The sequence below is a fragment of the Panthera leo genome, chromosome F3, assembly GCF_018350215.1.
Source record: "Panthera leo isolate Ple1 chromosome F3, P.leo_Ple1_pat1.1, whole genome shotgun sequence".
NCBI lineage: Eukaryota > Metazoa > Chordata > Mammalia > Carnivora > Felidae > Panthera > Panthera leo.
The window spans coordinates 66790634-67061477 of NC_056696.1; the positions used below are offsets into that span (position 1 = coordinate 66790634).

General features: G+C 59.4%; 11 protein-coding genes and 1 long non-coding RNA gene across 45 annotated transcripts in view; 7 read left to right on the forward strand and 5 right to left on the reverse strand.

Moving 5' to 3' along the window:
• The first annotated feature begins 1407 nt into the window (after positions 1–1407).
• LOC122212192 (ETS translocation variant 3-like protein) lies at positions 1408–5513 on the forward strand. The gene is made up of 5 exons (XM_042925927.1): positions 1408–1465; positions 1586–1823; positions 2023–2209; positions 2540–2660; positions 5035–5513. Exons 1-5 carry the CDS (start codon positions 1408–1410, stop codon positions 5511–5513), a joined length of 1083 nt encoding a protein of 360 aa, XP_042781861.1.
• A 20886-nt stretch (positions 5514–26399) lies between these two features.
• Positions 26400–113702, forward strand: ARHGEF11 (Rho guanine nucleotide exchange factor 11). 10 transcript variants are annotated; one of them, XM_042926419.1, is made up of 42 exons: positions 26400–26851; positions 70492–70506; positions 70827–70924; positions 71841–71939; positions 77754–77803; positions 78476–78533; positions 79263–79441; positions 80126–80197; positions 84389–84508; positions 85934–85979; positions 86452–86528; positions 87479–87616; positions 89273–89347; positions 89556–89657; positions 90529–90627; positions 91613–91655; positions 92652–92748; positions 92883–93005; positions 94969–94992; positions 96009–96153; positions 96443–96542; positions 97308–97337; positions 100151–100277; positions 102671–102850; positions 102930–102977; positions 103105–103292; positions 103542–103688; positions 103993–104072; positions 104180–104305; positions 104871–104988; positions 105784–105962; positions 106376–106451; positions 106643–106810; positions 107270–107360; positions 107853–107978; positions 108299–108360; positions 109119–109337; positions 109532–109849; positions 110752–110847; positions 111620–111858; positions 111941–112130; positions 112562–113702. In XM_042926419.1, the coding sequence occupies exons 1-42, from the start codon at positions 26820–26822 to the stop codon at positions 112618–112620; spliced, it is 4659 nt and encodes a 1552-aa protein (XP_042782353.1). In that variant the 5' UTR covers positions 26400–26819; the 3' UTR covers positions 112621–113702. The 10 variants fall into 10 exon arrangements, with proteins under 10 accessions (XP_042782353.1, XP_042782354.1, XP_042782364.1 ...); XM_042926420.1 differs by having other exon boundaries at positions 109122–109337; XM_042926430.1 differs by having other exon boundaries at positions 109293–109337.
• A 923-nt stretch (positions 113703–114625) lies between these two features.
• Positions 114626–125781, reverse strand: LRRC71 (leucine rich repeat containing 71). 12 transcript variants are annotated; one of them, XM_042926432.1, is made up of 16 exons: positions 125443–125779; positions 122011–122160; positions 121595–121720; positions 121116–121191; positions 120875–120952; positions 118851–118919; positions 118487–118646; positions 118316–118399; positions 118144–118233; positions 117464–117615; positions 117233–117327; positions 116774–116862; positions 115686–115727; positions 115502–115613; positions 115006–115127; positions 114626–114899 (listed from the first exon to the last, which is right to left on the reverse strand). In XM_042926432.1, exons 1-16 carry the CDS (start codon positions 125600–125602, stop codon positions 114792–114794), a joined length of 1713 nt encoding a protein of 570 aa, XP_042782366.1. In that variant the 5' UTR covers positions 125603–125779; the 3' UTR covers positions 114626–114791. The 12 variants fall into 12 exon arrangements, 9 of the variants coding, with proteins under 9 accessions (XP_042782366.1, XP_042782371.1, XP_042782365.1 ...); XM_042926437.1 differs by having other exon boundaries at positions 115527–115616; XM_042926431.1 differs by having other exon boundaries at positions 115502–115616.
• A 321-nt stretch (positions 125782–126102) lies between these two features.
• Positions 126103–128016, forward strand: LOC122211810. Its single transcript, XR_006198853.1, has 3 exons — positions 126103–126333; positions 126732–126867; positions 127853–128016. It is a non-coding gene; the product is annotated as an uncharacterized LOC122211810 (long non-coding RNA).
• PEAR1 (platelet endothelial aggregation receptor 1) lies at positions 127350–144944 on the reverse strand. Of its 7 annotated transcripts, none has more exons than XM_042925234.1 (27): positions 144869–144934; positions 139523–139744; positions 138653–138907; positions 137837–137967; positions 136764–137022; positions 136349–136494; positions 136063–136167; positions 135689–135789; positions 134966–135058; positions 134485–134728; positions 133720–133840; positions 133405–133541; positions 133120–133332; positions 132683–132857; positions 132481–132601; positions 131568–131731; positions 131369–131471; positions 131089–131235; positions 130758–130883; positions 129976–130104; positions 129748–129876; positions 129383–129595; positions 129074–129162; positions 128830–128965; positions 128586–128654; positions 128249–128482; positions 127350–127784 (listed from the first exon to the last, which is right to left on the reverse strand). In XM_042925234.1, exons 6-27 carry the CDS (start codon positions 136447–136449, stop codon positions 127633–127635), a joined length of 3102 nt encoding a protein of 1033 aa, XP_042781168.1. In that variant the 5' UTR covers positions 136450–136494; positions 136764–137022; positions 137837–137967; positions 138653–138907; positions 139523–139744; positions 144869–144934; the 3' UTR covers positions 127350–127632. The 7 variants fall into 7 exon arrangements, with proteins under 7 accessions (XP_042781168.1, XP_042781162.1, XP_042781165.1 ...); XM_042925228.1 differs by having other exon boundaries at positions 133720–133843; XM_042925231.1 differs by lacking the exon at positions 144869–144934 and adding an exon at positions 141003–143244 and having other exon boundaries at positions 133720–133843.
• Positions 144945–155679: 10735 nt separating this feature from the next.
• Positions 155680–174621, reverse strand: NTRK1 (neurotrophic receptor tyrosine kinase 1). Its single transcript, XM_042925497.1, has 17 exons — positions 174413–174621; positions 170824–170898; positions 170458–170529; positions 168794–168862; positions 168001–168146; positions 167625–167767; positions 165246–165378; positions 163302–163628; positions 162850–162867; positions 162639–162694; positions 162258–162360; positions 161600–161746; positions 161176–161306; positions 160867–161039; positions 157685–157925; positions 157243–157401; positions 155680–156054 (listed from the first exon to the last, which is right to left on the reverse strand). The coding sequence occupies exons 1-17, from the start codon at positions 174619–174621 to the stop codon at positions 155869–155871; spliced, it is 2388 nt and encodes a 795-aa protein (XP_042781431.1). The 3' UTR covers positions 155680–155868.
• A 4429-nt stretch (positions 174622–179050) lies between these two features.
• INSRR (insulin receptor related receptor) lies at positions 179051–190850 on the forward strand. The gene is given in 22 exon segments (XM_042925498.1): positions 179051–179920; positions 179922–180513; positions 181754–182057; positions 182150–182292; positions 182500–182644; positions 183298–183512; positions 183760–183886; positions 185249–185487; positions 185884–186051; positions 186139–186334; positions 186654–186695; positions 186766–186986; positions 187236–187372; positions 187456–187618; positions 187837–187942; positions 188261–188313; positions 188498–188727; positions 189220–189330; positions 189463–189622; positions 189912–190041; positions 190159–190293; positions 190505–190850. Coding segments are annotated over 22 exon segments (4146 nt in total). The 5' UTR covers positions 179051–179632; the 3' UTR covers positions 190746–190850.
• An 11137-nt stretch (positions 190851–201987) lies between these two features.
• On the forward strand, positions 201988–211856 carry SH2D2A (SH2 domain containing 2A). 3 transcript variants are annotated; one of them, XM_042926009.1, is made up of 10 exons: positions 201988–202347; positions 202855–203015; positions 203302–203445; positions 203733–203914; positions 204814–204903; positions 205044–205212; positions 208550–208690; positions 208903–209208; positions 210731–210902; positions 211376–211856. In XM_042926009.1, the coding sequence occupies exons 1-9, from the start codon at positions 202314–202316 to the stop codon at positions 210896–210898; spliced, it is 1395 nt and encodes a 464-aa protein (XP_042781943.1). In that variant the 5' UTR covers positions 201988–202313; the 3' UTR covers positions 210899–210902; positions 211376–211856. The 3 variants fall into 3 exon arrangements, with proteins under 3 accessions (XP_042781943.1, XP_042781946.1, XP_042781947.1); XM_042926012.1 differs by lacking the exon at positions 203302–203445 and having other exon boundaries at positions 208547–208690; XM_042926013.1 differs by lacking the exon at positions 203302–203445.
• A 4794-nt stretch (positions 211857–216650) lies between these two features.
• Positions 216651–240515, reverse strand: PRCC (proline rich mitotic checkpoint control factor). The gene is made up of 7 exons (XM_042925127.1): positions 239262–240515; positions 228827–228874; positions 226074–226640; positions 223871–223966; positions 221420–221563; positions 219407–219472; positions 216651–217114 (listed from the first exon to the last, which is right to left on the reverse strand). Exons 1-7 carry the CDS (start codon positions 239727–239729, stop codon positions 217028–217030), a joined length of 1476 nt encoding a protein of 491 aa, XP_042781061.1. The 5' UTR covers positions 239730–240515; the 3' UTR covers positions 216651–217027.
• Positions 240516–251024: 10509 nt separating this feature from the next.
• Positions 251025–260273, forward strand: HDGF (heparin binding growth factor). Of its 2 annotated transcripts, none has more exons than XM_042924598.1 (6): positions 251025–251246; positions 257071–257147; positions 257275–257413; positions 258075–258260; positions 258518–258741; positions 258923–260273. In XM_042924598.1, exons 1-6 carry the CDS (start codon positions 251160–251162, stop codon positions 258927–258929), a joined length of 720 nt encoding a protein of 239 aa, XP_042780532.1. In that variant the 5' UTR covers positions 251025–251159; the 3' UTR covers positions 258930–260273. The 2 variants fall into 2 exon arrangements, with proteins under 2 accessions (XP_042780532.1, XP_042780533.1); XM_042924599.1 differs by lacking the exon at positions 251025–251246 and adding an exon at positions 251467–251589.
• An 804-nt stretch (positions 260274–261077) lies between these two features.
• On the forward strand, positions 261078–265282 carry MRPL24 (mitochondrial ribosomal protein L24). Of its 3 annotated transcripts, none has more exons than XM_042924602.1 (6): positions 261078–261098; positions 263571–263813; positions 263891–263986; positions 264183–264286; positions 264558–264688; positions 264788–265282. In XM_042924602.1, exons 2-6 carry the CDS (start codon positions 263631–263633, stop codon positions 264922–264924), a joined length of 651 nt encoding a protein of 216 aa, XP_042780536.1. In that variant the 5' UTR covers positions 261078–261098; positions 263571–263630; the 3' UTR covers positions 264925–265282. The 3 variants fall into 3 exon arrangements, with proteins under 3 accessions (XP_042780536.1, XP_042780535.1, XP_042780534.1); XM_042924601.1 differs by lacking the exon at positions 261078–261098 and adding an exon at positions 261165–261234; XM_042924600.1 differs by lacking the exon at positions 261078–261098 and adding an exon at positions 261223–261310.
• A 4-nt stretch (positions 265283–265286) lies between these two features.
• The window catches only part of METTL25B (methyltransferase like 25B), a 6960-nt gene continuing 1402 nt past the window's right edge, over positions 265287–270844 (reverse strand). For 2 of the 3 annotated variants that reach the window (XM_042924592.1, XM_042924594.1), the window contains exons 2-8: positions 268761–268885; positions 268472–268664; positions 267979–268041; positions 267580–267723; positions 266650–267131; positions 265875–266059; positions 265287–265495 (exon numbers count right to left, since the gene is read on the reverse strand). In XM_042924592.1, coding sequence (XP_042780526.1) covers positions 265374–265495; positions 265875–266059; positions 266650–267131; positions 267580–267723; positions 267979–268041; positions 268472–268664; positions 268761–268885 — 1314 coding nt within the window. In that variant the 3' untranslated portion in view covers positions 265287–265373. The remainder of the gene's footprint in view (positions 265496–265874; positions 266060–266649; positions 267132–267579; positions 267724–267978; positions 268042–268471; positions 268665–268760; positions 268886–270844) is intronic. The other variant, XM_042924593.1, reaches the window with a different exon arrangement.

Below are 270844 nucleotides of genomic sequence, written 5' to 3' on the forward strand. Positions count from 1 at the left end.
CAGGCCGGCAACATCGGCATGACCGAGGAGCTTGTTAGAAATGCAGAATCTTGGGTACCACCAAGCGCCTCCGAATCAGAATCTGCGTCCTGAAGAGATTCTCGGGATTCTTCCGCCTTGGTGTTTGAGAAGCACTCCTATAGACAGCGGGTTCTAAGTCTCAAGACGACACGGCGTAGGAGCGGGGGCCGTGTGCGAGGGGTGGAGGTGTGGCCGCTGAGCCCGTGTGTCGGTGGCTTTCCCTCTGTGAGCCTCGTCTGGAAAGTGAGGAGGCCACTCCAGGCAAGCCCTCACATGCCCTCCAGACCTGCCGGCCTAGTAAGTTCTGGCTGAGAGCAGGGCTCACCCCATCCCGACTTCCCCTCTCCCCCAGAGACGGAGCCCGGAGCCAGGTCCTGTAAGCCTCACCACAGGGTCCTGACCTCACAGGTGACGCCTACCCTGGAGCGGGGCCCACACCCTGCATCTCCCCCAGGCCCTGTGGGCGCTCCGCCTCTGGGGTCATCTTCCCTCGGGGACGGGAAGCCAGCCCTCGGCCCGGCCTCAGCTCCATCTGGAAGGTCTGGGACAGGGACGGGTGCTCTCCTCCCGTGGCCTGCATCAGGGAGCTCACCCCCGAGTCCTCTCCCCATCTGGGCCACGCTGGGAACCAGCAAGACCCCCCCCCCCTTCCGTGGCCGGGGCCGGGCTTCAGTAACTCCACGGATATTTACAGAGTAGCTGGAGCCCAGGGCCCGTGCTGGGCTGGCCTGTGAACAAGACAGCCGGGGCCCCTGACGGCGGGGAGCCACCACTCGGAGGCGAAGACAGACACAAGCACACAGGCCCCGTCGACAGCCTCATTCCCACGCGCGGACTCCACCGCCAAGCACTTCGCCGCCAGGCACCTGCGACGCGCCAGGCGTCTGCTGGGCCAGAGGCTCGCTGGGGACAGAGCAGGAAGCACACGCCCCCTGCTCGCCCGACGCCTGCAGCCCGTCCGGCTCCGTAAAGGTATGGGTGTGCGTATCTTCCGCCTGCCCCCGCTCGAGGTTTACGAAGAGCCCACGATTAATCACATTTTCTCTGGTCTTCTCTGGGGGAAAGCTCCAATCCTATTAAAGCCCTGAGAGGAGAGCGCGTCCCGTCTAAATCCCCCAGCGGGGGCAGGATATAGGACCCTCTGCCTTCCTGGTGCATCCATATAAGTGGTCCCAGCCCCGGGTCTGCCCCTGGCCGGGGAGGACGTCCCCAGAGGAGGCCGGGCCCTGCCTTCCGTGCCTGCCACCTGGTCCCCTGCCTCAGGGCCCCTCGTCCTTGTCATCCTCCTCTCTGTCCTCTTTTCTTTGCCTCATTCTTCGCCTCCCTCCTAAGCAGTGACCGGCTCCCCCAGGCCCAGACGCGGCCCTCGCGGCCCCAGAGGCGACCATGCACTGTGGCTGCGGGGCCCAGGGCGTCCCTGTCGCGGGCAGCTCCTGGATCTCAGGTGAGCCTCTGCCAGGCCGCCCGGCCCGCCGTCGAGGCCCAGCCGCAGAGGGGCGGCCCCGGGGGGCGGGGTTGCCCCCCTCCCCCCGCAGCGCTGTGGCACTCACGCCCCTCCCCCCAGGCTTGGCCTTCCCGGACTGGGCCTACAAAGCCGAGTCGTCCCCGGGCTCCCGGCAGATCCAGCTGTGGCACTTCATCCTGGAGCTGCTGCAGAAGGAAGAGTTCCGCCACGTCATCGCCTGGCAGCAGGGGGAGTACGGCGAGTTTGTCATCAAGGACCCGGACGAGGTGGCCCGCCTCTGGGGCCGCAGGAAGTGCAAGCCACAGATGAATTACGACAAGCTGAGCCGGGCCCTCAGGTGGGAAGGGGCGGCCAGGCGGCCAGAGAGGCCAGGGCTCAAAGACGGGGCTGTGGGTGCTGGCAGCCCCGCCCCCCCGCCCCCCCCCCACCCCCCCCCCACCCGAGGCTGGTGGGGCGCCCAGTGGCTCCCCAGGCTCGCCGGCCGGGGGAGGGGCGTGGCCGGCTCAACTCTGCGTTCTCAACCTCGGAATCCGCAGGTATTACTACAACAAGAGGATCCTGCACAAGACCAAAGGCAAAAGGTTCACGTACAAGTTCAACTTCAGCAAGCTGATTGTCGTCAACTACCCTCTGTGGGAGGTGCGGGCACCACCTTGCCCCCTGCTGCTGGGGGCCCCTGCCCTGTTTCGGCCAGCCCTGGTGCCCATGGGCACGCACGGCGAGGTAGGCAGGAGGCGGCCCCCCCCTCCCCTCCGCCCAGGAGGACCCCAGCCCTCCTCTCTGCCTCGGGGGCCCCGGCGGTGGCCAGTGGTCTTCTCCCACTGCTTTCTGGTCCCCCAGCGCCCCGGGGTGGGGGGGGCAGGGCCATCACCCTGAAACACCTTCAGGGGGTGCAGCCTGCGCCTGGGGGCGAGGGTGGTTCCTGCGGGACCCCTCCAGCGGGAGGACCCCAGGGAAGGGGGCGGGGTCTCAGGGAGGAGCCTGGGCATGAACCGGGGAACGCAGGCCGCCGGCCAGCCCACGCCACCCTCACTCCTGCTTCTCCCTCCCCAGCTCCCGCACAGCGCGCTGCTCGCCCGTGGGGCCACAGTGGAGCAGCTGGCCGGGCAGCGGACCCCCCGAGGGCCGCCAGAGGCCTCTGAGGATAAGAAGGGGAGCGGCAGCAGTGCCCCCCGTGAGTGCTCGGGCCCGGGGAGGGCCCAGGGGACTGCAAGTGGGACCCTCCTGGCTGAGCCCATGGGCCAGAGGCTTGAGACGGGGACAATAAAGTCATTCGTTCATTCAACAAACTGAGCCCCAGCTATTCCCTAGGTGTGGGGGCGCAGAGGGGCTGGACGGCCCTCCAGATGCTCAGAGAATGGAGGGAGTAGAGGAGGGACAGTCAGCGAGTGGTGTGGAGAGACTCAGGGAAGCGCCAGGCGCTACGGGAATGCGGAGATGAGCGGGCATCCCGGAGGAGGAGGCCCCTGCCCCCGGTGAGGCAGTGCCCAGGCAGAGGGAATGGCGTTTGCAAGGCAGGGAGTTGTGAGCAAAGGTAGGACCCAAGGCAAGAGTTGTGAGCTGAGGGACCCAGTGACTGGCCGTGGTCAGAGAGTGAGGGGTGGAGCTGGGTTGGAGGGGGCGTGTGGCGGGTACCGGCAGGCTTGGGAGGACCATCTAGGCAGAGGGTGACGGGACCAGAACGAAGCACGGGCGGCAGGTGGAGAAGGAGGCTCTGCACAAGGAGGAGGGAGAAGAGCACGGCAAGCAGAGAGAAACAGTGCGTGCAAAGGCCCTGGGGCAGGAAAGAGGGACTAGGAAAGGCCAGCGTGGCAGCACTGGCGATCCCAGGGGGAGTCGGTGGAAATGTAGGCAGAGGTCAGCTCTCCCAGGGCTGTAAACAGCGAAGTGACAAAACCAGACTGTCCGTGAGGAAGATCACGGACACGCCTGAGCAGCCTGAGGCTTCACACAGACGGCTCAGACCTGCCCCTCCTCTCCGGGCGACTTCACGGGAGAGAGACCCCGGGCCTTAGCCTTGTCCCCAGAGCCAGGCACCTCTGGGCCCCAGGGTGCAGCCGAGGCTGTGGGCGAGGGTGGCCCAGGGCCTGCTGGGACCCGCTCGGCCACCGGTCTGGCCCCTGGAGAGAGACAGCGCCTGCAGGGCACCCCTGTGTTCCTACCCCTACCCCCCTCCTGGCTCCAGAAGTGCCCCGCACGGAGCTTTCTCTTTGGGGAACCGCGAGGGGGAAAGAGTGTCCCCGGCGAGCCCCAGCTTGGAGTGGGCCGTCTGCACCGTCCTGCCCTCTGTGGGGACACACATGCACACAAACACACACACACACACACACACACACACACACACACACGAGCTGCCTGGCTGAAGTCATCTGAAGGCTGTGCAGGCCCCTCACCCCACCTCCACTCCGGGCACTGGTGCCAAGAGAGGATGCTTCTGGGTGGAAAAGTAGCCAGGCCTGCGAACCGGAGGCAGAGGCTGCAGGCCAGGTGCTGGGAGTGGTGGGGGGGGGGGGGGGGGACGGACACTCAGACCGTCTCCTTCACCTGCTCCTCAGCCCCCATCTGATGTCCGAGGGCGGATGCAGCCCCAGACCCAGGGAGAAGGGCAGTGACCCCGGGGGACGGCTCGGGGTCACCTTTGCCTCATGCAGGACCCTGTCCACTGGTTTCCCTTCGTGGGTCCGACTTCAGAACCATCGTTCCTTCCGAATACGTCGGGCGTGTTAAATAATAACTAATTCGCCTTTCTGGTTTTCATTCACTACAGCCCCACCGATGTGATGACATTACTCTTCTAGGTCGATGATGTGGCCTTGCTAAGAGAGGACTCGAGGGGTCGGAGTTGGGCTTTTGGAAATAAGGACAGTGCCGGGAGGTTGTGCTAGTCGCCCCGAGCCCCGGCCCCCGCCCGGGGTTTTGGGCGCCGGGTTGCAGGATGCCCGCAGGGCCAGAGGATCTGGAAGGAGGGGCGGAGGGAAGGATCCTGGGGGAGCAGGCCAGGGCCCAGCCGGCCGAGAAGGCGAGGCCGGGCCCCCCACGCGCTGGCCTCCCACTTGACCTTCGCCAGCAGAGGGGCCTGTACAGATGAGGAGACCGGGGCCTGGATTTCAGGGACAAGCTTGGGGCCACAGGCTAGAGCCAGAGCCCTGTGCTACAGAGAGTGCAGACAGGACTCACTGAGTCCCAGGAGACAGTGTCCTCACCCAGTCATCCCACACGCTCGTCCTGAGCTCTTAGGAGGCACCAGGCGGGTCCAGGGGACGGCGATACAGGCGCGGTTCTAGTCCGCACAGAGCCAGGGGCACAGACATTCTGGGGGTAACCACGCTTATCGGGCCAAGGGCCCAGGAGGAGAGGGGCGGGAGCCACAAGGGGGACCCCCAGGCTGACCTGTCTCGCCCCCAGGGAATAGACCCGAAACAAAGGAAACAGGATGGGGCACAGCAGGGAGAGGAAGTTTCCAGCAAGAGGAAAAGGAAATAGGAAGTAGGTGGAGAAGGGAGATCCCTCCTGACCCTCCCTCTCTCTCTCTCTCTCTCTCTCCCCAGGCCTTGGCTCTCTCCCAGCCCCCTGCCAGCTTGGCCCTTGCTGCCTTCTGGGGAGCCCCCGAGAGGAGCTGCTGGGTCTGGCCTCCTCGGCCCCTCCTCTCCTGCCTTCCCTCCCTTCCGACTGGACCCGCCTCTCAGGGACCTTCCTGCCCCCTGTCCCCCCAGAGCGGCTGATCCCGGGGACCTCCAAGCCAGACACCCTGCTGCCGGGGCCCGGCTGTCCCCCAGCGACCCACCACTTTCCGGGGCTCCCCCTGTTGGCTGGGCTGGGACAGGGGGCCGGCGAGAGGATCCGGCTTTTGCCCCTGAGGCCCCCGGGGCTGGAGGTAAAGCCCTATCCCATGATGGGGGCAAGGGGACGCCCGGACCCCAGGGAGGGCTTCTCCTCAGAGATACACAGACCCAAAGCCGGGGAAGAAAGCCCCGTGTCCCCCCATCTGGAGAACTTCAAGGCAGTGTGGCCCTTGGATCCTCCTTAACTGGGGAGAAGAGGGGAAGTGGGGGGTCCCCCAAAGTCCATGCCTCCTCCCGTGTGTTTCCTTTCTGGCTTTGCGCCTTCCCTGGCCTGGAAACAGGTTTCAATTGCAGGAGGCTTTGAAGGGGAGGAGTTGGACAAAAGGGGGTGGGGGGCATGCCGGGGGGGGGGGGGTACTGAGGCAGGGTGACCCTCCCCTCCCCTCCCACCAAATTATGACTCAGATTAAGGAGGCATCCTTAGCCTCAGCTGTCCTCAAAGGAGATGAGCATACAGATTCTGTCGCTTGAGCGCCCCCAGCCCCACCTGCCCACATGACGGAGAAAGCGAGCATCTGGGGAGCCCCTGCCCCCTCGTCCGGGCTGAGGCCCCGGTCTCTCTCCTGCCCCTCCGTGCGCTTCGTCCTCGGCCCTCTGGTCTCTGTGACCCTGGGAGCTCCTGTCCTGCGCGGGTACTTCCTACAAGCCACCATTTCCCCCAAGATACCAGGCAGTGGGGCAGGGAGGACCCGGCCTCCTCAGCTCTGTAATTCTCCCCGCGAATAAAACACCCTTGGCCAACCACACTCGGCTGACCGTCCCACCGCGTCCCCGCTGCCCTGAGCTGCTGTGGGGCTACACGTCACCCCAGACTCTCCCGGGGGGGGGGGGGGGGCAGGGGACAGGGTGCTGCCATCATCCCCCAGAGAGAGAGGCTGGCAGACGACGTGGTCCGGAGCCACCTGTGCCGCGTGGGGACCAGCCTCAAGGACAGAGCCCGAGCAGAGCGGGGCCTGCCATGGACCTGTGAGCAGAGCCAAGGGGGCAGCGGGTGAAGGGGGCCCTTCCTCTGTCCCCAGCCCTCAGAATGACCAGAGGAGCTGAGGAAGCATGGGGCAGCCAGGGGAGGGGGCCGTGTGGGGGAGGGGCTTTTGCCCAATGAAGGAAAAGCCAACAGGGCAGAATGTTCCAGGAGCCAAGACGAGTGAACCGCATCGCTCTCCTGTCTCTGGGCCACCGATTACAGGTTTAGGACTCGTCTCCACTTCCTGTCTAGGATATGAGGAGGCACAGGGGTCCCCGTGTGTGTGTGTGTGTGTGTGTGTGTGTGTGTGTGTCTGCACTGGGCTTGGGGGTCCGTGCATTTTGCTTTCTGCCACCTGCTGTCCTTCCTTGCAACAGATGCCTGGTGGCCTCGAACGGAATGGGGGAAGAGAGGCCCAGAGCAGGGCGGGGCCGGGCCCTCACCCCGGGGAACCCTGGATACAGGCCCCGGGGTCTCCCTCCCAGGAGCTATCCGGGGGTCCGTGAAAACCCACTTCTCACTTGCTCCCAAGGCACAGGCAGATCCCCAGCCCAGCAGGAAGGAGGAACCACCAGCCCCGGGCCTGCCCCTCACCTTGCCTGGTTTGGGAGACAAACCAGGTCTCCTCTGGCACAAGGAACTGGCTCGCGCTGTCATGCGGCCTGGGCCCTGTTCAGAGAGGCCACCCCCCCCCCCCCACCGCCCCGCCTCGACAGGGTCCTGTACTGAGGACCCCATGTACCCTCTGCAGGGCACATGGTGGGTGAACCCGGGACACGGCCACCGCGGGTCCAGAGGACATAAACTCCCAGGGCGCGTGCCCTGCTCTGCTCTGCATAAACCATTTTCTCAACCTTGACAGTGCGGACATTTGGGGCTGCCTCGTCTTCCCTTCTGGGAGCTGTCCTGTGCGTTCCAGGATGCTTAGGACATCCCCGGCCTCCAGCGGCACCCCCCCCCCCCCCCCAGCAGACGCAGTGAACTGTCCCCAGGGGGAGGAAACTGTCCCTGGTTGAGAGTGGCTTCAGTAAGTCCAGATGTTCTGGCAAAGCTGGGCGCTGCGCTGTGCCAGCACAGGAAGTATGAGGGTTCCATGGTGCGAGGGCGCCCTCTGGTGGCCAGGGCCTCCACCGACGCCCGGCGTCGGGGGAGGACTAGGTGTGAGGTGACGCGCACCTTGGGGTCTTCTCAGATTAGGGATTCGCAATTTCACATTGTGAAACCCTCCCACTTCAACCCCCCTTTGCTGATCACGGAGGAGCCCCCGAAGGCTCCACAGGCCTCATGTGACAGCAGACAGCAGGCGAGCGGCTCCTTTGGGACAATCGAGTACAGCCATCAACCCTGGACCTCACGCTCCCTGGCCGCCTGTGGCCGGAAGGGCACAGAGTGGATACTCAGCCCTCCTCCAGCAGCAGCGGGAACCAGGACGAGACGCGCAGAGTCAGTGCGCCAACCATCCTTCCTCCTGGACGCTCCGTCGCACCAAAAACAGGGACACTCGTGGGTTCGGGCAGGCTGAGGAATCCCATACCCGAGCTTCACGAAGGCTAGACTGTTGGGAGCCGGAAGGGACCTTTGCGATCACGGCCCAGAGAGAGAGGAAGACACCTGCCCCAAGTCACACGTGTGGAGGGGCCACGTGTAAAATCAAAGTCCCCCAGGTATCAGGGACCGTTCGTCCCACCTCACCACAATCACGTGGACTGAGAGCTTAAGACGCCCCCGAATCCCTTGGAAACGAGAGCGTATTACCTATGGAGAAGGAAATTTTACGCCGTTCCTGCGTGATTTTTACTATGGCCGCGGTGGGATTCGACAGCAAAAGCGAGCCATTTGCTGCCCTGAGTTGTCAGTGGCGGTGAGGTCCTTCCCTCCCCTCCCCCTCTTCGTCCCTAATGAGGACCCTGCCCAAGAGCGGGGGTAAACGTTCAAGCACCGCGGGTGTTACGTACACACACACGTGTGCGCGCTCACACGTACGCACACGTACGTACGTAACTCAACAAACGCTTTTTTTTTTTAACGTTTATTTATTTTTGAGACAGAGAGAGACAGAGCATGAACGGGGGAGGGTCAGAGAGAGAGGGAGACACAGAATCGGAAACAGGCTCCAGGCTCTGAGCTGTCAGCACAGAGCCCGACGCGGGGCTCGAACTCACGGACCGTGAGATCATGACCTGAGCCGAAGTCGGACGCTTAACCGACCAAGCCACCCAGGTGCCCCAACAAACGCTTCTTAAACACCTGCTCTGCGCCAAGCACCGTGCTGCCAGGTGCTGTGGCTCAGGCAACCGCCCTTGAGATACTTTCCTCTGTGAACGTCGGAGCCCCGGACGCCAGGGGGGAGCCGAGAAAGGAGGAGGGTCTTGGGGTGAACCGGGGAGGGGACGGGGCCTTGGCAGTCACTGCGGGAGCTCCGAGTGTGGCGTGCCTGGGTGGCAAGCTTCTTCCTAATGTTCAACACCTAATTTAAAGATCAACTTTGTGGGGCGCCCGGGGCACTCGGTCGGGTAAGCGTCCGACTCCGGCTCAGGTCGTGATCTCGCGGTCGGTGAGTTCGAGCCCCGCGTCGGGCTCTGTGCCGACAGCTTGGAGCCTGGAGCCTGTTTCGGATTCTGTGTCTCCCTCTCTCTCTCTGACCCTCCCCGTTCATGCTCTGTCTCTCTCTGTCTCAAAAATAAATAAACGTTAAAAAAAAATTTTTTTAAATACCTAAAAGTAAATCTTAACGCATTTCTCTTTTTTTAATGACTTTTTTTTTTTTTTTTGAGTTATTTACTTATTTCGAGGAAGGGAACGAGCAAGGGAGGGGCAGAGAGAGAATCCCACGCGGGCGTCACGATGCCAGCGCACAGCCCAATGCGGGGGCTCGAACCCACAAACGGTGAGCTCGCGACCTGAGCCGAGATCAAGAGCTGGCGGCTTCACCCGCTGAGCCACCCGGGCGCCCCCGGGAGGCGTTTCTAATCCCCGCACACAGTCAGGCGACATGTGCCAACGGCTTGTAAAGTCATCAAAACACATCCCATGTCCGTGATCGCTTTTCTGCGTGTTACTTCATAAACAGCTCACCTCGCACTCGGAGCCCAGGTTGGCCCGCTCGCCACGGCCGACCGTTGGGTCACGCGGCCCCGACCTGTATTTAAGCATTAGCCTTTCCGTGGCCTTCTGGGTTGTTCCTCTTTCTTTGCTTTGTCAACACAATGGTTTCAAAACCTTTGTCCCAAGTTGCCTTGTTTATTTTTTCTTTTTTGACTTAATTCCTCGAGATACCTCCTCGGGAATGAAATTACTGACTCAAAAACCATGACATTTGAATGGCTTTAGATGCGCACTGCCCAACCGTCCTCAGGAAGGGTTGTAATAGTTTTGAAAGCCACATCTCCGCACCACTCGCTAGGCACCGTGTTGTGTCTCCCGCGAGGCCTACGGCAGCTGGCGGGGGGCGGGGGGGGGTTGGTCATCACGCTTCACGGATGAGAACAGCAGGTGTAGACGGGCCAGCCAGCTCAGGGCCGAGCCGGGGTGCACTTGGCAGCGGGCTCCACGGCCCGTGCCCCGCCCCCCCCCCCAGGCCGGGCCAAGAGGGTCAACTCAACTGCAAAGGACGGGCTCTCCCCGCCGGGCCCCACCCGTCTCAGTGAGAGAAGTCTGTTCCATCTCTGCCCTCGTCTTCGGTGGGTCTTCAGTCAACGGTGACGGCGATCGAACGTTTGACCGCTGTCTTGCTGTTTTTAATCTGTACGAATACAATATCTAAAAGACGTGTTAGGGGCGCCCGGCTGGCTCTGTCGGTGGAGCGTTGGACTCTTGCTCTCCGGGGTGTGTGAGCCCCACACTGGGTGTGGAGATGACTGAAGAATAAAATCTTCTGGGGGGCGCTTGGTGTGGCTCAGTCGGTTAAGTGTCCTACTTCGGCCTAGGTCATGATCTCGCCGTTCCTGAGTTTGAGCCCCGAGTCAGGCTCTGTGGGGACAGCTCGGCTGTGTTCTGCCCCTCCCCCGCACATGCTCTGTCTCTCTCCGTCTCAAAAATGAATGAAACAGGGGTGCCTGGGTGGCGCAGTCGGTTAAGCGTCCGACTTCAGCCAGGTCACGATCTCACGGTCCGTGAGTTCGAGCCCCGCGTCGGGCTCTGGGCTGATGGCTCGGAGCCTGGAGCCTGTTTCCGATTCTGTGTCTCCCTCTCTCTCTGTCCCTCCCCCGTTCATGCTCTGTCTCTCTCTGTCCCAAAAATAAAATAAACGTTGAAAAAAAAAATTAAAAAAAAAAAAAAAATGAATGAAACATTAAAAATTAAAAAAAAAAAACTCAAATAAAATAAAATCTTCTAAGGGATGCCTGGGTGGCTCAGTCGGTTAAGCGTCTGACTTCGGCTCAGGTCACGATCTCACAGTTCGTGAGTTCGAGCCCCGCATGCGGCTCTGTGCTGATGGCTCAGAGCCTGGAGCTGCTTCGGATTCTGTGTCTCCCTCTCTCTCTGCCCCTCCCCCAACTGTGCTCTCCCGCTCGCGCACTCTCTCTCTTTCTCGCTCAAAAATGAATAAACATTAAAAAATTAAAACAATAAAAAATTAAATAAAAAATTGAAATATAAAAAGAAGCCCTCCCTTTATGGGGGCTGAGAGCTGTCGTTTCCATTTGAAATGTTAACACAATAGCTACTGGGTACTCTTTGTTTTTCCTTCAGCGCCCTGTGCTTCTGGCCTCAGCCCCTGGGTCCTGTGGTTGGGCCAGAGGTTTTGCCTCCCAGCAGGTGAGCCCCAAACAGCCCACCGGGAACCTGGAAAGGAAGCCGGCAGGGGGTGGGGGGCGGGGGTGGGTAGCAGTCCAGCCATCCCAGGTCCCCAGGCATCCGGTGTGCTGAGTCGCCAGAACAGCAAAGCCGGCGTATCCAGGCCTGTGCGGTCCATCCCGTCCCACTCACCCCCACTCCCCTGCTGAGGGCTGATGGAGAGACCCCTGCGCCTGCAGGGACCCCGGCCCACCCCACCTCTCCCGGAGCTCCCAGGCCGGCGGCAGTGGCTCCCTAAATCTTCCCTCTCTCCCATCCCACCCAGTCGTCCTCGGTCCTCCAGGTGCCCCAGGTCGTCCTCCGTCCTCCAGGTGCTCCGAGTGGTCCTCTGCCCTTCCTGCCAGACCCTCCCTTCCCTTCCCGCTGACTCTTTCCCCCAGTCTCCCCAGCGACGCGGCTCCCCCCACCTCCCCGCACCTTCACGGCCGGGCCAGGCAGCACCATCCCTTTTGGCAAACCTACTCAGTGACGGGGCCACGCCTGAGAAGCACGCAGCTGAGGAGTCCACGGCTGCGTCCAGAAAGGGGCGGGGCTGTGTTTTTTCCGTGACTTCCATGTTCCATTGGATCACACTTTGGTCCTTATCGTGTTCAGCCCCTCCCTGCATCCACCACCCTTGACGACTTTTATTCCATTAGTTGCCAAGATCGATCCCTCCGCAGGTCTCCCTCCCATCCCTAAGATGTTCCTTTTCTTTAAAAAAAATTTTTTTTAATGTTTGTTTATTTTTAAGAGACAGAGAAACAGAGCATGAGCAGGGGAGGGACAGAGAGAGAAGGAGACACAGAATCCGAAGCAGGATCCAGGCTCTGAGCCGTCGGCACAGAGCCCGATGCGGGGCTCGAACTCACGAAGCGCAAGATCATGACCTGAGCCGAAGTCGGACGCTTAACCGACTGAGCCACCCAGGCGCCCCAGTAAGGTGTTCCTTTTCAAACTCCATTCTGGGGTCCCCTATACACGCCCACCTCCAGGGCTCTCCACAGACCCCACCACAGCCCTGCTAAACCTGCCCTCGATTCCTGGGTGGTTTCAGTTCTGTCCTGTCTCCCCGCCTTGGCTGCCACCTAAATGCTGACCGTGCCCACGTCTGCACAGCCAGCCATACCTCTGACCCGAGCTCCAGGCTCATCGGTCCGCCTGCCCACCGCCTGGACGTCCCACAGGCACCTCGAATGTGTCGTGTCCCAAGTGGAGCTCTCTGTCCCAATACCCAGGGCTGCCTCTCACGCCCCTTGCCTTTCTGTTTCTTGCTTTAGTTAATGGCACCACAAAATATCCACTTACACCCAGGGAGAAGCTCGGGGGTCAGGCTGTCCCGCCTTTCCCCTCACCTCCTACACCCTTTCAGTCATCAGATCCTACCAGTTTACCAGTTTTCCCTCCTAAACATTTCTCGAATCTATCCTTTTCTGGATGATCCTATGCTGACCTGGTTAGGCTCTGACCAGCCCATAGAAAGCCCACCCTCCACATCCCATACATTTCTGTTCAAAATGCCGATCTGACCACGTGACTTAAAACCCTTCTGTGGCTCTCCTGAAAGGAAAAAAAAAAGTCCTCTGTGCCCCCAGTGATGGTAACTTATCTGTACAATAATGTCACTTAAAGAGACAGAGACATGGGAATGCAAACTGGTGCAGCCGGTTTGGAAAACAGGATGGAGGTTCCTCAAAAAACTAAAAATAGAACTATCCCACGACCCAGCAATGGCACTACTAGGCATTTATGCACGGGATACAGGTGGGCTGTTTCGAAGGGACACATGCACCCCCATGTTTACAGCAGCACTGTCGACAACAGCCAAAGGATGGAAAGAGCCCAAATGTCCCTCGATGGATGAGTGGATAAAGAAGATGTGGTCTATATATACAAGGGAGTATTACTCGGCAATCAAAAAGAATGAAATCTGCCATTTGCAACTACGTGGATGGAACTGGAGGCTATGATGCTAAGTGAAATTAGTCAGAGAAAGACAAAAATCCTATGTCTTCACTCATATGAGGACTTTAAGAGACAAAACAGATGAACATAAGGGAAGGGAAAAAAAATAATATAAAAACAGGGAGGGGGACGAAACAGAAGAGACTCATAAATATGGAGAACAAACTGAGGGTTACTGGAGGGGGTGTCGGGGGGGATGGGCTAAGTTCCCCGGTGTTTGGCAGGCGTGTGACAACTCACCTCTACCGCCACTCTCCGTTAGAACTTCTGCTAACCCCCTCTTCACGCCACCTGGAGGGAAGAACCAAGTCCTCTATTCTCTGTGCGGTGGCTGACACCATTAAAGCGGCGCTCCTCAGCACCAACTCATCATAAACACAAAGGCAAATGCAAACACTGAAACCAACTGGCAACTTAAGTCATAGAGCGCCTCCCGGATAATCCAAAACATGATTAGCTCATTTGTTTGTTATCTTATCACTAAAAGTAAGACCCAAAAGTTAACCTTTCCGCAGAAGTTTCATGGACTTTGGCTTGAAACCTACAGAACCGAGTCAGAGTTCCAGAAAGAGCCAGGAGCTCCCCACTGCACCCGACACAAACACTCAGAGCCACGTCTGTAGCCATTCCCCGCCATCCACTTGACATCCCAGTGGAAACAAATTGCTTGCGCCTCTGGGCTTTTGCATGCCTCCTCATCCCCCTGACTGAAAGGCCCTGTTTTGCCCACTTCTGAAGCTAACTCCTCCTCATCTTTTAGAATTTCACTCAGAAGCTCATCCTGAACCCTCAGGCGGGATCCAACAGGATTTGTCCGAGCTTGCCCCCGGACCAGGCAGCACGGAAACACGGCCACCAGACTAAACCCCAGGCTCCCTGCAGCAGTGGAGGGAAGCCCTCACCGTGGCTGAGCCGTACAGCTTGCCGCGATGATTGTTTGTGACCTTGGACGTGCCATTTCACCACCTAGGACCTCAGCTGCCTCAACTGCGACGCAGGAACAATACAGATAAACTGGCCCAGGTGAAAAGTATAGGCAAACTTGATGCGGCCTGGGCTCAAAGCAAAATATTAGAAGCAACCCAATGGCCACAAATTACACAGATTAGGGCCCATCCATAGAATGGAATCTCATGCACAGACAGAAAGAAAGAGGAAGCTCTCTGTGTACGGATGTGGAAACACCTCTGAGATTTGTATTGGGAGGGAGTAGGGACATAGCAGTGTCCGTGGGATGTTATCATTTGTCTGTGAAAGGGGGGAGGGAATGCATATTCACATTTTCTTGCTTCTGCACTAAAATGTCCGGAAAGGTAGACAAGCACTAATCACAGAGGTTACCGTTAGCGAGAAGGAAGTGGGTGGGTGGTGGGCACAGGTGACAGATTTTTCACCGCACAGACTTTATGTTCATGATTTTAAAGTGTATTTCTTTATTTTGAGAGAGAGAGCGCGCGGGGGGTGGGCAGAGAGAGAGGGAGACAGAGTCCCAAGCAGGCTTCATGCGGTCAGCACCGAGCCCACATCGGGGCTCGATCCCACCGACTGCGAGATCATGACCTGAGCCAAAACCCAGAGTCGGACGCCCCACCAACCGAGCCACCCAGGCGCCCCACGTTTATGATTTTTAAACTACAAGATTGTTATTAGTTATATAAAAAGTAAATGAATTTAAGAGCAAACGGTAATATTGCTGCCATGGCCACATCTCGGGATCAAGCGGGGAAACCAAACAAAATCTGCAAAAGCACGTGCCGTGGTCGGAAAGCGTGGAGCGACGGCAGCATTTGTGTGGTGAAGTGACTACCCTCCGGGGTCACATGCCTGCCCTTCTCTATCCCTGCACCCCTCCCGCCCACTCACCGGGAGGACCAAGCTGCCATGTGACAGAGGGACGTGGGGAGGCTGCAATTCAGGAAAGGACAGCTGGGCACATGATCTCGTGCCTGCTTGTATTATGGCGGGCGGGTCCCACGTGCAAACCCTCCCCCCCAAGAGCCTTCCTCCCACCCTCCCTTCCCACAGCTCAGTCCCACCCAGACCTTCTCGTGGGCCCCCGCACAATCGTGACCTTCCTTACTCAGTTGGACGTTCTCCCAGGAGCCTCGAGGCCGCCCAACAGCAGGTCCCCACAGAGATACTGGGTGCTGAGTCCTGAGATCCTGGGTGAGCTAGCTCAGGATGAGTCACTTCGGATGGGCTTCCCGCCTCTTGTCCCTCTTGCTTCAAAGAAACTGGAAGGGTGAGGGCGCCTGGCTGGCTCAGAGCACATGACTCTTGATCTCAGGGTCATGAGTTTGAGCTCCATGTTGGGTGTAGAGATTACTTAAAACTTAAAAAAAAAAAAAAAAAAAAAACAGAACTGGAAGGGAAGAATGCCAACGTTGGCTTCTGGAGAGCAGGCAGGTGCCATGGAAATAACACCCCAGCAATGCCCACAGGAAGGGTCTTCTGTGAAATTCTACGCTGAGTCCTACTTGGTTCAAGGAACGGCCGGAAAGACCCTAATCATGAAATGATTAGACACATGGATTTTGGTCATGTGTCTATTCATTCAACAAATATTTCCTGAGTGCCTACTAAGTGCCAGGTGCTGGGCTAGATAATGGCATGCTGGTAAACAGGCTGTCCAAAAACAAAAATTAAAAGGCCCTGATTTTTTTTGTTTTGAGTAGTTCCACACCCAATGGGGGGCTCGAAGTCATGACCTCAAGATCAAGAGTCACATGTTCCACCAAATGAGCCTGCCAGACACCCCAAAAAAGCCCTGATTTAAAGCATCTGTAACGACCATGGTGTGAATACTCCCACTATGGTCCACATCAGCTGTAGGACGTCACTGAATGTGGAACTGGGAGGAGAGAGGCACACCTGGTTCTCGTCGGCACAGGCTGGCTGCAGCACGCCACCAGATGACGAGCAAAACACACGGACTCTACCTTCATGAGCGCGTGGCATAATAACTAACGTTTCCTGAGTGTTCGCTGTGCGCCAGATAATATTCTAGTAACTTCGTCATTATAAACCGTTAAGTTGTCACGACAAACCCTACATGGCGAGTTTTATCATCTGATAACAGGAAACGGCACACATAGTCTCGACGTGTAACTTGAAGTGGGAAGCCAACAGACACGGTACTGGAATAAACTATCGACAAGGGGGCAGGGGCAGGATATGATGACCGGGGCAGAATCTCTCCCCGCCTGGGTACCTTAATGAGTACGCACAGGAGGGCCGCATGCTACCCTGTTCACCCATCCCACTGGTTAAGCCACTGAAATTTGGGGATTGTTATGCTAGCTAGAATCATCCTGGGACAAATATTTTCAGTTGGTGGCAAGTATTCGTATTTGTCACACGGAGGCCATCGTTCCACGGTTTTCTGATTTCCACGGTTGAACGTTGAGAAGTCAGCCATCAGTATAAATGTTGCCACTTTTACAGACAGCGGGGTTTTTCTCTAGTCCCTTAAAAACATCTTCCTGTGCAATGATTTTAATAGGCATCCCTAACATACAAAGAATAGGGGCGCCTAGGTGGTTCAGTCGGGTAAGCCTCTGGCTCTTGGTTTCAGCTCAGGTCCTGATCTCATGGTTCGTGGCTTCGGGTTCTGGGTTGACAGCTTGGAGCCTGCTTAGGAGTCTCTCTCTCTCTCTCTCTCTCTCTCTCTCTCTCTCTCTTTCTCTCTCTCTCTCTCTCTCCCACGCTCTCTGCCCCTCCCCCACTCAGTGCTCTCTGTCTCTCTCAAAATAAGTAAATAAAAACATTAAAAATAAATAAATAAAATAAAACACAAGAGATAACTATGTTTAACATAACCACAATACCATTATCATATCAAGAGTATTAGCAATGGTATTACTAGTATATCAATATACTCTTATCAATAATTCCTAATATCCAGTGATCTAATGTCTAAATTGACTCACAAACGCCATATGCTTTTTTAAACGTTTTAGCAATTTGTTTCTTTGAATCAGTATCCATAAGGCCCACATATTACGATTGCTTGGTATGATTTTTAAAATCTCGTAATCTACAGGTTCCCCATACACACACACATACAAACACACACACAAAATCTATATATAAGATATAGATTTTATATATATATATCTACACATATATATATATATGTGTAGATATATATACTTTGATATATTTCATCAGTTTCTGTGGTTTTCCTCAAATAGATTTGGTATATACTTTGTTAGATTTTTTTGTTTTTGTTTTTTTATTTTTTACGTAGGCTCCACACCCAACATGGGGCTCAAACTCACAACCCTGAGCCCAAGAGTCACATGCTCCACTGACGGAACCAGCCAGCTGTCCCTATTTTGTTAGATTTATACTTAAGTATCTCATTTTGGGGAGTGCTATTTGAAATGGTAATGTGTTTTTAATTTCAGATTTCACTAGTTCATCGCCAATATATAGAAAAGCAACTGACTTTTGCATATTAGCCTCATTTTCTGCAACTTTTCTCTAATCTCTTATTAAGTTACAGGAATTTTTGTTGACTCTGATTTTCTACATAGATGATCGTGTCATCTACAAAGTTTTATTTACCTCTTCCCAATCTGTATCCTTTTTACTTCTTTTTCTTATTACATTAGCTAGAATTTCCAGTATAATATTGAAAAGGAGAGGTGAGAGGAGACATCCTTGTCATGTTATTGATCTTAGTGGGAAAGTTTCGAGTTTCTCACCAAAAGTATGATGTTAGCTATAGGATTTTTGTAGATGTTCTTTTATCGAGTTGAGGAAGTTCTCTATTCCTAGATTAAGAGGTTTTTTTTTTTATCATGAATGGTTGTTACATTCATGTCAAATGTTTTTTTCTACACCTATTGATATGATCATATAATTTTTCTTCTTTAGGCTGTTGATATGATGGATCACATTCATTGATTTTTGAATGTTGAATCAGTGTATAATTCTTTTTATACATTGTTGAATTTGATTTGCTAACATCTTGTTGAGGATTTTTGTATTTATGTTTATGAAAGACATTGGTCTGTAGTTTCCTAACAATGTGTGTGGTTTTGTTATTAGGATAAGATTGGCCTCATAGAATGAGTTACAAAGTATTTCCTCTCCTTCTGTCTTCTGGAAAAGATTGAAGAGAATTGGTAATAATTTTTTTCATAAATGTTTGGTAAAAATACCAGTCAGCAAATCTGTGCCTGGTGCTTCCTGTTCTTAAGGGTTATTAATTATTAGTTCAAAAACATTTTTTAAGATACAGGCCTATTCAGATTGCTTCTTTCTTCTTGTATGAGTTTTGGCAGACGGTGCTTTTGAAGGAGTTTGTCCATTTTATCTAAGTTATCAAGTATGTGGGCATATAGCTGTTCATAATATTCCTTCGTTATCCTTTTAATGTCCATGGGTTCTGTAGTGATGCCCTTTTTTACTTCCGATATTAGTAACTTGTGTTTTTCTTAGTTAGCCTGGCTAAGGGCTCATCGATTCTATTGAGCATCTCAAAGAACCAGATTTTGCGTTTGTTTATTTTCTCTACTGATTTCCTATTTTCAATTTCATTGATTTCTGCTCTAGTTTTTATTGTTTTTTATCTTCCACTCACCTTTGGTTTAATTTGCTCTGCTTTTTCTAGTTTCCTAAGGAGGAAACTTAGATAATTGATTTTAGATGTTTCTTCTTTTCCAAAAAAATGTATTCAATGCTATAAATTTCTCTTTAAGCACTGTTTTTACTGGATTCCACAAATTTTGACACACTGGGTTTTTTTTTTAATTTAATCAGAATATTTTACAATTTAGCTTGAGATTTCTTCTTTGATCTGTTGTTTGGAAGTATACCATTACATTTCCAAGTATTTGGGGATTTCTAGCTATCTGCCCATTGTTGATTTCTAATTTAATTTCATTGGGGTCTAAGAGCAAACACTGTGTGATTTCTACTCTTTAAAAACTTGTTAAAGGGTGTCTTATGGCCCAGAATGGGGTCTCCCTTGGCGGATGTCTCAGGTGAGCTTGAGAAGAACGTGGTACCTGCTGTTGCTGGATGAAGGGGTCTGTAGATGTCCATTATATCCAGTTGATTGATGGTGCTGCTGAGTTCAACTCTGTCCCTACTGATTTTACGCCTGCTGGATCTGTCCGTTTGTGACAGAGGAATGTTAAAGTCTTCAACTATAATACTGAATTAATATATTTCTCTTCGCAGTTGCATCAGTTTTTGCCTTACACATTTTGATAATCTGTTTTGGATGCACACACATAGGATTGTCATGGCTTCTTGGAATATGGACTCCTTTATCATTACATAATGCCCCTCTTTATCTCTGATAACTTTCCTTGATCTGACATCTGCTTTGTCTGAAATTAATGTAGCCACTTCTACTTTTTTTTTGAGTAGCATACCTTTTCCTGTCTTTTTTTTTTTTAACACAAAGATTGAGTTTGTAGTTAAAAACTTTCCCACAAAGAAAATTCCAGGTCCAAATGGCTTCACTGGGGTATTCTATAAAACATTTAAAGAAGAAATAATGCCAATTCCACACAAACCCTTTCAGAAAATTGAAGAGGAAGAAATTCTTTCCAACTTATTCTACAAAGCCAGCATGACTCAAAACCAGATGGGGCGTCACAACAAAAGAAAGTGACAGACTAGTATCTTTCATGAACATAGATGTAACAATTCTTAACAAAATTTTAGCAAATCAAATCAAATCATAAAGAAAAGGTTAACATCACAACCAGGTGGGTGTATCCCAGAAATTCCAGGCTGGTTCAACGTTGAAAATCTACAATATCAAACAACTAAAGAAGAAAAACCATATGATCATCTCAGTCAATCCAGAAAAAAACAATTGATAAAATACGAACATCTATCTATTCTTGATTTTAAAACAAAACAAAACAGAAACAAAAAACAAACAAAAGCAACTCTCAGCACACTAGGAATAAACGGGGACGTCCACAGTCTGATAGAAGAGCACCTAGGAAAAACCTACAAGATAACATCACATTTAATGGTGTAAAATCAATGGCTTTCCTCCAAAGATCAGAAACAAGACAGGAATGCATGCTCCCACTAGTTCTATCAACTTTGTTCTGGAGGTTCTAGCTAGTGCAGTAAGACAAGAAAAAGGAAATGAAAGGAACGCATACTGGAAAGGAAGGAGGAAAATTGTCTTTATTCTCAGACAACATGCTCATCCATACAGAAAATCTTATGGAATCTACAAATCACCTACTAGAATGAATGAGTGGTTTTAGCAAGATTGTAAGATACAAGATCAATATATACAAAAATTACTATAGATCCATGTACTAGCAGTAAGCAATTTGAAATTGAAATTTTAGGGGCACCTGGCTGGCTCAGTCGGAGAAGCATGGGACTCTTGATCTTGGGGTCATGAGTTCAAGCCCTACACTGAGTGCAGAGATTACTTAAATAAATAAAACTTAAAAGAAAAGAAAGAAACCTAAGAGAAAAGAAAAGTCCCATTCAGCAATAAACTGATGTACTCAACAATATAGACAAGCCTGAAAATACGCTGAGTAAAAGAAGTCATGCAGACAAGAATACATACTGTATGATTTCATTTATATAAATTCTAAAAGATGCAAACTAATCTACTGGGGCAAAAAGCAGATCCCAGATTGCCCAGGAACTAGGAGGGGTGGGGGGTGGGGGTCCAGGGGGAAGGAGCGGAAGGCAAGAATCAGAAATGAACAAAAAGTAGAGCTTAGAGGTAATCAACATACTCATTACCCTGATTGTGGTGATTGTTTCATGGGTGTGTGTCAAAACCCCTCAAGTTGCACATTTTAAATACGAAAAATTGATTATATGTCAACACTTTCTTTTTTAAATTTAAGAACATTTTCAGTTTTTAAAGCAAGCTTCGGACGGTTTTTAAAAAAGTATCTTCCCCTTGGCCTCTCACCTTTTTTTGTAGCTCACTTCTGATCCTGGGAACTTTTCCTTATTCAGAGGGAAAAAATAACACACGTACACAGCCAGCTTCCCGAAATATTAGCCTTCAATCTAAAACCGGTTTTCTTTCACACATTTTCCTTTACAATGTATCTTGGCACCTTCCCTGCTATTCAGTTCGTCTCAGCTACCAGAGGTGTTGGTGGGAGAGAGCTGGTTTCTAAGGTAACCGCAGACAGTAAGGTACCAAGCTTGGGAGGCTGGAGTGCACACCCAGAGGTGACCCCCCCCCCAGGCAGCACAGACCTCCCCTCAGTGGGAGTTAAGGTGAGAAGCCCCTTCTCCACTAAATGCCTTGAGATCTTCAGAAACCATGAAGGGCCGAACTTCTGGGGGTGGCGTCTCAAGGCATCAAGGGACAGTAGAAAGGGAGACACAGAACGGAGAGCAGGAAGGTGAGATCTGCTGGTCACCGCCCCGTGGGAAAGAGGACCGTGCAGACGGACCCGGACTTCCAGCAACACCCTCGCCAGTGTCCCCGCAGTAAGCCTGCACCCTTCTAATCTTCTGAGAACCTCCTGCCTCTGCACCGTTCTTTGGTTTCATCTTTTCCTCCAGTGCTGGCACCGTGCCTACAACACTGAGGGGGTGTGGTTGACAGTTAAGCACAGACTCCGGAGACAGACAGCCTGGGTTCCCAGCTCTGTGACCCTAAGCAAGTCATTCAACCTCTCTGGGCCTCAGATTCCCATCTGAAAAGAAGGGGTAACGGTAAGCACCTCAAAAGGTTGCTTGAGAGGATCTAATGGTTAATACTGACAGTCTGTTTAGAATGGTATTCACACAGTAAGCACTGTATATGTTTGGGGTATGGTTATCACTTCATATTAAAATGTGATCGGGAACTCAACAGGTTCAACGAACAGAATACTGAGTGGCATTCAAAGGGGGTGCATAACACAGGTTGACTGCTGGTTATCCTGTCTACCCAAAAGCATTCTAGAGGAATCTAAATCAGCCAGAAAATAAGTCTCCGCCTTAGGGCTAAACAATACCTTAACTAAGCCAGCCTTTCCACATCCCCTTTCCAGTGGAGAAGGGCTACAAGAAGGACAAAAGATCTCCAATAAACGGTGGCACTGGGGCCTTCAGTGGTGATGTTATCTTCAGGAGAATGGCTGCAACCTGGAGCCATCACTCTCTAGGACACACCTGCTTTGGTCTGGGGATGTCTGCCTGTGAACGAGAAGCTGTTTCTCTAGAACTCACTCCGAACCATTCGAGGCTCTGTATCACTACTCTCCCTCCGCTACTCAGTCAAGCGTTAAGTTTCTAGAATCCCTCCCCGCAAATAGGAGCCGCCCATACCTGTGTTTTCCTCTGCTTCTCACGCCTAAAGATGAGGAAGTATGAATTCTAGCTTCAATTTATCAAATTAATGAAACTTCTTGCTAACCACCTACAACCTGTCTGTGCCCTTCCTAGTTTCCTTAAGTATAAATGAACGAAAGCAGCATAAGAACGAATGCCCTCCCCACCCCACAGGATGTTGGACAGAGGAAAGGATTCATTTATTAATAGAGTTCGGGGGGGGGGGGGAGTTAAAAGGACTACGTCAACTCAAGACATCACTTCTTAATGTCTATTTTGATTTTTCTGTCCAGCACGCTACAGTTTACAGAGCCCATGCTTGAACTTATTCTAACCTTACGACCTGCAAACAGCGGTCCCAGAGCTGAAAAGGGACACAGTCCCCAAAAAAACTCAGTTCTTTGGACTCCTAGTCTAGTGCTCTTTCCATTAACCAGCCGCTGCTTCCAGATCCCCTACAACGCAGTCTGTCTTGGGTCTAATCCGGGTCTTGTTTCTAAACCAAGAGTTGCAATTCACTTGAGTGGCCAGCTAACTTGAAAGAACTCTCTTCTGCTGAAGCACCCCCCCCACCCCCCGCCGCAACCCTCTTCCCCATAGACTTCAAAATGGAGTGTACCAAGAGATGCTCGGGTGTGCAAGAGGAAAACGTCTAAGAGTGCGTGCACAGTAGTATTTAACTGTAGCAAACACAATTGTCTACGCTTTACTAAAACCTGTCTTTAACACGGGGATCGACCTAGAGCTCTCTCTGGGCAGCGTGTCAGATGTTCCCAGGAACGGACAGTAATGCCACCCACAGCTGAGACCTCCGTTTTCTCCATCGTGTAACGCCATCCGCCAGACAAAAACAGGCCTGTTAATTGCTACAAACTTGACAATTCTTAGGAAAGACACGGAGAATGACCATGAAAATCCTTGTTCTGCGGAGATTCACTGGTTATCTCCAGAGAAAGGCCCCACAAGAGATACTGAACACAGAAGAGATACCCGTTTTTATGTGACAGCGTCCTATGCTGAGGACTGGCCGGCAAGAGTGTACTAACACTTATGTTCCAAACCAAACAACGACAACAAAAAATCCACTTAATCTGTTCCTTCAAAGTGAACGGGGCAGTCTATTAATGAGTGAGAAAGGTATTGCTTTTCTAAAGAAAGTCATGCATATGGGGAAAGCATTTTGAAAATGCACGACTACATATGGGTCCAATATTGTGATTTTTAAAATTTACTTATCGGGGAGCTTGAGTGGCACAGTCAGTCAAGTGTCTGACTCTTTATTTGGGCTCAGGTCATGATCTCAGAGTCCTGCGAAAGAGGCCGCGTCAGGCTCTATGCTGAGCGCAGAACCTGCTTGGGATTGTCTCTCTCCCTCTCTCTGCCCCTCCCCCACGAACATGCACTCACATTCTCTCTCTCTCTGTCTCTCAAAATAAGTAAACATAAAACAATAAAATTTATTTATCAAAAACAATGTGTTACCTGTAAAACATATATATATATACACACATATATATGCATACATATATATATATATTTTTTTTAATCAAGTAAACCCTATGCCCAATGTGGGGCTCAAACTCATGACCCCAATGTCAAGAGCTGCATGGTCTACCTAGTGAGCCAGCCAGGCACCCCGTCACCTGTAAAACTTTTGTCTGCACGCTTGAAAAACTAAGAAACAGAATTTTAAAATCCGTTTTAAAAACCTAACTGAACTTTCTTAGTAGGTTTGGACCCGTTTGTTAAAAATACAAAACGCAGTACCTTTCAATCAAATACCAAACAACGAATTGACTTAAAATGTAAATTTGCTGACTGGATTTCAATGGAAACCTTTGTATCGTGGTGAACGGACTGGAAAATGAGTCATAATTTAAAAAATGCAACCAAGGATCCTCTTCCCCCATTTTAATCTACCTCTTTGACAAGCATCTCTTCCAGTTATGACAGCCAATACCTTTCACTAAAAAAGTATGATTTTAAAAATGTACTTGATCTTTATTTCGATCTTCGCGTATTCCTACGCTAGGGCATGTTTTATAGGGTATGTAATAAAACTGCATGTACACAATTGTTTTTAAAACATTGCATGTATTCAGAAAGCACGATGGGACGTGTCTGGCGACCACTGGTTGGTCTATCAGCACAGAGGAAGTGTCCACATTCGGGAGCATCATCCTCGCAGGTAGAATGGGAAAGGAATAAACAACAGGACGGCAGCAATTTGGACCGTGGCGCTTCAGATGCCGGCAGACCACCCGTCTTGGGGAGTTCTGACCTGGGAGGCGGTGAAGACGGTGAAGGCAGCAGGTCTTTCTTTTAATTGTCAACCTGCGCTTGGTATCATCTAGGGGAAGCTCCTGGGTTATTCTAATCGTCGGCCAATGCTTACTCGTCTTTCCTCGTGCTAACTGGTAACGCTGCTGGGGTCAGTCCACACGGCTCCGTCCACACTGCTCACGGATGTGTGGGTAAGCACACGTGCACCGTGCATGTATTCCCCGCCCCCCAACGATCAAGGTGGTGTGGGAGGGAGGGAACACACTGCCCGCGGGGTGTTCTACAGTAGCACTTACCTAGGCCGGAAGACAGAGAGCATTCCCCAGTCCCGATGGAAAAGTTTCCTTTTTATCTTATTTTTAACTGTAATGCCGGGGACCCTCTGACCAATGTCATGTTACTTGGAAAGATTGAGGAACCGTGATTCTGCGACAGGGGTTGTAAAGATAGAATTGTCCTGGAAAGGCTCTTCCACCGAGTTCAAAAACGCTCCAGGGCTGGCACCAAGGTGCCCAAACGCAGGGGAGGGGGAAGAGCGAAAGGTCTCTGCCTCCCAGGGTGGGGGGGGGGGGGGAGTGGGGGGGCGTCGGGGGTAGGGAGGTCACGGACACCGGGAACAGGCTAAAGAGCTCCCGGCACCCAGGAAGAAGGGCCGCACAGATTTTTGGAAAATAAGATGAGGTCAGAGGTGGAGAGAGGGTGAGCGGCGGCGGTGGGAGCGCCCCGGGCGGGAGAAGGGGGAGGGGGCGGCGCGCGCCCCGACTCGGCGAGCCAGGGCCGGGGCCGGGCGGCCGGCGGGCCGGGCCGGGAAAAGCCGGGGATCCCGACGCGCCCGAGGCCGGCTAGGCCGCGAGGAGAGAGGGCGGCGCGCGAGGGGCGGCGGGGCGCGGGGGGAGGGGGAGGGGCCGGAGAGGGGGTGGAGCGCGGGGAGGGCCGGGAGGAGGGGAGCGGGGAGGACGGCCCGGAGTGGGGGGTGGACGCGCCAGGGTGGGGGAGGGCCCGGAGGAGGGGAGAGCGGAGAGCGGGGGAGGGGAGCGGAGAGGCGGACCCGGAGGAGGGAGGGGGAGGGGCTGGGGGAGGGCCCGGAGGAGGGGAGGGAGGACGGGCGTGGGGGGGTGCGGGGGGCGGGGAAGGCCCAGAGGGGGGAGGGGAGCGGGGAGGAGAACCCGGAGCGGGGAGGGGCCGGGGGAGGGGCCTGCGGGCCGCGCCGCCGGAGCGGGGCCGAAGGGGGCGGCGCGGGCACGGACGGGCGGCCGGCCGGGCCTGCGCCCGAGGAGCGGCGCGCCGAGGGGGAAGGGCCCGGAAGGAGCCGCCGAGCCGCCTTCCGCGCGCGCCGGGCCGGGAGGCGAGGCCGCGGCGGGCGAGCGGGCGAGCGGGCGGGCGGGCGGGCGGCGCAGGGGCCGAGACGAGCCGGGGCCGGGCGGCCGCGGGCCGGCGCGGAGGAGGCCGCAGGCGGGCGGCCGCGGTTGATGGCGGCCGGCGGCTGGCGGCGGGCGCGGGCCGGCGGCGCGGAGAGGCCGGGGGTCCGGCGGGCGTGAGGCGGGGGCGCCGCGCTGCCGGGGAGGCGCTCGCTCGCGCGCTCGCCGTGCGCCAGCGGCCCATTGAGGAATTTCCAGACCTTTCACGGAAAGGCTGCTTTTTTCCCCTTTTTCCAAGGACGTTGGTAAGCGCGGTCCCGGCGGCGGGCCGGACCTGAGCGGCCGCCGCGGCGCGCACGCCGCTGCACGGTGGCGGCGGCGGCGGCGGCGGGGCCCGGCCCGGCTGGGGTCCCTGTGGCCGCGGCCCGCGGCGCTGGCCGGCGGGGGGCCCGGGGGGCCCGCGCCCGCTCTCCGCGGTGAGCGCCGACATGCCGGGGGCGCGTTCTTCCTGCGGTCCGCGCCGGAGCCCGCAGCGCCAGCCGTGAAGAGATTTGCGGTCGGGTGTTTGTTTTCTGAGAAGGTCACAGTTTTTGCTCTTTTTCTTTCGGTTTTTTCCTTCTTCTTTTTCTTTTCCCTGCGGCGGGGGAGGGGACCGGGGGCCAAGAAAGGACAGCATGCTGGCCGGTGCGAGTAGAGTGGAGCCTCAGTTCCCGGGGTCCTGAGAGCCCAGCGCACGGCACCCGACCGTCCGGCCGCGAGCGGGGAGGCCCTCCTCCCGCCTCTCTTAACCATCGCAGCCGATTCGGCCCCGATCCCGACGTCCACACTGCAGGACCCTGGCGGCGCGGACGCGCTGAGGAACCATGAGTGTAAGGTTGCCCCAGAGCATAGACAGGTAGGTTTACGGATGATGTGCTTTTCAACACTTTCTTAAGGAAAGGCTGGGAGGGTGGGTGTTGCATTTGGATAAAAGGTTGCAAAGCCCCGGTCGGGGTGGGAGCGACCGTCTCTGGGGACCTTCCGGACCTGTCTGTGTGTTTATGTTCTCTGTGTGTGTGTGTGTGTGTCCGCGTCCTGATTCCGTGTTTTTTTAATCTACCAGCAATAGACAGCAGAGCTGGGAGAGCAGAAAGAGGGGCCGTGCTCCCATCAGCCTTTGACTTTTGCCTTGCTACAGGCTGATTTTGAGCCCCTAACACGCCAGTTTAGGGGGCGGGAGGCGACACGAGCCCGGTCACGTGAGTCCCCAGGGTGGATTGGGACTGGCTTTAGGTGTTGAGCTGCTGGGGGAAGGGCCCTGCAGGGGCGTGGGCCTCCGCCTGCTGGTTGCTACGGAATGGTGGGGCTTGGTGATGGGGTGGATTCCATTTCTAGAACGAGGAGGATGTTGCAGGCCTGACTGATGGGACAGAAACACCCTTTGCACCCATACAGGTCTGGATTTTTGCCAGTGGCTGAGAATGGCCCGGCAAACGCACAGGGCACATTAGAATCTCTTGCTCTGCAGGCTTAGGGTTTAATTGGAGTCCTGCTTACGGGCGCACGTTCTAGGCTTGATCTTCTAAGCCGTTTTTAAAAAGCCTGGTTCTGCAGGATGGGCCTTTCCTCTGCCTAGGAGTTGTGGGCTCTCAGGCCTAACCTGCAGAGGCGCTGGGCCTTGGAGTCTGAGCCCGGGACCCACCCCCCACCAGCCTCTGCTTCACTGGTTACCACCGCAGTTTACAACTTTGTGAGGCGTTTGCCCGCCGCCCCCCCCCCCCACCCCCAACGCTTTCTCCTTAAGAATCTTGACAGAGGGCTGCATTGTGGGTGCTGCACACATCCTAACTGGATGGAGATGGGTGGTTGCAGGACTGAGCACTGGCCTGGAGGCCGTGTGAGCGGAGCGGCAGGGAAGGGCAGGGAGTGGTGGTGTTTTTGGGCCAGTTAACCTTTGATTATCCATGCTAATAGTAATTTCTTTTTGGCTGTGGAAGGCGGCCTGAGTATAATCTGTTCCTCCCAGATACTCCTCTGTGTGTCGTCCCCGAGTCCTGTTTAGATCAGTTCAGCATCAGATCAGCTCAGCAGTCCCCCAGCCCGGGACCTGACTTGGCAGCGGTGGGGGGAGAAGGCGGCCAGCCGCAAAGGACATAAGGCGTGTGCCCCTTCCCCTTGTTGCTGGCCTCTTGTAAAGGGAGGCCCGAGGTGCGTCGGGGCAGGGAGGTGACATGGTTGCCGCCTTCTCTGTTCCTCCTGCTGGAGTTTGGAAATTCGTGCACCTGCCTTTTGTGAGATTTGAATGGTGAGTGATTTCTTAGAAGTCGGGGATGTGAGCAGGTGGCAACCCAGGCTTAGGGGGGCAAAGAAGGGGGCCATGACGGTTCCCGGGCTAACGCGAGATGCCCCTCTGGGAGCCTGTGTATCCTTGTAGTCTTGTCGGGATTCATACAGCGCAGGACATCTTCCTAAGAGCTTTCGTAGGACATATCTCATCTGGGCCCACAGCGTTTCTGAGGGGCAGACAAGTTGGATGTGATTCCGTTTTACAGAGGGGGTCGCTGAGGCTCGGGAAGGATACGTGGCTTGCCCAGTGCCATCTTGCTGGACCAGTGGCAGAGTCTGAGCTCCGATGCAGGTTGTCAGGCCCAGGCTCTTCTGCTTGCCACGCGCTAACAGGGTTTATGACTTGGTCCTGTGGAATGTGGGGTTAGTCTCTCCTTTTGACAGTAGGTGAAGATGCCTTTCAGTGTTCCCTTTGCACTTTTTTTTAAGGGTCATTTATTTGTTTTTAATTTATTTTTGAGAGTGGGGGACGGGCAGACAGTCGAGAGCGAGAGAGAGAGAAAGAATCCCAAGCAGAGCCCAACATGGGGCTCGATCCCACGAACTGTGAGATCAGGACCTGAGCCGAAATTAAGAGTCGGATGCTTAACCGACTGAGCCACCCAGGCGCCCCTCCCTTTGCACTTTTTAACAGTCTTGGGGCCAACACTAGCTTCTGTAGTAAAGCACCGTTTTCTCCTGGGGGATAATGTACCTTTGCAGGCTGAGAGCATTCCTCGCCTCTGCCCCCACCTCAGCTCTCTTCCCCATTAGGTATCTCCCGTCGTATCCGATCTCACCCCCGAGGCTGCGGGCTCATTCTGCTGGGCCTTTGACATCTCAGGTTCAAGACTCTGGATTTTAAATAATTCATGATTTTACTCCGCACTGGAGAGATTGAGCAGAAGGAATGCTCCAGATTGTGGCGTCAGGGTTTCTCTTATAGTTTGTCCACGTGCCGTGTAGGGTCTAGCATGAGACGCCAGACGAGTGTTTCAGAAAATTGAAGGACGCGGCTCCTGCCCACAAAGAGTGTGCAGTCTATTTGGGGAGCGAGGGAAGGGTCCCGAAGACCAGGGAATGGGAACGGCAACACTAGGCTGTAAGCCGCGCACAGGCAAGGACTGTGTCTGCTTTGCTCAGCGGTAAGCTGTGCGCACTGAGCCTTCGATAACTGTGTGACAGGTGACTGTGGGAAGGAGTGAGCGTGGCAGCAAGCAGAAAGTCTTCCATTTCAGATTGTCTCAGCGCTCCGGTGTTGATTTCCCAGGTAGTCAAAGCGGGGTCAGAGAAGGCCTCCTAGGTGGCGTGTATTTCCCAGGGGATAAACCACGTGACACAGGACCACGTTTGTGGAAAAGAACCCCCTCTAGGGGACTGACACCCACGTCCGCTGGAACGAGGGGTATTTGTGACTGATCTTTGTCTCTCCGTATTAATCGGTTGTGACTGACATGGGCCCCAGCGGCTGCTCGAGCCCCTGTCGGTTTTGCCCGTCGACCCCTCGTCTTCTCCAGAGATCCTGAAGGTGTGTTTGGTGCTGCAGGCCGAGGTGAGGACGCTGAATTCGTCTTATGGGAACGGTAATGAATTCTGCTGAACGATCTAGATCCTTCTGCCTCGTCTCCAGTGACACACGTTTCCACGCCGGCCGGGTGGGTTAGGCGGCTGCGTCCGCACGGCAGCTTTCCTCCGTGCAGAGGAAGATAGCCCCTGTGAGGCCAGGACAGACGGCGAAGTAGGAGAGTTAAGCCAAGAGGCCCTGGTTTGAGCCCTGGCATGCCCCTTAACTCCGTGACCTTGGGCAGGTCACAGACCTTCTCTGATTTCCTCGTAGGCGAAACGAGCGTTCGCTTATGTGCAAGGCCTTCTGGTTCACAAACATTTTCACGCTGTGTGTCATTTGAGGATTATAACATTTATTGCGTCTGTCTCGTGGGGCTGTTGAGAGGAGCAAATAAGATAATATATTTCAGATTGCTTTCTAAGCTGTAAAACTGTAAATTCTAGGCGGTGAGCTCCTGAGTTTGATTTAGCGTCACGCAGTACTTTCTGAACTAGCCCAAAACAGATTTTGAGGGACTGAAGGATCCTTGCGTCGTTTCGAAGCATTTGACCAGAGTGAACAGGCTTTTTGTGCAGAAGTACGTGGTCGGGAGGGAGAAATACTTCTCCTGTGGTCTGTGCTGGGTGATAGACCTGAAGAATATGAGAAGAGGAAGCTTCTCAGGAGTTTTGATGAGTGGGAGGGACCGTAGCTACCTTGGCTCCCTTAGATTTGGGGTGGAAAGAATTTGTTTCGCGATCTCCGGCCATTCCCAATTCAGAGTAAATCCAGACCCAGCAACCGCCCTTATCAGAGATCTGAGGCTGAATGTAACCTTTCCCTGTCGGTAGCCTTTTTTCTAGAAGAGACTCAATCTTGGGGGTGGGGGGGGGGGGCACAGGAAGGAAGGACGGTAGAGAGCCTTGCGCTTTGGGGAAGGTCTGCAGAGAAGAGACGCTGGGTGCCCAGACAGGGCTTATGTGGAAAGGAAGGGGGTGGTTCTGGGAACTCTTCCCACCTTGGCTGCAGGTTCTTACCGAGCCCCAGGTCCTAGAAATCCCCATTCAGCTGAGTTTAGATGGTTGGCCTCCCTCCCATTCAGAGCTGCAAGTAATAAGCCCCCTGAAATGCTGAGTCTCCTCGAGGACATACCCTTGCCCCGTCTGGGGTGAGATGAGAGGTAGCAGCGGATTTGGAGATGAAACGTTTGGTGGTTAATCACCACTATGGCCGGAGCACGCTGAGCTCAACTCCAGATTCATTCACTTCAAAAGCATTTTTGAAAGAGCGCCTTTTTTTTTTTTTTTTTAATTTTTTTTAATCTTTATTTATTTTTGAGACAGAGACAGAGCATGAACGGGGGAGGGGCAGAGAGAGAGGGGGACACAGAATCCGAAACAGGCCCCAGGCTCCGAGCTGTCAGCACAGAGCCCGACGTGGGGCTCGAACTCACGGACCGTGAGATCGTGACCTGAGCCGAAGTCGGATGCTTAACCGACTGAGCCACCCAGGCGCCCCGAGAGAGCGCCTTTTGATTAACAAATTTATTTAGGGTTTTGTTTTGTTTTGTTTTGTTTGTTGTTGTTGTTGTTTTTGGTCGGGCTACTGTCAGAGTCCTTGCCACCCATTTAAGAGAATAAATAAAAAATATGAAAAGTTAAGTGACGGTATGATTTCATCAAAAATAAAAAGATCTTATGAAGGGTAATGGCTCATTCCCGAATTAGTATAGAGACAGAGTCCTGGAAACTCATAACCCTCACGGAGTGGAGTTTGGGAGCCCGGGCCAGCACCCCGCACCGCCGCTCTGAAGGTCTGGGTGGGATCCCATGGGAGGGAAGGGCTTCCGTGCGTGTGTCGTCCCGGGAAACGCCACAGGAGTTGTTTTAATCTATGTTGACGGAGTCCGCTTCGTGTCTTCATAGTGGCACTTACCGCCTTTCGGTCTCCACTTTAGTGGCGTGTTAATCTTGGTTTATTTTATTTTATTTTATTTATTTAAAAAAACTGTTTTTGTTTTATTTTACATTTGGGAGAGACAGAGCGAGCAGGGGAGGGGCAGAGAGAGGGAGACAGAATCCGAAGCAGGCTCCAGACTCCGCGCTGTCAGCACAGAGCCCGATGCAGGGCTCGAACTCATGAACCGCGAGATCATGACCTGAGCCGAAGTCGGGCACTCAACTGACTGAGCCACCCAGGCGGCCCATTGGCATGTTATTTTAAAGCGGTTTATCGCGTGGCCTGAAGAGCCTCTTCGGGGACCCCCCCGGGGTCCGTGCATGCTTTCCCTTCTCAGCCCCTGAGTGGCCCATGGCAGGACCCGCACACAGCCCGGCTCTGGCCTCCAGGGTCACTCCTGCGCCCCGTGGGGGTCAGCAGCGCTCACGAAGCTACAGGTCCTGTCTCAGAAGAAAAAAGGAATCGTTCCTTCACTCAGTCACGCTGGGTCCCTCCCGAATGGATCTTTAGGGCTCTGAGTGACAGGGGAGCACATCAGCCCGCAGCCTCTTGGGCTCGGTCCCTCTGAGAACATCATGCGTGTGTCCTTTCCAGAACCAGGACTTTTCCCCCGGGGATCTTGGTCTGGCCTTCCGGGAAACGGTGAAAGTGAAAGTTTGCAAAGACCAGGGAGCAGAGCTGGTGCTGCAGGGATGGAGGAGAGGGGAAGTGCGCTGAGGGGCCCGGAGCAGGGGCTGCAAGGTGCTCTCACTCCTGGAAGGACACCCGGAGCTGTGGCAGGAACGTCACACGCGTCCTAAGGCTTAAGGGGTCACCTTGCCCTTTCCTGTTGGCTCCGGAATGGACGCCTCTGGGGCTAGTTTGCAGCAGGTGGAGTGTCTCTCCCATACCGGCTGGTCCCTCGAGGAAGGTGGCTCCACATGGCTAGCACACTTAGGGTCTCAGACTTGCCTCTGCTCCAGTTTAAGCCCATTTCATTGTCTTTTCATCCTGACTTCAGCGTAGGCCCTAAAATCACGAGTATTCTTTTATCTCTTTGTTTGACTCCAGGGTTTTCGTCCTCATTCTAAAGAACAGCAAACTAAGATATGAACGCACAAGGAAGGAGCTTTGAAAAGTCAGGGGAAGTGATTTCAGAGTCTTGATTTCCAGCACTTTCTCCGCCAGTATTTGAAGCCACCATAAGGTGGTCTGCCGGGGTCTGTCGTCACCGGTCGTGGCCTGGCCTCAGGTGCTAGGGGGGACCGGGTGACTCCAGCAGCCTCCCAGGTGATGCCTTGTGATCTGTAGTCCGCTTGCTGGACGGCAAATATCTATCAGACAGCCGCACACCTAGCTCAGTCCTTGGTGTCCTGGCAGGTAACGTCGGGAGGGAACGTTAGCGAAATAACAACGTAACCACGAAAGGATAGTAGTGATTGCTCGAGTCCGTGTGTGTCGAGAGGTGCGTTCTGAGGAGAGGAGAGAGCGGGTGCTGAGAAAGGCAGCCGGGAGAGGGCAGGGGGAAATTAGGGAGAGGGGAGGGGCCACGGCAGACACGCAAACAGCACCGCCAGAGGTTCTAGGTGGGACCAGCATGGGGCGCGTCGGGGTGGTAAGATGGTGTGTGTTTGCAGAGCAGGGAGAAAGTAGGTTGTCGAGGTGGGCAGGATGGGGGGATAAAGGCGTTCGGACTCGATGCGGGAGGGAGAAGGGAGCCAGTGAGGTTTGTGTGTTATGTGGCAGAGAGAACGCGGACTGCGGACGTCGACAGGCAGATCGGAAGAGAGCCTGGGGCCCGCAGGCCGGCAGGGAGGTTGTGCGGCCGTCTTGGCAAAAGATAACGTGGAACAGAGAAGAGAGGCAGGACCCGAATGACACCGTGGAGGGGAAATCTGCAGGGTCTGTTAGGGCTGAATCCCATTTGATTTCCAAGGTGTCGAGACAGGTTGGCTGCGAGGAGGGTCAGGCTGTCGCTGGAGAGAATGGGACCGTCCGTAAGTCTGTCCCCTATCGGCTCCCAGTAGTTCGCTGACTGTGGCCGCAGCCAGCGATCACTTCCCTTGCCGACACGGCCCTTGGGCTGGGCCTCCTGACCACATAGTTGTAGTTCTTCGTGGCAGCCTCTTGAAGGGAGCGGGAAGGGAGTCGGGTCTGGGAGATCCCTCGGGAAACTGGTCCTGGTCTGAGGAGGCGGGCACGTGTGTGACGGGGATGAACTCACACTGCGCCCCCACGCCGCAGACCGGGCCCCAGGGCCGGGGGGGGGGGGGTGGCATCTCTGCGGGAGAGGTGCTGGGACCAGAGTTACAGAGTCCAGGATTTGGGGCGAGAAGGTCTTTGTGGGAGCCCCCACTCAACCACCACCCGGCCGTGCGAATTCTGTGTCGTCAAGGTGGCTGGTGGGACCAGGACCAGACCGGCCTGGGCTCTACTCAGCTGTCACGGAACACCCGGGTCTGGGGGCTCCGGCCTGTGCTCGCCCTAAACTAGGGACTGGCAGACATTGCTCCGGGGACACCGAACAAACACGGGACGGTACTTAAGAACCCAGTGCGCAGGATCTCGTCCTAAAGGCATCCTTTGCCAGACACCCACAGTGCCGTTCCTTCCCTGCCCAGACCCCCCAGCTGGGGCTCCGTGGCTCCTTCCTTCAGCTCGGCCCACCTCTTCTTACTGTGCCCCCCACCCGCTTCCTGGGCCCACACGCCCCTCCGCACCTGTACTCGGGCCTGCTCTTCCCCCCACGACTTCAGGGAGGCCGTTTCTGGTGAATGCCACCGCGCTTGTACGTCTCTGTCATTCAGTGTCCCTTCTGTACACACGTACAGCAGTTGGACTCTCACCCTTTGTGTAAAATCATTCACGTAGGGGTCCTAGCAGAACGCCGCACCCCTGGCGCCCTGTGGTCAGCAGGTGTGCTTCTGTCCTTCCCATGCTCTGTGTCGGTGACAGCGTCTCTTCCTGTCTCTTCGTTCCTGTGGGTTGATGTCTCGTGCCCAGCTGGCTCTCTCCATACGGCATGCACACCTGCCTGCTGTTAACTGACTTCACCTGCAACTCCTCCTGGGCATTTCCCATCCCCACCGGGCGTGGCCACGGAGTTTTCGAGGAAGCAGCTCTCTACACAGTGCTGCCGGGAACGGAGACCAAGAATTCAGTGCTCGGTCTTGGGCACTTGGCGTTTCTTCTAGGGACAGAGCAGCCTTGTTGGGGCTGCTTCTCAGAGGCCGGGGGATTTCCCCACTGGCGGCCTGGCTTCCGGGCTGCCTCTCCCCGAGGGGGTCTGACGGCACCGGACCCACCCTGCTATTGTCCTGCCCGCCCCAGGCCCCAGGCCGGCCCCATTCAGTTCCCAGAGCAGACCCACGGAGAAAGGCCGCTGTTGTCTGGGGGACACTGGGGGAGACGGTGGAGAGAGTGCAGTCAGCAGCCCTGTCAATGGACCTTGTGTGGGGCCAGAGACGCACGCCCTTCCTGCTCAGGGCCCTGGGGACGGGGGCAGAAACCACCGCGTGCCAGTGTCTTCACAGGGACAGGGCTGAGGTTCGGGAGGGTCCGTGCTGGCACTCAGGTTAAGAGGTCTGGTCCACTTCTCGAACCTTCAGGGCTTCAGCGGGAGTGAGCTGCACACACCGCTCTCCGCTGGGCGGAGAGACAGAAGGTAGCGGGCAGTGTGTGATCCCACCGCGAGCTCTCTTAGGTGACACCGGCTGACGCACGCGGGAGGGACACCGAGGAAGGTTTCCTGGAGGGAGGGACCTTGAGGCCTAAAACAGAGCCAGGCTAGCGGGGGCAGGAAGGGCGAGGTGTGTGGGGGGGGGGAGGGGGGGTGGCCACGGGACAACGAATAGGTGAGCCTGGACGATGGCAAGGAGCCGGGGCCCGTGTCTGGGTTCAGGGGGTGACGTGAATGGGACGTGCCGTTAGGAAAACTGGGGTTCCTGTGGCGTCGGTGGAGCAGTGACAGAGCCGAGAGGCGATCAGGCAGGGAGCTGTCGCCGGGGGTGGAGAAGGACGGTGGGACACTGAGCAGCGGCTGCGTGGGGGAGGACGGTGCCCCATCCTCGGTGCGGGTGGGGGTCCCCCTCGAACGGGAGCGCCGGAGGGACAGCGTGCTGCAGGGAAGGAGGAGCAGGGCGCACCCCTCGCGGGCAGGGGCTGGGGCCCGGCGGGCCGCCCGCACCCAGGGGAAGCGAGAGCGGGTCCCACAGAAGAGGCTGGGAGGGAGCAGCGGAGAGGCAGCGGCGGAGTGTCGAATGCTCCCACAGGCTGAAGGCGGAAGGGATAGAGAAACGTCTGGACGTAGAGCATTTTCTTGGCTTCTGGGCCTGGAGGGCAGGCGGGAGCCAGTGTGCAGTGGCTTGAAGAGAGAAGAGAGGGTGAGGAGACGGTGACAGTCTGGTCCATTCTCGTACGAGGTCTGCTCAGGAGGAAGGGGAGGTCCTTGACGGACTTTGAGTTCAGTTTCTCAAGGCAGGACTAGGCTGCCTGCAGCGGAGGTTGCAGTTGTAGGCATCCGACAGAATCATCTAGAACCTCTAGAGATGTGTGTTGGCATACCCACGGCAGGGCCTCCCCCCTGGGAGTCACCTCCCCTCCCTCACCCAGGGAGGCGGTTTCTGACTCCCTGAGCTCGGATTGGGATCTGGTCTGAGCATTTGCATCTTCACCAACTTCCCGGGCGAGGCCCCTGCAGGTGACTCCTGTGCGGGTCGGGGCGGGTGGCCCACGCCTAGAGAACCACCGAGGACGCCTGCGGCCCTGCTTAGGTCTTCTGGTGCACGCACAACAGAGCTTTGTATGCGTGCTTCTCTCTGCTGGGAATTTTCTCAGTAGCTCGGGAACATCCGGGGGGCCAAGGGCTGGTCACTCTGTAACCTTGCTGCCTAACCTGGTGCCACTTAGATGCCCAACACGGGATTTCTGGGCCCTCGTCTGTGAAACCTCGTTTAGCCTTTTTCTGCCTACCTCTGGTGTAGGTGCCAGTAAACCCGGTCTACTAAAGATCTCCAGGGGTTTATATAATTTCATAGTGAACTAAAGCCAAAAAGAAGGTCAGAAAAGAATTGTATAGAAATTCAAGGTTTATAGTAAATGCCAAAATTGAATATCCATAATTTCAGCAATTCAGTTTTGTATTGAAAGAATACATTTTCTAACGTGGTTGACAGACTGATCCCCGGCTCTGAATTTTCCAGTGGGCAAGATCCTTGACGTGCCGTTGATTCCCCTTAGAATGTTGGCAGAGCTGTTAAAACGTGGGTCCTGCCCCCAGAGAGCTTCCGTCTCTGGAGCCCACTTCTGTGGAGAGGCGGTTCTGCCCTGTCAGCCCACACTGCCCTCCACTGGCGGTGTCTTTGCAGGGTGAGGGTACCGTGCTGTTCTGGGGCCCCTGTCGCTTCCCTTGAAATTGGGCTGAGGGACCGCACAGCTGGGGTTTCCAAGAGTCCCCTGACCCTTAGTCTCTCCTTGGTTTCATTTTCCTTTTTTCTCTCTGAATCAGTGGGTTGTTTCTTTCAACTTCTAGAAAACCCCCTAGGTTCTCCAGACCAGTGGCCACAGAAGTCTGAGGTGTAGGTATAGGTCGTGGACCATGATCAGTGCGGGCCAAAGCCAGGCAGCTTCTGCAGGATTCCTGACCCCACTACCGGCCCTGGGATCATCTGATTATGCAGCAGGATCCCAGAGGAAATCCGGGTTCTCCTAGCAGGGCCCGGCGTGGGCCTGACGGCTTTGCCGCTTTAGCGTTGGTCTTTCACTAGTTCTGAACTTGAGGCCTGACAGGTGGAGAAAGGACTGGGTGCAACATGGGGGCAGAGACCGCTCCCCTGTCCAGATCTTGCTGCACATTTGTTGGTCTGGGATGTGGGAATTTTGTATGGATTCAACACACGTATCAAATACATATTCAATGTTAGGCAGTGTTTTAGGCACAGGGGATACACTGGGGCTTAGATTGCACCGGGGAAAACAGACAAGTGAGTATATAACTTGCTTTCGTTGTTGTCTGTGATCCAAACATAAGTGAGTTTAGTAAAAGCTGGGTTCGTAACTGCCACGGGAGAGGCAGGACGGGGATGTGTCAGGGTGAAAAGAAAGATCCGAATCGAGAGGGCGGTCAGTGTTTGAAGCAGGGGAGGATGTGGTTGGTGGGGAGAGAAGGAGGGCAGGTATAGGAGCCGGGAGAGAGCACTGATGGCCTCCTTTGTACTTTGCAGTATAACGTATCGTTGGTGGAGCGGTTTTGTCTCTTGTCCTGTTGAGGTAGTTGGGCCAGTATTTGCGTTCACGTGTCGCAGACGTGGAAATGGGCCCAGAGAGGCTGTGGTGACTTACCTGGGTGTGGACACTGGTGAGTGACAGAGCCGGGACTAGAGCCTGGCATGGCACGGTTCCACTCTCCTTGGCCCGGCGGGGCCTGGTGGGCATGCGCGTCCTGGGAGGGAGCCAGGCCTCAGGCGTGCCCGGCAGGAAGAGATTGGGCACCAGGAATCAAGCCTCCTCCAGGAAGACCTCCTTGCCCCTGGCCCACTCGGGATCTGAGGGCTTGCATTCACTGGCTGGTTGATGACCCGGAGAGGGTGGCACTTGAGCAGGGGCTGGGTGGGTTGGGGGTGCCGGGAAGAACCAAGTGTCCCCAGCAGTCACTCCACCCTTCCACCACGCGGCGTGTGGCACCTTGGAGCTCCTCAGGGGCTCGTCTGTGTTCTCTGTGGTGGCCGGGACCGTGTCGCAGGTGGGTGCTCAGTGAAGTTTTACTAAAGGAATGGATACAATTTTTTGAAGATTTTAAGTTACCTCTACCCCTAACACGGGGCTCACACAACCCCAAGATCAAGACGCACGTGTTCTAGCAACTGAGTCGACTGGGGGCCCCTACCATTTTTTCATTGACGGCTTTATAGAGGGTAATTCACATACCTAAAATTCACCACTTTAGAGCATACAAGCCAGTGCGTACAAGTTAGTGTATTCAGGGTTGTGCAGCCATCCCTACTTGCTAATTTTGGGAAATTTTCATCACGCCAAAAAGAACCCTTGTGCCCATAGCGGCCGCTCCCCGTTGCCCCTCCCCCCAGGCCCAGGCAACCATTCATCTACTTTCTGTTTCTGTAGATTCGTTTATTCTGGACATTTCCTGTAAAGAGAATCCTACAATATGTGGCCTTTTATGCCCGGCTTCTTTCACTTAGCACGGTATTCTCAAGGCTCGTCCGTGTCGTGGCATGTCAGTGCCTCGTTCCTTTCTGTGGTCGAACGCCGTCCCTTCGCACGGGGAGACCACCAAGGTCATCCACTCCTCAGTGCGCGGGCACCGGTGTGTTTCCACTTCCCGCTAACTGGCCGCCGCGGACATTGACGCGTCGTGTCTGTGGGGGCGCGTGTTCTCGTTTGTCTCGGGCCCGTACCTGGCGGGGGACGTAGGGGGATTGCCAGATCATGTGGCAACTGTATGCTTAGCGTTTTTAAGGGACCGCCAAACCGTTTTCCAAAACGGCTGCACCACTTTACATTCCCGCCAGCAAACCGTGAGTCTGGTTTCTCTTCACCTTCACCGACACTTGCTACTGTCTGTCTTACAGCCATCCTCGTGGGTGGGAAGTGGTTTCTCGTGATTTTCGTTTGTTCCCTTAATGAAAACTCACGGTGACCATCTTTCACGTGCTTATTGGCCATTTACATTTCTTTAGAGAAACGTCCATTCAGATCCCTTGCCCATTATTTGTTTGGATTATTGTCTTTTTATTGTTGAGAAACGGATACAGTTTCAAACTAAATGACCTAACCTCGGGGGCCTTAGTTTCATCAGTGATCCAGTGGGAGAGTCTCATGTGGTGCCTGAGACCCAGGTCCCCACCTTCTCCGTAACAGTCACCTTGCCGGGCCGGGACTCTGAGCTCCGTTTTCCTCCTGCGGTCTCGCCTCTGTCGCTTTGGTTATTTACCCCAGAGACTGAGTTGCTTGGGAGCGCTGTGAGCCGAATTCCTTTGGAGAAGTGTGTGTGTGTGTGTGTGTGTGTGTGTGTGTGTGTGTGTGTGTGTGTGTGTTTTCTAGGACAACGGTTTGAGGAATGGTGCTGAACGGGTAGGGAGCACAGAGGAGCAGAGGGCAAGAAGACAGCTAGAGCAGGTAGGGAAAAGAATCTCCCAAAGTGGCAACTGTGACGTTCTCTTTCCTTGGACTGACAAGAGTGCTGGCAGGCGCACAGCTGACCTCTGTCTGCCAGGAGCCCACTGGCGGCCCGCGCTGCCCCCGTGTCATCAGGGCCGCTCGCCGAGAGTCTGCTTCGTGTCACTTCCTGTCTCAGTGAGCTGTGTGACGGTGCCGTTGCGAGCACCAGGATGCAAAGCGGACAGAGGCTGAGCGCCCACCTAATAACCAGCCCCACGGCCCCGAGTGTGCAGTGCCGTCCCCGTGCTCCTGCCGTGCACTTCAACCTCACCGTGGGCGTGTGAGGAGGGCCTGGGGCGGATGAGGGAGGGTGACCTGCTTTCCCTTCCCTCCTCTCCCTCCTTGGACCTGGCGGCCCTAGGACGCACTGTTGTGACAGCTTTTTCCCACGTTGGAGTCGTCCCCCTTCTGGTACAGCTCAGCTCCTCCATCTTCCCATGAATGGGGGACCTTCCGTCCCTGGTGCTATTTAACAGGGGCCCCGCTCGCTCATCCGTGTGGCTGCCCAGTCTGTCACCGTCATCGCGTGCAGAGCCTTTTATACGAAAGCTACAGGACCGGAGAAGGAATGGGCTCGGGCAAGAAGATGACCGGCTCATGGGCCCGGAATCCACGCTTCAGGAAGGCAAGCAGGAAAGGGGGTGAGGAGGGAAGGAGGAGGTGGCCACCGGCAGACTGAATTCGACTGGAATCCGGATTCTTTTCCCTCCGCCAGACTTACGCCGCATCTCGTTTTGGCCAGCATCCTCTCCGTCAGCTTCCACTCCTGGCTGTGCTGCGTGCTCGCGTCTCCGCCAGATGCCTTGAAGAAGCTCATGGGGACGGGTGGTCGCCGACCTCGCCTTTCCTTAACGGCTGATGATGTTGGGCATCTCCTCCTGCGCCTGGTGGTCGTTTGCATACCTTCTTTGGAGAAGTGTCTGCTGTTGAAGCAGCTTTGCCTTCCTCGGACAAATCCCGGTTGGTCGTGACGTATCCTCGTCTTCCCGTGTTGGTGGATTTGATTCACTAGTAGTCTGATGAATTTTCGTGCATGTAGTTTTATTTAATCATTACAACGACGCTCTGAGAATTAGGGTCCTCGTGAAGAAGCCAAGACAAGTAGGCAGCTTGCCTGTGACCAAATGGCGTCAGAACTGGACCAGGAACACTCGACTTCCGAATTTAGTATGATTTTCTTTCCAGTGCTCCACTTTGCCCCTCTTTACAAAAAAAAGTTTTTTAATGTTTATTTTTGAGAGAGAGAGAGAGAGACACAAAGTGCAAGCAGGGGAGGGGCAGAGAGAGAGGGAGACACAGAATCCAAAGCTAGCTCCAGGCTCTGAGCTGTCAGCACAGAGCCGACACAGGCCTTGAACCCATGAACCGTGAGATCATGACCTGAGCCGAAGTCAGACGCTTAACTGACTGAGCCACCCAGTGCCCCTTTCCCTCTTTCTAGTGTAGGTAACCAACAGTAGGTTTCATTTATGTGGGCTGTTGTCCTTTTTTAAAGCCTCATCACTGTTGCTTAGAGTGTAAATTCCCAGAGGGTGGTCTCACTAATGCTCTTGTCACATGGCCACACAGGACTTAACATCGGATGCATTTGGGATGGTGATGAAATTTATATCCTTGATGGTTACTGATTTGGTTGGAAATGTGTCCTTGTCTCTTTGTGGAATCTGGAACATTTCCGAATAAGGACATACGTGTGATTCTTCTTTCTTTTTTCGGTACCCAGAGTTTGCTGTGCCCAAATACATACTTACTAAAGACCGAGGGGTGGGAGGGGTGCGTCTCTGTAGTGCCCACCTGAAAGTTACCCCTTAGACGTTCCTTACGTACCCTGCTGGCCGTGTGTTCGTTGGGTGTCATCTCCTGCCTGAACTGTGTGCCCCATCACACCTGCCTCTCTACCTCCTTTCCGCACAGTGACTGGTTCATCAAAGACTGGAATCATTGAGAACTTGCTGATGGAATCTCCTCATTATATCTTTTGCTTTTCCTCCCTTTCTGATGTGAGCATAGGCAGACTGCAATCCATTTCACGTTGGGGTACACACATTTAGAGACCCAGGAAAGCTCTGGGGCAGCTCAGGAGAGTGAGTAGGGGGTGCGTGGGCAGACATCTACCTGTGAGCGTGTGACCCTGGCAGGCACGTCTGAACGCTCTTGAACCGTCATTGTCTGCAGGTCACCCGGCGGCCTTGTGTGTGTGCCAGCATCGCTCTCTGTGACACCTCAGCTCCTGCTCTGGTGTCAAATGGGAGAGGGGTGGTGACAGTTCGTTTCAATATTAGTCAAAGCCTGACATCCCTGAGAATATATCTTCTGCGAAACAAAACCATGTATTAAGTTACAGAGGCAGATGAAATTGCTTTTTGGATGATCTGTTTTTGCCGATTATTTGTGCTGCCTCTCCGATAACGTGGGTATTTGGGACTTACTTGCCTGTGCATTAATTGATCAAGTAATCATTTGTACGTACAAATAGATAGAATGCAAGAGTATGCCCCTGTTGTGATTTTCCCTGTTTTAAATCCAGAGGCCATCGCCTCGTTTTGTGATCTAGCGACACTGTGGCCTGGACGATGAGCAGGGTGCCTTGGGGCAGGCTTGTGTTACCAGGAAAAGGCGCCTGCCTGCGTCTCTATAATTGAGAAGCACAATGTTGAGTTTCTGTGTGGGCCCAGAATACTTTTTTCCCTTAATGCTGGGGTTTTTTTTTTTCCTTTTAGTAGCTTTATTAAGGTATATTTGATGTACCATCAAAACGCACACACTTAAATAGAGTATACACCTTGATGCTTTTTGGCGTATGCGTGTGCCTCTGACACTGTCACCACAATCAGAATAACGAACATACTCATCACCCCCAAATGCCCTTTTCATCTCTCTCTCCTCCCCAACCCGGGGAACTTTCCTTGGGGATTTCCTTCTTTCATGGTAGATTAGTTCCCATCTTCTCTAATTCTGTCCAAATGGAATCATACACTGTGACCGCTTTTCTCGTCTGACCTCTTTCCCTCGGCACAGTCATCCGAGGCTAACCCGTGTTCTACAGGTCAGCGGTGTGTTCCTTTTTATTGCCGAGTAGTATTTCAGTTTATGGGTCACTTGTGTGTCCGCTCCCCCGTTGACGAACAGTTACAAATAAAGCTGCCGGGAACATTTGTGCGTAAGACTTTGTGCAGACCTCGGCTCCCGTTTTTCTCGCACTGACCCTGGTGTCGTGTGCTAGGTGTGTGTTAACATCACGAGATGTGGCCATACCATTTTCCAGAGTGCTTTTACGGTGTTGTATTCCCACTAGCGGTATGTGAAAGTTCCAGCTCCCGTGCCCTCCAGCCAGCACGTGGTGCGGTCAGTCTTTTCCACCGTAACCGTGTGGGTGTGTGCGCAGCGATGTCTTACTGTGGTTTTAATCAGCGCATCCCTGATGACCAACGGTGCCGAGCATTGTCGATGTGCCTGTGTGCCACACATGAGTCTTCCTGGATGAAGGGCTTGTTCAGGTGTTTTGTCCCTTTCTTAATTAGATATAATTGCTTACGATTAGTTAAGTTATTGAGTTGTAGGTGTTCTTTGTGTATTCTAGAGTTTCTCTGTCACATATGTTTTTGTAACTGTTTTCTTCCAGTCTGCGACTAGCTTGTCCATTCTTATAACTCTTTCTTTTAAAGCTTGTTTTAAATTTGCATACAGTATGGTGCGCCTGGGTGGCTCAGTTGATTGAGTGTCCAATTCTTGATTTTGGCTCGGGTCATGATCCCAGGGTCGTGGGATCAAGCCCTACGTTGGGCTCCACACTGAGCGGGGAGCCTGCTTGGGATTCTCTCTCTCTCCCTCTGCCCCTTCCCCCCTGCTTACTTGCTCACTCTTTTCTCTCTCTCTCTCTCTCAAATAAACTTTAAAAAATAAAATAAAAACTAAATTTGCATACAGTAGAATACAGTATATTTAGAAGGGCAAAGTTCTTAATTTTTTTGACGTTTTATTTTTTGAGAGAGCACAAGTGGGGGAGGGGCAGGAGGGAGAGGGGAAGACAGAGGATCCGAAGGGAGTTCCGTGCTGACAACAGAGAAACCGATGTGGGGACTGAACTCGTGAACCACAAGATCGTGACTGGAGCTGAAGTCAGATGCTCAGGACGCTCAACCGGCTGGGCCACCCAGGCACCCCTAAAAGTTCTTGATTTTGATGAAACACAACCTATCAGTTTTTCCTTGTGTAGCTTGTGCACTTTTTATTTAGAAAATACTTGAGGGGCGCCTGGGTGGCTCAGTCAGTTGAGCCGCCTCATTTTGGCTCAGCTCATGCATGACCTCACGGTTCATGAGTTCAAGCCCTGCATCGGGCTCTCTGCTGTCAGCGCAGTGCCTGCTTTGGATCCTCTGGCCTTCTCTCTCTCTCTCTGCCCCTCCCCTACTCGTGCGCGTGCGCTCTCTCTCTCTCTCTCTCTCTCTCAAAAATAAATAGGTAAAAACTTAAAGAAGTTGGTTCTAGCTCTTGTGTTTAGAGCTCTGATTTATTTGTAGTGACTTTTTGTGTGAGATTGGGGCAAGGTTATTTATTTATGTATTTGGCACATGGGCGCCCAGTTCTAGCACCATCTGCCAGAACACGTATCCTCTCCCTGCTGCGTTTCACTGGCATCTTTGCTGCGGATCAGTTGATCGTACGTGTGTGGTCTGGACTCTTCTTTGTTCCGCGCGCTCTCTCTCTCTCTCAGTAACACGGCTTTGGTTATTGTTTTTTTTTTTTTTTTTTTAATTTTTTTTTTTTTTCAACGTTTTTTATTTATTTTTGGGACAGAGAGAGACAGAGCATGAACGGGGGAGGGGCAGAGAGAGAGGGAAACACAGAATCGGAAACAGGCTCCAGGCTCCGAGCCATCAGCCCAGAGCCTGACGCGGGGCTCGAACTCACGGACCGCGAGATCGTGACCTGGCTGAAGTCGGACGCTTAACCGACTGCGCCACCCAGGCGCCCCACGGCTTTGGTTATTGTAACCTTATTGGAAGTCTCGAAATCAGGAAATGCAAGTTTTTCCAATGCTGTTCTTTTGTTTTCAGTGTTAAATTTTTGCTTATTCTGGGTCCTTTTTGTTTCCATATAGATTTTAAAATCAGTTTGTCGTTTTCTACAAAAATGCCTCCTGGGATTACGACCGAGAGCTTGCTGGCTCATAGTTCGGTTGGAGGCAAAGGTGCCCTGACGACACCCGGTCCTCTGGCCAGCAAGGTTGGCATATTTCCCTGTTTATGGAGGCCTTGACTTTCTGTCACCGCCGTTTTACAGCTTTCAGTGTACGGGTCTTTATCGGTCTTTTGTCAGATTTCTCCCTCCATGTTTCATAGTTCTGACGCGGTTTTAAGTGGTAGTTTTTACAGACCAGTGTCAGTTGTTTTTTTTTTAATGTTTGTTTATTTTTGAGAAAGCGTGAACGGGGAGGGGCAGAGAGAGAGGGAGACGCCGAATCCGAAGCAGGCTCCAGGCTCCGAACTGTCCTCACAGAGCCCGCCACGGGGCTCGAACTCACAGACCGTGAGATCATGACCTGAGCCGAAGTCGGACGCTCAACCGACTGAGCCACCCAGGCGTCCCAGGTTTCAGTTATTTTGTATATGGTTTATTTTTGTACATTGATCTTGTATCCTGCAACCTTGCTAAATTCACTTACTAGTTCTTGTAGTTTATTTTGTTAATTCTCCAAGATTTTAGAATCAGCTGTCTGGTTCTAAATCATGTCGTAGGGCAGATGATAATGGTTTTTGCCTCTCCGTTTCCAATCTGTGTGTTTTTGAGTTTTGGGGGAAAATCGGGATTTTACAGCTTTTTGCTAGACCCGTAGAGTAGACATTGGGTTCTCCCTCATTAGGGTATCTTTAAAAACAAAAAGAAAGAAGATCATTAAATCCTTCTCTCCAGGAGTGTCAGACATTTGTGTGTCAGACGCTGTCTAGTGGCCGGCGGAGGAGACAGACGTGTAAACAAGTAATTATAATTTAACAAGTAAGTGGAGCGAGCACCCGGTGCTTGGGATCCATGTGCGTCGGGCGCTCAGTGGCAGGGCCATTCGGACGCAGGGCGGAGCGTGAAGCACTCCCTGCCGCCCTGCTGCCCTGGACGTGGGTGACAGAGGAGTCCTCGGAGATTTGTCCGGTTACCCTCCCTGTCCTAAGACATTCTAAGTCTTCTCCTGATGGGTTCTGTTTATTACGACTGAGAGTCTGAAAGGAATGTGTCTTTATCTATAGTTCTTTTTAGAGAGAGGGAGAGAGAGAATCCCAAGGAGGCTCTGCACTCTCAGCACGGAGCCCGACGCGGGGCTTGAACTCCCGAACCACGAGATCATGACCTGAGCCGAAGTTGGGTGCTCAACCAACTGAGCCACCCAGGCGCCCCTGTTTTCTTTTCTTTTTTTTTTTCAATGTTTGTTTATTTTTGAGAGAGAGCGAGAGAGACAAGGCAGGAGTGGGGAGAATCAGACAGAGTGGGAGACACAGAAGCCGAAGCAGGCTCCAGGCTCCGAGCTGTCAGCACAGAGCGTGACACGGGGCTCGAACCCACGGACCGTGAGATCATGACCTGAGCCGAAGTTGGACACTCAAGCGACTGAGCCAGCCAGGCACCCCTGTTTTCTTTCTTTAAAAAAAAAAAATCTTCCGTGTTCCTGTGGCGGCCTGTGCTTCTGGCTCGGAACCTCCTCGAGCCGAGGCCAGGGGCAGTGCAAGCAGGATACTCGACGCTGTGTTAGTCTCAGTACCGAATCGTGCTGCTGTGCTCAGAGAGCCTTGGGAGGGGGTCCTGCCACCCCATTTCTGCAAGGCTCTGTTCTGTGTAAAAGCGTGCTAGTGTGTCCCCATCTTTGTTATTCTCATAGTAACCTAGACCTTTACGTGTCTCCTGCCGCGTGCATTTTGGGGGGAGCATGCTTTTGACCTCGTCGCCCCCGCCTAGATCCCAGGGTCTGGTGGGGGTTGGGGTGTGCGCGTTGGTATAGCTTCTCTTTAGCCTACCTGTCATGCTGTGGGCTCCTGTAAATGATACAAGATCGCTCCCATTTCACAGACAAGGAGATGTCTGCCGGCCACCAGGGGGTGAAAGATAGGAGGCACTCCCGTCAGTAGAGAATTTCGTATTTTCTGGGTCACTTAGGAGACGCTGAGACCAGCGCTCTTCATTCTGGAGGTGAGGACTCTTGCTCACGGAAGACGATGGCTGCAAACCAGTAACACTGGCCGTAGCTCTCGCTTTCCTTGTGCCCGGCCTGTCGTGGGTGCCGAGCCCGTGGGGTGCAGGCCCGGCTTGGGGGTGGCCGGGTGGGCCGTGGCTCCTGCAAACGCATTCACTGCCGACCCGGAGCCAGGAACCTGATCCACGTTCTTCCCTTGACACCTCTTGTGTCTCACGCCTTGTGACCTCCCTCTTCTATCATCCTGTTCGAGAAGAGTCTCTTCCCTTCTTGAATTAAGCACTCCCGTAGAGCGAAGCAGCCGGCACGGGGTAGGAACCGAGCCCGTGTTCTTGACCGAGCGAGCGAGCGTGTCCCGCTCGGCCCGGGAAGCGCACCTGTCGGGCCAGCATCGCAGTCTGGTGGTGGGTTTTCCGTTACTACCTCTTTCTCCCTTGGTGGCGAGGAGACCTCGCCTGCACCTACCTGTGCCCAGTGTGGGAAGGCCCTCCGTGACCTTAAGACCCCCCACAGCACGCTTCCTGAGGGCCCGGGGGCAGGTATGGCACTAGGCCTTCAGGCTGCAGAAACGAAGGAGACAGTCCTTGCCTCGGCTCACAGACCATCGCATAGATAAGTGCACTTGACCCTTGATGAACGAGCGGCACGGGAGTTAGGGGCGCCGCCACCCGCCCCCATGCGGTGAAATGTCCATGTGTAACTTTGAGTCCTCACAAACTTAACCAGCAGTAACCTGCTGTTCACCAGCAGCTTTACCGGCACCATAAAGTCGATAAACACGTGCTTTGCACGTTACACGTATTATAGAATGTTATTCTTACAATGAAGTAAGCCAGAGCAAAGCCAGTGTTACGAAAATCATGAGGGAGATTTGCGGTCCGTGTATAGCACTGCCCTGTGTGGTTCAACAGCCGTCCTGTGAAGTAGACTCTGTTTTCCAGATTCAACATGGGTGACTTGACAAAAATCCTGAACAAAAATCTTAGACTACTCATTTTGAACATTAGGAGGATAGTATCCATCAGTGTCCTAGGAAAGACCTTTTCTTCCATTTAGTAAAACCAGAAAAGCGATTTGATTTTTACAACTTTATTGAGATATATTTCACATACCATAAAATTCATTTGTTTCAACTATACCGTTAAGTGGGTTTTTATACATTTACAGAGTTGCAAGGCCATCACCACTAGTTTGATCTGGAATTTTCCAGTGCCGTGAGAAGCAGCCCCGTGATCGTTAGCAGTCATTACCTTGTCCTGCCCCCTACCCCTGACCCCAGCCCCAAAAGCCCCGAGTCTCCTCTCTCTCCAGAACATGCCTCTTCTGAACATTCCACGTAAACGGTGCCCCACAACATGAGGACTTGTGCCTGGCTTCTGTCACTGAGCATCACGTGTTCAGGGTTTATCCGTGTTGTAGCGTGTGTCTGTGCTTCGTGCCTTTATTTCAGTTTATTTTCTTTAGGATCTGTTTTTAAGTAATCCCTACACCCAGCATGGGGCTCGAACTCACGACCCCGAAATCAAGAATCACATGCTGTTCTGACTGAGCCAGCCAGGTGCCCCCATTCCTTTTTTAAAAATTGCGGGTTAAAAGTATGGAAAGAGCCCAATATATACACACATACAATGGGCTGTTACTCAGCGATCAAAAAGAATGAAATCTTGCCATTTGCAACGACGTGGATGGAACTGGAGGGTATTATGCTGAGTGAAATTAGTCAGAGAAAGACAAAAAGCATATGACTTCATTCATATGAGGACTTTAAGATACAAAACAGATGAACATAAGGGAAGGGAAGCAAAAATAATATAAAAACAGGGAGGAGAATAAAACAAAAGAGACTCTTAAATACAGAGAACAAACTGAGGGTTGCTGGAGGGGTTGTGGGTGGGGGGATGGGCTAAATGGACAAGGGGGATATTAAGACACTTGTTGGACGAGCCCTGGGTGTCATATGTAAGCGATGAATCACTAAATTCTGTTCCTAAAATCGTTATTACACTATATGCTAACTAACTTGGATGTAAATTAAAAACAAAATTGTATTAAAAAAGTAAAACTGTTCACCCTGCAAAAAAACAATTGCTGGTTAACGTGTCATTGTACAGACAGACCACCCTTGTTACCTGTTTGTCTCTTGATGGACTTTTGGGTTGTTTCTGCTTCGGAGCTGCAATGATTAATGTGATTATGAACGTTCACGTACAGGTTTCTGCCTGGATGTGTGTTTTCAGTCCTCCCGGGTTGTACCCGGGAGTGGAATCGATGCATCTGTGATCCTCTGCGTTTAGGATCTGGAACAATCGCCAAAAAGCCGTTTTCCACGGCAGCTGTGTGCCTGCACGTCCCCACCGGCAACGGATGGGGGTTCCGTTCTCTCCACATCCTCGCCAGCTCTTGTCACGTACCCTTGTTTTGGTTTTAGCCATCCGCGTGGGTGCGAGGTGGTATCTCATTGTGGTTTTGATTTGAATTTCCTTGATGACTAATGATGTTGAACATGTTTGCACGTGGTTATTGGCCATTTATGTGTCTTATTTAGAGAACTGTCCATTCAGGTCTTTTATCCATTTGAAAAAACTTTTTATTGTTGTTTTGTGAGAGTTTTTTTGTATACTCTGGCTACAGGTCCTTATCAGATAACATGATTTGCAAATTCTTTCTCCCACTGTGTGGGCTGCCTCTTCCCTTTCTGGATGTTGTCCTTGGAAGCACAGAATTTCTTCATTTGAGTACGATAACTTGATGCTGTGGGTTTTACTTTTTATTTGTTTGGGGGGAAGTGTGAGATGAATTTGATAGGTGCTCCGGGCAGCAAGGTCATGTTGAGAGAAAGCAGGAGAGCTTGAGCCAAGGCATATTGAACCTGGGGGTGGGGTGGGTACTTTTATGGCCAACAAAATGGTTCAGAGCTAAGATAACAGCTCCTGGACTCCTTGGTGTGTTTTGAACTTTGCAGCCAGTTAGACTGGCTGCGCCTTCCGCAGAATTTCCCACCAGCCAGCTTGGACTAGCCCATGAATTTGCATTGGTAAGGAGTCGCCTTGTTTGGGTCAGTTCGCGGCTCAAGACTCATTGAGAAGCTACGGGAAGTAAGAGAAGGGCGTTTATGCTTTCTCCGTCCCTTCAAGAGCTCCGTGTAATCCCCTGACCTCGGCATCGCTCTCCTTGGAGAGCCCTGATTTCTGATCTCGGTGCCTATAACTCAGTGCTTTCCGTATCCAGTTGACTCTGCAGATTTGCACTTAACTTCTCTTGTACATTGTACACCGAGTCCCTGACTCCTCAAGATTGTGAATTTCCCAAGGACGAGAATCATGCCTGCACCAGTATATGCGCCCAAATATCTAAGTCACATCTGTGTACTGATAGTGATTAACTCTTGATAAAGGTGAGTGCGATCACAAATGCAAAGACTTCTGAGCCATTTGGGGAAGTATATTAAGCGTAAATCCATTTTATACTTGATAAGCAGACTCTTGACAGAGATGAAGGTCACCTGAAAGTCCTAATTTTTAAGTTTAATACAGACACATTTGCGTTTTTAAGGATGTGCAGGAGGGTTCGAAAGCGCCCCCAGAACGTCCTGAGTTCATCTAGTTACCTGCAGGTGAGACGCCAGGCAATCCTACTCCTCACGTCCCCAGGCCTTGGTGTAGTGGAAAGTCCCCGGCCTGGGCCGGGAGCCCTGGGCTCTGGTTCTTGCCCTGCTACCAGGAGACCCTGAAAACCGCGCCAAAAGGCCTTCTTACTCAGCTCAGGCTGCCGTAGGATACCGTAGACTGGGTGGCCTTCTCATAGTTCTGGAGGCTGGAAGTCCGAGACCAGGCCGGCAGCCTGTTGGGGTTGTGGCGCGTTCTCTCCTGGCTTGCGGACGGCCGCCTTCTCACCACGCGCTCCCGTGGCCCGGCCTCGGTGTGTGCACGCCTCGTGGGGGCCCCCGTGGCCTCACTCAGCCCTCTCTCCCTCCCAAAGGCCTCCCTCCAAGTTCCACTACGCTGGGGGGTTAGGGCTCTAGCGAGGTGATTTGCGGGGCCACACACATGGGGCCCGTGACCAAGGCTCTGATCCTCACGCTGTCTGCAAAACGCAAGCACAGGGCCTTGAGGTTCTCTCTGGCTCCTACGTTAAGACTCCGTGGGCAGCGCGTTTGCACTACTTTCTATTTCGACTTCCCTGGAAGGCTCCTGCCTGCGTTCTGTCTGGCAGCGGAGAATTGACTAGGTTTGGAGTTAAATGGAGCTAGGTGTATTCCTTCGCTTAGTAAGCGCGTTTGCTTTGGAGCATCTCTCCGTGCTGGTGTAAGCACTGAGGCTGCAGCAGTGAACAAAACAGGCCGTTGTCCCTGCCTTCCTGGAGCTTCCATTCTAAGTGAATTAAAGACACAACATTACAGCGTGCCGGGTATTCGTTGCCAAGGAGACAAAACGTCAGGAATGTGAGTGGAGATGGGAGAGGGCGTGTGTTTAATCCTGCGTGGCGGGCGGGAAGCTGAGACCCTGCTAAGGAAAGCTCCTTAATCCAGAAATCCTCCTCTCCCTCCAGTGGCCCTCCTCCCCGCTGCCCCCTCATCCACTTCTGTGCCAGACGCTCTGTGCTAATTAATGATTTCACAGCCCTTTTTAAATCTCCACCCAAGGGCGGTAATGAGGAGTTGCATTTCACACTCCTGCTGCCGGAGTCTGGGAGGATGTAAAGCGGCCCCCGAGATAGGCAGGTGTCCACTCCCTTCTCCCCTAAGCCGGCCTTTCCTCTGTCACCCTGGCTCGTGCTCCCCTGTCTCCGCATCTTTCTGACAAGCCCTCCGCCCCGACCTTTTTCTTGCTGTACTCCCCCCTTTCTCTTGGACCTTCCCTGCTTCTCCTCCTCCACCCGTCTTACCTCCCGTGTCCTTGCAGGGGACGGGGCTGACACAAGGGGAGCGGCCCTCCTGTCCCCCAGTTCCCTGCACCGGGTCACCCCCCCCTCGCCGTGCCACCCGTAAGTCAGTTTGGCCCCACCGGACCCCTGGCCTCCCTAGGCCTTGGCATGGGGCTCACGCTGCAGATCTGGGGCTGCCTCTGCGGCTCGGGTCAGGCCCTTGGCACACTTAGTGGGTCTTGGGTCACTGTCGGTGTCACTCATCGATCGGTCCAGTCGTTTAGGGTTCAGTGTGCTCTGGGGAAGGGGGTTGCTGGCAGTTGGTAGAACCTTCTGTCAGTCATCACCATCTCTGACCCGACCCCTGTCCGGGTGTCCAGAAGGTCAGAGCCACCCGACTTCCCTGATGTCACCAAGAACCAGAGCCTTGAAGCCCACTCCTGAGCAGTTCGGCCCCCAGGGGGCAAATAGGACCAGGGAGGGGGCCCCTTGTCCTTAGGACCCTTCTTCTCTAAGAACAGGAAAGAGCGACGTAGAAACTGGATTGTGCCACTTGATCTTGTGAGTCCAGTGTCTTTGACGGGTGCATCCTTGCTCCCCGCCTCCTGCCCTCAGCCCCGCTGTGTCACGATCAGGGTCGGCCTCGGGGCCGGAGGGAATCCTGGCCGTCGCCTCGTGGTTCTCAGCCCGTGGTTCTCAGCCCGTGTGGTTGCGTGGCCCCATCTTGCATAGCTCATTTCTGGTTGGCTGTGCGGTCGCTCGGACTTGTGTCGGTGGCCATTTGTCAGCTGTGCATAGAGTCTGTATTTTGTATGCTGTGTGTGTGTGTGTGTGTGTGTGTGTGTGTGTCCATCCGTGCCTGTGAAGAAACACCCCTTTTATCCCGCTGGCCCCTGGGGGAGGGGAGAGGGCAAAGACACTCCAAAGAGGGAGGGCACATCCTTTCCTGTCAAGGTGTATACACTTGGCCGGGAAACCAGACGTGTGGAGGCACATTGATTGAAAAGTACCAGGAGAAGAGTGTCAACCCCAGTGTCCTTTACTACACAAATCAGATCTTTGTGGAATGAATCCCAGGGAAGTGTCCGTGCCTCCGGTCACGCTGGGTATGGCACGTATAACTCGCAGTGAGTGGTTGGAATGCTGGTCTGTTTTTCGCCGGTTTTGTTCACAGTAGCACAGAGTGAACTCGTGAGAGCTGAGGTTACTCCTGCCAAGGGGGAGAGGTCGGCCGGGAGAGACTAAATCAAGGAAAGCTTCTTGGGATCCACGTTTTCAGTCACATTTTGACGGGTGGAATGGGGTCAGTGCCAGTGTGTTTGGGGGCTTTTCTCGGTCTGCCCTGCTGCTGCAGTTCTGGGAGCTCTGGACCGGCCTCGAGAAACACAACCGTCCGTTCCAGCCATAACTGCTCAGAAGCCCTTTGGGATTTTGAGGCCCCTTCCGTCCCTGTCCTCTGCACTACCCAGCACTCCGCATACCTCCTGAGGGTCCCTGTGGATGAGCCCGGGCACTCGGACCCCCTGAAAGCCCCAACATGAGGGGGACTGGAGCAGGGGCAGCCTGAGGCCTCTGGGAGCACCAGGGGACAGCATGCTGTTTCTTACGGTGTGTCCGCAGCCGTCTTGGGAGGAAAACTGAGCGGACCTGCCACCCACACGATGGGCAGTACACACAGCACAGGTGTGGGGACCCCAGTCCTACGTGTGAGGGTAGAGAGCAGTGTGTTTAGAAGAAAAGGCAGAGGGGCGCCTGGGTGGCTCAGTCGGTTAAGCAGCCAACTCTTGATTTCGGCTCAGGTCGTGATCTCACGGTTCGTGAGATCGAGCCCCGTGTTGGGCTTTGCACTAACAGTGTGGAGCCTGCTTGGGATTCTCTCTCTCTTTCTCTCTCTCGCCCTCTCCTGCTCACATTCCCTTCATCTCTCAAAATAAATACATTTTAAAAAAGAGAAGGCATGGCTTGTGTTCCTACAAGCCTGGATGAGGAGGAGCTTTGGGAGGGGCATTTACTCACGATGGGGACACACACACACACACACACACACACACACACACACCTGATGTTCGTATAAGAGTCAGAGGCCCAGACTCCCGGCCTTCTGGATGTCATCCTCCCCACCCCATCTGCAGCCAAGAGCGCTCTGTGTGGGGAGACTGAAGGTGCCGTTCCCCTTCCTCCCGTTCCTTTCCCCCTCACATTGGGGGTCTCACCCAAGGAGGGAGTTCCCAGTGTCATCTCTGTGGAAAGAAGGGGGAGGAGCGAGGGAGGAACGAGGAGGACCTCGGAACGCTTCAGCACGTGGAAGTCCCTTCCAGTCCTCATCAGTTACCCCCGGGAGACGGCTTCTTTCCTCCCCCACCTACCCTTCTTCAGCCTCCTGGAAATGAGGGGGGCTGGAGGAGGGGTGGAAATCCCCACTGCGTCTCTGTCCACGTGCGGGGGCCGCGACGGGGTTTGGCTGAGGGGGTGGGAGAGGCCAGAGACTGCCGAGCCGATGGTAAGGGCCTAATTGCTGCTCGGCCTTGAGCTTGCCTGTAATTGTGGTTTCTGGGAGCCAGCGCGTCCTGGAAATCTGCTGGAACAGCAGAGATTTGGGGTTTCCGCCTGGGATGGACTTGGATTTTCCACTTGGAGCAGCTCGCCCAGCACCCACTTTTGGTTGGGGGGGGGGGGGGCGAGTCCCAGAAGCTCTGGCAGTTAGGACAGGCTTCGGGCTACAAGGCCTGCCTTGGGGGTGAGAGGCTGTGTACCCTGAAATCCGGGACCTTTTTAAAGAGCCCAGAGAGGTAGCCGGGTGTGGAAGTGCCACGTGCTGCAGGCCCAGGCCGGGAGAGCCGGTCGGCCCCACCCCTGGGTGGGGACCTTGTGTCTCTAGCCTTAGTTTCCCCGCCTGTCACTGACTTGAATATCCTTCTGCCTTACAGGATCTTCCATAATAACAGGCGGGGAAATGCTGGACTAGTATAGGGGAGCGACTCAACTCCTTTCCCACGCTGGCAGTAACAATAATAATAACAATACGGTACATATCTTGAGTGTTCATGGCGTGCCCTGTGCAAAATGCTCTCGTGAACGGCACCTTCAAGTCCGATAACAATCCCGTGCAGTAGTCCTAACCTCTGCTACAGGTGAGGACACCTGAGGTTGAGAGGTGAGCTGTCTTGCCTGAGGTCACAGGGCCAGTGTCCGCATCAGGATCACCAACCCAGGAAGCAGATCCCGAAGCCTGTGCACTTGGCCGGCAGATGTGTAGACGGTAGCCCGTGTTGTGTTTTATGCGTGGGCCAGGAAACACCCAGAGCCCACCTGGCCCGGGGCTGCCATTGAGCTTGGGGTCGCGGGGTCCGCGTGCCGGCCCTGGCACAGGCCGTCGTAACCCAGGGCCGTCTCCACCTGCAGTGTCCCCATCCGTAAGATACGCGCGTGCAGGGTTACTCCGAGGGCCAGGCGAGGTGCTACCCAGCTCTGCACCCGCCACCGAGCGGGTGCCTAGTAAATGCTAGCAGAGCCCAAATCCGCGGAAGGAGAAACCAGCAGCCAGTGCTGCCATCTGGGACATGGGATCTGAGGTGTCAGAGCGCTGAGTAGAACGGTCTGCAGCAGAGCGGCACGGGCACCGAGGGTGCCCTCCCGCGGGGGGACGCGGCATTGGCCGCCCGGGGTCGTGTCCCAGCTGCGCCTCGCTCCCCGGTGCGCGAAGCTAAGCGTGATGCTTGCGTTCCCGCGGCGCGGCTTCCTCGTCTGCGAACTTACAGCACCACGTAGTGCTGTCCCAGGGGGTTGTCGTGCCGGGTGAGTGACCCAGGCAAGAAAGGCTAGTGTTGGAGGAGTTCATCGTGTGCCAGGCCCCGGCCCGAGCATTTCATTTTTGCATGTTTAACTAGTCCGGTCCTAACAGCAGCCCCAGGAGAGGGACAGTCTTACCTCCCCCATTTTGACGGTGAGCCGGCGGGGGCGCAGAGCGCGGAGGCGACGAAGGCCACGTCGCTGGCACGCGGCAGGGCCGGCACCCACACCCGGGAGGGCGCCAGGAGCCCGCAGCCTCGTCACGCGCACCGTCTCCGTGAGTGTGCCCCACACGTGCTTGTCTCGTCCTCGCTGGAACCCGTCCGTCAGCCGGTCGCAGGCACGCACGAGGGGTGTGGGCCCAGCCACGCGTCGCCAGCGCGTGCTCTGTCAACAGAGAGCGTGAGACGTGGCCTGTTTGGAGGGAGGCATGATCGGCACGGGGGAGGTGACCGTAGACGGTGAAGCGCTGGCTGATACACGGGGCCGTCAGTGGCGCCTACGGACTCAGACGTGGCAGGTGTGCGCTCCGGAGCCACACAGGTCGCCGGAGACGCTGACGGGGCGGGCTGGGGGCGGGCTGGAGCTCAGCGTAGCAGACGGGCAGGGGCGGGGGCGCGCTCTCCGGATGCTGGAGTTTGGGAGGGGCTGCAATTTCGTCACTCAGCGCTTCGTTGAGCCCGTACACGCACCTGGCGCCTGGCCCGATGGAGAATAATCAGTGTCGAGTCCTGCTTGCCACTGATTATCTCCCGGTCAGTCCTGGTTTGTTTCTTAAAGGTGGTGTTTAGCAGACTGGCTCCTTCCAAGTTGAAATGCTGTTATTGCCCTGCTTGGGGGGGGGGGGGGTCCCTTGTTGATCTGACAAATCCCATGGTGATGGGATTTGTGCCTCGGTGGAAGGTGTGTGTGTTTCTAGGCCCCCAGGAGGGAACGGCAGGGACCATCCGGTTCGTGCACCCCTCTCCCCGTCACCGGCCCCCGCACCCCCACACACACCCCCGTGCCTGCGCACACGCCCCACACTCTGCTTGGGAGGAAACCAGGACCCACAACCAAGGTTATAGCCGGGGCTCTAGGATGCCCTGTTGAAACTGCTGCCTGATCACAAACTGAGTCGGAGTCAGTGCTCTGCAGTGTAGCTGTGCAGGACATGTGCTTAGCATCTCCGTTCACCTACGGGGAGGGGGGGTTGTGTCCATTTTCCCGGCTCCAGTAATCTTAACACCCCTTTCACCGTTGTGCAGCCCCCTCAACACAAAAGATTTAACCCAGTAGGAGAGTGTAGGAAGCAGCCTTCGCTGGAAGACGGAGGGGCCGCTGCTCTGAAGGCCCTTGTCTTCCCACCAAACGGCCTCCGAGGGTGTCTGCCCCACCTGCAGACCCAGAAGAGTCCAGGCGGGCAGGGCCCGTGCAGCCCTCTTCCGGTCTCCCTCCTCGAGGGCAGGCCCTGGCCCGTCCGCACCAGGGGTCCGGTGGGGTGCGGTGACTCAGAGGGGCCCAGAGGGGTCGCTGCTGATGGGCCTGTCGTGAGGGCCTCGGGGTCTGGCTGGCCTTCCATCGGCTTCCTAACCGGTTGTGTCTGGGAAGGGTCCTGGGTAGAACCCGGGCTCTTGGCTGGGGACCCAGGTCAGGTGCCTAGAGAGGCGGGTGCTGAAGAAACTCAGAGTCCCTCCTTCGGAGCAGGTATGTTGTTAATGTGGGGGCGGGGAGGGCGTGCGCTTACAGCAGGAGTCGAAATCCTAAAGGCTGGACAGCACAAAGAACAGGAGTGGTCATCACTGGTGAGCGCATTGAGGAAAGTTTCCAGAAGGCAGGGAGCCCGTTGCCAGCCAGAGAGGAACCTCCCCCACCTGTCCGTCTCTGTCCCTCTCCCTTGGCGGGGCCCCCCCCAGTACAACCGGTGGCTCCCCAGCTATGAACATCTTCCTCAGCCGAGGGCAGGGTCCGGGGGGGAGGGTGGTAGGAAAGGGCAGTGGCTTGCCTCCCCGTGACCCAGTGTATGGCTTCAGCTCGGCAGCTTTAAAATCCAAGGCGAACTTTCGCCTGCCACCCAGTACTTCCCCATCAATTCTGATCCGAACTCAGGGAAAGAAAACAAGTTTAAAATCCACCTTAACTAAAAGTAAATTAGAAAGGTGAATCTTCTGAGCCGATGACAGGCTCTTTGAAAGCAAAATGGAGACTTCTTGGATTGACTATTATTCTGGATTGTTTTATGGTCTGTCCTTTAATTGTGCCAGTAATCAAAAATTGACTCAAGTAACAATTCTATTCATATGAAGTATACAGCCAGATGTGCCTTGTGTATTTAAAATATTATCATCATGGGGCGCCTGGGTGGGTCAGTCGGTTAAGCGTCCAACCTCGGCTCAGGTCACGAGTTTGAGCCCCCTGTCGGGCTCTGTGCTGACAGCTCAGAGCCTGGAGCCTGCTTCGGATTCTGTCTCCCTCTCTCTGCCCCTCCCCTGCTCATGCTCTGTCTCTATCAAAAATGAATAAAGGTTACAAAAAATTTTTTTAAGTATTATCATCACTTCAGGAGGATTTACACATTTAGTTTCCTTTTCCGGAAAACTTTAGGTGGGACAGGATGCGCCGAAAGCGGTTCTGGGTTTACGAGTAACGTGGTCATCTCAGGGCCCCGTGAGAGGGGCAGGCTCCATCTTCCCGCTGTGTCGCCACGAAAGCTGGCTCCCGGCCGCGGTGTGTGGCTTGTCCACTGCCACACGCTGGGCACCACGGAGGCGAGGAAGACATCTCGTGCCCCAGATTGAGGCCCTTCCCCACCAGGTCCAAGCCTCGGGCCCTGTCTTGTGAATTCTGACCTCTCTTGAATTCCTTCCTCTCATTAAAACCAGGAAGCTGGAGTAAAAACACCCTAGGCCATCTCGCGAACATCCGCGGTGCGGACTCCGCGGGGCTTCTAGAGCTTCTAGATCGCCGCCCGTCAAGGCGCCTGTTGTTTTCTGCCTGTGCCGTTGAGCACATCTAGCTCCCGTCAGCCCTCCCTGGGTACGCAGACACGATGCGCCCAAGACCCCCTGTGAGGGCAGAGCCCGGCGCCCGATGAGAGCCGGAGGGAGGGAGATCGGGCCCAGGCTCTGCAGCGCAGGGCCGAGGAAGCCGTGGCGTCCGGAGGGAAGACCCGACTCCGCGTCAGCAGGCTGGAGTTCACGTCTCGGCTCTACCGTTGGCTGGCTGCGTGCCCTTGAGTGACTCGCTGAACTTCTCTGAATCTCGCTTTCCTCACCTGTTAAGGAAAATAACCACGTCTGCCTCACCAGGTTGTTGTGAGGATTACACGGACGCCTGCGACGCATTAGACGCTTATTCCGTGTAATTTTCTCCTCTCTCGAGGGCATCCGGAAAGACGGGGGCAGAGTTGGTCTAGAACCCAGATGTCTAGACTGTCCGTCCCGCCCCCTCCCCGCGGCCGCCTCCACGACTGTCCTCCCGCGGGCCGCACGCCCCGGCCGGGCCTCCGGAGACGCCGCGCTTACGGTGTCTGTCCTCCCGCACTAGTGGACGGCGGCTCCGGCCTCCCCGCCTCCCCCGGCCGTCCGCACACGGTGTCCGTCTCGTCGGAGGTGACACGTGGACAGAAGCACAGGAGCGTGGACCAGACCTCACAGTGCGCAGCAGGGCGTCCGCCCCAAGGAGGCCCAGAGGCGGCTGCGCCCACACCGGATAACTCCGAGTTCGCTTCTGTGCTGCGAGCCAGGCCGCGATCGCCTGGAGCAGCCGCCTCGTTCTGGCGGACTTAGGGGCTCGCGGCAGGAGTGGCAGCCAGTTTCCGAGCAAGGCTGTGTGCCAGGCGTTATGCCAGACGCTTTGCTTACGTCCTGGTTCTTACAGCAGCCGGGGCGGGGGGGGCGGGGGGTGGCTGGTTTTCCGGTTCCGAAGATGAGGAAACTGAGGTTCATGGAAAGGAAAGAATTTCCTCTGAGCCCCACCAGTGGTCGGAGCCGGGATGGGGATGTACTCCATCCGCCCCCCCTGCTGGACCACCCTGCCCGCCCCCCATACTGGTTTGACTTCCTGGCCCGGCCCAGACGTCCGGCTTTTCCTGAGGCGTGTGTGACAGACAGATAGGTGAATCGGATGTGAGTCTGCCCCTGCGCTGAGCAGGGGGGCGGCGGGGGGAGGGGGGGAGGGGGGGGAGGGGGTGTCGGTGCCAGGTCCCGAGTGAAGAGAAGGTACACCGCCAGTCGACTTGTTCTCTGCTAAGCGCTGGAGACGGCCGCCCCCCTGAGCCCCCCCACTTCCTCGCCGGGGACACTGAGAGGAGCCCTTCTGGCAGTCACAGTCCAGTGAGCAACACGGGAGAGGGGTCCGCACCCACGGGGCAGTGCTTGGCAGCAGTCTGTGCTGGTCACTGGGTGGCGGCTCTGGGCAGGCTTCTGGTTGCTTCTCCCGGTCCGAGAGGCTGGAGGCCCCGCCACGGGAGAGAAGGCTGCGTCTGGGACAGCTGTGGCCCAGGGAGGCCAGGGCAGCCTCGTCTAGCAAACCAGAACGCAAGACACATGTGCCATCGGAAATTAATTGTCTAGCAGTCCCGTTAAAAGTAGGAAGGAGGGGGCACCCGGCTGGTGTGGTTGATAGAGTGTGGGACTTGACCTACGAGTGAGTTCGAGCCCCGTGTTGGGCCTAGAGATGATTTAAAAGTAGGATCTTTTAAAAATGAAAAAAAAGGGCGCCTGGGTGGCTCAGTGAGTTGAGAATCCAGCTTCAGCTTGGGCCATGGTCTCACGGTTCATGAGTTTGAGCCCTGCATCAGGCTCCCTGCCCTCGGCACAGAGCCCACTTCAGATCCTCTGTCCCCCTCCCCTCTGCCCCTCCCTCGCGTGTGTGTGTTTGCTCTCAAAAATTAAAGAAAACATTTAAAAATGGAAAAAAAAAAAAAAAAGTAAGGAGGGGCACCTGGCCTGGGTGGCTCAGTTGGTTGAGCATCCCACCTTGGCCCAGGTCATGACCTAACAGGTCGCGAGTGAGCCCCGCGTCGGGCTCTCTGCTGTCAGTGCGGAGCCCACGTCAGATCTTCTGTCCCCCTCTCCCTCTGTCTCTCCCCCACTCACACTCTCACACTCAAAAATAAATAAAACATTAAAAAAAGAAAAAAGGTGGGGGGGTGTCTGGGTGGCTCAGTCGGTTAGGCCTCCAACTTCGGCTCAGGTAATGATCTCACGGTTCATGGGTTCGAGCCCTGTAATCAGGCTCTGTGCTGACAGCTCGGAGCCCGGAGCCTGCTTCGGATTCTGTGTCTCCCTCTTCTGCCCCTCCCCCCTCATGCTCTGTTTCTCTCTCAAAATAAGTAAACATTTTTTTTAAGGGGAGAAACAGGTAAAAGGAATTCAGTGATATATTTCATTTAACTGAATCTACTCAAAATACTGGTATTTCTGCCTGTGATCAGTGTTGAAAGTGTTGGTATTTTGCATTCCTCTTTTGTCTTGTACTGAGTCTTTGAACCCGTGTGTGTGTTTTACACTGACCCTCTCACTTCGAGCTAGCACATTTCTGGTGCCTGTGGCCCGGGCGGCTCCCCTGTGGACGACACAAGACGGTCCTGCAGCCCCTCTCCCGGCTGCTCTGGTTCATTCCATGCAGTGCTGGCACTCAGGTGCATGTGACCCCTGCCCTACCTGCTCTCTGCGCCTCCAGCCTCTCCCCTTCCAGTCCACTCTGGCCACCACAGTCAGACCTATCCTTTTCGTGCCCTGATCTGCTCCCGTGACTCCCAGGGAGCCTTCAGCCTCTACAGGGAATGAAATCCACAGCCCGCCCCAAGCTCTCCTCCTGCTCTGATGTTGCTTCCGTGTCTCCAAGCCTCTGACGCACCTTGCCACGTAACTCCGAGCCGCCCCGTGAGGCAGGGAGAGCCGGCAGGTGAACTGTCCACGTTGTCGCGGTGGAGAACCCGAGGGTTTCCTAGATCCACCGGCTGGGAAGCGGCAGAGCCCGGGTGGGGACCCATCTTCTCAGCTCAGTCCTGTCTGACCCTCCGTCCCCCCGCGTGTTGCACCGACGGCCTCAGAGCTGCCGTGTCCCCCTGCCGCCTGTGCCCGCTCCTCCCTCCTGTCTTTGCACAGCAGAGCTTTCTGCCCTCGCTCCCGGGCCCTGGTGAAGTTGGCCTCCTCTCTGGTTCCTTCCTCTTCCTTTGGCCCCCTCTCTCCCCAGCCCAGTTTGTAGCCACAACACGCTTCAACGTGCATTTTCTTGTCTAGTGCTTTGTGTGCAGAATGGAATTCTAGAAGTCCGGGAAACTGAAGACTGTAGGAGCTTACATGGTTCTGCAGGTCGATGGCACTCGCCGTGTAAGTCCATGCAGAGGCTAACACCTTCCTGCCTTTGTTAAAACCACGAAGCCATGAATGTAATCCTAACTTACGTGCACTGTGGCAGTCCTTCAGGCTCTATCGACGCTAAGTGTGTGCTTACAATATTTTCATGTCTGCAAAGTTCTCTGGCACATATGGTCTGATGTTATCTTTCAGCTCATACTTTTTTTTTTAACGTTTATTTCTTTTGAGAGAGAGGAGCACACGCGCGAGTGGGGGAGGGGCAGAGAGACAGAATCCAAAGCAGGCTCGGTGCCGTCAGCACAGAACCCAAAGCGGGACTCGACCTCACAAACCGCGAGATCGTGCTCTGAGCCGAAATCAAGAGTCGAACCGACAGGAGCCACCCGGCACCCCTCAAGTCATAATTATTGTATATCGACTGCGTGCTCCGGCCAACAGGACACAATGAAGCTTTATCAGCAAAGGGGGAGAGTAGACGTGAAGCAGTCCGAGAAAGCACGAAATGACCAGTCGGCACTGAGCACCACAGGGAAGATTTCGGGGGAGGCCCGCGTAGTGGGGTGTCCAGGAAGGCCTCCCGGAGGAAGAGGTGTTTGTCCTGAACCCTGGAGCGTGTGTTGGCCTGAACCCTGGAGCGTGTGTTGGCCTTCATGGACGGGGAGGCTCCTGGGGTTGAGGCCAGTGGGGGCACGAGGACCCCCCCACCCAGAGCACCTGCTGGGCTGGGGAAGGATTTGAACCTTTATACGAGGATGAGGACGGTCGGAATCTGCTACAGGGTAACGTTCCACTTTGTCTTTTTAAGAGATTGCTGGAAAGTTCTCAAGTAGAGAATGGATGGGATCTAGGGAGGGGAACGGCCGACTGTGCTAGGAGAGGGGCAAGGAGGGACAGAGCAGGTGGGTCCAGAAACAGTGGTGGGTAATGGCAGTAGGGTGTGGCGGTGATTAGATTTGCAGGGGTGTCAGAGGTAACTCGGGCTCCCACGTGAGTGACCGCATGGCATGGTTACCTCGGGAGGAGACCTCTGCTTAGGAGCAGGGCCCACGCTAGGAGGCTGATTTCAGTTTGGACATGTTGGCTTTGAGGTTTCTGTGAGGGTGATGTGCTCCCAGCCACCCTTGGAGGAAATGGTATTTTCCACATTCATTGCTGAGAAACCGGGGCTCGGAGAGGTGGGGTGCCAGCCAGGAGAAGGCTGAGCCCAAGCCCGAGCCTGTATTTCACCCCAAAACAGTGCTTTCCAGACCATAGCATGGGCTGTGTGATAAACATGGAGTGTTGAGCCCCGCACGCCGGTTCTCGCCACCCCCCGACCCCCTCCGTGCACCTGTCCGCCCCGATGCCCGCCGCCCTCAAAGCCCTGCGTGGAGGCGACCGGGACAGCCGGGGGCATCTTCACTTCTCCGTTTCTTAGTCACCCACTCTTTCTCATCGGTGTGCCTCACCTCTGGCACATTGAGCGTCGGTCACCTAGTGTGGACCTTGAAAAGATTTGCACGGGACTCCACGCCGTGGGGAACCTAACAGAGTGCCTCTCTGAGCCTCAGCTCAGAAGGGAGCAGCTCTGAAGGGAGGGCCGTGCACGTTCCTTCAGCAGACCTGTCGGAGCGGCCTTGTCCCCGGGGCTCCGGTCCACCCCGGGAAATCGGTGCTGGCGCAGAGGGAAGGGGCTGCTCGAGAAAGGACGCGTGTTCCCCGCCACCGAGCTGCCACGTTGGGTCCCCGGGTGGGAGCGTGAGGGGTTCCCACGCCGCTCTGCAGCCAGTGCGTGACCTCGGGGGTGGGAGCCTCTCTGGCCACTCTGCCAGGGGCTTCCGCTCCCCACCCCCCGCTGCCCCCTGCTTGAATTGAGAAGAGACCCACGTGCAGAAGTGGGTGGTGGCCGAGGGCCCCGTGGATTCCAACAGAACTGGAATTGGCTCCTGAATTTCCAAGCCCAGTCCTTCTCGGCAGCACCCTTTGAAGTGTTGACTCTGCACTCTGGTTCTTTCTGACGGAGACTGCTTTCGTTTGATCTGTGCCTCTTTTTTTCTAAGTGTTCTCAAGCGTATGAGCTCTTAGGGGCAACAGTGTCTCTTCCCTTCACTGCAGGGATGTGCAGGCTGGAGTGTCTGCCTCAGACCGTGGGGAGACTTCCGCCCAGATGCAGAATCCTTGAAAAGGGTGCCAGGAGGCTACTTAGAGCTCCTCCACCCTGGTAGATAAGGGAAACCAGACCAGTAAGACCAGGTCAGGGTTCAGCGAATGTGCACTTTATCTAGAACGAAGGTCCTGGCAAGGTAGCTCTTTCCTGGTTCACTGCCGCTCCTGGCTTTGGGGAGGGGCTCAGGAGTATGACTTTGCCCAGACACCAGAGACCTACGTCAGCTTACGTAGGGTGTACTTTTTAATCTCTGTTGATCGTATTTGTTATCTCTCTAGATATACATAGCGTATGTGTTCTGCGTACCTTGTGAGTCTAGAGTACATCACGTGTATTGTGTGTGCGTGTGCACATGTGAGGTACATGTATTGTGTGTATGCAAAAAAGAAAATACCAAGAAAGGCCCAATAGAGACCAGTTAGTTGGATCCTCATACGTGGCCACAGGTCAGATAAGTTCATTCAGGGGCCTGGACCTTGAAGCCAGATTGTATCTCAACTCTGCTTAACCCCGCTGCTCACTCTGAAAATGGGGGTGTGCTGCCTACCTCACCTGGCTCCGGGGAAGGTTAAATAGACAGCATACGGCAGGTGTTCCGCACACCGCGCGGAAGGTAGGAAGGACTTCGTAACTAGCGTCACGGGGACATCCTAGGCTGCTCCCTAGCTGCAGGCTGCCGGCAGGACAGAACGAGGATGACGCGAACAGGCCCTGTCGGCAGCCGTTGTCCCCTTGTGGGGCTTAGAAGCACGGTGGTGCCAGAAACCAGAAACCTGTGGTTTCTTAGTGTGAAAGGGTCTGATTTTCAAATTTTAACTAATTTTTAAAAATATACACACCCATAGGCCAACAGGAGGGGTAAATGGGCAGTTTCGGATTTTGTTGTCGGGACAGTCTCCACGCGTGTCCGCGCTTCATTGCGCACGGGGGGCGGGGGGACGGTTTCGGCGTGGATTTGCAGAGCGCCTCTTCTGCGCCTGGTGCTGCTGCGGGTGGAGGGGGGCAGACCGCCAGGGTCGGGGGAGCATTCCGGAAAGCCCGGCCGGGACTGACACCAGATGACGGGAGTAGTGTCGGAGGGAGGGCCGAGGGCACCTCAGCATCAGGGTGTGGCCGGCAGGGCAGAGAGAAGGGGAGGGACGTGGAAGGTCTCTGCGGACCGGGACGGAGCAGTGTGCATTTCCTTAGCTTCCCAAGACGAGGCCCAGAGAGGAAGCCAGAGACCGGTGGGAAAGCTTCCCTGCAGGGGCAGGACGCGGCAGGGGCGGCTCTGGAGGGACCTTTTGTAAGGTGGCATCTTGCGTTCTCGACCATGTACGTGCTGAACAGGTTCAAAACGTAAAGTTAGATAAATACTGAGGAAAGGAAACCCCCCAAGTTAAGTACAAGTACGAAAAGAGGCCTGGATGCATTTCAGGCCGATAACATCAGAAAGCAGCTTCCGCGCACGGTCCTGACTGCGCGCCTCTGATGCAACGCGATGTGGGGACAGAGCTGCAGGGACACCCCGGACTGACTGAATAGACATGTTGGTGCGTTCACCCCAGCAACCCTCTCACGTGGGAACCGGTTCTCACTCCGGGAGAGGAAGGACCCGCTAGTGTCAGAGTCAAACCGGAGATGTCAGTGTGGACTCACGCTTTCTGCATAAATACTCGCTGCCCTGGCCCCCACCGATCCTGTCTCTAAGTATGACTCCCACTGAAAGGAACCAGGGGTCCTTACAGGAGTGTTTGATCCTAGGCCTGGCTCGGGGAAGGTAGGCAGTGAGCCGGGAAGATCTTGTGCCAGAAGGCAAGGATGTGCTCAAAGACAGACGGTGACACTGTAAAGGAACAAGGTCTCCCCCCAGCCAGATGGGGACAGCTCCGAGAGTTTCCAAAAAGTGATGATGAAAGGGGCGCCCGGCTGGCTCAGTCAGTGAGCACGTGACTCTTGATCTTGGGGTCATGAGTTCGAGCCCCACGTTGGGCATAGAGGTTCCCAGAAAAAAAAATAAACTTAAAAAAAAGAACATTAAAAAAAAGCGATGATAATGGACTATAATGCATTGCATTAAGGAAGAAATTCATGAGTTCGTGGCGCCGGTCCAGGAAAGGGAAAGACTGCCTCCTTTACAGGAGACTGCCCGCTAGTGGATGTAGGAGTGGCGGAATCAGTAGATGGCCTTTCTACGGCTACAGTGCAGCATGCGGTCCAAGCAAGGAGCCCCCGTGGAGGGTGAGGCCGCTGGGGAGGGGCTGTTGGAGAAAAGGTGGTCCTCTGGCTCAGGTATCACCCCAGCTTGCCCGCCGATTCAAGTGGGAAACATGTTTTTACCACTGCCGACTCCCCGGAGCGCACCTGACCCAAGTAACCAAACCTGGCGTAACCACTTACATGATACTCTTTTAAGAGGCTTAATCTGAATCTAATCATGAGACAGCCGAGTCCTCTGCAGGCCGATCGATAAGACGACTGGCCTGAGCTCTTACACCTCAGGGTTCAGAGGGACCGGGGTGGGTAGGCGTTCTGGAGCAGACGAATCCCGAGGAGATTGAGTAAATGCAAACTGCGGCTGGACCCCGGTCGCAGGCCGTGGGAAAGCAGCCATGCGGAAGAGCCATACGACAGTTGGGTTTGAGCGCGGACTACATGTGAGGTAATTCTGTTGTATCGACGGTGAGCTCCTTGGGTGCTGAGGTCACTGTGGTCGTCCAGGAGAAGTCGAAGGTCTTGGGGGGTCATGCTGACGTACTTCGGGATCAAGTGTCACGCTGTCTGCAACTTTGAAATAGGGAAAAAGTGTGTAACTTTGGGAAAATAAAGCAAGCGTGACGAATGTTGACTGGGGAGTCTAGATGGAGGCCTACAGGCACTCATCGTGCTGCTCCCCTCAACCTCAACGCACGTTTGAAATGTTTCAGAATACAATCTTGGCGTAAAAGATAACGCAGGCTGCCGTGGCCAGGGAGAGCACGGTGGGGTCCGTGCCCCTTGACCAGAGCCTCGAGGAGCAGGGGCAGAGGGCGGTGCCGTCACGGGGCCACGGTGTTTGGGTCCCCTCGGTGGAAGGCCCTTCGGCGCCAGGCGGCCTCGCGCGCGTCTGGTTGTCAGGCGTGAGGAGGGAATCGCGGGTCCCGATCCGGGGCCCAGGGCGGGCCGTGCCGGGGAAGGCCGGTCCACGCAGTGAATCTGGGCTTTTCCAGTCACCCAGACCCAAGGCTAGAAGCCACACGGTCAGTGGGGGCGGGAAGCAGGGAGCGGGTCTGGAAACGTCGGCTGCACTGGGCAGGGGGCTCAGTGGTGGGGCCCTACTGGGAAGCTGGGCCAGACCTCCTGTCTCGTGGCTGCCGTTTAGCGAGCCACGTGTTCGGGGGGGCGGAGGGGGGCTCTGCACTCTCCCAGGCCTTCTCCCTTCAGGTTTAGGCCGATTCGGATCTGATCTCTGCTGCCAGACTTGGTGGGAACGGCATGAAGGAGAGGGGAGCCCTGCCATTAAAATCCCTTCTCCTTTTCTGACGGCCGACTACGTTCTTTACTTCTCCCTCTTCCCTTGTCTCTCGGATTTTAACCTTCCCGAGGGCTCCCTCCAAACTCTCTGCTCGGGCTCAAGCCCCCGCCGACCCAGCAGCCCGCGCGTTGTTTCCGCCCACCTGATCTGCCGATGTGTCTTCCTGTCCAGTTCCGGGGTAGTTTTTCCTCCTCGAAGCTCTCAAAGAGAAAAGGCTGTTCGCATCTGTTGCTGAAGTGATTCTCGTCCACGCCCCTGACGTCCTCCGCCGCCAGGTCCACGGGCCGCCGCTCCACGTGCCTTTCGTGACGCACGACAGCGCACGGCCCAGCTCGAGCGCAAAGCAAACCAGGTTTCGAGTTCCCGTCCCTGCCAGGCTTCCATACAGGCGTGGGCCAGACTGCACGAGGCCAGGAGGAGGCCCCGGCCGTCCCAGCAGAAAACGGGCTTTCCCCCGAGGTGGCGAGGAGGAGGGGTTCAGGCCCGTCCTCGGTAGCCCAGGGGTGGGGTGTGCGGATCTGACTGCAGACAGCAGATGAGCGGCTGGAATAAAAGACCTTCAAGTTAAGGTCCGTCCTGAGGACCCGTCTCTGAGGGGGGCCAGCACGGAGCTGTCGCCCCCGCGTGTGTGCTCCTCCTCCGTCTGTACCCAGCGCCTCGCACGGTGCCCGGAGCAGCGCCGTGCCGTCCAGGAGAGCTTTCCGCGGCGATGGAAATGCCTCGTGCTGTCGGGTCCAGTGAGCGTGGTCACCACCGTAGCTAGCTAGGAAGCAATGGAAATATGGCTGGGCCAGCTGAGAAACTTCCATTCTATTTCAGATGTGAATTCAAATAGACGCCTGTAGCTGTTACGTCGGGTAGCACGGGTCTGGGCTCTAGGGCACTCTCTCAGTTGCCCTGAGATCTCATTGCCACACGGCACTGTGCACGTTCCAGGGGGACAGCGTGACATACATACGTTGCAGAATGATGACCGCAGCAAGTGTGGTCATCGTCCGTGGATTCTAGACCACTTACGGAGTGCTGAGCTAAGCTGGGTGCCCGGCGTGGGTGGAGGGGTGGGGGTGGGCAGAGATTGGAGGCGGGTGATTTGAAGACAGCCAGAAGCCGGAGCTGCCGGCAGCGCACGCTCTCGTCTGGCTCACGGATGCGGTCACGAGCCGTGCGGCGGGAGGGACATCTGGGGAGCAGGCGCGGTACGGGCAAAGGCAGGGGCCAGAAACCAGAGCAGGTGAAGGGCCGGTGGCAAAGAGCAGAGACGGAGAATAAGGTGGCGCGCCTGCCGAGTCCCGCCTGGGCGGTGGGCCCCGGGGGCCGTGGGGGGACCAGGCAGTACGTCCCGCTCGGCCGCGGCCACGGCCCAGCTCGGGCAGCACAGCCTTCCCCCCACCCCGCGCACCACACGGAAGCTCTGGGAGGTTCCCGGCAGCAAAATGACACGGGCGGATTTGCATGTCAGCAAGATGACTAGTGCACTGTGGGCAGTTTCCACTCCGCGGCCCTTCTCGGTGCGATTGAGGCTTTTCTTGAACCAGCCGTCTCCCGTGTCTTGTCTGGTTTATGTCTTGTTTTGTTCTTCCTTGTCTCTCGTCCTCCATTCCCGTGTCACGCTCTCCTGGGCCCCACGCTCTCCTCTCCCTTGGCGTCCTCCTCTCTCTGATCCAAAGATCAGCCAGTAAAAAGCAATCTCACCTGTCCAGGGAGGAGGGGCGCCAGGATGAGGGGAGAAGAAGACCCCCCCCCCGTCTTTTAACTTTGAAAGTTATTTTACCGTGTCATATATATCACTTGAAGAGCTGGCTCCTTCGCGGGATCCAGAACCTAAAGGCTGCAATCGAGAATATGAGTTTCTAGCACCAGCCCTGTGCCCCAAACACGCAGTCTCCTTCCTCAGAGGCAGCCAGAGTGTGTGTTTCTTTTGTACCCTCCCAGAGGTGTCTTAGATCCTTTGTGCATACGTGAGCGAGCATGTAAACGCACACGAAGAAATACTTCCCCCCCGCTCTTTTACCCACTTTTCCCTGTGCTCGTAATTCTGCGCCTTGCTGTTTTCACTCAACACATCCTGGAGGCCATTCCTTTCCGTTAAGGGCCTTCCCGTCACACGCAGCTGAGCACCCTGCCATCATACTGTCACCGTCACACTGTGGTTTGCTCAACCAGCCACCACGTGAACATTTACACCAAGGGCATGTCCTGCCACTGCGCACAGCGCCTCCGCTAATGACCTTCTGCCTGGTCACTTGCTGTAGACACGCGGGAGACCCCCTCAGAGGGGCAGCAGGCACACTCTCCTGAACGGAGAGGCGTGGCAGCCATTGAACTTGTCCTACTGCTGTTGAAGGGAAGATCTGGTTTGGTGACCTCGATACCTTGAGGTGTTAGGGTCTCACTTAACCTTTGCCGAGCGGGGCGCCTCGGGCTGGCTGCAGGTAGGGCCTCATCGTGGGCCGGATTTCTACCACCGGACGGGCCAGACTCCAGGAAAAGGGGCGTTTTCAGAGGCTTGGCCATTGCTCTCGCCCTCCCTTCCAGAGAAGCGTATGCTACCCCGCCCAGGTTAGTCCCAGTTCCCCACCTGGAGGTGCCCGTCTAGAGGGGACGAGACAAAGCCCGAGGCGGGGAGGCTCTCTGCTGCACCCGCCGCCGTCCTCTGCCGGCTGGTTCTGATGCCCCGCCGTCTCGCCCTGCGGTCTCCCTGTCCTTTGCCAGTCGCCTCCTGACACTAACCAGCTTTTGTTTTCTCCTGTCTTTTCCTTGCCTCCATCTCCCTGCTGCTTCGTTCTGTTCCGTCAGCCCCATTGCCGCCTGGTAAGAGCCACCAAGCGTGTGTGTCTGTGCGCGGTCTGCTCCCGCCACTCCTTCTTTGTCTCCCGACTCCAGGAAGGGCTCTTGCCCTTCGCGCCTTGCTGGGTATCAGGGAGACCGTGCTTGCCCTGTGGCCCCGGATCTCACATAGGTGGTGTTGCCTCCTCACATAGTGGTGTAGACACGGCTGATCTCCCACCAGATTAAGCCGGTTACAGGCTGAGAGGGGTGGCCTCTCTTCACCCAAGACTCGGGCCCCTTCTAACAGAGCTGCAGGCTGGTCCCTCCCCGCCCGGCTCACCGCTGCTCTCCTTGCCCTGCAGGTTAAGTAGCCTGTCTTTGGGAGACCCGGCGCCCGGACGCAGGCCTTCTTCCCACCTCCGCCAGCCCTCGGACGCCTCTGACGCCTCTGACACAGCAGGTAACCTTGGGGCGCTAACACGCAGACACAGAAGGGGTGCCTTCCCCGGGGGCAAAGCAGCCTTCCCGTCGCGCTCCTGGGGTGTGCTGGGCTCGGCAGTTCTCGGTTTATACGACTTGTCTCCTCTGTCCGTACACCAGCCACGGAAGGGGGATGTTGTCCCCGCTCAGAGAGCAGGGGGCCGAGGCACAGAGGGCTTCAGACACTTGCCAAGTGCATAGGCTCGGAGGGGCCAGAGGCAGGCCCGAAACCAGTTGGGTTTAACTCCAGGGTTCCCGCGCTGGCCGTCGTGGGACGGGGCCCGGGTCAGCACGCGGGCTCGGTGCCCGGTGTGCGGCATCCAGTGCGGTGTGCAGTCCGCGGATCCGGGGCGCGATGTCTGGGGTGCAGCGTGCAGGGTGTGGGGTCCGCTGCACACCCGCAGGGACGGGGGCACCCGGCAGCCGTGGCTGTCTTTCTTTTTCTCCACATTCTGGGGGCAGACGTGTGTGCGAGAAGAATGGGTTTTCTCTTTCCCTGCACCCTTCCCCGGGTCTGGCGAGGGGCCCGCTCCGGGTCGCCCCCCACGAGCCGCCCCCCGCCGCCCTCGCCAGGCGGGATTTCCCAGCAGACCCCTCACTTGGGCTTCAGTCACAGGGCTGCTTCCCTGTCCTGACCCTCTTTGGACAGCCTCACCTGACAGACCCAAAGAGACAGACGACTCAGTGACTGGAGAAGGGTGACTTCTTACACGGGGCGCAAGGTAGCTTCCAGGTGTTCGTTGCTCCGGAGGCAGTCGTGTCATCGCCCTAGGTTTGCTCAGGAAAAGGCTGGGGAGCCGGTTAGTCTGGAAAGGCTTTCTGCGGGAGGACGACCTGGGGCTTTCCCGGTCGGTGGTGGCTCCTGATGATCCTTCTCTGTCTGTCACCCTCGTCAGGTCTTGTTCAGCGCTGTGTCATCATCCAAAAGGACCAGCATGGCTTCGGCTTCACCGTCAGTGGGGATCGTATCGTCCTGGTGCAGTCCGTGCGGCCCGGTGAGTGCCACGTCCCGCTGCCCACGGGGGACGGGGACACCGTGTGGGTAGCAACCGTGTGCGTGACCTGCTGCGTGATTAGAGGACGGGCGTGGGCGCTCCCTGGAGGTGTGGGGAGTGCTGGGCGTGTGTGAATTACTACGAACTGGTCCCCGGGGCCGTCCGGGGCCGTGTCGGCAGTGCCGTGCGCCAGACAGAACTCGTAGGGGTCACGTCGCGTGCCCGCTTCCCCGTTGGGAAGGGTAAGAACGGCAGGGTGGCCCTCAGGCTGTCGGGCAGATGCCAGGTTGCCACCCAAGGGAGGCCCTCTTACCGGGTCAGAAGGTGCCGTGTGGGGTCGGTGTGCCACCTGCAGCACCCTACAGTTTGGGACAGCGTGCCGGCCCGGGCGGGTGCGGGTGCCGGGGCGGCCGACGTTAAATAGTAAAGGGCCAGAGAAATGACGTGTGCCGGGCGGTCTGGGAGGAGACGGTGCTGGGAACGAACGGTGTTCGGGCGGTTTGTGGTCCAAGCCTCCCTGAGAAGCAGTAGGATTTCGGGAGCAGTCGCAAAGGTGGGAATGAAAGACGGCTGGCAGGATGGGAAGGGAGCAGAGCGGGAGGGCACGTAGGCGGGTCGGTCGAGCCGCCAGTTGCGACTGGAAGAGCCGCCAGCACCTGGAAGCCGTGTCGCCCGCCAGGAGCTAGAGCCGTGCTGGTAAGCGACCCCGGCCGGAGCTGACAAGCGGGAAGGACGTGGGAGCGGGGACGCGTGTAAACCAGTGTCCCTAGGGGGGTGAACTTCAGTGTGGCCGCGGGGGTGGCGCGGGTGACGTGGAGAGTCTAAGGCTTGACAGGTACGGGCTCGGCCCCTGACCGCCACAGAAGCAGGCGTCGCAGTAAAGCGGCTCAAAGCGACGATTTGGTGTCTCCGTGCGCGAGAAAGTCGCGCTCTCACCGTCCTGTGGTCTCAGAGTGCGGTGGCGTCACGTCTGAGAAAACAACACACGCGCCTTCGTTAAAAACACCTTGTTGCGGGGTGTTCCTGCTAATGAGCGAGTCACAGTCTCTGCCGGAGGGTCTGCCTCGATGTTTTGGGGCCGGGGGTGGCTGTGGCGATTTCCTGAGATAAGACGATGACGTTTGCCACATCAAGCGACTCTTCCTTTTAGGAATGTCTCTCTGTCACGGGCGCTGCTGTTGGGGAGCATTTTGCTCACAGCACAACTTTCAAAATTGGAGTCCCTCCTCTCCACCCCTGCTGCTCCTTTAGCAACCGCGCTGATGGGATATTCTCAGTCCTTTATTGTCGTTTCAACAGTCTTCACGGCATTCTCACCAGGAGTGGATTCCATCTCAGGAGACCACTCGCCCCGCTCCTCCCCAGCAAGCACCTCCTCGTCCGCTCAGGTTTTATCCTGAGGTTGCGGCCACTCAGCCCCGTCCTCAGGCCACACTGCACTTCTGCCTGCGCGGAAGTCTTGATGTTTTGACCTCTTCCCGTGAACCGTGAATGGGCCGAGTGGCATCTAGAATGATGAATCCTTCCCAGAAGGTTTTCAATTTGCTTTGTCCAGATCCATCAGCAGAATCATTATCTATGGCAGCCACAGCCCTACAAAATGCATTTGTCAAGTAATGAGACTCGAAAGTCGAAATGATTCCTTGACGCGTGGGCTGCAGAACGGGTATTGTATCAGCAGGCACGACAACAACACTCGTCTCGTTGTCCATCAGAGCTCTTGGGTGCCCGGGTCATGGTCAAGGAGCAGTAATATTTTGTTTGTTTTTTAAATTCTTTAATGTTCATGTTTGGGAGAGAGAGAGAGAGAGCGCGCGCCCACATGCACACACAGGGGAGGGGCAGAGAGAGAGGGAAACCCAGAATCCAAAGCAGCCTCCAGGCTCTGAGCTGTCAGCCACAGGGCCTGATGTGGGGCTCCAACTCACGGACCGCGAGATCATGACCTGAGCCGACGTCGAACGCTTAACCAACCGAGCCACCCAGCACCCCTGTTTGTTTGTTTGTTTAACATTTATTCATTTTTGAGAAACAGAGACAGAGCATGAGTGGGGGAGGGGCAGACAGAGGGAGACAGAATCCGAAGCAGGCTCTAGGCTCTGAGCTGTTAGCACAGAGCCCAACGTAGGGCTCGAACCCACGGACTGCGAGATCATGACCTGAGCTGAAGTTGGATGGTTAACTGACTGAGCCACCCAGGCTCCCTGGAGCAGTAATATTTTGAAAGATATCTTTTTTTTTTTTTTTTTTTTTTTTTCTGCACAGCAGGTCCCAACGGGGGACATAAGATATTCAGTAACCCATGTTGTAAACAAATGTACTGTCCTCTAGGCTTTGTTGTTCCATTTCTAGAGCACAGACAGAGTAGGTTTAGCGGGATTCTTAAGGGCCCCAAGAATTTGGGGAAGGTCAAGGAGCTTCAGCTTACAGTCACCAGCCGCGTTAGCCCCTGACAAGAGTCGGCTCGTCCTTCGAAGCTTGGGAACCGGGCCCTGACTTGTCCCGTCTGGCCGCGAGAGTCCCGGACGGCGTCCCCTTCCAACATGAGACTGTTCGGTCCACACTGAGGATCTGTTGGTGAGTGTGGCCACCCTGGTGAATTCTCTCAGCTGGATCTTCCGGAGAACTTGCCGCGGCTTCTGCATCGGCCCCGGATGCTTCTCCCTGCGCTTCTGTGTCGCGCGGGCAGCTTCTTTCCCGAGACCTCAGGACCGGCCTCAGCCAGCGTCTCGCTGCGCCCGTGCGGCCTCCCGCCCTCGCTCGGCCTCCGCAGAACGAAGACGGCGCGGGCCTTGCTCTGGACCGGGCTCTGGACCGGGGACGTGGTGCGTGCGATGCTCCGTCCGGACCACTCGGACTTTGTCCGCATCGGCAGTAAGGCCGTTTAGCTTTCTCGTCATCCGCGTGTTCCCTGGAACACCACTCCTCATTTCCTTCGAGAACCTTCCCTCGCGTTCACAACGTGGCCAAGCGTCGGGTGCGGGAGGCCTAAGCGTTCAGTCTGTCTGGGCTTTGGACACGCCTTCCCCCCTGAGCCGAATCGCCGCCAGCTTCCGATTTCAAGCGAGGGGCGCGAGACTCTGCCTTTCACTGCACACTCAGCGCCGTCGTAGGGTCAGTGATCGGCCTAATGTCACTGCTGCCGTGTCTCAGGGAACAGGGCGGCCGAGGAAGGGAGAGAGACGGGGCACGGCCGTCGGCGGAGCATCTGTCAAGTTCACCGTCTTACAGGGCACCGCTCGTGGTGCCCCCCCACACCATCACAGCAGTAACACCAAACGTCACTCGTCGCAGGCGCACCTGGGTGGCTCAGTCGGTTGAGCATCTGACTCCTGATTTCGGCTCAGGTCATGATCCCATGGTTGTGGGATCAAGCCCCGCATCGGGCTCTGCACTGAGCATGGATCCTGGATCCTGCTTAGGATTCTCTCTCTCCCTCTCCCTCCGCCTCTCTCCCCTGGGCGCGCACACACTCACGCACTCTCTCGCACGTGCGCACGCTCTCTCTTTCCCTCAAGAATAAAAATATAGATTAATGTAAATAAGTTTTTTCAACCTAAAAAAGATCACTCGTCACAGATCACCATACAAAAATATAATAACAGAAAAGTTTTAGATATTGTGAGAATCATCAAAATGTGGCACTGAGACAGGAGGTGAGCAAACGCTGCTGGAAAAATGGCACCAACAGACTTGCTCGATGCTGGTTCCCGCAAACCTTTCATTTGTTTAAGTTTTTTTTTAATGTTTTTATTTATTTTTGAGACAGAGAGAGACAGAACATGAGCGGGGGAGGGGCAGAGAGAGGGAGACACAGAATCCGAAGCGGGCTCCAGGCTCCGAGCCATCAGCACGGAGCCCGACGCGGGGCTCGAACTCACGGACCGCGAGATCATGACCTGAGCCGAAGTCGGACGCTTAACCGACTGAGCCACCCAGGCGCCCCTCCCGCAAAACTTTCATTTGTAAAACCCACTGCTTGCAAAGTACAGTAAGACAAGGTGTGCCTATGAGCAGGCTAGCATTTCACACTAAGTACATTGCACAGTGGGAAGAAAAATAGACTTTAAGTAATTTTGAGGAAATAGTTGGGATTTGTTTATGGGAAAAGTAAAAAGAGAATTTCAAATTCATGACCAAAATGAGGTCTGTAGATCACACGAGGATATAAATAATTGCAGCTCAGATGTTTGGGAGTTAACTTGTGTCTGTGGGGCTTGTTTTCCTGTCCGAGGACAGAGCTCTGAAGAGATACTTCTGTTCTCTGCTTCCGTGTTGTCCCTGCTGCCGGACAGGGGAGACGGAGCTGGTGGGGACAAAATGCTCGTCCTTCACCTCTGCGGCCGGCCCCACGCAAATAGCATGGGGGTCCCTCGGGTGCAGCTCAGCCCTCTTACATGTCCCTGCCCTGAGGCCCAAGCACAGTCGGACCCAGAGAGACAAGGGCGGAGGGGTGGCTTGCCAGGGAGCCCTGAGTCAAGGGGTGTGTCTGTCCATGTGTGTGTCTGTGCACGGGTGTCTCTGCACACGTGTGTGTGCGTTTGGGGCAGGAGACAAGGAGAGCCTACATTGGCATCAGCGTCGACCTCTCGGGAGTAACGAAGTGGTGGTTACGGTCTTTCCCTGACCTTAGGCTTCTCTAGTTCCGTTTCTCAGAGTGTGGTTGGTGCCCTGCCGACATCAGAGTCACCCGGACCCCAGGATGGCTGCCATCCTTGTCCTGAGCCCACGGCCACAATTACTGAATCACTGTCCACCAGGGGGCCAGGGGTCATGCCTTTGAACACATCCCCCAGTGACTCATGCTCACTGAGGCTTGAGAGCTTCTCCGGTTCCTTTGCTCTGGAGACTGGTTTTTTTCCGAATCGCTAAGTTACTAGAAATCACCACGTGTGTTTCCTACTTTCTTTCCCACCTTTGGTTTCCAGACACAGGGTAGAGCATCTCACGCTCCTTTCGAGTCCTCTTCCGTAAATAGCGCGCTGGAGACGAGGGCGTAGTCTTGAGTCCCGTATTGAAAAGCCAAACTGGGACGCAGTCAGCGCTGTAGAATCTCTTTTTAGACCAGAAACATCTATGTGTGCTTTGTGGGAGTTTTGTTTTGATCAGATGAGTACAGCTCACAGATTGAATGATCATCTGGGGCAGATTCACGAAAACAGTCTTTACGCCACTCGTTAGCTGGCCTCAGCTTTCGTGTTTCTTTTGCTTCCTGGATGTAAATCAGACCAGGACTGAGTCATGGAAAACCACACGGCAGTCACAGCCAGCGCAGCCTCTGGCCAAGGGGCAGCGTCTCAGTGAGTCTCAATCAGAAGCTCTTAATGTGGCCCATTTTAAAGGGAGGAACTAAATAGCGTAAAACAAATTTTGACAGTGAGTGACCATGATCATCTTTATTGATACGAACCCCAGGATACCCCTGAACCCTTCAGGGCTTCAGAAGGACGCTTGGAAACCTCGTTTTTATCCTTTTGTCCATATTCCTGTTAATAACTATCATTATGCTAACAGTACAGTTGATACGGTAAACCCATCCTTCCCACTGGATCATAGGAAGTAGCTCTTACTGGTCTGGGACATCCAGACACATTCGAATAAAGCACACGCCCACTCCCCGGAGCCCGGCCTGCCTCTCCAGCACCGTGGTCTGGCCGCTGGAAGTCTGGTCACTGGAGCAGGACAAGAGGCACCCCCGGCATTTGAGGTCCTGACACAAGGGGCTGAGAAGACAAGTCGGAGGGACCGCAGGGCAGGGTCAGTGACCTCTGGGGAGGGTGGCCGGGCTCTGCTGACCAGGTCGTCTCCCTACAGGAGGGGCAGCCATGAGAGCTGGTGTCAAAGAAGGCGACCGGATCATCAAAGTGAGTGCCCCTCCCCTTCTGTCCGGCACCTGCAGCCCCTGGCCTCACTGCCACCGGGGGCCCCCGGGTTGGGGGTGGGGCCACGACAGGAGCCGGGGTGTGCCTGGCAGCAGGGGCAGCCTCTAGGAGCCCCATCCTCGGCCCTTCTTGACTGTAAGCAACTGAGCTTCTGGGATGGGTTTTATCTTTCCATTCATTTAACAAACAACAAAAATACAGTTAAGATGGAGAGGCTGAGGCCAGCGAGGGGCCCAGTGCCTTTGGATTCCGTCCCCACGCTGCACTGACCTGAGGTCCTGGCCAGCTGCCACCTGCTGTCACCTGCCCGCCCTGTCCACCCAGCACAGAGTCCTAGACGTGCTCAGGAGATCCTAGACGAGGAGATCCCTCGGTCCTCTCGTGAGGAGGACACAGGCTGGGGCAGGTGACAGGAGTGCGGGCAGGTAGCTGGTATGGAACCTACCAGAAATAACAGGTGAAGCTGCAGGTCTCATCCCTGGATCCTCACAGACTGGCTGGGAGGACAGCACGTACGGCAGATGAGAACAGAGCAAACAAGTGACCGGAGGTGTCTGGAGAGCATGGAAAATGGCTTTGAAGGAGTGACATTGCGACCTTGAGAAGGATTCTGTACGTCCATCTGGTTACTTAATAGCATCTGTTTCCCAACAGGTGAACGGCACCATGGTGACCAACAGCTCCCACCTGGAGGTGGTAAAGCTTATCAAATGTGAGTTGGAGAGAGCCGAGCACAGCAAGTAGGGGAGCAGGTGGGCTGTGGGGGCAGGCCCCTTGACCCGGGGCCTCCTTTGTATGTGACCGAGGCAGCCGGGGTCACGTCTTTAATCCTGATCCGCCGGGCCTGCCCCCGTTCCCTGTGGTCACTGCACGTGCACACGGTGGCCTCTTGTCTCCCTACACGCCCATGTGGGCCATATCCATATCGGGCCCCTCCAGTACCATTCACTGCCTGTCCCCCCACGGACAGCCTTTCTCATTGGTTTCCTATCTGGGGGGGAGGGAAGCAGAAACATCCTGTCTGTAGCCAGGAAGACACAACAGTCAGGCCTGCCCAGGTAATGAAACAGAAGCAACAGATTTGAGGAGAGAGTTGGTGGGTGGGCCAAGGCGGGGGGGGGGGGGGGGGGGGGGGGGGGGGCGGGGGCTAGCTTCCACGTGCCTCCTGTGTGCCAGGGGCTTGACTGAATGTCACGAGAGCTGGACAGGTGGCCGCTGGGGAGTGCGGCCACGTATCCCGGTGGGACTGTGGTTGAGCGTTCCACGTGAAGGAAGGGAAGGAACGCAGGGCCAGTGAGCTGGGATTAGGGATGACAGGGCGTTGAAGTGCAGAGAATTTTAAGCTCCGCGCAAGGAGAAGGAGGACCCCTCTGTAGCTTGAGTGTCTGCCGTCCAGAACAATGTGCCACGAGCAAGCCTCTCCTTGTCTGTCTTCCTCCAGCTGGTGCCTACGTTGCACTGACCCTCCTGGGCTCTTCCCCCTCATCCGTCAGCGTCTCTGGGCTGCAGCAGGACCCGGCCCCAGCCGGAGCCCCCCGAGTCGCCCCCACGGTCCCACCGCCTCCTCCGCCTCCGCCTCCGCCCCCTCCACAGCACATCACGGGGCCCAAACCACTGCAGGTGAGCTCCCCTCCTCAGCTCTCATCCGTGGGGAGGAAAGCAGGTTGTAGCTCAGTGTTCTGGTGAGAAGACAAGCCAGAGATCCGTGAAGCCTGTCAGAAAGCAGAGCAGAGAGAGGCTGGCTGCAAGAAAGCGGCCACTCCGTCCTTAGTGTCCCCCTTCCACGCAAACGCATCGGTCTTTCCAGACAGCAGTGGGCTCGTGCCTCCTAAATGGGGGAGACCCCGAGGAGGCCCTCAAGGGCCCTGCTCCACAGCTCCCCCGCACCCCCAGCCGTTGCTGCAAGACTGTGGAATACGCTGGGGAGGAGGGGGACATGGAGCCCTGCTGTAGGCAGAGAATTGGGAAAGGACAGACACCAGGAGGGGGCGGACCCGGGACAGGAGCTAAGAGGACGGAGAGGGCGTAGTTGGGAGACGGGACGGGACCTCCAGTGGGGAGGAAGGCAGAGCAGAAGTCCCAGGAGATTTGGGAGCCGTTGGAGAGCAGAGGTGGTTACGGCCAAGGCTTCTAGGAAACTCCGCGGTAGAAGCCCTGAGGGAAGTGAGGAGCCGAGTGTCACTCCCACGCCCGCGCGGCCCAGGCTGCTGTGGTGGCTTTTCTCGCCTGAGAAATCAGCAGGTAGAGGAGAATCAACCCACGGGGCTGTTCCCAGCCTTCACCTGTCCTATGCTCCGTTCCCAGGATCCCGAATTCCAAAAACATGCCACCCAGATCCTACGGAATATGCTGAAGCAGGAGGAAAAGGAGTTACAGGTAAGGCCCCTGCTCAGGGCGACTGGCCGCGGCCGTAGTGAAACCCGCAGCCAAGTGCACGACCTCGCTCCGGGCGCGCAGCCCGTCACGGCCAAACCCTACCTACCAGCTGGACCTCGTGAGCCGTGGGATTCGTGACTGCGCAGCCCGGCTGAGAAGGGGAATAGGGACCGGAGCACCTGGTCAGGTCGGAATAGTAGATCCGCAGGCCCCGCGCCGGCAGGTGACGGGCGAGGAGAGCACAGCCAGGGAGCACCAGAACCGAGCAAGGCCTCGGGGTCTCTGGGGAGGGAGGCGGGGCGGGTGGGGGCCCCGCCGGCGGGAGGGGTGCAGAGTGAGATTCAGGCGGGGGCGGGGGTGATGCGCTCTCACTGTGGCGGGCAGCCAGGTCCTGGCCCGGCCCCTCCGTTTCAGTTCACGTTGCCGTGAGCGTTCGCTGCACGGAAAGCCCTGTTGTTGGGCAGCGTTCAGAGACCGAAAGATGAGGCGCTTCTTGCCCTCGACGTGACTGTGCTCACGGAGAAGATTCGTAGCACGATGGGCCAGTTGGTAGGGGACACGGAAGAGAGCAGTTGGTGAATGACAGGAGACGCAGGGACACCAGAGAGAGGCCTCAAAGAGGGACTTCTGTGGGCGGAACCAATGCGGAGGGACCGCGGTGAACGGACCGCGTCAGCCAAAGGCACGCACACGTGAAGACGCACTCCTGGGTTCGGCGGGCATGGAATCTGTGTGGCGGGGTGGAGCACAGCGATGTCGGCACAGAGACAAATGAGAGATGCTCTTTCCTCGTGGCGCTCGTACTCCAGCAGGGGGTCGGCGGATGAAGGGAGGTACAGTTTCCCCCACGTTATAATACGTAGAGGTACTTAAGTGTGTTCGTGTCACGCGGTGATCAGGACAGGCCTACACATCAGGAGAAGAGAAGTCACAGTCCAGAAATTAAACCGTACAAATATAGTCAGTTGGTTTTTGACGGATGCCAAGACCATTTAGTGGACAGAGTCCACAACCAGTGCTGGGCCACCTGGCCGTCCGCACGCAGAGAACGGACATGGACCCATACCTCACACGATTCCCAGAATTCATTCCAAACTGCTCAAAGGCTCACATGTAAGAACTAAAACTATTTTTTGAAACTGCAAAACTCTCGGGGCGCCTGGGCGGCCCAGTCAGTTAAGCACCTGACTTCGGCTCAAGTTGTGATCTCAGGGTTCGTGGGATTGAACCCCACATTGGGCTCTGTGCCGACAGCATGGAGACTGCTTGGGATTCTCTCTCTCTCCTCTCTCTCTGCCCCTCCTCCATCTCGCACATATGCTCACTACCCCCCTCCTCTCAAAATAAATAAATAAAACTTAAAAAGAAAACATAGGTACGAGTCTTCGCGACCTTGGATTAGGCAACGTTTTCTTAGGTAAGACACCAGAAGTAGAAACAGCGAAAAACATAAAATAAAATAAATTGAACTTCATCCAAATTCAGAACCTTCGTGCATCAAAGAACACTGTCAAGAAAGTAAAAAGACAGCCCGCAGAATGGAGAAAATACTTGCAACTCATATATCCAGTAAGGGCCTAGTACCAGACTGTGTAAAGGACTCTCAAAACTTAATAGCAAAAAAGACACGTGAGCGCCTTTAAAAGTTGGCCAAAGATTTGAATAGACAGTCAGTAAAGAAAACGTAGAGATGGCCGATAAGCTCGTGAAAAGACGCTCAACATCATCAGTCAGGGTGATGCGATCAAAGCCCCACAGCACTGCTCCACACCCATTAGGGTGGTTAGAGCCAGAATAACAGAAAGTTAACAGTTGTTGGTGACAGTGGCCTGTGTATTTTGTCTGCGTGCTCATTACCCTCATCTGTTCCCACCATTGCCGGTGAGGATGTGCAGGCACGCAGCCGCTGTGGAAAACGGCTTGGCAATTCTTCCAGATCCTAAACGCAGAGGATCACAGATGCATTGATTCCACTCCCGGGTACAACCCGAGAGGACTGAAAACACACATCCAGGCAGAAACCTGTACGTGAACGTTCTTCATACCATTGGTCATAACGGCCCCAAAGCGGAAACAAGCCAAAAGTTGTTGGTAAACGGAGGTGGTCTGTCCGTACGATGGGATGGCTCTCGGCCATAACAAGGTCGGACACACGCTGCACAGCACGGGGACCCCGAACACGTGTTGCTCGTGAGAGAGCCAGGCACAGAAGGCCACAGGCTGTAGGATGACATTTACATGCAAGTCCAGAATAGGGAAGTCTGTAAAGAGAGAAAGTAAATGAGTGGTTTCGGGGGTGGAGGAGGGGAGAAGTTGAGAGTGACCGCCGTCCTGTCGGGTGGTGGCCGTGTTCGGGAATTACACGGCGGCTTGTATGCTCTGCGAAGGCGCTCCAGACCACTGAATTGGGCACTTTAAAACGGTGAGGTTTACGTTATGTGAATCACGTGTCAACAGTTTCTACAATGGTTTTTGAGGGCACAGAAGCCCAAAAGAAGGAATAATCATGCCGTAATCAGAGCAGGCTTCCTGAGGTGGCCCTTGAGTTTGGGTTCGGTCTGTTTTACTCTGGAACGTACTTTGGGCCTAGAATTCCATCTGAGCTTGGGGTTTATTCTGAAGACCGTGGGATTGGTCAGGGTTTTGAACAGGGGAGTGATCACACCTCCAGACCGGCAGTCTCCACGGAGATGCGTGTTCTGTGCGTGGACACACCAGAAGGCCACGGGGGGCCACGGGGACATCTCAGAGGCAGAGGAGCGGGGCGGGTCCAGCGGCAGGAAATGAAGGTCAGCTTCGGTTGACCGTGCGACGTTCAGATAAAAAGGCCGTGGACCCGGCCGGTGGACGTGACAGGGTTGAGCCTCAAGGGAGAGGGCAGGGTTGGGACAGAGGTTCAGGCGTCCTTGGCCCGAGCTGGTAGTTGAAAGTGGGGACCGGGTGTTGTCACCCAGGGTGCCGGGGCCAGAGGAGGAGAGCGCGCAGGGATAGAACGTGATGCTCTGGTGCTCTTACCGCACACGCACCCGCCCATAACATCGCTGCTATGGTTGCTGTTACATTCAGATTTCAATTATCTGTCCTTCTCCCTGCGGGATTAAGTTCCTTAAAGGCCAGGGCCACACCGCGTGTCCCTGCACATGCGTGTCCTGCACTGGCATGGCTGGCACACAAGGCGGGGTGGAGACCAGGCGAGGCTGCGGGCAGCTGGGAGGGAGGGTGGGGGGCACCGGGGCGGCTGTCTGAGGAGGGGGCGCTGGAGAGGTGACGGCTGGGGCCAGGCCTCTGGCTTTGGCCTTGGGTCATCGGGCTCCTTGGAGGAGTAGCAGTCAGATCATTTGCGGGCAGCAGGGTCTGGCCCCGAGGGTGGACCCGTGTCTGGAGATGTGTCCGTGGATGGAGGGTGAAAGGGCTGAGGGTAGTCATAACTGACGGAAGGGCTCGTGTGCTCGCAGGATGGGGGGAAGGAGCCACTGGAGGGGAGCCCGAGGGCATGAGCAGCGTCTCAGCAGAGTCTGGGGAGCTGGAAGCAGGGCTTCTCCAAGGGCCGGGCCCGGGATGTGATGTCGTGTGCTGGGCGGCTCGGACGGGATGGAACGAGAAGCGGGGGGTTGTAAAATGCGGTTGGCAGGTGGCAGGGGGGCCTCAGATGAGCTTCGAGAACGTGTGCACCCACCGTCTTGTTTAATTGCGAGCCAACACTTCCTTCCGGAGTGAAATTACAGTAGCTGCTCCCGCTGAGTCCTCATGGACGCGATGGCGTTCAGGTCTCCCAGCTGTCCCCGTTTTATCCGTGAGGACCCGGTCCAGCTTGCGGGTCTACGCAGTTAGTGAGCACGGGTGGCGGAGTTCAAGTCCAGCCTCCCCGAGCGCACAGCCCAGGCTGTAAGCGCGCCGGGTGAGCGTCCAGCCGGGCACGCACATCCGGCTGCTCCACGGGGACGCTGTGCATCCGCCCCCGGAGCAGGAGAGGGAGAGACTGCCCGGGCCTTCCTGCCGTCCCTCTCCAGCATCGCCTGCGCCCTCACCGCCTCCACACCTCTCCCTCCTCCTAACGTGCGTCTCCCGAAGGCAGAGAGCTCCCGTCTCTTCTCTTTGTTGTGGGGTGACTCCCCGTTCCCTGCCCCCGTGAGTTGTCTGTCCTCCACTGACCACCTTCTGCCTTCCCCCGTCACCCTCGCCCGTCCCCAGCGGATCTGCGAGGTGTACAGCCGGAACCCCGCCAGCCCGCTGGAAGAACAGATGGAGGGCGCCCGGAGGCGCGTCACTCAGTTACAGCGGAAGATCCAGCAGGAGACGGGTGGCTCGGCGGTGAGTGACGCAGGCTGGGCTCCGGGCGGGTGCCGCGCAGGCGGCCGGGGGCAGAGCGCGGAGAGCCCGGATGGGCTTCTGGAGCTGTGCAGGACCCTGGAGCTGTGCAGGGGCTGACCAGTAAGCGTCCAGGACTTTACAGGGAACGGAGGGCAGCAATTCTTTCTTTAGCGCCAAAGGGCCCCTTCCTGCCCCCGATGAGCCTGCGGCGGAAGGAAACACGCACGAACTAAGTCGGGCCCTTGGCTTCAGTCTCCCTGTCACCTGCTCCCCAGTGCTGTCCTTGGAGCTGACGGCTGTCCCTGAGTGATCTCACACGGCGCACGTCTGGAGGCTCCTTTCAGCCCCCGTCCCAGCACTTTGCACGTCAGCCCAAGTGAGGGACCCACAGCGCTGACCGTTTTGTGTAAACGGAGTTTCCAGAGAGGAGTGTCCTTACCTGTCCTAGTCAAGGGCTTTGTTATTAGCATCCGTCTGAATCTCCATCAGGCCTTAACTCTTTGGGTAAATAAGAAGGAACCCGCCAGAAACTTTAAGATCTCCGAGAATAGTTTTGCCAAAGCTGGTAGAACTTGTTGGAGGATGACCGTCTTTCTTCTTTAGAGCATCCAGATCGAAATGTCTGGGAACCGCAGGCTAGTCAAATTTGAACCGTTGTGTCTTCTGAAGGACAGTCAGTGTCGCATGGCTGGTAGGAGCTCAGGTTCTGTGCTCGCCTTCTGGAAGACTTGGGCAGGCTCCGTACTTCCCAGGAGCCTCGGTGTCTTTGTCTGTAGAACGGAGGTCACAGCGGGGCCTACTGGAGCGGGGTGGTATTGCGGGAGAGAAGCATGCCCCTGCCGCTGTCCGCACCCGTGTGCTCTGCGGGGTGGTGGGTCGGGTCGCCAGCCCCGGCGTCAGTTTTCCTGCTGCGTAGCTTGGGCACGTCACGTGAGGTCTCTGGGCTCCTCGGTTATGGTAGAGAGCCGTCCCTGCCTCGGGCTTCCCGAAAGCCTAGACGAGATCTAGAAGGGCGGGCTTCCCGAGCAGCCGAGCTCTATCACCACAGTCCCATCCCCCAGCCCCGTCTGTCGGTCGGTCTGTCGGTCGGCGGCAGTTAGAGGCCAGCCCTCCTCCGCTGCCCTCAGTCACCAGCTTTCCTGGCGGGAAGCTCCTTCTGCGTCCAGCCCAACCGAGGCAGTAGACGCTTTGAGGTCCGGGGTGGCAAATCCGTGGGTTTGAAGAATTTCTCCCTTTCCACCATCCTCCCGACTACCCACGATGCAATGGCTCCCCAGTCTGGGCATTTTTAAGGCAACAAATGAGAAGCAGCCGCTCACTGCAGCAGATACTCTCTGCGGAGATGAGGGAAGGGGTGGCTGGAGGAGGGAACAAGTAGGAGAGAGGCTTGCAGAACTTGCCACCCTCGGCACCTTTGTTTTTTAGGACCTGCTGTCCCTGTACGGTGACACCGGCCAGAGGTCGTCAGAAGGTAAGTCGGCCCAGCTCTCCATACTCTGGTCCGGGTTCCTTACTCACTGTCCCCTCCCCCTGGGGCAGGTTCTGGAAAGACTGACTGGAGGCCCTGCTCCGGGCACAAGCATAGGGAGAGAAAGCGACATCCACGCACAGGGGCGGCGGGGGCGGCTTAGTCTGTAGACGGGAGTGCGTGACCGCAGCACCGACGGCTGCGGACCAGAGAGGAACTGTGACGACAGCAGTCAGGCCCTTGGGAGGCCACACTGGGGCTGGGGGCGAGACTCTCGGTGATCTGGCACAGCAGAGTCTCATTCCGGGACTGACGTGGCCCGGGCACAGGCACACTGGTGGGTGAGAGCCGGGTGTAGAGCATCTGACCTGAGGGAAACCCGGAAAGGAGGGAAGGTGGCACTTGGCCCCCCTACCCTGCCCACGGGCCCCCCAGGCCGCGATGCCACCTTCCGTGTCATCTGTCTCCTTCCCAGGCTGGCTCTCTCTGGATTCCCAGGAGGGGGACAGCGGCTTGGACTCTGGGGCAGAGCGTTTCCCCTCCCTCGGCGAGGTGAGTGCCCACAGGGGGCCAGCCCCGTCTGAAACCACGGTCGGCGTCCGCTCTCCGGGCACCCACAGGTCCTGCCGTCCGTGCGCGCTCCCGGCTCCAAGGGTTCTCATCGCTGTGCTCTGGGCACGGAAGGGGCTGCACGTGCGCCCTGCGTGCGGGGCTGTCAGAGCCGCCTTCCGTTCTGTAAAGAATCGGCGGAGGAAGGCGGACGACGTGTGGGGAGCCTCTGGGCGTGAGGGAGCAGAGCCTGTCCGCGAAAACCGCGGCCTGACCGCACACACGGGTCTCCCGCTCAGGTGGACACCCCGAGCCGGCCGAGGCAGAGCAGCGGCCCCTCTCTCTCTCACAGACCTCACTGTCCTTGAACAGCTCATCTTTTCTGCAGCGGTCAGCAGACTTTCGGGTTCTGGCCTAGCGTTACCTGCCAGCTGTTCTCTATTTGCATATGTAAATTGCAGATATAAACTTGCAAGCTGAAAGTGCAAGTGAACGGAAGAAGTAATCGTGATGTCTGTAAGGTACCTGCTTAGCCAGGTTAATTAACACACTTACACCGTAATTCTAAGTAATAGTTGGGATTGTATTAGCGTGTCCTTACAGGACCCAGGATGCGTTCCAGGTATCCTGAGGGCCGGGTGTCAGAGAGGCGACCTGGCTTAGAGAGGAAGGCTGTGGGCTGGGTTGACTCCAGGGAATACCCGTGGCTGGGTCCCGACCTTCGGCAGATCTCATGACCTTCCCGAGTCTTGGTTTCCTTATGTGAGAAGCGGGGGGAGAGGTGGTGTCTGCCTCAAAGGGCGGTTGTGAGCATCGAGCCCGGTGCGCCTAACACGGGCCCAGAGTCGTGGCGGGTGCGGAGGAAGCACTGGGGAGTGCGCGTGCGCCACCGGGCGTGGGCCTCACCACACGAGCGGAGCGTGAGTTTCTGGGTGGGCTCTCTGTTCCTCTAGGTGCTGAAGAATCGGAACTCGGCACTGTCGGACCCTGGGCTGGACAGTCCCCGAACCTCCCCTGTGATCGTGGCCAGGGTGGCCCAGCACCATCGGCGGCAGGGCTCGGACGCACCAGTGCCCGGCGCCGGCGACCAGGTGAGGGGTCCAGAGCCCCCTGCGGCTCTCCCTCCCCTCCTCCCCTCCTTCAGAACCACATTCCAGTGCGTGGCCTGGACCCCTCTGGCCACACCCGCTTCCTGATAGACTTTTGCATAGAGAACAAGACAGAAGGACGAACGTGGCTTGAGTAGATGTTTGAACGCTGTCTCAGGCTGTGTGAGGACGGTGAATACGTGTGCAGGGAAGGGAAGGGACGCCCGAGGGACAGACAGCTGTCTGTGTACAGCAACAGATAGATTTGTGCAGTCTTTCTCCAGAACACTACTCCTCAGTTTTCTCTTTCTGCAGCAAAATCCTTTTTCTTACACAAAATCTTATTCTTATTTGGCACCCTGGTACCACAAACAGGTAAAAGCTCAGCTCCCCCGGGACCTGTGCCCGTCAGCGTCCCCCCTACCCCGGGGTGAGTCCTGTGGCCCCAGGGTCCTGAAAACCTGATTTGGAAGCACTGCCCCCAAGAATAGAACCAAGAGGGGAGACCCGGGAAGAGGGCTCTGGGCTCAGCGCAGAAAGCTTGCCGAGGGTCTGGGCTGTCGAGGGCCCAGAAGTGGCCATCTGCCATCCCTGGGGATCCTGGACCCCAAGGGATGCAGAGACCCGGGTGTTACAGGAGAGGAGGCAGCCCAGGATGTGTCTGAGAAATACAGAGGCAGCTGCATTCAGTCTGTCCAGGCCTCGCGTTTTCATTTGTCAGTGAGCGCCACGCTGATCTCTGACGTACCTTCTGGGTCTCACGTTCTTTGACTCTGTCATTCTGAGCGAAGAGTCTGCAAATAAGCAAGAGAGCAGAGTGAGTGAGTTTTCGGAAGGCACTGTTAGGAAAAACCCCTTGAGCGAGTCGGGTGGGAGGGCATGTTAGGCCTGGAAGAAAGTGGGCAAAGTGGGCGTAAGTGGTCCAGACTGGCTCCAGAGCAGGGCCTGTGTTGGGGAATGCCTGGAAATGAGGCAGATTGAATTCAGTGGAAAACATTGGTAGAAAGCTTTGGAAGTTCATGGAACCTTCAGGAGAAAGCTTGTCCAGTGAAGCGTCTGACACGTCTGTGCAGAATGAACTCTCGTTGTACCTGACATGGACCACACACCGGTTAGGGGTTGGGCTTCTAGTAAAACAGGCGTGAGGAGGAAGGGGAGAACGCCATGCTCAGAGGTCTGGAATTTAGGCAGGTGGTGGAGGCCTGCCGTAGACCCCTGAGCCGGCTGGGGGAGCGGTCAGCTCCGTCCCGTCCTGCTCTAGGAGGCAGAGATGGCTCCAAGCTGTCCTGTGACGGAGACCGGGCCGCCGTGGGCGCCGTGCTGGACGTGGACACGGCCGCCAAAGGGACCAACAGAGCCCCAGGCCGCGGCCGCAGGAGCTGGCACTGCGTCCCAGGGTCTTTCGCAAACAGGAAGAGCGCCTTCTCTCACTTCCTGTCTCCGCATGCACATGCCCAGGCCTCCCCACCCAGAGGAACTTGACTCCGGGCGCTGGAGACCGCGGTCTGTCCTCTGAGACCAGGGGAGGTGGGGAGATGCCAGCGCTCTCGCCAGACACACACGGCCCTCCTCACCGGTGCCATGCCGTCACCACACAGATGTGGTGTGGGGCCTGGATCCGTGTCCCCTGACCTCCCTGCATCTGGACTCTTTCCGCAGGGCACAGACCAAAGCCCAAAGCCTTTAATTATTGGCCCAGAGGAAGACTGTGACCCGGGTTATTTCAACAACGAGGTAACGGTTCCCTGACTCCCTGCTTTCGTCATTGTCGCCCTGGCTGCTGTTGACTAGAAGCCGTTAGACCCACACCGGCCGTGAGGGGCACAGGGTGGGCGCCGAAGCTTGCAGACCCAGGCGGCGGGGGACGTGGGCGAGGCCGCAGGCCATGCTGCTGTATCCTGCCTCTGCGCACCGCAGCCACACCCGTGCGTCTGCCTTCCAGAGCGACATCATATTCCAGGACCTCGAGAAGCTGAAGGCCCGGCCAGCCCACCTGGGGGTTTTCCTGCGGTACATCTTCTCTCAGGCGGACCCCAGCCCACTGGTAAGTCCGATCCGCGGGCGCCGGCAGGCAGCTCGAGGACAGAGGCAAATAGGGAAGAAGGTGCGGGTCAGGCGGGAGGGACTGTGCCCCGCCAAGCACGTCCGGAGCGTAGGGAGGTGCGGGGAGAGGGAGGCCAGGAGAGCCGCCATCGTTCTCGGTCCACTTGGAGGAGACGGGTCATCCTGGAGTCGTGAACCCTGAGGACGTGAGAGCCTGGCCTTGCAGACACGAGACCTTACCACAGGGAGGCTTAGTGGAGGGGCAAGGTGACAAAGATGACAGCGGGCTGTATGGGGAAGGGGCCAGCGGCCTCAGCAGCTTCTCTCCTGCTGCTCAGCCGCTCGGAAGGGGATGGGCACGAGGGGACAGTGTCGTGTCCCTCAGGAGGCACAGAGCACTGTGCCTTCAGGGCCAGGAGCACCGGTGTGTGGGGCCCACGTGCTGTGTCCCAGAGACTCCGGAGTGAAGTCCAGGCACATCACAGACAGAAGTAGAACACCGGCCCGTAGAACACAAGATACAGACCAGCACGAGGCAAAATGCCGAGTGTGGAGGACGCACAGATAGGGTGCCTGTGTTGCAAGCGGGTAGGCAGAACTCAGAGGGTTCTGAGACTCCAAGCCAGGGTTTCTCTGCCCCAGCGTGGTGACGTTGAGCTGTAGGAGTTTTTGCTGGGGGGCCGTCCTGTGCATCTTCCCATCTCAGCTGCGTCACTAGGCTCTGCCCACTAGGTGCCCCAGCACCTCTCCAGGGAAGGGTCACAGATGTCTCCAGGCACCGCCCGCTCATTGTCCCTTGGAGGCAAAATCAGTCCTCCACGGAGGGGGGCCACTGAGAACCACCGCTCCAGCCCCCTTCTCTCTCCTCCTAGCTTTTTTACTTGTGTGCCGAAGTTTATCAGCAGACAAACCCCAAGGATTCCCGAAGCTTGGGAAAAGACATCTGGAATATTTTCCTAGAGAAAAACGCGGTAAGGCAGTCGTGGATTGAATTACAATTTTACTGTACTCCTGGGGGCCACTCGGAGCAGAGGAAAAATGAAGCCATACATTCAGGCTGGATGGAAACCGTTCTTCAGGAGAAGTTGGGGCTGATGGACGGCTCCTGGGTCCTGTTCCCGGCCCTGCTCTCAACCCTGAGCTCCTCTCCTGGCCCCTTTGTTCTGCGTGTGGCCAGGTAGAATGCACGTGGCCTCTCCAAACATTTGGGGAGAGAAGGAGCTGGTGCCAAACCCTGATTCCTGTCCCCTAGATCGGTGCTGGCTCCGTGTCTGGGCTCACCGATCCTCGTGGGGCTCTCATGCCCAGCCCAGAGCAGGGTTCCCGGGGAGGAGGCTGAGAGCACGCAGCCATGTGGACAGGGCCGGGCTGCGGCGGCACCTGCCTGCACAGGGCAACGCCTTACGGACTCTGCAGTGTGAGCGGCTACACTGGTGCCCAAACGACTTCAGTCTCTCAGTTCCAAAACATAAGCTCGCAGGATTCCTGAGACTGGGAGTAAAGTGTCCTTCTCAAGACTTCCACGCCTGTTCCCTCTAGCGGGTCTGGAGGGGGGCGGCCGCTGCCGGCCGCACCCTGTGGGGGTTGCAGAACCAGCCTGTCCCCGCGGTCAGTCCCTCTGCTCTCCGCTCAGTGGGACACTCGGTAACCTGAGGGAGCAGAGACGGCCCAGTAAAGCTTGCTCCCTTGCTGCTGAGTCAGCACCCGTGCATCCCACGCACCCCATGTCCTTGAAGCAAAGTGGGAAGCCTGCATGTGCCCCAGAAGGTGGCTCAGCTCGCCTTGTAGCTTCATGCTCGAGTGCAGGCTTACGAGGGGGCGGAGGAGAGGACGGTGGGCCGGGTGTCCGGGAAGGAGAGAAGGGGTGTTCCAGTCCTCCCTGCCACCGTGCAACGTCTCCCACGTACCCTGGGCTGTGGGCCTCACTGCCCCTGCCCCCACTCTTCTCTTTTCTAGCCGCTGAGAGTGAAGGTCCCAGAGGTGTTGCAGACTGAAATCGGTAAGTCAGTTTACTAGCCAGCTGCTCTTGTCCTGGGCCATGGGAGGCTGCAGAGCACAGAGGGCACATGGGAAGCCCTCCTCTAGGAGGGAAAGTGGGGGCGGTTCCCCCCGAGCGCCTCACAGTGGCTGACGGGCTGCGCAACGGGACAGGCCCTGCCTGGGGAGCCCATCCCGGGAGTACGTGCCCCCGTCAGACCTGAGCTCGTTTCTGCCAGCCTCCCCCGGGACCTTCCTGGGCCCAGCGGGGCCATCTGTACGAAAGGGCAGTTGGACTTGAGGGATTCCTAAGCCTGGTCGATCACCAGAATCCCTGGGGGAATTCTTGAAACTCCAGAAACCGGGGCCTCACTCCATCCCACCTCGGGTCGGGATCTCTGGAGTGTTTTTGTTTCTGTGAATTCCTCTCTGATGCTGTCGGCGTTTGGCCCGGTGAGCACCCTGCCGGCCAGTGATTGCTCTGTCCCCATTTCGTTCTCTAGTCGTGATAGGAGGGCTGAGGGAAGGCGGCATAAGAGGGTGTCAGCCTGAGAAGCGGGTCCCAGGCAGCTCTCTAGAGAACAGGCGTCCCACGCTGCCTTCGGAAAGCGTGCCTTGTGGCCTGACTGAGGCCAGAGGGTAGAGTCCCTCGACCGCATGAAGCTGCTGGGGGAGCGGGACCGACACCGTCCAGGTTCCGCTGGGGAGTCGGGGCTTCATGTGAAGTGCTTGCCTTTCTCGGCCTCGCGCCCTGGCCCGGGGGCCACGAAGAATGAGGGGTTTGCACTGTGGCATCAGAGGGCAGCCCCTGGGCCCATCTGATCGTAGATGGGGTTTCATTTGTCCACGTAACAGAGCCTAGAACATCCAGAAAATGTTTTTGTGCTTCCCTTGGGACCTGGACAACAGGAGTCCAGTCCTGGATTCGGGAGTGACCTGGTGGGTCCAGGACTCAGGGGGCTCAGCAGGCATGGCCCCCTCTCCCGACCCCATTTCTCCTTCCCTGGGTTCCCACCAGACTCACGTCTGCGCAGCAGCGAGGACGTCCGCGCTGCCCTCCGGGAAGCCCAGGAGGCGGCCATGCCCGAGATCCAGGAGCAGATCCAGGACTACAGGTTGTGGGTCCCCCCCGCTCCCTCTGCGTCCTCACCCGTCTGTCCCCTGTGACGAGCGTCTCTCGTGAGCGCGTTTGCCTCGCTGTTTCCGGGCGTCTGTGAGCACGCGTGTGTGCCTGCTTTGTCTGTCTTAGAACGAAGCGCACCCTGGGGCTGGGCAGTCTGTACGGTGAGAATGACCTGCTGGACCTGGACGGCGACCCTCTCCGAGAACGCCAAGTGGCCGAGAAGCAGCTGGCTGCCCTGGGAGACATCCTGTGAGTGCACCCCCACCCCCCCGCAACGCCACCCGGAAGTGCCGAACAGACGCGAGTGTCCTGTGCGTCTGCTCGCCGGCCTCTCCCCCCACGACGTCTGCCGGATCCTCCCCCCGGAAGGTGCGGAGGGCCCGGCTCGCCTGCTGCCTTGCTCAGGCGAGACCGTCGGCATTTCACGGGGCTCCCCACGGAGCTTTCTGCTCCCCTTCCGAGCCCTCTTCCTGACCGTGCTGCCTCCTGTCTGTAGGGTCACAGGGACCCTGGCACGAGGGCCGCACGTGGGCCCTCAGGAGGCAGACCAGCTGGCGGGCGGGAGGGTGAACGATTCTCAACTAATCATCTCAGTCGGGCGTCAGAAGACCGGCCTGACTAACCTGGTCAGGAACTTCGGCTCAGCTGCGGTGGCCGTGCCTCTCCTGTCCCGTCTTCCCAGCGCCACCCGCGTGACTTTGTGGGGACACATCAGACTTAGGGGCTTCTCCACTCAGTGCTCTGGGACCCTGGTCTCAGCTATAAAATGACAAAAGGTGGACGAGACTGTCTCCGGAGTCTCTGTTCACACTGCCATTCGATGCAGCAACACGTGCGGAGTTCGTTCTGGGCTCTCGGGACGTGTTAGTGAACAAAACAACAGTTTCTGTGGTGCTCACGTCATAGGGGGAAGAGAGAGCAATGTGCAAGAAATGAGGAAGGCCTGTAACGCGTTGGAGACAACGAGGGGGACAGAGCAGGCTGGCGGAAGGGGTCGGGCGCACCAGAGCCAGCGGGTGACGGTGACGGTTTTAAATAGGGCGGCCAGGGCGAGCCTCCCCCCCCCCCCCCCCCGTAACATTTAAGCAACTGAAGAAAGTGGGACCGTCATCCTTGAAGACCGCTGGGGGGAAGAGGCAGGGCAAAGCAGGCGCGTGCTTGACGTGTGGGGAGCAGCGGAGACCAGGGCAGGTAGAGAAGGTGGGTGCTGAAGTCAGAGAGGTGACGGGAGGGCAGCCACAGAGCCTGAGGACGGTTGTGCGGCCTCTGGTTTTCCCTGTCCGTGGCGGGGAGGGGCCGCATGGGAACCCACGCGGTGGGGCTTGGACCGGACAGGGCTGGGGCACGCGGTGAGACGCGGTCGGTGTCCCACGTGTATCCTAACAGTAGAGCAAACGGGCATCTCCTAAAAACTGAGTGTGGGTCGGGGAAGACCCCACGGTTTGTGCCTACACGGCAGAAAGGATGAGGTGCCATCAGCCGGGATCAGGGCGGCTGTGTAGGAGGCAGTCCGAGGTGGGCACGTTGAGTCTGAGGTCCGTATTAGACGTCACCCTGGAGGTGCGGCCGCAGGCTAAGTCTGGCAGAGGAGAGACAGGACTGCAGACATCACACAGGGGCACATTCCTGGGAATAACCCCCTGAGCTTCAGCCAAGCCCTGGATCTCTGTGGGCCTCAGTTTCCCTGGCCTGTTACACCGGGCACCCCGCCCGGGGTGGTCTCTACGGGAAGCTTCAGCCTCACTGATGGAGATCTAACGCCTCCTCACCGGGCACTTTGAGATCTCGATCAGCTTGTGAATAGCTTAGGATAGTGCCTGGCCCATCGTGCCCCCTCGGCTGGTCGTTGCTGCCTCCACCGCCGTGTGGGAAGGTCTCTCTGGGTCGGCTCTCGAGGGGCCACCCGCCCTCCTCCAGCTCTACGTCAGCCCAGCCCTTCAGTCGAGTTTGGCTGGGCGAGGACGGGCCCCTTCCTCCGTGATCACGTCACAATGCCGGCCACGCCCCCCTTCAGCGGGAAGGACCTCTCAGTCCCTGTGCCGAGGCCCCCAAGGGGGTGAGCGCTCTCGCCTCCCGAGCGCCACGTAGGCTCAGAGCTGAGACCGGAGTCGAGGTCTGGCCTCCCCGCCCCCACCGCCCCCATCCCCCGTGTCTGCGCGGCCAACACGCCGATGCCGTACGTGCGCGTCATGGCTCCTTCCTTTTGTTCCAGGTCCAAGTACGAGGAGGACAGGAGGTGAGTGAGTGTGCGGTGCGTTTGCCATCCTTCTGGACACGGGGCGCCCTGAGCATCGAGGTCACAGTGTGTCCAGGCATGGCCCCAGGTGTCGCGTAACCTTAACAGCGGCTTGTGAGGTCCAGGCCCCTGCCGCTTGGGGCCACCGCCTGGGGCAAGGGTCTGCCCTCACCCCACCGTGCACATAGCCGGCCTCCCCACCTCCGCCTTAGCTCTGCGTCTCCCTCCGCCTTTTGCCTCTAAGCCACCGTGAAGTGCTGGTGACAGGACCGGCCTGCGTCAGCAGCCCTTGTAGGGGAGCCGGGGCGCGACGCCTCTCCTCTCTGGCACAGGTTATGGGGTTTCCGCAGCCGGTATGCGTGTCCGCTCCTCAAGCAGCCAGCGTCGAAGAGTGTGCGCACGCTTGAGCCGGAGGAAGGCAGGCCAGGGCGGTTGTGGAGGAGGGGCCAGAGCCGGAGCCCCTGCTGCACTGAGTGCCCAGAGTGCCCGACCTGCCTCCTGAATCCAGGGCCAGATTGGCTTCCAGACACGGCTCTGGACGCTTCCACGTGTGGCCCGTGGCGGCTCCGTTCCCTCTCTCTCTTGGTGCCGGGGCCAGGAGGGTGGTGAAGGCAGAGGCAGGCCGGCATTTCTCCCCTTTTCCCTGCCACCCCACCGCACGTGGATGCCCGAGGACCGTGGCCGTAGGCCTCAGTCGGTTCCAGGCCTGCCGGCTTGTTGGCTTACGTTGTAGGGACCGGCCACGTCCTTCTGCTGGCCGCTCTCCCCCCTTCAGGAAGAGTTCCGCTTAGGGAGAGAATTAGGTCTTTCCCAGGACTCCTGCTAGCCAAGAGTCCTTCTGTGCCCCCCCTTGAGAATTCCAGGGCTCCTTCCAAACACCCTGACCCAGAACTCTCCCTTTGTCACCCCCCCGGGTGGTAGTTTGGAGATTGTCCAGAGCGGGGTTCCAGCCCTTCCGCCTGCTGGCTGGCACAGCTCGAGCTTTCTGACTGACCACTCTGCTTCCCGTCGCACAGCGCCCCCATGGACTTCGCCCTCAATACCTACATGAGTCACGCCGGGCTCCGTCTTCGAGAGGCACGGCCTTCCGGCGCAGCCGAAAAGGCTCAGGCAGCTCCTGACAAGGACAAGTGGCTGCCCTTCTTCCCAAAAACCAAGAAGGTGACAGAACTACCTGGACAAGTGTCCTCTGGTGCGGGTCTCTGCATGAGGCCAACCCGGGAATGCCACTCACGACTGCGCCTGACCCTCGCTGCCTTTGCGTGGGGAGTCCGTGAGAACCCACAGACAAGCTCAAACCCGGCCCAGGCGCACGTGTGCTGGTTCGGGAGCAAGCCGGAGTCTGCTTTGCAGTTAGCCGTTCAGGGCGGGTCTGGGGGGGCAGTGGCAGGGATGAGTGGCTAAGTCTGGGGATTGGGACCTTCTCCAAAGCTGGTGTCTCCTGTCCCAGCAGAGCAGCAATTCCAAGAAAGACAAGGAAGCCTTGGAGGACAAGAGGCGAAACCCTATCCTCAAGTACATCGGGAAGCCCAAAGGCTCTTCGCAGAGCAGTGAGTACATGGGGGGCGGTGGCCTCGGGCAGGGGCGGCAGCCCCATCCCCGACCGGGCCGCTGGCAGAGGGCGTTCCCTGTCCCAGCAGCCGCACGCCCGCCCGCCCTCTGAGACCACAGCTCCCACTCAGTGCTGCTCGTCGTCCCCTTGCCACACCGCGTGCAGGCTCCTCGAGGTGCAGATGACGCTTCCGAGCCAAGGAGGCCATGCCAGTCCCCGGGCCTTAGTCTAGGAGATCAGAGCAGTTATAGCTACCGAGCAGCCACGCGGAGGAATATTCCCGCCTGGCAAGGCCGCCCTGTTGACAGTAAATGCCCCTTTCACCTTCATCAGTGGGCTCCGTCTGTGCCCCTGAGGTGTGTTGGGAGCAATTGTGGGCCCTCGATGGGAAGTCTGACTTACTGCTAAGCAGAACTAGATGTGGAGTGGGAGGTGGGGGCCCAGCGACACCCCCGATGCTGCCACTCACCTGAAACTCGGTTAAGCCTGTCGCCGGTCTGGAACTTTCTGCCGGCCTCCCAGTTGGCGTCTTCAGACCCCAGTGTTAGTCTTGGGAGTCTGGGAAGGGCTGTGGGGTGGGTGGGCCAGTGGCCTTTTCTGATATTGCTGCCTGGGGGCTGCGGAAGGGGGGACTCTTCTAGATCAGACCTGATTTTTGCCATTCGTTTTTCATTTTCCAGCTTGATGTAAGTTTTGTTTTGACTCTGGAGACGTTAATTTGACTTTTCATGGTTTACTTTTGTTTTTGTTTGTTTTCTTTTAGCATTTCATATTCCCTTGTCCCCTGTGGAAGGTAAAAGGACCATTTTCTGTGGGTTTTTCTTTGCATTAGCTTTGAGTTTCCATCTCTCAAGTCTGTCTGTCCTTTTTCCCCGTCCCCCATCCCGTCACTCCGTCGCTGTCTTCCGTGTGCCTCCCTCCTGCTCCAGCTGCCTCCGCGGGGGGCTGCTCCTGGCGGTGTCACGGCCTCCCCGCCCTCGGCCCCGCCCTGTCCCTGTCTCACATCTCAGGGAACGGGCTCCGAAGGTCCAGGGCTCCGTGTACACGAGGGAGGCCTTCACACATTAAAACGTCCTGCACGAGCTTCTCAGGTTTTTGTCTCGACTGAAATAACAAAAATCCTCATTTTTGAGAGTTATGCGGGGTTTCTTTCGTAAACAGTGGGTCTCTAACAGTTCTTCTTGGGGGCCTTTCACCGTCCGTCACCTGCTCTGCTTCAGCCCTTGAGCATGGCGCGTCCACCGCTCCTGACTTAACATGGACGGCGTGGCGTCACCGCGGCGGTTGAAGAGAGTGACCCCTGCTGTGTGTTAGAGGGCCTGGTGCCGTCGGGGGTCTGTGCGCTGAAAACGAACACGTCATAGACATTAACCCAGAGAGGCTGAGAACCTGCAGTTGGGCAGACTCATTTCTCATCAGTGAGGCTCCCACGAGTACAGTCACATGATTAACGTGGTCAAGGCTCTACTGTGAATCTGTGCAGAGAGAGAGCAGTGCAATGAAATCAGGAAATTGTTCAGTGGCTAGAATTCATTTCATGTGAAGTGACAATTAAAAATAACGATTCAAAATTATTTCAAAGTTACTAAATTCCTAGACTCATGCTACTTTATTGATTTTTTTTTTTTTAATGTTTATTTATTTTCGAGAGAGAGGCAGAGACAGACCGTGAGCAGGGGTGGGGCAGAGAGAGAGGGAGACAGAATCTGAAGCAGGCTCCAGACTTCGACACAGGGGGCTCGAACCCACGAACCATGAAATTATGACCTGAGCCGAAGTCGGACACCCAACCGACTGAGCCACCCAGGCACCCCTCCTTATGCTACTTAAAAAAAAAAAAAGGTTTTAAGTTTTGAGAAAAGGCATATAGAACAATGGAAAAATAAAAGAATGGCCTTGGGACCCAGGCCCTTAGATCTTAACACACACTTCCTCCCGTCCACGCTGCCCCAGGGGAGGCAGGAGGAAGCAGCAGCTTCGAGGGGCCGGGAGCCCAAGGACAGGGTAAGGGGCCTGGGTGTTCACCAGGGCTGAGTTCGGTCTTTCCATTGTAATCTAATGATTTGGTGTGGCCTTGGTTCTCAAGGTCCCAGGACATCAGCAAAGCCTGTGTCCGTGTCTAAAGACCAAGCAGCCCCCAGAGGTGGAGGAAGGGTCAGCACTGAGTGACTGTTAGAGTCATCAGCTGTTGCCCCCGTTTAACAGCGACCGTAACTGACTGTTAATAATATGGAATGTACTTATCCTTCCGTTTCATTGTCGTCCAAAGAATGGAGGAAGGAGAACAGGGGACACCAGTAAAAACTGTGCTCATTTAAAAAATTGCGTTTCTTTCTGCCTTTCTCCCCCCATTACACTGACTTTCCTCAGTTGTGCCGCCTCTCAGAGCAATCCCCGTTTGTCGTCACAGGGTGAACTATACCCCGAGCACAGGCGACACACAGGGGAGGGAGCAGTGGGCTCAGCCCGGCGGCCGCCTGTTACAGGGTGTTCCCGGGCCCCCGTGCCATCACCCAGCAGGGCCGTTCAGGCTGTGACTGCAGAGCTGACCCTGCTGCAGGCAGCTCAGGCCCCAGTCCCCAGAGTGGGCGTGATGCTAACAGCCCCTGCTCCTGACACAGCCTCCTGTTACGCATCTCTGGAAAACTGTTACCCCAGCCACCTGCCTAAATGATACGAAGTTTGAAGAGACCAGCTGGATGTTCTGTTTTCTCTGGCCTGGAAACTTTCTCATGAAACCTGAGTTTAGAGACTTAGGGAGATTTGTGGGTTTGCACGGGTGGGACTCTGGCTCATGTGGGTAGGATCATGGCCTCGCCTGCCTCCCTGCCCACCCCCAGCCTTCCCGTTGGTCTCTGGCAGATCGGCCTCTGAAGCCCAGCTCTGGGCTGATATCACTGCATCTCTGAGGAGGAACCTTCTGCGGGTATCCCATGAGCCTCGTGACTTTCATACCTGCTCTCTCTGTTTCTTTGAACAAGAACAGCCTTCTTTTGTCTTAGCTTTGAAGAGGGGCTGGAATTTGAATGCCAGAGAGTGACCCCTTTCCTCTGTTCTACCTAAGACCACCCCCACTCACTGATAATAAAGGGTCTGATTCACAGTGATGGCAGCAACTAGAGGCAGGGGCCGGGACTGGAAGGACAGGAAAGAAAGTCAAAAAAAGAACAAATAATGAGCTCTAAAAGTAATATAAACTTGGGAAATGATCGATATAACCTGGCAACCTGGCCAAATTACAGATAGATGCATTTTGGGTGCTCCTGGCTCGTATTCTATTCTGTACTCGGTTCTTGGAAAAAATCTCATCGTTAATTAAGCCTGAGAGTCATTGTAATAACATGAGAGCCGAAAGGAATATCCACAGGAAATATACCTCCAAATGGTCTCATTTTGCATGTGAGAGAGCAAGGGACTGCCCCTGTCACTCTCCGGGTTATTGGGAGAGGACCAGGAAGTAGTCCAGAGGACCAGCCCCCGCGTCTCCCAGTCCCCAGCCCGGTGCTGCTGTCATCCGTGCTTGCTCACTGCTCTGTCTTCTGGGCTAACGGGAGCGAGGGTCCCGAACAGAAAGCAGAGTACCCTTCATTGTCTTTCTGCTTCCAGTCAAACCAGGCAACGTGAGGAACATCATTCAGCACTTTGAGAACAACCAGCCGTATGACGCCCCAGAGCCCGGGACGCAGCGGCTCTCCACAGGAAGCTTTCCCGAGGACCTGCTGGAAAGCGACAGGTAGCAAGGGCCACATGGGAATTGCCGGCTTCCCACGGAGGGGAGCCTGGGCGGGGTGTGCTGCAGGGTTATTTCCAGGTGCTTCCCCCCACCCCGTTAGACCGTAAGATCCCCGCCGCAGAACTCGCAGCTGCTCTGAAGACACACCAGTGTCGGCCATCAGGCCAGCGGAAGACAGAGCAGGACCCCCGACCTCCCAGCCCGGGGACTGCGTGTCTTGAATGTTTCCTTTGGACTCACCGCCTGACTACTCAGCAGCTAGAGGATATTACACAGCAGCTAATCCCGACACCCTACCTGACAAGGCTGGAGAAGACTGGGGCAGGGATGGCAAGGGACAGTCCCGGGGATGCAGGGATCAGGCAAGGTTGGCCACCGACGCCCGTGAGGAAGAGCACTGAACTTTGGCTCTGCTGGTTCCAAAGCACTTTCGAGAAGAAAAGAGGGTTTGCAGCTCTGGCACCTCGTATATTCTCCGTCTTTGGCCACGTTCCAGTGAGAACCCTTCTCTGGCATCGAGGCGTGCTCCCGGACTTGTTCCGGACCGTGGCACGACAGCAGCCACGTCATGTCTGAAATTCTCCAGCCAACACTTAGTGAGAACCACCTGTGGTCAGAAAGCTCCGTGCACCTTCCCTGAGTCACCCTTGAGTCATATAGATGGGGTCTTGCGTGCACAGAAATCATACACGTGTGCACCTACTGAGCAGGCGCAAGCCAGGTCACTGGGTCACCGGGTAGTGGCCAAGGGAGTCAAACCATTTTACCTGGGAAACTGACCAAACTACAAGTCTGCCGTTCCTGCTCCCACACAAGGTTACTCCTGCTTGTAGCAAACCTTCGTAAGCTCAGCGCGTGTGGAGATTCTGCCGTCGTGAGAACAAACAAAGCTGTAAGGGAAGGTGAAGGTTAGATCTGTCCTGAGCCAAGAGGCCGAGCTCCGTGTAATCTCATTGAGTGAATTAAATGTATAAATTACGGGATGTGTAGGCCCGATGTTACAGATGCATCAGCATGTAGAGACAAGATACCAACGTTGTGAGAAAAAAGTTGAGACCGTTTGTAAATAGTGCTCTTGAAGGTGCCAGCTATACATGCCCTGAGACCCTAGGATCCCGAATCCCCTGTCCACGGGAGCCGTTGGCTTTGCTGACTATAAGCTCACCAGCAATCTTAGCAGAAACGGTGGGTCAGAAGTCGGCAGGTGTAAGAGCCCCCGGGTCTAGAAGGCAGTATTCTAGGGATCGGGGACCAGAGGTAGGTCGCCCCACTTGTTGGGAGGAAGGTTACTCGCTTGTGGGGGCTTGTCCTGGTGCTCAGGTGGCCTGTTGTGGGTTACTGGTGCAAGTGCTGGGTGAGTGGTCTTGGCTGGAGGCATTCTAGCAGCCCCCAGGGGGTGGTCTGAGGCGGTCGGCTGGCAGTGTGGCTTCAGGGTTAGCTCCGTTTGAGTCCTTGGCAGTTGAGAGACGCGAGATAAATGGAGCCCAGGGTGCTGGCCTCCTTTGCTACAGCAGCCTGCTGTGCCCTCAGGAGCTGCCCAGACTCTGTAGGCTGGCCCTGGCCCTGGAGGCAGGGGGCCAGGATGCAGGTCAGTAAGAACCAAGTCAGCAGGGCCGTGGAGGGAGGAGGCACCATCCTGGGGCAGCAGGGGTCAGAGACACCAGCTGTCTCCCGGCTCGTGCTCTGCAGGATGCGGAAAAGAACACCCGGCCGTCAGCGTCTCTTCACACCGAGGGGTCTCTGGGACTGGAGATGCTGAGTCCTGTCTTGTCTGTGGGTCTTTTGGCCAAACCTGGCAGGTGAGGGGGCGGGTTCCTGCCGGTCAGTAGATGGGCCCTCCCCAGCCAGCCCGCCCCCAGGAGGGGACGTGGAAGCTCCGGAAGGATGCTACAAGATGAGAACAGAAGAATCCGCACCACAGCTGGAGGGGCAGGAGCCCATCCGTGGATGGAATCTCTGATAGGCCTGCGAGGAGGCCAGGACAAGTGTGAAGGAAGTGCCTGTACTTCTCGGTAGAAGAAAGTCCTATGAAAGGAAGAGATCTGCCTCAAGCAGGGTCCGCGGTGGGAGCTGACCTGCTCTGGAGTCGAGGGAGAGACGGTCTGGCCACCAGACAGTCCAGGACAGGAGCGAGGACCTCATGGTCCCCGATGAGGGCCTGCGGCATCCACAGCTTTCCTGGAGGGTTTGGGGTCTGTGGCATACCACAAGTCTGATCTCTTGGTCCCCGCTCTCATTTCCTGGTGGGCCACGGGGACGATGACGGGGACGATGAGAGCCTCTGTCCATCGAGCCGGACTGGGGAGGGGCAGGGGAGGCACCTGGAGTCTTGGTGGCAGAGGAGAGCTTGTCCGGGACGTGGGACCCCAAGGTTGCCGGTCCTCCTTCCCCAGTTCACGCTCAGAGATTCGCCTGGGCCGCTCGGAGAGCCTGAAGGGCCGGGAGGAGATGAAGCGGTCTCGGAAGGCGGACAACGTGCCCCGCTCTCGCAGCGACGTGGACATGGACGCGGCCGCGGAGGCCGCCCGCCTCCACCAGTCAGCTTCGTCCTCTGCCTCCAGCCTCTCCACCAGGTGGGCAGGGCTCGGGCAGCTCAGCTGGGGCGTCTCGGGGCGGGGGCAGCGGGGGCTGAGGGCTGACTTCTCTCCACAGGTCTCTGGAGAACCCGACCCCTCCCTTCACCCCCAAGATGGGCCGCAGGTGAGTGGGGTGTCCCGGCCCCGAGCGGCCGGCCGGGTGTGCCTGTCCACGGCCGCCGTTTCCCGTGGGCGCGGGGCAGGAGAGACGGGGGCGGACCCCGAGCTGAGTCCTTCCTCCTCTTCCCCAGGAGCATCGAGTCCCCCAATCTGGGGTTCGGTGCAGACGCCCTCCTCCCGCACCTCCTAGAGGACGATCTGGGCCAGCTGTCTGACCTGGAGCTGGAGCCGGATGCCCAGAACTGGCAGCACATGGTGGGCAAGGACGTGGTGGCTGGGCTAAGCCAGAGAGAGATCGACCGGCAGGAGGTCATCAACGGTGAGCATGTGCCCCTCTGACTCGGGCGAGTAGGGGGCAGAGGGTGGTAGTAGGCCAGGTGGCTCCCCGGGGACGGGACCAGGTCCGTGTCGCCATTCCTGCACGGCCCTTGGGGTGGGATGTCGCCCTGCGATCTGACACCAGCACTCGGCTTCCTCAGAAGTGGGTTGGGGTGGCAGTCATGACTTTGCACACTCGCTTGACCCCCTGTGCTTTGTGTCCCTCCCATCCCGCGACCACCCCGCTCAGAGCTGTTCGTGACAGAAGCCTCCCATCTGCGCACACTCCGGGTCCTGGACCTGATCTTCTACCAGCGAATGAAGAAGGAGAACCTGATGCCCCGGGAGGAGCTGGCCCGGCTCTTCCCCAACCTGCCTGAGCTCATAGAGATCCACAGTGAGGGGCCGTCCTCCCCGCCCGCTGTCTTTCCCCCACACCCCTTCTCCGGCCAGCCTTCAGGTGTCTGTCCCCATCTGACCGTGTGCCGGGGCCTACCTGAGCAGACAGCCCTCACCAGCTCTCTCTGGCGGACAGCTTGATAACGCGCCCTGAAGCCAGCCTTCCGGGCCCCCCAGGAGCAGAACGGCTGCCGGACCCTTCCCCTCGGCACTGCCGCCCAAAGCCCTTCTCCCCGGGTCCCGGAGGGTCCGGCGGTGCAGCTCTACCCCGGGCCTCTCTGATTCTTCTCTCCTTGCCCCAGATTCCTGGTGTGAGGCCATGAGGAAGCTCCGGGAGGAGGGCCCCATTATCAAAGACATTGGTGACCTCATGCTGGCTCGGGTATGCTTGGAGGGGACGGGTCCCCCTTTCCCCTGGCCACGGGAGCGGCAGCGGAGGGTGTGGGAGGGCCGGGGTGCGATGCCCGGGTGGTGTCCCTTGTGCTGCAGTTCGACGGCCCCGCCCGGGAGGAGCTCCAGCAGGTGGCCGCGCGGTTCTGCTCCCACCAGTCCATAGCGCTGGCGCTCATCAAGACCAAGCAGCGCAAGGAGAGCCGGTTCCAGCTCTTCATGCAGGTGTGGCCTCCCCGCCAGTAGAAGTCGGTGCGGGCGTAGAAGTCGGTGGCGGCCTGGCTGCCAGTAGAAGTCAGTGCGGGCGTAGCTCCGTAAGGCCGACCGGGGTCGCCAGGGATCTCCCGGGCTGCTTTCCTGGAGCCCCGGGGCCGGCCCGCCGGCCTCTCCTCTCCACCCGGGAGGGCAGCCCAGCTACCCCCACGCCCATCCACACCCCCCTCGTCCCACGCCACCGCCTCAGAAACACTGGCACGTGCCGGCCCTCAGGACGGACGTGGCTTAGCAGCCCGAAGGCCGTGTTCGCCTCCTGCTTCCTGTGTGCACGTAGCTGGGCCTTGGTTTCCCTGTCTGTAAAGTGGGCATAGCACCTGCTCTGTGGCGCTTGTTCGACCACGTCCCCTCCGTGGGTTATCTCCCGGCCCCCACCAGTCTTCCCTAAACCTTTCTGAGTGACCCTCTGGGGCCAGGACCCACTTGGCCTTTTCACACCCATCCGGGTCCCAAGCCCAAGAGCCAGGCCCTGACCGCGGGTTGTCCTCTTTCTCCGTCTGTGCCCCCTTCTGTCCAGGAGGCCGAGAGCCACCCTCAGTGCCGGCGGCTGCAGCTCAGAGACCTCATCATCTCGGAGATGCAGCGGCTCACCAAGTACCCGCTGCTGCTGGAGAGCGTCCTCAAGCACACGGAGGGTAGGGAGCGCGAGGCGGCGGCCGCACTCAGACCTAGTTCCAGCGCTGACCTGCTCTGTGGCCTTCACGAGTCCCTTGTTCCGCTCAGTCTCGAGGGAGGTCGCGATTATGAGCGTGCTCTGGGGAGAAGAAGCTCAGCAGTGGGAGGGGGTGTGAGGCTCGCCCCCAGCCTGCGGGGGCCTTGGTGCAAATCTGAGGAAAGCGTCCGAATGGAAAGAGGTTGGCACGCGGACTCCCCCGTGACTGTGGTCCCACACCGGGGCCACGGCTGCCGTCACCTCCCCCCCCCCGCCCCCCGCATCTGTCCATCCCCCTGCCGGACGCCTCTGTGCAGCGCACAGACGTACAGCCGCGTGTGCTGACTGTATAAGTTCATTGGCCGTGCTGAGAGGAGCTAGCCCCAGGGACACTCTCTGGGGTCCCGAGCATTCCCCAGCTGCCCTCGAATTTGGGGCGCTGGAGTCAGGGTATGGAGTGTGAGGACCCTCTCCCGACCTGGGCGGGCATCCTGGAGGCACCGTTGCCGTCAGCCAGGCCCTGCCCTCCCCCGCATCTGCGGAGCTGGTTGTGGTCCGGCTGGCAATTCCCAAGAGCTGTGTGTGTCTCCGGGACGGTGCCCTGATCCCGAGGACCCTCGGCGCCAGGGCCCCTTAGGTCTGAGGCCCTCGAGTGAGGCAAAGACAGCACACCTGTGCCCGTACCGTCGGCTTGCAGCCACCGGCGGCCAGGTGTGCTGGACTCTGACACGCTCCTCAGGCAGGCACCCCCCAGCACCGCCTCTGCCCCGATCGGTAGGTGGCACGTCTGAGCACGAGAAGCTGTGCCGGGCCCGGGACCAGTGCCGGGAGATTCTCAAGTACGTGAACGAGGCCGTGAAGCAGACGGAGAACCGGCACCGTCTGGAGGGTTACCAGAAACGCCTGGACACCACCTCCCTGGAGAGGGCCAGCAACCCTCTGGCGGCGGAGTTCAAGGTGGGAGGCGGGGACCGCCACACACACTGGGGGCACCCCTGGGAGCGGAACCGGCCGGGGCCCGGAGGGACGGGGTGCCGCAGCGGGGCCCCCACGAACACCCAGCAGACGGCCCTGCCGGCGGGGACGGGATGCTGGAGTTCTCCTGGCCGAGCGGGGGCTGGGAGCCGGGGTCCAGGTGAAGGTGGCCGGGGAGAAAACAAAAAGAGGTCGGGTTGGGGAGAGGCCGGGGCAGAGCCGCTGGCGAACCCCCCAGTGGGACGCACAGCCTCACGGTGGCTTCTGTCCTGCCCGTGGCCTCTATTGGAGCGTCAGAGCAGAGGCCGCCTCATGCTTGCCGCTGACCCCCAGCTCCTCAGCAGTGCACTGGGTCGGACGAAGGTACGAATGAATGAACGACGTTTCCTTAACAGAGCCTGGATCTGACGGCCAGAAAGATGATCCACGAGGGGCCCCTGACCTGGAGGACCAGCAAGGATAAGACCTTGGGTGGGTGCCCCAGCCCTGCCCCCTGGACCGCACGCCCGGGGTGCCCCAGCCCTGCCCTCCGGACCGCACGCCCGGGGCCCGGCAGGGCTCCTGCGGCCCCGCCTGGGGAGGGGGCACAGGACCCTGTCCCTGTGCTGGGGGGGGGGGGGGGGGGGGGGGCGGGGGTACTCCTCACGGCGCTTGCCCCCCAGACCTGCACGTGCTGCTGCTGGACGACCTCCTGGTGCTGCTGCAGAAGCAGGACGAGAAGCTGCTGCTCAAGTGCCACAGCAAGACGGCCGCCGGCTCCTCGGACAGCAAGCAGACCTTCAGCCCCGTGCTCAAGCTCAACGCCGTGCTCATCCGCTCCGTGGCCACAGGTGCCGCGCGGGCCTGGCCTCGGGCCTCCCTGCTGGCCCCTGAGCGGGAGGACGTGGCCCGGGGCGGGGTGGGGGGACGGGGCCCGGTGGACAGAGGCGGTTCGGTGAGAAGCCCGGTGTGTGCGAGAAGGGGCCCTGGGCCCGCTCTCTCCACCCGTGGTTTGGGGCGATGCCCGCCCCCCCCCCCCCCCCCCCCCCCGCCTCCGGGAGTCGCGGGCGGCGGCGAGCATGAGGGAGAGCAGAGGGAGCGGGGGCCGCCGCGAGGAGGGCCTGAGGGTCCAGGACTGCCTCTGGCCTTCCTGTGCGCGACCCCGCGTGGTTCCGGTGGCCAGCTGCGTGTTCTGCTCTGGTCCCTGTCCCGTGTCGAGGGCCGGGGCTTCCAGCACCTTGTGGCCCTGGCGGGGTCCGCCATCGTGGCTCTGTCACCTCCACGCGGCCCTTTCCCCTTCCTTCGCACAGACAAACGGGCCTTCTTCATCATCTGCACGTCCGAGCTGGGCCCCCCCCAGATCTATGAGCTGGTGGCTCTGACGTCGTCAGACAAGAACACGTAAGAGTCGAGGGGCCAGGGCGGCGTGTGTGAGCGGTGGGCAGCGAGGCCGGGCCGAGGAGTGGAGGATGGGGCGTGGGCACGGGACAGGGAGACAGGGCAGGCGCAGCGGGCTCGCGGGACCGCCGTCCTTGCCCCCGAGGGGTCTTCCACGTGGTCAGTGGTCCCTTCCTCCTCCCTGTGCTGGGGTTCTTCCTCTTTCCCACCAAGCGCCTCCGCCTCCGGGGTCATCACCCACCCCTCGTTCCCTCGCTGCCGCCACACGAGGCAGCTCGACTGAGTCAGCGTCTCAGCGTCAGGCTTGTCACCTGTGGGTCTTGCTGCCTGTCTGGGGGCCGTTTAAAGACAAGGAGCAGGCGGGGACCACTCGGCCCGGAGCACGGCACAGGGCCGCCGTGGGTGGCTGCGCGCGCCTGTGGGGAGGGCTGCCTGCGGGGGGCGTGCCCGGCCCTGTGTTTACCACCGGCCCTCTCTGCCCCTGCTGAGCCACAGGTGGATGGAGCTCTTGGAGGAGGCCGTGCGGAACGCCACCGGGCGCCCCGGAGCCGCCCCGGCACCCGCCCATCCCCCACCCCCCGGCGCCCAGGAGCCGGCCCACCAGAGCCTCACGCCCAGCAGGTGCTCACCCCCCAGGCCCCCAGTCGTCCCCACACCTCCGCCTCCAGTCCCTGTCTGCTCCCCCCCAACCTGGCCGTCAGGGAGACCACGCCTGCGCCGGGGTGGGGGGGTATAGAATCGGGACCAGGAGACGCCGGCCAGCGCCCACCCTGCTCTCCAGGTGGCCGACCCGTGGCAGGTGCTGAAGCCTGCCACCTCCCTTTGTCGGACCATCCTTCACTGCCCGTTGTGACGTGGGAGGCCAGGGCGGCGTCTGAGCTCACCCCTCCTGGCTGGCGTCAGCAGTGCGGCGGGTGACCTCTGGGGGTCTGTCCCCGCAGGGTGGGACTGGATGGCTCGGAAGTGTTCCACGGCGAACCAGGACCTGAGGAGCTGTCAGGAGGTGTGTCCCCGGAACCGTCCTTGTGGGAGCCCACCGGGCTATTGTTGGTGGGACAGGTCAGGGGGTGGTCGGGTGCGGGTGCGGGGTGATGGGAGAGGATGTCGGGGCCAGAAGCGTGAGGTTTGGATAAGAACAGAGAAAGGACTGAGAAGGGGGTCCAGAAGGAGAAGGAGAGCAGACCTGAGCCAGTACGGATGAGCTCACTTGAACAGAGGCCCCCACCCCGGCTCTCCGGGTGACAGGCGTTCTACAGCGGGGGTGGGGGCCCCGCCTCCTCCAGCTGGGCGTTTCCATGGAGAAGGCCACACCCGTGGGATACCGTGGGTAAATCTCCCTGTGGACTCCTCACCTCCTTCGGGTCTCTGCAGACGTTGCCTCTGCGGCGACGCGCCTTCTGTGGCCTTGTGGCTGCAGGTAAACGGCGCTCCCGCCCGCCCCCTCCCCCTGGCCTACGCGCTGCCGTCGTCTTTCCCACAGTGCTGTCTCCTTCTAATTCGCCTGGAGAGCTCGCTGTACTGTGTTACCCCTCTGTGTCTGTCCCCTAGAGCTTAAGCTCCACACCGGCAGGGAGCTGGGTGTCATCCCCGACATCTGCCAGGGGTTCGGGACGGTGTCTGGTTGTAGTCATAGTAGGGGTCCACTAAACATTCGTGGAATGAGTCCACGTTCTCAGCCGCTTGAACCCAGAGCTGGGTGTGGATGGGGTCCGCCCACAGGTGCCTTCCTTCCCCATCCTTATGCTGTCCTCCCGCCCAAAGCAGGCCCTGGGCCACAGCAGAGGGTCAAGGGGAAGCACCCGGTCCCGCTAGAGGATCCCGAGCAGGAGGGCAGCATAGAGGAGGAGCTGGGTGCCTTGTCCCACCCTCCCGCAGCCCTGGATGCAGAGAACAGGGGCCGCAGGACCAGGGATCCCATCCTCCTGTCCCTCCCAGGACCTCTGGTTATGGAAGGGCTCGCTGATGCAGCCCTCCAAGATGGTGAGTGCCTTCCGGGCCCCACAGACCCCTCTACCCTCCACCTGCTGGAACGCTGTCTCCGGCCGTGCTGGAGGAGAAGGGACGCAGAGCCCCTTGTGACCCCCTGTCCGCTCCGGGTTCTGCCCTGTGGGGGAGGGGAGCAGCGGCCCTGGGCGTGGCTGTGCAGGGGAAGCCAGCACCTTCTCTCCCTCCAGTGGAGAGCCTGCGGCGCCTGATCCTGTGGGGCCTGCTGCCCGGTCACCCCGCGGAAGCACAGGCGTCCGGAGAGCCCGAGGCCGACCGGACACCCACGCCTTCCCTCATGAGCAGCGCCTCTCAGCCCCGCGACCCCGGCTCCCCGGGGCCGGAGAGGGATCAGCCAGAGCAGGAGGACACGGCTCTCTGTTCCCTGGAGCATCTGCCCCCACGGGCCAGGAATTCCGGGATCTGGGAGTCTCCCGAGCTGGACAGGAATCCAGAGGAAGAGACTTCAAACACAGAGGCAGCAGGAAGCTACAAAGTTGTGAGAAAAGGTAAATCGATTGGGACGTCCACTGGGGAGACGGGCGCCCGGTTCACTGAGGTCGAGGCAAGCCTCCCAAACGGCGCTTTGTCTGGGAAAGCGCGTGCACAGAGGCTCCCGGATCCCGGGAGGAGACGCCGACACACGAAGGCTTCGGGGTCAGGCAGCCGAGGTTCAAAGCCTGTCACCTAACATCCATGTGGCCTTAGGCAAAATCGCGAACCCTCTCTGAACATCAGTGTGTAACGTGAGGGTGTCACCTGGTGCCCGGCACAAACCGGCTGCCCACAAAAGCCCCCGCTAGCATTCTTCACGGACGACCCAGGCCTGAGGAAAAGATGAGGCTCTCTTTGGGGGCCTCAGACCCGGGACAGGTGCTTACAGCCACCCCCTGCAGCTGGTGGTTAGTAGCTGTGGTGAGGCGCTGGCAGCATGGGGGGGGGGGGAGGGCACACGCCACAGGACGAAGCTGGGGGTGTGTGGCGAGCCATCGTGACAGTGGGAGAGCGCCCCAAGTTGCGGCCCCGTGGGCGGTGTCGAGCAAGAAAGCCCAGACCGGCCAGGACAGGGGCTGGGGACGGGTTTGGGCAGAGCTGCAGGCCCAAGGGAGGAGGGAGGGGACGGGACGTGGTCTGAGGAGGGCAGCAGGAACGATGTTCACAGGGCTGCGGGGTCCTGTCCTCCCGGCGCTCCGCTCCGCCTCCCATCTGCCCGAGGCCCGCCCTCTCTCCTGGGTTTCCGGGGGCTGCCCTTCCTGCTCTGTGCTTCGGTGAAATGGTGGATGGTTTCTCCGCGGCCCCCGGGCGTCTGCGTTCACGGTGTTCCCCCTTTTCTTCTCTCCCGCTGTCTTCCGCCGCCTCCTCTTTCCTTCTCTCCTGGTGTCGGCTCTCCCTGGTGGTGGTGCTGGTCCAGCCGAGGTGGCGGGTGCCACAGCTGTCCCCATGCTACCCGAGAGTGGCCAGTCGGGGCCTGAGCCAGCCGAAGCAGAAGGCGGAGCCGAGGCTGCGGGTAATGAACTTCGTGGAGCCGGAGCCAGGCTGGGGCTGGAGCGTGGGGCCTGCGGGGCCACAGCCGGGCTCTGGGAGCGGACCCCCTGCTGCAGGGCACCCCTGCCACTGCGTCGTCCCTCCCCCATCAGGCCTGGGCCTCTGGGACTGGGCTCGGTGAGCCGGTGCCGAACATGGTGGGGAGCGCACGCAGCCTGGTGCCCGGAGCCCCGCGTCCTTGGCCTGACATCCTGAGCCACACTGCAGTGTCGCTGTGGAAAGAGGCTCACGTGGCCTCCCAGGCCCCTTGGTGTCTCCCCTCCTCCCCGCTCCAGCGGTGTCTGAGTCCCTCCTGGAGCTGAGGGGTCTCTAGGACTCTGCAGATGGGCGCAGGGGCTGTGTCAGAGTTCATCTAGAGCTCTCGATGGGGAGATGTGGCGGGGAGACGTGACGGAGCCTCCCTCCGCTCCTTTTCCCAAGTGCCTGCGGCCGGCCCTGCCTCCTCACCCCCCTTCAGGGACGGGGAGGCCTTCCCTAACCTCCGCTGCTGGGCACCCTCCCTCGGCGTGGGCCAAGCTTGGCCAAAGTGCCACCCAGGAGGCTTTCTGGAGGAGGGGGCCTTTACAGGGCTGGTGGGCAGCGTGAGGCCGCCTACGCCGCGCTCACCCACGGGACGGCAGCCCTGGCCCCTGGCCGCGCCAGTCCACGTGGGGAGCGAGCACCCAGGGCGACGGGGTTGGTCTCTGCGTCCTCTGGACCAGCATCCTGACCTCCCCGTCTCGCCTTGGGGACAGGGAACTGTTTTTACGTCAGCATGCCAGCGGGACCCCCAGACTCAAGCACCGACGCCTCGGGGGCACCCACGAGCCCCGCCCAGCCCGACAGCCTCCCTGACTGGCAGACGGAGCCTCGGCCCTGGTGCCAGGGCGGCCGCAGGCGCCCCAGCCGCTCCCCGCCCGGCCTGGCCCTCAGGGACGCGAGCAGCATCTTCCACACCATCGAGCAGCTCACCGTCAAGCTCCACAGGCTCAAGGTGAGGGCAGGTCCCCAGACCCGTCACCCCCAGGGCCCCGACGCAAGGGACCCGGGTCACACATCGCCCTGCTGTCTTTCAGGACATGGAGCGTGCCCACAGAGAGCTGCTCAGGTCCCTCGGGGGAGACTCGTCTGGTGGCACCACACCCGTGGGCAGTTTCCACGCAGAGGCGGCCAGATGGACAGACAGCTCCCTGTCCCCTCCGGCCAAGGAGCCCCTGGCCTCAGACTCCAGGGACAGGCACCAGCCGGGGCCGTGCTCTGAGGACGGTGAGTGTGGCGCTGCCCTCTGGGTACCCACGCAGGGGAGAGGGAGGAGGGCTCTGTGAAGGGGTCTCATCACCCCCGCCCGAGCACGAGTAATTCACACCCTCAGCTTCAGAAAGGGATCCTTCCAGGGAACCCTCACAGAAGCTCCCCTAAAAGTGGAAAACTTAGTATCGAACTCCGTTTCCTTGGATCAGAGAGAGGATGGGTCTCCCCCCTCGAACCAGATGGGGTGGGGGTGGGGCCAGCGCGTAGCCGCCCACGGGCTTGGGAGCAGCAGCGGCCACTCCCAGGCTCTGGGAGAAACTCCGCTTTCGTCGCAAAAGGCTCCAGAGGACACGCTCTCTTGAGCTCGGGTGCCGTGCAGGTGAACCCTAACAGGGAGGGTCACCCCAGAGGCCGGCCGCTCACTGCCCTCGTCACCCCCCCCACAGGCTCCGACGCACCCCTGGAAGAGTGCACGGCCCACGCAGCCTCGTGCCCAGGACTCTAACTGTCCAAACACCACATCCTCCGCGTCCCCACTCCCCCCGGGGACTGGCCCGAGGCAGGGGCACAGGGCAGCGGGACCCCAGACCTCCGCCCCACAGTAGAGGCGGTCTAGCCGAGACCCCACAGGAGACCCGCATGTCCCTTGGTCCGCTCAGGTCCGGGTCAAATTTCAGTGTGTTCCCACCTCCCCAGCCCCGTCCACGGCCTGGCGCCCTGAGCATGCCGGCTGCACCCAAACGGCCCCCCAGACACGCAGGTGGCAGGAGGAGGCTCTGTGTACGTGCACTTTCTTCCTCCCCTCCCCTCTTCGCGGGACCCCGGGGCTGGGGTGGGGTGCCCGCACCCCTGCCCTCCTTGTCACTTTGGTTTCCTATAAATATGTATGTACCATACGTGCATCTTGCTTTGTAAATAACCGAGCGGTTTCTGTCGTCGGGGTGCCGGAGGCAGTCACAGAGGGCAGCTTGTGTCCTAACAGCCCGGCCCCGGGAGGGTCAGAGCTGAGCACGCCGGTCCCCCACGGGCAGGAGGGTGTCCCAGCCCCCTTGGCCTGAGAGCCCCGCCTCTGCGGCCCAGGCCAGAGCTGCTCCCTCCTGCGGTTCTCTTCAGGGGGATTCCGGACCCCACCTCTGTCCGCCCGTCCCCACCCTGTCCCTGTAGAAAACCAGTGTATCAGGTACGGCCCTGAAAACTGGGCCCCAGGAGGTGGGGTGGGGGTTTGAATGCCGGAGTCCCTGAACCTAACCCAGGACCCTCCCCAGGGGCCCCACAGCATTGGCCCCTGTTGCCGGGCCAACCCCCCACCCTAATATACACACTGTGCTAGGTGTATATATACATATATATATAAATATATATATAATATATAAAATATAGAGATGGAAATGACTGTTTTCCTGTTAAAATAATGTATACTCTTTCTTTCTTTCATGGTTAAGATTTTTTTTTTAAGAAAAGTTAAATATTCTTCAACCGTGGTGGTGTGTGTGTGATTTCTGAAACTGCTCTGATGAAAGACAAGGTGGTGCTTCTCAGGATCGGGTGGAGGGAACAAAAGGCAGCCCCCGCCCCTGGCGTCGAGCCCCCAGGCGCAGCTCTGGCCAGGGTCTCCCCCAGCCTCTGTTGGGGGTGCAGCCCTCAGGGCCAAAGAAGCCACGGAATGTACCGCACACACAGGCAGGGGGCCCAGAGCCGGGGGACCTCGGGCAGGCCGGGCTGGTCCTCACTGCCCTCAGCCCCTGCTCCCTCCCATGGGCCCTGGCAGCCCTGGAGGCCGCATCCCCCAGACCTCCTGCCTTTCGGACTTCATGGGCGGACCAAGGGACGGCTTCTCTTGCCACTCGGTCTCCTGGTCTCCCTCCCAGACCCAGCACGCCCTCCGTGCCGGCCTCATGGGCTTATGGTGCAGCCGGCACTGGACTTCCTACGACACGGTGCCTGGGAGCCGTGAGGGAGGACTGGAGAGGCCAGCCAGGTCCCCTCCGAGCACCGGCAGCATCCCACGGGTTATCTGTTCCATAGGTGCTCTCACCTGAGGCAGCACTGAAGGTAGAGATATGGGGGGGGGGGGGGGGGGGGGGGGGGGGCAGCTCTGAGGCTCCTCGGCACCCCCGCTTCCTGCCACGCGGGCGTCCCTGGTTTCACACCACCCACCTCCACAAGCCATAGCTTTGGGGTTTGGGTGGAGGGCTTGGCCTTTACTATGTAGATACGGAGACAGCGCCCTCTTCAAATCAGCCGCCAACTCCGCATCCTCTATGGAGTCCTTGCCTCCTGTGGGCGACTGCCAGCTGCAGAAGGAGTGAGGGCCTGGAGCCCTCCCCTTCCCCTGGGCCTGTGCGAAGGGGTTACAATCCCTGGGGTCCTGCGGGCAGCACGGAGAGAGCAAGCCGGAGGCAGGCCCTGGCCCGCCCAGGCTGGAGGGGCCAAGCTCAGCCCGGGGAAGAACCGGAAAGCCCTTCAGCCACTTCTGGCCGCGAGACATGAACAGACTCAGAGTCCAAGCGTTCCAAGTAGTTCTGGAACGGTTTTCAGACAATCTCGAGGGGCAACATACAGCAGTGGAGTTTGCTAGCGATCGAGATCGCCCCCGGGGAGGCCAGCCCACCACGCAGGGACCAGAGATGCTGCGGCAGCCCTACAGCTCCGGCTCCGGGAGGCAGGTGGGAGGGGCTAGGTGGTCTCCTCCTCCCTGGGCTTGGCCTTAGTGACGGGGGCCCGTGGCAGCATCAGCTCCTGGATCTTCGTGTACGCAGGACATTGTGGGGAGAAGCAGTTTTTCTGGAAGAGTGAAAGGAAGGGGACGGTGGACAGAAGGGATGCAAGTCAGTCCTCCGGCAGGACAAAGCTTCCCGGGACAAGGTGGGTTAGGGGCCAGGGGACTCACCGCCAGGGACAGCCGCAGCAGCCCCACTGGGCCCTTGGACGGGCTCTTGGACTTGGAGAACTGGGCCTGGTACTGCACGGTGGCCAGGAAGCCCTCCAGCCCCACCTCTGTGATGCGGTTTCCTGGGAGAGGGAGTGACCCAGGTGGCCCCACTGCACCTGTGCCCCTCCCACCCAGCCCCTGCCCCTCACTTCTCCTCCTCCTGCTCCTCCCCCCACACCCACCCTTTCTCCCTCTTCCCCACCCCCCCCCCCCCCCCGGCCTTCCTGCCTCGTTCTCCCGCCTGCCCACCTGGTTTCCCGCCTGCACTCCAACTGCCAGGCCCGCGGCCCGACCTACTCTCGCCCCAGACCCTGTGCAGGAGGGCCTCCACCCTTATGACGGCCAACCATGGGAGGACCGTGTTCTGCCCCGTGGGGTTGGGGGGGCACCCCCAGGGCAGCACGGGGCCCCGGTGGCCTCACGGCAGGAGGACAGGGGTGCTCGGCAGACATACGGAGGAGGTTAAGGTGCAAAAGGACCTTGTTCCCAGGCACGAAAACCTTCCCGTTGCGGTGCTCCACCGGCTCCAGGAGCGGGTTGACCGTCTCTGTGGCTTCAGCAACCAGCTGCTAAAGCATAATCCCAATTGCAGCAGAGTAGAGGGAGCGAGCCCCCAGGCCACCAGTCAGTCAACATACATGCTTTGGAGACCAGCTATAGGCCAGGCTCTGTCCTAGGTGCTGGGGATACAAAGACACAATAAGCCCACGCCCTCCAGAAGCAACACTGTGGGGGGGGGGGGGGGGGGAGCCAGAAGGGGAAGGGGAAGGGATGGGCAAGCCCCGTGGAGAGAAGCTGGGGTGTGCGGAGCACAGAGGAGGCCCCCCGGCCCCCTCTCCGGGAGCAGGTGGCCCCTGTGCTGAAGCTTGCGGGGCGTGTGACGGTTACCAGGCAAAGAGGGGGCGGAAGGTGTTCCAGGCAGAGAAAATGGCCAGAGCGGAGGCCTGAGGCGTGGGGGCTTTCCCAACAACCAGCCAGCGCGAGGAGGGCCCAGCGCTGGAGACCGAGGACGACCCATGGACCCGGGGCAGAAAGGCAGCCCCCTGGGGCGCCCGGCTGACTCCGTGGGGAGGAGCCTGCGTGCGACTCTTGATCTCAGGGTCCTGAGCTTGAGCTGCACGCACGTTGGGCACAGAGACTACTTAATAAAACAAAACAATGTTTGAAGGCAGCCCAGCCCCTCTCTACCTGACCTTCCTCCTTGGTAGGATCTTGTGTCGGTGCCAGAGAAAACTCCCAAAAGAGGGGAGGCCCCTCCCTGCCTAGGGCAGGAGGTCTGATGATAGAGACAGACCCTTGGACAGCTGGAGGGCTGGGGCTGCCGCGCGCTGTGGAGTCAGCCCAGAAGGTTCCGAAGTAACGTGGGAGCCTCCCCAAGTTGAAAGAGAAAAGGGAGGCTCGGGCGGCAAAAGAAAAAGGGGCTCAAGGAGCCGAGCACAGGGTGGGGCGGCGCCACGAGAGCCCTGCCTTCCCGGGGAGCTGACAGGGGCACAGGGCCAGCGGGACAGTGTGGCCATGGCGGTCCGGCTGGGAGGGAGCAGCCTCCTCCAGCCAGACAGAGAGGGAGCACTGAGCTCTTCCCCACCCGGCAAGGAGCCCGGTTGGGATGGGACGGCGGTGGGTGGGGGGGGGGGGGGGAACCAGAGACCTTTGGGGCGGGGCCGGGCAAGCACTCCAGGGGGCCAGGCTGCCACCACACCCCCCACGCCCACCACCTCTCCCCTACCTCCGACTCCAGCAGGAAGCTCCGCTTCTCTTTGCTCCCGGTCTTGGGCCCTTTCCCCTTGCTTGTTTTCTGCTCAGGGATGGTGACCTCTGCAGGGGGCAGGGGGTGGGGGAGCCAGAATGCACAGGGCCCACTCCGGAGACCGCCCAGGGGCCCCAGAGAGAATGGGCCCCGGGCAGGGGGCGGGGGGAAATCTCCTCACACCAAGGGTTGGGAACAGCCCAACAGCTGGAGGAACCACCCTGGCCAGGACGACGGTCCTGGTCTCAGAGCAGTGCCTTGGGGGCCCCCTCTCTTGGTAAACAACGTGGGGAGTGCAGCGGGCCAGGACGGGGCCACATGGGGCCGGAAGGACATCACCAGAAAATGCACGTGGAGGCGGACACAGGCCTCCCGTCCAGCCCCCGCCGGCCCTCCCCCTGCACGGAAGAGGTGCCTCAAAGGGGCACCAGCACTTACTCCCCTTGCCCGACTTCGCGGGGTCTTCCTTCTTGGGGGTCCCTTGCGTGGGCGACTGCCCTGACCCTGACTTCTCCTCCTTCCTCACCGATTCCTGGGCAGCCAGTAAGGACGCAGATGGAACCCGCCTCCCTGGGCAGGACGGAGCCCGGCTGGGAAGGGGCCCACGCGGGACCACCCACGGCCTTCCTCCTTCCAGCCCGGTTCCCCCAGCGCCCGCAGCACACCCACCCCCCTGACTTCTCCTTCTTCTTGCTCAGGCCTTTCGGGGTCTTGGTTGTCTGCGTCTTGTCTGTCTTTTCCGTCAGGGCAGCACTGTTGACCTGTAGCAGCAGGTTCTTCTCACGGTCCGTTTTGGAGTCCCCAGGTCGGGAGGAGGAAGGCTGCGCTCACAGAAGGGAGGGGAGGGGAGGGGAGGGGAGGGGATGGGAGAAGCAGCCAGCACCCCTTCCTCGAGGAGGGGTGAAGGGAAGCCCGGTGCCCGGCTGGTGGCGGGACTGACCGCACCCCCGCGCCATCTCCCCGCCTAAAAGCCGAAACTGCGCGTTTGGGAGTCCCGGGGGTGCGGGGGAGGGGGGTGGCGGTGGGAGAGGCTGGGGGCTCAGACTCTCGCGTCGGGAGGGAAAACAGTAGACTTTCACCGAACTAAGGCAGGTGCACCGCGCGCCCTGTCCCGTGCGACCCCGCGACAGAGCTGCGGAGCAGCCGGGCCGCAGGCGAGCACGCGGGCCGCGGTTAGGGAACGCGCCCCAGGTCCCGCGCTGTGGCCGGCTGCTCGGGGCGGTATCTAGTCCTTTCTCTCGCCCCGCAGGAGAGGCTCCGCGGGGAGCGCAGACCCGCTAGGCCTGGGGGGGGGGGGGGGGGGGGGGGGGGGGGCGCTTCGGGCGGGGCCGCGGGCGCCGGGGGCTCACCGATCGCGAGCGCTCCTGCGTCCCTTTCTCCAGCAGGAGGCGGCGGCGCTCCACCACCTCCGTGTGCGTCAGCTCGAAGGGACGCAGGACCTGGGGCGAGCAGCCCGCGGTCAGACGCCGGCCGGCGGCGGAGGGGGGGGAACCCCAGCCTCTGCCCCGCCGCCGCACCCACCTCGGCCAGCTTCAGGGCGCCCTGGTCCTGGATGCGGTTGTGCGCCAGCGACAGCCAGAGCAGGGCGCGGTTCAGCCGGAGGCCCTGGGGCGGGGGCGCGTGTGAGCCTGTGGCCCGGCCGTCCCGCCTCCGCCTCCAGTCCCCCGCTCCCCGTCGCCGCCGGTCACGTACGTCCGCGATGTAGCCGGCACCCGCGTCCCCGATGTGGTTGAAGGCCAGGTTGAGCGAGACCAGGGTCTGGTTGCAGCTGCGCAGCGTGGACAGAGCCTGGCCCAGCAGCTGCGCGCCGTGGTCGTCGATGTTGTTGTTCCGCAGAGACAAGTGCGCGATCCTGCGCGCGGAGGGAGAGCAGGCTGGCTGGGGAGCCCAGCGGGGAACTCGGCGCGTAAGGAGGGCGCAACGGTCCGAGGGCGGAGGGGCAGGAGCGGAGGGTGCCTGGGGGTTTGTTAGGGGGCAGGACAGGGTGGACCAGGGCTGACCCGGTCCGGGGGACGGGCCCTAAGAAAGGGGGGGGGGGGAGGTAAAGCAGTCTCACGGGCTGTCCGCGGCCATGAGCTTGTGATAGGACTGTTCCGGCAGCGGGTTGCCCTCCAGAGACACCTTCCTGAGGACGGGGGAGATCTGAGGACCTGGCGGCACCACTGGGGCCAGAGGAGGGAGGGGGTCCGACAGGACGTGTGGGTCTCTGGGGAGCAGCTCGGAAACAGCCCAAGAGTGGCCCTCCCTCCTGGGTAGGAAATTACACGGACAGTTCTTTAGACTAAAAACCCACAAGTGCTGGGGGGCCCGGGGGGGGGGGGGGGGCTCGGTCAAGCGACAGACTCCTGATCTCGGCTCAGGTCTTGATCTCTCAGTTGGGGACCCGGAGCCCCGCATCAGGCCCTGCGTTGATGGGGTGGGGCCTGCTTGGGGCTCCGTCTCTCCTCTCTGCCCCGCCCCCACTTGTGCACAGGCACACGCTCTCAAAAGAAGTATTAAGATGTTTTTTTAAACATGAAAATCCGTAAGTAGCCATGTGAATGGGGTCACTCGTCAGTGCTAGTGACCGGTGGTGAGGTGGCCTGTGAAAGGATTTCGGGATCCCACCTTCCTGGTACCCATGCCTGGTGTAGTCCCCCCACCAGTGTGGCTGGACCCAGTGACCCCCTTCCTACTGAATGGAATATGGCACAAGTAATGAGGTGTCGCTTCTAGGTCACAAAAGGACCGTGGCCCCTGCGTCGGGAGCTCTCTGGCCCTCTCTGGGATCCCCTGCGGGGCAGGGGGGGCATCCAGACGGCCAGACTGGCCCGGAGAGCCCTCCCTCCTACTGCAGCCCCATGGAGGCGGCCACTAGGTCAGCTGGGAGGCAGGTGCTCCAGCTCCAGCCGCCAGCTTCCTGTGGGCCCACCGGGCCACCCCCACCACCGCGAGGGACCACATACCCCCCACCCCGACGACCATCCCCCCCCACACACACACACACACCCTGGGCAGGGGGCACCCAGCTCGTCCACACCCGCACCCAGGTCTAGCTCACAGAAACCGGAAACCAATAAACTGGTGTGGCTGTAAGCCCCCACGTGACACGTAGTGTGTACCTGATTCGCGACCCCCACAAGCCTGGCTTCTCCCGCAGCAGCAGCAGCAGGCGCTGGGAGAACACAGGCCCTTTTCCAAGTCACGACGAACACTGAACTAAGGCTAGAAGTTTCTCTACTTAAAAGTGCTCTCCCACGGTTTATTATCACGGGAGATTCATTACCTTTCGGGTTGGCTCCTCCTTCACCTAAAGGTCATCACGTTCATTTTCAATTATTCGCCCGCGGCGATCTGACTTACTTTGGTATCTTAAGAGGAGTCCCTAGGTTTGTCTCCGGTTCCCATGATGGAAACAAATTAGGTTTCCTCGGCTGAGGGAGACCCAACCCCACCCCGCAGGAACGTCCCACCGGCCACCAGGGGAAGACCCCAGAACGCGGAGGGTGTGTTCTGTGAAGCAGGATAAACCAAGGGTGCCGGGGAAGCCTCGAGAAGGAGTGCGAGGCCCCACACCTGTAGCGACACCGCCTCCCACCTGGCCCCTGCCCCCTGCCCCCTCCATTCCTCCTCCACAGCTCGGCACCACCTCCTCCAGGCAGCCCTCCTGTCTCCCCGCCCAGCAGCCATGAAATGGGGTGGCCCTCTTTCTCTGCCCCCACTCCCTGCCCCACCAACCGCCACAGTGCCCACGCGGCCCTGCAGCGTCTGCCCTAACCTCTCCCTCCCCCACCGATGCCGATGCCGGAGGAGAAGAGCCAGCCCTTAGTCCCGCGTTCAACCCCAGGCAGGAAACCCCCAGGGAGAGCATGGGTGGTCGCGGTGGCGAGGAGAGGGGCGGGGCCCAAAGGCCTGTCTCTTTAGGCACTGGCGTGGCATAAAAGGGACCCCCTCCTTGTCACACTGGAGCTTCTAAACCTCCCTCCCGCCCCAGGGACGCCACCGCCAGTCTCCTCCCCAAACTGCTCCCGGCCCCCCCCCCCCCGCCCCCCGCGCCAGGTCCGTCCTGGGGCCCTCCCCACTTGCCCTCCCGCCTCTGACCTGAGCGTGGGCGCGCAGAGAGGCAGGAGGGCGATGAAGGTGCTCAGGGTCTTATCCGTCAGCCCCACCTTCCACAAGCTGGACTTGGGAGGTGCGGAAGCCAGCTGGAGCCTCACCCCCTTCCCCGCGTCCCCTCCAGCCACACGGTCTCCCGGGCGCCCCTTCCACCGTCCCGGGCCTCCCGCGCCCCTGCCCGCGGCTCTTTATCCCCCGCCCCGGCCCACCCACCCCGTGCCCTCACTTTATGGCCTGCAGCTGGCTGAGGGGGGGCAGACATTTGGAGAAGATGCCCAAGATCCGCTCCTCGACCCTCCAACCTGTGGCAGCAAGAGGAGGGAGGGGCCTCAGGCCCGGGCCAGGGGGGGTCCGCGGTGTGGGGGGGGACTGCGGGGCGGGGGGGGGGGGGGGGAGGGTGCACCGCCGGGAGGTGGGAGGCGGACTGAGGGCGGAGGGGCACCGCGGGGCCGGGGATCGTCGGGACTCAGGTCCAGGGGGCGGGACAGCGAGGGGTGGGGGGCGGACCCGAGGCGGAGGGGCACCGCGGGGTGGGGGAGCGTCGGAACTCAGGACGAGGGGAGGTCCGCGGGGTGGGGGGCCACCACGGGGCGGGGGGGGGGGGGGCGGACCCGGGGCGGAAGGGCACCGCGGGGCGGGACTCAGGCCTGGGGAAGGCCCGCGGGGCGGGGCACCGAGGGGGGGCGGGCCCGGGGCGGGGCTCACCGCGGATGTAGATTTCCTTCACCCCCTTGTCCTCGGGCTCCAGCTCCACCTGGATCGTGGGCCGGAAAAACACGTATTTGCTCTCCAGGCTGTTGAGGCTGCAAGACGCCGACAGGCGCTGATCGTCTGCAAGGCAGGGGTGCAAGGAGCGGGGTGAAGAGGGAGGAAACAGAAGCGCCGGCCCAGGGCGGCCAGAGGGCAGTAGCCCCCAGGTGTGGCCGGGCCAGGGTCGCCGAGGGTTTGGGGAGGAAGGCGGGAGACTCGCCCGCCTCCACACCCGCCACTTGGAAGCCTCCCCTCGGCGCGCCGCACCCCTGCCCTGCGCCCCGCCCCCCCCCCCCCCCCGGCCTTTGACCCGCCCAGCGAAGGGGGGCCACCCGGCAGGCCCCCTAGGGGCTCCCCTGGCACTCACTCACCCTGGGCGGGCTTTTCCGACATCGAGGCGGAGGGGACGAAGGCCGGGTGCGGGCGAGGCCGGGTGACGACCTTGGGGAAGTCCGTGTAGCCCGAGCGCGTGCAGAGCTCGGCGAAATCCGTCTCGAGGACCCCGGTGCACTGGTATTCCTCTGCGGGGCGGCGGGAGGTGAGGACGGCCGGACCCGCCGCCGTGGCCGGGGGCGGGGGGGGGCAGCAGAGAGCAGCGGGGACCCACGGGGACCGCTCCGGCGACGCGTCCCCAGGCTGAGCCGCCCGGGGCTTCGGGCCCCGCGGCGGCTGGGCGCCCCCCTCCCGGAACGGCATCCTTACAGCCAGTGTTTAACCTAAGATGCGTGGTAAAGACCGACGCTGAGGACACTTGAGGGCAAACCGCGGGAAACCCAGACCCGGGAGAAAGGGGGCTGCCGGGCGCCTCCCCTCTGCGCTGGGGGCTCCACCCACCCACGGGTCAAGGCCGCTTGCGCTGCGCTCCTCGCCCCGGGGCAGGGGGGCGCTCCACCTCCCACAGTGTCCCCAGCCCGGCCTCCTCCCGTGCCCCTTGTTTGCTGGGACGGCCCAGGGTCACCCGGGGAAAGAAGCCCAGGCCCGACCGACGTGAGCCCGGGAAGGAAGCCAGGAGCACCTGTCACCCCGCCCCCACCCCACACGGACACCGAGCTGCCGCAGAGCCTCGGGCTTTTATTTACGCAGCAACGTGTTTATAGCACTTGTTCGTTCTGAGTGCTTTAGAAATATCACTTCACTCAAGACTCCCATTCATTCAGACCGACGCTCCCCACATCCCATCCTGAGGGCTATGCAACCTGGAGTCCTCAGGGACCCCAGCTCTTTCCCGCTTCGCCACGGGCATCCCAGGAAGAAGTGGTTCCTGAAGATGGGAAGGGCTGTCCCTGGCGCAGGGGAGAGTCTGGAGGCCGAAGGGTTGGCCCGGTGCCAGCCTGCTCTTCCAAGTGCTGGCAGCCTGGAGCCGGAGCCCCCGAGGCACCACCACCGGCCTGTGCTGAGCGGGAGGAGAACCGGTGCAGCCGACCACCCGGGAGCCTGCCCGGAGGCCCAGATGGTCTGGAAGCAGGTGCTCAGAACAAGTGGGGACGAGACAGGTTCTCGTGGCAAAGGAGTGAGACCGGGGGTGGGGGGGGGGGGAACAGGGGCACAAGACACATCAGCTCCAGGGACAAGGCGATTGAGAGGAGGCTCAGGGCCCCAGGGAACCCCCTTGCACAGCCGCCTCCTGCACACCACCTGCCTTCCGGGCTGTTCCCCCTGCTGGGGGAGCCCCTCACCCCTTCCTCCCTTTGCTCCCACCACCCTTCTCTGTAACAGAGATTCTCAAACCTGAACAAACCAGGAGAGCCAGTCAAAACAGTTTCCTGGGCTACTCCCCAGAGACCCTGATTCCGAGGGCCAGGCAGAGTCTGAATTTGCATTTCTAACAAACTGACAACAAACCGGTGATGCCTAAGCTACTGGTCCAAGGCCGGCGGCTGAGAGCCTCTGCTCTGGAGCCGGGCTGCCCAGCAGAACTTCGTGGGCACATGGAAATGCTCTCTGCACTTCAGGCAGCCTTTACCTGGTGGCCAGTGAAGCTCTAAAGGGGGCTGGTCCCTGCTCCGTCCCTCCCACACTCCCTCCTCACGCTCTCGGCTGACCTTGCCTTGCACTTCTTGAGAAACAGAAGCCACCGGATGGGGTTTCCACTAAATCTCTAAACCTTCCTGCGGCCGCCGTCACTCTCTACCCGGCTGGAGCCCTGAGCCCCGCATCTGCCCCACAACTGCCCTCAATGCCACTCCGTGTTGCCCTGGGCGGTCGCCATCCCCACTCTCTCCCACCTGTCAGCTTTCTGCCAGCTGCTCCCCCCCCACAATACCTCCAAGTGCTCCACTCTTCTCTGCACAGGCTCCCCGCTGCCCCAGGGGAACCTCTTTCCTCCCCAGGCCTTAAATACACCGGACATCAGCAGCTCCCAAAGTGCCAGCTCCAGCCTTCCCTCTCTTGGGTGCTCCGGACCCAGGTGCCCGGCTGCCCAGCTGACGTCACCCCTTGGGGGACTTCTCCGACGTGCCCTTGCTTCAGGCTTTCCTGTCTGCGTGGATGGCACCTCAACCCACCTACTGCCGAGCCCAGAAACCTGGGAATCATTTCTCCCTTCACTTCCCACCCGAGCCGAGACTCCACTGGTTCTTACGGCTTCTACTTGGGAACTATTTTTCCAAGAAGTCTAACTCATTCTCCCTCGCTGCTGTATCCCAACTACCACTGTCCCCCGTGTGGACTGGCGAAATGCCTGGATTCACCTCCCTGCCTCCACACTCTTCCCTTCCTCTCCACTGTTTATGCAGAGCGGGGGGGGGGGGGGGCGATGCAGCTGGGTTCCTACTTGTAAAACATTCTGCATTGTCTTGTCTCTCCTTCTGGAAAATGCTCTTTCTCCAGCTCTCACAGCTCCCCACCCCCCAGCCACCCTGACGAGGAGGCAGCCCCTGACCAAGTTCTGACTATCAGAGCCTCTTCCCAAGTGGTTTTCCCGTGAGTCCAGGGACAGCAAGCCCCAGCCCCGTCCCTCTCAAAGTGGATGGATTTGAATCAAGGAGCCTTCCAACAGGGGTGCCGGCTGGCTCAGTTGGTAGAGGGTACATCTCTTGATCTTGGGGTCATGAGTTTGAGCCCCACGTTGGGTGTGGAGCCTACTTTAAAAAAAAAAATAAAGACTTCCAGTAAATTCCCCTTTGTGGATCATTTATGTGGGCTGGGGTTCTGTCCCTTGCCACACACAGAGCCACACGCTGACTCCTCTGGTTTTCTTTCCCCAGAGAGTGTGAATGGACCCTGTGCATCTCCGCATCCAGAAAGTAATTGTTGAATGAATGAGTAAATAAAAATCAACTCAAAGTCACCTCCTGGTAGGTTCCCCTCCCCGCACCTGGTGTCCCCCCCCCCCCGCCCCGGGGCCTTCTTCTCATACATCTTATCACACCTTATCCTGTTTGTCAGCGTCCCAAACCACAGGGTGGGTTCTTTAGGATCGAGTTCGATTCAGAGCTGTGCCAAGTTGACTTTCAAGAGCGGGGCTGCGAGAACCGTGATCTGTACGCCAAGATGGAGCAGAGAGCTGGGCACAGGGGTGCACAACGTACGCTCGTGGGATCAACAAAGGAATTTGCAGTTTACAAAACACCTTCCCACCGCCAGCTCCCTTGTTCCTCACACGTCCCATGTCCGCACTACACAGATGGGTGCCCGGGGCCACACGCCTAATAAGGGTCACCACGCAGGAGCTGGTTACACGCACCAGCTGAACACAGCGAGCCTCAGCACCGGAGCTCCCACGGCGGCCCCCGGCTCGCCCGCCGCGCGCTCCAGGCCGGCGCTGCGCCCCGCACAGCGACCATGCCCACCCGCGCGCCTACCGGGGTTCTTGGGCTCCTCCTCGCCCACCGGCGGCAGCACGAGGACCTGCTTCTCCTTGGCCCCGCGATCCCCCTTCTTGGTCACCGTGCCGGACGACTTCTGGGTCCCGGGACGCGGGGCCCTGGGGGAGGCCCCGGGCGTACTCGCCTCGCCGGACATGCCGGCGCCGTCCGCAGCGGCCCTGGGACGGCCCACGCGGCGCGGAGGCGAGACGGGACTCTGTGGGGCTCGCCCTGGGGGAGGACTGAACCTGGGGTCTTTATTCCGCTGCCACCGCCCCGCCGCGCCCGCAGCGGCGTGGTCTCCGCGTCCCTCTCCAAGACAACGCGCGCGGCGGGAGGGCGCAACAGTTACAGCCGCGGGCGGGGGAGCCCGGGGGCGGAGCCAAGGAGAGAGCGAGGGGGCGGGGCGGGGCCCGAGCGGCGAGAGGACCACTCACAGCCGCGGGCTGGGGAGCTCGGGGGCGGGGCCGGTGGGAGGAACAGTTACAACTGCGGGCGGGAGAACTCGGGGGCGGAGCCAAAGACTGAGCGCGGGAGGGGGGTGGGAAGAGGCGGGGCCGGGACGGAGGTGGGCGGGGCATCCAAAGTCACTCGGGAAGTTGCGTCCCGGAGAGCCGGGATGCGGCAGTCAGCGGAATCTAGGAAGGGAGGGTCGGGTGGGGGCAGACCCACTTTCTGGGGTGCGCCCTCCTCTCCTGTAAGGAGAGGGCTCCTGATGGAAAAGGCGTGGCGCTGGGTTTCTATTCCCGACCCCCCGTGTGGTTAGCCTCTGGGAAGTGTGGGCAGCTAGTGGGGTCCGCTAATGAGGTCACGAGGCGGATCTCGCTTCTCAGAAGTCTTGGATTCAAAGTCCTCAGGTCGCCTAGCCCCCGCGGTTCCACAGCCCTTGTGAGCCTCCCCTCTCCCTGCTGCTTTCCCGCCTCCAGCCTCCGCAGCCCACCCAGCTCTGCTCCCCCCTGCCACTGCCAGCACCTCCCCGCCTGGGAGCCTTGGCGCCGACCTCCTGTGCCGCCCTGTGCACGTGCCGCTCTTCCGGGAAGCGGCCCACATGTGCCGCCCCTCAGCTCAGTTCGCAGGCTGCCTACTTAATGGCACTTACCACTGGTGCTTTCAGCTCACTTAGCCGCTCGCCCTTTGGGGAACATTTATTGAGTGCCTACTGTATGCCAAGGGGAACTGATGTTGAGCACATTACGTGATCCCTGCCTCCAGGGAGCCTACAGTGGGGGGGGGGGGAGGGGGGAGGCAGAGATTAATCAAATGATCCCACAAACACCACATTACAGGGAGGACTGGTACCCTGAGGACCTTCTGCAGGTATCCGGTGGATGAACACAGCTGGAATCAGTGCTACACAACAGAGGGGAGCAAGAGAGGCGCTTCCCTGAGGACCAGACGTGAGGGACAAGTAGCAGCTAACAGGTGAGCGGAAGACAAGAGTACCGGATGTGCAAAGTCCCCGGGGTAGGAAGAAGTGTAGCTGGTAGGTGGATCTAGAGCCCAGGGTGACTAGAACGGAGTGACAGTGAATACAGTTCAAGGTGAGGCTGAAGACAGGCCAGGCCAGCAGAGCCCCTAAGGCCTGTGACAGTTCTGAGTCTGGCCCAAGAGCCATGGGGCACCCACGAAGACGTCCACACACAGGTAACTAGCCACTGTCTATTCTGAGCAGCCGGTTGGAACAGGTGCCAGTGTGCAAGGAGGCCAGTTAGGCTGTTGCTGGAGTTCGCTGAGTTTGGGCTGCCCCTCGACTGCACAGTGTGTGCCCCAGACAGGGTGTGTGCCTGGAGGCCCTCTGAACACACACACACACACACACACACACACACACACAGCCTGGGAGTGCGCAGAAAAGGAGCTCAATATACATTTTTGACATTAATCTGAAATCAGAGTTTTCCAGCAACATTCAACCCACCACTTTATGTACAAAGGCCTTGGGGCCCTGGGGAGCAGCAGGTTGCGAAACGTACAAAAGGGAAGGCAGGCCTCCTGCTGACCGGTGTCTCCCACGATGGAACCCGGGATCCAGGCCCCGGTGTCCCGGACATTCGCTTCCTCTGTCAGGCGTGTTCACGTTCACGGCCTGCCGGTCCTCTCCCCGCTCCTGGCAGGGTACAGCAGGCTCTGCCCCCAGCCCTGGGCCGCGAAGGACAGGTACTGGCCTCTGCGCACCACCCCGACCCCTCAGCGGTCCTGGCGCCGAACTGGGGGTGACGGGGGATGCCGTACTGGGGGCAAGTCATAGTGTCCAGGGATGTGGCTGTTCTTTGGGGAGTCGTAGTGGCCAGGGGGCAGGCCCGGAGGCAGTGGGGGCTGGGAGCCCACAGAGTCTCCATCTGGGGACAGAGAAGGGACAGGGCGGGAGGTGGCTCCTCCCTCCTCACCCCTCGCCTCCCCTCCCCAGCCCCTCCTGCCCACAGACAGACGACGGACGGTGCCAGTCTGTGTATCTTCTCAGCTGCCATCGGGGGGAGGCCACCTTGACCTGCCCACCTCATAGGTTATGAGGACACTTTGTCCCCAGCCTTGTTCCCCTCTTTTTGGGGTACCAATGCCACAAGTCAGGTGCTGTCGGACCATTTCAAATCCTCAGCCCTGGGAGGCCGGCCACCACTCCCAGGCCCTCGGAGGCAACTTGACTTCCCAGACGTGATGCCTGTGCGAGCCCAGTCTGACCCCGAAGTCCACGCTCTTGGTGCTGCACCGGGCCCACTCTGTGCTCTCTCCCCCCGACCCTTCTTTCTCCCTCCCTTGTCCTGCTTCCCTGTAGCCCCTGCCCCAGCGGAGAAGGGGGACTCACCATAGGTCAGAGGGCTGGGCCGTTCATAGGTGCCACTGTCTCTCTGTGGCTGGGGGTGTCGCCGCCTCTGGCCGTCTCGGAGTGGAGGGGGCTGCCTCGGGGGAGACCCTGAGGGGGGGCCTTTCATCTCCACATAGCTGCTCTCCCGGAGGCCCCCGAGGAGGCTGGGCAGGTCCCGGATGGTGGCGTAGGGGTTTTCGCTGCTCAGGGAAGCCACGCTGGCCCCCAGCCCCTCTTCGGAGATGGGCCCCAAGGAGAGGGGAAAGGAGTCAGTCTCTGTGGGCGCACTGGCGCCCAAACCCCAGCTCGGCCTCCTGCCTCACCCCTGCACCCGTACCTTTACCAGAGAACGGGCCTGGGCCATCGCTGCTACGGTAGCTGTGGCTGTAGCTCAGGCGGCCGCTACCTGTGCAGGGGGAGAGGGAGGCAATGAGCAGTCAGACCCCGCGCTCCTCCCCAGGCTCCCACCTGCCCCGGAACCAGAGCCCAGGACCCTTCTGCGGACACACAGGCTCTGAGGGAGCGGGGTGCTGGGCCACACAAGCCCCCCTCTCCAGACGCCTCGGCCTCCAGGCTCCTACCCCTGTCCAGAGGCCCTGCAGGGGGCTCCCGGCGGTGCTTCCAGTCCGCAGGCAGGGTGCTGTGGTTATCCTGCCCGTGGGCCCCCCCTGGCCGCTCAGGGACCTGCAGGCTGCCGAAGAGCTGACTGCCCGGAAGCTGATGGGGAGGGGCGGAAGGGGGAGAGAACACACAAGGATGGAGCTTTCCAGAGAAGTAGGTGTGCATCCCCCCCAACCGCGGTGCCTTCCCTCCCCCAGCACTGACCTTGTTCGGGGGCGGGGGTTTCGGTGAGCACTGTGACAGGGTGTGGTAGCTGGGGTTGGAGTAGTAGTGGCTGTAGCTGGGAGGGACATCTGCGCGAACAGACGGGGCGCGTCGTGACCTGGCGGGTCAGCGAGAGGCCCGGGCCCGAGACAGTTGTTCTGTCCCGGCAGATCTGACCTCTCTTCTCCCCTCCAGCTCCCCGCTTCGCCTCTTCCGGGTCCAGGGAGGGACACGGGAGCCCCGCACCCCATCCGCCCGGAGCCCACACGCCAGCCCCGCGTCGTGTCCCCCGCCCCCGGGCCAGCTCACCTGGCATGACGTACTCAGAGCCATCCAGCCGCCCGCTGCTGTAGGCCACGGCCAGGTGTTGGTGTGCCTTGCCTTTTTGCCAATGGCGGTAGCCGACGAACAGTGCCAGCAGGGCCACCACCAGGGACCCCAGCACCGCGATGCCAATCACTGCCCCCAGCGAGTTATAGGCCACCGGAGAGGCAGGCATCATGGTGAAGGGCTCCTGGCTTCCTAGGGGGATGGGGTGGCCGCTCAGCACAGTCTTGGCTCTGCCCGTGAGCTTGGGGTGCCTGCACAGGACAGGCCCCGGGAGGGGGGCAGGGCCCATGAGGGGACCGGGTCCTGGTGCCCTGGGGACCATCGGGGCCAACAGGAGAACTCACCAATCCTGCAGGGGGCGCCGCTGTGCCCCGGGGGACACACACAGGCTCCCGTCTCCGGGTGGCACCTCTCTCCAGGACCACACTGGCAGGACTGGGAGCAGTTGGCACCGAACATCCCCGGAGAGCAGCCTGCGGGACAGGCAAGGAGGCAGTGGGGTTGAGGGACCCAGATCTGCAGTGTCCGCCTTGGGCTTGGGGGCGGGGCGGGAGTTTCCCTTCTCTGGGTACCTTCTAAGCAGAGGTATCCAGTCCAGCCTGGGGGACAGAAACAGCTCCCATCCTGGGGGTGGCAGGCCCCCCCCTGGCGGCACTGGCAGGGCTGGGCGCAGTTGGCTCCCCAGTGTCCTAGAGGGCACGCTGCAGGAGACAAGGTGGCTGTCCGGTGGGGCAGGCCCACCCCCGTCTGGATGAACTCTCAGCCCCCAGCTCCCTGAAATCTTCTCAGCCTTGGTCTCCCGGGGACACCAAGTTTTTGAACCGCAGCTGCACACCGATGAGTCACCGGGACCGCATCCTATGGGAAACTCTTCCCCTAGATATGCCCCTCGCCCACCGCCACGCCTGCACCCAGCCTTTCTTGTGGCCACAGCTCCTCATTTCCCGTTTCCAACACTTGCTGTCTGTGGTTTGGGGGACTAACCTTTTCCGGGATGTTCTTTATATATTTATGGGGGGAGGAAGCCACATACAAATAAATATAAATTGAAAAGCGCAGAGGGGATAAAAGCACGTGCCCAAAACCGAGCTTGGGGTCCCCCCCCACCCCGCGCCTGGTCGAGTAATGCCCTTCCCAGGAGTCCGTGCAGAAGGGTGGGTGTTCCCTGAGCACGTGGAACAGGACCCGGCGTGTAGGGGACACCCGCTATGGATCTGTTTGCGTTGTTTACATAAGTTACCGAATCCAAGTGGGTGCAGAGGCTTTTACGCCCGCAGCAGGGGAACAGGAGCCTCTGGCCCTCAGCCCGCCTCTCAGCACACACACGCACTCCCCCACACAGGCCAGCACGTACGCTGGGAGCAGTCGGGGCCCGTCCAGCCAGACAGACAGTAGCAGGTCCCATTCGAGGGATGGCAGGAGGAGCGGTTACCACACTTGCAGGGCACACAGCGTTTGCCATAGCGGCCAGGCTGGCAGGCTGCGGGGAGAGACTGGCGGTGACTGGGGGGCAGGGGAGAACCCTCAGCCAGCCCTCGACCCACTCTCTCCCTCCCTCCCTCCCACTGGAGCGGGGTAGTGGGGGCGGGGCTTCCGGCATCCGATGTTGCACCGCCCCCTACTGCCGTAAGCACCGCCCAAGTGCTTACAGGCCCCAGGTGGGGGAAGGAGGGGGGGGGCCTCACATCTCTGGCAGGAGGGGCCTCGGAACCCAGGCGCACACACGCAATTGCCGTTCTCGGGGATGCAGGTGCCCCCATTCTTGCAAGAGCAGGTGTTACTGCAGTTTGCCCCCCAGAAGCCTTCGGGGCAGGGCAGGTGGCAGCGGGTGCCTGTGGGAGAGAAGGGTAGGGTGAGCCCAGCCTGGGCCCCCGGTGTCCACAGGGGCTCTTCTGGACACACTTACTTAGGATACATCCCCCAACTCCGCTGTGGGCCTGGGGCCTGGACACCTAGAATGCTCACCTGTCCAGCCAGCCTGGCACCGGCAGCGTCCGTGAACAGGGTCACAGCCGTCAGCATGGTCACAGTCACAGCGACTGGCACAGCCTTCACCGAACTGTCCCTTCTTGGAGAGGGGGTGGGGTGGGGGCAGGCCAGTCAGCTGGCAGGGAGGAGGCTGCGACCCGCCATTCCCTGGACAGACAGGCTGTTGAGTGCTTACCGGGCACGGGAGCTGGCAGTGGTCCCCCTGCCACCCAGGGGTGCAGGTACAGGCCCCGGTCTGGGGGCTGCAGGCTGCCTCATGGGCGCACTGGCAGCTGGCGTTGCAACCGAAGCCCCAGGTTCCAGGTAAGCAGGGCACAGAGCAGTTACCAGGCTGCCAACCTGGAAGAAGGGCCCTGCAGGTAGGCCTAGGGCTCCAGCCCTCCCGGGGTAGCACACACCAGGCCTCAGCCGTGCCAGGCTCTGGGCTCCGAGCCGGGGGTGGGCTGGGGGAACCGGCGTATACACTGGTAGAAGCTGGACAGAGGCAGAGCGGCCGCCGGCGGCGAGCCACCCCCTTCTGGGGCCTGCCTCTGCTGCAGAATGAGGGGAGCTGGCAGCGACCCAAGTGCTTACAGGTCCCACCAGGTAACTAAATGAGTTACACAGATCACGCGGCAGACTACGGGGAGGGCAGGCGACTGCAGACCGGAGGTTGGTTAAACATAACAGAGAACCGCCCAAATAAAACACATCCGTGTTAGAATCCAGCCTAGAAGTGGCCAACGGGCCACCCGGGTAGGTCTCAGAAGTCCCTCCTGGCCCTGCCATCGCGCGGTTCTAGATGACAGAGGGTGAGGAATGCTCGCCGAGAGGGGCCTTCTGGCCTGGGCCTTTAAGCGCAAGCAGGATTTTTGTGGTTGAAGAAAAGCAAAGTGGATATTCCAGGAAGGAAGTAGGCTGGCTACTTTCCCACCGTCCAGCTGCTGCTACCCAGGGGCGCCGCCCTCACCCTGCAGCCTCGCGCCTTTCCCGGGCCCGCCCCCGCCCCGGGCCCGCCCCTGCCCTGGGCCCGCCCCTGCGCTGGGCCCGCCTTCTCTCCCGTGAGCCCGCCCCCACGTCGCCCCTCCCCGGACACCCCACGCCCTCACCCTCCTTGCAGACGCAGGCGCCGTCGATGGGCGAGCAAGCCAGGGCGTTGTGGCAGGAGCAGCGCGCGGAGCAGTTGACTCCGTAAGTGTCAGGCGGGCAGAGGCTGGCGCAGTGCGGGCCCTGAAAGCGGGGCCGGACTGTGAGCGAGCGGCCCGGCTCCGCCGCCCCGCGCCCCCGGGGCCCCGCCGGGCCGCGCCTCACCGTGTAGCCGGGCGCACAGCGGCACCGGCCGCTGTCGGGCTGGCACACGCCGCCGTGCAGGCAGAGGCAGTGCTCCTGGCAGCCGGGCCCGTGCGTATCCTGCGGGCAGCTCTCGTTGCAGTGCAGGCCGGCCCAGCCCGGCAGGCACGCGCACTCCCCGCTCATCGGGTGGCAGCTGCGGCGGGAGGGGCGGGAGGGGAGGCGCCGTCAGAGCTGCGGGGTCCGCGCCCGGCCCCCCACCCCCGACTGCACCCCCCCCCCCGGCCCCTCCGCGCAGCGCGCGCGGGGCTTCGCGGAACCGGGGGCGGGGGGCGTTCCGAGCGCGCCCCCGCCCCCGTCCCCGAGGCCCCTCCCTCTGCCTTCTGCGACATCGGTCCCGCCCTGGGGCATGGCCCGCCCCAGCCTCGGCACCCGTGAGCGCGGGCCCCGCGGCGCACCTGAGGCTGTGCTCCGGGTCGCAGGTGCACGGCTCCTGGCAGCTGAGGCCGTAGCGGCCGTCGGGGCAGAGGCGCTCGGTGCAGCGGTCCCCGGTGAAGCCGTGTTCGCACAGACACGCGCCGTTGGCCGGGAAGCAGCGGGCGCCGGGCGCGCAGTCGCACGTCTCCGCACAGTCCTGCCCGAAGCGGCCCACGGGGCACTCCTCACGGCACCTGGGCGCCGGCCGAGTGAGCCCCGGCGGCGCCCATCCCCGCCCAGCCCCCGCCCTCGCCGAAGCCACTCACCGATCCCCCGTGTAGCCCGGAGCGCAGCGACACTGCCCAGTGAAGCGGTCGCAGAGGCCACCATTGTGACAGCGACACTCTTGGGAGCAGTTGGGTCCGTGGAAGCCCTCGAGGCAGGGCAGGGAGCAGATGATGCCCTGGAGAGGCAGAAGGTGGACAGAGCCCTGGGTGCCCGCCACTCCCCCTGGGCACAGGGCCCCTTCATACCGCCCCCCCCACTTCAAACCTCCGCAGGGTCCCCAGAGCCCACCCCCTTCCCAGGCATCCTCCTCCCAGTCCTGCCCAGAACCACCCCATACCCCCGCCCCAGCCTACCATCCACCCATGCGGGCAGCTGCAGGAGCCCTGGGAGGCCTGGAAGACACCCCCGTTGTGGCAAGGATAGGTGCTGGGGCAGAAGAAGCCGACGGTGCCCCGGACACAGGGTATCTCACAGCTGCTGGGTAAAGCGGTCGAGGTCAGTGTGCACACAAGCAGCCCGCGCCCCGGCTGGGCCTCCCAGGGCTGGCCGCCTACACGCCTCTCCCGGGGCAAGTCCTGAACTCCCGGCTCTGGTCCCTGCTGGGGACTGCAGGAGTCAGAAAGCAAAGGTTTCCAGGAGGAGAGAAGTGGTGGGGACAGCCAGCACCGCCAGATGGGAAGGGGAACAGCCTGTGCACTCCCCCCACCCCCCAGCACCTCTGCTCCCGGCCCCCGGACGGCTCCCCTCCCGGCTCCTCTGTGAGGCCGGACCCTTCTTGACCTCCGCCTGGTGCACATCCCCCCACTCTGCCTCCACCTCCTTGCGAGAGGCCGACAGGCCGCCTGGGACCCTGTGTCAGCCCCACCTCACAACATGTTCGCACACACACAGGCTCGGGCTGTCTTCACAGCAAGCCTCCCGGGTGGAGGACACTGTTCCCGCTCCACAGACAGGCACAGGCCCATGAGGGGTCGATCTGCTCAAGGTCGCTCAGCTAGCAGGCGGCAGAGCTGGGCCGAGGACCTTGGCCTCTGCATCCCGTCCCGTTTGGGAGCCTGAGTCCCCTCGGATCCCTGTGTATGCTCGCGGGGCCCTGTGGCTGCGACCCCATGAGGCACCTGGCCCCAGTCCTCTCTGGGGGGCAGAAGCAGGCTCCGGTCTGGGGGTCACAGGGTGCTCCGTGGCACAGGCAGTGGAACTGGCAGGCGGGACCATAGTGGCCCGGGGAGCAGGGCTCCAGGCAGCGTGGGGGCTGCAGGCCGGGGGGGCAGGAGCACGCTCCACTCTTGGGGTCACAGGAGCTGCCGTTGCCACAGTGACAGGGCTTGTCACACTGCAGCCCCCACACTCCTGGGGCACACCCTGGGGGCGGGGAGGGTAGAAGGGAGTCACCAGGGGTCTCACCCCTCCCTAGCCTCCACTCAGCCCTGGGCTCTGTCCCCCAGCCCCCCACACCCGTGCCCTGTAGCACCCCCCCTCCCGAAAGGGCTGTGGCGGCTATGGGGCTCCTGTGGGTGACTGTCCCGGGGCGTGAGCACCCGTGGGCGGTAAGGAGGGTGCCGCCCAGGGTCCTGGGACCTGCGGTCACCGGCTACTCACCACTGGAACAGTCGTCACCCCTCCAGTTCTGCACACACTGGCACTGATTGGGTGCCACACAGCGGCCATGGACGCACTCCTGGTCACAGAGCGCTGGGGCAGAGATGCAGGGAGGGGGTTGTGCTTCCCCTGCCCCCACCCGCCCATCCTCCTCTTGTGGGGGCGTTGCTGGGTGACACTCCTCCCTCCCATCCTTTTCTGCCCCGGGGCGGCGGCGGGGGGGGGGGGAGGGCAGGCTGACTCTCCCCAGAAGCACTAGCATTTTTCTGCCTCTGAGACGCAGAAGACAGGGGGCCAGGACTCGACAGAGGCTCAGAACTCAAGGCTCCCCAGCCCCTCTCTGTCACATTCTCCAAGCACCTTGCTGGGAAAAGGGACAGGGGCTCCTCAGGTAGGGACCAGACATGGATGCTGTGCAGAGGGGGTGGGCTGGGTGGGGGTTAGGCAGGACTGGGGGGGGGCAAGAGTTTGGGGGTGCAGGAGAGACTGGGCAGTGACAAGTCAGAGACACACGGCAACAGACAGGGATGAGAAGAGATAGCGATGGACCCAGACCCACAGTGACAGAGAGACAGAGAGAGGCTGCCCCAGGGCTCAGAGAGAGGGGGCGGGAGACACACGGGGTCAGCTGGAGACACAGGCAGCAAGTGGCGGCTGCCGTCCCGGGGACACACCCGGGGCGGCAGGGGGGGACGAGGCCCCCCACGGCCCCCCAGGACTCACGGACACAGATCCCGCTGCTCTCATAGAAGCCCCGGCAGCACTGGAGTCGCTTCCGGTGGTCCGTCTTCACCACCTGGCGGTACACCGTCCTGTAGACAACCCTAGCGGAGACCGCGAGGCGGCCCTCAGCCCCCCCTGCTGCGGCCGGGCTGTCCCCCGCCCCGCCCCCGCCCACCACGTGGCACGGGGAGGGCAGGGGCACCGCTCCCTCGCCGCTCTGGGCCAGGGGAGCACAGAAGGAGCGTTCCCCCCAGGCCCCCCACCCGGCCCCGCGGCGCACCCCACGCCAGCCTCCCCAAGCCACGCCTTGAGTGCCTCTGCCTCCGAGTCTCCGAGGAGAGAATGAGGGTGTGCGGGGCGGGGTGGGCACTCACGTGGGCCGGGGGCAGGTGTGGGGGCTCTCCCAGGGCCGGTCGCAGGGCTCCGAGGGGAGCAGGCTGAAGGGGCGGGAGTGAGACTCCTTGGTGGTGGTGGTGAAGCTGCAGGACAGGGGGAGGAGGGGCGGGGGGGGTGGTGGTTAAGGACAGGACGGGGTCAGAGCCGGAGTCAGGGGGGCCTGGAGGAGCAGAGAGCAGAACCAGGAGGGAGGGGAGGGCTGCAGAGGGGCAGGGAGGCTGGGAAGGAGAGGAGGAGGAGACCCGGGGAGCAGGCACCCCTCACCTTTCCCAGAAGCTGCAGGTGTTGGGGTCACTGGGGTTGAGGGCTCCAGCCAGCCGCAGGCCCAGGCCCAGGAGAAGGAGGGCACGCAGAGCTGGTGGCATCGCAGAGGCCAGGTGCAGAGCGGGGGACCGGCGCAGAGCCACAGCCTGGAGAACCAAGTGTCTGCAGAAGCGGCTGCCTCTTGTCCCCCTGCCTTCTCTTCTCTTCTCTTCTCGTCACCCCTCCTTCCCTGCAGACCATGCGCCCCCCCCCCCCCGCTGCCCTCCCAGCACCCTTCACTCACACACCACCAGCCGGTGCCTCTTCCCGGGATGGGGATCCTACCTGGTATCTTTGAACCCCAGCCCAGGGCACTTTGACATTGGTACCAAGGTGAGAGACCGGGGCCAGCAGGGAAGTCACGGGGGAGGCCCACCTGGGCTCAGCTGGAGGAAGGACTTTCCAACAGCCAAGGTTCCGGAAGGGAGTCGGCCGCCTCAAGTGGGGGGCTTCCCGGCCCGCATGTGTGCAGGCGGAGAGCGGCCGCAGGAGGCGCGGGGCTGGGGCGGGACCGGGTGGCGCTGAAGGAGGCCCCTCCTGACCACGGGTGTGCAGGCACCTGCTCGGCCGGGCTCGCGGGAGCCAACTGTGCGCGTCTCTGCCCAGCTCCCCACTCACAGAGGACACATCAGGAGCTAGAAATCAGGCTCGGGGAATTACTTCCATGGGGGACATGGGCCAACACCACAGACCAGGGGCAGCCTCATCCGCACCCGCCAGAGGCACCTGTTAAACCCTGGCCAGGGCACCTCCGTACCCAGCTCTGGGGACTACTGCCCGAGGACATCCCCAACCTGGCCTCGGACAGAAGAAGCCCCCACCTCCCTCTGGCCACCCCATCGGCCATCTGGAAACAGCTCCTCTCCGCCCCCTCCAACCCGGCCTCGCCCAGTGGGTGGGAAGCAGGTCAGGACCTCAGCAGGGTCTGTTCTGGCTCCTGAGCTCAGGAGGGGCTGAGCTCCTGAGCGGCCGCCCCCGCAGCCGGTTTCAGATTCTGGGTTCAGTGTTCCTACAACTTGTCCTGGCTCCTTGCTCTCTGCCTCCCCGAGGCGCCCACATCTGCTTATAATTTTCCCGAGAAGAGAGAAAGGCCATGGTTGCTGGCCCCTGGCCCCCCTGAGTATCTCTGGAATGCCTGCTGCCTGGCCCCACCCCATGCCCCCCACCCACACGCTCCCAGGGTCCCCGGGGCGGCAGCGCTCCAGCCCTCCAGGTCTGAGTGAGAGAGGTGCTCCCTGACTTAACCCCATGCTGCCCTCTGCTTCGGCCCCAAAATGCCTCCCGCTGTGTCTCCCCCCCCCCCCGCCCCCCCATACCGCCTGCTGGCCCACGGGCTTTCCTCCCTTTGGTCCTCTGGCTGGTGGCCCTGTCACCGCTCCCCCGGGGCACGTGTCCACCCCTAGCCTTCTCTGTGCTCCCCCAACCATCCTCGGTCCTCCAGTAACTCACCAGGCCTCTATGGCCTCCTGCAGCCTGAGAAGCTCAGCTGAGCCAAGGGGCAGGGCGGCTAGGCCCTGGGCCCAGGGGCCTGGGGGGGCCAGGGAGCGTCCTGGGGGATCCCAGCGCTCAGGATATGGAGCCTGAAAACAGGAAATAGAGCCTGGCTAGAATGTGTGATGTGGGGGAGGAGAGCAGGGTCATGGGCTCCCCTTCCCGACACCCTGAATTCAGAAGGTGGGGTGCAGGGGGCAGGACCAGAAGCCTCTTTCTGTTAGGTTGTCTCTGAGCTGAGCACCGTGGTCCCCCTCTGAAGGGCTTCAGAGGAAACAGCCTGTCCTCAGAGAGCCTGGCCAGTCGGAAGTGTCCTTCAGACGGGGTCACCGGTCTGTCCCAGGGCACCCCCCACATCGTCCCTTCTCCCGCCACCCCCAAACTATCCCCTCCACCCTGCCCTGCACCGGCCACCTTCCCAGGTGTGGGGCCCACCTCCAGGCCCATCCCTGTCAGCACCCAGCTGACCCCTCCCTGCCTGGCCCTCCCTTGGCAGGGCCCCGAGCCCTCACACATCCCCCCTCTCCACCCCAAGGTCTTCTCCACGCTGCCCTCTCCCTGGACCCTCGCTGTCCTCACTGGGGCTCAGTCTGAATGGATTCAGGTCATCACCCTGGCCCCTGGGTGAGCCTCACATCCAGCCCCACAGGGACCCCCTCTCCTGGATCTGTCGCCAGAGCTCAAGGCTGCAGTGGGACCTACCCCGTGGAGACAGGTCAGAGCCCTGTGGACAGTCACTGCCTCCCAGACCAACTTCTAGAGGAAATGGCTCACCTGAGGCCTTCAGGAGGTGGGCAGGGGGGGCGTGAGGAGAGCTGGGCCCTGACAACCAGAGATTAGCTGGCTGCAGGGGTGGGGGAGATTGTTTTCCCAGAGGGCCTCGGTTCCCGGAATGCAGAGGAGGCCCCAGCTGGTCAGCAGTGGGACTGGAGCCCGGGTGGGGTCCACCACCAGTGGGTGGTCCGCAGGGAGGGAGGGTGGGGGATCCCGGCAGGGAGGAGAAGCTGTTGGCCTGAGGGACCTCAGCCCCTGAGGAGGGAAGGAACACAGGCCTGACCAGGAGTCCAGAGCCCCAGCCTGGTCCCCCAGCTTGTTTCCATCTGAGACTTTGTCCCCAAGGGGCTGGGGAAATTGAGGCCCTGGCCTGTCCTTTCCTAACACCCCCGGGCCCACCAGCATCGGGGCCCATGTGCCTGCACACACTCCCCTCCGGGGGGTTTGAACCAGACAGCTCTGAGTCCCGTCCGGCCCCGTCCTGCCCCGGGGCCCACAATGCGGTCCCTGAGGGCGCCCCATTCCCCCTCCCTGTAGGCCCCCACCTGCCCTCACAAGAAGGCATCATCTACTGCGTGGAGAAAGGCAGGGAGCTGCGTATGAAATCCGCGGTGGTGGGTGCAGTGCCCCCTCTACAGGTGAGGACACAGGGCGGGTAAGTCCCCCACCCGGGGCCACACAGCCAGCAGGAGCAGAGACCCAGAGTGCGGCAGCCTCCCCACCCCAACCACGCTTCCCATCAACCCGGCCCACCCGGGAATCCCAGGGGCTTTGCATCTCTGTGTAACAGCCTCAGTTATGCAGAGGGGGAGCCGGGAGGGGGCGGGGGGGGGGGGGGAGGCGGAGCGGGGAGCTGCCACAAGGACAGACCAGAGGCGTGGGAACCAGGATGCGTTCGCAGTCAGTCTTCTCTCCTCCACCTCGAGATGCAAGGCAGCTGGGCCCCGGGGCAGGCCCCGGCCCCCAGCCCCCAGCCGCAGCCAGCCGGGTTCCCTCTGGTGGGGAGCCCTGCCCTCCTGGTGCCCCGGCCCCCTTAGCAGGAGGGAAATGACTCTGGGTCCGAGCTCCCGGTGGGCAGGAGGGGATCCGTTTCTGTAGGAGGCAGAGAGCAGGAGGGCTTCCTCAGAGCTCTTCTCCAGGAGGTGAGGCAGCGAAGGACGCCCTCTGAGCTGGGCATGAACGCCAGCTCTCAGTTCCCTGGTCTGTAAAATGGGGATGATAGCACTTCCCTTTGTAGGGCTGTCCCCAGGATTAATACAGGAGTTACGTTCGCCGTCACCAGGATGGCGGCCGGGGTCCCGGGTCTCCTGAGCCCATCCCCGTCCCCACTGCCCTTGGCGCCCTTGGCCCTTTGAGCATTAGTTCCAAGAAAAGCTGTTTCTTGTTTTCCGTTTGTTTTTTTTTTCTGAAGAACCCCCAGGATGATCCGGGAATGGGGCCTTAGCTGCTGGCACAGAGAAGGGAAGTGGGGGTGGGGAGGGGCCAGACCCCCCACAAAACCTGATCCCTCAGAACCACGGGCTGCCCGCCAGGTATGTCTTGAAGCCAAAGGCGGCTGATGAGTTGGACCGCCTGGGTTCTGCTTCCCCCCAGCCCCCAGCCTGAGCACCACCTCCAGCGCCTCACTGGGTCCCAGTGGCCCCTCCTCTCCTCTCCGTCTCTCTGTCCTCCCTCTCATCTTGGAATCCAAAGGTTCTAGGGCTTACAAGTTGTCACTTTCGAGCACATCGCTCGAGCCCCGTGGGCCTCCAGCCTCCATTTCCCCATCTGTAAAATGGGAGAATAACCCCCACATCTCACAGGGTGCAGTGAGGGCTGGGACTGCTAGTTCCCGTGACCGCCCCGGAACAGAGCCTCAGACCAGAAGCAGCTCAGAGGACCTGTGCTGGTGCAGAAACAGAATCCCCCACGTTCTAGGCTCTCTGCCTCTTTTCGTTTCTGTCTTGTTCCTCATCAAAAACTCTTTGCTTTCTGCCTTTTTTTTTTTTTCTTCCTCCATCAGTTTCTTGGTCTGTGTCTTTCTGTCTCTCTCCTTCCTTTCCTATGTCAAGGCCATCAGGTACAGCACAGTCGTGCAGTGTGTTCACTGCACTAGGGAATGCATCCTCAGGTGTGGCGCGGGAGGCGAACTCCGGCCACACTCGGCTCACCAGGCCGAGTGTCTTAGCTTGTGCCCGGGGCTGCCTTGCCCTGTGTCTCCCTTGTCTGTCTGTCTCCTTCCCCGTCTCTCTCTCTCTGTTCCATTTCCAAATCTGTCTTTGCCATGGAGACAGGGTCACTTAGTCCTCCCCACTCGGCAGCTAGACCCCAGTCGGAAGAGTCCTCCCTCCCTCTCCACGCAGGGACGCACCCTGACCCAGCTCCAGCAGCCTGGGCCGCTCTCTCCACGTCCGCGCACGTGCACACGCCTGCACACGCGAGCGCCCAGCCCCTCCCGCACCCAGCCAGGCCTTTTGCAGCCAGGAATGTCTGCCGGATGGAGGGACAGGAAGCCTGTGTGTGAGCCAGAGGCCGGGCGGGAAGGGGGCAGGGGTGAGGGGCCGGGCTGGTGTTCTCTGTGGCTCAGGAAACAGAAGCTAGAGGGTCCTCAGCCCGACCTGTTTACTCATCAGGAAATAGGGAAACTGCAGGGATTCTGAATCACCAAGCACGCATCGCGTGCCTGCCGGAGGCCGGCGCCAGTGCGGTCCGGGCCCCTGCCACCACCCGTGGGTGCCGGCGGCCACGCTCTGCAGGCACAGGCGGACGTGGGGGTCTCGGGCATCAGAGGCAACAAGGGAATTAGGATCCGCTTCAAAGAACAAAGCACCGGCCCACCCGCTCACTGCCACCGCCAGACACCCTCAGAAAGCACAGCCGTGCTCCGGCCACTGCCCCTCTCCAGAGCCCTCTGTGGCTCCCCACACCACACGAAAGGGCACCAGGAGCCAGGCCCGCCGGGGGCCCATCCTCACAGCCTCTCCCAGGATGCCCCCTCCGTGGCTGCACGCTTCATACACTCCTCCCGCCCTCGGGCCCTCCTGCAGGCCCTCAGCCCAGCCACCACAGACCCCCCTGGCCCAGAGGAGCCCTGGGCTGCTCTCGCCGGAGGCCAGCTCCACACGGACACAGACCAGCACTCCCCAGGCCCCAGCCAAGGGCTCAGCACCGTGTCCCTCCTCCGGGGGCATGTGGGACTAAGCCAGGCCATCCCAGGAGTTCGCAGACCCTGGAAACCTTCAGGTCTGACGGACCCATCAGGGATCAGCGTTGGGGCTGCGGGTCTGTGCTCTGGCTGCCCCACCAGGCTGGGGCACCCTCAGTCTTATTCCTCTGGGGCTGTTAGTGGTCAGGCTGCCCCGATGTACCCTCACAGCCCCCATGCCCCACTCCTTCTGTTCTTATGAAGGTCGGTCTTCCCCACTGGAATGGAGCTCCGTGGGGTCAGGGCGCTTTTCCGCACCTGACGGAGGGGATGGCCCGATAAAGCCCGAGCCCCCTTCTGACTCCAGCAAGCCCTGACCTGACTTTGTGGGGCTCGGGGGCTGAGGGAGAGGTGTTCAGAGGCCGCGGCTTCAACCCGGCTCACCGGCCGGAAGAACTGGTCCCCCCTTCCAGGGCCCTCGAAACCCAGGATTGGCAAGATGCCAGAAACTGAGGTCCAGAAGGAGCCTCCACCCTTACAGAGGGGAAGGCGGCTCCGGACCTGCCCTCCTGACCGCCGGCCTCTGAGTTCCTAAGGGATGAGTGCACAGTCGTGCGGGGCACTGAGTCGCCTGGAGAGCAGGGGATGTGCCCACACGGCTGGACCCTAACCTTGTACCACGGGCCTCGGGACCCCGGGACAATGCCCCTCACTGTCCATCCGCACACCCCCTCTGAAACAGAAGGACTGGGCGCCCCCCATGCCTTACGTGGGGGTGGGGCAGAGGTGGGAGAGGGGACCCAGGAGGCCCCATGTCCCAGAGCTCCCTACACGCCATTTCTCTCTGGAGACCTCCACCTGCATGCGTGGGGGCTGTAAGAGCAATGACCAGCCCAGATTAAATGTGCGCTCTGGGCTAGGTGACCTCTCTCCATTCTCTCGGCAGTCCCAAAACGTAGGTCCTATTATGCTTCCCATTTTACAGATAAAGGAACATCCCAGAGAAGTTAAGTAACTTGCCCCCGTCACACAGCCAAGCGACGGCAGAGCAGGGGCCTGGACCAGGTCAATCAAACCCTGAAGCCTGTGCTGCCCCTTTACCGCCTCCCCTATGATTTCTCTTTGGTCTTCTGACCCTGCTTCTCCTGTCTCCACCCCCTTTCTGCTCCTTCTCTAGGTGTGTTCTCCGTTTCCCTAAGTCTGCCCTTTCTCCCCTCCGGTTCTCGTTTGCAGAAGCCTCAGCCTTTGCCTCTGTTTCCGTATTTTTGTCTCCTCCTAGCTCTGTTTTTGTCTTTGTCTCTCCTTCCCCGTCTCCCCTTCCTCCTGCTGGCTTCTCCCTGCCCGATTGTGAGCCAGGAGTGGTGCGGACACCCTCCCTGAGCCGATGGCCAGCCCCTCCTGCCTCCAGGGAGACTCTTACTCAATGCTTCCAAGGCCACTCAGAGGAGAGGCTGGGGAGCACAGTGGTGGAGGAGCAGCCCGGCCCCAGCACCCCTCCCCCGCACCCTCCCCAGCACCCTCCCCAGCACCCCTCCCCCGCACCCTCCCCAGCACCCTCCCTAGCACCCCTCCCCAGCACCCCTCCCCAGCACCCTCCCCAGCACCCCTCCCCAGCACCCTCCCCAGCACCCCTCCCCAGCACCCCTCCCCAGCACCCCTCCCCAGCACCCTCCCCAGCACCCCTCCCCAGCACCCTCCCCAGCACCCCTCCCCAGCACCCTCCCCAGCACCCCTCCCCAGCACCCTCCCCAGCACCCCTCCCCAGCACCCCTCCCCAGCAGCTGCTGTGGTGGCAGCGGTAGGGAGGCAGACAGCAGCCCAGCGACCTCTATCTCTATCCAGGTTTCCGACCCATTCGATTCGTGGACTGCCTGGAGAGTCAGTTTCCTCTTCTGGGAAAGTCTGATAGGGAGCGGGGTCAGGCAGGAGTGAAGGCACCGATGCCAGTGCTGGGTTTCACCTCCCGGTGAAGAGCGGGGGACAGAGAGGCAGGCCTGGCCTCCCACCCAGCTCCCAGGTGGCCAGCCCTCGCTGCACTGGTGAGTGCGCCATAGACTTCAGGAGGCCTCAGGACTGGGAGAGGAGCAGCAGGGGACAGATGACAGGAGACAGGACTGCGGCCCCCACCCTTGGTTCACATGTGCACACGCACAGGCACTCCGTCATGCATTGGGCTGGCGTGGTGTTCAGAGAACAGCTCCCTGTGCACACCACTCCCCTGCCCAGCCCCCGCTGAGGCCAGGGGTGACAGCTGACCCCTTGCCCAATCCCGCCTGGAGAGGAGGTCTGGCTGAGCCTGGGAACCTCGGGGCCAGTACAGGCTGTTCCCATCCCTGGGGACTAGGGTCACAGCGCAGCAGCCTCGGGAGAGGCCACTCATAAAAGGTCAGGACAGGAGAGTGAGAATCCAGTTGGAGGCAGGAGACGGGGTGGGGCGGCCGGCTGGCCTGGCCGGGGGTCCCCCTGTCTGGGCCCGACCACCCCCGCCCCCTCCCCAGCCTGCCACCTCAAATCATCTGCCAGGCCAGGCTTTTCCGACGATCTAGACGCTGGAGACCTTTGGCCAACCTTCTGTGCTCAAAACCGGCAAAGCTGTGAGCCGCACACCTGGCCCTCCCCTCACCCCCCAACCTCCCCGGGGAGGCGCCAGCCCCAACAATGGCCCAGACCAGGCGCCAGCGGAGCAGGAGACATGTTTTTGTTCCTCTGAGCCTCCCAACAACCGTGGTAGGCGCCGTGTCTTATGATTCCCCGCTTAGACACGAGAAACTGAGGCACAGAGGGCCCACAGCCGGGAAGGGGCAGAGTGAACTAGAACCCCAGCAGCCTGGACTCCCAGATCTGGGGGCTCCCCTCGGCCAAGAAGAGGAGCCGGCACCCCATTCTCCGTCCAGCCCCGAGGGGGCCACGGGTTGGGGAGAGCGCCCGGCCCCACACGTCGCTCCGGGTCACTTACGTGCAGTCCCCCGGGGAGGGCGACCCCAGTGCCCTCGCCCCCTCCGCCGCCCCCACCCTCGCGCAGGGGCACCCGCAGTCCTTCCCCGGGGTGGGGGTGGGGGTCGCGGAGCGGGCGGGGACGCGCAGTCACTCACCTGCCTCGGACCCGGGCTGTCGCCGGCCTGGGGTGGGGACCGCCGGGCGTCCAGAAGCGGCTGGCGGGCCGGCGGGGAGGCGGGGCGTGCGGCCCGCGGGGCGGGGCGGGGCAGGAAGGGGGCGGGCCCCCGGGCCCCCGCGGGGCAGGAAGTGTTGAGGGGGCGCGGAGGAGGTGGGGGGAGCGGGCTAGGGAGGCTGCGGGCGCCAGGAGAGGGAGGTGCGGGGGACGAGGACGCTGCGGGGGCTGGGGGGCGCCGGCGGGGGGGGGGGCGAGCTGGGGGAGGGGGCTGGGAACTCCAGGAGAGGGGCAGGCGGGCGGAGGGAGCCGGAGGGAGCGGGGTCGGGGTGGCAGCTTGGCCTGGAGCGGGCAGGGTGGGGAGGCGGGGTCCCCGGACCCGGGACCCCCGCCCTCCCCAGCTGCCGCAGGGCCCCGGCTTGCTCCGCCTCCCGCGCCCCAGCCTTCCCGCCTGCAAAGTGGGCCTGTGCAGGGGGCCAAAGAGCCCGTCTGCGGCGGGCAGCTTCCCTGGGCGGCCCGGCGACCGCGGGACCCGAGCCCGGCCGCAGCCCACTGTCCCCTCCTCCGCTTCCGCCCGAGCAACCCGGGCCGCGGCGACCCCCGGCCCAGCCGCCGCCCCAGCGCGGAGCCCGCCCGGTGCCGGGCGCCACCTGGCGGCCGCAGCGCGCACCCGCACCCCACCCTTCTTAGGGCCCCGGACCGCGGGCGTCTCTGAGCCCACACCGACCATTTTTGTGACAACTACCGTTTGCTTTCCTCCTCGCTAGCCCTTTGGGTGTACTGCGCCATCGAATCCCTAGCTCGAGGTCGGTTTCACTTACAGGATGAGACAGCTGCCCGCGCCTTAGGCTGCAGTCGTGGCGGCAGCAGGATTTGAACCGCGCTCTGGGCCCCGCCGGCTGCGCGGCATCCGGGCTAAACCACCGCCCGCCACAGAAAGAGCCCAGATAGCTCAGGGCGAGCGAGGCAGGAACACCCCTCCTCGGAGAGTTTTAAAAATCAGCTCTATTGGAGTATAGCTGACGTACAATAAAAAAAAATGGACCCACTCAAAAGTGTACAGTTCGATGATGCCTTTTAAGATATATTTTTTTTAATTATGGAGAAATCTACATAACAAAATTTACCACTTTAACCATTTCAAAGCGTACATTTCGGTGGCATAAGCTCATGCATATCGGGCAGCCACCATCCGTCTCCATAAGGTTCTCATCACTCCGAACTCAGACTCTGTCCCCAACTCCCCCCGCCCCCCGCCCCTGGTTACCGCTCTTCCACTTTCCGTGGCTGTGGATGTGACCACTCCGGGCCGTCATGTAAGTGGACCCGCACACACTGTCTGTCCTTTGGTGTCAGGCTTAGTCACTGGTGTGAGGTCGTGGTCCGATGAATTTTGACAAATGTGGTTAACCTGTGTGACCACCACTCCAACCAAAGTATTTTTTAATTTTTATTTATTTTTAATGTTTTAATGTTTATTTTTGAGGGGGGAAGGGCAGAGAGAGAAGGAGACCCAGAATTCCAAGCGGGCTCCAGGCTCTGAGCTGTCAGCACAGAGCTGGATGCGGGGCTCGAACCCATGAACCGTGAGATCATGACCTGGGCTGAAGTGGATGCTTAACCAACTGAGTCCCCCAGGCGCCCCTCAAAATAATTTTTTTTTAAGTAATCTCTACACGCAAGCTGGGGCTTGAACTCACCACCCGGAGATCGAGAGTTGCATGCTCCACCCGGCCAGGCGCCCCAATCAGAATAGTTTTTTTAAACATTTTGTCTCCCCCAAAACTTCCCGTGGACTCTTGCAGACAATGCCCCACCCCCGACCCCAGCTCTATGCCATCTCCCGTCTGATTTCTGTTACTGTGCAATTGTTTGTTCTCGAAGGTCGTGTACACGGACTCACGCCACACTGAGGCGCTTATGTCTGGCTTCCTCCACGCACCAGGAGGCTTTTCAATAGTTCGTCGCCCCTTCCCACCAAGCGGCATCGCACTGTGTGGACGTACCACGATTATCTTTATCCTCACATCCCAGTTGATGGGACCGGCTCGTTTGGTTTTCCAGTTTTGAGCTACTGCGAGTAAAGGTGCTCTGAACGCGTGTGTACAAGTCTTGTGCGAACATGTTCTCATCTATCCTTGTAGCCAGGCGCCCCGTGCCAAGCTTGCACCCCCCCCCCACTTTGGGTGGGATTGTGGGGTTTCAAGTGATGAATCCTTTATGTATTCTGGTTTCAAGTCCTCTGTCAAAAATATGTCTTGAGAATATTTTCTACCCGAGAGACTCGCATCTGAGGGAGCCTAGCAAGTGCTCAATGTGACGCTCCCGGAGGTTTGCAGTGGGGAGGGGTGGGCAGGTGCTGCCCGAGGAGCGGAAGGAAGGGCCGGAGACGCGTTCGCGGGTGGGAGACCAAAAGTCTCCAGCAGGGGGCAGCAGAAACCAGCGCACGGCTCCAGGGTCCGGAGGCCCAGGACCTTCGAGTTGCAGCATGTCCGAGGCCAGAGGGGCCTCGAAAGTCTTCCGATGCAGCGCCCTCTAGGGACCAGTGGGGGGAACCTGCGCTCCCCCTCCCTCACCTGTGCACGTGCTCGGCTCCCTCCACGGTCAGGTTCAGCACGACGCTGGCCCTTTCTCTGGGACCCTGTCCAACCTCTGTCTCTCCCTCCCCACTCCTGCACAAGAAAGTTAAACTTGCCTCGCCTAGACTGAGGGCTTTCAGGACTGGGGATTGGCTGAAAATGCCTTAGTGACTCAGAGCCTGGCGGGAAGTAAGGGCCCCTTAAACGTCCCAGCGGTGGTAAGCCACCCTGCGGAAGGCTCCTCCAGCCCCCTGGACCCCAGCTCGGCCTCCTGGGCCAGCCCTGTGGCTGGAAGGATGCCCCCAAGAGGAAACAGGAGGTCCAAGGTCCTTATTCGTTTTTGTTTTTCCTTTTTTTAAAAAGGATTATTTATTTATTTTGAGAGAGAGTGAATAGAGGACGGGCGGGGGGGGGGGGGGTAGAAAGAATCCCAAGCCGGTTCCATGTTGTGCAGAGCCTGACAGGAGGATCAATGTGCAGCTTGATCTCATAAACCCCGAGATCATGACTTGAGCAGAAATCAAGAATTGGATGCTTAACCAACTGAGCCAACCCAGGTACCCCAAACACTGACTTTTTTAAAAAGCTTATTTATTTATTTATCTATTTATTTATTTAGGGACCGAGAGCCAGCGGGGGAGAGGCAGAAAGAGAGGGAAAGAGAGAATCCCAAGCCGACTCCATGCTGTCAGCGCTGAGCCAGACCGGGGGCTCGATTCCGCGCACCATGAGATCATGACCTGAGCCGAAATCAAGAGTCAGACGTTTAACCAGCTGAGCCACCCAGGGACCCTGATTTTTTTTAAGGGAGGCTCTCCACCAAATGTGGGGCTCGAACTTGGAGATCAAGGGTCGTATGCTCCACCCAGGGAGCTAGCCAGGCGCCCCAGCTCATTCAATCTTTTGTTCCACAATCACGTGTTTTGTGCCCAGGATACAGAGGAAGCGACCATGACTATGATGATGGCGGCAGCTACTTTTGTTGAAAAACACCTACTGATAACCAGGTTCTCCCCTAAGACCTTTGTATTTGATCACTTATTTGGGTAAGAAGTAAAAGTTCCTTGATCTCAAAACCTCACATGCTAGTTGAGGAAATAGTTGTTCGTTCGTTGGTGCAATACAGATCCGTTGAGCACCTGTGTGTGCAGGCACTGGGGCTATTCTGTGAACAGAACAGGGAAAGATCTAAACACGGAGGTCGAGAGGGAAGCTCGCACCCGGTAGCGGTGCCGGAAGGGAGACGATGAACAGGAAATCAGAGAAATCCGGACATTTGCCATGATAGGTGCCGTCAGACGCCAATAGAGGGAATAATGTGGGAGGGGAAGGGGGGTGCTGCGGGGGGGGGGGGTGCTGGTTTGGGAAAGGAGGCCAGGGAAGGCCTCACTGGAAAGGTGACCTCCAGATGAAGTCCTGAAGGAGGGAGCAGGCCCAGGAAGAGCGAGTACAAGACCCCGAGGCCAGAGCACGGGCCACGTTCAGAGACCAGCCCGAAGCCTGCAACGAGCGGGTGTTGGCCGTGGATGAGCCAGACCCTGCGGGGGCCTCGTGGGCTGTGGGGTTTGTTCTGCGAGAGGGGGGGCCGCAGGGGATTCTGAGCAGAGGAGGGTCATGATCCAGCTCAGGCTTTAACGGGACAGTTGTGGGCTGACGTGGCTGTAGGGAGCACGGTGAAGCAGGGGCAGTGGGACGAGGCCACTGCACTGACCCCGGGGGGCGGCGGTGGTGGCTTAGAACCCGGGGAGCCCAGCCGGGGGCAGCGTGTGGGTGCCTCTTCCCTCCAGGATGGGAAGGCTGCCTGGGGGGGGGGGGCGGTTCCCAGAGGGGGCCGCCTTGGAGGTATTGGGGACGGCCGAGAGACCCGCCACCAGCTGAGCCTCGGGCTGGGGTCCTGAGCACACAGCGCCGCCCTCAGGCCTGACGCCCGCACGCCCCGGCATGTCAGGCCCTACAGACGAGGGAGGGAGTGGCCTCCGCCCCCCTGCAGCCCACTGCGGGGAGGGGGGGGGGGAGGCTTGCAGCCTGGGTAGGGCAGGGGAGCCGGCAGGGGGAGCCTCAAGGGACAGAGCCTCCTTGCTGCTCACCGAGCCTGTCCAGGTGCCTGGCAGTGATTCGGAGACCCTGGCCAGGATGGTCCCAGTCAGGGGCCCACCTGCCCCCTCCCTCGCCCTCCCGGGTCTCCGGGTGTGGATGGGGGACCCTGGAAAAGGAACCATAGCCCCAACTGCCTGCCTTCCAGCCGGGCGTCTCCTCCCTGCCCCCAGTGGTCCTGGCCTGAATCTGCCCACAGCCCCCACCCCTGCCCCCCCAGCCCTGCCCGCTGGTTCCCATCCCTCAGCCCTCCACTGTAATCACAGCTCAGCCCAGACCCCCTCCTGTGAATAATTGGGGCTGATTTAGGGGCTATCAGGGGAGAGAGGGGGGGCTAATGGAGTCTGTGGGGGGGCCTGGTGATGAGAGGAGTATGGGAGGCAATTAGCAGGGCCGGCAGCCTCGGGAATCACCTAATGCACCGGCCTGCAGTCAGGGCCCGCGAGGGCTTGGGGAGGGATCCGGGCCATCCTTCAGCCTGGCAGCAGGAGGTTGGAGGACAGACAGCAGGAGGGACTTCCAGCAAAACAAGGGTAAGGGGGGAGAGGGGGCAGGCTGACGGGATGAGTCGGGAGCCCCTGGTCCCCCACAGCCCCTCACTCCCCAGTACGAATGCATGTGTGTGCAAACACACACACACACACGCACACTGCCCCATATGAATCCTATCCCTCACTGGGGACCAGCTCCTGATTAATACCAACATTAGCCCTGAATGCTCTCCCCTCCTGGCCTCCCTGTCATTAATTACCTCCTCTCCCAGCCCAGCAGAGGGGAAGCCAGCTCCTCTGGGGCAAAAGGAATGAGTCTGACCCCTGCCCAAGAAGCCACCCCTACCCCTCCTCTGGGCTTCTGAAGGCAGAGAGCAGAGAGGAAGGAAGGAACCCTGAGGAAGGAGGGAGGGAGAGTATGTCATACCACCGCCAGCACCCCCACAGCCCGCGCCCCCTCGCGGAGGCCCTCGCCCCTCGGATGCAACCCGAGCGCCAGCCCCACCCCTGCAGGTGGAAGAGGGGCCTCCCGGGACAAGGTGGGCAGCCGGACCCCCGATCCCCTTCCCCTTTCTGATTTCACCTTGGGAACAGGGATCTGCACACAGAGCCAGGCTCACACAGACCTCCTCACAGAGACTGTCACGTGCAAACACAAGCAGACACACTGGGGAGAAGTGACAACGCGACGATGGCATCGCCTGTGTGGCATCACCAGCACCCAGCACCCACAGAGCCCACCGGGAACGTTCGCTTCCCAGGACAAGGGAGGCTGCCGACAGGGGCAGGTGACGTGTCTCAGCACGTCCGTGTTGGGGAAAGAGGCTCTGCCTTCGTGATGGGACCTTGAGTGGCCTGGACTTGAACTTGAGACTCAGGAGGAGGGAGCCCTGCCTTCTCGCCCTTGGGCCGCCATCTTGAATCTCTCCATTTCACCTGGGCCCTCCCCTCCCTCCCCCTCTCTCTCCCTCTCCCCCCCCTTCTCCCTCTCTTCCCCTCTCTCCTTCCTTCCTCTCCCCCCCCTCCCCCTCCCTCTGCGTCACAGCCGCACACACACTTTAAAGCAAAGTGCGGTGAACTGAAACCCAGCCCGCACCCCCCCAGTCGGCCCCTCGCCGGGCTGGAAGCTCAAACCCCCGGGCCCTCTCCTCCCCGCCGCCTTTGGGTCCCACACCGTGTCTCTCCACGTCTCCCTCTGGGAAGGCGCCGCCCAGCTCCCCCTCAAGGATAAGGGGTGGAGGCTCCGTGAGCCCCTCCCAACACCCCCGTGAGCCCCCTCATAACCAAATGAGCCTGGAGCCCCGACAATCGATACCCCTCAAAGACGAAGATGATGAAGACGCTAATAACTTTCCCCCCTTTCGTCCTCCGACTCTTGCCTACATTAGCTCTGACCACAGGCCCAGGCAGCTGGGATCCGCCGGGGGCAGGCCTGGTGCTGAGTAACCCCTTCAGATCCAGGTGGGAAGCGGGAGGGCAGACAGCAAGAAGGACTTCCCGACGCCCGCGAATGGGAGGCCACGGGGATACGGGATAGAAAGCCGCCAAAGCACGTTTCGAACACCTAAATGGATACACGGGAGACCTGACTCGAGTCTGCGAGGACTTGTGACCTCAGAAGCACCCTACAGGGGTGCCAAGGTCCATGTCTAATCCCTGAGGGCTGCCTGGAGGAGGTGAGCAGGGAAGGGAGGTCCCACTGGGGAAAATCAGGGGACTGGAGTTGCCGGGGGGGGGGGGGGGGGGGGGGGGGGGGAAGGTCAGCCAGTGGGGGTTGCTCTGGCCCCTCCCTCCCCGCAGGGGAGGCTCTTCCCCACGAGGCTGTTGGGCAGCTCAGGGACCTGCAGTCTGCGGGGCTTCAGAGGGAGGAAGAAGCCCCTTCCCCACCTCATGTCCCACCTCCGGGGAAGTGCCCTCCCAGAGCAGCTGCAGCTGGGGGGCTGGTGGCGATCAGCCAAGAGCTTCCCTTCTGTGATCACTGTTCCCACAAAACGCGGCCCTGCCGGCCTGTGCTGCCCCGTCCCCACAGACCAGGGATGGAGAGGAGGAGGAGGGGGAGAAGGGGGAGGAGGATGACGCCGACAAAGACAGAGGAGAGAAAAAGGGTAATAAAGCCAGCAACCTTGTGCCCAGGCATCCGCAGGCCAGTCCCCGCTGGGAGGGACTCACACAGAAGACTTGCCTCAACCTGCAAACAACCTCGTGAGGTTAGTGCTATTATTATCCCCATTCTGCAGCGGAGGACCCTGAGGCACAGCAAGGTTGAGTAACTTGCTCAACATCACACAGCCCATGGATGCAGAAGCTGGTCTGCGCGCTTAACCTCCAGGGAGCCTCGGCCTGGAAGAGGAGGAAGGGACCCAGTTAAGCAGGGGGGTGGGCTGCAGAGCTTCTTGGTCCAAGCGCTTGCTGGGAGATGGGGCTCAGAGGACAGCACGCAGCCCTTGGGCTGTGCCCTGCCTCTCGGGCTCTCCGCCCTTGTCTCCGCGCAGCGCACGTGCGTGTCTGCCCCGCTCGGTGGCGCACCCCTGCCCCTCTTTGCCTCTCTGTGGGCCCCCCTGCAGCCCCGGCTTTGTCTTCTCTCCGCCTCTCCCGGCTCCCTCTCTTCCCACAGCCCCAGAGCCCCGAGCTGCTCAGATGGTCCATTTTAGCCCTGGAGTCTGTGAGAGCTGATGCCTGGAGCATCCCTGGGGCCTGGCAGTGGCCTGAAAGTCGCGACTCCCGGGTCCTGGCTCCTCCCAGGACTGTCACCCCCGCCTTCACTGGACAGCCTGTCCAAGGCCTCCTTAGGAATTTGGCAAGACGGGCTCTCTCCAGCTGGCACTTGGAGAGCCCAGGGCCTATGGAGTCTGGGGTTCTCTCTAGGGTCTCTCTTAACTTGGGGGTTCACAGGGGCATGGGTCAGGACATCTTCCACCAGGCTGCCCCGGCCCTCTGCCCACACAGTCCCCGGAAACCCGAACAGATGCCCATTCCCCTGTCTCCTGTCAGGAATCCGGCCCCCCGAGGGGCAGTGCAGGAAGGAGGCCGAGGCTGCCTCGGGAGGCGGAGGGGGTCGGACGGCTTGGATCCCTGGGCTCTTTGGAGAGCCCATCCCCGCACTGGGGTGGCCCCGGGGGACCCCCACTGGCTTCTGTATCACTGACTCCCTCTCTCCAGAGCCGAGAGCGGAGGCTGGCAGAAGCTTCCTTTAGAGGAAAGTTCTGGGTGCTTTTCTCAATGTTCTCGCAGAGCAAGCCCACCACCATTTCTCAGCCTCTGTCTTGCAGCGGACACAGCCTTTTTCTGAGAGGGAGGGGTGGTGGGAGGGGCTCACAGTAGGTCTAGGGGCCCCAGATGTCTGACCCCCACAGCCCCAGGTTGCTGTCCCTGTCCCAGCTCCCCGCGGGGTCCTCGGGGTCCCATTCCATTGATTCCCCCTGCTGGCATCCGCCTCAGCTGGTGCTCAGCCCCTGGTGTGTAGGGCGGGGGGGGGGGGGGGGGGGGGGGGGGTGGCAGCTAATGGACTTGGCACCCGCAGGAGGTAATTAACAGGGCGGGGCGTGGGCCTCACTGGGGTAGAGGGGGCACCATTACTGACAATGGAATCCAACAGCTAGAGAGAGGGGGCGGGGCCGTGTGTGTGTGTGTGTGTGTGTGTGTGTGTGTGTGCTCATCTGTGTGGGAGCAAAGAGGAGCCAGTGGGGGGGCTCTTAGGCCGTGAAACTGGCAATGTGGGTACAAGCCCCCTCCTCACCGACCAGGGCCAGGTCACCTGGAGGGGTCCCGATGACTGGCTTCAGCTCCCCTTCCAGATCAATGAAAAGCTATCTCCAGTCCTCTGTCCCACACTCTCCCGGAATATTCCCCTCCAGGTCCTAACCTGTTCCCAGAACCCCTCACCTTACCTTACCTGCCCAGCTTTTCCAGCTGTGGTTTTAAGAGCTTCTGATGTCCCGATGCCCTTGACCTTGGAAATGCCCCCCACACGCCCTGGCAGGTCCCTTCTACTGCCTGACCTCCATCCCCTCTGCTTCAGCGATCGCCCAAATCCTGCTCATGCGGGAGGCCCCCTATGGCCCTACCTCTGGGGTCTCCCAGGCTGGCACTGCCCCACCCCCTCCTCAGCCCTGAACTGGGGCTCCAGGGGCAGGGGAGGTGGGGAGGATGGGGGCGCAGGTGAGACAGAAAGCGTCCCAAGACCCCATGCTGTTCTCCAGGACATTCTCTGATTCAGTTGCGTTGTCTCACCTGTGTCTGTTTCCAGCACGCACCTGCACCCTGTCTCTCCATCGGTGTCCCTCTGTCTCTCTGGGTGTCTCTGTCTCTCCCCTCTGTTCTCATACGTCCCTCTGCAGTCTTTGCATGTCTCCGAGTCTGTAGATCCTGTCCTGGTCTCTCTCCAGGCACCTGTCCCTGGCCTACGTGTTGGATGTGATCCCCGACCCCGTCTCTCCCGCCACATTGCCACCCGCCCCCTTACCGCACCTGCTGTAAGCCCTGCCTTGCCGGGTGGTGTAGTACCGCCTCACTCCTCCCAGGTCAGGAGAGCAGGGCCTGTGAACTTGGCCCTCAGGGACCAACCCCCACCCCCGCCCCCATCAATCAGCCTGCAGCCCTGGGTCAGACCTCCATTAGCACTAACCAGCCTGGACAAGAGGCAGACACCATCGGGCTAGGCCTAGGGGTGATAAGGCCCAGATTGAATCACTGTGTGGGGGGAGCTGGGCACCCAAGGACATGAGACAGCCGCGACATTAGCCCTGAGGAGTCTTGGGGAGTGTGGGTTATTGTGGGAGCTGAGCAGGTGATTGGAAGTGATGGGGCGGGAAGCAGGAGGTTGGGGGGAGGGGCGGGGGGCGGGCACTGCTGCTCCGGGGCTCCATGTGATGAAGATGGGGGCAGGGCCCAGGTCCTGAGGGGATCTCGGCCAGCCTCGAAACCTCCAGAAGCCTGGGGCCACTCAGTAAAGCCAAGTGCTGTTCCGAGGGGCAGAGGGGAAAGGAGACCCTACCTCCTCCTTGGGCACAATGGCACAGGGAGACGTCTCTATCCTTTCGAAACAGACACCTTGCCCAGTCCCTGGCCTCCAGATGCTGATCTCCAAGCACTTAGAGCCCGGAAGAGTGACAGAGCGGAAGGCACATGGCGTCCTGCCTCCCCCACCACCCTCCTTCCCCGGCCTCGCCACGTGCGCACGCGCGCACACATGCACGCGCACGCACACATGCACGCACACGCACGCTCAAGCTCACCCTCTCTCTCATCCACTGGTCCTATCATGTGCCCGCCCTGTTCTGCCCACACCAGTACCAGGCGGACCCACCCCACGGATACTCCCGCCCGGTCCGCCGTGACATCTAACTTCCGCCTCGCGCTGCAGCCTCAGCCTTCGCGAACACGAAGCGCGGAGACGGACGAGTCGGCTCTGAAGTTCTAGAAAGCCTGCCCTGAGGCTGCCTCTCCACCAGGTGAACACAACGGTCACAAGACTAGGAGGCTGCCACAGCTGGAGGTGACAGCCGCATGGACTAGGGCCACCGCGGAGGGCAACTAGAGAGGGGAGGCTCATCCCCTGCCTGAGTCTCGATACCCCTCTCCCGGAGTGACGTCATCCCAAGAACTGGCGAGAGACACGCGGCCAAGGGGTAATAAATATAATTGCCATGATGGAACCTGCCCAGAGAAGCAGGGACATCCTGTGCTCCCAGACCCCACTTGTCCCCTCCGGCATGCTGAGGGTGAGTTAGATGCTGAGATCACCCCAGGGGCTGCTGGGAACTGCAGGGGTGACTGATGGCAGGCCCGGGATTCCGGCTGCCCGGCCCCTGGGTGGCCCCCTAGCCCAGGACGTCCAAGTAGACAGGAGGCGCCTGGGCCAGGGCCTGCAGCCGGGCGTGCACCTCCTTGATGCTGTGGCGTTGCTGTGGCTCCCGCTGCCAGCAGCCCCGCATGATGGCGTAGACCTCCGGTGGGCAGGCCCGGGGCCGCTCCAGCTCGCGCCCCTGCGTGATGCACTCGATCGCCTGGGGACACCGAGGCGGGGGAGAGAGAAGAGGGCACGCGGTGCTGGAGCGCCACCCCCGGAGGCTCTCCCGGCAGGCCACACACAGGTCTGGGCCTCTGGGCTACTAATCTTCTAAAAGGATGTGGTGAACCACCGGGACACTGAGCAGTGGGAAGGATTCAGGCTAGGTAGACTCTGGGGGTAGGAGCTTCCAGAAGGGCTGGAATCAGACCCTCAGAAGACCTGCCAGGTGACGTGAGGAAGGGGAGGGGCCCCGACATTTGCCAAATCCACCGGCCCAGGGCTGAGGGCTGAATGGGGGGGGGGGGGGGGGGAAGGGCCCTCCACCTCTCAGCTCCAGGGGGCAAAAAAGAAAAGAGAGCAGGATTGCAGGTAACCCTCGAAAAGGGTTTGCAATTTAAGGCACAGGGCGACCCCACTCCCTTTTCTCTTCTGTAGGCACCATTCTGTGGGGACCTAGCTCCTCCGAAAGTTTGAAACGGCAGCAGGAGAGACCAAAGTTAGACTCCAGGAAGGACTGTCAGAGCAGCGAAGGGATCCAGGGACGGAGAGATGGTGGGAGGGAGGTGGGCGAAGGGGCCTGGAGCCTCTTCCCCCCTTCTCCCCTCCCTCCCCATTAGAGGACTTGGGTTATGGGCAGCACTAATTCCATTCCTTCTCTCAGTGCTTGAGAAAATTAAAATCTATAACCCTCTCCCCCACCCCACCGGCCTCCAGGGAGCAGACTGCATTAGCAGGAGAAATGGAAACTGACAGCTGCGAGCCAAGGAGGGGGAGGGGGGGCTGCTCCGGGAGACAGAACACCTGGGGCCCCGCGGTGGCCGCGTCCGGCCGCGCGGGCAGACGGAGCGCCAGGCCTGTCCTTCCTGCAGTCTGACCTCCGGCCTTCCTGCTGCGGCCTCAGGCCCTCTGGTGCTGTGCTCCTCCTCCCGGGCCTCTCCCTTCCACCCTGACAATGCCTGTGAGGTCTGTAACGTGCAGCTAGGGATGGGGGTCTGGGCTCCGTCTGTAAAGTGCTTTGGGGCTCCCCCAGGAGCCAGCTGGGCCTGGGCTAGGACGGTGAGTGGGAAGAATGCTGGGGGGGAGGGGCTGGGGGGAGGAGGCCCAGAGCTGCGGGGATGCTGGATGGGGGCAGAAGGGGACAGGAGGGGCAGGGCTGGGGGGGGCGGGGGCGGGCGGGGCTGACCTCGGTGTTGGAGAGCTGGTACCAGGGCTGTTTGCCGTAGGTGAAGATCTCCCAGAGCACCACGCCGAAGCTCCACACGTCGCTCTCGGTGGTGAACTTGCGGTAGAGGATGCTCTCGGGGGGCATCCAGCGGATGGGGAGCATGGTGCGGCCCCCCACCTGCGGGCGGCAACCGTGTCACTGCTGGGGGGAGGGGGGGGACCCGCTGCTCCCGCGCATCCCGCTCCCGCCCGTGGAAGCGGCTCTGGGCCCACGCTAAGAGGGAAGAACCCACGGTGTCTTTTCCGTCTGTCCGGGAGAGCAGAGAGCCGAGGAGGGGGGTTCAAGTCCCCAGCCGGCAGCCTGGGCCCCCACACCACCCTCCTGGGGTCGAGGAGCCCCCCGGGGTGGGGGGGGGGTCTGCAGTGCCGGTGCGGCCCGGGCCGGGACCAAAGACCCTTACTCGGTAATAGTCGGTGCTGTAGATGTCCCTGCTCATGCCGAAGTCGCCGATCTTGACCACCAGCCCCTGACCCACCAGACAGTTGCGCGTGGCCAGGTCCCGATGCACGAAGTGCAGACCCGCCAGGTACACCATCCCGGCAGCGACCTGGCTAGCCACGGCCAGCAGCTGGGACAGGCCCAGGGGGCCCGGAGCCACGTCCTCCCTGCCAGCCAGCAGCTTGGCGTCGGGCCCGTGGGACCTGCCAGAGAGTGAGGGAGAGCGGCGGGCTGGGGGGGAGAGAGCCCCCAGGAGGTGGAGGCTGGGGAGCCTGGGGAGCTGGGGTGGAAGCGGGGAGGGGACTCAGGAGAATGGAGGAAGGGAAGAACAGGGAGGCGGCTGTCTGGAGGGGCTGGGATGGGCCCGCCGGGTGTGCCCCCCTCCAGAGCCCTCACCGCTGCCCACACTTCCCACATTCGTGCCCCACCCCCAGGCAGCCCCCTTGAACGCTGAGCCCAGCATCCACCTGCCCGCTGGCCCCTGCATCTCTCGCTCACGGGCACCTCCCACTCGGTCCTATAGATGCTTAGCATCTTCCGCCAAGTCCCCGCCTTCCTCCGTGAAGGGAACCTCCCTCCCCAGCCTCCGAGCCTGAAACCTGGGGGTCCTCCTGCCTCTCTCACCTTCGCCCTCAACATCCAGCCTCCTGTGGGGTCCCCCTTCCTTCCCGAGGTTTCCAGGACGCCCTCCACCTCCCACACGGCCACCACCAGGCCAGACCAGTCCAGACCACTCAGCCCCATCCCCCAGATACGCCTTGTGACCCCTGCCTGAGCCCAGGGCTTTGTCAGCACCGCCCCTTCCTACTGGCCAACTTTCTCCTGGTCCACTTATTTCTTCGTTTCTTCCAAAGCCTGTTAAACACCTCCAGTGTGCCAAGCACCAGAGCTCAGGTGGAGAGGAGGGTACAGATAAAGGGGTCACCGCAGAGCAGTGGGGGGGGGGGGGGCACCTGATGGGCACTCGGGCCGGAGATGGAAGAAGTCAGGGAAGACTTCCTGGAGGAAGAGACATTTAAAGTGAGACTCGAACCCTGAGGAACAGAGGTGACTAAGCCATTCAAAAGGGTCAGAGACAGAGGTGAAGTGGCTGGGAGGGAGACCCGAAGTGCCAGGCAGAGGGAGCTGTGAGTGCAAAGGCCCTGAGGTGAGAAGGAACAGATGGCCCTCCTAGGGAATGTCTTCCAGACTTATCAGAAGCTTTCATGGTCCCCTCCTTTGGTTCTCCGTGTTCCATGCAGCCATGAGAGCCGCTTCTCCCACAGCCTGGGCCCCAGATAGCAGCATCACCAGCACTCAGCACGGAGCCCACACCGGGGCGGTGGGCAAGGGGAAGGCCTGCTGTGGACTCCAGTTCCGCTCAGCCCATCCACCCACACTCAACATCGGGCCCTCCCTCCTGCTCCCCAGCCTCCACTGCGTCCTCCTCCTGCAGGGCATTAAGCTTAGACCCTGAGGTCTCTCCCAACTGAATTCTGTACACCTCACTCCCAAGGGGGCGTCTGGAGACCAAATCACGACCATTAACTGGACAGCCACAAAATGCTTTCTTATCCGCAATCACAGTCCCCCCACCCCGCTCTTGTCCCACTTAGTGGCAGGGAAACTGAGGTCAGAGAAGAAAACTACCAGGTCACAGCTGATCCAGCCCTGGCCCTCCCCCTTCCTCCCTCACACCTGACAATGTCCCGTCCTGCAGAAGGGGGAATCTCATGCAAGAGGGACTCAGCAGAGGGAACATGTGACCATCACAGTCAGGGCTTGAGACACGGCTCTACCTGGGGTCATACTCTCCCCTGGGCCGCTGACCACCTTCGTGCCCTGGGGCAAGTCACTTAAGCCTCATCTGTGAAATGGGCACCTTTCCTGAAGTTCTTAAAACTGTCGGCACACGTCAGTAAACGCATCGGAGTTGTTCTGCCCAAAGCAAAAGAAGTGAATTTCTAGTAACTTCCTCCAAGTGTAAATTGCCACATGCTCTCGGAGAGCATGAAGAATAAAAGTCTACTTATGTTATTACACAGATGTGTACAAACACACGCAGCCCTAGTGAAAGTGACTCAGTCACTTAGTGAAAGTGACTCGCTTAGGAAGTGAGCATAGATCATGGAGCCTGGAGCTCAGCAAGCGCCTGACAAGCGTTTGTTACTGTTGCTGTAACTCTCTAAACCCCACCTCCTGGGGGCCCGGCTTCTGCGCACCACTGCGCCACGGGCCACTGCGCCACGGGCCACTCCGCCTCGGGCCACTCCGCCACCGGCCACTCCTCCACGGCCACTCCGCCTTGGGCCACTCCGCCACGGCCACTCTGCCTCGGGCCACTCTGCCACAGCCACTCCGCCTTGGGCCACTCCGCCACGGCCACTCTGCTTCGGGCCACTCTGCCACGGCCACTCCCCCACATGCCACTCCACCACCGGCCACTCCGCCACGGGCCACTCCTCCACGGCCACTCCCCCACACGCCACTCCGCCACGGGCCACTCCGCCTCGGGCCACTCCGCCACGGGCCACTCCGCCACGGGCCACTCCTCCACGGCCACTCCCCCACACGCCACTCCGCCACGGGCCACTCCTCCACGGCCACTCCCCCACACGCCACTCCGCCACGGCCACTCTGCCTCGGGCCACTCCTCCACGGCCACTCCGCCTTGGGCCACTCCGCCACGGCCACTCCCCCACACGCCACTCCGCCACGGGCCACTCCTCCACGGCCACTCCCCCACACGCCACTCCGCCACGGCCACTCTGCCTCGGGCCACTCCTCCACGGCCACTCCGCCTTGGGCCACTCCGCCACGGCCACTCTGCCTCGGGCCACTCTGCCACGGCCACTCTGCCACCGGCCACTCCGCCTCGGGCCACTCCGCCGCTCACGAATGCATACCACTCTCTGCAAAGCCACCTCCCCTGAGGTACAGCTCCCGACTCCTGCTAGTGCCACCTTCCCGACCGCCGCCACCCTGTCCTCTGCGCACGCCGCCTCCGGCGTTCACGCATCTGCCCTAGAGCTCCCCGGGGAGGCAGCCGTGCCTTCCCGCTACTTCTTGGCGCCGCCTCTCGACTCAGGGATGCGCGCGTAGGGAAGGGATGAGGGGCTCAGGGCCAGGGGCCAGCGCGGGGGGGCGGGGGGCGGGCACTCGTACCGGAGGAAGCGGTTGAGGTCGCCGTGGCGCATGTACTCAAAGACCATGAGCAGCGGGCGGCCCTCGGTGCAGACCCCGAAGAAGCGCACGATGTGCTGGTGCTGGAGCACGGTGAGCAGCTGGGCCTCCCGCTGGAAGTCCTGCCTGGCGCTCTCGGACACCTCCTTCAGCGCCTAGACGGCGGGGCGGCACTGAGTGCAGCACCCCCCCCCCCCCCCGCCGCCCCCGCAGCCCCAGCTCACGTCAGGGAACGCTGGTGCTCCTCCGGGAGGTGGCCCGGCCAGCGGTGCGTCACCCACGGGGTCTCACCTTGACGGCCACCAGCATCTTGTCCTGCTCGGGCAGCAGGTTGTAGCATTCGGCCAGGAAGACCTTCCCGAAGGCGCCCTCGCCCAGCTCCCACTTGAGCACGATGTCCCTGCGCTTGATGTGGTGAACACCTGCAGAGAAGCTCGAGGGATCACGCACGGGAGCCCCAGCCTCTGGGAGCGGGGGCGAAGTGCCAGCCAAGGGGGTGGCTGGGGGCTGCCGGGAGCCTCCACGTGCTCACCAAGCCCCGTGCCGTGGTGTGGACGGGGGTGGGGGCAGATGGGGGCGGGGAAGGCCCGTTCGGGCCTGGGGCGGGCAAAGGAGACGCTACCGGGGCTTCCACACACACACACACACACACACACACACACACGTGCACACACACCCAGGTCCCCCCCACCCTTGACCCAGGATAGCCGCTCACAGGCATCACCGAAGTATTGTGGGTTCTCAATGATGTGGCCTTGGAGCCCAGAGCCTTTGCCCTCAGTGGGGGACAAGGAGCTGCCACCTAATGTCATGAAATGCAGGGACATGGCCAGTCCGTCCTCTGGAGCCAGCACAGCTGTGCCTGGGGAAGAGACATAGCCATGAGGAGGGGTCACAGCCCAGGTGCCCGCCCTGGCCCCCGGCAGGTGCAGGACACCAGGCAACCCCACCTCCCCACTTGCAGGGGAGGACTGAAGGAGCGGAGGGGCAAGTCGGCCGGCAGGGGAAGGCGGGGCGGGGCGGGGGGGCACCGCGGCCTCTCTCCGTCTGGCTCCTGTCCAACCCCAGGCCCCGTGGGCCACCAGAGAACTCCCCCGCCACCCCCCTACAGAGCTCAGACCTCCCAGACCCACTTAGTGTTTGACTACAGTCCAGCCACCAATTAGCAGCTGCTGCCTCTGACGCTGCCCCAGCCCCGGCCCCGACACGCTCACTCACACTCACTCACACCCTCACACCCACGAGCCCTGCAGCCAGGCGCCCAAACACCCCGACACACCCCCGAGCACTCTACCTGCCCGCGGGCCCCCCACACAGAGGACAGAGCCCGCAGGACAGACTGACGGACAGCCCGCTGTGGCACCCCCACTCACGGTTGATCCCAAACTTGTTCCTCCGTCCACATTTGTTGAGCACAAGGAAGAAGGCGGAGAGGAGGAGGCAGGCAAAGACGGCCAAGCCCACGGCCACTGAGACCTGCGGGGCGGGGGAGGGGGCAGACCCAGAATTCTTCCTATGGCCTCAAAGCTCCCCCAAAGCACATGGCTTCTCCGGCCTGCGCGGGGGCCCAGAGTCAGGCCCCTAGACCTGCCCCCTACTCCCCTGGCGCCCCAGGCCGTGGCTGTGAGGGTGGCTGAGGGAGCTCAGGCCACACGGTAGAGGTCCCCACGCTGTGACCAGAAAGGACACACGGACAAGCTGCTAGCCCAGACTCCGGACCCCAAGTCCTCGGCAAGCTTCCCGCCCACACTCACCCCAAAAGGGGTTTCGTCCTTTTTCTCCACTGGGTCTCCGGACGTGCTGTTCGAGTCTGTGGGGACACAGGGGAGAGTGGGCACACTCAGTGCCTCCTGCAGCAATGCCCCCCGCCCCCGCCGACCCCTGGGGGGTCAGGTCAGCCGTGCCCCCTGCCCCAGCCTCGCCTTCAGACCAGACAGAACCCGCCCTCCGGCCTGAGCTACTCACCCACCGGCGAGAAGGAGACTGCCGTGGGAGGAGGAGAGAAAGCCATCAGATGCCGGGCGGAGAGTGGAGAGTCACCCCCCGCCCTTCCCCCAGACTCATCCCTTCCCGGGGCGGGGTGGGACAGGGAGGTGACGCTGCTGGACCTTGCTGAGAACAGGCACGTGGCCCCTTGCAGCCGAGCCACGGATGCCCTGGGGCAGGGCCCTCTCTCCTGCCAGCCCAAGCGAGTGGACTAGCCCCGGGGGGTTCGGGGCTCCTGGGCTGGGAGGGGGGGCGGGCCAAGGAGGCCAGCACCGAGCCTGTCACCACAACCCCAGGCCCCGGCACCCCAACTTCTGGGGTCGGGATCACAGCAGCGTGTGGGCAGGGCCTACCCCCCCCCGCCCCCTCGACACCCGCACCCGCACCCAGGGGGAGCCGGGGGGGGGCGGGGTTCAGGGTGGCCCTCGCACCGGGGATGGGGTCTTCGGGGTTGAACTCGAACGGGTTGTCCATGAAGGCCGCCAGCACGGAGGCGGCGGCCCGGCCAGAGGGGTTGGCGGCCAGCAGCGTGTAGTTGCCGTTGTTGACGTGGGTGGGCTGGTTGAGGCGCAGGCAGCCGTGCCGCACGGTCTCGTTGGCCGCCGGCTCCAGGAACTCCGTGAAGATGAAGCTCGTCTCGTTGAGCACCGAGCCGTTGAAGAGCCAGCGCAGGGAGGGCGCCGGCTGCCCGTCCACCGAGAAGGGGATGCACCAGTGGTGCAGCTCTACGGCGGCATGCAGCTGCACACTGGCCGGGACTGCGGGCCACAGACAGGGGCGCGGCGAGGTCAGCCGCCGGGGAGCCCAGCGTGGCCCCTCCAGGTCGGGGAGGGGGGTGAGGGGGGGCGGGCAGAGCCAGAAATCAGGTGGCGGGCCTCAGGGAAATGGGTGAGCAGCCCCTAACGAATTCCCCCGGAGGGACATTTTGGAGAAGGGCGACAGTAAATCGTCAACCAACCAGGCAGCAGGTGCACGAAATGCAGAGGCTTAAAGCACTTAAGCAGTGGCCGTGAGCAAGCGACGGCCCCGGAGAAGCGGGGTGCCCGGCTGCGGAAACTAAGCACGCCGTGTCTCTCGGACAAGAGATCCGGAAAAATTAAGTGCAGTCAAGCTTAAGAAGACCGCGAGAGGGCCTAGACATCAAACAAGCAAAACGTATCTAGTTAAAAAGCTTTCTGAAAACAGATACGGGTTTGAAAGAGACCCGACCTAAAAAAAGCAGACACATACATGTCAGGCAGCGGGATCCCCCTCGGCAGGGAGCGAAGCAGCCAAAGCCACTCCCACAGACACAGACGAGCCCGAAAACGTGCCGCTGAGCAAAAGAACGCACAATAATAGTGGCAGGGTGATTCCACGCGTGCGACGCACAGGGACAGGTAAGACGAAGCCACCTTGACGGGGCTGTGGGACGGGTGTCAAATTGTTTTTAAAAGCAAGGAAAAGAGGGTCACGGAAGTCCAGATGGGGCGGAGAAAAAGGATGGCGAGAGGAAGGGAGTGTCTTCAGAAGAGCTGAAGAGTGATCACTGTTTAAAGTGTCTGAGTTTGGGGCGCCCGGGGGCTCAGTCGGTTAAGCATCCGACTCTTGGTTCCGGCTCAGGTCACGATCTCACGGTTTGGGGGCGCGAGACCCAGCCTCGGGCTCTGTGCTGACAGTGGGGAGCCTGCTTGGGATTCTCTTTCTCCCTCTCTCTGCCCCTCCCCTGCTCCCTCTCTCTCTCTCTCTCTCTCTCTCTCTCTCTCAAGAATAAATAAATAAAAACTTAGATGGAAACCAATTTGACAATAAATTTCATGTATCAAAAAAAATAGTGTTAAGAGCTAACAAAATAAATAATTAAAAAAATAAAAACTTAGAAACAATTTTAAATAAAAAGAAAATAAAGTGCCTAGGTTTTATGTACAAATCTAGATCATAGATCACAACTAAAGAACTATGTAACGCACCGGGTTTAAAGTGATTTGTTGGCAGACCTAGGGGAATTAGGCAGCGAGCCTACAGAAGAAGCCGGGAGGGGAATTTCTTGTCTTAAGACTAGGATGCGCGACAAGAGTACTACGAAGGCTACGAAGGGTCAGGCGGTGAAGCGATCCAGCAGGGAGCAGAGAGAACAGCCGGGCGGCGGGCACCAAGGGCCTCAGGTAGCAAGACTTGGGCAGGGGGCCAAAAAGAAATCCATCACCATCCCTCCGGCCTTGACAAGCCCCCAGGACTTCCCCCACAGGATCAGGTTTTCATGGGAATCTGGAAACAGCTGGGCAGGAGCAGCTGTGGAGACACATATCCCGGCCCATCCTCCAGCCCCCCACCCCCACAGCCTCTCTTCAGGGAAGGAGGGGACATGGGGGTGGGGGGCCGTCATTGGGACTCACAGGACACGTTGACCTGCACGGAGACTTCAGCCCGGCCCACATCATTCTCCGCCCAGCATGTCACATTCTTCCTGTTGAGGTCACTGGTGACATTGGCCAGGGTCAGCCCCAGGGATGGCAGAGCCCCAGATTGCTGGGTCGGGGAAGAGAGGGGGAAATCAGGCAAAGTGTCAGCAGGCTTGGGTATGGAGGCAGGGGGCCGGAGCTGAGGTCTTTGGGGGAGCCCCTGGGGCTCCAGATGGAAAAGGAAGAAGGCGTAGGGGGAGGAAAGAGGTACAGGAGAGAATATAGCAGAGAACGGCCCCCCTCCTTTAGAGCTCGTTCGCAGACTATGTCCTGGATCGTGTATTTAACGGTCCAAAACATCTAGAACGTGACCAGTAACCTCAAAATAGGCACGGGATACCCTGAACCAAAACCACCGTCCGAGCAGCTAAATAGATGCCAAGAATCCCAAGCGCCAAACAGACGCAACTCACTGGACGAACCAGCTGGGGTCTCGCCACCCTGCTCGTTTTTGTTTTACACACAGTTCTAATGGTCTCAGCCCAAGGAAGGCCAGAAACGCAGAGGCGGCTTGGATGGCAGGGCGGCAGGTGGGAGGGACAGCGGCAGCATGACCCCACCCACTTTGGCAGATAAACACAGAGAGTGAAGTTACAGGCAAAGCAACTTGATTCTGAATCATCATCGAAAGATTGAATCAGCTTCAGATTCTCTTCCTAAGAAACTGCGGCTACGTGCCAGTTCCATGACCTTAGGACAATTCTTAATCTTGCTGAACCGTGGTTTTCTTGTTTTGTAAGCTAGGGACGTAGACAAAATGATCTTTTGACGTTCTAGAAAGCTATTTTCATAAAATGATGAAAATACACGAAACAGTGGATGACCCTCACTTATCTGGAAATTTCCTAAATGTGGAATCCTTTGAATAAGTGTGGGAGGAGGTGAGCCTTCCCCCGGTTTCCACTGGAGTATTAGCCTGAAGACTCCAGAAGAGCCCTCCAGTCTCTTGTGCAAGCTCTGGGTTCCAGGCTCCTCCAGGGGAAGCCCTGCCCTGCCCTGCCCCCAGCTTCTCTTTGCTGTCCCATCTCCCCCAGATCACTCTGGGCATAGGGCATCCCACTAACTCAGAGCTGCTCCACGATCCCCCAGTGTCCTGAGGGTGACCAGCACCCCCTGCCCTCTATTTAACCCAGTTGGGTGTGGCTTTTCTATAGGAAGTTTCTAGAAAACAGAAGCGGTGGCAAACATGTAAGTCTCCCAAAGAGAAAAAGCAAAACCCTGGAATTTCCCAAAGCAGTTGCCAGAGGTGTCTCCACAGAGGGTCACGGCCAACCTCCTGCCTCTACCTTGTTCCCTTCCACCGCTCACTCTCGGGGGCTGTGCTCTCTGGGAGGGAAGGAGCCACACAGTGGCTAGTGGTCCCCCCACCGTGCCTGGATCCCCTGCTCTGGTGGTTCCTCCTTCAGTATTGTTCCAGGGGCCTCCAGCAATTCTGGGGGATGGTTCCCTCCCAAAGCGAGGGCCTCCGCACTGAACACGCTGGTCTGGCTCCTCCAAGGGCCCGGACCCTGCGTGTCTCCTCGTGGGGCCAGAGTTTTGGGTGGGCGCAGCCTATCGTCCACCCCTGCTGATCTTGTCAACAAGGCCTGAGCCTGCTGCGGCTACACTGCCATCATCAGCCTGACGACAAAGGGCAAGGCGTGGGAAGATGCCCAAAGACACATCTGCAGGACAGAGATAGCAGCCAGAGTGTCCAGAGGCAGGCGGGACATCAAAGGTCATCACGTCCACCTCCGCAGTAGACAGATACGGAGACCAAAGTGCAGGCAGATTGAGGCATTTTTCCAAAAGTCAGTCCAAAAACTCATTAGTGACAAAGCTGGACCCAGACCCGGGCCTTCTTCCCTAATACGGTCGTCACACGCCCAAGAAGACGCTGCTTCCAGAATCTCCAGAAAAAGACGGGAAGGATCCTGAGGACTCACCTGGGTGCCAGGACCACAAATACTGTGCTCTCTCCCTCGTCTCGTTTCCTTCTCCAGAAAGCAGGTGCACGGCAGGGATAGTCTGTGGGTTCAGGGACCTTCTCTTTTGCGGCCAGAGAGGGGCCTAAGTCCTGGCGGCCCCAGCAGAGCCTGGGGTCCCTGCTGGGCCAGTGCCCACCCTGAGGGTACGTGTGCACCTGCCCCACAGAATGAGCCTCGGCCCCGTGGAGTTAAGCCGTATCTGTCCATCCCTCACGCTCTACGTGCTTCCTCCTCACTGTCTCTCTTTTCCTGTCTTTGGCCCCGTGTCCTGTCCGAGCCTCTCCTGGGAGGAGGGGAAGAGGAGGACCAGGGACGGGGGGCGGGGGTGGGATACAGCGCTTCTCACCGTCACCGTGGCCGACTCCTCCAGCTCCGTGAGGATCCAGCCAGCTTGCTCCAGGCCCCGCCCCTCCACCTGGCATTGTAGCAACACATCGTCCCCCACGTTCACGGAGGCATTGGGCGTCTGGACCTTCAGCACGGGCACGCCTGGCAGCCCGGGACGGCCAAGGGAGGTCAGAGCAGGGAGTGGCCTTGGGGCCCTCCCTGGCGCCATGCCTCCTCCCCCACCCTCCTCAGCGACCCCGAGCCCTTACTGGCAATGCCTCCCAACCTCCAGTCCCCCCAGCTTTTGCCAGTGCCCGCTCCCCAGTCCCCTCTCAGTGCCCGCTCCCGGGGCATGCGGCTCCTTCCCAGCCCCTTACACCACCTCCAGCACCTACCACAGCTGGCGTTGGACAAGAGGGCCAGGGGCCCCTGCCCGGGACACTGCAGCCTCTGTGCAGGAACTCCGCCCAGGCCCTCCTCCTCCCAGCGCAGCAGCCAGTGCAGGGCACAAGAACAGCGCAGAGGGTTCCCCGACAGGACCCTGTGGGCACGGGGACACCGAGAGAGGGTCAGGGCGGGGCAGGTGTCAGCCAGGGGAGCCACAGAGAAGGAGGTATCACAGTAAGAGGGAGTGCAGTCAGAGCGCAGGGGCGGGAACGTCCACAGGGAAAGGAGCGGGGACAGAGGAGAGGCTCCTCCTCCTGGGGACCCAGGAACAAGACATCGTCACAAGAAATCGCATCTGGAAAGTCAAGGAGCCGGCTGGGGGCTCCACGCAATTGCCCTGCCCCAGCGGGCTCCCTGGGATGACAGGCCGGGCGAGGCCTCTGAGCAGGGTGACAAAGAGGGAAGGGCGCTGGGGTGGCCCACAGGCCCCAGGTGCCGACCACACACAGACCTCTGCTGCCCAGCCGGCCCGCGTGCACAGGGTGCCGGCAGTGTGGGCAGATGCACGCGCGGCCCCCAGCCTCCAGTGGGCCTGCGGCCTCTTTGATGGGGGTCACGGTCACGTGCCGAGTCCCTGTCTCGGGTCTCAGCTCGCTGCCGAACACGTAGTCCCCAAAGAGCGTGCCCCGCATCTCCACACACACCCAGTGACACACCTCCACACAGGGATACGAGTCCCCATGCACACGCGCACACACACACGCACACACCGCTCCGGCCCCCTGGAAGCCCCACACTCACAGCTCCTGCAGCGACAGGCCCTGGACGGTTTTCCAGGAGAGAGACTCCAAAGCGTTAAAGGAGAGATTCCTGTGGGAGGTGAGATAGAGACAGTGGCCTTGAGCCCCAGCTGGCCTGCTCTGGCCTGGGGCGGGGGGGGGGGGGGGGGGGAGCCCCGGGAGCCACAGGAAGCTGCTGTCCGGCCGCCCTTCCTGGGGCAACAACCAGAATCATCCAAGGGGCACCGGGGTCGGGACAGGTTAGGCTCTTTGAGTCCTCCTCTCCTCCCTGGGACAGCAAGGGTTAACCCCACTTAACCCCCTCCCTAGACCCCAGGGAGGGGGTCCCAGGGAACAGCCGCTCCCCTCTCCCCCACCCTGGCCCCAGCTGGCAAAGTGCTGAGGCCCCAGCTGGGGGAAGGGGCTCCATCTGTGCTCCCCTACCCACGCCCGGGACGGGCCACAGGAGGAGGGGGATGGGGACCAGGATCTCAGACTCCTTCCTCAGCTCCCCCCACCCCTCCCTTCCCCTCCTCAGGGCCCCTGGCCCCGGGGTCCCTAGCTGGAGACAGGGAGAAGTGAGCCCTGAGGGGTACCAGCTCCTGGCCACACCGTGAGCCACGTTAGGAGCCCCGGTCGGTGCCTTACGCCAGGCTTCGTCTACAGGGCCTGCCTTGGGGCCCCCGGGTAGCTGTTTGTTGAGCGGCCGACTCTTGGTTTCAGCTCAGGTCATGATCCCACAGTTCAGGGGATGGAGCCCTGTGTCGGCTCTGCGCTGACTGCACCGGGCCTGCTTAGGATCCTCTCTCTCCTCTCTCTCTCTGCCCCTTCCCCCTCCCCCGTCAAAATAAACATTAGAGGGCGCCTGGGGGGCTCAGTGGGTTAAGCTGCCAACTTCAGCTCAGGTGATGATGTCATGGTCGGTAAGTTCGAGCCCCGCCTCCGGGCTCTGAGCTGGCGAAGCCTGCTTGGGGTTCTCACTCTCTCCTCTCTCTCTCTCTCTCTCTCTCTCTGCCCTTCCCCCACTCGTGCTTTCTCTCTCTCTCAAAAGAAATAAATTGGGGATGACACGACCTCTCACCGCGTTGACCGTGAAGATTCACTGACGTCACGTATTGTGAGGTGTCACTGGGCACTCATCTTTAACTGAAGCCCCCAGTGTGTAGTCCGGGATGGAACATCACTTTTGCGTGTGTGACAGAGAGGGGTGGGGGAGGGGCAGAGGGAGACCAAGGATCCAAAGCAGGCTCCGCGCCCACAGCAGAGAGCCTGATTCGGGGCTCGGATTCACGAACCGTGAGATCATGACCTGAGCCAAAGCCAGACACCCCCCCCCCCGCCCCCGCTTCCAGGCTACCCCAGGGGCTCCCGCCGCCCGCTTGCTCCCTCGCACTGGTGTGGATCTGAACTCCGGGAAGAAAAACGGGGCAGGCACCTATGAGACGGACACATCCTGTGGCAGGCAGCGCGGGGAAGAGACCGCGAGGACCTTGGAGCCCACGGGGTGGGAGCTGGGGGGGCTCCCGCCTCCCTGGAGCAGGTGAGGACGAGCCCCAGGAGAACGGGGGAGACACTGGCCCGACCAGCTCGGGGCTTTCTTCAGAATGGGGGGTGGGGGGCACGAGCCCAGCAGCCGCCCAAGTCTGGGGGCCCTCCCGCTCCCTCTGCCCCGCCCGGGCCACTCACAGGCGACTGAGCCGAGGAGTAAAATGGAAGGCATCTGGTGCCACGAAACGGAGCCCGCTCTTCACGATGGCGCTGGGGGCGGGGACAGCAGGATCAGCCCCCCCCGGGCCTCAGCTACCCACGCCAGACCCCAGTGCCCAGCACCGGACCCCCCAAACCCTCACAGCCTCCCCGGCTACCCTGGCCCCACTGACCCTCGGGCTTTCTGATCTCCTCCTGGAGTCTCCGAATCCCCGGCCTTTGCTGAGCCCCGTGCCCGCACCCGTGCCCGCACCCCTACCTGCAGCCTCACTGGTGCCCGCACCCACGCCCACACCCGCACCCGCGCCCACACCCGCACCCGCGCCCACACCCGCAGCCCCTCACAGGCCTCTCAGCTCCCCCAGGCCCCTCAGGTCACTGGGCTCCAGATGCCGCAGCCGCTCTTGGTTCTCGATGTAGCTGTGGGGAGAGGGGGCGGAGTCACAGGGGTTCAGCTCTCCAAGTCCCGTATGCCGCCACCGCCTCCCCCACAGTCACACGTGCAGGTGCACACACACTCTTATGAACACTTGCACACACACGCACTCGGGCACACGCAGACCTGCTGCACGCACATACACGCACAGGTACATGCATACACGTATACGCAGAGACACCTCACACTCACTTACACACGTGCGTGCATCCTCTCACCTCTCATGCGTGCACACACAGCCATGCACACACACGCAGGCATACACATACGCACAGAGACACGCCTCCTCAACGCACGTCACACACGCGCCTGTGACGTCAGCACGCCTACGCCCTCACGAGTGGACATGTGTGTGCACATATCTCTCACGTGCACGGATGTACTCACATTCCTAAACACACAGAAGCCCAGTCTCAGCTTGGTGTTCTGCTTTTATGCACAGGGCCTGTCCCACACATGTCAGAAACGGGGGGTCCCGCACATGCTTAGAAATGGGGGGGTCCCACACATGCTCAAAAATGGGGGTCCCGTATGTGTCAGAAATGGGGGGTCTCACACATGCTCAGAAATGGGGGGTCCCACACATGCTCAAAAATGGGGGGCCCCACAAATGCTCAGATATGGGGGGGTCCCGCACGTTTCAGAAATGGGGATCCTGCACGTGTCAGAAATGGGGGGTCGTGCACGTGTCAGAAGTGGGGGGGTCCCACACATGCTCAGAAATGGGGTGTCCCGCACAGGCTCAAAAATGGGGGGTCCCGTATGTGTCAGAAATGGGGGGTTTCACACATGCTCAGAAATGGGGGTCCCACACATGCTCAAAAATGGGGGGTCCCGTATGTGTCAGAAATGGGGGGTCTCGCACATGCTCAGAAATGGGGGGTCCCACAATTGCTCAGATATGGGGGGTCCCGCACGTGTCAGAAATGGGGATCCTGCACATGTCAGAAATGGGGGGTCGTGCACGTGTCAGAGGTGGGGGGTCCCCGCAGAAACACTTGCCTCTTGCTTCCACCAAGGGCCTAGGCTCACCACAGCCACTGCCCCCCCAGCACAGAGGAAGCCCTGTGGTCATGCACATATGTGTTCCCAAACACACATTCACCATCTGCGCTGACCCACATTGCAGCACACACACACACACACACACACACACGCCCCACCCTCTCCTCCTCAAAGCCACAGCCCCTCCCTACTCAAGCAGCAATTCCTACCCCCCCCACACACACACCTTTCAGCAGAGCAAGCCAGAGGCACAAGGCTGTTGGCCAGGGACCCCTTGAGCTCCTGCCTGCCCCAGCAGGGACCCAAAAAGGGGGAGAGGGGCAACGGGAGGATGGAGACGGGTGACAGGGGAAGAGGCACAGACTGGCTGGCTTACCTGGTGAGATAGTGGTGGGAAGGCTCAAGGAGGGGGGCAGAAAAACAAAGAGGGGAACAGAGACACCGAAAAGGAGAAAACAAACAGGAAGAGACTGGCAGAGAGAGACACAGGCAAGGAGAAAGACAGATAAGGACAGGCAGACAGACAGATAAGGACAGAGCGCCAGAGAAAGCGAGATAGGGAGCCGGGACAGAAGGCCCTGCATGTGGAGTTGGGGGTTGCTGACGCCCTGGGCCCTGCCCAGCTTCTGGATCCTTCTGGACTCGGCATGCCAGGGAGTTCCTGAGAACTCAGCTGCCCTGGAGTGGCACGTCAGTGTACCCCCCCCCGCCCCTCCCACATGCCAGGGGCCCCTGACTCACTGCCTGTTCTCAGAAATCCCCTCCTCTACCCTCTCACTTTCCCTCGCTTATAGGAACGGGGCTCAGCCAGCATAACGGACCCCCTCCCCAGCCGGGGCCCCAGCAGGACAGCCAGGTATCAGGCCCTCCGGCCCCTGAGGCCTAGGGGACAATCTCCAGTGACGGTAGGAGAGAGTAGGTCCCTGCTCACAGGGTTTATAGAGAGCTGTGGGCACCCAGGGAGGGTGGTGGCTGTGTGCAAGCTGTCAGGCGGCACACTCAAAGCTGCCTCATTCGTTTGGATTCATAATCAATCTGTCTTTTCGAGTCCATTATCTCCTTGTTAGCTCTGCGGGCGAGGGAGGGGAGGAGGAGGGGGCATGCAGGCAGAGGCAGGGGGTCAGGCCGCTGCCCCACCCTGAGGGACATCCCCTCTCCCCACCCTGCACCTCCTAGTCCCCCGCCCAGCCCGTCCCCTACCCCCACCCCACCCCCAGGGCTGGACCCACTTGGGGCCTGGCAGGGAACCGGGGCGAGAGGGGACATTCAGCAGCCTGGGCCCCGATGTGAAGGCACAGGGCACTGAGTGGACTGGACCAGCGGTGGCGGCCTGGATCCCGCGCCCCTCCCATCACGCAGAGACCTAGGCCCAGACCAAGACAAGGCCATCATCTCGTCTCCTCCTGGTCTCCCTAGGGCCATTAAAGAGAGAGACTGAGGACCTTCCCGTTAATTACCACAAGATACCGGAGTAACTCACTGCCAATTATCACAGGCTGCTCAAGTAACTTCCAGACAGCGACGACGGTTCCCGCCTCGGACGCCTTCCAACCCGTCGCTGCCTGAGGCCAGGGTTCCTCACCCGCCCTCTAAGCCCCAGGCCCCAGGAGGAGGGTTTTTCTAGCAGTTCCTCCCCTCTTCTAGAAGTCTTGCCGGCCCCACCAGTCCCGTGGGATATTCAAGTCTTTTCCAGCCATCACCATGTGATGATGCTTGGGGACCTCTAGGTATTTCTACAGAGTACCCCCATAGGTTCACCAGCTGCTAGGGAGTACTCCAGTATTTTGTAACCAAGTGCTGCAGGACATCAGAGCACTGCAGAATGCTGGAGCTTTCTGCCAGTCTGGGGCCCTGAAAGGAGGAGAGTGTCTCAACAAGAACCCTGACTTTCTGACCCAGGTAGGGGGAGGAGGGTGGAAAGGGAGTCAGGACAGGGACAGAGAGGCCAGGGGTCTCCTTTTCCACCTCGGAATCAAGGGGTGGTGAGGCCACGGCAAGGTGGAAATGGGGAGAGGAGAGCTGGACCACCTCACCAAGCTACGCTCCTCACCACCTCCACCAGCTCAACCCCCAGCGTTGCCTGGTCATGACCCAGAACGGGGTGGGGGCTAGTTTCCCCCTGGAAAGGGGACAAGGCGGTAAGGATTTGAAACTAGGGACTCCCCGCAGCTAGCCACCCTCCCCCCACCCCCACCTCCAGGAGGCAGAGCTTGGGCTCCTGTCTGATCTCCAGAAGGCCGCTTCCACACGGCTGGGCTCCCCCAGGCCCGGTGCACGGACAGGCCCCTCGCCCCAGCCGCACTGAGCACCGCGGTGCTCCCTCCAGACGGTCGCCGCGGTGGGAGCCGCCGCCAGGTGCAGCCTCCCGCCGCGCCCGCCCCTCCCGGGCCCGGCAGGCCCGAGGGGAGTCCGCGCCCTCGGGGCTACGGCTACACCCGTCCGCTCCCACCACCCCCCCCCCGCCCCGCCCCGCCCCGCCGGCCGGACACTCACAGCTCCGTCAGGTTCTCAGCGCCCGGCAGGCGGCGGAGGCTCTCCAGGGCCCCAGCCCGGGTGCAGCGCAGCCCCGAGGGGCCGTGGGGGCAGCAGACGTCCGCGCAGGGTGCGGCGCCCGCGGACGCCAGCATCAGCCAGGCCAGCAGGCTGCCCGGCCCCGCGGCCCGGCCGTGCCCGCCCCGCGGCCCGCGTCCGCCTCGCAGCATCGCGCCGCCGGCAGCCGTCCGTGCGCTCGCAGCCGCGGCCGCCGGGCCTCCCCCGACACGTGCGCCTGCCGCGTTAAAGACCCAGCCGCCGGGAAAGGGCGGGGCCCGCGGCCCGCCCCGCCCCGCCCTGCCCCCTCCGGCTCCACCCCCGCCCCTCGGCTCCTCAGCCCCGAGGCTGCCCCCACCCCTTTCGGGGGACCCGGCGCCCCCTTTTTTCCCCAGACCCCCGGCTCCAGAGAGAACTCCTTAGAGGTGTCTGCTGGGGTGGGGGGGTGGGGGAGGGCTGGGAAGTTGATCCGTTATTTCTCCCAGCCTAAAGCAGCTGCCTTTAGGGGGAAGGGAGATGACAGGGCGAGGGCAAGGTTACCGTCGGGGTCATCCCCGCCAGCCCCCGGCCTCAGATCTCCTCACGATGCGCGCCCCTGAGGGAGTGTACGATGTCACTTGGGGATAAAGAAGGCGAAACACTCCCTAAGGCCTAGGAAGAAAGGGGAAGGGACCCCAAAAAGACGAAACGCAGGACCTGGGGAAAGAAAACAGGAGAGGGAGGGCGTCGCCCCAAAACGGCCGGAGCGCCCCAAGGAGCCGGGAGGCCCGCTTTCAGGAGACCACAGGGTGGCGCTAGAGGCGCGCGCGCAGAGTGCGCTCCGCGGGGCTGGGGGCGCGGTCTGCAGCCCCCCAGAGCTGCGCCCCAGGCCCCAGCGGCGGCCCCTGACCCCGGCCGGCCAGCGCCGGGCCCCAGGCCGGGTGGGGCCCCGCCGGGCTGGGCTGGCATCGATCGCCGCCCTGACAAGAGCATCGATTTCTGCGCGGAGAAATTAATAGATCTTCTCTTAGCTCCTCGGACCCGGGAGCCGCCCGCGGGTGGAGCTGGGGACCCTTCGGTTCTAGGAGGTCGCGCACCCGGAAAGCCCCGGGATCCCCAGCCCCTCCCACCCCGGTGGCCGCCGGAACCCGCCCGTCTCAAGCCGGGGAGGAGGCAGTAGAGGGCAAGGAAGAGGGTCCGGGAGGAGGGGTTCGGCCGGGAGGGCAGGCGAGGGCCGCAGGGAGCGCGCCAACCAAACCCACCTAGAGGGGTCGCCAGGCCCTCAGCGCAGACTGTGCCCCAGCCCCGGGACGGGGACAGACCGACCGACCGACCGACCGACCGGCGGCCCGCTTTGGGAAGGCGACTGGACAGAGGTGGGCCCCCAGGATCTGGGTCGGAACCGAGGGACTTGGCTGGGACGGATCCTCGCGCGAAAGCGGAGGCGGCGGCCCCCCCAGGGGGCGGCGAGGGCCTCGGAGAGGCGAACAGCTTGAATGTTCAGCACACGGTTCGCGTTCCCGCCAGGTTCCAGCAGGCTCGCCCGGCCGGGTCGTGGCCGCCAGAAGTCGCCCAGCAGGTGTCAGGGCGGCAGAACTTACCCCCGCCCCCCACCCCAACTCCAGCCGGCACACGCGGCCCCACGTGAGTGAGTCCGCAGGGGCGATGGGCGAGCTCGTTCCTACCATCCCCCTGTATTTGGCCTTATTTCCCCAACAGACCTGTCCCCCTTCAGTTGTCAGGCTAAATATTTTGGCTTGGCGGGAAGGGCGGAGAGAGCCCGGAGGTCCCAGCAAGCCAATCCGTTGCGCCCCGGGGCGCGGAGGGCGGGAGCTGGGCGCGGCCCCGAAGCGCCCGGTGATACCGCGGCCCCGTGCGGCCCCCCGACGCTCGCTCGGGGCGCCCAGCCGCCCAGCGGGGTTCCGGACTTTTCTCCCGGGCGACTCCGCGCCGCTCTCGTGGGCGGGCTCCCTGGGCTTCCTCGCCGCGCCGGCTCCGGGTTGGCAGGCCTCGCGGACTGCCTTTTGCTCTGCACCCTGCCTGACTCTCCCTCTCGGAGGCCTCTCTGAGCCTCCTCTCCTGCTTTCTGCATCTCTGCCCTCATCATTCGGTCTCTGGGTTCAGACCGAGTCTGTCTCCAGCTGCCTGTCACTGTCTTTGTGTCTCTGTGGCTCTCATTCCCTTTTTCCCTCTGAGATTCCCCCCCACCCCCCACCCCCGCGCCCGTGGGCCCCCACCCTCCCCTCCCCTCTGAAGCCTGCGTGTCTGTGTCCCTTAGGTCCTGCCAGGCCCTGCTCCTCCCCGAGCCAGCTGCAGAAGCCAGGAGTGGGCACGAGGCAGGCCTGGGACGATGGCAGCGCCCAGCCTGTGCCCGGGGGTCGCATGCCTGCTTGCGATCCATCTCTCCTTGGGATTTGGCCTGGACACACTAGAGGGTGAGTCCCCCAGCACTGCCTCCTGGAGCCCCATCTCCCCCCTCCCACACCCCCCAGTCAGCTGGGAGGCCAAACATCTGTTTCCCTACGGCATGAAGACGGGGGGGGGCGGCTCTCAGGACTTCCCACCAGGAACAGCAGTTAGTTCCCCCACATAACCGTGTTTCCCCCTCAGCCCCCTGCGATGTGAGAAGGACCTTGAAACAGAGAAATGAAGAGATCTTCTCCATCATGCATTCCCAGAGAACAGCATGAGGAGGAGAGTCTCAGGGGTCGTTTCTCGGGTGCAGGGAGGGATGGGTAGCTGAGAACTAGGCACCATGAAGTAATGAATCCATTGTGCAGACAGGAAACTTGAGGTTCAGAGAATTGAGAGGGAAAGCTGGACGGGGGCCCAGAGCGCTTGTCCCAGGGCCTTGTCCCATGTCCCCCACACTTAGGGCCAATCCACTGGGCCCAGGCCAGACCCTTCCTATGTGCAGAGTTGGGGAGGGGAGGACCGCATAGACCAAGAGGCCCCATGCGGGTGTGGGGAGCCTAGCAGGGGAGGAAAAGACACTGAATGTGCGAGATTCAAAAGCGGGAAGGATTAAGAGCGTGCCCTTCCCCAGTCCCACCGTTCCCTTCCAGACCGAGGCAGCTGGGGGTGGCGGGTCCACTGCTCCGTGCTCCCCCCCCCCCCGAGGGGCCCCGTGGTGCCCTCAGATGGGAGGCTTACAGGAGGAGGTCAGAGTCTCCCTTTCCTACAGAGACAGAGGGGAGTTGCAAAGGGTTGGGGTCGGGGGTCCCCTGAAGAGTGCTGGTGGGGAAGGCACTGCAGGCGAGGGACAGCCCCTCCCCCACTGCGGGGCCAGGACAGGGCACACAGATGCCAGCTGTGAGCCCGGTTGTCAGGAAGGGAGCACGTCCCTGGGAGGGGGTGGGGCGTGGTGTTTGGTTGTTTGATCAGGGGACCCAGATGTCCTCTTCCCAGCACAGCTCTGCGCAGGGCCAGGTCCTGAGGGCAGGCAGGCAGGGGTTAATCTGTGAAGGTCGTAGATTTGTTTTTCCAAATGACTCCCATCAGGGGAGCCCTAGAGAGGCCGGGGCATGATGAGAAGTGGCATGTGGGCGCCTTGGAGAGCCTGATTGGCCTTTGCCTGGAGGGGCTAGAAGTGTTTTCTCATTCTCTCCCTCTTTTTGTGCATGTGAATGTACACACACACACACACACACACACACACACACACACACAGCAGCTGTGCAGAGCCAAGCACAGGGACCATTAATGACAACAGGGAGAAGGTGTGATGCAAGCCTCAGGGAGCCAACCTTGCCTGCCCGCTACCAGGAGCTGGGCCTGGGTCTGTGTGGGGGCGCGGGGGTCTGTGTGGGGGTGCGGTGCTGCCGAGAGCCAGGCAGGAAGTGGGGAGCAGGATCCAGAGAGCCTAGCAGGACATGACTGGCGAGCCGAAGAATAGACTCGAATCCTCCAGCCTGGAAGGTATCCTCTGGAGCAAATGAGAGTGCATGGGCCAGGCATCCAGCCCAGTCAGGGGGCCCGTCTCAGGTGCCTTGGGGAGAGGAAGGAAAGTGGGTCTGAAGAAGCCAGGCACAGCCCGGTCCCCGGGGGAGGAGTGGATCTGGGAACCAGATGTCCACCAGTTCAAACCATGGCCCCTGAGTGCCCGGTGGACGCAGCCCTGAGCGGAGCACCGCGGTCTCGGTGCCGACTAACAAGGGCCACCCTCGGGAGATCCCGTCCTTGGAGGGGTGACAAAAATGTGGACAACAGTTGTGGGGTGAGGCCCCAGGTGTTCCGGTGGGTGCTAGAGCCAGAACTGGCCAGCCCGAAGGGGGAAGTGACTAATTCAGGTCAGAGGATCGGGGACGGACGGGCTCGACCTGAGGTTCGCAGGACAAGAGCTGAGTGTGTGGCCAGGCCCGGGAACCCTCCTGAGGCTTGGAGACATTAGCGAGGACCCGTTTATCAGCCCCCTGGATATCAGGCCGAGGAATTTTCACTTGAACTTTCGGCAGTGGGGAGCCACGGACGTCCCTTCGAGAGTAAACCAGTGCGGGGACCAGACATCCGGCTCCCTTAGGCCTGGGAGGGAAGCAGGAGGTGTGAGGCTTTGCGTCCCAGTCACAGAATCCATTCATTCATCACATACTTGCTGAGCACCAGTTTTGTGCCAGGCACCAAGGATACAGCAATGAACTACACAAAGATCCCTGCCCTTCCGGAGCTTACCGTAAACAAAATAAGTAACTCAGACATTAGCCAACGTTAAGATGTAAGGAGAAAAGTTAAGTAGGAAGGGGGGTAGGGAGTGTTTAAAGGGATGGTCAGAGAAGTCCTCATTGAGGAGGTGACATCTGAGCAGAGACTTAAAGAAGGTGAAGGACCGCATACAGGGAACAGCGCTCTAGCCAGAGGGAACAGAATGTGCAAAGACCTCAGAGCAGAACCTTGGCTGGCTTGTTTGAAAACCCAGCAAAACAAAGTCAGTGCGGCTGAGGAAGAGAGGCAAAGGGGTTGAAGTCAGAGAGGCTGCAGAGGCCTTGCAAGCCCCGTAAGGACTTGAGCTTTTAATCAGATGCGGGCCGCCAGGGGGTTGTGAGCAGCGCAGGAAGGTCACCCCAGTTGTTTTGAGACGATCCCTTTGGCTATAGAGTGAAGAGACCGGGAGGGGACGCGGGCGGAGGTGGGGGGCCATCTGGGAGGCCACTGCTGTCAATCCAGGAGAAGGGCACGGTGCCAGCAGCGGAGGCGGTGACTGAGCATTGGATGTGCTGTCATTTACAGGTGGAGCCCACAGGCTCTGGGGGGGGGGGGCGTGGGGGGGGCGGCGTGGAGGGAAGGACTCTTCACCGTCACCGTCACCGCAGGAACGAAGCAGGTTGGGGAGGGAGGAGCTCACTCTGGCCCACGCTGACCCGTCGGGTGCCCGTCCTTCAAGCCGCCAGGAGGCCTGTGAGGCCCAGGGAGGAGGCCGCCCCACCGCCACGGCGGAGCCCTGCTCCCACGCCGTGTCCCGCTCCCAGAGGGTCCCCCAGGGCGCGACGGGGAGCCCAGCCCACGCCGCACTGACGGCCGCGTGCCGCCTGTGCCCGCAGTGTGCCCCAGCCTGGATATCCGCTCGGAGGTGGGGGAGCTGCGCCGGCTGGAGAACTGCAGCGTGGTGGAGGGCCACCTGCAGATCCTGCTCATGTTCACGGCCACCGGCGAGGACTTCCGCGGCCTCAGCTTCCCGCGCCTCACGCAGGTCACGGACTACCTGCTCCTCTTCCGTGTCTACGGCCTGGAGAGCCTGCGGGACCTCTTCCCCAACCTGGCGGTGGTCCGCGGGGCCCGCCTCTTCCTGGGCTATGCGCTGGTCGTCTACGAGATGCCGCACCTGCGGGACGTGGGGCTGCCGGCGCTGGGGGCCGTGCTGCGGGGGGCCGTGCGCGTCGAGAAGAACCAGGAGCTCTGCCACCTGTCCACCATTGACTGGGGCCTGCTGCAGCCGGCCCCCGGGGCCAACCACATCGTGGGCAACAAGCTGGGCGAGGAGTGCGCCGACGTGTGTCCCGGCGTGCTGGGCGCCAGCGGCGAGCCCTGCGCCAGGACCACCTTCGGCGGGCACACCGACTACAGATGCTGGACCTCCAGCCACTGCCAGCGAGGTGGGCGCCGGCCCAGGACACGACGGGGCGGCTGGGGGGGGGGGGGACGACACCGGAAGGGTGGGGGCAGGCGGGCCGGTGGCCACAGGACGGCGCGCGTCCTCGCTCGGCCGGCACGGACCCCCTTCATTCTCACCCGTCCTGTGAGGCAGGCCGTCTTTGTTATTCCCAGTTTGCAGATGAGGAAACTGAGGCTCGGAACAGTTAGGTAACCGAGGTGGCTTACGTGAGCTATTCCATAATTCTTAGTTAGGGCAGTGCCTGGGTCATGGCGGGTGTTCTCTGTCCCGATAAAAGTGGCTGCAGCACGGGCGGGAGGCACAAGGCAGGCTGTCAGGTGGGATCCAGTCTAGCAAGTCAGGTGCACGGAGAGAAAACGGAAGGAGGGAAGGGAGTGGAGCGAAGCGGGGAAGTGAAATAAGGAGGGATGATGGGGGGAGGAGGCGGAGTTCACGGGGGAGAAAAGGAGGACCGTTCAGAGGCTCGGAGCAGATCTGGGGTCCCCAGCCACAGGGAGGTCAGCTCCCTCACCCCAAAGCCTCTGCTTCGGGGCAGAAGAGTAACCAGACCCCCGCTGTATCTGCCGGGCCCCAGCTCCCCGGTGCCTCCGTGTTGGCTGTAAACACGGCTGCTTCACATCCTCTCTCGTGTACAGTGTCAACACGCCCTGGCTGACCCCCGCACACCCCGCTGCCACAGACAGCGAGCTGCCACCACGCACGGTTCACAAGCCTTGGGCCCCCAGCCCCAAACCCACCCGCTGCTGCTTGGAGCCGCCTCCTGCCCAGGGCAGAGAGCTGGGGAGGGGGGAGGAGGTGTGGGCAGGGCACGGGCGAAATGGCCAGCGGCGGCCCCACCTCGCACACACTCCCGGGCCCCCTGGCCCCGGGCCTCGGTGCCCGGGAGAAGCTGGCAGGCTCCCCCTGGCACCAGGCCCAGTGATGATCTGAGCACCAGGCCCAGACAGGACAGCAGGCGGGGCGGAAGCAGCCGTGGTGGACGAGGTCACGGCTCTGCCCTGAGTTCTGACGTCCCTGGCCAGGCTGTGGGAGGTGGGGAGCCACACGGGGGGACCGTGGTCCTTGTCCTCAGAACCCACCTGAGGAAAAGAGAGCCAGCAACCCTGTGCCATGTGAATGGGAGGAATTTGGGTGCGGACTAAGAGTGTTATCCCAGGGGGAGGGGTGGCACCGGAACCCAGGGGGCAGGGGCCAGGCCTGACACGGCCCTCTGCCCGCAGTGTGTCCCTGTCCCCATGGGCTGGCCTGCACCGCTGGGGGTGAGTGCTGCCACGTCGAATGCCTGGGGGGCTGCAGCCGGCCGGAAGACCCCCGTGCCTGCGTCGCTTGTCGCCACCTCTACTTCCAGGGTGCCTGCCACCGGGCCTGCCCCCCAGGCACCTACCAGCACGAGTCCTGGCGCTGCGTCACGGCGGAGCACTGCGCCCGCCTGCGCTCTGTGCCCGGCCGCGCCTCCACCTTCGGCATCCACCAGGGCCGCTGCCTGGCCCAGTGCCCTCCGGGCTTCACGCGCAATGGTAGCAGGTGAGTGCAGGGGGTGGGGGGCTCTCTTGGATGGGTGGGGAGGTCCACGCTGGCCCAGGGCTCATTCCGCACCCTCCACTTGCCCCTGCCAGCATATTCTGCCGCAAGTGTGAGGGGCTGTGCCCCAAAGAGTGCAAGGTGGGCACCAAGACCATCGACTCCATCCAGGCCGCACAGGATCTGGTGGGCTGCACCCACGTGGAGGGGAGCCTCATCATCAATCTTCGCCAGGGCTGTTCGTACCTTCCCCAGGCCACACCTCCCCTCCCGGCCGTGCCCCCCCTTACGGGGACCCAGCTAAGGCACCACTGTCCACCACCCCGGGTCCCGGTCCCGAGGGGCCCCCTCCCTGCGCCCCCATCCAGCAACGCGCCCTGCTCCCCCACCCCATGCAGACCTGTCACCTCCCGCCCTGCTCTGGCCCTGTCTTCCCCGGTTGCAGACAACCTAGAGCTGGAACTGCAGCACGGCCTGGGGCTGATAGAGACCGTCACCGGCTTCCTCAAAATCAAGCACTCCTTCGCCCTCGTGTCCCTGGGCTTTTTCAAGAACCTCAAACTAATCCGGGGAGACGCCATGGTGGACGGGTAAGGGGTCAGAAACAGCCTCTGACCTGATCCCTCTGTCACACCTCCTTGTCCCTAACCCTCCCAAAGCAGCAGCAAAGAGCATGGGCTCCGGAACCAGCTCTGCCTCGTACTATCTGCGTTACTTAACTTCCCTGGGCCTCAATTTTTCTTCTCTGTAAGATGGGGTTGATAGAACACTACTTATTTCCTAGGGCTGTTGTGAATACGACTTACATTGTTATGTACGAAACACAACAGTGCCTAGAACACAGTACGTACTATGTAAATTACAGTGACACCGGACTCTACGTAGGTTGGCTAATATTGTTATCCGATGCTCTCAGCTGCAGAGCAAGACTGCCTCGGTTTGAACCCATCCCCACCACCGACCAGTCAAGGCCTACCTGTAAGGTAGCCAGGATTTGTCAACGTACAGAGAATGTTTTAAATTACCGTCCCACCAAGCGGTTTTTCATGTCTCCCTGGAACAGCCACGGACCCCCGGGGGTACCCCCACTGCAGCTGGAGAGGCAGAGCCCCAGACTGAGTGCCCCTTCTTCCCTGTGCCCCCCGGCACGGACAGCCCCTCCAGGAGGAACCCATAAGGCACCCCCCTCCCCCCCCCTTGCCCCCACCTCTCGTGCAGAGCAAGGTCCCCTGGCCTCCCCCAGGAACTACACTCTGTACGTGCTGGACAACCAGAACCTACAGCAGCTGGGGTCCTGGGTGGCTGCGGGGCTCTCCATTCCCGTGGGCAAGATTTACTTCGCCTTCAACCCGCGCCTCTGCTTGGAGCACATCTACCGATTGGAGGAGGTGACCGGCACGCGGGGACGCCAAAACAAGGCCGAGATCAACCCCCGCACCAACGGAGACCGCGCTGCCTGTGAGGCCCGACACCCCGACCCCGGGGAGACACGACCCGCGCAAAGCCCAGGCGCGCGCGCGCTGAAACACACCAGACACGCACCCGGGAGGCAGGGGGCGCTTGACCGGGACCCTTAGTTACGTCCGCTTCGGAGGCCGCGTGGGGGGAAGGGGTGCCGCGGGGTCAGGGTGGGGGCTCAGAATTAGGTGGCTCAGGCAGAGCCGAACGCGGCTGAGAGCAGGTGTTGGCCCCCCGCCCCGCCCAGGCCAGACTCGCACCCTGCGCTTCGTGTCCAACGTGACGCAGGCGGACAGCATCCTGCTGCGCTGGGAGCGCTACGAGCCGCTGGAGGCTCGGGACCTGCTCAGCTTCATCGTGTACTACAAGGAGTCGTGAGTGCCGGGGGCGGGGCCAGGGCGAGGGGCGGGGCCCGCGCTGGAGTGGGCGGGGCCAGAGCCACCGCGGGGCGGGGCCAGGCCCGGACGCGGCCGATTCCTTCGCGAAAGCGGTCAGGTGAGGGCAGAGCGCTTTCCGGGGGGTGCTGTAGAGAACCCAGGGGCCAAGACCCCCACGTCGCACTCGCTTGCGGTGCCCACGTCTGGCTCTCCCCTCACTTTATTCATCCCTCCGTGCCTCAGTTTCGCCTCACCAGTGAACTGGAGAGGACAGTCAGGACTTCCGAGAGACTAGGACAGGAGCCCCGCTGAGAAGGCTTGGATAATTAAACTTCAATTCACTATGCTAATGTTCTGTACTGACCACATGCTCCTGCCCCAGCAGCGGTTTGGGGAGTACCCACTAATTTGGCCAGTTTTATGCGTAGCTTTGCCAGCATTTCATTAAAGCCGGAGGAAGGGAGGGAGCAGGGACAGCCAAGGACAGGCTGCTCTTTTCCTCCGAGAGAGTGTACTGACCAGCGCAGGAGGGCCAGTGGTTAGACCACAGGAAGGATTTCTCCAAAAGCATGGCTAGGAATCAAAACTAAAATTCTTAGAAGAGAGGGGTGGGTCTGGGAGGGCAGTCTGGGAGGGCAGCAGTGAGGAGAACTCCCCGTCTATGGGAGGCAGACAGAGGATGGGAACCACCTCGCTTGGAAGTCGTTCTTGGGAACTAAAATCGAGAGGCCTTAACCTTCCCACTAGCACAGGACCTGGCTGGGGGAAGGGGGTGGGGAGTCAATGGTGGGTGGCCTGTCTCAGCGGTAGGTGAAGGTCTCTAGCATGGGGAGCTGAAGACTGGTAAATACAGATTCCTGGGCCCTGCCCCCCCCCCAACACACACACAAGTTCTGATTCACTTAGTCCTGGGTAGGGCCCATGAATCTGCATTTCTAACAGGCTCCCAGATAATGCCGAATCTTCTGATCCATAGACCACACTTTAGGGAGCACTAATATGGGCTGCAATGTACCTGGCACACCCTGCCTGGCTTGTGCAGTTCACAATCTACACAACTGTACCCAGCTGCCTCTGGGCTCAAAAGATAGAGAATCTTAGAAGTCCTTCACGAAGCTCCCCTACCATCACTGCCTTGCAGCATGGCTGTGGCTGTGCTCACTCAGAGACAGGCTGTGACTCCTGGTCCAATTCCAGCTCTGAGCAGACCCACTCAGTGAGTGCCCCCAAAGAGCAGGGTGCCTTCATGCCTACTGGAAGAATGATAACGACAGTCTTCAGGTGGTTCAGAGAGGAGGGGGTGCTAAAAACTGGGGTGGGGCTGAGCCACCCCTCAGTTCCAGGGGTCGGGATGTTCAGCCCCTTCCAGAACGCCACGGAGCACATAGGTCCAGATGCCTGTGGGACCCAGAGCTGGAATCTGCTGGATGTGGAGCTGCCCTTAAGCCGCACCCAGGAGCCAGGGGTGACTCTAGCCCCCCTCAAGCCCTGGACCCAGTACGCAGTGTTTGTGCGGGCCATCACACTGACCACTGCTGAGGACAGCCCCCACCAAGGAGCCCAGAGCCCCATCGTCTACCTCCGAACCCTGCCTGCGGGTAGGCTGGACTTCCAAGGGGGTGGGAGCTAGGTGCCTGGGTCGGAAGGAGAATGAGGGAACCCAGGCACCAGACACAGAGAAGCTGGGTCACTGAACACCTGGCCCCTAGAGACTGGGAAGCCAGATGTTAGAGTCCTAGAAAGAATAGGGGGCATCCGTCTGGGTCCTAGGGAGACTGTGGGTGGGAGAGAGCGCAGGGGGAACATTTGAGCCAGTTCAAAGGCCTTCGAGGAACGGGGGGCCCTGGATTCTGAGTGCCAGGAAAGGGAGTTTGCGGGTCACTGATTCCTTGGGAGAAAGAGAGGGGCTTGGACCCCAGAGAGGGGCCCCTTACCAGACGGTGTTTGAAAGGGGGATCCGCGGCCCCTCAGCTGTACCCTACTTACGTCCCCAGCGCCCACGGTGCCCCAGGATGTCATCTCCACGTCCAATTCCTCGTCCCACCTGCTGGTGCGCTGGAAGCCACCGACTCAGCGCAACGGGAACATCACCTACTACCTGGTGCTGTGGCAGCGTCTGGCGGAGGACGGCGACCTCTACCTGAACGACTACTGCCACCGCGGTGCGCAGGGCAGCGGCGCGGGCCGGAGGGGTTGGGACGCGGGCCGGGGCGCCGTGCGTCTAACTGCCTTTCCCTGCGTCGCGCCAGGCTTGCGGCTGCCCACCAGCAACAGCGACCCGCGATTCGACCGCGAGGACGCGGAACTCCAAGCGGAGGCGGAGCCCGGCTGCTGCCCTTGCCAGCACCCACCTCCGGGGCAGGTCCTGCCGCCGCTGGAGGCGCAAGAGGCCTCGTTCCAGAAGAAGTTCGAAAACTTTCTGCACAACGCCATCACAATCCCCAAGTGCGGCGAGACGCGCCGCCCGCCCCCCACACACACCCCGAGGGCCTGAAGGGCCAGGCCGCGGAGGGGCGGGTGTGGCTGGAGGGGTGTGGGCGGGGCCGCGGTGGGGCGGGTGTGGCTGGAGGGGTGTGGGCGGGGCCGTGGGGGTGGGTCTGGCTGGAGGTGGGGGGGCGGGGCCACGGAGGGGGCGGGTCTGGCTGGATGGGGGTGTGGGCGGGGCCGCGGGGGAGGGTCTAGCTGGAGGGGGAGGGGCCTGGGTGGGGCCGCTCTGCGGGCGGGGCTGACCCCGGGCCGACCCCGCCCTCCCTGGTCTCCCCAGATCCCCCTGGAAGGTGACGTCCATCAATAAGAGCCCTCACAGGTGAGCGGGGCGGGACTGAGGGGCGGGGGTCCCGGGCCGCCGCCGTGGTTCTGACTCGCGCACTCCCCAGAGACTCAGGGAGGCACCGCCGGGCAGCCGGGGCCCTCCGGCTTGGGGGGAACAACTCGGATTTCGAGATCCAGGAGGACAAAGTGCCCCGGGAGCGCGCAGTGCTGAGTGGCCTTCGCCACTTCACGGAATATCGGATCGACATCCACGCCTGCAACCACGCGGCGCACACCGTGGGCTGCAGCGCCGCCACCTTCGTCTTTGCGCGCACCATGCCCCACAGTAGGTGACCCCCGACACCTCTAGCCACCCCCCACACCGACCCCAAGGACTCTACCCAATTAGTGCGCCAACTAGCGAGTTCGACCTCCCGGTAACCAGGGTCTCTGCCTGCTCACCCTTCTTAGTCCCCAAGTCCGCATATCCTAGAGCTTCCTGAAACCTCCCAGGGTGGCCCCCTTGAGTTTGAACGTGAAGGTGAAAGGAAGTACTTGGGGCCGGGGCCGGACTGCCTGCTGCCCTCTCCCACAGGAGAAGCCGATGGTATCCCAGGGAAGGTGGCCTGGGAGGCAGCCGGCAAAAGCAGTGTCCTCCTGCGCTGGCTTGAACCCCCGGACCCCAACGGACTCATCCTCAAGTACGAAATCAAGTACCGCCGCTTGGGAGAGGTAGGTACCCCAGGGGACCCCCCACCCGGCCCCAGTTTTTGCCTCCATCCTCTTCCCAGACAGCTGTTCTGTGTTGTCCTCAGGAGGCCACAGTGCTGTGTGTGTCCCGCCTGCGGTATGCCAAGTCTGGGGGGGTCCACCTGGCCCTTCTGCCCCCTGGAAACTACTCTGCCAGAGTTCGGGCAACCTCACTGGCTGGCAACGGATCCTGGACAGAGAGTATCGCTTTCTACATCCCTGGCCCAGGTTGGCATAGCCTCTGCCCCAGACTGTACTCCCAGCAGCCCCGCAGGGGTCCCACGTCACCCCCTCCCCCGCCCCTGCCACATCTCCAGTTGCGGAAGTCACAGCCACTCCACCGCATTCCTCCCCTGCTCCTGTTGCCCATCGTGAAAGGAGAAGCGTCCCCTGTGCTCTGACTTCTCCATCTTTGACCCTACCGTCTGCTGCCCTCTGACCACCAGAGGAGGAAGACTCCGGGGGGCTGCACGTCCTTCTCACTGTCACCCCCGTGGGGCTCATGCTGCTGGTCATTCTCGCTGCCCTTGGTTTCTTCTACGGCAGGAAGAGGTGATGATGACCAGTCCTACCGTTTCCCATCCCCCTTCTCTCCCTGAGCCCTCATCACAAAGTCAGTGTGCAGTCAGCGGATGGCAGAGGAGACAGTAGAGGACGCCCTAGAGCCCTAACTCATCCCCTGAGGGCACTCCCTATTCCCAGCCTGTCACAGCCCAGATGCCGGGACTTGGAAAGTGCGTAGGGATCCCCAAGGTCACCCTTGATCAGGGATGGGGGTGTGGTCAGTAGCTTCCCTCCTCTTTGTCCTCTGACATTGCTGCTTCCTTCCTGGGGACACTTCCAGCCTGACCCCCTCACCTCCCTTTGCAGAAACAGCACCCTGTATGCCTCCGTGAATCCGGAGTACTTCAGCGCCTCTGACAGTAGGTCTGGGAGTGGGTGGACAGGTGTGTGGGAAAGGGAGACAGGAGGGAGGACAGCCACACTTCCAGGAGACCTTCTTAGAGAAAGCAGCCTTGGGACCCGAGCCCTTTCAGAGAGGAGAGAGGTGGGCAGGGGTGTGGCAGAGAGCAGTGTTCTTGCCTCGTGACCCCCGCCTCCCCTCAGTGTACATCCCTGATGAATGGGAGGTGCCTCGGGAGCAGATCTCCATAATCCGGGAACTGGGCCAGGGCTCCTTTGGGATGGTATACGAGGGACTGGCACAAGGACTTGAGGCTGGAGAGGAGTCCACACCCGTGGCCCTGAAGACGGTGAACGAGCTGGCCAGCCCACGAGAACGCATTGAGTTCCTCAAGGAAGCCTCTGTCATGAAGGCATTCAAGTGTCACCACGTGGTAAGGGAGGATCAGGGACAATGCCGGGGTAGGGTCATAATTAGGCTGAAAGTCGTATGGTAAGACGGATAGGGAGGGTCAAGGATGAGGTCAGGGCACCATTAAGGTCAGGGTTGGGACTGTGGCGAAGATCCTAATTGAGGTAAAGGTCATGGTTAGGGCTGGACTCAAAACCGGATCATGGTAAGACCATGACAGAATCATGGCTGGGGCTGGGATCAGTCATGGTTGGGGGTCAATACTCCGTGTCATTAGGATCATGATTGGGACCAAGGTCAGAGCTGGGTGAATCGTGAAGATTGGAATGATAGTTATGATCAAGTTCATAGGTTAGAGTCAAGGTCATTGTTAGATCAGGATTAGGGCTGTGGTCATGGTTGGGTTTAGGGTCAGGGTTGGTGTCTGGGTCAGGTTGTGGTCACAGCAGGTCAGTACTTTGGCCAGGTGGGTCAAGGAGAGGGGACCTGCAACCAGGCTCTTTGTCCGTCCCAGGTACGTCTCCTGGGCGTGGTGTCTCAGGGCCAGCCAACTCTGGTCATCATGGAGTTAATGACCCGTGGGGACCTCAAGAGCCATCTTCGGTCTTTGCGGCCTGAGGCAGAGGTGGGGACCAGAAAGACCCTGGGCCAAGGGGCTGGAGAGTTAGAATTGACTTGGGCACAGTTGTGGGGGAATCCTTGGGCAGGAGTCCAACCTCCGGGTTCCTTCTTCACCAGCCCCCTGTCTTGGCTCTAGAACAACCCTGGGCTCCCGCGGCCAGCACTGGGAGACATGATCCAGATGGCTGGTGAGATTGCAGATGGCATGGCCTACCTTGCCGCCAACAAGTTCGTGCACCGAGACCTGGCGGCCAGAAACTGCATGGTGTCCCAGGACTTCACCGTCAAGATCGGGGGTAGGCAGGGTGCAGCGGGTAGGGGCAGCCTGAGGAGTAGAGTGACCCTCCCTGAGCTAGACTAGGAGATCCAGGCCTGGCCCCCAGCTCTGCCCCTAACAGCCACTCCCCCCACCCTGGATCTCACGCTTCTCGTCCAAGGCCAGGGGGTGGTTGCGGTGGGATGATCTCTGAGGTCCTTTGAGCCGCCGCATTCCAGGATTCTTGGGGGCTGCGCAGGGGGAGAGGGCCGGGGCCGGGGCCGGTGTGGCCTTCCGCGGCCCCACACCTGTCCACCCTCACTTTGCAGACTTCGGGATGACCCGAGACGTGTATGAGACAGACTATTACCGCAAGGGTGGGAAGGGGCTGCTGCCCGTGCGCTGGATGGCCCCCGAGTCCCTCAAAGACGGAATCTTCACCACCCACTCGGACGTCTGGTGGGGCCTGGCTGGAGCAGAGGGCTCAGGGGGTGTGCAGGTGGGGCTGGGGAGGGGCCCGGGTGCGCTGCGCGGCGTGCAAGGTGCTGGGCTCAGGCCCTCGTGCGTGCCCTCCAGGTCCTTCGGTGTGGTGCTCTGGGAGATCGCGACTCTGGCTGAACAGCCCTACCAGGGCCTGTCCAACGAGCAGGTGCTCAAGTTTGTCATGGATGGTGGGGTGCTGGAGGAGCTGGAGAGCTGTCCCCTTCGGCTGTGAGTGCCCCCTGCCCGCCATCTGCCCTGCCCCGCCCCCACGACGGTGGCCCCGCCTCCTCTGATGCTGTATGTCCACCGGTGCCCCGCTCTGAGCCTTCCCACTCTGAGTCCCCACTACGACCCCATTTCCGCCCCTGTGGCCCTCCCGATGTAGTCCCCCACGCCCCCCTTGCACCAGCTGGCCCTCTCACGCTGCCCCCCTCCCCAGGCAGGAGCTGATGAGCCGCTGCTGGCAGCAGAACCCACGCCTGCGGCCCACCTTCACCCACATCCTGGACAGCATTCGGGGGGAGCTGCGGCCCTCCTTCCGCCTCTTTTCCTTCTACTACAGCCCAGACTGCCGGGGCACCCGGGTGTCCCCACTGCCCGTGGCCGAGCCCGACTCCCCACTGACCCCAGAAGGGGCTCCCTCAGACTGCAGCCCCCAAAATGGGGGCCCGGGGCACTGAGGCCACCCTATTCTCTGGGTGACGGGCCTCCCACGGGCAGAGAGGAAGGGTCCTGACCTTTGAGGCCCTGAGGTGTGCACACATTCACACCCCACCCCATGCTCAGAAGGGTCATGGGGGCGGCCCAGGCTGGGCCAGGGAGCAGGAGAGGGAGGAGTGGGTGGGGGCAGAGGGGGCAGAGCAGACTCCCCGTAGGAGTCTGAGTTTCTCCACGAGAAGCTCAGCAAGGTCACGGCAGGAAGAGTGGACAAGAAGTCCAGCCTGGGGAGAGGGGCCCACCCACCCAGAAGGTGGGGTCCAGAGACGCCCAGCCTCAGCTTTGGGTGTCCTGTGGACCTCTGGGACCATCAACACACTCAAAACCAGAGGAGCACCCGCATGAGGCCGGGAACCCTCTCTGTCCACGTGTGGAGGTGGGGGATGGGATGTCCGTACGAATGCCCTTCTCAGCCCCACGTTCCCCCTCCTCCCCTCATCCCCACACACCAGAGGGCGTGGGGAGAACCCAGAGACCTGGGTGAGCAGGTTCCTAGCCTGTAGACTGCCCTCACTTCCTCCCCTGCTTCGCCACACCCAGGACCCCCCAAGTTTGGTGCTCCTCCGCCCTCCTCCCCAGGGGCATCCCTTGGTGCAGATTCACCCCTTCTCCCAGCCCCTTCCCCTCAACCTCCCCCCTGCCCTAGGATGATTAAGGCTTTGATCCTTCGAGCCTTGCTTCCTCCCTGCCCTCACTCCTGCCCCCCCACCCCCGGCCTCTCAGGGGAAGACTGAAGGAGGCACAATAAATGCTGAGGTCTGTTTGTGCCCTGGTCCCCGGAGAGCCCATTATCTCTCCATCTATGTGGTCTTAACACTGGCTGAACTTCCTCCTTCCCTTCTTGGGGACTTGACACGGTGACCCTGAGGCCGCGATACAGGATAAATACTGGGCTGTCAAACACCACCTCCACGAGGACCTAACAGCCCGGGTTGTCATGGCCGTGTCCGCCGCTCGGGCAGCCAGAGGTGGCTGAGCCTGGCAAGGAAGCTTTGTCTCTGGGCTCCCAGCCTCACCAACCGTCCCCCACACCTCATCTTTAGGTCGTCCCTCGCTGCTTCCACCGGGCAGACGTCTCCCGGGCATCGGAGGACAGATGCAGGGGTGGGGGAGGGGCCCTGATGACCGGTCCGTGCTGGACGCCCCCCCCGCCCCCCAGCCAGGGCAGGGACCGCGAGCAGAGTCTGTGTGTCTGGCTCCCTTAGATTACCCACAAGCAGAGATGCCCTGCAGGCGTGTTGAAGGAGCACAGGGGAGTCCATTTCCAGGCTCTTATGCCAGGAAGAGCTGAAGATAAACGACTTAAAGCCTTGGTGAAGACGATGGAGGCAGAGGGGGCTGGTCACGGCTCAGGACATTTTAGCATCCTGTACCAGCGTCTCCCGCACCCTGGGCTCGGGGCCATGGCTCCCGCGCTGCCACGCGCTGCCACGGACCCAGAGTCTGGGGACGTTTGCGCTTCTGAGCTTGCTTGGTGCCCTCGTGCCCTGCAAACCACAGCTCCTTAAGGCCTGAGTGGAGTAGACACGAGTCTGTGTGAGACTATCTCCGTCATAGCAGTTACAGCTCACTTACACTCCGCTGGCAGGGACAGTGTGGGCAGCCGGGACCACCTGTCCCGCTGGACCCCTCCCCTGCCCCTGCCTGTCAATGGTAGCTGATGCAACAGTGACCCCTAATGGTTGCTGGTGGAACCACAGTTTACGGAGAATGGAACCCCCGGAGGTTGGGAGGTTGTTCTCTGGGTTCCTGGTCTCTGACCGGCCTCCCGCTGACTAGAAGGCGGGGGGGGGGGGGGGGGGGGGGGGGGGGGGGGCACACAGGGGCCCCAGGGGAGACCCACACACCTACACAGGGCACACAGCCACACCGGCGCTTGCACAGGCCTGGACGGCGGCAGTGGGGTCAAGCTTTCCCGCCCGCACCCCTAACCTGCACAGTGTTGGATGTCACCTGTCCCGGAAGTGCTGGCCATCTGGACGTGGAGGGGCATAAGGAAGGGCTAGAAAGCTGAAGCAAAGAGGGCTTCAGGAAAACCCTGCCTGTGCTCGACTTCCAAAGATGAGCAGGTGCTGGCTCTTGGTGAGCCCCTGGGAGCACGGTCAGAGGGAGGCTCTTGGCAGGCCCCTGGGAGCACGGTCAGGAGCTTGCAATCAAGTCCTCAGCTACCCCTGATGCCTGAAAGAAGTAGGGGTCTCAAAGGGGCTGCAAGGCTGAGTTCTAGTGTCCTTGCTGTGGAAAGGAAGCCTGAGGGGCCGTGGGACAGGGGTTCTGAGTGCGGCCTACATATTGGATCACCCTGACTCAGGAGTATTTGCCCTTCTCCAAAGCCAGGAGGTATACAGCCCGTGCCCCGAATCTTGGCCCACGGTAGATATTGCAGCCCCAGCTTAGATGTCCCCTCATTCGGTTTCTGGGAAGGCAGGACACCTGAACACTTTGGCTTCTTGGACGGAGCAGGCCAGGGGTCATTCTCTCTGACTTCGTTGTTCCCACCACAGCCTGGGAGCGAGGGGAGGAGGGCGCTGGTAAGAAGCAAGTGTTGGGGATGGGCAGAAGGGAGGCCGTCCAGGGACAAGGAGGCTGGCTGAAATCCTAGGACAGAAAAAAGGGCTCGTTCGGGGGCCTCTCTCCCTACCAACACCCCAGCAGCTGCAGCTCTGAACCACCTGGGCCTTCTCGGTGCCAGGATGGGAAAGCATGCATGCTGGGGAGGCAGTAGGAGCAGAGACACAGACAGACAGGGAGAACAGGAGCTCAGAACCCCTCTCCACACGCCATGGACGCCGAGAGGCCACCCCAAGGCCTCTCCCCTACCCTGCCCTTTGCTCTCTGTGGGTCTAGCCCTCCCCCCGCACCCTATACTTGCAAGCAACAACGGGGGGCCTTTCTGCTTGGTCACTGCCAGACGTGCTCGTGCAGAACTAGAGCAGGGGGGAAGTGGGCAGAGGTGCAGGGAGAGGGGGCGGATGAAGGATACACAGAAGACTAGGCGGCCGTGGGGGAGAAATCCCGAGACCATGAAGAAAGACTCTCAAGAAACTGAGACAGGGCGTCTTCCTCCCTGGGGGGGCAGAGGCAGGAGAGCGTGTGCGTAAAAGATGATGCATCTCAGGCGAGAAGACGGGGAGCTGGGGAGGGGTGCGGCCAGCCTCACCCCCGACGCAGGAAGGGGGAAGGTGAGGCTGGGGGGGAGTGCGGGAACACAGTGGCCTCTCTTGGAAGCAGCCTCACCTAAGGGAGAGCCCCCCATGAAGGAAGGCCAAGGGCTGAACCAAAATAATGAACACCGAGCACTGCGAGCTGGGGAGCACCACACAAATGACCACCTTTACCTAATCGTGATAGCATTTTTGTTTTTAAGTTTATTCATTTCGAGAGAGGTGGAGAGAGCAAGCGGGAGAGGGGCAGAGAGAGAGGGAGAGAGAGAGAACCCCAAGCAGGCTCCACGCCATCAGCACAGAGCCGGACACGGGGCTGGAACCCACGAAACGCGAGACCATGACCTGATCCGAAACCAAGAGTCGGACGCTTAACCAACTGAGCCCCCCAGGCGCCCCTAAGTGTGATACCATTTGAAGGACGCGTGGCAGTGCCTGTGGTGAGGACAGGTGGCGCCTTGGAAAGGTGGCCACGGTGAGCTGCAGAGCAAAACAAGCGAGTCACAAATTTTGCATTTACTTGTCCCAACTCAGAAAAATATCGCCAGCGTAATCGAGGCCTGGGAGACGCGATTGTGAACGACACACCTTTTTGCTTATCTGTATCTTCTCCGCCGGTCTGTTCAAGAGCATGCATCATTCATAGGGTGGAAAACAAGCAGTTGCTTTGAAAAAGAGGCTCCCTGCCCAGGTGGCCGAGGTCCGGGGCTGGGGACGGGTGAGGTCAGGCCCGTGGGGCCCCGGCTCACCCTCTCCCTACTTGCTTGGATATCGCGAGAACTAACCCATACACATCCTCCAAGAACATTGTTTCCTCCGTGTTCTGGGCAGGGCCAAAGTCAGTTTCCCTGAATTTAGGATTGGTAGCCTGCTTCCGTAGCCCCAAGGTGTCTTCTGCCTGGAAAGACTTAAAACAGGAGGGAGATGGGGGAAAGCGGACACTTCTTGGAGATTCCGGACAACTCTGGGCCCAGTCCAGGGGAGGCCAACAGCCCCCCGCGAGCAGTGTCTTTGGGACCACAAAAAGTGAGGGCGCCTTCCCCTCCCACCCCGACAGGACCACCCTCCGCCTGGTTTCCCAGCCCCTTCACTGGGCAGACCCTCCACACCCACTGACCAACCGCATCTTCCCTTCCCCTCGGGTCCCACGCCCTGCCCGACCTGTCCCCCCAGACTCAGTGCGGGCCACCTCACCCCTTGAGGTCACCCCACACTCCTCCCCACTGGGACAACCCCCTCCTCCCCTTCCCAGCCTGGAAACACCCGCTGCGGTGGCCCCTCCCCCAAGCTGACCTCCTCCACTTTCTCAGGATAGCGTCTTCATACCAATAACTCCTCACGCTGGCGAAGAACTTTCCATTGCCAAAGAAAGAGAGACAGACAGAGGTTTTTGTTTGTTTGTTGTTTAAATCTGCTTCAGAGGGGATGGTGTCAATGATCTGAGAGGCCAGTTGGCCCGCCTGGGACGGCACAGCAGTTCCTGGAGGCCCAGCCTGCCAAGGGCTGAGAGCAGTCACCCTCCCTCCGTCCTCCAGTCCCCGTCTTTATCCCTGAATCGCATCCTCCCTGGCGTGGAAGCCTCCACTTCTGGCTGCAGCCTGCCCTCCAGCCTCCTGATCCGCCCAAACCCGGTACAAACCCCACCTTCCCATCAGCCTCGACTCTTCCGGTCCCACCAGCATGTCCCCCCCCCACCCCGCCCCCCCGTCACCCGGCCCGCGCTGCCCCGGGACTTGCCTCCGCGGGTGACCCCTCCCCGGCCCCCAGCCGTGTTCTGTGGCTCCTGTTCATGCCCTTCTGGCCTCTGCACTGAGCACAGTGTGCCCTGTACCTGCTGTCACACGACCCCGGTGCTGGGCGTCAGGAGCCAGTCCCTCGGGAACACACACACACACACACACACACACACACACACACACACACACCACACTGTGGATTTCCACAGGCATCCCTGAAGGCAGGCGGAGGACCCTCCTGCTGTGGGAGGGGACGCACCTAACGACACGGATAAGGCAGGAAGCAGCTCCCCCTCCGGGCTGTGAGAATGAGCGGGCGAGGCTGGGGTTGTCAGAGCCTGAACGCTCAGAGGTGGGATCCAGCTCTCGGGGGAGGCGGTGCTGGGCAGCCTCAAAAAGAAGCAAAGAGGAAGGAGCGGGTCCTCCCCTGTCCCCGGCAGCTGACCTCACCGTGGCCCTGGCACAGGCCCACCAGCAAGGAGCCCGGGAGTGCAGTTTGCAGACAAAGCCCTGACCGCACAGAGCGGAGAGAACAAGGGAGGGGTGGGGCTGGGAGACAGGCGAGTGGCCAGCGCCCTTGGCGGCTGTTACTCCCTCCGACGACCATTCCTCAAGTGCACTGAGCACGTCCTACGCGCCTCCACTCCGCACGCACTCTAACACACGGAACGTTCTGGGGGGCTTCGTACCGTGGCTGACATCTTGCAGATAAGGAAACTGAGGCCCGAGGAAGTGAAGGAACTTGCCCAAAGACCCACAGCCAACAGCTGGCCAGACTGGGATTCAAAGTCCGAGCCATTCTCGTGTTTCCCGATGTGTCCCGCTGCCCCCGGGGAAGACGGCCAGGAATTCCTCACGGGCAGGAAAGGCGGCAGGTGCCAAACCACCCGAGCACCTAGCAGATGCCGGACAGCCGTTGACGGGCTGCCTGCGGTGGGTGAAGGAGCGCGAAGATGAGCAAAGTCAGGCCCGCCCCGAGGGTCGAGGATTGTGCCGGACGAGGCGAGCGCACGCAGTGGCCCAGAACAGCCGTCACGGGGCGATGTGAGCACTGGAAGCAGACCTCCCACTCCCCCCATGGCTCCCCAGTGCCAAGACGGAGCTCCCCGGCTGGCAGCTCTCCCACTCCCTTCATGCTCATTCACGCTCACTCGTACCCCTTCCCAGAGGACCCTACAGCTCGAAGCCCCTCATCATCACCCATTCGCTCCCCCACCCTCCTCCACCCATCCCTGCTCATCTATCCCGAGGATCACCTGCTCACCCCTACACCCGCTCTCTCAACTACCATCCCCTCCCCGAAGCTTGGCCTCATGCAACCTGGCACCAGGCAGAATGGCCCACGCCTCCCCACCCCACCCCCACGCCCCCCATGCCTGGCTTCCTGGTTAGTTCCCGTGTCCTGAATCACCCGGGTTTGTTTACCTGTGTGTCTCCCCTGTCCCGCCTTCCTTATCTCCGTAGCCCCTGAAACTCACACACACCAGCACAGAATAAGTTTTCGGTAGATACTCGGTGATTTACTTACAAAGCAGCTAAGGGCAGGGGTGCCTGGGTCGCTCAGCCAGTTAAGCGTCCGACTCTTTTTTTCTTTTTCTTCATGTTTATGTATTTTTGAGAGAGAGAGAGAGCCAGAGTGCAAGCAGAGAAGGGGCAGAGAGAGAAGGAGACACAGAATCCGAAGCAGGCTCCAGGCTCCGAGCTTCAAGCTGTCAGCACAGAGCCGATGCGGGGCTCGAACCCATGCACTACGAGGTCATGACCTGAGCCGAAGTCGGAGGCTCAACCAACTGAGCCACCCAGGTTCCCCTCATGACTTCTTGTCTTATTGAGATGTATTGTGTAACGTTATATTAGCGGCAGGTGTACAATGTAATGATTTGGTATCTGTATCTATTGCAAAGTGGTCTCCACAATAACATCCAGCCCCACACATAGTTACAAATTTCTTTTTCTAGCGAGGAGACCTGTTTTTTAATGTTTTATTTATTTTTGAGAGAGAGAGACAGGGTGAGCAGGGGAGGGGCAGGGAGAGAGGGAGACACAGAATCCGAAGCAGCCTCCAGGCTCTGAGCCGTCAGCAGAGAGCCTGACGCCGGGCTCGAACTCAGACTGTGAGATCATGACCTGAGCCAAAGTCAGAGGCTTAAAGGAGGCACCTGGTAATGAGAACTCTTAAGATCTACTTTTGTAGCAATTTTCTAATATACGATACAGTGTTATTAGCCACAGTCACCATGCTGTACATGAGCCTCACGACTTACTTATTTTACAACTGGGAGTTTGTACCTTTTGACCCCCTTGGTCGTTTTGCCCAACCCCCACCTCTGCCAGGCACCAACCTGTTCTGTCTGTAGGTTTGAGGTTTGTTTTGTTCTGTTTAGATCCCACACAAAGTGAGATTCTAGAGTGTTTGTCTTTCTCTGGTTTATTTCACTTAGCCTAATGCCCTCCAGGTCCACCCACGTTGTTACAAATGGTAAGATTTCCTTCTTTTTATGGCTGCATAATACTCCGTTGTGTATGCACGGCACACCCATCCACAGACATTTAGGTTGCTTCCGGGCCTTGACTATTATAAGTGATGCTGCAGTGAACGTCGCGGTACGGGTGTCTTTTCAGGTTAGTGTGTTCTTTCCTTGGGATAAATGCCAGAAGCGGGACTGCTGGATCATATGGTAGTCCTAGTTTTAATCTTCTGAGAACCTTCCATAGTGGCTGCACCAACTCACATCCCCGCCAGCAGCGCACCAGGGCTCCCGGTTCTCCACTCCTCGCCAACACTTGTCCTTTCTCGTCTATATGATTAGCAACCATTCTGACGGGTGTGAGGTGACGTCTCTCTGTTGGTTTTGATTTGCATTTCCCTGATGGTTAGTGACATCGAGCACCTTTCTGTGTGTCTTCTTTGGGAAAATGTTTATCCAGATCCTCTGCCCATGTTTTAGTCAGACTGTTTGGGTTTTATGCGTTCTTTATATATTTTAGATACTAATCCCTTACCAGACATAGGATTTGCAAATGTTTTCTCCCATTCAGTAGGTTACCTTTTCATTGTGTTGGTGGTTTCCGGCTGTACAGAAGCTTTCTAGTTTGATGCAGTCCCATTTCTTTATTTTTCCTGTTGTTGCCTCTGTTTTTGGTGTGAAATCCATAAAATCATCACCAAGACTGATGTCAAGGAGCTTACGACCTCTGTTTTCTTCATGCCTTTAATCTCAGGTCTTTATTCCATTGTGAGTTAATTTTTGTTTCTGGTGTAAGGTCAGCGTTCAGTTTTATTCTTTTGCATGTGGCTGTCTGGCTTTCCCAGCACCATTTATTGAAGAGACTGCCCTTGCCCCATTGGTATATTCTTGGCTCCTTTGTCATAAATGAATTGACCATATGTGCCTGGGTTTATTTCTGGGCTCTATATTCTGTTCCATGGACCTGTGTGTCTGTGTCACCGACGCCATACTGTTTTGATTACTATAGCTTTGTGCTATATTTTGCAACCAGGAAGCGTGATGCACACGGCTTTGCTCTTTCTCAGGATTGCTTGGGCTATTCTGTGTCTTTGGTGATTGCACACAGATTTTATAATTGTTCTATTTCTGTGAAAAGTGCCATTGGAACTTTGATAGGGACTACAGGGAATCTATAGATCGCTTCGGGTAGTACGAGCATTCACCTGTGACTTCTCATCATGGCCCAACCCGGATGCCTCCCAAACTGAACTCCCCCCTCTTAGCCTCCACTCCCGTCACCCCATCAGAGTACAGCTCTGTCCCCTGAGGTCCTGGGGGAAGCACACAGCACATGCTCTGAATCACCAAGTCCCTTCTGAGGTCCTACCTGCCTTAGGATGCAAGATCCTTGAGAGGAGATGACAGGTGCTAACATTTGGTGTATGGACTAAATCGGGTCCCGTCAATATTCATATGTTGAAGCCCTAACCCCCTGTTAGTGTATTGAGAAAAAGAGCCTTTAAAGAAGGAATTAGGGTTAAATGGGGTCATAAGAGTGGGGTCCTGATTTGATAGCACTGACGTCCTTATCAGAAGAGGAAGAGACAGCCGAGATATTCCCCCAGCCCCACCCCTGCACGAGCACAGAGGAAAAGCCAAGTGAGGACGCAGCGAGAAAGCAGACATCTGCAAGCCAGGAAGAGGGTTTTCATCAGAAATCAACCCTGCTGGCACCTTGACCTTGGAATTCCAGACTCCAGAATTGTGAGAAAATATATTTCTGTCGTTATGCCCCCCAGACTGGGGTTTCACTGTGGCAGCCCAGACTAATACATCTGGGGCCTCAGAGAAAGGGATCTGGGGGCTGGGGGCGGGGGGGGGGGGGGCGCCACCACACAAACTGTCTAACACACATGTTCTTGAGCCCTTCCTGATATATGCCCGGTGGTCCCCAGACCCCCGCCTGCGCAAGCCCGGCCAGCGGGGGAGACCTAAAGTCTGAACTTGTGCCCCAGCCATGGCGTGGCAGTGGCCAGACGTGCCCATCACAGTGCCAGGAGCTGCAGGAAAGAAGGGAGGGAATACTTGAGCGGCACCTACGTATCAGACAGACCGACTGCTGGCTCGGTGCCCATTTACTGATGAAATCCCACGGCCACCCTTCCAGAGAGGTCTTCTTGCCCCATTTTCCAGATGAGGCACCTAAAGCTTGGAGGGATCGAGCAACTTGCCCAGGCTGACCCAGGCGCGAGCGGGGGTGGGCGATGAGACGCAGGTAAAGGGGAGAGGCGGTCACAGCCTCAGAGACGCTAAGGCTTTTCCGACCCGGTCTAGCCGACCAAGTGTCGCGGCCCACCCGGGGGCCGGTCTGCATTTGGACAGAGCTGGGTCCGCTGCACCTGCGTCCACCAGCCGGCGCCTCTAGCCGGGCCCAGGCCTCCAAAGAGCGTGGGAGTGAGTCCACTTGAGAGGTGAAAAATGCTTCCCTTCCGATCATCACAAAGCGCACCGGAGTGGGGGGCAGGGTTTCCAGAACTGGGCTGTGCCGAGCAGAATTCCAGACACGCGGCGGGACACAGAGCAGAGCCCTGCCGTTTGACGGGGTCGTGCGGGACTCGCCCCCACCGCCCGGTCATCACAGCAAAGTGAGGGGTCTGGGGAAGAGGCCGTTCGGGCACCTCTCGGCCTCCCTCCCAACCCCTGGGGCTGGGACCGAGGGAAAGGCGATAGCGTTTCAGGAAGGGGAGCAGGCCTTGGAGTGTGTGCATGTGCGGGCCAGCGGGGGACTGCGGGGACAGCGCCCCTGCCCAGAGCTGCTGGCCAAGTAGCTCTTCCGGCTTCAGGCCGGGTGTCCAAACTCCTTCCTGGGCACAGGGCAGCATTTCATCCGGCGGCACAAACTGCTGCGGGGGGGGGGGGGGGGGGGGAGCCCAGCCAGCCCCCGCTCCGCCCCGCGCACCTCGCCGTTTCCTTCTTATACGCATTCGCACACACCCGTGCCTCTTCTAGAAACATCTCTGCCCACCTTCCTCCCCCCACTCACCCTCCACGACTCAGCTCCTCCTCCTCCTCCTCTTCTGACACCCCCCCCCACCGCACACACACGCACCAGGCCGGCCGGGCACCCGTTGCACGCCAGTCTCTCGCCCCCAGAAGAATCTGTTGGCAGGCCCGTCCGCCCCACCTGGCCTCTGGAGGCAAGATCCTTTTTTTCCCTCTGGGTTCCTGGCCCCAGGAGCAGTGCCTGGCACTTAGTCAGGGACTGTTGGCTTAAACCGCGGCGAAATGGGTAAGAAGATCTAGTTTCTGATCCCAGCTTCTGAGACATCTGGCCACGGCGCTTCTCTGAGCCTCAGTTTGCCGTTCTGGAAAATGGGCATAACATTCCCCGTCCCTTTGAGGATCAAATGAGAGAGAAATGGGATTGGTCCTCTGGTGTGGAAGGAGGTGTCGGCACAGCGCGAGTTTAAGACAACAGCTCACAATGTGGCCGCCAATCACGACCTGCGGAGTTGGAGGAAAAGTCTTCCTCCCTCCTCCAGGACGGCCTGGTCTGGCCCTAATCCAGCTTCATTAGCTGCTGGAAGGTGAAGCCAGGCCCCTCCCCTCCACCACCGGTCTCGCAGATTCCATATGACCTCAGAAAGTCCTTCCAGAAGTCTGACCCACATCCTTCCGTAGCAGCCCTGCCTCCCTCCACTCATATGTCCTGAGAGCAAACTCCGGAGTACAAACCTCCGAGGAGCCCAAAGCCCAGGCACCTAATTAGAGCTTATCCTGCTGAGGTTGACATCCACAATTGCCACTGCTCGTAACAGAAGCTGAGAGAGAGACAGGGAGAGAGAGAGAGAGAGAGAAGGGAGTCCCAGTCTGGAGTGAGGGGGTGGAGGAAGAAACAGGCGGTTTCAAGGTCAGACGACAGTAAGGACTTCCCAACACCCAAGCCCAGAATGACACAAATACCGCCACACCACCACCAAGTTCAGCTGCCTGGCTTCCGGGGGAGGGACAAGTGTCTTACGGCTTTCCATGACGTGGGTCCTCTGCCAGGGCTAGGGCTGTGGGTGAGGCGACATTTCCTGCCGTCGGGGGCCGGGTGACGGAGATGAGTTGCTGAGTGTGCACATCTCCGGGGAGCACACACACATCCCGTGCTCCGGGGGCTCCCTTCTCAGGCTGCCCCCATGGAGCCCCCTCTGGCCCAGATATGCCCCCAAGGTAAGTGCGAGGCCGGGGACCGCGAGGGGGAGGGACATCAAGACCCCCTCACCCCTGCTGTCCCCAGGCCAGAACCTGCAGGGCCGGCTGGCAGGGCGCCCACAACCCCCTCTCCTTGGCCGGGGCTCCAGTCCACTCAGCCCGGGGGACCCAGGTAGCAGCGTCTACAGGGTGCTTCTTAGAGAGGACGGGTGCAGAGGAGAACCCGGGCCAGGAGGCAGGCAGTCCTGGGCCATAAAGACACAGCTCTGCCCTGAGGAGATGCGCCACCCCCCACCCAGCACTGTGGCACTTCCGGACCATCAGGAGGCCCCCTGGCTTCCCAGTCCTGTCTCCCTGGCCGGTGGGCACCCCCTTGTCTCCCTCCCCTCCCCCACCTCAGAGACCCCCTGTGGTCCCGCCTGCATTTCTGCTCCCATGACTGTCCCCGTCCGTCCTCCAGATCCCTGGTCAGAGGCACGCAGGGCCCTCACTGAGAAACCCCAGCTTCCCTCTTTGCGCTAACAGGAAGTCGCGAAGCCCCTGCTGCTGCCTTCAACACCTTCCAGAGGGTGGAATTGCCCCGCAGGAGCGGCTGCGGCCTGGGCGTGTCTCAGGGGCCCGGGCTCCGGGCCCCGAAGGCTGAGGAGGCCCAGCCCAGCCCCAGGGTCCCCGCTGTCCGTGCCGTGGTGAGTGGGAGCCAGGCGGACACATCTTCCTCACCGGCTCCCATCCCCCCAGTGACCTGGGGCCACCCATGGACTGGGGAGGGAGAGGGGATGGGGAGCACCTCCGTCCATGCTCATGCGCTATATTGCCCCCTCACTGTTCCTCTGTCCCTGGGAAGCTCGGCCTGAGTCCGCAGGGGGCCAGGGTGCAGGGAACCGAGTCCCGGAAACAGGCATCCGTGTCTCTGGCCGTGGCCTCCGTCCGTCCGCCCGGCGCATCTCTCTCTCAGTCCCTCTCACCCACCAGGACATTAGGAAATCCTCCCTGCGGACCAGCCCAGCCCCTCCTGCAGGAGGCCGAGCCCTCCCTCCTTCCATCCTCTGGGTTGGCCCGCAGCATCACCTCCTTTCATCCCACGGGCCAGGGAATGACTTCCTGGTCTTCTCGAAGGTCTCACATCCACTTATGCACAATCTGTCAGCTCCCAGCTACTGGATGAGAGGCCCTCAGGGCCGGAGGGAAGGGGAAGGAGACCCTCTGGAAACCAAAGCAGGTGTTGCTGAAGGAGAGTGTTACGCTAGGCCTTGAGAAGCACTTTCTGGGCAATCATAGCATAAAATAGGCAGCGGGGATAGAGAGCAGGGGTGAGGATGAGAAAGTGGCAGCTTGGCCTGGAGTCAGGAGAAAGCCCACTAATCGCGGCTACTTCGTCCTCCTTGAACTTTCCCCTGTTCCAGGCCTGTCCTCAACCCCCAGGGCCTACCTCCAGCCCAGACACTGAGAAGGCTGAAGAGGTGCCTGGGGAAGGCGGCCAGTCCCTGCAGGCCGAGACCCGGGCTTGGTTCCAGAAGACCCAGGCCCACTGGCTCCTGCAGCGCGGGGCAGCCCCCCCCTGGTTCCATGGCTTCATCACCCGGAGGTAAGTCACGGGGAGGAAACCGGCCCAGAGACGCGCGGGACGTGCGCCGGGCCCTGGGCGGTCGGGAGTCCGTGGAGGCTACAAGTCCACGGATGAGTCCTGGAGGCTCCCAGGCCATTCTCTAGGGCATCTGTCCTGGGAGGGGGGGTGTCACTGGAGAGGCTGCAGCCCCCCCCCACTTTGTGCCTCAGCCTCCTGCCCTCGTGGTTCCCCACCCCCCGCCCCCACCACTGTCTCCCAGGGTCTCAGCCTCTCCAGCCTCTGTTCTGTCTTTTCTCCCCCCCAGCCCCTCCCTCCTCAGTTTCTCAACTTTGCCTCTCCTGCATCTTTGGGGGCCTTCTCCAGTTCAGCTGGTGACTCCTGAAATCTACAAGTCTGGGGGCGCCTGGGTGACTCAGTCGGTTAACCATCTGACTTGGGCTCAGGTCACCATGGCTCATGAGTTCAAGCCCCACATCAGGCTCTGTGCTGACAGCTCAGAGCCTGGAGCCTACTTCGGCCTGTGTCTCCCTCTCTCTCTGCCCCTCCCCCACTCGTGCAGATGCGCGAGCGCGCTCTCTCTCTCTCTCTCTCTCTCTCTCTCAAAAATAAACATTAAAAAAAACATTGAAACCTACAAGTCTGTTACCACCCACCCCAGCGCCTCCAGGCTGCCCTCCAGGGTGAGGCCTGAGGAGGATGCAGGGCCGGGAGTTCCCTCCCCCACCGCCCCACCCCCCTGCCCCGGGCGGGACGGCCTGTTTTCTCCAGTCCCTGGCGCGTGGGAGCAGAGCCGCGTCCTCTCTGCCACCTGCACCCTTCTCCCGCCACTTCCGCCTGCTTGGCTGGGGGCTGGGGTCGCCCTCGAGAGAGCCGGAGACAGGTGTGAGGCTGACGAGCGTCTCCCCCATCGCCCACAGGGAGGCCGAGAGGCTGCTGGAGCCCAAGCCTGAGGGATGCTACTTGGTGCGGTTCAGCGAGAGCGCCGTGACCTTTGTGCTGACTTACAGGTGAAGGGGAAGGTTCGCGCCAGGTGGCCCAGAGGCGGGGCTTCGGCGGGGGCGGGGCGGGCTGGGTGAGCGGGTCAGACGGAGAGGGCAGGGGCGGGAGGCCGGGCCTGGGTGGCTCTGACCCCACGGGCACCTGCCAGGAGCCGGACTTGCTGCCGCCACTTCCTGCTGTCCCAGCTCGGGGACGGGCGCCACGTGGTGCTGGGCGAGGACAGCGCCCACGCACGGCTGCCGGACCTGCTGCGACACTACACCGTGTGCCCGCTCAGCCCCTACGGGGAGACGCTCAGCGAACCCCTGGCCCGCCAGGTACGCCCCGACCCTGGCCCCGGGGGACCCAGGCTGCAGGAGCCGCCTCCTCGGGACCCACGACCCAGCCATAGGTCCCTTGGCCACATGCGTCCTGGGGAATCCCTTGGAGAAGGATGAGTGCTGGAGGAGGGTCCCTGAGGGACAGCAGCCACAGGGGTCCTTGGTGTTGTCAAGGGCCTATTTACTGAGCTCCTGGCTTGCACCAGCTGCTGACAGGCCCTGAAAATAGAACCATGGGCAAGGCAGAAGGGCCTCAAACCCACAAAGCTCACTTAGCAGCAGCAAGGACGGCTACAGCACAGCAATCGGGTGCGATGAGAGGGGACGTGCAGAGTGGGGTGATCCTGGGCTCACTTGGGGGGGGGACCGTGTCAGGGAGTGCCTCCCTGAGGGGGCTCAGGCAGTTCTGGGGACCACCGTGTGCCAGGCCGCGGCCTGGGCACCGGGAACCCAGCAGAAAAATCCAGCAGAAACAAAGTGACCAAAACGGCCCTGCCTTCTGGAACTTCCGGTCTAGCGAGGAGATAGTCATCACATAGGACAGAGAAACAGATCATCCATAATATGTCCAGTAGGAGAAATGCATGCCAAGAAGACAAGCAGCAGGGGGACCTGGGGGGCTCAGTCGGTTAAGCGTCCAACTTGGGCTCAGGTCATGATCTCGCGGTTTGTGGGTTTGAGCCCCGTGTCAGGCTCTGGGCTGACAGCTCGGAGCCCACAGCCAGCTTTGGATTCAGTGTCTCCCTCTCTCTCTACCCCTCTTTCTGTCTCTCTCTCTCGAAAAAAAAAAAATACACATTAATAATTTTTTTATTTAAAAAAAAAAGACAGGGCGTAACAGGGTGGGGGCTATTTTACAGAGGGACATCAGGTCAGGCGGCTCTGGTAAGGGGACATTGGAATGGGGCCTGGATGAAGTAAGGGAAGGAGTCATGCAGACAACTAGAGGGAAAACATGCTAGGCAGAAGGAACAGCAGGTGCAAAGGCCCTGAGGTAGGAGGGTGCCTGATGTGTGTGAGGAAGAGTGAGAACAGTCAGAGAGGTAGGAGGTGAGACCAGAGAAGTGAAAGAGGGGGCCCTGCAGACTCTCATACGGATTTCGGATTTTATGCTGAGAGAGGTGAGGTGGCACCGAACAGTTACAACCTGAGGAGTTGGCAAGTTTGGGGGGGGCGGTATTCGGGGTATTCTAGAACCTGCTTCAAATTCTACGTCTTCCTCTCTGTCTGCCCCTCCCCCGTTCACATTCTCTCTCTCTCTCTCTCTCTCAAAAATAAACATTAAACATTTTTTTAAAAAACTTAAAAAAATGGGGATACCGAGTAGGTGGTTGAAATGCGTGGGTCCAGAGTTTGGGACAGAGGTCTGGGCTGGAGAGAAACACCTGGGATTCATCAGCATCTAGAAGGACCGATTCAAAAAGCCTTCAGGGGGCGCCTGGGTGGCTCAGGAGGTTAGGCGTCCAACTCTCTGATTTCAGCTCAAGTCACCATCTCACGGAGTCACTGAGATCAAGCCTGAGTCAGGCTTGTGGTGACAGGGTGGAACCTGCCTGAGATTCTCTCTCCCTCTCTCTGCCTCTCCCCGCTGGCACTCGCATGCTTGCTCACTCTCTCAAAAGAATCAAACGTTTTATTATTATTTTTTTTAACGTTTATTTACTTGAGAAAGAGAGAGGAGGGGAGGGGCAGAGAGAGAGAGAGAGAGACACAAACACAGAATCCGAAGCAGGCTCCAGGCTCAGCGCAGAGACCGACGCAGGGCTCGACCCCACAGATCTCGAGATCATGACCGGAGCCGAAGTCGGACGCTCAACTGACTGAGCCCCCCCAGGCGCCCCAGAAATAAATGTTTTCAATATTAAAATAAATAAATAAAGCCGTCAGGAAGGGTGAAATCTCACTAGAGAATGAGCAGAGGTGGAAAAGAAAGGAATACCAAGTCTCCAGCACTTAGAGCTTGCACAAATGAGGGCAAAGCTACAAAGAAAATTGAGATGGAGAGACGGGGGGGGGGGGGGGGGGGGACCAGGGGCGTGTGATGCACTGGGGGCCAAGCAAAGAGAACGTCTCAAGGAAGAGCCGTGCAGGTGGGTCCCATGTTGACCACTGGACTTAGTCAGAAGGAGCTCCCTGGTGGCCTGGACACAGTTTCTCGGGGCCCCGACTGGAGTCAGTTCAAGGAAATGTGCCCCATGGGCCTGCACCGGGCGGTCGAGTCCTGTGTGGAGCTTCACGGGGAATGGCGGAGGCCGTGACCCCCAGCAGTGGGAACGGGGTGCAGGGAAGTCTGGAGGTGAGGGAGCCAGCGGAAGCTGAGGAGCCAAAGGCAGAGCTCTACGAACCGAACCGCCCACCGGCACTCCCGTTCTCTGGACTTTGGACTTTATCTGGGAGTGTCGCGGTGGCCACCAAAGGATTGCCCCGCGGGGGACGTCTTTAGCTCGGCTGCCCTCAGAGAGAAGAATGGGTTAGCAGGGCAAGATGAGACAGGGCAGGACCTAGGAGGCCGGAGCTGGTGAGTGGCCGCGGCATGCAGAGAGGGGTGCACATGCGGAGATGCTGAGGCAGGGGAAGGAGCGAGGCCTGTGCTCCATTAGGTGTGGGGGGTGCTGGCTCCCAAAATGCTGTCCCAGCAGCAGGGGGGGGGGGGTGCCGCTTTTTAGTCATAAAGGGAATGCAGAGAGAGGAGGGGGCTGAGGCAGGGAAGGGGGATTCTGATGTGGATCCTTGAAGCGTGCAGCGTTTGAACACGCATTTGGCAGATCGCAGAAGCATGAGACGAGCTGTGGCCTAAGCCTCTCAAAGCCGTGGGCATGAGGAGAGCCCGGGCTCTTAGGAACCCAGGGCTGAATTGCTGAGCTAAAGCACAGCTGCCATGGGAGGGAACCTTCCCACAGTAAGACGCCTCTCCCTGGAGGCGGTCTCCCTGCCCCTAAAATACATAGCTTAAACCTCCATAAAGTACTCCTCTGACACCTGCAGAATAAACACAGGCATGGCAGTCTTGGAGATCTGTCCCCGGGCTGGAAATTTTCAGGCTAAAGACTTGTAAAGCCTTGTTGCATTTTTGCAACCACAGGCACAAATGGAGACGGGCCTGGCCCTGCGTTCCAGGCAGAGTTAACGTCAATGCCAGATACAACCCGTGACCAAAGCTACTTTCCCCCTGTTGGACCCCTTGCCATCTCCATTCCCTGTTCCTCACCCAGGGAACCCAGCCACCCCAGATTTCTGTGCCCCACCCCCCCCCATCCTCCACTAGCACCTGCCCACCCACCAGCCCGCCATCCCTCCGGCACCGAGTCCCTGAGGTCTCCTTCTTTCCCAGCAGACTCCTGAGCCTGCAGGACTTTCCCTAAGCCTTGAAATGTCAGACTCCCGAACAAAAATCCACCCTCAGTACAGCACCATCCTCAAAAAGTCGCTGAACGCAGGCCCCACGCAGAAGGAGGGCGCCGGGGAGCAGAAGGAGGTACTGCGCTGGAGGGGTGCCCCAGGGGAAGGGGGGGTTGGGGGCATGGGAAGGGAGCGGCGTGGGGGCGGGGCCTGTGGGCGGGGCCCGCGGCCGTGGGCGGGGCCTGCAGGGCCCAGGCTGGGACTCGGGCCCCAGCCTCCGCCCGCCTGGGTTGCTCTAACGCCCCCTCCCCCCATCCCACCCCACCGCGGCCTGGCCTTCTCTCCCAGCCTCCCCAGCCGCCCAGGCCCAAGCCTCCCGTGCCCGCCAAGCCTCAGCTGCCCCCCGAAGTCTACACAAGCCCGGCTCCGAGGCCCCGCCCGGCCCCGCCCCCCAAGCCCTCCAACCGCATCTACCACGAGCCTGACGAACCCATCGCCTTCTACGCCATGGGCCGGGGGAGCCCCGGGGAGGCCCCCGGCAACGTCTATGCCGAGGTGGAGGTGCAGCTGGCGCCGGGGGCTGGGGGCCCGCCCTGCGCCCTCGAGCACCCTGCCCTGCGGAAGTGCCGCTCCAGGCCTGTTCCCCGAAACCAGGTAAAGGGGTGCCCGGAGAAGGCGGGCCGCAGGGGGCGGGGGCGCCCGAAGACCAGACTCAGGACGGTGGCAAAGGTGCTCAGGTGGATGCCGGGGTCAGGGTGAAGTCAGAGCCCTCAGGCGACGGGGGAAAGGCAGAGGCTGGGGCTGCCAGCGGCCCTTTCCCAGGCCCAGAAGTGGCTCCTGCCTGGACGCCGTCCCCTTTGTCAACCCCTCCACTTCTCGGAGGAAATAGGGGCTCAGGCCCCGCCTCAGCCTTCCCGCCCCCGCCCCCCCCCCCCCCCCCCAGCCTGCCTGTCTCACCCACCCAGTGCCTCCCACGTGTTCCCCACTGTGCCCCGAATCTTGACTCCAACCATCATCCCGTCATCCTGGTTGGAACTCGGGCCTCTCGGGCCCTGGCTCCCTCCCCCCAACCCCCCCCAGCCCTGCCATTCTGAGTCCCTGGTGTCAATTCAGAGGGAGCTCTGGGGAGAGCCACCTGCACCCCTGCCCCTCCACACACCCCCCTCTCCCTCCTCCCTCCTCCGCCTCCCTGCCTTCTCTCGGGGTCTCAGGGGTCTCAGTCCAGGGCGGTGTTAGACCTTCCGGCCACTCCCACCCTCTTCCTGGGCCTCTACCCCCTCCACAGGCCCCTCCCCACCCTCCCTGCTGGTGCCCCAGGCCTGCCTCAGCCCTTGAGCCTGTACCCCTCCCCATGCCCCGCGAGGTGTGCTCCTGCTCAGCCCCCAAGAGCCCCACGGCCTCCTGAACTCAGCATAGCAACCGGCTCTCACCCTTCTCCCCAGATTGGCCCTCCTGTACTTCCCACCGGACCGATGACCCTCCAGCCACCCGACTGTCCAGGCCAGGATCCCAGGGCTTCCCTAGACACCCCCTCCACGCCACTACTCCTCATAAGCCACGGATTCCTGCTGGGTCCCTTTCCCCAGTTTCAGCCCCATCACCCCTCATCACCATCTTCCAAGAGCTTCTTAACTGGTCTAACCACCAACCCCGCCACTTCCGATCCACTCTGCCCCAAGGAAGCCAGAAGGGTCTTGCTTATTAATCAGTCCGTGTGGCCCTCCACACTGGCGGAACAGGGGACCTCCTCCCCAGCCTTCCCGCCAGCTGCTGCGGACCTCCAGAGCTATTCCTGCCTCAGACCTAGTCATCCTTCCGGCCAGCTGGCCTGCTGCCTCCTACGCACTTCCCTGACCCCACTACAGAGGCATCCACTGTGCCTCCCAGCACCTGCCACTCATCACCTGGGACGCTGTCTCCCCTCTTCCCCCCCCAGAGTGCACGCTCCCTGAGGGCAGGGGCTGGGACTCACTCAGCTGTGTCCTGAGTTCCCAGCACAGTGCCTGGCACAGAGCAGGTGCTCAGGAAATGGTTGCTGAAGGAATGAGAGGGGGTGAGAGCCTCTTCTCCGCAGGCCGACATCTGTTCCGACCAGACGATAGCCCTGGAGGCTTCAGGTGAGCCTGAGAGGCGGAGGGTAGAGGGTGTGACCTTGGGATCGCCCTTTTCTCCGCAGAATCCAGCCGGCCAGCAACTGCGTTCTGAGAACTCTGTGACCGGACAAGGCCCTTTCGTGCCCCACCAGACCCTGCCCCGCTGGGGGCACACCCTCCCCCACAAGCTTTCTAGACAGAGGACGGAGGACAGAAGCCAGGCGTTGCTTCCCCTGGGGCCTCCTCAGTAGCCCGGTGAGTCTGCGCCGGGGGAGGACAACCCGGGACCCCAGGTCCAGAGACCTTTGCAGGCGGGGCACCTTCTCAGGAAATGTGCACGGAACACACTGTGGGCGATCAGAGCCAGAAAGGGCCTCAGCCATCATCTATCGCAAAGGTGGCAGAATGGTGTCATCTTGCATGCCAACTGCAATCCATTGGTCGTGGCTGCCTAGGGCACCACGTTGGGAAGGATGCTAAGGTCAGATCTGCACTCAGCAGAAAAGGGCACCGTGATTGATTAGTGATGTCTGCTACGGGCAGGGAGGCAGGAGCAGTGTCTCCTCTGCCCTTACAAATCTGGGCCAAGTTCCTCACTGCGCAGATGAGGAGACAAAGCCAGAGAGGGATAGCGACTTGGCCAAGGCCAAGGCCCAGAACCCAGGCTTCCTACTTACCCCGTTTTGCACTCTGTTTCTTACCCCACGTGCACTAACTCTTTTCCACAGGAAATGTCAGAGATTTCCTCAGATGGGAAAGCTGGCTACTTCTGAGAATTCCACTGCATGGGGGCCCGGGTGCCGGCTCCCTCCCCCAAATCGCAGCTTAGCCGTGTTCCCTGGACAGGTCTGCCCCCCTCCGCCCTGCAAAGAAGCCTGGAGTTCAGAGGAGCAGATGGCGAAGTCCCTTCCTCGTAGGGGCACACCCACTGGTTCCCTCCCCAGAGTCCTTGAGAATCTGGTGGCTCAGTGATCTCAGTGATCCGTGGTCCTCTGCGGAAGTGGGCGAGGCCGCTGGGCAAGGGCGGCCGCTGCCGCCCGCTGCCTCCCGCTGCCTGGCTTCTCCTGGAGTCTGATTTCCTTGGCCCTCTGAGCCTTTGAGGTCTGGGCCCTGGTCCAATGCTGCTGTTGTCTGAGGAATGGTTTGGCGAGAACAGATGTTAGAACTTGTTTGTTGATTCTTGTCTGGCTAATAAATCATCGCCAACCACCTCTCCCCACAGGGATCCAAGGAGCACACGCTCCTTCTGTCTGTCTCGGGCTCCCTCTCTGTCCTATTGTGGAGGGCAGGTGGTTCGAGCACCACTGCAGTGGGGGGGAGTGGGTCTGGGGTTGAGAGACACCCGGGCAAGGGTCACAAATCGGGGGGCCGGGAGACTCCCGGGTAAGGGCCCACGGAGTGTTTTGTTCTTAGCAGGGCCGGGCGGGTAGCCAGGGGCAGAGGGGTGGCTGCGTCACTTGGGGGTGCCAGGAAATAAAGGGGGGCAGGGGGGAGAGCGGTTGAGGGGTAGGCCCTGTACCCCCTTCCCCAGCCCCCCTGCCAAGCACAGGCCTGGGGAGGGGAGCGTGCGTTGGTGACCTGTGTATGTGAGCCCCTTAGGAGGATGGGGGGCCCTGCAGTGGCTCTAAGGATCTCTTGTGTCTTCCCAGCCTCTTGGGCTCAGGCCTTGCCTCAGTCAGGACCCCATCCTGTCCCCTGCCCTCTTGTGAGGCTTCCTCTCCACTCCACCTCCCCACCCAGACCCACTCCGTCCCTCTCCCTCTGCCCTCTGCCCCTGCACGGCTCCACACCCTGGGCTTCAGCCTCCTGGAGGAATCTGCCGAAGGCCACGTTCTTCTCTCAGACTGAGGGCCCTCTGAGGCAGGGCTCTGGGGACTCCGGGGTCCCACCGGTGCAGCCAGTTCTTACAGTCATTCCTATGGGAGTTTAGTCAAGACAGTGCCTATCAGGGTCCCTCCTCCCGCCAAAGGCCCCACCGCCCCCCCACACCACCTGCCAGGGGCCCAGAAACCCCCCAGACCCGTCCCCAAAACGGTGCTCCCTAGGCCTGGGCGCCGCCTGCCGCAGCCACACCCCACCCCCACCCCCCAGCCTGGCACGGGCACCACCTCCGGTGACTGGTGAATTCTCCCCCTTTGCAGCCAGTGCTAATCAGCTTAAGGAGAGCTTCTGTTGCTGAGTCAACAGGGTTGGGGTTCCACTCCCTTCTGTCTGTGCCTCTCCAGAGCAGGGGGAGAGATGCCGAGGGAGGGGAGGGGAGGGCAGGGAGCAGATGGCTTTGCCGAAATCAGGGAGGGAGGCTGAAAGGGCAAGAAAGGTCTTGGATTAAACTCCGGGGGTGGGGGTGGGGGTGGGGAGAGGGCTTCTGGCTGACTCTGGGGCTGGGGGAGCCCCGCGCTGGGGGAGGCCGCAGAAGGAGGGGAGGCTCACTGCACAGCAGGAACTGGAAGTCGAGTCTGAATGTCCCGGGTGCGGGGGTGCGGCGTGCGGGGCGGGGGAGGAGAGCAGAAATGCCTAGTGACCCCCTGGGTGTCCCTGAAGGAACAAAGCAAGAGGGGACAGGGCGGGCCCCTGCGGAGCTCGCCCTCCCTCAGCAGGTGGGGTGGCAGGATCCCTAAGGCGGACGTGGGGAGAACCCTGGGTCTCTGTGCGAGCTGGCTGGTCCTGTGCTGGCTGGTGGCGAGGCAGCCTTTCGAAATGGAGAGAACGCTTCCCTGTTTGCAGGCAGGGCTGCGTCAGGATGAGGCCGTGCAAGGGAAGGGCGCAGTGAAGCAGGACTGCCTGGGCCCCAGGGAAGCCAGGCCCTGTGTGGCTGGTTTCTGTTTGTTTGCTGTTTGTTGGGTTTGGGGTGGTTTTGTTTTGTTTTGGTTCAACCCAATAGGAAGGTGAGGTCTAGAGAGGGGAGGTGACAGGGAGCTGGAGGCCGTCACACCCAGATCCTGCTATCCTGATCCAGTGCTCCCCTTGTATCAGGGGCCCCTCCCGGGTCAACAGATAAGGTCCCTGTCCTCCCAGGGGCTCCCGCTGCAGGCTCGGCCCTGAAGAAGAAGGTGGGGAAGCCTTCCCTGCTCACCAGGACCGGCACCCCTGCTCATCCTGCTCACTCCACTCCTGCGCTGAGGCCTGGGGATGGAGAGGCCTCGTGCAGGGAAGGAGGGGGGACGATTCCTGAAGCAGTTGCCCACCCCCCTTGCCGGAGACGCTGGCACCACAGGGGAAGGGCACCTCCCCAGTCACCCCATCCTCCCCGCCCCCCTCCGTACAGGGCCGCCTCTGGCTCAGTCCACCCAGAGTTGAGAGGACATTCACCCCGGCCCCCGCAGCCTCCGTCAGGCCTCGCTGGGATCCCAGCAGAGGGCACAGCCTTCCCCTCCGGCCCTTTCGGCACCCGGGCAGACCCGGCAGCTCTCCGGACCCTCTCTGTCCTCCTGTCTGCTCCCTCAGCTAACCCAGAACCCGCTAAGGTGCGGGGAACTGGCAGCGGGGCAGGGGGTGAGTGGAGGTCACCACCACGACCTCCTGGGTCCTGGGCCACAGCACAGCACCGCCCCCCCCGCCCCGGGAGGGCCAGTGGCGTCACCACTGAGCCCCACCCCCCACTACCCCTACAGCCCTAGAACGTCTGTCCCCTGGTGGCAGAGGAAGGGGAGGTCAGCAAGGCCAGGAGCACAGAGCGCTCCGGCAACCCTGCGGCCGCCCCGGCCCCACAGGGCTTCCTGCAGCCCCTCCACCTGCCGCAGCGCCTCCGCACCCCTGCCGCCCAGCGCCCCGCAGCTGCTGGTAGTCAAGGACTTGAGCTTCCTGGGCTCTGCTCCCCTGGTCCGTGCGACACTGCACCTCGGGCTTAGCCCCAGCGGCTCTGGTGGCCCCCCGGGGCCTGTCTGGACTCAGACCAAAGCCTTCGCCCTCCTCCCGTTTATTCATCAGAACTCGAGGCTACTGCCTGCGGGAAGCCTTCCCAGGTGAGGACTATTTCTAACCTGTCAGTATTTCTCATGGTGACCAGGAAATCCCAACCACCAAATAAAAGGTCATCAGTGGTAGGACTAAAAAGTGGCTTTAAAAGACATGGCCCAAGGGGCGCCTCGGTGGCTCAGTTGGTCAAGCGTCCAACTCTTCATTTCCGTTCGTGATCTCACGGTTCATGAGTTCGAGCCCCGTGTGGGGCTCTGTATGGACAGTATGGAGCCTGCTTGGGATTCTCTCTCCCTCTCTCTGCCCCTCCCCCACTCGCTCACTTGCACTTTCTCAAAATAAATAAACATTAAAAAAATAATAGGGGCATCTGGGTGGCTCAGTCAGTTAAGCGTCTGACTTCGGCTCAGGTCATGATCTCGCGGTTCATGAGTTCGAGCCCCGCATCAGGCTCTGTGCTGACAGCTGGGAACCTGGAGCCTGCTTCGGATTCTGTGTCTCCCTTTCTCTCTACCCCTTGCCCACTCACACTCTGTCTGTCTGTCTGTCTCTCTCTCTAAAATAAACATTAAAAAATTTTGTTTTAAGTAATAAAAAATTTAAAAACTGGCCCAAGACTATCTGCAGAGAACTGAGGTGGGAGGTAAGAGCCTTACAGACAACAGGCCTAAATCCATCCTCTTCCAGAATACACCAGGACCCTCCCTGAGGGCCACATCCTGTCTCCCAGCCCAGAGCCCCCGCATCTCGGTCACGACGCAGCCCCCCGTGTCAGGGTCCCAGGGATGCGGCAGGCCACCTGTGCATGTGCAGACAGCACATCGGGTACAGAAGACAAAGCTTTGGACTCGGGATCTCAGACTTTGGGGCCTGTTGACCCAGGTGACCACCTCAGATACCCCGGCGAGTGGCCTCGGCCCGGGTCCCGCGGCCTCCGCAGTGGAGTGCCGGTGGGTTGATGCTCCTTCCTGAAGACGGCTGGAGGCACCGCCACGGGCAGCTGTAGCCCCAGTGTCCCCGTGGGATGCAGGAGCCCTGTCTGGCTCCAGCCCCAAGTAGGTCAGATTTCAGATAAGTGGGTGGTTTTCCTGTAAGTGACGAAACCCTCCGCCGTACTTAATGAGAAACAGACTCCTCAACTTACCCAACACGCAAGACCGGGAGCTCGGGGAGACCCTCCCTCCCGCCTCTTCCTTCTCACGCCCGGGTCCCCACGCCGCCACACGCTCCAAATGACCCCTTGGCCGTAACCTTCACCTTCCCATCTGTCACCAGGACTGTCAAACGGTGAGCTTCTCCAGCAGCCCGGCACCAGGGCCGCTCCCTTCAGGGCTCTTCTGGGCTGGTATCGGGAAGCCCTGGTATCGGGAAGCAGCTGCAGCAAAGCGCGGCCGGAGCCCCGGCACCCCCAGCACCCCGCTCCGGTAGTGGCCGCAGGACGCACGGTCCCGGGACAGGCGTGGGCCTCCCGCCCCTGCCTGAACCCTGCCCCGTGGAGGAGGAATCAGGCCACCGGTCTTGCTGCACGTGGCATCCCAGTGCACAACCGCCAACCCAAGTCCGTGACCCTGCCGCCTCCCTCCCGCAACCACTCCTCCCTCTCTAACAAAAAGCTAGGGGTCCAGAAGTCCCCAAGGAGACCTGCCTGGCCCCCAAGCTCCACACAAAGCTTCCAAGCCGTTCATGGCCAATGGCAACTGGTGTCGTGAGTCCTTTCCAGGGACATTCATCACTTCGCCTCCTGCTGGACCGAAACTGATGTGAAGCGACTCTTTCACGTCACAGAAAGGACCTCCTCGACCTCCTCTAGTCTCCAGAGACACCGGAGATCAGCGATACTTTCCAGATCTGGGACCACAGGCCCCCGCCCCATACGAAGTCGTAGGCACGCCTCCAGGGTCTTCGATGGCCACGAGCCCAGTTTAGACGGTGGGCCCAGGGGAGAAAAGCAAGGCAATCATGAGGCAGGTTGTGAGGGTCGGGGCGGGGGGTGCGTTACACTAGGTACAGTCAGACCGAGGAACAGGAAAATGCAGGAGAAAGATCCAGAATGGAAAAAGGAGAGCACACGAAAAAGCAGGAGAGGGGTTAGGGCGAGCAGTGTCCGTCAGACTGAATGTTTTATTTCAACAGACATCCCTGGTTTAAAATTAAAAAAAGAAAAAAAAAAACAAGATGGAGGGAGGGGTTCACCATTTCATCACACCCACGAGGGAGCAAAACTCCCATCCAAGGACTCGGAGCCCCGTCTGAAGCTTCACCGCTCGAGTCTTTGCTCCAAGACAGAGAGGAGCTGAGTTCTCTAACTTCTGTTAAGAAAAATCTATCAAACGTGTTCATCCTCGCGGAGGCGAGGGCTGGGTCCCCAGGGAAGGAGGCCCTGGACTTGGAGGCAGCGGGGGTCCCGGGGGCGAGGCCGTGGCGCCGGGCTGCAGGAGGCCCCGGGGGCAGTCGGGTCCGGAGCCCTAGAACCCGTACTTGGCTTGGGTCTGCCGGCGGCTCAGCTTGTTCTCGGACCAGGCGTTTTTCAGCTCCAGCTCCCGCTCCTTGGCCTACGGCGAGAGACGCGGGCGGGGGCGTCAGCCTGGGGTGACAGACTTCTCCCCTGGCCTCTGTGAGCTTCCCGCACCAGCCCCTTTCCCCCCTGGAACACGTACGGGAAGTAGCAAATCCCCGGCCAGACTGTTTTCTCTGACTCAGGTCGAAGGGGAGACCCCGAGAAAGCAAAAAGCTAACGGGGTTTAAGCAGAGACTCAAGGATCCCTGGCCCCGGGCGCCCGGCTGGCTCAGTCGGCGGACAGTGCAACTCGACCTCGGGGTCCTAAGTGTGAGCTCCACGTGCGGTGTGGACATGACTTAAAAAATCTTTACACGGGGGGCGCCTGGGTGGCGCAGTCGGTTAAGCATCCGACTTCAGCCAGGTCACGATCTCGCGGTCCGTGAGTTCGAGCCCCGCGTCGGGCTCTGGGCTGATGGCTCGGAGCCTGGAGCCTGTTTCCGATTCTGTGTCTCCCTCTCTCTCTGCCCTTCCCCCGTTCATGCTCTGTCTCTCTCTGTCCCAAAAATAAATAAAAAACGTTGAAAAAAAAAATTAAAAAAAAAAAAAAAAAAAAAAAAATCTTTACACGGGCCCCTGGGTGGCTCAGTTGCTTAAGCGTCCGACTCCTGATTTCGGCTCAGGTCATGATCTCACGCTTCATGAGTTAGAGCCCCTCGTCAGGCTCTGGGCTGACAGTGTGGAGCCTACCTGGGATCCTCCCTTTCCCTGCCTCTCTCCCTCCCTCTCTCGCCGCCCCTCCCCTGCTCGTGCATGCTCTCTGTCTCTCAAATAAATAAACATTCAAAAAGTAATAATAAATACATAAAATCTTTACAAAAACAGAACAGAAGCATCCTGGTCCTACACCTGCTGGAATTAAAACCGAATCTCTCCAGTGGAAACCGGACAGAGGTGAGCTGGAACTTGCATCTGAAAGGAGGACATCAGATGCCTCGGATGCCCGACCAGCCAAGCGGGAGAGGACAGCGGCAAAGATGTGGACAGGGCCACACGGGACACCAACAAGCGACAGCTGTGTCTCGAGATGGAGTGTCGCTGCTATGCTGCACACAGTGGATGTGGAACCCTAGAAATTCACACCCCTTTCAAGCACAAATTGAAGCTGTGAAATACAGACTGGAAGGCACCAGAGTTGTAACTTTCCTCTGCTGACCTCATCGCCACACTTGGGGACCCTACGGGCACCACCTGAGAAGGGGGGCTCGCCAACCCCACCCCGCCAGAGTTAGCTGGTATCTGCCCACCTCCCCTTGGTTAAGGGGCGGAGGTGAAGAGTTAGGGTTCAGGGACACCTGGGTGCCTCAGCAGGTGAGCACTGGACTCTTGATCTTGGCTCAGGTCACGATCTCACCCTTCATGAGTTCAAGCCCCGCCCCTTCGGACTCTGCGCTGACGCTGCAGAGCCTGCTTGGGATTCTCTCTGCCCCTCCCCCACTCGTGCTCTCTCTCAAAATAAACAAACATTTAAAAAAAAAAAAAGGGTTTGGGCTTAAAAGAAAACCCTACCCTCGAATCCTTTCCCTACAAATAACAAGTCAGGATAAGGACACAGGGGAGTCCCTGAAAAGGAAGGTGAACCATTGACAAGAACAGCAAAAGCAGATTTCCCCCTGAAATGACCAGGCAGCAATGTGTCCCCAGGGAAAGGGCCAGAACAGCACGTTCCCATCTGGGTCTCAGACGGCGTTCAGCGCAGGAGGTCTCCAAAAGATGTCTGCTTAATGATTAAATAAGTGAGAGTTGCTGGGTCCTATCAGGTAAGTGACATTCTAATTCCAGAAGACATGTTTGGATTATCTGCGATTTTTAATCACTTGTGTTGTTTCCTGCCACAGAAGCGGGGACTACAAAACCAACATCCTTATCAGGTGGATGTTCTGTTAAAAGCTGGCGAACCCATTTTTTCTTTAGATTCTTAAATCCCTAGATAAACTCGCCATTTATTTCTGATACACTTGCCATGTAATAGAACCGTAGGAGAAACCACTTTGCTGCCCTCCGTGTGCATGTTTGGGTATCTGAATCTCCACCTAGTTTACTCGCAAGCCCCTGGCACTTGAGGCTGAAGGGAAGTGGGAAGTGACAGGCGCCAGGCGCGAGGCGGGGTGGGGTGGTAGGTGATCCTGAAGGACACATCCCCCCCTAGTGGCCACATGGAGAACGGACCCTGGGAAGCTGGTGCCTGGCACCTGGGCTTCCAGCCCACGGGGCGGTGAACGGGCCTCAGGCCCGCAGTCAAGGGGTCTCAGCCGGCTGTCCCTGGGGTCTCCGGGGACCCTCTCACCTGATGGATCAGGTACGTGATCTGGTGCTTCCGCCGCTGCTGGCCCGTTGGCTGCTCCCCTTTCTTCTGCAAGGGAAGAAAACACACTCGTTAAGCCACAGGAAGAAAAGGAGAAGTACCACACGTGCCCAGATGGTGCAAGGCTGGGGCTTAGAAACCAAGTACTTGGCCTAAAACCTGGGGGAGAAAAGTCAGCTTGGAGCTGTTTTTATGTCTATGCGCTCACAAAACGGTTTTTATTAAAACCATTATGCCAAAAACCCAGGCTAAGAAGATCTGCCTGAAATAGCCTGCTAATATCTTGCTGGACTGGAGATGCTTTGAGGTCAGGATTGCGTCTTCTGTTTCTTTGGTAACCCTACCCCACCCCACCCCACCCCCAGCAACAAGCACAGGGCTCTGCCCACAGTGGGCACTTGAAGCTGGCTGTATTACGTGTGGTGATTCTACAACAGTTCGTGTTCCAGGGCCTGGGTGACCTCCCTCCCTCTCGTAATCCTGCCCGTCTCCGCCTCAGCCCTCCCTGTCTCTGTCCCTTTCTCCCGGCAGGCCAGCCACCCAGCCTGCTCCTACCTACAGCTTCCCCAGCTCTCCCATCCCCAGCCTCTAGCTGAAAGCCCGCCCCCGCCCCCCCTCCCCGGCGTGTGCCTCCCCAGAGGCCCTGGAATCGGAATTTTCACCACCACCCACCTCTCCCCAGCCTTCCAGCCTCCACCCGTAACTACACCCAAGCCCTAACCAAGCTCTGAAGCAAAAGCTTTACTGTCCAAGTCTATACTGGTCTGGGCTTTTTCATCCTACCGTTTTCCTGCCCCACCAGTGCCGCCTCAGACCAGAAGCATCCTATCAGCCCCACCCAGCCCCCAACACTCCTCTCTGGAGGGTCCTCGGCAACCCCCCATCACTCATCAACTCTCTCCCGGCTGTGCCGTAAAGCCCTCGAGGACACGGACCGTAGCTTTCTCTTCTTTTTCAACAGTCGAGCTGTAACACCATGAGGCGGTGCAAAGAAAGTAAGGACCCAGGCAGCAGCAAACCCCCAATTCCTGGCTGCTGTGGGACACCGTTTAACGTCACCATCAAAGCCGACAAGCACGACGCACTCGCTGGCCACGGTGGACGCCACCCACGGCGGCTGGCACACGGAACAGTGATGCTTCCTGACCCGGTTAGGAGAGCACGCTCCCCCCAGTGGTTTTTCCAGGAAACACGGACGGCTCTGTGCTGATCTAACCACAGCCCTCTGCTCTGTCCTGTACGACCGCCAGCATTCGGTGAAAACAAACGGCCAGGGCTCCGATGGCCATCTGTGGCCACAGAACAGAGCGGAGAGAGTGGGAGGGAGAAGGGGAGAAGATGCCCGACCTTGGCCTTGCTGGTGCTGGGCTTGAATCCAGGGCTTCCCCACATTCCGCCCCCCGTGGCAGGCTCATAAATGTCCACGTTTGCTGTGCTCAGCTACTAGGTGGAGAGGGGTCCCTCACGCTGACTCAAGAAAACTAGCACGGGAAGGCAGGCGTGTGGTGTGGGAAGCGTGGGGAATAAACACCCGAAAAGCCCCCAGCTGGCGACAACAGGTAACAGCAAAAAAGGAGAGGGGAGGGGGTGCATACTCAGAACCGAAGCCCCCAGGACTCTGCTGTTCTGTCCACACCTCAAAGATGTGCTGAGCCAGGCCCCAGCCTGGCAGGGTGGAGGTGGGAAGTGACAGAGGGAGAGGGCAGGGCAGCTGCGGGGAGACGGCCACAACGCATCAAAGCTCTTCCCGAGTCGCCCGCTCTCAGTGACAAGACTCCACCCCCCAGACAGAAAGCAAAGTGCCGCAAAGTTCTGGAAGGCGGAGGCTGCATCCATGAGGCTCGGCACAGGCTCCAGTCCCGCGGGTGGCAGGCATCTGTGAAAGGTGCTGGGGGGGAACCATCGGGTGTGGGGTCGGGACAGGAGCAGGCCCAGATTCTGCTCTGGGCACCCCCCACCCCCAAGTTAGCCATGCAACAGACCCTTCCCGCTTACTTTGCTGAATGACTTCATGGTTTTCTCTTCTGTCAACGACTTGGTCATCCACTGCTGAGCCCCACTGAGCTGGTCGTCACCTTTGATCTCCACAAAGTTGACTTCCTCCCTCCCTCGGTTCCTCTTGCCCTGTAGCCGCTTAAACTGGAAAAGGAGACAGAGAGCAGCAGTGGGGGATCTGGGTGAGAGATCGGGGACTCACTAGAAACCCAGAATTTATGGAATCATCTTACGACCATCCCCCCGCCCCCCGTGATACCCACGGCGGCTGTCACACTGTGCAATGATGCTTCCCGACCCACTTAGGAGAACACAATTAAGTGTCCTTAACTCCCCCCTGTGCGATACCCCCTTTCACCCCCCACCTACCAAACTCGTCCGATGCCCAATGAAAGGCTGCTGCTCAGACGTTCTCCTGCCCTCAGGGAAAAGGAGGCCAAGGCGGTACCCCCAAAAATGAGCGAGTACAGGGGAGGGGGATCACTGCTGGGAACATGTGCTCAAACTATGCGGAAGTTCAATGTACCGAAAAGGACTGCATACAATTTTCAGATTAAGAATTCAGAGTAGGGGCGCCTGGGTGGCTCGGTCGGTCAAGCGTCCGACTTCAGCTCAGGTCATGATCTCACGAGTTCGTGAGTTTGAGCCCCACGCCGGGCTCTGTGCTGACGGCTCGGAGCCTAGAGCCTGCTTTGGATTCTGTGTCTCCCTCTCCCTCTGTCCCTCCCCTGCTTGCACTCACCTTTCTCTCTCTCTCTCTCTCTCTCGCTCTCACTCTCAAAAATAAATAAACATTAAAAAAAAAAAAAAAGAATTCAGGGTAAAAAAAAAAAAAATCTAGGATTCTTCCTCTAAAAATTGGTTTTTACACGTGTGTTCCTTCTCATTGGTTTGGCATCACAAAGTCAGCAGACTCCACACCAGAGTGGACCTCAGAAGCGGAGCTGGGAGAGAGGGAGCCTGGCAAGATTTCTAGGAGACTGCCGCTCTCTCTTGCCCTCCTCACCAAAAGGGCAGGTCACACCAACGTCGCCCGGACTCGTGTGGGTGAGAGGACTCTAACTGAAACACTCAGAAACCTGAGTGCAGGCCAGGCCCAGCTCTCAGCGTCACTGGTGAGGTCTCCTCCGAGGGACTCTACCTGCAGGAAGGGAACTCTCGCCCCTGGATGAGCTCTCTGCTGCCTCCCAGGCTGAGGACAAAAAGGGCCCAACTATGGACCGTGCCAAGGATACACCTGCAGGGGACACAGTGACAGTAGGAAGAAGCATGCGGAGGGGTGGACACCTTTCTGTGAAGAGGCGAGAGGCGGTTATTTTTCCTAAGAGCCTGAATGCGAAAAGAGCACACCCCTACTTCCCCAGCCCCCCCTCCTAACAGGCTGAGACCTCCCTACGGAGAGAACAAGATTTCCCGTCCGGAACACAGCCTGACGGGACCCGGGGTTTTCTCTCTCCTTGTGCTGAGGCGAGGGAGCCCAGCGGCAGGGGATCCAGGCGTGTGAACACAGGAGTCATTTACTGTGGCTGCTGTCCTCTCCCCAAATCCATCGTCCCCTTCCCTTTAATGTGAAGGAGCCCAACATTCTGGCATATTACCACCCAACTGGATAAAAGACTATCCCACCCCTGGGCTCCCCCTGAAGCCACATGTGGTCACGTGACCAGACTCTAGTCAACGAGACAGAAATGGAAGCGCTGGTAGGAACTCTGGGGAGATTCTGGGGAGGTCTCCCCAAAGGAGAAGAAGATACTCTTCCTCGGTCTCTCCACCTGCCGCAGAACAGCGGCCGCAATGCAGGCGAGAGAGCGGCAGCCTCGGCCACCACCGCCGACCAGAGGCACAGAGGCCACAACGTAGGGACAGCAGAGGAATCATCACAAGGCGCCCGGATCCCCAACAACCATGCAGGGCTGCCTCCGGCCTTCTTTGAGGAAGAAAAAAGTGAACTTCTCTGATGTAAGCCACTGCACTTTGGAGTTTCTGCCACAGCGAATCCTAACTGAATATAGTTAAAAAAAAAAAACCCACACCTAGTGCAGAGCCCAATGCAGGGCCTGAACTCTCGACCCTGAGATCAAGACCTGAGCAAAATTCCACCACAGGGGTGCCTGGGTGGCTCAGTCAGTTGGGAGTCTGGCTTTGGTTCACATCATGATCTCGCGGTCTGTTGAGTTCGAGCTCGCGTCAGGCTCTGTGCGGACACCTCGGAGCCCGGAACCTGCTTCGGATTCTTTGTCTCCCTCTCTCTCTGCCCCTCCCCCACTCACACTCTGTCTCTTCCTGTCTCTCAAAAATTAATAAACGTTAAAGACCTGAGCTGAGACCAAGAGTCAGATGATCAAACAACTGAGCTATCCAGGCCCCCCTCCCCAAAAGGTTTCTTTACTTTTGGATTTGAAACCTGGCGTCCATGGGTCAAAGATGGTCACCCGTGCTTTATTCACTTACTGCTTCGTCATCGATGAAGGAGGCATCTGGGGCAATTTCCTGGGGGGGGACCAGGGCCGGGTCCTGTGCAGGATAGTAGCCACCACTGTAATAATCCTGCAATCGAGAGAGGGGAAAAAACACACCAACTGAGGGACACAGCGGACAGGGGACAAGGTCTGGAGCAGAGCAAACCCTCACCAAGTGGCAGCGGAGGCACCCGCACCACAGGCCCCTCAAGCGGCCCAGGTAAAGGCGTGCGTCCCGAGGACCCATCCGTAACTCAGAACACTCTCTGCAGCTTCTCCGATCGGCACCGTCCAGGTGGCTATAGCTCAGGGAAGGGGACAAGAAACAGGCATTCTCTCCTGCTTCGGTTGCTCCCCTCTCCCTCGGTTGCTCCCCAGGGTGAATCCCAACCCTCACGCCACAGTGCCCTCAGCGCCACACCTCCTGCCCACGAGATGGAGACACGCTCGGCTGTGAGCAGGGGAGAGGCGTGAGGGCACACCGTTCCCGCTCCTTGTCTTTATTTTGGGCCTGTGGACCCAAGGACGCTGCCTGCAACGGGGAGGGAGGGTGCAGATCTCTGATATGAAATAAATCCCCACACACCTGAAACTAACATAACATCCATCGCGTCAACTACAGTTCTTTTCTTCTTTTCTTTTTTTTTTAGGGAGTGCGGGAGAGGCAAAGGGAGAGGGAGAGAGGGTCTTAAGCAGGCTGCACACGCAGCACAGAGCCCGACGAAGGGCTCCATCTCACATCCGTGAGATGATGCCCTGAGCAGAAATCAAGAGACACTCAACCGGCCTCTGAGCCATCCAGGCGCCCCTCAACTATTCTTCAATAAAAACCTAAGATACAATAAATGGCTTTCAGACTGGTACGGAATTTACAAAGCCGGGAACAAGCCAAGGTGTGTGTTCCCGGGCACTCGCCTCAGGAATCTGATGACCGCCCTGGAGCTGAGCCGTCGGATGCTGCTGCGGTCCCGGAGGAAGAGGGGTGCAGGCAGGACGGGCCCCCAGGAGGCCAGCCAGGTGGCCCTCGGGCTGAGAAGCGGCTTCCTCCCGGCCCATGCTTTCTCCCAATTCTTCCACTTTTGCCCAAAACGCCAAAAAATGCCCCTTTAAGAACATTCATTTTATAGTGAACTAAATGGAAAGTAAGGTTTAACACTGACCGAATAAAACACGTAAGAATCCAGAGTGATCAGAGCACGATTTTCTACGAAAGCATTCACAGTAAGATACGTGTGACTGCAGGGTCCCGAGTGCACGTTACATGTTTTCACGTGCACGGACTCCCTCGGTGCAGTTTATAAATAAATACAGAATGCCTGGTTGTTGTTCCTTTAAATGGCTTTGGTTGTTGTTGTGTTTTGTTTTGTTTGGCTAAACAGGTCAGAACACTGGCGAGTCCCTGAGCCCCTGGAGCCCTCTCCACCCAGGACTGTGATGCCGGGAAAGTCTTTCCTAAACCCACTCACCTGGCCTCCCATATCCTCTGACGCCACTCACAACAAAGCTAAGCAGCTCTTCCAAATGGCAATGGGATAAAAAGTTATCCCAACTCTTTCCTGGGCATTTGCTCTGGCCCGGGCACCGTGCCACGCCCATGGGCTTGTCTCAGCATCACTACGAGGCCACTGCTGTTACCCGCCCCTCGTATAGCTGAGGAATCTGCCCAGACTCACACGGCTTGGGATTCCAAGCCCAACCCCCCCCTCAGACCCCACTGTCTGTCACAGCACAAATTACGGTCCCCTGGCTCCCTGGGACAGGGGCTCCCATCCTTTCACCTTCCTGTGGCTCCTGCCTTCCCCCCTCTTCCCTTCTGTGTTCAACTCTCCAGATCCTCAACCCCTCCTCTCCTTCCTTCCTGCTCTCAGTGCACCCCTCCAGTTCACTCAGCCTCACCATCCACACCAGGGGGTCTTGGATCTCCCGCCTTCTCCCTACACCTCTCGCCAGCTCCTACGGGGCTGGTTTCCAGAACAAACGTTATCAGTTATGTACTTCTGTCAGACTTCGAGACGGGCCCTTTTTCAGAACAAAGGTGGTATGCTTTGAGGCCGGAGATATACAGGAAAATCAAGGCGCCGGAAGACATTAATTCAGCCAAAGCGAAACCACAGAGGCCGTAGGACCGGCTCGGAGCTCTCCGTGACCTCCACGCTCCAACGCGCCCTGGCCCGCCCTCCGGACCACCTACCCACCTGATAATAAGCACCAGCGGCATTGGCATCGCCATATGTGGAAAACTGGTTGTAGCCGTAGTCATCCCCGGGCTTAGGCATCCAAGGGGCCCCACTTGAGCCCGCTGCCATCTTGAATTCGAGGGGGGCATTGGCTGCGTCGTCCTGGAAGGCCGGCTCCGGTTCCGTGCCCGGAGGCAGCTCTTCAGGGACGGCAGGGAGGGGGTAAGGGTATGGCTCAACTCCAGGCGGCTCAGCCTTGTCAGGGAGGGAGAAAAAGTTCTCGGGGGCTACTTCCTCATCACTGTCGTCCTCCTCCTGCGTGATCTGCTTCGTCACCTGTAGGGCAGCACTCTTGGCGGCAGCCTTGATGGCAGAGGGTGACGGAGTGGTGGTTGTGGTGCCCACGACAGAGGCGAGGGAAGAGGGCTTGGTCTTAGAAGCCTGTCTGGAGGGCTTAGCGTCAGAGGAGCCATCCGTGGGCTTCCGGGAGGAGGCGTGGGGCAGGGGCAGCCTGCCAGTCTCTTTCACAGGCAGGTTTTTAGGCTGGGGAAGCAAGGCAGACAGGCCAGCGCCCTCGCCGGATCCCTGGTGAGCACAGGTTCGGGGAAGGAGGGAAAAAACGTGCCAAGTGAGATCTGGTGATACACGTTATCAACACCAAGAACAAGAGGCACAGATAGGCGCTCCGGCCTAAAATCTCATCGGCCCCTGCTTCCTTCTCAACTCTGCCCGCTGCCTCGCTGGGGGATCCCATCTGCCTCCTACCTCAGGCCCCTCTGCTGACTGCTTCTCCCAGGGAAGACATCACCCCTGTTCTCCTCGGCTCCACACCAACCCGGCTCCGCTGCCCTGTGCCCCAGAGCCTTCCCTGAGTCTGTGGCTTTTGGTGACTACGATGCTTTTAATCCCACATCATCCCTTCTTCCCAGAAAGCCCAGGGCCCTCTCTCCAGCTGATCGCTCTACCTCTCCCCAGGGCTTGAAGGTTCTTCTTAACATAGGAACTCCCTGCTTCCCTGGGATTGCGACTCAAAGTCAAGAACAAGGCTCTGTCCAAAAGACCTTCACTCCTGTTGCCCAAAGTCCTCTCCTCTGCCCAAGGAAAGCCCTATACGTGTGGCATATTCAGTTTATGCCAGAGTCGAGCATTTAACTTCTCAATCTGTAAGCTAAATGACTCAGCCCATCCCAAGTTCCTACTGCACGGAAAAATCTCTCCGATTCTGCTTTCTGTATGCCACGGGGCTAGCCTGGCCTAACTGGAGGGCCGAGGGAGGTGTCAGTCTAAAAAAGGAGAATGGAACAAGGCCACCATGCCCCTGTCCTGGAGGACCAGTATACTTCAGCCCCTGGGCCAAGCAACGCCCAGAGCAAGTGAAGAAAGGCTGGTGAGTCAGGCAGGCAGAACAGTTCATCTGGCCAGTGGGCTCCTCCCCCTGCTGTGTGTCCACAGCTCTGGAACATTCCAGCCAGGCGGACCGCAGAGACTCATGCACGTAGGGAGCGGGCCCAGGTGCCATGTGGTTCACATGCTCAGGCTACCTTGAAGCGTCCGACTTCTCAGATGGAATCTGGGGTCACAGCCACACCCCTGTGCAGCACTGGGTCCCCACCCCGCCCGACAGCTGAGCCAGTGTCCCGCCAGCCCCTCCGCCAGCTGGGAGGCTGCTCTGTGCTCCGGAGGCCCTCTGAGCCAGTGCCCCCGTGACTCAGGCTGCCCTTACCCACCCCCTCCAGGAAGCCACCCTGGTAACGGAGAACCGGCCTCCAGCAGCCTCAGCTCCCAGTTTTGGCCACGACTCCTCTTCCGTCACCCCCCCACACACAGGGCCAGGACGTCACTCTCCCCTCCACATGACTGCACCCGGAGAGCTCCCAGCAGTGGAGGTGACATCTTAGCAGAGTCAGGGGAAGGGGCAGCTCTGGCGTCACACGCCTGAGTCACGACATACTCTGACAAAGGCAGGACCGCTTTTGCTTTGTTTTTCCTGAGACATACGACCCACAAGATCAGAGAGCACGTGAGTCCCTGAGCGGCGAGTGGAGCGGGAAGAAACTCCCGGGGGCTGGAATAAAGGCACCGGGACAGGGGAAAACAGGGCAAACGGCCGAGAGATCAGCTCCCGGCATCGTCTGGCTGAGGACTTCCGGTCTCAGGTCTGGAGCAGGAGCCAAGCGCAGCAGGGAAGGGCTGGGACTCCACGGTCAGACCCAGAGTCTGACCCCCTCCCTGCCCCACCCATCGCCACCCGCGGGCAAGCTCCTTCGGCCGTGGTTTCCACCAGTGGAATACGGGGGTGATGACAACGCCACGACCGCGGTGCTACCTTGAGAGCGAAATCGACTAAAGGCTGGTAAAGCACCGAGAGCTGTGCCTGGCACGGCTGAAGTATTTACTTTCCAGGTTAAAGATGAGGTGGGAGGATAACTGCACAACACACACGTTCCTAACATCGTTCTGCCCGCTCCGTTCACCCTTCCTAAACCATCCTTTCGGCGGAAATGTATGCACCCACTGGTTTCCGCCTCCCTGCCACTGGCTGCCCCCAGCAGGGGTGACCCCACCAGGCCAGCACCGAGCAACGGCGAGGGGAGGGCACACGGCACGAGGGCCGGCGGCTCCGAGAACAACCAAACCACACGGAGGGAGCTGGTCCTCAAATGCTTGCGTCTGCCCTACGTGTGATGTGGAAACACGTCCCGGGCGTCGTGACTCTCTTTCGGGAGGCAATGCGGGAAGAGAAATGGCTTCTGCCGGGTCACAAAGCTTACCTGAAGGACAGTTTTCTTCTTGGAGGGCTCATCTTCCTCGGAATCTGACTAAGAAAAAAAGAAACGGAATAAGGCCTTCCCGCGTGAGGGCGGTGGAGGAAACACCCGCATCCAGCGAGGTCCGGACAAGGGCGGCCCAGGGGTCTGGGCGGTTGCAGGGGAAGCGCCCGAGAGCTCCCTCCCTGCTCTCGAACCGCCTCAGAGCGAAGGGGTGTGTGGTGACTTCCCCAAGGCGCTCGTTCTGCCCCGGGTCCTGCGGCCCAGGCTCCTTGGCGTCAATTTCTATTCCTTTAAAGCAAAAGCATTTCCTCCCATTTAGACCTGGTGGAAAGAAAAGGCTACACCCATTTTTCTCCTAATAAATCTGTCTGCTGGAAGACGGATGGATGTGGCCCACCATCTCCCCCAGTCTCAGCTGCCCTTCTGAAACCGCTCACGCAGACAACATAACCACACGGCCGGGCAACTCCGGCGGGAGTTAAGTGGGGTGTTAACTACTCTCTGTGCAGCATTAAAGGTCAAAGCCATTGGAGAAATCCATTCCCTCTGCAAGTATGATCTACCGTCTGCCAGACAGAGTTGCCCGCGTCCAAGAGGAAGGTGAGCAAATGGGGACGGTGAGCGCTGGGGGCAACACAGGAGGCCATTTGTGTCACCCTCTGACTCACCGGGGCTGTCCCTAACACAAGCTCTCACACTGGAAGCTACCTGACCTTGTAGCTCAGTACCAGATCCTGAACATCGCCAACGATCAAAAAGGTGCAAGCCTATGATTTTTAAAAGTTATTCCCCTAGGGGGCGCCTGCGGGCTCAGGCGATGGAGAGACCGACCTCGGCTCGGGTCAGGATCTGGCGGTTCAGGAGGTGAAGCGCCCAGGGGGGCTCTGGGCTGACAGCTGGGAGCCCGGAGCCTGCTTCGGATTCTGAGTCTCCCTCTCTCTCTGCCCCTCCCCACTCGCACTCTGTCTCTCTCTTTCTCTCCAAAGTGAATAAAAGCATTAAGAATAATTACAAATAAATACACAGGTAGGCAAGTAAGTAAGTAAATCCCGGGACGCCTGGGTGGCTCAGTCAGTTGAGTGATTCTTGATTTAGGGTCAGGTCACGATCCCAGGGTCATGGGATGCGCGACGGGTGTGGAGCCTCCTTGAGAGTCTCTCCCCGCCCCCCCCCCACTTGCACACACTCTCTCCCTCTCTGTAAAATAAAAAATAATAACGCTAAAGCATTTTTAAAAATTAAGAATAAATAACAAGTGAATTCTCAAGCCAAGAACCTTAAAAGCTGCCATTTGTTCCCAGGGCCTGCTTCGGGCGTCTGCGCATAAAGGGGGTCGGGCAGGTCTCAGACGCGTCCATGTGCAAGACGCTGCAAGAACTCAAACGCTCTGCTGGAATCTCTCGGCCCACAAGTCCCTCCCCCGGCTCATCGGCTACAAGGACCTCACAGCGACTGAGAATCTACCCTATGCAATCCACAGGGCCCGTATCGACGGATGTCCCGACGGCCGCCCCAGGCTGGGTGACGGGAAGACGATGCTCATCCGCTCTGCCCACGGGCACGGGGCAGGGCCTGGAGCAGGTAGAGTCCTGTCCCCTGTTCCCCAGACCAGTCCCCCCGGTGTGCCTCAAAGATTTTGTGTGTGTGCTGTGCCACGGAAGAAGTCCCCGTCCTCAAGGAACTCACAATCCAGTAAGAGTGACAAGCGTCACGTAACAAGGCAGGAAAACACAAAGGGCGTCAAGTGTGGTTCAAACACCCCCTCAACGAATCTGCTGGTCCTACGTTCGTCTCTCCTCCATGTGGGGCCTCACCGTACCGCCCAGTCCCTGCACCTGTATCAGTATGTTACAAAACCCGTAAGGGGAGTCTGTCTGGGGGGCAGGGGGACAGGGGAAGAGGTGGCAGAGGGCAGGACAGTCCTCTTAGGTGGAAGTCAACTCACGACGCTTCACTCGTCCTTCCAGTAACACTTCCCGGCAGGCCCTGTCATCTCAGTTTCGAGGGGGAGGGAAGGCAGGCCCGGAGAGGTCAAGTACCAGCTGGGTCACGGCGGAACCAAGGGCCGGAACCATTCAGCTCGCGCGTCCCCGCAGAGACACCGTGCCGAGTTGTCCCCTGCTGGCCCGGGCCCGAGATCTGCCCTGACCGGGCCCCTCAAGACCCCACACGACGCAGACGGGCGCACACGGCACCAAATCAGAACTACAAGTGTGAGTCTCGGCTGTGCCATTTATTTGCGGCCCCCAAGCCCGTGGAAAATAGCACACGCACATATCACAACGACGCGCTAAAGACCACACGAGCCGTCTAGCCATGGAAACGTACATAAACGAAAGTTCTTGGCAGAGTTTGAGGACTCTCATTCTCTCCGGCCTGCCAAGACATCAAACTCAACCAAAAAAAAAAAAAAAAAGCAAATAAACAAAGCATTAAGCCCCAAACACCTAAACATCTTGACCCGTTCTCTCTGTTCCAAACTCCCATTGCCTCAGAGACCCCTGACCATCCCCTGGCCTCGTAACCACAGAGACACGTCCCCTCCCTGGCAGGGCACGTGGGGAACCACCTCACTACCGGGCACAGACAGTTTTCGTGACGTCTGGAGGCCCAGTTAAACTTTAACATCTTAGGCAATTAGGTTCAAGTGCAACAATGTGCGAACGAACAGGTTTTGTCCGAGTCTCAGATGATTACGTTTATAAAACTGTACAAACATATTATATTTTTAATTTTTATTTTAATGTTTATTTATTTTTGAGACAGAGAGAGACAGAGCATGAACGGGGGAGGGTCAGAGAGAGGGAGACACAGAATCTGAAACAGGCTCCGGGCTCTGAGCTGTTAGCACAGGGGCCCGACGCGGGGCTCGAACTCATGGACCGCGAGATCGTGACCTGAGCCGAAGTCGGCCGCTTAACCGACTGAGCCACCCAGGCGCCCTTATTGTTATTTTTTTTTAACATTTAGTTTTGAAAAAGAAAGACAGAAAGACAGTGTGAATGGGAGAGGGCCAGAGAGGGAGACCCAGAATCCCAAGCTCGCTTTGCGCTGACGCGGGGCTCAAACTCAAAAACCGTGAGATCATCACCTGAGCCGAGGTCAAGAGTCGGATATGCTTAACCGACTGAGCCACCCAGGCGGCCCCCTAACATCTGCCACTTTAACCGCCGTGTGCACTCGGTAGCATTAAGTGCGTTCAGTGTTGTACAACCGTCACCACTCTCTATTTCTGGAACTTTTCATCATCCCAAACAGAGTCTGTACCTGGTAAACAATACCTCCCCTTGCCCGCTCGCTGCACTCCAGCCCCAGGGACCCTCCACTCTCCTGTCCCCTGGGCTCTGCACACTGTGGGCATTTCACGTGGCTGGGATCACACGGCACGTCCCCCGCTGTGGCTGGCTTGTTCCTCTTAGCGTAACGCCTTCCAAGGCCATCCACGCTGCACACGTGTCAGAGTTTCCTTCCTTTTTAAGGCTCAATGACACGTGTGGCATGGACATGCCGTGCTGCTGTCCACTTGTGGACACCTGGGCTGCGGGCGCCTTCCGGCCGTGGAGAAGAGCGTTGCCACGGACATGGGCGTGCGTGTGGGAGTCCTGCTCTCGGCTCTTTTCACCGAGGAATGAAACTGCCGGATCACAGGGGCGCCGGGCCGGCTCAGTCGGGGGAGCCATGCGACTCGATCTCGGGGTCATGAGTTCAAGCCCCATGTTGGGTGTAGAGCTTGCTTAAGAAGAAACTTAAAGAATAAAACTGAAAAAAAAAAAGAGGGGCACCTGGGTGGCTCAGTCGGTTGAGCGTCCGACTTCAGCTCAGGTCATGATCTCGCGGTCCGTGAGTTCAAGCCCCGCGTCGGGCTCTGTGCTGACAGCTCAGAGCCTGGAGCCTGTTTCAGATTCTGTGTCTCCCTCTCTCTGACCCTCCCCCTCTCGTGCTCTGTCTCTGTCTCTTAATAATAAACAAATGTTTAAAAAAAAAGAAAGAAAGAAAGAAACTGCTAGACTGCGGAGTAATTCCAAGTGACCTTCTGAGGAACTGCCACACTTTTCCACAGGAGTAGATCAAACGAAGGCCATAGAGTCAGCTCCTAGAGAGCAGCAATCAGCCAGTGGTGACCCGGGCAGGGCTGGGCCATCAGACCCAGAGAGGGCGACGTTCCAGGCGCCACGGAACCTCGGGCTGGGCCAGGGCGGGCCCTCCTGGGTCTTGGAGGCGCAAACTGCTTGCGCCTCTGAAGGAGAAAGGAATGGACGTCTCGGCCTCACAAGAGCCTGAGCCTCCAGGGCCACCACTGTCCTCTCCGCTCCAGCTGCCAAGAGGGACAAGACGCACGCACGGAGACTGCAGAGCAAAACGGAAACAGACATTTTCCATTAAGCCGGCCCGGTGGGATCTGCTCATCTACCAGAGCGGCTCTCTTATCTTCCCGGGCTCGGGCTCTGGCACACGCCCGCTCCAAAAGGCCATCTCGCGCTGCCAGGGCCAGGAGCCAGGGAGGAAAGAAGGGCCCGGGCCCCGACCCCCCCAGGCTCCAAACCCGAATCGCCACCATACTCCTCGCGGCTTCATCCCAATTAGCCTGACTCATCAGCCGGTTTCCGTCTTTGGTCTCCTGATCTTCTGCGGACAGGTGCCCTCCAGTTAGAGCAACGTTCCCTTTCGCCTGCCTCTCCCCTGCAGCACCCTCACCGCGTTGCCTCCCCGCTACAGCACCCTCACCACGCTGCCTCTCCCCTACAGCACCCTCACCGCGTTGCCTCTCCCCTACAGCACCCTCACCACGCTGCCTCTCCCCTACAGCACCCTCACCGCGTTGCCTCTCCCCTGCCACATCTCGCCGCACTGCTTCTCCCCTACACCACCCTCACCACGCTGCCTCTCCCCTACAGCACCCTCACCGTGCTGCCTCTCCCCTGCCACATCCTCACCACGCTGCCTCTCCCCTGCTGCATCCTCACCATGCTGCCTCTCCCCTACAGCACCCTCACCGCGTTGCCTCTCCCCTGCCACATCTCGCCGCACTGCTTCTCCCCTACACCACCCTCACCACGCTGCCTCTCCCCTACAGCACCCTCACCGCGTTGCCTCCCCGCTACAGCACCCTCACCGCACTGCCTCTCCCCTGCCGCATCCTCACCATGCTGCCTCTCCCCTGCCGTACCCTCACCACACTGCCTCTCCCCTACAGCACCCTCACCACGCTGCCTCTCCCCTACAGCACCCTCACCGCGCTGCCTCTCCCCTGCCACATCCTCACCACGCTGCCTCTCTCCTGCCACATCCTCACCGTGCTGCCTCTCCCCTGCAGCCCCCTCACCACGTTGCCTCCCCCCTGCAGCACCTTCATCACATTGCCTCTCCCCTACAGCACCCTCACCACGCTGCCTCTCCCCTGCCACACCCTCACCGTGCTGCTTCTCCCCTACAGCACCCTCACCGTGTTGCCTCTCCCCTGCCACATCCTCACCGCGCTGCCTCTCCCCTGCCGTACCCTCACTGTGCTGCCTCTCCCCTACAGCACCTTCACCGTGTTGCCTCTCCCCTGCCACATCCTCACTGCGCTGCCTCCCTCTGCCACACCCTCACCGCACTGCCTCTCCCCTACAGCACCCTCACCGTGTTGCCTCTCCCCTGCCACATCCTCACCGCGCTGCCTCTCCCCTGCTGTACCCTCACTGCGCTGCCTCTCCCCTACAGCACCCTGTGTTGCCTCTCCCCTGCCACATCCTCACCGCGCTGCCTCTCCCCTGCCGTACCCTCACTGTGCTGCCTCTCCCCTACAGCACCTTCACCGTGTTGCCTCTCCCCTGCCACATCCTCACTGCGCTGCCTCCCTCTGCCACACCCTCACCGCACTGCCTCTCCCCTACAGCACCCTCACCGTGTTGCCTCTCCCCTGCCACATCCTCACCGTGCTGCCTCTCCCCTGCCACATCCTCACCACACTGCCTCTCCCCTGCCTCACCCTCACCGCGCTGCCTCTCCCCTGCCGTACCCTCACTGCGCTGCCTCCCCCCACAGCACCCTCACCGCGTTGCCTCTCCCCTGCCACATCCTCACCGTGCTGCCTCTCCCCTGCCTCACCCTCACCACGCTGCCTCTCCCCTGCCTCACCCTCACCATGCTGCCTCTCCCCTGCCACATCCTCACTGTGCAGTCTCTCCCCTGCTGTACCCTCACCGCGCTGCCTCTCCCCTACAGCAAGCACCCTCATCGTGTTGCCTCTCCCCTACAGCACCCTCACTGCGCGGCCTCTCCCCTACAGCACCCTCACCGTGTTGCCTCTCCCCACCGCACCCTCACCTGCTGCCTGTACAGCTGGCTCTTCTCTCTCCCCAACAGGCACTGCTTCAGAACAAAACACCCCTGGACTCAACCCTGCCACTCCCAAACTATGACTTGAGACAGATCACCTCTGTTCTCTAAACTCCTGTTTCCTCACCTGTAGACCAGGGATGCAACCGCCCAGGCAGTGTCAGCCACTCAGCGGGTGTCCCAGAAGGGTCTGTGCCCCTTCCCGCTCCACCTCTACCGAGGGCTGAAATTCAGCTAAACCTGCTGCCGTCAACTCTTTACTTGGTTAACAGAAATGGCCAAAATTAGTGAAGTCTGCCTCTCACACCCTCCAATTTTCCACTATCTGGGTAAACGATCTGGAAGTATAAGTAATCCTAACCCAGATAAGCCTCAAATTTGCTTGCTCTAAAATGCATGTTATAGGACACAAAACTTTTTCTTTTATTTTTTTTAAATTTTTTAAATGTTTATTTATTTTTGAGAGTGAGAGAGAAAGAGACAGAGTGCAAGCAGGGGAGGGGCAGAGAGAGGGAGACACAGAATCCCAAACAGGCTCCGGGCTCCGAACTGTCAGCACTGAGCCCGTTGTGGGGCTCGAACTCATGAACCTTGAGATCATGACCCAAGACGAAGTCAGACGCGTAGACTGAGCCACCCAGGTGCCCCAAGGACAGAAAACTCTTACAGCAGACTCACTTTGCTAATTTTGACATTTTGTATCCTAATTTTAGAAGTCTGAGTCCATGAAATCAACAATCGTCCAGCCCAATGCGGTGGGGGGGTGGGGTTAGCTCGGGTGGAGTAAGGAGAGGAGAAGGGAAAAGGAAATGACCATCTGTTCCGTGGGTCGTTCCCAGTCCCTCATGTAAACCGAAGGCTGACTGAATGTGACCTCGCGTCGCACCTGGACAGACTTGGGCGCTGCCCCGCCCCGACTGCAGCTGACTGATGAGCCGACCCACATCAGACCGACCGTATTCTCTCTCCTGGAACACCAGGACCGGGACTAAGAACGCGGCTCCATCCGGACTGATCACTAAAGAGAAATAAAACACGAGAAGGGGTGGGGGTGGGGCGGCCATCTTTCATCGGCAGCAAAGGTCAAGCAGCAGAGGAAACTGATCTGCAGCCAAAGAAGCATGAATCAAACACGCAAAGATCTCCGACTTCTGACTCCAGGCCCTTTCCCCGGGCACCTCGGGACATTCATTATTCAACCTGGCTTGAGGTGGTTTCTGATCCTTGGTTTCTGAACCAACTAAATCCAGCTAACCCCCAATCTGCTCTGTATTCCCTAAATAAATGGCACCACTACCCTCCGGCTGCCTGAGCTAAAAGGCAGGGGTCAACCTTGAATCCTGGCCCTCATCTAGGCCGTCCCATCGACCGCCCAGACGGCCCAGACGCTCTACGTCCTCCACAGCCCTGCGGCCTGCAGCTCTCCCCAGGCCCGCGCCCGGGTGCCCAGGCCATCACCCCCTGCCACGCCGTGCCTGCCGGCCTTGCTCCCCCAGGTCTTAGCCGCTGTGCAACCAGAGAATTCTTGCTCGGCCCGTAAGGGCGCCTCACTACCCCAGGGTCACTTACGAAGGCCTTTCCGTGGTGCCCAGAGGCCACATCCCCTGGCCTCGGCACCCCCACGTCCCCGCATCCAGCGCCAGAGCTTAACTCACTCCAGGTGCCCCGGAAGCATGGTCTCTCTCGCCGCTAAGCTCCCTGCCACATCCCTCCGCCTGACGTGCTCCTCCCCGCGGCACCCGCTTTCTCCGGCTCCCTCTGCTCACGTATCTCATCTCTGTGCAGACATCTCCTCCCTCTGGCAGCCTCCCCAGCCTCTAGACCGGATTAGCACCCACTAGGTACGTTCCCACGGCACCGGCTCTACCGTGGCTCTTCTCCGACTTGACCTGAAATCTATCTCCTCGTCCGCCTCCTCCAGAAGCTCCTTGTGGGCAGAGCCCATCACGTTCGCTGCTGTACTCCAAGCTGCTGGCACAGAGAAGCAGGCTAGGATCGAACGAACCAACGATCGAACGAACCAACGATCGAACGAACCAACGATCGAACGAACCAACGATCGAACGAACCAACGAACGAACGAGAGTTCAGAGTTCATTGCTGCTACTTCAACTCCAAACCCTAAAGGGAAGTCACTTAAGAAAAGGTTTATTTATTTTTCCAAACGTGCCCCGTGAGCCTACTAAGTGCAAGACGCACAGCTTAGAACCGGAGGAGCACGACCCTAAAGCCAGCAGCCGCCCTCAGCTGACCATCCTGTGCTCTCGGGGACCTTTCCGCAGGAACCATGCGCTCAGAGACCGCCAGCACCAGCTCAAGCTGAAGGAAGGTAGGAAACTGAAGGGGGAGGAAGCTTTGGCTTTATTTGAATGATCCCAGTCTCGAGTCTCGTTCACCTTGGAGCATTCGGGAACTTTGGGAACTTCGAGAATCACACTGACAAAGGAGGGACGGGGCGGGGAGTCCTCAGGGGTTTCCCCCACCTCAGCCAGACCGAATGGAAGACTCTACAACCTTTAGCGGCAACTGGTTCTGATGCTGCCTCCCCAGACCTGCAGATGAACTCTCCGCTGTCACAGGGGAGGGAGGCAGGCTGCCTCAAAGTGCCTCCTCCCCCCAGACATCAGAGGTAAACTAGGCGGGGAACGCGGCGAAGCGGAGAAGAGAGAGTGCGGGACAAATGAACCCGTTCTCTTCGGTCTTGTTCAGGGACTTCCCTGCGCTCGAGGCAAAACCAAGACCAAAGTTTCACTGGAGACAGAAGGCTGTTTGGGATCCTGGACTTGGAAACAACAGACTCGGGGCAGAGAAAGGGTGAAGTAACATGGAAGAGAGTTTGGAACGAGACGTGAGGGAGATCCTGGAGCCTCCTTTTCGCGAACAGTCCACGTTCATTCACGTGTATTCACTCAGGGAACATCCAGGCAGCAGTCCGCACACCCCGGGCACTGTTTCGACCGCGAGGGATACGGCACGAATCAACAGGGCCTGCCTCCGGGGGGCTTGTACGGCTGGCGGAGAAAAAGGAAGGGAAAGGGTGAGGGATAAGAGGCTGCAGTTCAGGCAGGTGGGCCAGAAAGCCCTCCTGAGAAGCCGGCTTCCAAAGGAGCCGATGGGAGAACAAAAGGCCATCTGGGGTTAGAGGACGAGGGGCCAGCAAGTGCAAGGAATGGGGGACGGCCCCCAGCCAGAGCTGGAAGCCTGCAGGGCAGGAAGAGCCAAAATGAGCTTCTCCCAGAGGGCTACCAAAGGTGAGCGCAAGACTGACCGGTTCGCTTTCCAGGAGCCAGAGAGGAAAGACCTCGGCATAACCCTAAGCCCCTGCCCGCCCACAGGCTTCATGTCTCCTTTATTCCCAAAGCACTCGCTCCAGAACAGGGCTTCTATTTTCTGTCCCAACTTGGCAGCTTCTTCTAGAAATAGAACCCAAGCATCCTATCTCCCCTAGGCTTAGCGGTACCTAAACGGGGAAACTGAGGCACCGGCCTGGAAGTGACAGACCCAGCTCTTCACCTCCACTCTGTCCTTTTCCAGGTAAGATCTCACCTGCCGGACACCTGTTACCTCCCAGAGCTCTGCAGCAGTTGAAAGGGGAAGAAGGGGAAAGACAAACTCTCCCCTTCTTCCCTAACTCCCCTCAAGAGCAGAACTCGGGATGCCTGTTCTTTTCGTCCAGACCCTAATGGTTTTAGATGCAAGGGGGAAAAGTTGCTCCCGAATGTGCAGGCAAGGGCTCAGCTCAGCAATCCTGCCTCCTGTCACTTCTTCAGGTGGCAGGTCGTAAGCCGTTCTCCGGATGAGACAAGTACCACACGGCCTGGGCTGAAGACGCAACAGGGGAGCAGAAGCAGGCGCGCGGGGGCCCGGGACCGCCAGTGCCGGGGGACGGGACGTGGCCCTCCCGCAGGCGGGTCCGGCCCCGCGAAACCCGCGTGGACAAACAGCGAAGTTGACAAACTCAGCTCAGTGAATCGCAGCGTGGCAGGAACGCAGCGGTCCGCGGCCAACGGAGGCACGCACAGGAGGCAGCCCCGGAACCTCCCAGGTCCCTGGTCCGACGGGGCCCAAACCCGAGCCGAGGGGCAGTGCGGGGGCGCCCTCCCCGGATACTCACATCCCCCTTACGCAGCTCCGGCGCCGCGATCTTCACGGGCTCTGTCCGCTTCTTTGGCTTGGGAAGGCCCAGGGGGGGCCCGGCACCGCCCACGGAGGGCGGCAGGCCGAGGCCGGGGCCCCGGGGCGAGGGCAGCCCCAATCCCAGCCCCTCCCCAACTCCCGCCGCCTCGGCCGGGCTCACGCCTGGGGGTGGGGGGAAGCCCCCCAGGCCGAAGGGCAAGGGCGGAGGCGGCTGGAGCCGGGGGTCTCCGGCGGGAGGGGGCAGCAGCAGCGGCGGGGGGAAAGCTGGGGCCAGCATCTGGGGGGGCGGAGGCAGCAGGGCCGGGCCCTTGGGTGCGGGGAGAGAAGCGAACAGGCCCCCTAAAGCGGGCCCAGATGGAGGGGCCGCCGCCTCCTCCTCCTCCGGCTCCGGCTCAGCCTCATCCGGCTCACTCTCATCGCTGCTGGCGTAAGCAACCAGCGACATGGCGCCTCCCGCCTTTGGGGCGCCCTTGCCGGCAGACGAGGCCTACTTGAGACCGGGGATGTCCGGGGGCCTAGTGGGCCCCGCCACTGGGCGGGGCGGGGCACCGAAAAGCCCGCCTTCTCCGTACTCTGGGGCTAGGCCCGGCAGGAGCCCATGGCCACGGTAGATTTCCACCGAGCAAGGCTTCCCTCTTCACTTAAGCTCCCAGTCCCGGGCAACTACACACAGCTAATGGCCGCCGAGTCACTCCGCCTCCTCCTCGCCTCACCAATATAGAAACTACAACTCCCAGAGGACACTTTGGCCACAACTCCATTCTCCGCCACTGGAAGCCCAGCGCGGGGCACGGCGGGAGTTCGAGTCCGAGGAAGGATTAAGGGGTCGCGCAGAGAGCCAAGAGGGAAACCCGCCTCTGACGCGAGGACTCCTGGGATGAGTAGTTTCTTCGGTCCTCTGACAATTCCTCAGGGGACCACAAGCCCCATCGGTCACCGCGGTAGTCAGCAGACAGTGGGAGAGCATTTCGGTACTTGAAGTTCCCTAGGGTAGACGCGTGGGCGCTAAGACTGCTGGGAGATGTAGTGCTCTTAGGAACCGCAAGCGACGTCGGGAACGAGAGGGAGTCCGCGAGAGTGGTGAATGGGAAAAGAGCTTAAAGGAAAAGTGAACTCTAAATGAACTGATGCAGCCCCCGAGTGGCCTGAAGCCAGGAATTGGCCTAAAACACCCCAAAAAGAGGCGGGGCCCGAGAGACCTGTACAAAATTGGGAGATGAGTGAGAAAGAAGTGAGACTTAGGGCCTAATAATAAACGTCTGAGAGCTGAAATGAACGTGCCCCGCGTGGGGAGGTGACTCCCTCGCCCTGACCAAGGTGCACGCCCAGGAGTGACCCTTCGCTGTCCAGCCTGGGGTCTCCCCGCGACAGCCGGCGGAGAGACAGATGCGCAGGGCCTGGCAGCAGCACCGCGTGCCTCCCCAGTGCCCTGGGGAGACCCGAGGCATCACCCGAGCGCATCCCCGTCCGCCCGGGCGTCCCGCCTGTCCACCTGCGTGCGTCCTGGGCACCCGTCCCTCTCCGTGCCCGCCGTTTGTTGTCGTGCCTTCGTGTGTGACCTTCTTATCCACCCACGTGTGTGTGTGTCCTCCAAAGGCTAGCGCCCGCCTGCCTGAGATTCCACACCTGTCCACCTGTGACTCTGTTTCCTTTCTTCTTTATCCATCTTTGCCTCTTCCTGTCCGCCTGTGACTGGATGCCGTCTGTTGTCATCTCTGTGTGTGTCCTTCCCATGCCGATCCACTTCTGTGGGCGCCCCCTCCCCACTCCGGGAGAGCAGAAGATTCTACTGAGCTCAGCCCCTGAAAACTGTTGAGGTTTGGGGAGGAGGCCAAAAAGGAAGATGGAAAGGATGATGGGGGGGCCGGGGGTGATGGCCACAAGGAAGAGCGACAGTGACAGGCCCAAGCTTGAATCTTCCATCGCACAAGCCTACATGACCCCTCCCTGCCAGCTTACTCCATGTCTGCAATCTCTCCCCGCCTTCAGAGCCAGACCAATATGCCACTTCCACCAACCCTCCTTTCATGTGTTTGCTCCCCACTCTGCATGCACAGAACATTCTTTCTACACGCCAGTTCTTACTGGGCCTAAGATCCCTGGGGGAGCTTCTTAAAAACCCAGATCTTGGAGCGCCTGGGTGGCTCAGTCCAGTTGAGCGTCCAACTTCGGTTCAGGTCATGATCTTGAGGTTGTTGAGTTCAAGCCCCGCATGGGGCTCCGTGCTGACAGCTCGGGAGCCTGGAGCCTGCTTCGGATTCTGTGTCTCCCTCTCTCTCTCTCTGCCCCTCCCCCATTCACACTCTGTCTCTGTCTCTCAAAAATGAATAAATGTTAAAAAAAAAAATTTAAACAAGCTCTATGCCCAATGTGCGGCTCAAATCACGACCTCAAGATCGGGGGTCACATGCTCTACCAACTGAGCCAGCTAGGTGCCCCTGAAGGAATATTTACAGCAAACTTCGCAGACCTGAAGGAAAAGGGTTTTCCGATTGAAAGGTCTACCAGCTGCTCAGCATAATGGATAACAAGGGCCCGGCACCGTTGGGGAATTTCAGAACACCGGAGACAAAGAGAAGATCCTACGACCTCCCTCTGGAAGACTGCGAACTTCATAACAGACGCTCTGGAAACTACCTGACAACGGAACCAGTCGGAAGGAAAAATGTTTCCAGCCTAGAATTCGACTGGGAGACCATCAAACGAGTGGGCGGGCAGAATAAAGACACTTTCAGGCAGTGGGTTCTCAAAATAACATCTGTTACAAACACCTTTTCTCAGGAAGTTACTAGAGGATGTTTCCATCCCAAAACTGGGGGGTGGGGGCGGATTATTCGTGAAAGAGAAACACCCATGATGTAGAAAACACACAAAAGTGGGCAGGGCCCCCAGGGTGCTGGGGGACAGAAGTGTCAGGAGGGCAGCTGGGCCCCAGGTAGATGAAGGCCGCCTGTCAGTCTGGTTCTGGACAGATGGCTTCAGGGACCACAACAGCAAGAATTTGAAATCGATGGTGTATCTGATGTGTCCAAATATTTTGAGAAGAGATTGAGTGGAAAAGGAGAGAATTTGTGGCTGATTTGGTGAGTGAGAACCTAGAAATCCAAACAAAGAAAAAACAAAAAAACAAAAACAGGTGCCCAGGGGGCTCAGGTCATGATCCCACTGTTTGTGAGTTCGAGACCCACATCAGGCTATGTGCTGACAGCTCAGAGCCTGGAGCCTGCTTCAGATTCTGTGTCTCCTTCTCTCTCTGTCCCCTCCCCCACTCACTCTCTGTCTCTCTGTCTCTCAAAAATAAACTTAAAAAAAATTAAAAAACAAAAACAGTTGACAACTTAGAGAAAACAATGTTATACATAAAAGGAAAAGTAATATGGCGATGTAACTGACATGTGAACCTGAGTGTTCATACAACAGACATGATCACGTGACGGTACTGGGATGATGGGAACTTGGGGGACAGGAAACGTCCATGTGGCTGAGACGGACAGAGGAAAGAGCAAGATACATTCCAGAGGGTTCTGTCAATAGATAAAGCCCACAAGAGAAAAATCAAGATATAGCCATCACAGCGTGTTGCTCAGAAATACGGAAGTGAATCGCCACACGTTAGTCAAAATGGCTTGAATGTTGAACGTTGTTGTCTCGTGCTGGACCCGGCAGCACACATCCTGAATGTTGTTGTCGCTGGAGAGGGAAGAGAGGAAAGTGGGGGCTGGGACCACTGTTTTTGATTAAAACTTAGAGACCTCTGTTTCTTTTAAACCACAGGCATCTGTGACTTTAAAACAGCAGCAACAAATCTCCGCACAGAAGTGGAGACCCCGTAACCTCCGGCTCCTGATTTGCTTTCACGGTTGGTCCACACATGACCCTCTCTGGTCTCTCTTGAAAACTGTGTATGGACGTAACCAACACCCACGTCCCTCCCAGCCGATGACTGCCACTGATCTGTGCTTCCCCGCGCTCCCCTTCCCGCTCAGGGTCCCCTCCTCCCCCAACACTAGGTATCCACTCTCCCGAAAACTTTTCCATGTATACCCAGTTTTTTCTCGCATCCATATGTACAACTGAAAATACGCTGGTCGTTTTTAGCTGTGTCTAACTTTACCAAAAGGGTATCAAACTGTAATGACTTTTCCTTTCCCACGCGATGTCGTATGCCTTGGATGTATCCACATTGAACACGTCTGTCATTTTTTGTTTTGGTACTACTTTGTACGAACGTACAATTTATCTGTCCATTCTGCTAGTGAGCATCTGAATTGCACCTCGGTGTTTGCTGTTATGAACAAGGTGGCGATGGTCTTTCTCCACGTCTCCTGGTGCGCGCGCACAATGGTTTCTCTCGTGTGCACCCCCGGGAGTGGAGATCGTAGCGTATGCGAATGTCAGACCTTACAACTTGCCATCACACTGATTTCCAAACAACATGTAAGTGACTGTCCACCTCCTACTGGGTGAGCATACGTGGGGCTTCTTACTGTGGTCTTGGGAATTTACTGATCACTGATAATAAAGTAACATTAGTAACGACTAATGACATGAGTAATTGGTGTCCTCTCACATGTGTTGACCATATATTTTTTTTAAGTGTATTTCTTTATTTTGACAGACAGAGAGAGGCAGAGAGAGAAGGAGAGAGCGAATCCCAAGCAGGCTCCGCACTGTCAGCACAGAGCCCAATGCGGGGCTCGGTCCCACTCACTGTGAGATGAGGACCTGAGCCGAGATCGAGAGTCGGATGCTTAACCGACTGAGCCCCCCCCCCCCCCCAGGCGCCCCTGTAATTTTGTTCTTATGTGAAATTGTTATTCGTTGGGGCGCCTGGGTGGCGCAGTCGGTTAAGCATCCGACTTCAGCCAGGTCACGATCTCACGGTCCGTGAGTTCGAGCCCCGCGTCAGGCTCTGGGCTGATGGCTCGGAGCCTGGAGCCTGTTTCCGATTCTGTGTCTCCCTCTCTCTCTGCCCCTCCCCCATTCATGCTCTGTCTCTCTCTGTCCCAAAAATAAAAAAAAAAAAAAAAAAAACGTTGAAAAAAAAAAAAATTGTTATTTGTGAATTTTGCCCATTTTTCAGTTGGGTTGTTTCTCTTTACTGATTTGTACGTGTTCTTTGTATAGTCTTGACATAATCTTAGGTTGGTTTGCATGAATACTTTGAAAAAACAAAGAAACGCACCGAAAAATAAAGGAGGGAGGGTGAATTTGGAGAAAACTGGAAGCTTCCATACCGGACCACGAAGTCAGGTGCGTGAGGGCGATGACAGCACCCAGGGCCGCCCCAGCCGCCTGTCTTACTCATTTCCAGACCCGCCCTTTCCCCCCAAAATTCACCTGCCGTTGGGCACAACACCTAACAATGCCCGAGGAGCTACGTGGGGCAAAGGAATGAATGAAGCCCCAGGCCATAGGCAGCGTGGTGGCAGAAACGGCCTTTCAGTACCCGATTGCCATCTGTCCCCGCAGAAGCCACCACTGCCTCCTCCAGTAGGGCCAATCCTGCTGTCCAGTGGAGGGAGGCTCTCTCTCCCCTGAGAGGGAGGGACCGGGAGCTAGCCCACCAGGGCTCCATCTTACCAGGGCAGGAAGGGGCCCTGACCCCTCCTTAGCGAGCACCTCCCAGGCTCCTCCCCTCCCCAGGCGTCTGTCCCTGGGGTCCCAGAGGCCACACTCCAGGGGAGAGAGGGCTGCGGCGGGCGGCCACACGTGATTGGAGCCCTGACACTTCTGTGGCCCTGACCCTGGTCCCAGACCTCGTTCCTTTACGCCGCAGGGACTTAGGGGAAAGCAGACACACCGGGGGTTTGTGGCTGCACGGAACGGCGGGCGGCCCATCCAACCTGGGCACTTCTGGCGGTAAGCAGCAAGGTTACTTCCAGAACCGCTTGTGGGCAAACACCGCAGCGGTGAACGGCCGTGCCCCTCTTCCAGTTTGGAAACTGCAGAGCAACCTGGAGATCCTTCGCCCAGAGCGGACGGCGTGCACAACAGGCTTCTTCGCTACAGCATCGTTGGTTGGTGTTATCACAAGAGAGGAAGGAACCTGAATGTCCACCAACGGGGGACTGGCTAGGTCATCGCCACAGGAGGAATCGTGAACTGTCACGCAGCCGTCACAGTGAATGGGACAGACCTTTGTGGCCCACGTGGAAGGGGTCCCACGGAAACTGCTGAGATCTGTGTGCAGGAATCCGCTTTGTGTTGGCTTCAAAGTTACATAGGAAACGACTGGAAGAACACATACAAAATTGGTCATATTTTCGTCTCTAAGAAGAAAACTGGGGCAGCTAGGAGATATAGATACAGCGAGACCGCTTTCTTCAAAGGCACCTTCTTTACCTCCTAAGTCTCGTATCGTAAACGTGTATTAATTACTTATCCCAAAAACGAAACTGAGTTTTGAAAACGGCGATGCGGGCCTCATGGCGCTCTCGAGGGGCTCTGCCCGCTCCTGTCCTGGAAGATGTCACGTCTCTCCCGAGAGCTGAGGAGCTGTTGTCACCACAGTGCTCGGGAGACAAGCCTGGGAGCCTCCTTGGCCTTCCCTTATCGGGCCCACGCTCAGCAGCAGCCAAGCTGCACCCTCTCCCCTGACCTGGCAGTCCCAGGCCTTTTTAGAAGCTTCTAGAAGTTCAGCTCTGCTCATGTTTCTCTCCTGCCCAAACCCTTTAATGACTCCCGCCGTCAACCAATTAAATCTAAATTCTGGGGACTCGGGCCCAGGCATTAGCTGTTTTTTTGTTGTTGTTTTTTAAACACGTTCTATGCCCAACGTGAGGCTTGAACGCACAGTCTGAGATCAGGAGTCACACACTCTACCGGCTGAGACAGCGAGGCACCCCTGCACTGGTATTTTTTTTTTAATTCTTCAAGTGACTAATGTACAGCCCAAGTGGAAAGTCACTGCCTTGGAGCAGTGCCGTCCAAGCAAACGGTCTGTGATAACAGAAAAGTTCCATGTCTGTGCTGTCTGATAGGTGGCCACGAGCCACGTGAGGCTACCAAGCATTTGAAACGTGGTTTGAATGGCAGAGGAACTGAGTATTTAATTGTGTTTAATATTAAACAATTTAAGTTTCAAGAGTCCAACATATTGGACAGCACAGTCCTAGAGAACGAATCCAGTGACTTCCACTTTTTGTAGAACAGAGCCCTCTTTTATTTTTTTAAAATTTTTAAAATTGTTATTTATTTTTGAGAGAGAGACAGTACGACTGGGGGAGGAACAGAGAGAGAGGGAGACACATTCCAAAGCAGGCTCCAGGCTCCGAGCTGTCAGCACAGAGCCCGATGCGGGGCTCGAACTCACGAACTGTGAGATCTTGACCTGAGCCGAAGTTGGCGCTCAACCGACTGAGCCACCCAGGCGCCCCAGAACATATGCATTTTTTAAGAAAAATATCTCATATTGTACTAGCAGCTGAAGGCTAACGCATAGCAGCCAACCATGCACCAGGCACCGTTCTAAGCATTTCCACAGAGCACACACATGAACTGATTCTAGTCAGCCCTTTCCCAGATGAGAGAGTTGAGGCACAGGAAAGCTGGGTAACCGGTGAGTGAGTGAGCGGTGGGGCTGGGACTGGGGCCCAGCCAAGCGGCCCCCACGGCGGCAGGTGCCAGCTTTAACGGGCACATGCTGTTGCCTGAGCAGCCGGGGGCAGGGGAGCCCATCTTCTCAAAGTACATAGCACTGAGAATCTAATAGAACAGTAAATACCGTGATAACACATTTATCAGGCACTTACTATGTTCCAGGCTCTGCGCAAACACTTGAAATACGTTCCTTCATTCATCTCTCATCACAACCCCTCTTTACAGACATGCAAACTGAGACTTGGCGGTTAGGTAGCTCTCCTAGAGTGGCGGTGCTGGAGAGGGTGCTGGGACCAGGTCACCTGGCCACTCGGACTCTTGGTAACATGCAGAAATGCACGTCTCCGCCTTTACGTTGGCTGGCATGCGTTGGGGGGCAATGCAGACACGGTTTTGGAAACCACTGGTCCAGGGGTGCCTGGGGGGCTCAGTTGGGTAAGCATCCGACTCTTGATTTCGGCTCAGGTCATGATCTCAACATTGTGAGACCAGCCGAGCACGGAACCTGCTTAAAATTCTCTCTCTCTCCCTCTGCTCTTCTCCCCGGCTGGTGCTCTTTCAAAAAAAAAAAAAAAAAAAAACAACACAAAACAAAACCCAAAAAAACAAACAAAAACAAAAACAGCCACACTGGTCTGAACTAGCCATCTTCCTTCCCTTCCTCCACTTTACAGAGCATATAACTGGTGGTAGGGGTGGGGAGGGGGTCATACAGAGCCAGCACAGGAGCGGAACCTCTAACTTAGGCGTTCAAAGGAAGGCAACTAAACTTTCCTTTGAACCAATTAAGCATCTGAGGTTTTCACAGAGGCAAATCTTTTCACTTCAGGACACCCCCTAAGGTAGCTATTTGTATCACATTAAAAACAAAATTTAATGTTTATTTACTTTTGAGAGAGAGACAGAGACAGAGTGTGAGAAGGGGAGGGGCAGAGAGAGAGAGGGAGACCCAAAATCGCAAGCAGGCTCCAGGCTCTGAGGTGTCAGCACAGAGCCCCACGCGGGGCTCGAACCCATGAACTGTGAGATCATGACCTGAACCGAAATGGGACACTTAACCAATGGGGCCACCCAAGGGCCCCTATTTGTATCACGTTGTTACAGTGGAAGGGAATTTTGTTTAGAAATTCTGTCTAAGCCATTTGCCAAAAGCGGGATTCAAACCAGTTACCCCAACAGGCAAACCCAGGTCGTTTCTACTAGACCTCACTGCCCACTCCCCTAGCACCCAGCACAGAGCATCCTGCACACCTCCCTCCCTGGGTCCCTCCCTTCCTGATGTGGACACTAAGTATCCCACCACTCCCCTGACCTAGCAAGGTCCAGAGACTTGGCTTCGGAAGCCTAGAGCTAGCTCTGCAACCCCAGGCTTCTCTGCTGTGGGGCCCCAAGTCCCCTGACTTCTGTCCTGACCTCCCTCTCACACAAAAGTGGAACCAGGCACCAGCCTCCACAGAAGGATTTCACGGAGACATTTGTGAAGCGGTTCCAAGCGGGGCTGGGCATCTAGGGGCCTGTGACCTGTGCATTTTAGCTCCTACCCCTCAAATGGTGATGCAAACTGGAAGCGGCAGCACCTTGGGGGTCGTGAGAAATGCAGCCACCCCAAGCCTACCGAGTTAGAATCCGCTCTTGGAGAGGATTCCCAAAAGATTCGCTTGCACACTGAAGTCCGCAGAGCAGGAGTTAGACCTGACTCCCCGGGGAAGCCGGCTTATGCCGGGCCACCGGTGTAACTGACCCTCTGCAGCTCTGGGCTCATCGTTAGGGCCAGCTGTGAGGTGGTTGAGGATGTTATTGTAAGGAGAACTTGCATATTAAATTGCAACCAAGGCCTGGGAGCTTATGGCAACAAAGGGAACCTGGTTGCTTCCTTTCAACCTTGATCTGCACGGTGGTCTCAATGCCGGGCCCAAGAGATCTGCTGGAGAATTCTGAAGTCTGGCAGCCACCTCCCAACAGGCTATTAAGATGCAACAAAGTGGCTGGGGCGCCTGGGTGGCGCAGTCGGTTGGGCGTCCGACTTCAGCCAGGTCACGATCTCGCGGTCCGTGAGTTCGAGCCCCGCGTCAGGCTCTGGGCTGATGGCTCGGAGCCTGGAGCCTGTTTCCGATTCTGTGTCTCCCTCTCTCTCTGCCCCTCCCCCGTTCATGCTCTGTCTCTCTCTGTCCCAAAAATAAATAAAAAACGTTGAAAAAAAAAATTTAAAAAAAAAAAAAAAAAAAAGATGCAACAAAGTGGAGAAATGGATAGAGCTCTTGGTTTTAACGAACTGGGCTACACGACATCCTTAAACAGTTTAGAACATGCTTGTTGCCCTCAAACTCTGCACATTTATAACAACTGGCCTGGACGCTTAAAGGAAGCGTGTTGTGACACAGGACTTTCCGAAACATCTTCAAAAACTTGTGACAAGACTCTGGGCTAACAATAAGAACAAACAAAAGCATTAGCCTGACAGAATGTGGACTATCACACTGACAACATTTCAAACTGGAATGCTTTGCAAAGTAAACACCAACTGGAGTCTAGCTGCTCTGTTGCAACAAGTTTGGATTTGCTTTTGAAACAAATCGACAAGTCCGCGCAGAGGCTGGGGCCATGCATCGCAACAAGAGTGGCCCTCTGTGCCAGCAGCGCCTGGGACAGGGCCGGAGGGGCTCCTAGCCCAAGGGGGAATTCTGCCGGGAGGCCACACTGTTATAAAGGCAAAACTTGTAAAACGCATTGCCGTAAGGATGTCGTGTGTAGGGACAGCGGGCTGATAGGAAGGACGCAGGCCTCCGCTAATAAGCAGCCACCCCATGCCCCAGACGGTGTCAGGGCAGAAGGTTATCCCACCTCACAGGTGAGGAAACTGACTGAGGAAAGTGCAAGGAGGGGGTCCGGGTTCTCAGGAGGAAGGCACGTGGATGTGGGCCTTCTGCGCTTCTTTGCAGGGAGATCTTGCCTATGCTTTGAGGTCGGATCAGGAAACTTGTGCGAAGAAAAGCACGGTTATTTTACCTATTCAAATCCAGAATATCTAGTTGCAAGATGTTAAGGATCTGTAAGTGCGGTAAGAGATCCAAGTTATCTTATCTGAGACCACACAGGTGTCTGGATTTGAGCGAATCCAAGATCGATGGTGACAGCAACTCAAAGAAGTAATGACAGTAGCCCCGTTTGGCTTAACGGGGAGAGACCCGAGTTCAAGGGTTGGTTCTACCACTTGTGATCACAGAACCTAGGCTACGATGTCGTCTCTGGAATCCAGCAAAATCACTCTTGGGAGACCCAGATCCGAGTCATCAACTTTGGGAAGCCTTCAAAGAGTCTTCCCCAGTACCCGCCCCCTCCCCCCCCGCCGCCCCCCGCAAGAAGCAGTGCCCTGCTCCCCAAGCTTCACGGCTTGGTTTACGGATGGTCTGGGATTTACTGGCATTGTGCGGTCTCTTCCCCGCGAGAACAGGGCTCGTCTCTGCGGGCTGAACTGGCGGCGGAGCCCAGATCGCTTTTGCCAGGAAGCAGCCCCCAGAACGTGGCCGCTTTGTACCCCAAGCCCTCGGACACCTCCCGGCTTCCAAACTGGAGCCTCGCCCCTCAGCCGAGGCCGCTGCGGGGCGCACAGCCCGCCGTTCGGACCCCCGGCGATCCGCACGTCGGCGCCCGGCGCGCACTGGGGGCGCAGGGCAGGGACCCACACGGGCCCCCGCGGCCGCGTCGGGCCCCGCGAGCCAGCGCCCCCGGGCCAGGGGAGGGGCGCCAGGCCGCTCCGTCCAGCCGGGCGCCAACTCCTCCCGGCCGGCGTGCGGGCGGGCGCCCCCCGACAGCTGCACACAAAGCCCGCTCGGCGAGCTCGGCGCTCGGCTCCTCAGGCCTGTGCCGCCGCGCGCCGCCGGGCGGCCCCGGGTTGGGCGTCGGGCCGCGGCAGGCCCGGGGCGCCGAGCGCCGCGCGCATCGAACCGGCGCGGGAGGGGGAGGGGAGCGGGGGAGGAGGGGGAGGGGGCCGGCGGGGGAGGAGGAAGAGGCCTCGCGCCGAGGAGGGAGCAATTGAATTTCAAACACAAACAACCGCACGAGCGCGCAGCACCGCGCCGCCGCATCCGCGCCCGCCCCGTCCGAGCGGCGCGGGCGCACAGCCGTGGCCGCGCCGGAGCTGGGGCCGGGGGCCGCCATCGAGGCGGGGGCCGCTCGAGGGCCGGAGCGCAGCGGCGCCGCCACCGCCGCGCGCGCAAACTTGGGCTCACGCTCGCCGGCGCGGCGCGGAGCCCGGGGCGCCCGGAGCCCCGCCATGTCGCGCTCCAACCGGCAGAAGGAGTACAAGTGCGGGGACCTGGTGTTCGCCAAGATGAAGGGCTACCCGCACTGGCCGGCCCGGGTGAGCAGCGCGGCCCGCCGCCCCGGCCCCGGGCTGGGTTGCGTAACAGTCGGGAGGACGCGGGCGCCGCGCGCGGAGGGGCGCGGGCGGGGGGCGGCCGAGTCCCCGGCTCGCTGCGAGCGCCTCCTCGCCCCCCGCCGGTTACATAATGGTGGGGGCGGGGGCCCCGGCGAGCGCGGCGTCCGCGCGGCCCCCCCCTCCCCCCCCGAGCGCGGCGGCGCGGGGCGCGCGGCCTGGGCTGGGGCCGTCGGGAACCCCTCCCGGGCGCCCCGGGACCCGCTTAGAGACCCCCGCTGCCCTCCCCGGTCGCTGCCCCCACTCAGACCCTGCTAGGAGCGAGAAGGTAGCGGGAGGGTCCCAGCCCGGGGAGGGATCTGCGGAGGCGGAGTTCGCTTCTGGAAAACTTTGGTTTGGGGCGGCCGCGAGAGGTCTGAAGTTGGGAGGGTCGAGGAATGTTTGGGGGCGGCGTGAGAGGGGATCTACTTGGCTCGGAAATTAGTTGCCAGAACCCTTCGCTGCTCAGCCCCACAAAAATAGCCCTCCATATGCTGCCAGCTCAAATTGGGGGCCGAGGGTGGCAGGGCCCCTGGGAGGCCGGCAGGTCCAGTCCAGGCTGCCCGTTCCTGGAGGTGGGGGGGCCCCAGCTGCTTCTCCCCTTAGATAGGAGCCTCCCGCCGCAACGGCCCAGTGTGCCATGTGGTTGACTGAGCCCGCCAACTTGAGGGCCTGCCCCCCCCCCCCCCCCAGCACCTGGCCAGGTGGGAGGGTGGGGCCCAGAAGCCCAACCTGCTGTGTTCCTCAGGTTTCCCCTAAGGACTGGGACAGCCCAAGGCGGGGAAGGAGGGAGGGGAGGTTGCTGGAGGAGTTTGGGGGTGTTACAGGGGGCAGCGCCTCTGGCAACTTCCAAGTGGGTCTGGAGAGGCCTTTGCAATTGGGTGCAGTCGTGACCCTGTGCCCTGGAGGTAGGACTCCGGAGAGTGAAATAGGGCCGAGAGCAGTGGGAGGAGGGAGCTTTCTAAGCCGGGGGGCCAAGTGTGGAACTGCTTCCAGGCTTTAGGTTACCGTTCTCCACCTGAGTCTGTGTCTTTATCTGGCCCGACCCTGCTTGGAGCCTGGGAAGTTGCCCCAGGCTCTGCTGGGTCCTGTTCAGAGGGCCAGGCCAACTTTGGGGCCACTCAGAAAACCCAGGAGTCCCTTCCTCACCCTGTACTCTCTTCGAGGAGTATGCTTAACCCCATATGCTTTGAGCTCCCTGTTCCCTGAAACTTCTAGATGTCCGGACACGAATGGAAACGAGGGGCTCTCTCAGCTTCCAGGGCCTTCTAAGTGCCTGGGCTGGGGGTTAGGGGGGTTGTGAGGAAGCAGCCGCAGACAGCCTTGCGTGTGTGTTGGGGTATGTGGCCTGTGGGCACTTGTGTACTTTACTCTGTACCTTTGATCCGTCCGGCTTCTTGGCCCAGATGCCAAGGCCCTGTTGGGCAGGGCAAGAACTGAACCCAGGTCTCTGCTGCGGCTCCTACCTCCTGGGGGAGGGGGGGTGGGACAAAGTCTGGAGGCTGGGCCAGGCCCCAGGGAAGCCGTGCAGCTGGAATGTGGGTTGCAGGGAACTCCTTCTGGATCAGGAAAGAGAAAACAGTGAGGGGGACACAGACCGGCCCATATTGGCCCCTGTGAGGTAGACCTTCAGGTTTCTGGTGGCCTTTAGGGTGAGGCCGCCCTTGGGACTGGGGATGCCATTTAGTCTTGTCTTCATCCTTCCTAGGCCTCCAGGCCAGAAGGGCGGGACCAAGGGGCAGTGCCTTCCTGTTGAGGCCTGGACCTTTTAGATAGAGCGAGGCTTGGGGAGGGGAGGTCAGACTGGATCTCCAAGAGATAGGGAGGGTGCCACCCTCTGCCTGTGCTCCAGCTTTCGATTGGGACATCTGGGGATCGGTGCACCCAAGGCTCTTATCTCCCACGTAGATCCTCCTGGGATGCCAAAAGAGCTGACAAATCCGGGTCTCCTCTCCATGCGTGGATGCTGTCTTAGCCCCTAGAGGGGCAGAGTGAAGGGGCCTGGCCTTTCCTGAGACCAAAGAGGAGTAAGGAGGCCTCGTGGATGGCCAGGTGGAGGCCGCTGAGTGGGTTTTCCTTCCTCAGCCCCTGCTTCTGGGGAGGACGGCTGACTGGGTGGGACTGGAGAGCCCAGCCAGCCGGAGGGGCCACGTGGTAGGCAAGACCTGTCCCGATTGCAGTGCCACACGACATCTTAACCTTCTCCTTCCCCTCTTCCTTCGGCTTGACTTCTTGGGGGGAATCTCCAAGCACTTAACAACTAACCTTCAAGACTCTGGGATTCCCCCCCCACCCCAGGTTCCTTCCTCCTCTCTCTGCTTCCTGTTTCACAATCCCAGAAAACCTGAGCAGCCACAGGGCCTCACCCAGCTTTCCTCCCTCCCCCACGTCCAGGCACCACCTTCTCTTTTCTGCCTCTTGGGCTTGCCACACTTTCCCGGCCCCAACTGTCTCCTGCCCCAGATTTTCCGGTTCCTGGGTCAGGCCGGGCTCGGCTCTGGGTGTGGTGGTCAGAACCCTGGCTGGCAGTCAGTGTGGCCTTAGCCTTCCCTGTTGTCTTCCTACGTGTGGACAGGCGGTCCCCGACTTGGCTTTGGTCCGAGACTGGGGAGAGGTGTTCAGTCGCCTTCCCCATTCCTCACCTGGGGTCCCTCATCAGGCTTCAGCGGGTGGCCATGAGCCCTGGGGGCCGGGGGGCAGCTTTTCCTGCCCTCGGGTCTGTCTGATGGAGCCAGGCACATGCAGAGGGTTGGGCCTGGAGTGGATGGGCCCCCGCCTGGGAGAATTAACCTGCCTGGATTTCTGGAATGGCTGAGAAGTAGCAGACCCCCCTCCCCCGTTGACCAGTAGAGGGGGTGCGGCAGGGTCCCTAGCACTGGTCCGGCCCCACCCTGCCCTGCTTACCCTTGACTCACTTGTTGTGAGTCACGGTCTGGATATAAAGGCACCGCCTGGGAGACATATGTCTGTATTGGGGGTACAGGCCTCTCTTGAGACCTCACATCCTCCATACGCAGGAAAGAACTGCCCTTCACTTTGAAACGCGAGAAACGAGGTTTCCTTTGTAGCTTGAAGGATGGAAGGGACTTTTCCCCTTTGTGAGGTGAGGGGTTGAGGATTCCACTGAGTGAAAACAGCCCACTTGTCCTGGCGCTTCCCCCACAGGTACCACCGTCAAGGTGAGGCCCGGAGCAGGGTGACCCTTTTGGGGTCGAAGGCCCCTGACTTCCCTCTGAACTCCATACCCACCCTTTATTTGGCTAGAAGTCAGCAGGGCGGGTGTATCTGGCGTGTGGTTCTATTTTTAATTCTCATCCATTCTTTTGTTTCTCCTCCGCCCCTGAGGCTGGGCAGCTGGTGGCCTCCTGGGTCCCCTGTCACACCGCTCAGCTGCCTGGGAGTTCACTTTACATGGGAAAGCCCTGTGGGGCAGCGCTTTGAGGGCTGTGCTGCTGGAGAGAGCTTCCTGTCCCCTCCTGTCTGACCCTTCCTTCACCCCACCCCCTCTCCTGAGCCTCAGTTTCTTCCCTTCCACCCTTCTTGCGCCTCGAGGCCCTGGCTCAGGTGTGAGCCCCGAGCACGAGGTTCCCTGTTGCACCCCCAGGAAGGCCCTTTTGCCCCCCACCCCTGCCCTGGGTCCTGGGGTCGAGATGGGTGGAGAAGAGGCCTAGGGGAGGGTTCGTGCTATTGTGCACGTCTCCTGGGACCTCTAAGCCCTGGAGTCTCTCTCTTTTTTTTTTTTTTGCCTCGCCCCCCTCTGAGAGGAGGGTGGGGAGCCAGCTGGTCACAAGACCCAGGTGTCCTGGCCGAAGACTGGCTCCTCCTCCTCCCGCACCCCAGGCCTGGCTTCCTGAGAAGGGCCTGGGCCCTCCAGCGCTAGCTGCGGTTTCCAGCAGGCCGGGGACCCAGGTGCCAGACTCCAGGCTCAGGGGTGGGGGTGGGGGTGGGGTGTGTTCGTGTCCCCTCCTCCCCAATCCAGAGTGGGGGGAGGGGTGGTCACATTCCTGGTTGCTGAGTGGCCCCGGGGGCGGGGTGGGTTGTCATGGCGATGGGGATCCTGTTTGTGGGGGGGAACTGCGTGCCTTTCCACCCCCTGCTATCACACCCCAACCTCCTGGTCATGGGGAGGGCCCAGTTGGTGCTGGGCTTTCCTGAGGGGAGGGGCTGGACTTCTGTCCCCGGAGGCCACAGGGCGAGGGGGGAGGTGCCCAGGAACCTGAAGACTCCGTGCCTGGAGCCCGGTGCCCCTCCGTTCCCTGCCCGGGGCTCCGCCCCCTCCTGGGTGTGTCTCCGCGCCTTCTCGACACCCCGCCTCCCTGTGTCCCCAGGCCCCCAGGTCAGACACTGTGTCCCAGTCCTGGTGGTGTTAATCGATGCCTCAGGCTGTCTGTCTCTGTCCTAAATGCGCGTGGGGCCCCAGTCAACATGGCCACCTGGCCCGTGTCCGGCGGGAAGCCAGGCAGCCGAGGCCGCTGCTGCAAGTGTTGCTGGGAGTTGTAGTCCCCCCACCCCCAGCTCGCTTGGCCTGGGCTCTTCGGGCCTGATCTGGGGAGGCTGTTGGGGCCACTGCCTGTGCATTTCCTCTGACCCCAGATCTCTGCACCTTTCCCTCCTCGTGCCCCCAGGACGTGGCAGGAGACCAACTCTGGGACCCTCACTAACTTCTGTCGTTTGGGGGGGGACCTCAATTTCCTCATCTGTAAAATGAGAGTGTCTGACTATATCAAGAGGCTTTCCAAAGTGTTCCCCAGAAGCTTTTGGGGTTGCTCCCTGGGGTGGGGGGGGTTGTTGAATAGGCAGCCCCTTGGTCTTGCGCCTCCACGGTAACCAGAGCAGTGGCCTTTATCTGTCTCATGCATTCATTCAGCAGATCTTCCCGTGAGCCTGCTGCTTGCTGGGCACCTGCTGTCCAGTCTCGGGGCAGGTGCAGGCCAGAGAGTCCACATGGGCGTTGCTCAGATGTTGATGTGGGTAACCATGGCACCGGCCCTCTGAAGGAGAGGTGCTGAGGCTTCTGTGGGGGGCCAGCTGGGCCAGGAGGGGTGGGGGCGCCCTCCGGAGGAGGAAGCCATGCCGGGCTGCGGTTGGAGGGCTCGCCAAGAGTTAGTGAGTGTGGGAGAGCAGAGACCAGCGTGGCCACAGCAGAGAGGGGGAGGGCAGCCAGTGGCCAAGGAGGAGAGCTAGTGCACGTGGGGCAAACCGCATTTAATCCCTGTGGCTTGGGTTCTGTGACTGTCTCCGTTTACAGATGAGGAAACTGAGGTAGAAGGCAGTTCAGTAAGTTGCCCAAGGCCAGACAGATATCGGTGGCAGTCCTGGGAGTATGGCCTCTTCAGGAAGAGGTGTACGGGGGGCTCTGATCACGAGCGGACTTGGGAAGGTCTCAGCAGGGGCGAAGTGTTGCGGTTGGAAGGCCACTCTGGCTGCCCTGGGGCCGGTGCCTTGTAGGCAGGCTGCAGTCCCGTGAGGGTGGAGGCCGAGAGCCCGGGGGAAGAGGTGACCACCGACGCTGGCCGGGACGTGGGCTTGTGGGCAGGTGGAACCGTGCCGTCGGGCTTGAGGAGAGGGGGCCAACTCCAGGTTTCTGCTGGGCCTGCTGTCTGACTTTGAACAAAGCGCCACCTCTAAAAAGGGTTCAGAAGCCACCTCGGTGACGTCTTGGGCCCCTCTGCGTCGGCTTTTACACAGATATGTCCTGGAGGCCAACCTCGGCCCCAAGTTGTGACCTTAGGACTCCGCTCACACTCAGTTTTCCTCATCTTGCTCCCAGATTGATGAGATGCCCGAGGCCGCCGTGAAGTCGACAGCCAACAAGTACCAAGTCTTTTTTTTCGGGACCCATGAGACGTGAGTGAGGGGCCGGAGGTGGGGAGGGCCGAGGGCAGAGCGCCGTGGGCCACAGGTGGTGTCGGCGTCCCTTCCCCGCGGCTCAGGCAGGGAGGGCTCCAGAGCACGGTCTCCCCTCTCTCCCCAGGGCATTCCTGGGTCCCAAAGACCTCTTCCCTTACGAAGAGTCCAAGGAGAAGTTTGGCAAGCCCAACAAGAGGAAAGGGTTCAGCGAGGGGCTGTGGGAGATCGAGAACAACCCTACTGTCAAGGCCTCGGGCTATCAGGTGAGCAGCCAGCGGCCCCAAAGACCCCCTGGAAAGCAGGTGTGGCCGCCGGCTCATTTGGAACCCGGGCCCACGCGGGATGCTTAGCTTTCAGGACTGAGAAACCAGGCCTTTCGGGGGGGCAGGAGCTCCTGGGGTGGGGGTGGGGGGCCCTGCAGGAGGGGCTGGGGTTGGGGGAGGCGTGTGGTATATCATTGTGCTATTTAGACAGTGGCCTGGGGGGCAAGGACAGGACAGAGGCGGTAAGTGGGGACAGCCCTTTAAGGGACCCGGTGTGAGTGTAGGACTTGGCCTTGACTCTTTCCACGAAGGCTTCCAGGAGGAGGTGCTCGTGAGCCGGGCAGGATGAGGCGGGAGGGTGGGGGGCGGGGGTCGGCGGGGAAAGGGTCCCAGCTCCCTTTGGGAGAAGTTGACCCGAGGTTTTGCCTCCTGCTCCAGCCCTCCCCCCTCCTGCACAGAGCCCTGCCTGCCCGGCCAGTGGGTTTAGCCCGGGGCTAATCCGACAGAGGTGGGTCTCAAATCACTCGTGAGACTGGGCACCTGGGGGGGGGGGCGGGGGCGAGGCGGGAGAAGGAAGGAGTGAGTGGCCGAGGGCGGGTCTGGGGAGGGGCCCCCACAGGCCACGCAGGTGCCACTCAGCCTCTGCTGTCTCTGCGCGCAGTCTGCCCCCAAGAAGAGCTCTGTGGATGAGCCCGAGCCCGAGCCCGAAGCCACGGAGGGTGATGGCGACAAGAAAGGGAGTGCAGAGGGTAGCAGCGATGAGGAAGGGAAGCTGGTCATCGATGAGCCGGCCAAGGAGAAGAACGAGAAGGGGGCGCTGAAGAGGAGAGCGGGGGACCTGCTGGAGGTAACTGATCCCCGCCTGGGTCCCAGGGAAGCCAGCTGCTACTCCAGAGACCCTGCAGTCTGGGGTGGACCAGCCCGTAGTCTGGGGGTCCCTTGCCAAGAAGCTGGGGCACAGGAGACCCTTCAGCGGCGGAGGGCTGGGGAAGGGGGTTGTGGGTATGTCAAGGAAAGAGCCTCTGTGGAAGAGGGGCACAGGTGGGTGGCTGGCACCCCCACTCCTTGGCCTCAGCCCGCCTCATCTCTGCCAACCCCACCTAGGACTCCCCAAAACGTCCCAAGGAGACAGAAGATCCCGAAGGGGAAGAGAAGGAAGTAGCCCCCTTGGAGGCTGAGAGGCCCCTCCCTGTGGAGGTGGAGAAGAACCGTACCCCCTCTGAGCCCGGCTCTGGCCGGGGGCTTCCTCAGGAGGAAGATGAGGAGTTAGAGGAGGAAGAGGCTGCCAAGGAAGATTCTGAGGCCCCAGGCATCAGAGATCGTGAGAGGTGAGGGAGCCCCCTGCTCTGAGGCAGCTGGGCTTGGGGGTTGACCAGCCACCTGTGGAGGAGGAGGGGGGTCCTGCCACGGAGGCAGGGTGGGCTCTCCCAGGACGTGGACACTGGCTGGGGTGTGGCCAGCCCAAGGCCACACCCATAACCCTTCTCCCCTCCAACCCTCCCCCCGCAGCCTGTAGCCACCAATGTTTCAAGAGGAGCCCCTGCCCCGTTCCTGCTGCTGTCTGGGTGCTACTGGGGAAACTGGCCATGGCCTGCAAACTGGGAACCCCGCCCCGCCCCGCCCTCCTTTGCCACTTAACTCTCCCCACTCCAAGCCCAGCCCCTGGAGATTGACCTGGATGGGGCAGGCCACCTGGCCCTTGCCTCCAGATCCCCACACCCCTGTGATCTGAGTCAGGGCCATGTGTTCTGCTTCGTGGGCTGCAATGAGGCCATTGTGTCCCTCCCTGCCTGGAGCCGTTTCCCAGGGTATCTGTTGGGGCCTGGACTGGTGGTTTCCACCTCCTGACACCTTCCTGCCCCTCCCCTTCCCCCCCCAGCATTCTGGACCTCTGGATTAGCTGGCATCGGGGGTAGGACTGGAAGGGATGGAGAATAAAACAACAGGGTAGGCTTCTGGGCCTGAGAGGGGCGATCTTCAAGTAGGGGTGGGGGGTGGGCAGGAAGATGGCATCTTCGTGCGCTCCTGTCCCCTCCTCCCGTACCTGTTCTCTCAGCCCCCTAGCTTCAGGGGAAGTGGGACAGCTTGTAGGGGAGGGGCTCCCTTCCATAAACCCTTGATGATGGGCAACATCCAATGTTCCTTTTGCTGACCCCAGGAGTTCTGGGAGTCACAGATGATCGTCAGAAGATTTGGGGGCTCCCGAGTTGTTGGGCCGAGGACCTGAGGTCCAGAGGGTTGACTTCACCCAGCTAGGGTGGGAGCATTGAGGAGCGTCTGTCCACCTCGGATCTCTGGCCAGAGATAGGATGCCCTGGGGAGACCCCTTAGCTGCCCTTTTCCCTCTCCCCACAGTGCTCAAGGCCATCCTACAGTCACATATGTCACCCAGACATGAAAAGACACATTTTTTAGGAGATGTTTTTAATAAAAGAAAATTACAAAAAAAAATTTTAAAGACCCCTATCCCTTTGTGTGCCACCCCCACCCCCGGCTCCTTCCCCTCTCTTGCCCCCACTTACGAGGTGCACTGGGAGGCTTCCCTTCTATTTGGGGTTTGATGACTTTTCTTTTTGTAGCTGGGGCTTTGGTGTTCCTTCTGGTGTCCGTTCCCATCACGTCCCTCACCTGGTCTCCTCAGCGTTGTCACCAGATCTGAAACCCACTGGGAGGACAGGGGAATAAGTGCCCTTGCCCAGCCTCTGTAGCGGCCTCTATGCCTCTCTCCCGTCTCCTGTCTCCCCCCACCCCCACCCCCCCTTGGGCTCTGATGAAAAATTGCTGACTGTAGCTTTGGGACTTTAGCTCTGAAAACCGTAGACGATTTCAGTTCTAGGAAAATAAAACCCGTTGATTACTACATTGGATTTTGACTGATTCTTTGGGTGGGCGGCCGGGAGGGAGGGGGGTTGGCCATTTCCAGGCCCCCTTCCCAGACGGAGGAAGTGGTGCCAGCTTCCTTTCTCAGGCTGCGAGACAGGAGGGCAAAAACCCAGGAATGCGCTGCTCCCAGCAGCCGCCGCTGAACCACCGTCTGCCCTGCTCCCACCTGGGAAGCCTTAAAGGCCTGCACGAGAAGTGCAGTGTGCGTGCTGACCATCCGGCCGCAGCCCCTGGCGGCCACGGAGGGGGGAGGGGCTGCTGTGTTGCTGAGCTTAGGAGCTGGGGATGCCCGCCACCCTCCGCTGGTGGGGAAGGGCCCGGAGGCTGGTAGCGTGGAACGGCCCGCTACCCCGAGTTGCGCGCAGCGGCTGGACCAGGTCATCGCAGGTGCCTCCCACAGCTGACATTTTGTGACTAGCCCATCGACCGGCAGTGGAAGGGCCCACGTGTCATTCCTTTCTGCAGAAAACCCAGGACAGTTTCTTAGTGTGCCCCGGTCCCCTGCTGCAGACGGGCGCGCGGGCAGAGGACTGGCCGCAGCCCAGCCTAGAAAGGGAAGCCCTCTGCTTTGAACAGGAAGCCACAATCCCCTAGAAAATGGAGCCCTCCTCTCTGAGAACTACGGTTCCCAGCGGCCTCCACGCAGGGCGTGCGCAAAGACGCGCCGAGCGCCGCACCTATCCTGCCCTGCCTTCAACTCCCGACGTGCTTCTTGGTGTTCCTTGCTTTCCTACCCGACCAAATTTCCTGTTTCCAGCTCGCTCCGTAGCGGTGGACTACAACTTCCGGCTTTCAGAGCGAGGTTGGTTTGAGCGTCCGCTCTGCATTCAGACTACATTTCCCAGAGAGCCGAGGGACGAGGGCGAAGGGCGCATGTGCGGACGCCGCTGGGGGGCGGGGGGGGGGCACGGCAGCGCGGGGCAAGGCGCGAAGCGGAGGTGAGCGTTGAGTGCTCGGTGGTGGTGGCCGCCCTGGACTCGCCCGGGATTGCTCTGCTCCGGCTGCTTGGAGCGGGTGGGTGGTGAAGACTGTTGGAACCGGGGCCCGGGCAACCCCGCGGAAGCTCCCCCGCCCCGGGGACAGCCCCTGCAGGGTGTGCGGGAGAGGGGGGCAGGGCCTAGGGGCTGGCTTCTGGGGGTCTCCTCCCGGAGCTGCAGACCTAGAGTGGCCGACGCCTGGCCTTTTGCAGCGACCCCGCTGGCGTCCTGGGGCCGAACGCTGGCCCTGCTCCTGTGCAGCTGCGAACTAGAGCAGGCCCTGTGGCCCCCAGCGCCCGGTTTCCTCGTCTGGGGAACGAGCCTTGGGGTACCCGCACCTGTCAGCTTCCCTCCCAGGGCGGCGGGAAGATCAGACGCTAGTAATCCGTGAGGCTCCTCGCACTAAGGCTGTCACCTAGCTGTGCTCCTAAGCATTTGTTGAATCCGCACGGGAACATTGAGGCCAACGCTAATTGAAGATAACATAGGCACTTTCTTTTTCACATTGAGAAGTATAAAGAAGAAAACTCCGAAGGTTCAGATAAACCAGCGCCCCCCCCCCCCCCCCGGGGCGCATAGTGGGAAAATGTAAATAAAGGTCGTGGGGAAGGAATAAGATGGACAGTAACTCTTCCCCCAGATAGTGCCCTTTTGCTCCAGCCAAGTACTTTGGCTGTTTCCTGTTGCCTTCGCATAAATATTTAAGCCTGTGCCACAATATGTATTTTTTAATTTGCCCAAAAGTCATAATACGATTCGCATTATTCTGTACTTTGTTTTGATAAAATATCAAACGTAGTTTGAATGACTCCCAACAACCCTGTAAAGTTTTCAGGATGAGGACACAAGCTTGTAAGCTAGGTTGCCTTGGATCATAGAGTAAGGTGGTGGAACAGGGACTAGAACCCACAGCTCTTTATCCCATTAGAGTGCACTTTATTTGTACTTTTTTTTTTTTTTTTGAGCATCAGGCAAAAGGTTTTATTAGAGTATAAGATTAGAAAGTAAGAATAGTAGGAAAGCTCTTTACAGAGAGGGAGCATTCGAAGGTGAATCCCCCACTTTATTTGTACTTTGAAGTTAGACTCTGTTCTTGGTTCTAAAATAGATTTAAAGATGCCCTCCTTAATCCTTTCCTGTAGCGCATGATGCAGGAAAACGGCATGGCACCTGGCAGGTAGTAAGTGCTCAGTAAATTGAAGCACTCATGGGGCGCCTGGGTGACTCAGTCCGTTGAGCATCTGACTCTCGATTTCAGCTCAGGTCACGATCTCAGAGTCCTTGGATTGAGCCCCCGCATTGGGCTCTGTGCTGAGGGTGGGGCCTGCTGGGGATTCTCTCTCCCTCGGCCCCCCTCCCCTGCTTGCTCTCTCTTAAAAAAATAAATAAAAACGGAAGCACTTAACTATTTTTGCCCTCCATTCTCTCACCACCCCAACTGATTTAGTCCATCATCCAAAATTGGGAGGCTTAGAAAATATACTTATTTGGGAAATGTAGGACTTGGTAATCCTAAAGTCTGCTTCTGGGGCCTTTTCCTTTGGAAAAGAAGCTGCCTTAGGGAGGAGGAGTGGTTATTTCCTGACTGAGTTCAGGAATTGCGAGTGGCATAGGGACATTTTAGTACTGTTTTTTAATCTCTGCTGTTTTTCCTTGTAAATGCCTGCCCCATGGCCTTGTGCCTCTTTTTTGTTCCATTTACCTGTGTTTTTCCTATCCCGCTGTTCCTGCATCGACCTAGTAACTGTTTATTAAGTATCTACTATGCGCCAAGCCCTGTTTGGGTCACCTCGATTCAGGGGTGACTAGATCGCGTGGTCCCTGGCCTCTTCTGGACTTTGAAGTCAGACGTTGTGGGTTTGAATGTCAGTTCTCTCATGTAGTAGCTTTCTGACCGCGGGCAAGTCACTGAGCCTGTTTCCTCATCCGTGAAGTGAAGATAGCATCTTGTGAGGACTCAGTGAGATGAGATCCCTTGAGCAAGGGACTAAGTGTTTTAAAAAATGTTCGGGGCGCCTGGGTGGCTCGGTCGGTTAAGCGTCCGACTTCGGCTCAGGTCATGATCTCACGGTCCGTGAGTTCGGTCCGTGAGTTCGAGCCCCGCGTCGGGCTCTGTGCTGACTGCTCAGAGCCTGGAGCCTGTTTCAGATTCTGTGTCTCCCTCTCTCTCTCTGCCCCTCCCCTGTTCACGCTCTGTCTCTCTGTCTCAAAAATAAACGTTAAAAAAAATTTAAAAAAAATAAAAAATAAAAATAAAAAATGTTCTTTGCCCGCTTGTTTCTTTCTGTGTCCTTCAGAGCTGACGAGGAAGGTTTCTGGATCCTCCCTGGCCAGGGGATTTCTCACAGCCTCCAGCCATGCGTCTCTCTGCCCTGCTGGCCTTGGCATCCAAGGTCACTCTGCCCCGCGACTACCGCTATGGGATGAGCCGCCCAGGCTCTCTTGCAGACAAGAGGAAGAACCCTCCGGGGACCAGGCGGCGCCGGGTGGCCGTGGAGCCCATCTCAGATGAAGAATGGCATCTGTTCTGTGGGGACAGGGTGAGCCTTGGATGAGGTGGAGTGGGGGGGGGGGCTGGGCGAGGGCCCCCCTCCCTGACCCTCCCGTCTTCCTGCAGGTGGAGGTCCTAGAAGGCAAGGATGCTGGGAAGCAAGGCAAAGTGGTCCAGGTCATCCGGCAGCGCAACTGGGTGGTCCTGGAGGGACTGAACACGGTGAGTGAAGATGGGGCGCTCAGGAAGCCTGTCCCCTCTGTCACCGCATTCGGAGCAGCCTAGGGAGGCAGGAGACGAGCTGCAGGGACAGTGAGACAGCTGACGTTGTTTTCCAGCTTGGGCTGAACGCCCCGAGCCGCGGTGGGCGGGCCCCCTTTCACACCCCTGGTTCTCATATCCCCCCTCTTTTGGACAGCACTACCGTTATGTGGGCAAGACCGTGGATTCCCGGGGAACCATGATCCCCAGTGAAGCACCCCTGCTCCACCGCCAGGTCAAACTCGTGGATCCCGTGGACAGGCAAGCACGTGGGGCTCTGGTCAGAGGGCCGCCCGCCCTGCGAGTGTCCATCGGTGTCGATCCCGTTTCTACAAAAGGAATGGTGGGTTGGGGGTTCTGGAGATTGAAAGGGGCCATCCCTCTCGTGGACGTGACCCCTGTGGGTCACCCCCAGTATAGACATAGCAGCAGCAAGATGGTGACCTTCATGTTTTCAGCCGTTGACTTTTTGGGGCGGCACGTAGCCGGAAGACGTGGTTCCCAGGCTGGGTTCATCTCTTCTGTCCACTAGGAAACCCACTGACGTGGAGTGGAGATTCACGGAGGCAGGAGAGCGGGTACGTGTCTCCACAAGATCAGGAAGAATTATCCCCAAACCTGAGTTTCCCAGAGCTGATGGCATCGTCCCTGAAACCTGGACTGGTGAGGCTGGGTGAGGGGCAGGAAGACGGGGACAGGGGGTGGTGGGAGGAGAGGGAGGGAGGGGATTTCCCACCCATCTTCTTTCCTCTGGCTCAACAGACGGCCCCAAAGACACATCAGTGGAAGATGCTCTAGAAAGAACCTACGTGCCCCGTTTAAAGACACTGGAGGAGGAGGTGATGGAGGCGATGGGGATCCAGGAGACGCGGAGACACAAGAAAGTCTATTGGTACTGATCCTGGGAATCAGCTGGAGATCAGCTTCTCCCCTCCTTGTCTTAGCCTCGAAGGTCCAGGCCACCTCTCCTTCAGACACCAAGAGAGAGCCAGGAGTTCCCCCCCACGCGTCTGCTAGATCAGCACCTTAACCCAGCGCGCCTGTTTCTGGGACTGAAGGAAGGGGCGTCTGTCCTCATGTTGTGACAGCCTGGGTGGAAGTTAGGCAGCCTCCACAGGGACAGGGCCTGCGGGTTCTGGGAGACCCGTGAGTAACGAGACGCTACCCATCAGGGAGGCTGGCGGGAGCGGGGGTGGAAAGATAGAAATGGCCGAGAAATAAAGATTTCATTTATTTAATAAATTAAAAATAAACCTTTACATAGTATTACGTTAACATGGGGAGGGAGAGGCCAGGGTTGCAGGAAGCTAGGAGGCTGGTCCTCTGGGTGAACTCCAGATGGAGTTCGTCAGCTGTCTTCAGTTTCCAGAAGAGAGAAGGCCTCACCCAGGGGACTCTTGGTGGCCACCAGAACTAGGTTTCTGGGCGAGAGTTCAGGACTAAAGATGGGCAGGAGCTCAGCATGGAAGCCTGGAAGAAAGGCAGGGCTACTCAGGGAGGAATCACGAACTCAGCTGTTCCCTGCCAGGCCTGTGGGCACAGCCCCTTTCCCTGTGCGGGGGGCCTGAGGTGTCTAAGAGACCCAATTCTCTACCAGGAATATGGGCACCCCAGACACCGACCCCACCCCCCACCCCTGGGGTTGTTCTTGCTTAAAACGCAAGATGGGATATGAGCCCGACTTAGCAGGAATGTGCGTGGACAAATCTCCCACCCCACTGGTACCCGAAGCAGCTAGTCTGAGTCCCGCCGCGGGGCTGGGGGGCTGGGGCCGGAAGGAGGAGCCTCAGAGCTCCAGCCCCCCCCCCCCCCGCCCCAGCCCCCGGTCCTTGCTGTGGGCCACCCTCACCCTGCTCCTGAAGGTAGAGCAGCCGGTCCAGCAGAATCAGCGTCTCCACCAGCGGGGCCAGGAGCAGGGCCAGGCTGAAGAAGGCCACCACTCGGTTCTCCTGGGCCTGGTGGGCCCGAAGGGCAGCCAGGTTCAGTGGCAGCTGGGGATCCAGCCCCACCCGCCGCAGCCCCCGCTGCACGTATCTGTGGGGTCAGCCACAGACCATGCTCAGTTTGGCTTCAGGAGCCTCCCCTCCCACCCAGACTGGACGCTCCCGATCTGATGGCAGCTTCGCCGGGTTTGCCACCCTAGTATGCGTTTTCCTGTTTCCCTGGCCGGGAACTGTCTGTCCAGCAGCAGATTGGTCCCCGAATTTATCATCTATACAATGATCTGACCATAGTTTTAGCACTTAAAAACCTGGACGGCCCCCTGACAAGAGAGTGACAACTCGGTTCTAAAAGAATTCTGAGAAGCTGTCCGGTCAGACTTCGGAATCAACTCCCTGGGCACATTTAGATCTTCTTTTGTTTGTTGTTTGGTTTTTTTTGAAGGGAGGGGCAGAGGGAGATAGAACCTCAAGCAAGCTTCTGCCCACGACAGAGAGATCATGATGCGCGTGAGCGAAAATCAAGAGCCGGATGCCTAAACTAACTGAGCCGCGCCCCCCCCCCCCCCCCCCCCCCCCGCCGACGCCCCATAGATCTTTCCTTCACACTAACAAGTGAGGATGGGAGGGAAATCAGACCTTCAGTCCGTGACGCCCGTCCCCCCCCCACCCCCCCAGCCTCACTCTTCGATCTTGAGCTCGTGGACCCTGGGGATCCCCTGCACGCCTGGCCGTCGAAGCTCGGGCCGGGCGCCCCGGATGACCGTCTCCAGTGCCGCCCGATAGCAGTGGGTGCGGAGCCCGGGGCCCGCTCTCTGTAGCCGCTCGGCGTAGTCCTCCAGGGCGTGGCAGGCCCCCTCCCGCAGCCTGTAGGGCAGCTCGGAGCCACGAAGCCCCGCCACCCACTGACTCAGTGGGTAGCCGCCAGGCTCACTCAACTTCATGTAGCAGCAGCCCACCGAGGCCAGGGCCACCACCTCGGGGCAGGAGAAGTGCCTCAGCAAGGCGACGCTCAGGTCCCCGCAGGCGTGGAGGCCCGTCAGCAGCAGGCGGGCCCCGTGCGGAGGCAAGGGCTCCAGGGGAAGCAGGAGCTCCTTGCACAGGGCCGTGGGCTCTACCCACCTAACCACGTGGTGTGGGGAGTGGCGAGGGCCGGCCCGGGTCACCTGTGGAGGCAGGACGGAACAGAGGCAGGTGGGAAGTCTGCTGTCCCTGTGCCCCCTCCGGCCACAGGAAGGGAGTGTCCCCTGCGCTCCTTCCCAAAGAGGGAGAGAACCGGGGGACGGGGGAGCTGGGTGAACTCTGGGGCCCATCACCATCAACTGCAAACCCCGTCTGTGAGTCCCGGTTCCCCTCTGTCACGAGCCTAATGAACACCTGACCGGCCGCTCCACAGGTGGCTGGGAGAAGCACACGTCAGGGTGGAAAGCACTTTGTAACCAGAAAGTGCTTTTACGGTATGAGGAGGTTTGGGTGACGGGGGGCCCTCAAAGGGGTAGCAGAATTGGGGATCACGCCGTCAATCCCGGAAACAGAAAGGAGTCGGCCTTGGTGCCCAATGCCTGCCAAGCGGGCCTCGTCCCGCAGCCCCGGCTGCACGAAAAGCTGGCCGACCTGTGGGCTCCTCTTCTCCTCTTTCTCCAGGGCCTGCAGGAGCTCCCGGTCCAGGCGCTGGGCTCTCTCCACCAGCCTCCGATCGCCTTCGATGCTCTTCACTGTCAGCCCCAGCCCCAGGGACATGAATCGGGAGAGATGGCCCTGGAGTCACGAGAGGGAGGGTGGAGACGGCCCCGTCCAGCGGCCTCTCTGCTGTCAGCCTCCCTAGCAGTGACCTGGACGCCTGGGTCCCGGGCCCCCAGGAGGCTCAAGTTCTGCCCTGCCTAGTTCCACCACTGCCCAGCGACTGCTTCCCTGGGCCTGCAGCCTGACGACCTGCCTCCAGCCCTCTGTCCCCACGACTCAAACAACAAAACACCCAGACGTGAAACTCAGAATGTTAAGGGTCTGACTCACCTGGCCTGAGCCTATATCCACGACCTGGGTGCAGCCCGTGAGGTCACTCAGTTTCTTCACCAACTACAAGAGGAGGGAACAAAGCTCTCCTGGCCACTGGGTGTTGGCTCCCAGGGCAAACACCCCCAACGGGGGCGGAGGCGCTGCAGAGGGCACAGGAAGAGGGCAGGGGTGCCACGAACACGAGATCGAGAAACCGAAAGGGAGGTGCTGACCCCAGGCTCAGCCTCCTCTCCTTGCTCCTCTCAGCGTGAACAAGGAGGAGAGCGCTGCTATGAAGCCCTGAGCAAACTGCGGAGGTGGAAACTAGGAAGACCTTGGTTCAGACACAGCCACCAACCTACCCGTCGAGAGGGCGAACGCACAAAATACCCAGCATCCAGACCATGCCTGCCAAGGATGGTCCTGCGGGCCGTGCAAAGTGCCCACATCCTGGCAACCCACAGCCTTAAGGGGTCCTCCCGCCCCCCCCCCCCCCACCCCGCCACCTCACCTCTCCCAGCCTCCGGATCTCATGCTGCTTCTTGGGCCTGACGTGTTTCCGGAACGGGGCTGTCAGGCGGGAGCTCTGGCTGGGGTTCTCCAGGAACTCTGAGGGGGTCTGAAACCCAGGTGTCCGGGTAAAGGCCAGGGCATGGGCTGTGGACTTCAGGGCCAGCAGGGTGAGCGGCCACACCGACCTGTACCTGCGATAGGCCAGCCCGGGCCCCCGGTGAATAGCTCCATTGCATCCTGACAGTGACACCCTGGGTCCCCCGGCACGGGGCCCCTCTTGCCCCTACCTGACCGCTTCCCCTTCCCCGGGCATCCCCAGCAGCTGTGCGGCCAGCTGTGGCGGCTTCAGTCCATCCAGCGCCTCCTGCCACGAGCAAGGGAGTGTGCCCCACAGGTTGTCTGTAAAGAACTCCTGCGGGAGGAGGGAGGAGGGAGGAGGGGAGCGGTCAACAGGCCGCTGCCCTTCCCGCCCTGCCCCGTCCTCAACGAAGGGCCGCTGGCTGCGGCCAGCAGGCACCTCCTACTCCTCCGAATCACCTCTCCTCTGAAGCCTGCTCCCGCCTCCCCTTCCCTGGAGCCCAGTTGGCATCCTGGACACCTCTCTTGTGGCAGCGTCCCTACTCACGGATGTGTCTGTTTTCTCTACTCAACTGTACTTAAGGGCAAGGATGGTGTCTTCGCGTCGGCATCTGCAACACCACGGTGGCTGACCTGTGCGGCGTTAGTACATCACCGCTTGATAATCTACCATTGCCACACGGACACCTGGGTGGCTCAGCCAGTAAGCGTCTGACTCTTGATTCTGGCTCGGGTCATGGGAGCTCTGGGCTGACAGCGTGCAGCCTGCTTGGGAGCCCCTCTCTCTGTCCCTCCCCTGCTTGTGCTCTCTCTCAAAAAAACAACTAAAAAACAAAAAAAAGTCTACCACGGGGCACCTGGGTGGCTCAGCGGCTAAGCCTCTGACTTCGGCTCAGATGATCTCATGGTTGGTGAGTTCAAGCCCCGTGTCGGGCTCTCTGCTTCAGATCCTCTGTCCCTCTCTCTCTCTCTGCCCCTACCCCGCCCCTGTTTTCTCCCCTTCTCTGTCTCTCAAAAATAAACACATTAAAAAAGCAATCTACCATTATATGCACCACACACTTTATATGCCAGATGTTACACCAGGGTGTTTTTATTTGTTCATTTGTTCAACACAAACTCCGGAGCTTTGGTCATGCACCAAGCTCTAGTCTAGGCTCAGAGGACACAACAGTGAACCAGACAAGATTCTTGCTCTCGCAGAGTTTACATAAAAAAAAATAATTTCAGGTAACGTCAAATGCCACAGAGACGACCAAACGCTAATGAAAACGGTAACACAATGGAGCTTGAGAGAGTACGGACGGGACACTGGTCTGGGGAGCTTGTGAAATGGGTGAGGAGGCTCAAAAAATACAAACTTCCAGTTGTAAAATAAATAAATCACGGAGACGTAATGTACATCAAAGTGACCATAGCTAACGATGATGGACTGCATATTTGCAAGTGGATGAGAGCAGACCTTAGAAGTTCTCCTCACAATAAAGGTAACTTGAGAGGTGAAGGGTGTGTTTCACTACACTTACCATGGTGATCATTTTGCAACACAAATATCAAATCACTGTGTTATACCCCCAATACAAAGTTACATATCAATTATACCTCGACAAAAAAAAACCTCAGGTCATAGCAAACACTCGTAAGATATTTTAATATACCAGGCACTGTCCCAAGCATTTTCCATGTATTAATGCATTTAATCTTCAAACAACCCTATGAGATAAGTACTATTTTTACTTGGCATTTTCCAGAGAAGGAAACTGACACACAGCTGTTCAGTAACTTGCCCAAGTCAAAAAGCTAGTAAGCAGCAAAGCTGGAATCTGAAACCAACTGGACTCTAGTTCTTGCCCTTAATCATGGTTTTCTTTCGCCTTCCTGTGGAGGAAAAGCATTCCAGGCTGACCAGTAAGTGCAAAGGCCCAGAGGCCTGCCGTATTTATAGAGCAGAAATCAGGCCAGTATAGGTGCAGTAGAGTCAATGTGGGAGAGGATTAATGTGCTAGCCTTCAAAAGGCAGCAGGGGACAGATCATTAGCACTTTTTAGATAATGGTAAGGAGTTAAGATTTCATCAAAGCACCTAGCAAGCAAGGCAGTGTCTCGATCAGATTTACGTGTTTTTCAAGTAAACTTGACACCAACGTGAGGCTCAAACTTACTACTCCAAGATCAAGGGTGTAGCAAACTCTACGGACTGAGCCAGCCAGGTGCCCTGATCAAACTTACATTTTTAAAAAATTTATTTTGAGAGAGATTGCATGTGTATACCTGGGGCGGGGCGGGGAGGGGCA

What these genes read in the sequence shown, in the direction of transcription:
- LOC122212192 (XM_042925927.1), top strand. Translation starts at nt 1,408, where the DNA reads ATGCACTGTGGCTGCGGGGCCCAGGGCGTCCCTGTCGCGGGCAGCTCC. An exon ending in AAGCTGAGCCGGGCCCTCAG is followed by an intron (nt 1,824 to 2,022) that starts GTGGGAAGGGGC and finishes CGGAATCCGCAG; the next exon opens with GTATTACTACAACAAGAGGA. An exon ending in CCATGGGCACGCACGGCGAG is followed by an intron (nt 2,210 to 2,539) that starts GTAGGCAGGAGG and finishes CTCCCTCCCCAG; the next exon opens with CTCCCGCACAGCGCGCTGCT.
- ARHGEF11 (XM_042926419.1), top strand. Translation starts at nt 26,820, where the DNA reads ATGAGTGTAAGGTTGCCCCAGAGCATAGACAG. An exon ending in TGACGCCTCTGACACAGCAG is followed by an intron (nt 70,925 to 71,840) that starts GTAACCTTGGGG and finishes CACCCTCGTCAG; the next exon opens with GTCTTGTTCAGCGCTGTGTC. An exon ending in CTCTGGCGGCGGAGTTCAAG is followed by an intron (nt 105,963 to 106,375) that starts GTGGGAGGCGGG and finishes TTTCCTTAACAG; the next exon opens with AGCCTGGATCTGACGGCCAG.
- LRRC71 (XM_042926431.1), bottom strand. Translation starts at nt 125,602, where the DNA reads ATGTCCGGCGAGGCGAGTACGCCCGGGGCCTCCCCCAGGGCCCCGCGT. An exon ending in GTCGGAAAAGCCCGCCCAGG is followed by an intron (nt 121,721 to 122,010) that starts GTGAGTGAGTGC and finishes CCTGCCTTGCAG; the next exon opens with ACGATCAGCGCCTGTCGGCG. An exon ending in GAAGGAAATCTACATCCGCG is followed by an intron (nt 121,192 to 121,594) that starts GTGAGCCCCGCC and finishes TTGCTGCCACAG; the next exon opens with GTTGGAGGGTCGAGGAGCGG.
- PEAR1 (XM_042925229.1), bottom strand. Translation starts at nt 136,449, where the DNA reads ATGCCACCAGCTCTGCGTGCCCTCCTTCTCCTGGGCCTGGGCCTGCGG. An exon ending in AACCCCCGCCCCCGAACAAG is followed by an intron (nt 128,966 to 129,073) that starts GTCAGTGCTGGG and finishes CCTCCCCATCAG; the next exon opens with CTTCCGGGCAGTCAGCTCTT. An exon ending in TGCAGGGCCTCTGGACAGGG is followed by an intron (nt 128,655 to 128,829) that starts GTAGGAGCCTGG and finishes CCCCCTGCACAG; the next exon opens with GTAGCGGCCGCCTGAGCTAC.
- NTRK1 (XM_042925497.1), bottom strand. Translation starts at nt 174,621, where the DNA reads ATGCTGCGAGGCGGACGCGGGCCGCGGGGCGGGCACGGCCGGGCCGCG. An exon ending in GAACAAGTTTGGGATCAACC is followed by an intron (nt 161,747 to 162,257) that starts GTGAGTGGGGGT and finishes TCTCTTCCCCAG; the next exon opens with GCACAGCTGTGCTGGCTCCA. An exon ending in ACCAGCTCTCCAACACCGAG is followed by an intron (nt 156,055 to 157,242) that starts GTCAGCCCCGCC and finishes CGGTGTCCCCAG; the next exon opens with GCGATCGAGTGCATCACGCA.
- SH2D2A (XM_042926009.1), top strand. Translation starts at nt 202,314, where the DNA reads ATGGAGCCCCCTCTGGCCCAGATATGCCCCCAAG. An exon ending in GCGCCGGGGAGCAGAAGGAG is followed by an intron (nt 208,691 to 208,902) that starts GTACTGCGCTGG and finishes CTTCTCTCCCAG; the next exon opens with CCTCCCCAGCCGCCCAGGCC. An exon ending in GGCCTGTTCCCCGAAACCAG is followed by an intron (nt 209,209 to 210,730) that starts GTAAAGGGGTGC and finishes TTTTCTCCGCAG; the next exon opens with AATCCAGCCGGCCAGCAACT.
- PRCC (XM_042925127.1), bottom strand. Translation starts at nt 239,729, where the DNA reads ATGTCGCTGGTTGCTTACGCCAGCAGCGATGAGAGTGAGCCGGATGAG. An exon ending in CCGCTGGTGCTTATTATCAG is followed by an intron (nt 223,967 to 226,073) that starts GTGGGTAGGTGG and finishes TCTCGATTGCAG; the next exon opens with GATTATTACAGTGGTGGCTA. An exon ending in TCACGTACCTGATCCATCAG is followed by an intron (nt 217,115 to 219,406) that starts GTGAGAGGGTCC and finishes CTCTCGCCGTAG; the next exon opens with GCCAAGGAGCGGGAGCTGGA.
- HDGF (XM_042924598.1), top strand. Translation starts at nt 251,160, where the DNA reads ATGTCGCGCTCCAACCGGCAGAAGGAGTACAAGTGCGGGGACCTGGTG. An exon ending in ACCCGCACTGGCCGGCCCGG is followed by an intron (nt 251,247 to 257,070) that starts GTGAGCAGCGCG and finishes TCTTGCTCCCAG; the next exon opens with ATTGATGAGATGCCCGAGGC. An exon ending in GAGCGGGGGACCTGCTGGAG is followed by an intron (nt 258,261 to 258,517) that starts GTAACTGATCCC and finishes AACCCCACCTAG; the next exon opens with GACTCCCCAAAACGTCCCAA.
- MRPL24 (XM_042924602.1), top strand. Translation starts at nt 263,631, where the DNA reads ATGCGTCTCTCTGCCCTGCTGGCCTTGGCATCCAAGGTCACTCTGCCC. An exon ending in TCCTGGAGGGACTGAACACG is followed by an intron (nt 263,987 to 264,182) that starts GTGAGTGAAGAT and finishes TCTTTTGGACAG; the next exon opens with CACTACCGTTATGTGGGCAA. An exon ending in CTCGTGGATCCCGTGGACAG is followed by an intron (nt 264,287 to 264,557) that starts GCAAGCACGTGG and finishes TCTGTCCACTAG; the next exon opens with GAAACCCACTGACGTGGAGT.